At 40.1% G+C, this 246310-nt stretch overlaps 3 protein-coding genes across 6 annotated transcripts; 2 read left to right on the top strand and 1 right to left on the bottom strand.

The window, feature by feature from the left end:
- Positions 1-44476: 44476 nt before the first annotated feature.
- On the top strand, positions 44477-196324 carry LOC122864511 (ephrin type-A receptor 7-like). 3 transcript variants are annotated; one of them, XM_044171995.1, is made up of 19 exons: positions 44485-44826; positions 83531-83595; positions 85541-86213; positions 142983-143138; positions 148168-148497; positions 164529-164653; positions 167713-168010; positions 170773-170881; positions 177056-177184; positions 179748-179803; positions 183639-183764; positions 184889-185074; positions 188256-188317; positions 188922-189038; positions 189468-189554; positions 189992-190144; positions 192634-192824; positions 192928-193092; positions 193703-196324. In XM_044171995.1, the coding sequence occupies exons 1-19, from the start codon at positions 44748-44750 to the stop codon at positions 193815-193817; spliced, it is 3222 nt and encodes a 1073-aa protein (XP_044027930.1). In that variant the 5' UTR covers positions 44485-44747; the 3' UTR covers positions 193818-196324. The 3 variants fall into 3 exon arrangements, with proteins under 3 accessions (XP_044027932.1, XP_044027930.1, XP_044027931.1); XM_044171996.1 differs by lacking the exon at positions 177056-177184 and having other exon boundaries at positions 44487-44826; XM_044171997.1 differs by lacking the exons at positions 142983-143138; positions 148168-148497; positions 164529-164653; ... (11 more) ...; positions 192928-193092; positions 193703-196324 and adding an exon at positions 126614-128878 and having other exon boundaries at positions 44477-44826.
- A 5363-nt stretch (positions 196325-201687) lies between these two features.
- Positions 201688-215749, bottom strand: LOC122864697 (prolyl endopeptidase-like). Its single transcript, XM_044172309.1, has 15 exons — positions 215543-215749; positions 213274-213348; positions 213059-213192; positions 212802-212932; positions 212463-212672; positions 212218-212339; positions 211043-211148; positions 208807-208998; positions 207274-207471; positions 206450-206553; positions 205929-206065; positions 204810-204904; positions 204536-204667; positions 203686-203842; positions 201688-202251 (listed from the first exon to the last, which is right to left on the bottom strand). The coding sequence occupies exons 1-15, from the start codon at positions 215582-215584 to the stop codon at positions 201957-201959; spliced, it is 2130 nt and encodes a 709-aa protein (XP_044028244.1). The 5' UTR covers positions 215585-215749; the 3' UTR covers positions 201688-201956.
- Positions 215750-227909: 12160 nt separating this feature from the next.
- On the top strand, positions 227910-240236 carry prdm1b (PR domain containing 1b, with ZNF domain). Of its 2 annotated transcripts, XM_044171993.1 has the most exons (7): positions 227910-228106; positions 228711-229035; positions 232903-233022; positions 234415-234655; positions 236520-237451; positions 237579-237707; positions 238196-240236. In XM_044171993.1, the coding sequence occupies exons 2-7, from the start codon at positions 228865-228867 to the stop codon at positions 238781-238783; spliced, it is 2181 nt and encodes a 726-aa protein (XP_044027928.1). In that variant the 5' UTR covers positions 227910-228106; positions 228711-228864; the 3' UTR covers positions 238784-240236. The 2 variants fall into 2 exon arrangements, with proteins under 2 accessions (XP_044027928.1, XP_044027929.1); XM_044171994.1 differs by lacking the exons at positions 227910-228106; positions 228711-229035; positions 232903-233022 and adding an exon at positions 233780-234146.
- The last annotated feature ends 6074 nt before the right edge of the window (positions 240237-246310 follow it).

Here is a 246310-nt window from a genome sequence, read left to right on the forward strand (position 1 = left end):
TGTCTATCACACTGTCACAATATAAAGATCCCCTCCAGACATGTTTTAAGACATATGAAAATACTCTGCTTTGAATAATAATTTTGTCATTTTTAAGTTTAACTAGACACTAGATGTTTCCTGAAAAGTCCATTCTCATTGTGTGTGCACTAGAGGTTCCATGCTTATAGGTACTCTAAGGTGAACACAGAGAAACAGCCTTCTAGTCTCAAACTTTGCACATACATCATTCTGCACAGTGAAGGTCAAACATCCAAGTGAAGTAACAAGAAAAACACACTTCTGAGTGGAGTAAATATTGTTAAAAAAATAAAACATAAACAAAGACCATGAAAATCAGAAAGCAGTTAAAGCGTGACAACATATAATCATTAGTAGCTGATAGTTGTGGAAGGTCCACATTATTGCCTGATGCATTGTGCACCCAAATTGAAATGGCATCTGTCTCAATTTAATTCCTACATCACCATGCCAGACCACAGTGAGGGAAGAAAATATTTTAGCATGGCTTTTCCAGGCTGTGAGCTGTGTTACACGGCAAGTGTGAGTTCATGTGTGGCCTGTGGGATATACTAATGTTTAGCCATGTGGGTGTGTGTGTGTGAATGAATGAATGAATGTGTGGTCTGTGGGATGTAAATGTTTGGGTGTTTGGTTCCAGGAGGAGCCGGGCTCGTTCTATAATGGCTATTGACAGCTTTAATTGTAGCTGTGCTGACAAACAACCACAATTCATCCTCTTCGTTTACCCCAGTTAGCCTATGCTCCCCTGCCGCCATGGTGTGTGTGTTAGTGGTGGAAAGCAGTTTGTCTCAAACCAGCTGTTGCTTGTCCGATATGGTTAGAGGTCAGAGAAGCAGTTGTGTGTGTTTTGCATGTATACAGGGAGTAAGGTGTGTGTTTGATGTGTTTGCTTGATTCGAGTTGAGTCTTTGTTACAGTTGTTTTGACAGGTTGGAAAAGAAGAAAGAAAGACAATAAAATAGTTTTGAGTGAAGGAAAAAAACTTTTAAAATTCTTTTTGAACCCTGCAGTGAATGTCAAAAAAGAGCTGATCTAATCCCACTTGACTGTGTCAACCTGCCTGTCTGCTTCATTTCTCTTTGTCTCTCTATCTCTGTGTCTGTCTCTCTGTCTGAGGTTCGCAGAGAGGTCATGTAGTCATGTCCTTTCTTTCTCTGAGTGTGTTTGTGTGTGTGTGTTCCTGGCCCGCTTACGCTTCAATGAGTCCTCGTTACAGGTGTTTGGATAAGATAGGAAGGAAAAGAGGGAGTCAAAAAAGAAAGATGCAAAATAGTTTGAGGCGTAAGAAAGAACTCTTTTTGAAATCTGGGTCCCAAGAGGAGATGTTTGAAAAGCACTGATACAGCCTCAATACTGTCGGGGTTCACACAGAGTTCAGCCATATTCATGCTGATTTCAACTAATCTCTTGCTCCTCTTCCTCAGCCAGAAGACATTAGCAACTTTAACAATTCTCTTTTTTATCTTTATCTTTGTATAGCTGGGGTTCCATCCAATTATTTTTGTGAAATTATGCAGTATATTAAGAGAAGCTGAATGGAAATGGCAAAATAAAAAAAAGTTAAAGTTTTCATTCTTTTGAAGGAATTTGTTCCGTAAAAACTATCAAGAAATAATTATAAAAATGGATGAAAACAAATTTGTGTTATAAATTATGGTGCACCTGTAGGAATGGTATGATAAACTGTTACATTTTTAAAACTGCTCGAAAGTAGTTTAGGTGTCCTTGAAATGTCTTTGCAACGTCTGTCCACCAGAGCCTCAAAGAGGTGTCACACACTGCCACTGCTTTTAAAATCCAATCTGGTTTTCCTGTCAAGTTGTTGCATTTAAAGAATCAATTCCAATTCTTTGTTTTAGTTTTTTGACAGCATTGAAATATAAAAGACATTAGGAGACACAAAAGCACAATAACAAATACTAATGAATAAATAATAATAAAATATTCTTAATCACTTTTTAATCACTAAAACTCCAATCTAATTTTATGTTTCATAGGTTTCCCTTGACAACAAAATGAGATAAATACTGCAGCTCGTGTCTCTGTAAACCTGTATATGTCTCTTTCTCCCTCTTTTTTCATGCAAACTTTTCCAGAGTGCCCGTTTCCCTCTGTCTTCTTGACCTCTCCTTCTCTCTCACTTTCAGTGCTGAAATTCCTATGCACCTCGCATCACCAGCCGCCACAGTTTGATGCTCCTGTCCTTCCTCTGTTCATCTTTATCCCACCTTCATCTCCCTCTCTGTCCTTCCATCCATCCATCTATTCAGCTCCTCAGGGGAGAGCTTTGAGGCTCTCCGTCCGCTCTTCTTTTCCACCAGCGATCCTGTGTGAAGGAGAATCATATGGAGCCTTTGAACGGGATTCTGCACTGCTCTGGGTGATATATGTTGTCTCTTTCCTGTATGTGTGTGTGACCAAGTAATGCATTCCCCCTAGAGCTCACTACACTCAGCCATAAGGTACCGGTGAACCACACTGACGAGCGGCAGAGAAAGAGGGACCCTTGGGAGAACTTGTGATAAAACACCTTCCTCTCCTTAACATGTCCACTCATTTTCATTCAAATCCCCCCCCCTCTCCTCACCCCCTCTCTCTACTGATGCTTTGTTGCTGTCTGAAAGGAAATGCAATGCTGTAACATGAAAAGGACTTTCTCATCCTGAAGTTGGACTCTTTTTTTCTCTATCTCTCTCAACTCAAGTCTGTTTACCTTTGCTATTTTTTTAATTCCCACCATCCCATTTTCTCCATGTCTCCTTGACACATTCTCTCCATCTCATACTTATACTTGGACACACACACACCCAGACACTTCACATAATGCACGTCCCTCTCATGTTAGGGACTGTACGAAAATGAGTGAGTGTGTGTGGTTATTTAAATTTTTCATTTAGTTGAACGGGGGAGGGTCTATACATTTTATTTTAGCTCTCCATGGGATTTTGGTGATTATTATGGAAATTGTTATTCCATTTACATATTGATGTTTAAAGTAGACCTGCAAAATACAATCTGTGAAACATATTTTATCATCTAAAAATTGTTTTACTTTAATAATTCTGTTTTTAATAAATGTAGGGAAATAAAATAAAAGTAGATTTGTTTGGATATTTTTATTTTAGTTGTCGTTGCACTTGCTGCTGGGTTAGGCACAGAGTCAATGCTGATAGCTCAGCTCAATGCTAAAACGTCATCATTTAATTGATATAATTTACAAAAAAAACCTACTATATTTATGCTAATAAAACATCAATACGAACTTATTTTTAAATTTGACTATTATATGTAGATATTCAGAGATGCTGTCTCTTGTTTGAACTTCTTGGTCAGCTGAAATCTTATGACAAATTTTCTGTAAACAGTGGAAAGGTGTAAAGGACTGAAGTAATGAACAGTGCCCAAAGTATCACTGTCATGCAGTTTGATGTTATTGCTTTCTCAATAACACTCAGGTACATTTAGTCCAGATGAGACACAACTGAAAACAAGAACATAACAGCTGTAAATGAACGTAATGGACCTTCAATCATCATCTTTTCTGTTTGTTTGGCACAGAATTCAAATTTGGGGACTTAATACCACTCCAAACCAAGTGCTGATGATTATTGTTGTTGCATAGAAGTTTTACATGAGTAATTTTTTTGTGGGAACTTTCTCCCTCTTTTATGTGCAAGTGGCTGTAGAGCTAATGTCTCCTCTTTGACAAACACAATCTCAGGAGGGCATAATTCAGCTTTACTGAAACATGACCTAGTTAAATCAGACAGTGTTTGTTGGGAATAAAAGTAGTCAATGAAGATCCTCACAAAGATGCGGATCCTCTGAAAGCCGAGGTCTTGGGACTTTTGTAAAAGCAGCTTTATTTGGTGCTGTGTTTGGATGACTGCCTCAGCCTGACCGTGCTCCTCTCCTCGAACTCACAGCCACCGACCGCAACAATACAACTCTCAGCAGGCAGCGAAGATAGAGATAGCAGACAGGAAGGAGAGGAAAGTGAGGAGAGGGAGGAGAGAAAGAGAGGAAGATGAAGAGAAATGCAGAGGGAGGTAGAAGAAGTGAGAAAGACACATATGAAATAAAAGAAAAAGAAACAGCAAAGGTGAGGAACAGTAAGAGACAGAGAAACAATGAGAGAGAAAACCAAGGTAACGAAAGTGTCAAAAATGAGCAGCTTAAGAGCTTACCCGGCATTAGAGACGCCTAATTTTCCAGTGAAACCATCTCAGGCTTGGTTGTACAGTGACAGGAGGCAAGAGCCTTGTACTCGGAGGAAAATATAATTTGTTTCTCACTCCACTGACACTTATTTATTAATTTATTTATTAATCTTGGCCACTTTGTCATTACTCGAGTCTCTAAGGTATTGAGAGATAAACAATAAAAATGTTCAGATTGTCAGTAGCGAACTGATATTGAGGTGCTGCTAATCAGCGGCAATTCTGTCAAGACTTCAAAACATTAAAGCATCGGAGGGATAACTTGAGCATCAAAGGAGCAGGGATCTGCCTGCACACCTCAATAAAAATCTTCCCAATGAGGTGAATTTCAAGAATTTCTTTACCCCCGTCAGTTGTGTCTTCTGCCAGTGAGGCTGGAGCAACAGAGACATCAAGCTGGAGACATATCTCTCGGGTGATCAACTTTTCTCACATATCAGGTTTGTAGAAAGAAGCCGCAAGTGATCTTTGAATACATTGCACCGTTGGCTCAGGGGTATTTGAGGTATATCTGTGGAAATTAACACACTGCCATTGGTTTTTTTTGTGCTTTGACTTTTCCTACTCCCAAATCGACAAGCAGTGGATGTCTAGACTGAATAATAAAATATTGGAATCGCTGTTTGGGTTCAAGTCTGCTCTTGCAAAAGCAGAGGGTTTTCTTACATCATCTCATTTCCAGGCATATTTTCTGTGTGAGAAAGTGAGCGATGAGAGGAGGAAGTGACTGAAAATGAGAGGAAATGAGCAGATGGAGATGAAGAAGGGAAATAAAAGGAGATAAGAGGTGTAATGAGTAAAGAGATGAAGGCAGGAGAGGAAAGGATCATAGATTAGAAGGAGGGAAGAGACAAGACCTTGTCCACAGATGAGAGAAAGTGAGCTTAATCTGAGAGAAATGAATAAAAACTAGAGAGTCTGAAAGCCTTATTTTCTTCTCTTTTTCCTCCTCTCTCACAAGAAGGGAGGGAGCAGAGAGAGTTCACCAAAAAGTCACAGGAGGAGAAAGGAAAAAAAGTAGGGGGAGAAACTGCCAAGAAAAATGAGAGGAAACCTTTGCCTACATGTATGCTCTCTAAACTCATCCCTCCCTCTGCAAAAAGCAGTTATCTCATTTTTATCTGCGGAAAACGTGTTTTGTAACCTCATCTTTACCTCTTCATTCTCGTTTAGCCCCAAGCAACAAAGTGAGGATTAAGTCAAAAGAGATGGTTAAAACAAAACACTGTTTACGGAGGAGGGAGGCAAGAAAGATGGATAGACACACACACATGCTGTGAAGACAAGATACACAAACACAGACACATTTTCATGGGTTTGTTTTGGAATTACCCCAACTCAAATTATTATGTTGTCTTTTCAAATTAGTTTCATTAATGTGATGTAAAAAACTTTTGTGGGTTTTTCAGTAATATTTCTTGGTGGTTTTCTCAGAGAGGAACTGTTCTGAAATTCTTTTTGGACCCCCTTTCAACGATTACATGGTAAAAAAAAAAAAAAAGAATATTGTAACAAGAAGCAATTTCAAATAAAGGTCTGGGCAGGGTGAAAAAGTCAGGTGAGATCTGTAATGGTGGAGGCAGGCACAGATAGGTACAGAGAAATACAGGTGGATATCTTGTAATGTGCACTAAAAATTAAAAATCACTTTGCTGATTCGAATTATTTCTTTCAGTTCAGTTTAAATATTCACAGTCACGAGAAACAGCTGGGTGCGACTCTGTAGATTTGTCATGACAATGAGGTTGCCAGGCAACCAGCGCTATAGCTGGTGATGTAGAAGTACTGGGCAGGATAAACTGGTGTTCATCAAGAAATAGTTAAGCAAATAACTCCTTACCCTAAAACCACAAATTGTTGTTTTTACATTGCTTTTTGAGAGTATATTAAAGAAATAAGATATTAGTAAGCTTTAGAGTTGTTGGAAGGTGTTTTTTTGGAGAGAGCTAGGTTAGCAGTTTCTCCCTGCGCCCAGTCTTTATGCTAAGCTAGGCTTTTTCCCTCCAGGCTCCAGCTCTGTATTTAACGTACAGACATGAAAGTGGTATTGATCTTCTCACCTCAGTTTGTCTGCACAGGAGGCTTTTCAGTCGTACGTCTCATGCCCGTCTGACTGAACAGATATGCCACAATTTTAATCAATGTAGCTGTCTACACAGGGGGCGCAATGGCTCAAGTTTTACTCACGCCATACGCACATAAATGCAACCCTGAAGTGTATTTTTATGCTTCAAGGCCTTTTTCTTCCTTTTTATGTGCATAACTACAGTGATTGTGTGACGGACTGAAGCTGCTGCTGCTGTGCTAATGTGTTGCTTTTGCTATACGGGCTGTGTAGACATTGTATATGAAAGAAAACAAGTTAAGTGTATTTCCCAAAGTGACAAACTATTTCTTAAAGCTACAGTGTCAGTAAGTGACCAGATCACCATTTATAATGATTCAACATTACTGCAGTTTCTGACTGTCTTCAGGTCAGTCTCTGATTCTTACTATGTTCAGTCTGTTGCTGGTTTGAACTTTTCCAATCAGGTCAGTAGCCTACAAAAACTCATTCTATTTAAGCATTGATTATAAGGTTAATAGCAATGGCCTACATCTGCAACAGAGTGCATCAGAAGTTTCCGTGGCTTTCATTGTCTTTCAGAAAGCTTTTAACCAGGATGAAATCTAATGAATATCACACTTAAGCTGAGTGTGGTGCTTTCACTCACCAGTGAGGAAAGCTCGGTTTCGGTCAGTGACACTGACGATTCCGTACACTCAGTTTAGCTTGAAGATTTGATGTTAAAGATTTGTTTGTTCATGTACTAAACACCTCTAATGGTGGCTGAAGAGCCTGCACCATGACCACTCTCACATGCAACAAATTGCTATGTTGCAAACATTTGTGCACAAATGGCTTGCAGGTGCAGAAAGGTGCAGAGGAGGTAGGCGAAGCATTAAAATCAGTGGGAGGAGTGTGGTGTAAAAATGAACATAGTTGATAGATAGATGCAGGATGGAGGACTTTAGTGCATCTGTAAATGAGATGTTGCTGCTCTCAGAACTGAACTTTGATATTGTGATGTTATGCATAGGCTTTAATTTTATTTCTGCACAACTTAGTTTCAAATATGTTTGACTTTGCTAAGGAATGATGCAGTAGTCGGCCAGTGGGAAGGTTTATCTCAGTGGTCCACATCTGTTGAGTCAGACTGCAAGTTCTGGCTTCATGACAACATGATGCAAACACACAGCAATGAGATCACATGCATCAAGTGTGTTTTGTCCTTTTGCTGTCTCCAACATCCACTCCTTTAGGCCCTGCACCTGGCCCTAGTATTCAACCCACCACCCAAGCACACACACACACACACACACACACACACAGACAGATAAAATAACACACACTCCTCTTTAACTGAGGATATTTTCATCTTGTCTGCTCTGACATGTCTGCGACATGCCTTTTAGGGGTTTTAGACTGTGCTACAGGTATGGCATTAGGCTATTCAGTTGACATGTCTTTAGCTGGCATGTGTGTGTGTAGGTGTGTGTGTGAGTGAGAGAGAGTATTTTGTCTGCCTGGCAGTGTACTGTTCCTAGGGCCCCCACACTCGTTTCCCTGTTTCATTCTGTCGCCCGCTGCAGTCCCAGCTCTGTCTTCATGGCGACCTGTCAGATTTGCACTAATCCTCAGGATGAGGATGCCATATAGCCTGTGGCGCTCCACTTCTTTTTTTTTCTCTTCTGCACTCTCTGTTTTCACTCCTCCCTCTCTGTCTTCTCCTTTTTCTTCTTTGCTTGTTCTGTGCTTCTCTGTAAGGCTGATCTCTGTCTGTTTCTCATTCTCTGTCCCTGTAATCGCGTTTTCTTGACAAATCGGGGCTGTGTAGGGCTGTGTCGTAAGGCGTGTTTGCTAGGAGTGTGTGGACCTGTATGTGTGTATATAGTGTTTGTGTGTCATGCGTGTGTGGATAAAGTATGTGTGTGTATTGATAAAAAAGAGTTTGAGTGCGATTATGTCAAAATGTGTGACAGCTGATGAAATTGTCAAAGCATGCATACTTGTTTGAGTGTGTTTGTGTATATGAGACCTGGTTGACTCTGATTTCAGGTGCTGTAAGGGCTAATTACCACTTCCCCTATATAGTGTTTTTCCTCACAGTTTATTTCATTAACAAATTAGCTGTCCACATCAGTTTTGTCAGAGAATAATTTGTTCCAAAATTAGACATACCTGTATATCACCATGTTACAAACATGATTAGTTCCTTGAAAATTAATTGTGGAGGTAATGAAGCTTAGTGGACATTCAATCAGGAAGACTATTTCATGTTTAAAGTAATCCATAAGATTTCAGTCCTGGTTGATTTTGTGATACCCGTGATTAATGTGTGCAGCCAGACAAACTCAAGTTGTTTTAATAAAGAAGTCAGTCAAAAATAATTTCAAAAACTGTGATCTGATTTTATGCTGAGCACAGAGCGAGTAGTTTTCCACATAGCAGCAGGGCACAGTAAAGTTGGATGCCTTGCTGAGGAGTTGGAGGTGTGCAGCCTGTTGTCTACAACTCTTCATCTAACAGCTCCCTGTGGCGGCTCCTTCTTGTTCCAGTACTAACAACAGTATTTAGACCTGATCCACTGACGGAAACATGCAGAAATTGTCTTATTTTGTAGACGCGGTCAGCACTACTCGCACTGACAAACACATTGCGTTTCCTGTGGCTGATGCACAATAAAAGCCACTCATGTTTCACCAGCTGAACGCTTTGTGTGTTATGTTAACCAACGGTGGTAAGATGTTATCAATTAGATTAAATTGCACTGGATTACATACATTCATTGTTTTTATGTGAATCCCTAGTGCTTAGGTAGGCAATCTGACTCAGGCAGTCCACCACTACCAATGAAAACTAGAAACATAATTACTGAATATAAATACATTAAATGGTTATTGCAGAAAAATGCAGACCATAAATTGTATCAAAAATGTGGTTTAAGTTCATGACACTCATAACTTAAATGCATTTATTTAGTTTTTTTCCCCATCTCCAGCTCAGTCAGCTGACTGAACATGGTCACACTTTTCTCTTCAACCAATCAGATTTTGCCACCATCTCCATGGGCCAATCATCTTAATGCTGTCAAACTTTGAAATCTGCTGTCATTTGAGTGTCCAACTGATGTGACCTACCTCCACCCCATTCAACTCCAGTTTTCATCAGAGTCTGCTGTCCACTGGGTCCTTCTTGTGAGCTTATTACAAATCGGGCTCCAAATCACATTCATCCATATCTTCAGCTTTTCTTCTGAAGAGGTCTTCACTCTTTTACCACCACCAGTGTCTAGACCCCTGCACAATTGACAATCTCCATAAAAAATGACATCACAATGGGATCTAACAGATAAATGACTACTATTTGAGAATTTACTGTACTGTTTACTTATTCTACAGGACTGCCATACCAATCTGTTTCCATTTTGCTTTCCATTTGGTTTTTATATTTGGATCCATGCAAAGAGCCTCCCCACCCCAAGAGGATCCACTCCCAAACAAAAATCAGTAAAAGTAATATTGCAAACATCAAATCAACCTCCAGCTAAGATTTGATTAAAGAGCGACACCTCCCTTGATGTGCATCCGCCTCTGTGAGCTCCAGTCTCTTCTTCAACACTCTCACCCCTTTCTATCTTTCTCCCTCTCATATGCAGTTGTTTGTTTAGTTTTTTAGTTTTTTTTTTCAGTTGTTTACCCGTTTAAAGCCTGTCATCTTGTCAGCAACAGAACTGAGGGAGAAAAGCACTGTACCTGACCAAGAAAGGGAAGTGAAATCACAGGAAAAGTATTTGCATAAGCCTCAGGCAGGATGGAGGGTGGGGGAAAAGGGAAAGAAGGGGCGGGGGTGATCTGGGCTGGGATCAGTAGCAGATCGGTGCTCAATGCATCACTCAGCCACTACAAACATAAATATATAATTGAAAGGGGAAGCGAAACAGAGACGTGTGGGATGAGAGATGTGTGGTTCAGACTCGAGTCCAAACCTTTGAGGCATTTTGATGCACATCATTAGCCAATGTTTTCTTCTCGCCCATGCGTACCTGCAGATATGTGTATAATGTCTAATCTATGTGTGTGTGTGTGTGTGTGTGTGTGTGTGTGTGTGCGTGCGTGTGTGCGGTACAAAGGACTGTGTGGACAGAGTATTTGACAACTGCTGTGTGAGTGTGTTTTTCATCATCTATGCATGTTTGTCTTGGATTTTGAGCAAACAAATTTGTGTACATTTGCACTGATATGTGATTGCAAGCGTCTTGGATGATTAAGTAGCATTTCCTGCAGTGTGTGTGTGTGTGTGTAGGATATTTGTATTTGGGCATGCATGGATGTGTGTCCACATGTAGCAGTGTGCAAAAAACAGCACTTATTTATGTGTAATCATGATAAAGATTTCACATTCCCTGGTTGAAGGAAATAGAGGAAGAAGAAAGGGATATAAACAAGGCTGAATGGGAATTGTATGAGGAGAAGGGACTCCCCAGGGGCCAATAAACTTGCTTAATTATGGGAGGCCTTGTTAATTTAATCTCTGGCAATGCAGAAGATCTCTGTCTTGCCAACTAAACACAGCAGCAGCTGCAGCAGCTGACTCTTCCCTGAACTCTACATGGCCTCGTCCCAGTCAGCACAGCGCAAGCTGGGAGAGATGTATGTATGGTACATGCTTTTTTGTTGGAATATTTTGGGAAGGTTGCTGTTATGGCATGTGTTTAAAGTTCTTATCTTCATTTACGCCACATTGTAGCCTACTAATTTTTGAATCAGAGTTACATAAAAGCAAACATTTTGAATTCTGTTATCCTACCCAGGGAAAGCAGGAAAGGAAACTTTGTGGAAGACATTCACGGTATATTGCACTCTGTTGTTTACACAAAAAGTGACAGAAATACTTGTGTAAAGAATGAAAAAGGAAAGCACAGCTGTTGTTTGTAGAAAGTTACAGAAATTGTTGGACACAGCCCCCAAGTCCGAGGTCAGAAAGGTGTGGGGGGGAGGGGGTTCTCAACCAACTAACAAGCAGTTCCGATGGAGTATACTGGTGCCTCAAGTTTGTCTGCAAGCAGATTAATACAATTTCTCTTCCAATTTTAAGTGTTACAGTGTTAAAACAGTTTTGCCACTTTGTCACTGTGTTTATTTTTATTAGCTCAAATTTCTGTCTAAATGTTTCTTTTCATTTAGTTGACATGTTGCTGCTAATTATTTGACACTAGAGTAGGTAGGGTGGATGCTTGCTACTTATTTTTGAAATCAAAGAACTTTATTACTAAACTAATCCAACAGTTTTGATAAATGTAAGTTAAACATAAAAAAACAGAGGTATAAATCTTAATTTTTTTTATTGGTCTTTGGTAGTATAATGCTGCTTTCCTGATGAGAACTGCTCTTTACAACATTACATTTCCTTCATTTTCATGTACAAGGGCAAGTATCTGCTGTTGCGTGTGCTACTGATGGTGCTGGAAGATGAATTCTCTTGCACCATTTTGGCAACTTGTCACTGTCTTAACAAAGCAGAACCACCACAGTAAATAAACAAATAACCAAAGAAATTGATCAGGTGAAAGAAATGTAACCGCATAATTAATGATCTTATCTCAAGGGGTTTTCGCATTCCATAAGTTGTGGTGGAACGAAGGGGAGAGAGTTGTGGATTTTAAAGGAGCAGAAATTCATCCCTCAGAGTTAGAAGTTGAGATGTTATTACACCCTCCCCTTCTCTCTCTGAACGAGTGTGAGTTGGTGTTATTCTGTGTATATGTGTAGGGCAGTCATATTACAGCATATTGCTACACAAATGACCCCACTGTGAAATGAAAACTGCTATAGAGGGAGTAAGGGATGGAGGAAAGGAGAGAGGGATTTAAAATATAGAGAGAGAGTCATTGATTAAATGCTGCAAAGTGAGAGTAATTCTGCGAGCACTGGGAATACACACACCACACTCCTTCCATTATTCATGCCTCTGCATTTCTCTCTTCACCCTCCTCTCACTCTTTCATTCTCTCTCTCTCTCTTTCCACCCTCTCTCTGTGAGCTGGCTGTCGATGAGTGATGATAAATTGCGCCCGGTGTGGAACCTGCGTTTAGTTCTGTCATTATTCAATAACAGGTGCAGCAGAAATCAAGGCAGCCTGGCAGTTATTGTACTGCTGCTGGCGCCATGTGATTATTTGCTGCAATTTACTTTACTGCCCTGTCCTATAGAACCAACGTTAACTTGAGTTGTTTGTCTAACTGGGAGACGAGAAAACTATAGGTGTCCACCAGATTGAGTAACTACTTCATTTTCATAAGAAACAAAGTGTTCCACAGTCGTCGATAATGACAAAGTTGGCTGTGCGTTATCGGGGAAGTTGTGTACAGTGGCATTTATCTTTGGCAACTTGTGCAGACACAACATGGAAGCTGCAGAAAGTGTACTATTGATAAAAGAATGGGATTATTTTTATGTAGATAAACATACTATATTAAACAGAAATAAAGTTCTGTAAAGTTCTGCAACTAACAACTGACTTACAAGATGTCATAAAATTGTGAAAATGCCTGTCACAATTTCGCACAGTCCAAGGGGTCATCATATAGCTCGTTTTGTCTGACAAAAAGTCCAAAACGCAAATATTCTTAATTTACAATGATATAAAACATAAAAAGCAGCAACATCTTTCATTTAAGAAGCTGGAAACTGTGAATGTTTCATACTTTTGCTTGGTAGATACCTTACTGCCTATCATTAACTGTTGCTATTCCTGTCGAGCTTTCGCTCCATGAGATGGTTAAAAATGTTGTCTCTTTCTGACTTTTTAATGTTTCCAGCTGACAACTGACGGTTTTAAAATGAGAATCTTGTGAAAACAGTCTTAAATATGCACTTGATGGCTCCATACATGATATTATGCCAAAAGACTGAGGCTAAAGCTGCAAGTTCCAAAAGTTGCAAATAGTCAGCATCCTCAATGGTTGATGATCCATGTAGACATGTAAATAAACAGCATGGTTCTTGTAATGTAGTGTAGAGCTAGTTAGTCCTAGTATTACAAGTATGATAAGGAAAAATGTAAAACCAGAATGTTTATGTATGAATGTATGTTTTTACTTTAAAATTACAAGAGGCTTTTAGGATGAGGACTAACCAATGCAAACATAACTCTATCTTGAATAATGAGTTTGGCTGGGGTTGCTGTGAGTCTAAACCTCCCCAAATCCAATAATCCAATAAAAAGCAGGACAGAGATGCTAACATTACCCTAAACTCCAACAGCATCCAGGACCTGCTTCTACACAGTGGGGAAGTATTACACAGTGGATGTGCTTGTCGTGAACAGGGCTGTTATAACATAACCTGTAACCCCACAAACTAATCTAGTTAATTAATGATGTGTTCACTGGCTTTTGAAGTAAGGCTTGTTAATGATTTCAGCTTTCATCAGAGCAGATAAACACACTGTTTAATCCATTCCTTACAATTGTGGTGTTGTGTTTTTGGTTTTGGAAGTACACCTTGACGGACCTTCCATGCCCAGTTACGGCTGGTAAAATATGATTGGGCAATTGCTGTTTTGGGGAGGTGTTTAGCGAACGGTCAATTTACCAATTATTTCAGTACTGTGGTAAATACTGTTGGTTACGAAATCATACACTTGAGGGCCTGAAAAGGTATCATGTGTATCATGACTTCTACATTAGTAGTTTTGACTGTCCCAGCTGGCATCCTGCTAGCCCAGCGTGACCCCCTGCAGTGGTAGCAGATATATCAGCCTGCTCATCTTAAACCGCATTGATATGTGGTGGATTTATTCTATGTTAAGCCCACCACAGCCTGCTGACTTATATTGGAGCCGGCCACAGCGATGGGCTATGGGTTAATGGGTTGGCAGTACGAGCTGAGGACACAGGAATTAGGCCTCTGCTACTAATTGCACAAGGGAAAGATTTGTTTAAATTGGGTGGGAATAAGCCTGCAGGGCTACAGTGGGGGGTAAGGCAGTAGAGAAGTAGGCCTGCATCTGAGTCGCTTCATTGACAAAAGCAGGCACAGAGATAGTTGCTCACTTAATGGATATCACAGAACTCAGCTCAATTTCTGATCACTTTTTGCTGGCCAACCCTGCTGTAGCTCAGATATTTATTTTTCTTTGAGTTCAGCCTGGTCACACTAAATTTGGTAAATGTGAAAATTACAGACAGGTAGTAAGTTAAAATAACTTATTAGTGTGCTCACTGGCTAAAGCCTTCGTTCAAACTATACCACCACAGTAAAATAAAACTAGTATTCATTTTTTAAATATCTTTTACAGTTTTGGAAAAATCACAATTTCAGAATAAGACTATTTCAGATGTTTTCAGATTTCATAATCTTTCTGTATGTGGTCTGCCTCAGTGGATGATGTAATCAACACTCTGAGGAGCTATCATTTAGAAAACATTGCTCTCAGTCCCACAATTTTCATTCCCTACACACATGCTGTATATCAAAATGTTGCAATCTCTGCTGTCACTGTACTTTGTGCACTCATCCACCAACCCACCTAACCATCCACCAACCACCTCTCTGCTTTTTCGCTGGGGTATAATGCCAAATCTGCTTCTTGCTTTGGGCCAAAACATATTAGCAAGTGCAAATTAGTTATAGTTATATTAGTCAGAGTTATAGGGGTGGCATGTTTCCCTGTTTCTCCATATTAATTAAATTAATAAGAATTGATTGATTTGGAATTACGCTCTCTGATATTCATTGAAGCACTATCTGTCAGTTACAGCGTACATGTCAATTTTATCTTGGAAGTTTTGCCTTTTCTATTTTGTTCTTATTCCAAACCTATATTAAGTAATCATCTTAACTCTTGTCTAACTTAAATATGTGATTTGTAAAGGTGGTCATGTTTTACAATAACAGCTAATCTAATGCAAAAATGTGATCACTATCAAATCATGTCAGGTAGCCAATCCAGTTATGCCTGTGTTCATTTCATGTAAAAATACCTACTGATTGCTGTGGGATACCAGAGGACAGGGGAGCACACATAATTAGGAATAATGTTACAATGAGTTCTTATTGATTGGTGGTTATTCATGTGATTAGGGAATTTTATGTGTGTTTGTTTGTGTGTCCATTGCTTGTGCTCATCTTATGTCCTGCATATGTGTGCATCATCAGTAGGCTTCTGTCCTCATTTTATCTGCCGTTGCTCTGGTTCCCTGCTTGACTCACTATTTATAAAGTATTTGGCCGTCTTAGAATAGTACCAACAATAAATATTGCATGTTATTCCCAAACTCCACATTCTCTCCCTCCCTCATGGCTAACAGTCTCTAATCGTGTTCATGTTTCTCCCAGTGGTGCTCCCTGAAATGCTGTTTGAAGCTGGCGGTTCCACTCTCTGCAGCTACAAACTACCAATAAAGGATGCATCAGAGGATAACATGGCTCTTCAAGTATATTTTTGTTTGGCAACAGATTAATTCACGTCTATCTCTTTATAAGCTCTTTTACACTTCCCCTTTTTGAATGTTCTCCTTCCTTCCACCCCTCCTCTCTAACGTTCTGTTAAGCCTGCTATCTGATGTGTTAATGAGGCACTAATGAGACAAGGTCCATCTTAATCTCAGGCAGAGAATTGGAGCGCCAGATGATTTTAAACAGTCCGTGGGATTACCAGAGGGAAAGGCGTTCCTTGAGGTAGGGCGTGAGAGAAAGAAACGGAAGGAGAATGTGAGACTGTGCGAGACGAAGGTGAAAAGCAGAGTTGTATAAAGGCGCATGTGGTGTAAATTAGTTGTAGACTTGGTGTAATGTTCTGTGCTAATGACTATAGAACATGAGTGGGTGGAAGGAGTCAGTATCTGTAGAAGAGAGTTGTGACCCTGATGGGAAACAAATAATGAGGCAGATTTTGTGTGCACACTTAACACCCACACACTTGTTTTAAAAAGAAAATGGGTAGAAAGTGCAACCTTCATCCCTTGCAAAGGCTCTTTACTGTCTTTAAAGTATCAGCTTCTTTCATCCTCTCTCTCACAGGTCCAGTCCAGCTGTCCTGTGACCATCTCTTTGTGTTTGCCCATGCTCCCTGCTTTTTGAATGATGAAGGGATATCCTCTATTTCTCTGGATGAAAAACCAGGGCGCTCCAGATGTTCTGTCGCTCCCACCTCGTTCATCAGTGGGATCCCTCTAATCAATCAAGTCATTTACCACTGAAGTCATCATTTCCCCTCATCACATATTGATTTGTGTTTGATTTACTTGAAAGTTTGCCAGAGTGACTTTATCCTGACTCACCAGAACTTTATGGTGTGTAAAAGCTTTTGATTTTCTTTTGCCTAAACTTGGAAGCATAAATGAACTCAGGAGCAGTGAATTTCTTTCTTTTAAATTGTCACTGCTGGCTTTGCTATGAGTCAGGGGTTTGAGAACTTTTGACTTGCGGCAGACTTGTAAAGCTGACAGCTGATTTCAGTCTGAACTGCAGCTGTGAAGTTGCCCTCCTGCTCGCCTTCACACTCTTTTTGTCTGAAGCCATATGTTGCTTTTTTGACCGAGATTCTGCCTGAGGGATTATCTCGGATTACCCAAAAATCTTGTCTTCGAGCTCCAATCCCACTTCTGGCTTCTTCCTCTGACTTCTGATTCCCCTCTGGAACCAGAAACATTTCTCTATATGATACATGCAGAATTGTCCAGCACCTAGTTACCATTGTAATAAAATGCATAATACTGAGCACAGATGACTGGACTCTCACGATTACCTAAAGCCTTCAATCAAGTTTATCACAGAAGAAGTTGTTTTCTACAGAATGGCAAAAGTGGAATTTTACTTTGTGGAATTTAAATTCCACAAACTATACAATACATGTATGGAACTACACAATCAATTTATTTTCTATGAATATATGTAATAGAAAATATTTTCATATCCATTACATTTCTAAGGGCTGGAGCTGAGCATTGTGATTTATGTCAGTTAATTTAAGATGGCAAAATATGGCAAAGGAAAGTCAGCAAATTTCTTTCTACATAAATACAAACTAAGTTGGATCCTCCTTGATCTTTTGCTGGCTGTTTATTGACTCCTGGTTGATAAATTTGGTCCCTTTTCCAGCTCCAGAAAAAGCCAGTAAGTGGACTCTTGAATTAAGGTTTTTAATTTTTTTTGTCAAACTATTGTTTGTATGTAAAAAATGAGCTTTCATACTGAAGTTACATATCTTTTTTTCTTTTATATTGTACTTCTGATTTATTTCTGATGCAGTCTACTGCTCTTAAATGATGATGGATTTCAAAATATGTTGAAGTACTTAAATTAACATTTTAAAATTTATTTTCTGTAGTTAGTTACTTTTACAAGTGAATAGCAGTCAACATGAAACATTGTCATACTGGCTTTATGAGGCCAGCACGCTAGCCACATCACAGATATATAGTAGCAAATTACAAATAGATTAATAACGTAATTTTAAAAGGGATTTAAAGATAGTTAATAGACTATATATTCCAAATTCCTTAACCACAGCTACAGACTTTTAGACTGGCTTACAGTATGTAGTAAAATGAGATCTGAGAAGTCACTTCATGCAACACTGAAACATCAGGAATTTTCCATTTTCCAACTCTGTGGCAACTGTTGAAACATGTTAAGATTTTCTTTTTGGTTATATTTATCTTATCATAACTAAAAGTACAGCATATGCGAATACATGTGATAACATGCAGGACTTGTGCAGTGGTAAGTGACAGTTGGATTATGGCAAGTGGAGCTGCAGCAATCTGTCTCCGTGCTAACAGAACTGGGTCTCACGACACATCTCGCCACATGGGAAAAGTGTCAGAGAACTGATCTCTTTTTAAGGATTTGCTGCTGTAATATTTAGGACACACGCCACACATGGGCTGTAAGGTTTGTGTATGCATGCGAGCAGTGAGATACATATTCACACACTGAGTGTGAATGGGTTTATGTACATTATGCACAGATGCTTTAGGTACACACACATAAACAAACACTGCAGATCTGCTTCAGGCAGGCTTTCTGTGCACTCACAGGCAACCAGAGAGAGAGAGTAAGAGAGAGAGAGAGGGAAGGCCTTAGTGGAAGTGTCATGGTGTCATAAATATTCAGTTTTCAAGTGGGGCAGTATCCCACCTCTTTCTCTCTCTCTTTTTCTATCTCTCTCCTGTTTAAGTGATGAATCTATTTTCCAAGGTTGTTATTACTTACCATTGTTTCATTTCTCACCTCTGTGTATCCCTGTGCAAATAAAGTGAACTAAGCAAAAACTAAACTGAATTTAAATGAACAGAACCAAAGTCACGGTAAACTAAAATGAACATAAACTGAATTAATATTTCCCATAACTCCCATTTTTTTTCCTTCTTCTCAGTTTTTTCATCTCTTATTTTCAAGAAACACCAGGCTGTCCGGGTTTCTGCCTCTGAGCTGTGTGCACCTGCTGTATATGGCCATTTCATCATTCCCTCCTGTATAAGGAATGAGGTATACAGGCCGTACACATTGTATTAATATGTAAGCTTCAGAAACAATAGTGTAACCTATAATCCACTAATGCATAATGATATGTGGAACTGTAAAAAGATTGGTCACGCTCTGATACACAAGGTAATGTGTTCTTATACATATGTATACACACACATAACACCATTCACTCTTATTCATAGCACCCAGCACACTCAGTAATGAGTTAGGTTGTGTACAAATGTATGAATACTATGAATTTATTAATATGACACTTAGACCATACTATTCTTAAAGACTTGCACCTTAAAATCCATTGTTTATTTTACTTTCCTTCCCAAATATTACGACATAAGAGCAATTATACTTTTACACATTTTTGATCACTTAAGTTGTTGCCAGATTTAAACATGGGAAGTAATTTCCATTTTAGCCTTTGTACTTGTACTTAGTGCTAAGACAGGTGTCAGATTCTTCAAATATGAAGTATCTTATTCTTGAATGAAACTCTTGGCACAAAATGCTCTGTTTTAGTTCTTCCTGTCAGTACTGACTGTCAATGTCACATGACACTTAAACATCAGCTAAATTACAGACCAATTTATACACCTACGACAACATAAATTACATCGTGAGAACCCAAATATTAAATGTAAAGTGTATATGTCCATATGAGCAACAATTAAGATGTTCTGTCTCAGACAAAGCACTGACAGGAGAGCCGTGAATTGTATTGAAAATACTGTTTATGGTTCAAATTAGTAAACCAGCTTGGAGCCATTGAGTCATTGACATTTTAACCACAATTAAAACAGAAAAATAGAAAACCAGTTGTTTGACTAACTCCCAGCAGATAGTATTTGTAACTGTGGCATGCACTGAACAAGAAACACACACGAATATGCACACACACAGCATGGCTCATAGAGTATAAAACCAGCATAACTAATCACATTCAGCAACACACTAGACTCATTACACAGTTTGCTCTCCCACATGCAGACTGAGGTGTGACAATCACCATCTGTATCTAAAGCATTTTTATTGTGTATGACAGTTGAAGCCAAAGGTTACTTTACACTTTATGTTTAATGTATGATTTGATTTTATATGCTGATTAAAATATGTATAATAGGAATTTGTACATAAATGTTACACATGCTATCATGCATAATGTACTTTCTTTTTATGCAGTAAATGTGAGCCAGAGACACAGACAGACTCTGAAGGAAGATGTTTTTTGCATCTAAATGATTTCAGAGAAGCCAAAATGCCAATTTAGTAGGTACACCATAGCTAAAATTAACCCAATCTAATACAACAGCCCTGCAATAAATCTTACCTTAATAAAGGTTATAATATTCAGTTTTTGTTGAAACTGTTTTAGAGAGGTGCTGATTCAATTTTATGATCATTTTGAAGCACATTTTTGTGGTGCTGTTGAGTTGCATTGCATTATACTGAAACATGTTTCCAATATTTTGTCCATCATGTCTGTATAAATGAGGGTAGACTAAATATTAGAAACACCATTATAATCCAATACAATTCAACTGCACCACAAACTGCAGCCTCCAAAATGATCATAAAGTTGAATCAGCACCTCTCTAAAAAGTTTGGACAAACAGTGAACATTATAATCTTCATGAAGGTGGGATTTATTGCAGGACTGTTGTATTAGACTACCTTAGTTTTAGCTAGGTGTACCTAATAAATTGACAACTGAGTGTACATGCAATTGTTGTATTTATGTATAATTTTTAAATCAATACATATGCTAGCTAGGGCTGCAACGATTAGTCGAGGCAACGATTAGCAACTATTTTGATCATCGATTATATTGTAAAAGTAATTTCATGATCAGTTCAGTTTCATATCGTTAACTAAATATTTTTGTGTTTTTGGGTTGCTGGTCAGACAAAGCAAGACATTTTAAGAAATCACCTTAGGCTCTGGGAAATTTTGATGGGGATTTTTCATGTTTTAGATTTGTATTTGACCCCACGATTAATAGATTAATCTAGAAAATAACTGGCAGCCTTGGGCTAAAAGAGATCCAAATAAACAAATCTATAATGAAAATAATCATTAGTTGCAGGCAGCCCTAATGCCAACTATATAACATTTTCCTCATACCTGTTCCTTGATGTAGGAAACCACATGTCAACTGTATTGTGACGTCACAGTTCTTTAAATTTTAAATTGTAAAAAAACGCAACTATTGCATAAAGGTTTTTAGGTTCAAAAGTGTATAATGAAAAATAATTCATAATAACCTTTTCATCATTCATTGTGTTTTGTAGGGAGACCTGGAGGGAAGTAAACCATTTTCACCTGCCTGCTTTCTTCAAAAGATTAACTTAGTTGTGATGAATGATTAATGTAAACTCCTCTGTAAAAATTACTAAATGGTAACTGTTCTCTAAAACCTTGCTCAATACTTTACCACTCTTCTTGCAAACCTGCCACAATGAATAAAACAGACATTTATAGCTAAAGGACAGCTGGATCATCAGTCTCTTTTATTGGACAACTTTTGAATTCACTAGACCCTCAAAGCTTCAAAGCTTGTCAAAGCTGTACTTCCTAGAATTATGTTTTTCAGCATGGCTCCATGTCAGTTGAAAAACTGGCTTCCCACTTTTAAAAACAGGCAAATTAAATGCAGTGGCAAACCATTCACCGAACGACACTTGCCAGGCCCCTGTGTGTACTGATGTGTTTTTCAGGTTGGCTAATTAAATACCTGTCTTATGACCTATCCTGATTATGATAATTAACTGCCAAGCAGGCAGGTCTCTGCAGATCAGACAGTGGATGTCCTTGTGATTAGAACTGCAGCAGAGCTGGAGAGGACCAGGGATCAGATCATTAGTGGGTCTAAATGTGGTAGCACCACTCTGGGGGTCCTATGATCACTCCTGAGAGAAACAGGGAGGCACAGAGAGAGGAGAAAGATTGAAGATTGTGTTTGTGTGAAGGACTGTTCCCACTCAATTTTGTTCCATGGGCCAAGGCAGAGAGTGAAAGTGGGTTTGGGGTAGATTAAACATCAAGAAGATAAGAGATGATAGATATCTTTACTTGAGCACCTGAGTCTTACCTGATCCGATTCCAAACTGAGTTACTTTGATGTAGCTGGGAGCTCAGAATGAGGCACAAACAGGCTGGTTTTTAACTTTTTTATCCATTGTGGTTTTGAATTTCACTATTTTAATTTAATAGGATCACTGCTGAACATGCATGAAAAGAATGTACAGATATTGTCAGAGCTTATTACCATGGCTAGTTTAACCTGTAAGGGCACCCCAGGGCAAAAATTTGCTGTTAACCTACCCAACCAGAGCAGTTGCCAGCTTTGTCCAGTTGGTATGCCAGCCTTGGTTATCACTCTTGGTAAATTCATGCAAGTTCTAAAAGAATAGCACACTTTTTCAATGCTTTGAATGTTTTTTGAGTATTCAGATACAGTACGCAGTGTGCATTTTAAATGGATATTGTTTCTTCTCTTTTTGTGCATTATATTTTCTCTGCTAATGTTGTGTGTAATGTATTTATTGTCCCAACACTGCTTTTATATGCTGCCTTCTTGGCCAGGTCTATCTTAAGTAAAGAGGCAGTAAAACATGATGCAGGGAGAAAATGGTTTACACCTCAACTAAATTACAGAACATTTTTTTTACACCTAGGACCACATAAAAGACCTTCTATAAACCCAAATATTAAATACATATACTGTACTATATATATAGTATATGTGCTTAATCAATCTTCTTCACATGAATGAAGGTAAAAAAAAATCAGCAACAATTTAGTGTGTCTGTCTTACAGACAAAGCACTGACACAAATGTGTAAATTTTATTGAAAGGTTTCAAATCTGTGGATCTGCTTTTAGTGGATGGACAGTTTTGTAGTAGTCATATTAAAAATAGCCTTTGGAAAGATATTTGATACAAGCAGAAGACACAGTGAGATGAACTTTCGGAAAAACTAATTGGCCTTGGTGATTGTTGTTATGAATGTTGCATAAAAAAGCCGTTGGTCTGTGTCTAAATATAGGAATGCTAGGAATGGAGATTATATGATGGCAAAAGGTGAGGTGAAAACTGTTAAAAGCACTGATTAGGTCTGAGCTCTGGGATATGTGATGAGATTAGTTGTGCTGCCATGGCAACACTATCTTTAATATGTATGGAATATAAATAGCCATAATAGTAATACCTAAATGCTGACATGTGTATGCTTATGTATGCGTTTCTCTGCATCATATTCACAATGCAACTGTCTGTTCCTGTCTTTCTCTTGTTCCCTCCCCATCTGTCACACACACATACACATAAACATACACGCATTCAGCTTCTAGACCTACCACCAGCACTGTGCACGCACAACAGAGTGCATGCTTTGTGTGTGCTCGGAGACCGCTGTGCTCTATTTGACATCATATTGAATTTGGTGGGGTTGAAGACAGGGTGTTTGCTGAGCCTAATTTACCTGGGCTAGACCTCACAGAGGGCCTGGGAGGGGCTGATAATTAAAATGGCTTGCTGCTGCTGGGATGGAATATTCATGGGAGATTACTTCCACCCTCAAACATCCCTGCACTTCACTGAGATGAGTGTGTGTGTGTGTGTGTGTGTGCACAAACATGCTTACGGTACGTGTGTTGTGTCTATGTGTACGTGTGTACATCCTAGACTTTTGTGTTTTGTGTGTGTGAGTTTTTGTGCTTGTCTACACCCCTCTGTGACCTTTCTCTCTCCCCATAATGTAAAGTCATCAACACGCTGCAGAAGATATTTAGGTCAGTGTGAGACACCGCACACAAGATGAGATGAAAGACAGGCAGAGCGAGAGACGGACATAGAGAGAAATAATGAAATTGACGGGTTCCATGAGGTGATGACAGCACGCTGTCCTCACTAGTTGATGGATGACAAATGCTCAGTGTCCATGTCTATCAGAGTCCCCACACACATCTCTGTCAACACATCTCAAGTTAAACAGAAAATCTAGCCTTTTGGCTTTAATTTAGTTTGTCACTGATATTTTCTCTCACAGATAATGTTTTCGTGACATGTGGATCAGTAATGATACATAATAAAACGTCATAAACTCAACTTTGTTAGTGGAAAAAAAAGGTTTTAGACATAAATATGTTTGCAGAGTCCTGCCTACATTTTATCTGAATATTTGCAATTTTTTGCAAATCCCTCTTAACCTGGACACCCGAGGACAAACTTGAAATTTTCAGAATGTGCTCCTTGACTGACTCTTTTTATTTACAGACTCTTTCATGTTTGCAAATTTGATAGCCCATCATAACTATTTTCTTTATGATGAGTCCTTATGTGCCTGTGAATGACCCAATGTGTCCTTTGTGAGCGGATACGCAGCCTGGAAGGCCTTGACCTTTTATCCAAGTGGCGAATGGACTTCGCTTCTCCTCTCAGCCTCTCTTTTTTTCCTTCCTCTTCCTCTCCTCCTCGCCTCATTATTGTGAATTTGAATCTGAGGCCATTAAGGAGCGTGAGGCGAGAGTCTGAAATGAGATGAAAACAGTAGGAAGGCAATAAAAAAGCCTTGTTAGAAGAATTTTATTACCGTTTACTCTCCGCTCATAGTCTGGAGAACAGCCTGCGTCACACCAGGCACTGGATCTATATCTGTCATAATGGGATTAAAAAAAGACCTTTGCTTTTTTTAAAATTTTTCTCATGTTTAATGCAGACAATTTAAGAAGACATTCTGGGCCATTTTCACTTATTCTAAAAACCAACAGCAGTGAATTTCTCCCCCCCCCGCTGACATCTAAAAATATATTTTACTGTCTCATCCTTTGCTATAGTTTCTTAGAAATCAAGCAGCACATGACCTCACGGTGGTATTTTGTATGAGGATCTAAACTGGAGCATCTTTCATATACCTGAGCAGATACAGGCTTCTGCTCCAACCATTAATCATAATTCTGTGGCTTTGTGCGTGTGAGAGAGATAGAATAGCAGATGAAGACACAGAGCAGATTGAGCTATTTGTTATCACAGCTTATCCCAACACCGGGATGCCTGCTATTATCCTGCCAACACTGGGAATGGCAGGTGGAAAATGGGATTCCTCCCTCTGCTCTGTTATTTTATTGGATTTTTTTCCCCTCTTATTCTTTCTGCTGCATTTTCTGACGCGTTGAGAATAATTATCGTTCGTGCATTCATGGAGGTCATGGAGGTGATGGCAAAAAACTGGGAAGAAGGTGGCTGAGGGCAAGGTGGGAGAGGAGGAGTGGGAGGAAGTGAGGGTTGTTGACATGCTGATAGTGAGAGATAAACATTTTTCTGCAGTTGTTATCCTAGGTGAGGCTATGACCTCTCTGGCTTGTTGATTGTAATGTTTGGCCAAGGCGTTATCTCTCTACCACAGAGAGCAACAGATACTGTCTGGAATATTAGCCTCATGTTAGCCGGGCAAAGACACAGGGATGCTCAAGCTTTGTTCTCCATAGGAGTGTGTGTGGACATGTGTGTATTTCTAAGCATGTAGGTGAGCAAACACACCCAGTGTTGCAGGTATGGCTCTGCATGTTTTGCTTAGAATCCTAAAGACCTGTGTGTGAGAGCGAAAACACAAAGCTTCAGAGCCTCAGCATGAATGAGTGAGAGGAAGATATGAAGTGTATATTTAGCTTGGACCGGTATGCGTGCCTTTACCTCCTGAGGTCAGCAAACAGGGGGGGTTGCAAGGATTAAAGATAGCGTTGAAGTAGATTAATTATGTATTCATCCACTTCCACCTACCTCCACCACACCACTTATATCCCTGTGGGTGAGTGCAATGCAATTAGATCTCTGCAAATGAAGACGCACCATATCTGAAGCTAACTGTAGACGAGCTGCGTGCAGGGATGAAATATGGGCACAATAGGTTACTAAGCAGTTTATAAGTCTTGTGTGCTTGACAGTCATGAAAGATGTTTTACGGGTTGTAGCGTGATGCTGTGTTGCTGCAATCGAAGTGAAAATGAATTAAGCAGTGGAAGATTAAGTTGTGATGAAGCATGGTGAAGCTGAAGAGTAAGTTTAGCATTATGTGCGTCATCGAATGGCATGTGAGAGAAGCAGAATATGAGGGAAAAAGAAGATGACAGGAGTTCCTGTGGATTTGTGTCAGTGGGTGATTTCATGCAAGTGGACTGTAAGCATGTAATGATGGTTGTGTGTGTCAGAACATGAGGGCATGTGTGCATTATTGCATGCGGTGGTGGCGTGAGTGTTTGCATATGCATGTGTGTGACCATCTCTATAACCTCTGGTCAGGTACTAGCACTTGAGATTGGGTCAACTTACCCCTGCTGAACAGATGGGGGTCAATTGGATGCACCCATGCAGAGCCAGCCTAACCTTGAACACTGGCACTGGGTGCAGGTTACCTTTCCAATTTACCCATGGCTCCCCCTGCCAAGTGGAAGAGCCATGCCAGCCATAACCAGCCCCCTCCTCCTCCCATCCAATCTACTGTGCTCGCAGCTGCCAACTACCCCCTAAGCTACCAGTCAGAGAGAGAGAGATGAAGTGGGGGAGGGAGCGTTGAGCATGTGAGAGAGACAACAAAAAAAGAGGGATTGGCAATAATGAGGATTTACAGAGAAAATGAAAGGAGAAAAAAAGATAAAGAGATGGTGTGGTGGAAATAGGATTGGGGAGATTGAGACAAAAAGAGAGGACTGACAGGGAAAATGGGTTAAATCAGGGAGGATGTGTTTTAGTGAGAGGGCCAAAGGGGAGGGAGAGGGAGAGCTTCAGCCCTAGTGGCTTTCTGGTAAGTGTGCATGCAGGGCATTCTGATTATTGTATCTCATTGGCAGCCATTGCAGGGCACCTTCATGTGTACTAATTGTCAGATGCAAAAAATGCAGACAATGAATTGTCTCAAATAATATACTGGTCATGATTTGCTGCAGAGAGAAAAAATGTAGAAAAAGACAAAGAAGCCGAATGCCAAGTTTCCTGTAGGCCAGTTAAAATAAGCTGAGAAGACACTACATAGTGGCAAAAACAGAAATTACTTCCACAAAGTGTTTTTTTCTTTTTGTTGAAAATGTATGTAATGACTACTTAATAATAGTTTTTGGTATGCAAAACACTAAATGAATGTATTTTGTTTGCAAAATTGATCCCATTTTCCACAGAAGACAGGAAATGGACTTTTGTCAAATGCAGTTCAGCCCTCAGAGACAGTTAATCATTTCAACTGTAATTGGATGTGTGTGTTTACCAGCACAAGTCTGACAAATACAGATTTTAAATAATATACACCATTCAAATAAAATAAGAAGGTTGCAAAGATGCCCCCCGGGTGCTGTTGTTTACGAGTACATTTGTCTTCCACCCTCATTGTCAGTGGGTCACATGAAATGGCATACTTACATACTGAAAGTCTCAGTCTTAAATTGTTTGTGGTGTTGAGTTACTATAATCTTTCTGGTTACAGTGTTGAGTAAACTCTGTTGTTAGGAACCCGCCTTGGTTAGCTCAGACAGGAAAACATGGCATAACATGGCATCAGGGAATGATCTATTTTTGAACTGCTTGAGTTGTCTAAACCTTCTCCCAGAGGGTGTTCCTCAAAGAGGCTAGATGGGTGAAAATCATCTCTAACGATGTTCAGAGCATTTTGCTGAAGCCAAACTTTATAAATTGAAGAGAATGATGGCAGGGAGTGGCCACCAAATACAGATGCAGTCTTAATTATTTTCTCTAATGCATCTGTTTTAGCAGGCTACCAAACCAAACTGTGATGGAGAATTTTAGCACACGTTACACAACTGATAAAAAAACTGACCCAAAGCTTCCCTTAAAACTACTAATTAAAGTATAATACTAAAATTAAAGTAAAGTGGGACGCAACACTAAAAGGCTTAGCAGGACAACTGTGAAACAGAAACCCCTTTTCCCAGAGGAAACACACACCACATAAACCTACACAAAGTGACAGATGTTGTGTGTGACACTAAGATAATACATAGGGTATCTAATGCAGACAGATTTATGTGTGTGTAAAAGAGAGAACGTTTATACAGCGAATGCTGTCAAGTCCATTCAATTCATTCAGACACACACAAACACAGAGGTAAACACACCTGCACAATCCCCTGACATCTTCGTAGCTGTCATGTTCTCGAATCCAGTATTCCCGGGTCCCGTGTGACAGATTGCAGACGGGCCAAGCACTTCCTGGTTTCTGTTCTGCTTCTCCTATCAGAGGCCACCATCTCATCTGACACGGCCGGCCGAAGCCCGTCCCATAATCACATCAGAGAGAGCGCAGAGGGAGTGACAAATCACATTACAAGCACTGACTCACTGCAGTCATTGTGTAGCCTCGATCCCGTTCTTCGTCTTTGTCCCTATCTCTCTGAATGAAGATTCATGGTTTGGCCTGTGGGAGGAAGAGTAATGTGATAGAGAGGCAGGCTGCGACACACAGAATGAGTGTGTTTGTAGGTGTATGCAGTCTATAAAGCTGACACTTGGCCGCCTACAGGCAGGTGGGATATTTGGTGGGTTGGTAGTTCAGTTGGCCTGGTTTTGTTCATGTAACTGTGCTGAGGTTACATCATTTCTTTTCCATTCACTAACCTAACTTTTTATTTATTCTTCACAGCTACAGAGGCAGTATGTGTGTGTGTGTGTGTGTGTGTGTGTGTGTGTGTGTGTCACATCACACCTGTTTTAGCCTCTTTACATTGCCTCCCCTGTTTTAGGATTGATTTTAAAATCTTAATGATTACTTTTAAGGCTCTTCATGGCCTGGCTCCAGATTATAGACCTTTAGACCTTTCAATCCCTTATGAACCTTTACATAGTTTGAAATCTTCAGGCAGGTCTTCTTCTGTCTCTTCCTGAGTCCAGGATGAAAACAAAGGGGGATAGAGCTTTTGCCATCAGGGCCCCGAGGCTCTGGAACAACCTGCCCGAAGAAATTAGGTTGTTTGAGTGAGTGTCTTCTCTTAACTCTCTTCTCAAAACTCGTTTTTATCGGAAAGCATATCCTGATCTTACCTGAGCTGTCTGATTATTTTATTGGTTTTTATGTAATTTATCACTGACTGTGGTATTTTATTTCTCTCTCTGTGAAGAACTTTGTACTTTGTTTTGATAAGTGCTCTATAAATATAGTTTATTATTATTATTATGTATGTGCATATGAAGATGTGTGTTTACATGCATGTTGATATGTGAGAAAGCATCAAGCAATATTCTTTTGATATTTGTATATATGACATCAGTGGGTGGGGGTTGTAGTGAAAGAGTTAATTTGAAGATATATTTCTAAGAACATATTCAAATGCTAATATTCCCTGGTGCATCTAGAGTAACGTTTACATCTATAGTTCCACCTGATGTATGGGACAACATAGCGAATGTTATTTGTTCTAAAAAAAATAATAAAATAGCAAATTGCTAAGTTAAGTTACTGTAGATACATATTTAGATTACCTGAAATATTTAAAGGGATAGTTCAACATTTGGGAAATATGCTTATTTGTTTTCATTCTGAGAGTGAAATGAGAAGATTTATAACAATCTTATGTCTGTGCATTAATAATAATTTTTATCGATATGTAGACCTTTTCAAAACAGAAGTCAGAAAGTGCTTTACAGCACTCAGTTAAAGCTGCTCAACATTAACAATTGACTAGATAAAGGGAAACAAACCCACATAGAATTATCACCTAACTCTGCAGTTCCCCTCAGCATTCCTCCCTTTATTGTTTTGGTTTTATAGCTAGCTCACAATGTCACTGTTTTAGTTCAGTCTCACCCTTCTCATCAGCCTTGTTTTCAGCAGCAGGTAGCTTTTTTCAGTGAAAAACGCTGATAAACCCACTCTGCGCTACCTACCAAACACCAGACAGACAAAGTTAGCAACTAGCTGGTGAACATAGTGGAGCATTAAGCAGCTAAAGCCAGATATTTCACTAAGCAGTCTTTGGAGATTAAAAAAAAACAGAGCTGAAAAGAGAGTGACTGTTAGACTTGCATTTGCCAAGTGGACAGAAACACGACTACAAATAAATGCTAATGTTGCTCTATGTTTGCTGGATGTGTACAGTAAATACACCTGTTTGCTAATGTTTGCTACCACGTTAGAACCACAACACATTTTTCACAAGGTGATGACATGTTGTGTTTACAGTTTGTCCCGTGCTTCAAGTACTGAGCTAGAGTCAGGAACGTGTTTAGCCTAGCTTAGCATAAATACTTAAGGCATAGGAAAACAGCTAGTCTGGCGTTGTCCAACGTTAAAACATGTGCCTACTAATGCTTCTAAAGCTGACTGCTTAACACAATGTTTAATCCACACATAAAGAGAAATGTAAAAAGGACAATTTGAGGTTTTAGAGTGGAAATTGGAAAGAAAGCAAATGCAGTATTCCTTTAAAGGAAGTTTACACACATTGCTATGAATGTATTTTAACTGTGGATATAGCTTTTAATAATTATTACTTTATTGCTAGACATTGATTGAGAGGAGGCCTCTTGTTTCCTACTGTCCTCGGTTTAAAAACCGAAGGATGTGCTTTTCTTCTGAGCTATGCAATGCAACAATAATTTGAGTGGCACTGGCAACGCACCATGAATGAAGCCAATCAAGTACAAATTGCTGTGGTTATAGATAACCTTATTAGTGCAGTGCCTATAGAACATAATTACAGGGATTTTTATGCTTATGAGGCCGCAAAGTGACGGATAGCACCCTGCATGGAACAATCAGGCAGCTCAGAAACAGGCAAGGCAAAGCAAGACAAGTTTATTTGTATAGCACATTTCAACAACAAGGCAAGCAGAAAAGTCTTCAGCCTTGAATTAAAATAATTGAGAGTTGCAGCAGTTTTCTGGGAGTTTGTTCCAGATACATATATTGGGCATAAAAACTGAACGCTGCTTCTCCATGTTTAGTTTTGACTCTGGGGACAGAAAACAGACCTGTCCCAGATGACCTGAGCAGTGTGAATGGTTCATAACGTAGCAGAAGATCAGAAATGTACCTAAACCATTCAGTGCTTTATAAACCAACAATAGTATTTTGAAATAAATTCTTTGACAGACAAGAAGCCAGTAAAGACCTCAGAACTGGAATGACGTGATCCACTTTCTTGGTCTTAGTGAGGACACTAGCAGCAGTGTTCTGAATCAGCTGCAGCTGTCTGATTAATTTTTTACAGACACCATTACAGTAGTCAAGTCTACAAAAGAGCCTTTTCTGTGTAATTAACATAATTATGATGTTGCTCAGCGGTAGGTAGCAAGGTAAGTAGGTTGGTGGGACCATATGAAACTGACATTTAGAAAATGAGACAACAATTTGTCGGTGCTGTGTTAGGTCTGTATTCATGCTCTAACAGGTTTTGGTAGTGCTTAACATTCAGACACACTGCTGGTGTAATATATTTTGGCCCATCCTGAAGAGGGCTTAAATTGCAGATTTTCTTCTGGGTCTAAAATGTGATAGTTTTACCCCAGGAACATTATGCTCTCCTCTCCTCTCCTCTCCTCTCCTCTCCTCTCCTTTGCTTTCCTGTCCTCTCAGCATATTGATCCTTACCACCCTCCTGCCTGGAAATCCGGTGCTGTAATACAAAATCACAAAACAATGACAAGCACCTGGTTAAATCAATGAACACCAGGTATGCACACATGTCCACACACACACACACACACACACACACACACACACACACACACACACACACACACACACACACACACACACACACACACACAATTAACACACCAACACATGACCGACCAGAGGCTGCACGAAGAATGGCTTACTTGTGTGTTACAGGAATCTATGATAGGGGTGGGAAGCTATTGATTGACAGATGTGGGAAGTGTAACGTAAGTGAATTTGAAGTACTCAGGGCTTTAACAGCATCGCTTAAAATGGTTTAATTTCCTCTGATATCCTAACATCAGTGAACCAGGAAGAGGAGAGTTTACATGCTTGCATTATGTTTGTGTGTCTGTATGTGTGCATGCGTTGTAAAGGGTTCGCAGATGTAAGGATGCTAAAGGATGCAAAAGTACTTGCAAGGTAGTGCTCTGTGTCCTGTAGTTAGAGCTATTGCACTGGAAACAAAACACATAAAACAAAAATTCCCCACAACAGTTTTTATCAATGAGTTTTTATGTTCCTCTTGTGTAGATGTGAACTTAAATACACCAATAGTGACAATAATATTTGATGCAGGAAATGTTACTACGTCTCATGCAAGGTCCAGAATTTACTTTTTGGCTCATCTGCCAATGGCAGGTAAACTAAGAAAATTTACCTGCCAAAAATATTTTTTACTGGCAATAAAACTGCATCATGCATTATTTGACTAGAAATAATAATAACAACATTTTTAGTATGCAAATTCAGCTTTAGCATCACTTTAAAGAGACAATTATGAATAGTTAACATTGAATTTACAATTTAAATTACATTGTTCCACTATATACTTTATTTATTCATGCATATGACTGTATATATTTGTGTATACACACACACACACACACACACACACACACACACACACACACACAGTATTTCTGTCTTCTCAAAGGCATAATTAGAGAGACTGATGTAAATAAAGTGTCAACAGTGTATCAGCTGGTATTTCCATAAGCGTTTTCTCTATGATCGCATTGTTTAAATAAGGAGCTTAACTTGGTGCAGTTTGACTTGTGTGATGTCAGCACTGTCATGGTAAAGTAGGAGAACAAAATGCCTCAATACTGTCACCTTGCAGTCTGTGTGTGGTGTATAAAGCATCTCAATTAGTAGCATGGCAATACTTCAGTGCTGTGAATACGATGGGTTAAAATGTGTACTTGTTACTGTGCACTTTCTATATGGATGAAATTCTTGGTTTACAAACACCGAGTTTTACTCTGCTGCTACTTGATGAAGTTACCAAGTGTAATGATCTTTTGGTCAAAGCAATAGGGACATCTGTTTTCTGGGTCCAGTTAATTTGCCACCAACCATCTCCACAGTGAGGTATAATTCCCCAAGGCCTCATGTGCCCATATTTGGCCTTTCAGCTCGGCATTTGGGCCTGAGAAGGAACGAATCATTTAACTGATCTGTACAGTAAGTCTCTTGTTCACTCACTTTTCCCAATTTATGCTTTTAGAAGTGAGTTTTACACAGCTTCTAAAGAAACAGTGTGGCACACACAAAGCAATTTGAAAACCAGATGTAGTCTCAAAGGACATGCACGTACTAAAATGCATATGTATACACAATCATGCACACACATACCACACAAATAGGATCTTGGAACCACATGAAAAGAAACACTGGTACAAGTGTACAAGCACATGCCACACAAGTAAATATAAACAAAAACATTGTGCAAAACTGCGGCAGCTCATCAAATTTCTTGAAAAAAAGAAACTGTTGATTTTTCTGTGCCTACACAACCCAAATTTAGCTTCATGCATTGCTGTGTTACATATTTAATGCCAATGGAGGGTAAAGAAAGTTCAGCCAAAGTTTGAGGAACAATTTATCATTCACAGGCCTCAAGAAATCCCAGAGAGAGGGACTGCAATCGGAAGGCATGAATATTCTGCTTTGAATTTGCATATGCTTAGCTCTTCATCCTTTGGCCTGCTTGTACTTTGCTCAATAGGCTGTAGGTGTAATCAATTATGCAAATAGTCCTGTTGTCCTAGCAAAATTCAGCACCGTCAGCGCACATCGGAGACGTTGGGGAGTTGAAGGATGTTGACAAACCTCCTTATCTTGTACTTGTAAATAAAGCAAAGCTTCGAGTAGCCATGCATGTTTGTAAGTTGTTGGATAAGTATGTTGTATGTCAACACAGTAATGCATTATGACTCAACAACTTCCTTTTAAGGAATGACAGCCCAAAACATTATGTACAAGCGGCTGTTTGCTGAAGTGGCAGAGATGAAGTCCTTTGTCAGTTCTCTTAAACAAGTTAGCAGGTAGAAAAGTCACAATAGCCTGCTGACATTGCTTCAAGCCTTTTCATTTTGGACTTCCTGAATTGACCATATTGATCACAGAGATGCAACACATAGGCTAGGTGTGGACTGCACATTTTCTTGCCCCAGCAGTTGTTTAAAGACATTTTTGCTGCTAATTATGTTGGTATCCTGTCTGATCTGGTGCTCCATTTAAACCATGACTGTAAAGACATCATTCATGACCATTCATTCATTCACCATGACTACATGCACTAGTGATGATGATTTTTTGGGGATTCTTGCCCCTTTTTTTCAGTTAGAAATGTTCACTTCCCTGTGTTACTGCTACCTCCACAGCTATGTGCTACAAAATGTCACCAGACTTTCCTTGTCATTTGCCTACAAGATGCTTTAAAAGGGGGGAAGTATAATGCATGGGAGTTTTCACAATATCCCCATACCTACCCACCACAGTGCAATTAAAGCCTTGTCTCAGTGATTTGTGGGCAATAATTTTGCTCTTGTCCAATGTGGGTCATACGCTCCTGTAATTACCTAGTGAAAGCAAACATGGTGGTAAGTTTCTGTGTTTCTGACACATAACATAGCATGCAGCAGTATAATGCACAACCACCAAACAATGGCTGCTTTTTGTGTATTCGGAAAGGGGAAGAGGTAATAGCTTTAGCTACCGTTAATAGTTATACTAGCAGTTTTTCACCAGTCATAACCACAGCAAATAACATACTATTTAACATGGCAATAGACAAATTATTGAATTAGGTTACAGAAAGGTAGAATAGATTCATGATGGCACAGCCTGACACCCACTGGTGCACCTAATGATAGGTCAAAACATAATTTTACATTAATACTGGGATTCCATAGTCCAATAGCTTACCCAACGTTTGGTACACATGTGTTTTGATAACTTTAGTATTTCAGGTTTTGCATTTTTTGACAGACTCCCATAAGTACTCTTTGGAGCTGACAACTTGTTGAAAAGAGTTCCAATTCTTTTATAATTTCTATGCATATATACTGGGACATCATTGTCAGAAAGAAGAAGACTATCCAAACTTTCTGTTGTAATCATAAACAGCCCACACTCAGAGGCTTTTTTTTTGGCGGTAAGCTATCAACTATAATCTACCTCTGGTGATTCTTTTTCTGAGAGTGGCCAGAAAAAGAGAGAGAAGATCTGCCATCTGTTAAGCTTCAAGATAACAGCGATGAATGCCTCAGTTCTTGCTGCAACCCAATCTATGGCAGTGTATTCATATGAGATTGGTCTCTACTGTAAGTGGACCCCTTGGACCGATGTTATTGCCAGCCTCAGACCATAATATTCATATTCATTTTTTTGTAAGATCCAATCTTAGTGCAATTTGAAGTCCTCATCATCCAGCACCAAGGAATAAACAGGGGTGATAAAAACAGTTTGACCCTGGTCATAGACCTCTATAATGCCTCACATCTATGCAGGAGTCTGGTTGTGCGGCTGTCACTTTCTCTTCTCCTGGCCATGCATATTTCTCTCTCTTTATTGTCCCCTCAGTTGGCCCCACAGTAACCTAATGTCTGCCAACTATCCAGCCACTGCTGGACCCCTGGGGAGGCCTTTCTTTCCTTCCAGTCAAATCTCTGTCCATATTTCTTTCATCTACTTGTTTTTAAAATGTTTTTTTGGGTTTTTTTTTTTGTCTGTACATTGTTGTATTTAAAGTCTATCAATATTTGTACTTACAATTACAGTTCTCACTATAAATACACATGGGCTAGCTGGGCACATTAAACACATAGACAACTCATAAATATTAGCTGTCATGGCTGTCTGCAATACAATGTCACTCACACACTTGGCCATTATGCAAATAAATTGTGGATGACATTAAGACATGCTTAAAAGAATACAACATGTGTTTTTATTTGGTTCACCATTACGTATTGTGTTTTTTTGTCTTCCCAAAATTAGCTTTTTTTATCCTTTCCTCTGATATGCAAGCAGCTCCTTGTGGTGTGTGCATTATTTTCTACCAATGCTTATTGGCAGGAGCAATAGGAGGGTGAAGAGCCGATTTCTTGCATGTTTCTATGACTACAGCAAGCAGAAAGTTGTATGTCTTAATTGCAGCAGTGAAGATATTATTAAAGTACCTTTGATTTGCATAGTTGTAATCTAATGTACACACCCTGTGCCCTGTATTAGGTGGCTGCTTAATTACAGCGTGTCACACATGACACTACACATTTTGTATTTGTGTAGTGAGGCTGAACCCCAGCATCTCAAAGCTATGATGAGGTGTCACTTGCAAAACAATTGCGGCTGCACCTTTACAATGACATGTTATATCTTAAAATATGTTACAGTGGGCTACATTCAGCAAATAATAACACAGCTCCACGTTTTTCCACGAATTAGGTGTTGTGTGTTGTATATGATATATTAAGGTTAAGATATTAAGTAATAGAAAGATAGACATCAAGCAGTCTTCAGAAGTGAATGTCTGGGTGTCTATATGGGAGACATTGGATTGAATCTTGTTCATCACACTAATGTCTGGTAATAAAATTCAAACCTTGATGGACAAAACCAAACAAATGTGAAAAACATTTTACACACACTGTACACATTCATAAATACTGCCCTTTATTGTATAATATAAAAGGTGTGTAGGTTAAACAGTTAATGTAATTACTGTCATTGTGCAGCGCAGGCTCGGAGGTAACCATGTATGACTTGATCCATATGCTAAAGAGTTTTCATACCTGAAATCATGAAATAACTTACAATGCACATACACAGACACTTTTTATGTGCATGTATGTTTGCAACCCGCAAGTGTAGCCACACACACACACACATGCTAAGGATAGAGGGATACCACTGCAATATAATTTGTCTCTTGTGATGAATTCCCATCGGTGTCTCCTGAGACATCCAGCCCATGCTGACAAACCAACACATTTTTTACTCTCAGTCCACTGCTTCTTCTCTCTCTCTTTTTTCTCTATATTTCCCTCATACTTAAGTCAATTGATTTTTCATGCCCTTCTCTTTCTCACCTTTTCTCAATGAGGAGAAAAAAAAAGTACATAGCCCTAAAATGTGGCTAACGGCTGCTGGGGTCACTCAAGTTATTAAGAACTAAATTTGATACTGTGGGTCTGACTGTTGCAGCACATACTGCGCGCTGTGCTTTATTTTCTCAGCTGGAGCCAACAAAGTTGGTTTTGCACGTTTGGCTATGTTGATAGTTCACACTTTTGGCACATTTTCCAACATGGCCCACCACTGTTTTGCAGTAAAGATGAAACACACTGCAGTTTTTTTTTCTCAAGAGGTTATCCTTCTCTTCTTGTTTCTAATGTTTTTTGCTTTTCCATTTTTAATGATGAATTTTGTTTAAGATTCTAGTCTTCTGGAACTCTGCTATTGCTATTGCAAACTATTGCTGATGTAATTTTGTCTTTGTAAAAAGCAGAAAGAGTCATCATTTTGCATTCAATGTTACTGCTACAGAATTGTGACTACAAGAGATAGAAAGATAGAAACAACAGCAAACAGAGCTCTGGAAAAGCAGGTAGGAAGGAGAAAAAGAAGAAGTGAGATGAAGACAAAAATGAGTGAGAGGAGGAAGGGTATGTAGAGGGAGGAGGGACAGAAAGAAAAAAAGGTGGTTAAAGGAACGAAATAGAAGTAAAGAAAAGGCAAAAGAAGTCACAGTTGTTCCATTTTCCTGGCTGTCTGAACTCGGCTCTAAAAATTGGAAACAGTGGCGTTCCCTAATCTCCCATCACCTGCACAGAGTGTATTCAGTGTCTGATAAACCGCCCTGCAACCCTGAACTACCACACACACACACACACACATACACACCCACACACACAGATTTAAATATAAAAGGACCATCCCTCTAAAGAGGAACAGACACACACAGCTCCATACGAACTAAGGCTGTTTGTGTAAACTCTATAATTGAACTTTATCTGAAGTCACGATAGATTTGTGCTATCTGTGTTGATATTTAAAAATACGGGCGCAGTAGCAGTGGTGGCTGGAATAACAATCCTTTGGAAAAACGATATCGGATTCAGTTCCTGCCGAGTGAGTCGCCTCAGAACCGGCCTGCTGTGGTTGAGAAATGAGGCAGCCGGGCACGTGTCATAGCCGGGAATGTGTCGGCGAGCAGTAGATCACACTGTATATTCCTGATTACTTAGTCATGGGCCTTATCTGCAAACTGCCACATGGCTACTTGACAGTTGGCTTGGCCCTGCCATTACTGTGTCCTCCTTTCTACCTCAACATCCCCCTCATTCTCTTGCTCTTTTTAAATCTTGTAAAAAAAGTACATTTTACTCCACACTTTTTCTTTCTTGGTGTCCATCTGCCCTCCTTTTCTTCCATTCAACTCTCTCTTTTAACCCTCCGGTAACAAAATTAAAAGATGAGTTTCACAGAGGAAAGATAAAAAGTCGGTCAGTAACAACAGAGCAGGATTTGTTTCTTATGTTTATCTTTTCTGCCAAAAGCTATCTGATACTTTTCAGGACAACTTCATACTTAATATAATCAAGTGGTTTTTCAAATGCTCATTTCCTCTTAATTTCAGAAAATTGGAAGCAAGAATGGTGTACGCGAGATCTTGTTTGTGACTAGCATTAAAAATTTAACCCCGCTGTGCTACCTTGTTATTCCAATTGCCTAAGTGTTCAGCCAAAAATGTCAGGTCAGAAGCAAAAATGCAAAAACCTATCTGGAAACAGTGCCATTTCAAAAGCAACATCACCTCAATTACACAAGATTCTTTATTTTTGGCCACAGCATCTGTGAGTAGTGTGCTAATTGAAGAGTATAATTTCAAAGTGAGATATGTGCCATGTGAACAAAGTGCCATCTACTCTTAGAGAATTAATTTCATACAACCATAACAAAGTCCAGAGAAAAGGACTGCAAGTAAGTTAAGCTGCTTAATCATCAATCATATTTTGAAATGAATATTTAAGGTATATGGGATGCCAAAACCTTCAATATGGATTCATTGCATTTAAGATTAGAGGTTCTAAATTGCAAATGTGTTGTCACTTATCTTAGACTTACTCAAGTACTGTACTTAACTACAAATTTGAGGTACTTGTACTTTATTTGAGTATATGCATTTTAATCTGTTTTATACTACTACACCTACATTTTAGAGGGAAATATTAAGCTACAGTTATATACTACAACAAGTTACTTTTCAGATTAAGATTTTACATGAAAAAAACATGATAAGCTTATAAAACCCAATACATTGTTAAAGAATAAACCAGTGGTTCCCAACGTTTTTGGCTTGTGAGTTATTACAGAAAACCAGTGTCACATTTCAGATGTCTATGGAAGGTCAGAAGTTTCACCAAAGAGTGATTTCCTCTGTTAACTTCTCAGATGGTTTCATTTAAATAATTGTTTTAGGCCCAAAGAGGTAAAACTCTCCAATATTTCACATAAAACAATTAGATCAAATTTAGAAAAAAGTAATAAAAAAATCATCATCTAATCATCTCACGACCGCCAAAATTTATCTTGTGACCCTTGGAGGATGTCCGACCCCCAGGTTGTGAACCACTGGACAAAACTACCTAACTGTATCTAAAGTATATAACCTAGTTACAGTAAAATGATACCTACACCTTGTTGCATCAGTATTAACATTTAATAATGTCATCTATAAAAATATATCAGTCACAGGAGCCATTTTTCTCCAGATCATGTATTTTTACTTTTAATACTTTAAGTACATTTTTCTGATAATACTTAGTACTAATACTACTACGTATTATTCCATTGTTGTATTGGTTCTTTTACTTCTCCCAACACTGAGATCACGTCATGTCCTGATGTGACTCTAGTCCTTTTGAATGACCTTGATGACACCACAAACTCTTGTACCCAGAACTAATTGTAACAGGAGGACTCATTAGCCAATGACGGTAGTCCTCCCATGGGTTGCTTTACCCATTTTTCCCAGAACGGGCCACCAGGACACCAGTGTGACCTACTTCTCAAAGACTGAAGTAAAGATTAAAAAAAATGACGCCACACCATCCTGGTAAACTCTTAATGTTACAATGTTACACATTTGATTCCAGTTTATGAACTATGACCTTTCCTCTCTCTGGTTTCGCTTTCACACCACATGTGATGTCCCTAACAATTGTTTAAAGTCTGATTTATAGTCAAACCACATGTAAAGGTTATTATCTCATTGGCATTAATAAAAGAAAAGTATGATTGCAATAAATCCACTAACAAATCACAAACAGCCTATTATAGAAATACTAATGAAGGCAATAAAAACAATCTGTCCAGAGATATTGTTAGAGCATATCTGTAATCTAATTTCATTATGAAATGTTGGTGTGATTAACGCCTGGCAGCTAATCATCTCATAAAGGGATTGACGATTCTCTGCACACCCATCTGAATAAAGCAAAGAGTGAAGCCCGCTCCCCTGTGCCCATTTAAAACACTCTGTATCTGTTATTGTCACCACTGCTGTGTGTGTGGGCATGGGGATGTGTATGTGTGTGTATCTGTGTTAACGGGACACATCCTTGTACGTGTGTAAGTGTACTGTATATGTGTGTAGGCGTATATCTCTTTCAAAGACACATTAACACCTTTTCACTTGGCAGCGTTTACAGGGTCCCGTCTTGGGAATAACACAGTTATGGTACAATACATCTGGGACTTGTAGCCAACTGTTATCAAACACCCGCTCTCTCCACCACGTCCTTCCATCGCCCCATTTATTCTCCTCTCCTCCTTTTTTTATCCCTTTCACCCTTCCACCTCCCACCACAAGCCCTCTTCGCTCCTCCTACACTTTTATTAAATCCCAAAGGGTGTCAAAAAATTACTGTGACATTATGCAGAAGGAGGAGAAAGAGGGAGAACAGCAGGTGTGTCAAACCTGAAACTGCTCAACCTCCTAGTTGTGACTTACACCATGTCTACAATAATACCCCTTTCATAGTGGAGACCCAGTAATATGAGACAGCTGTACATACACAAACCTGATAAACCAGAGAATTACACTAAATTACAGCAAGTAATCATCAAATAAAAGTTAAGCTTCAGTTTCACATCTCTCCAATGCTCACTCTCTCTCTCTTGCTCAGCCACACATGCACGCTTTCTATTTCTCTTTTTCCGCCATCCTTTCCTTTTTCGTTCTCTCTCTCTTTTCAGGGAGTTGGTTAAATGACGTTTAACCAAACGGTATAACTGGTCTATTAAATCAAATTTCATTCGCGATAGAAATGCCAGTTCACTAAAGCCGAGCAGCACCCGGCCTGTGTCCACCCCTGGTCGAGAGGAGGAGGTCAGCTGACACACATTGACACACTCCTTACCAGATGATGGCTGTGGTGCACAAGTGTGTTGTTTGCTTAATGAAAGACACACACCTCTTCTCCCATTATGTCCCCCCCCCGTTCTGCTTGGATGACTGGGGAAATGGTCAGGGAACAGAAAAGGTCAAGTGATTATGCTCCCTCTTCTCCTCCTCCTCGCCTCCTCTCTTTCTAACGTGAGGAGTAGCAGAGAAGGTGGGGCCAGCATGAAATTGTCGCATAGTAATGAACCTACAAAACTGAGCTGCATATACATGTATGTGTGCTGGAATTGACATCTATTTACTGCATCAACGATCCCCCTCTGTATGCTATCAGATTTGATAGCATACAGATTTACATTTTTTTTTTTTTTTTTTTTTACTGGTGATTGTGTTCCTGATCAATAATGCAAACACTTAGTTGTTTTCTTATTGTCAACAATTCCCATGGAAAGACTAACTTATGAGTAGCCTATTGGGTGTGTAGCTAAAGCTGATATAGCTCATTCCTCTGTGCCATAGACCTCATCTGTTGTCCAAAAACTATTAAAAACACATCAGTGAGCCACACTGTTGCACCTGGTGACATTTCCTTCATTACCATAAATGTTGGCATTGTAGTGTCTTCTTTACTGTTTCATTATTACTGTCCTGTTGGACCAAGAATACTCACTAGCGTGTATTAATGCATGGTTGAAAATGGGCCCTGGCAAATGCACTATTTAGTCCTGTTTGAGAAAAACACCATCCTTATCATTTAACTGTAAGAAATCAAATGACAAAATGCAAATGACAGTGAGTGCTTAAAGCTGTAGAAGAAAACAAACTAAAAGTGACACCCCATTTTAAAATTTTGTTTTGCACATTTAGCAGATGTGGTTATAATAATAATTACTTTTTTTTGTCCCTTTGGAGAAATTCATTTTTTTCACCCTGTTGGCAGTGGCGGTTATGTGATTGGAGACTGAGAGCATAAAAGAGACTGTTGTGTGCATGTACGTAATGGACTGTGAGGGGAGAGAGTGAGTGAGTGGGGCTGTTGGCCTCTGTCCTTGGTGAGTAATGACCACAGAGGAGGACAGATGATCATGTTCATCAGCTCACAGAACTGCGGCTACTGGCCCCCCTGCTGGGGAGGATCAGTCAGGCTGATGGCCCATAATCTGTGTGTGAGTGTGTTTATGTGTGTGTGCAAGCCTGTGAGTGTTGAGTAGTGAGAGCAGGGATGGAGAGGGGGCTAGTTGGCAACCATAATAATGAGTCTTACTGTTGATTATGGAGCATATAGGAGGTAGCGTGTACAGTGTGTGTGTGTGTGTGTGTGTGTGTGTGTGTGTGTGTATGTATGTATGTGTGAGGGGGAGTTTGAGTGTGTGTGGTATTAAAAGTACTTATTACATTTATTACAGAGCTGTTTTATGTCCGGCAGTTGCAGGGCTTGCTTAAGGGGAAAATTAGGTGTGCTGACTAGTCTTTTCATTAGGACGTCATTAAAGTTTGAAAAGTAGCTAAATAAGCTGCCAAGTGGAGGCTCAAAATCATTAAGGCCAGTTGATGTTTTTGAGGAAGTTTCATCTTTAGGCTTTGAACTTAACTCTTTGATCAAAAGCTGAAAAATAAATGAAACCTGAACTCTGCATTTAGGTCCGCAATCTGTTTGAAATTTTGAATGAAGTAAGTGGCAATTTTTAAAAATGTATATGTAATGGAGAAAGCCCTGTCTTCTCAGCACTCCGAAAAGATGGAATTGATTGGAGATTCAACCTGTGTTCACATCACTAATTTTCTCTTTGCAATAAACAGTATCTTGCTTGTCAATCAGCAATAAACTGTGTTGCTTTCCAAGCTAAACTGTAAGACTGATCAATTCAGGGCAATGCGTGTGTGTGTGTACACTTTCTGTGTGTGTGTGTCTATGACAGTATGAGATAATGCAAGGGTGTAGTCTGTGTGTTACAATGATGCAAACTCTTGAAACAGCACTTCCATGTTTCAATTAATCTTGTTCTCCTGAAGAAGCGCAAACAAACCCAGTAGAAAAGCTGGGTGATAATATTTGCTTGAGGCAGAATACCATTAACATGTCTCCTTACTTTAAATTGCATCAAATCAGTAGTCCCCTGAGAAAGGAAATGATTATAGAAATTATCTCAAGTCAATTTGTGGACTATGTGTGAAAAGAAAAGAATGTAAAATGTTAAAACTATATCAATTAAATTCTGCTGTGTTCCTGTCAATGTTAAAGAGGCCCTATTATGCTCATTTTCCAATTCATACTTTTATTTGGGGGTCCTACTAGAATAGGTTTACATGCTTTAATATAAAAAAACCACATTATTTTTCTCATACTGTACATTGCTGCAGTACCTCTGTTAACCCTCTGTCTAAAACGCTCCATTATAGCGCCCTAAAAAGCTCAGTCTGCTCTGATTGGTCAGCTGGCCCACTGTGTTGTGATTGGTCAACCGCTTAGAATGTGTCAGAAAAGTCACGCCCCTTAGAATAACCAGATTTTGTTATATTTTGTTTTGGTTAAGAGTTTTATTTGTTCTGATATAGTGCTGTACTTTTAATAAGAGGGAAAATTACATCCTAAGAATCTCTCTTAAAGTCACCATTAGTCAAATTTGTATGTTGTCATAGCATCTTCTCAAAATATTATGATGGCATAAGTGTTTGCAGAAAAATGAGACAATCCTGCTCTCAGGCCATATCTCTTATTAAAGAGGGATCAGCTGGTAGTCAAGAATAATCAAATGCTTTTTGAAATGCTTTTATGGTATTTGTATTGTATCATTGTATTTGGTGTTGTCTTGCATATATGTATTTTCTTATTAAATTGTGTGTAATTGTATGAAGACCCATCTAAGGATGAGTGTTGCAAGCTATAGCTTCTACTATAAATGCTGTAGTATCTGGGATTGGTCTATGCTATGTACAAATATATCTTCCCAAGTCAGATCCCTGAGGGGTAGTTTTTAGAAAATATAAGAAAATATGTGTTTTACTGGATTAAACTAAGATTTGGTTCTTGTCTATAGTTTTTTCTTGTATTAAAGAGCTGCCAGTCCATTTGAGAACTTCCTATGTGTTTTGAATTTTGGTGGTGGTGGTGGTGGGGCCACCCTTTTGTTACATTTACATCACAGATTGTTCCTCTTTAATAACACCTGCAGCCCCCCGTAGGACCATTATTGACTTCCGGACCCCACTTTAGAACCAAGATGCAGAAACAATTGCAGGGCTCTGTGAACAGAGGACTAACTTCCCCCTCCACTTGCTCTAAAAGGACAGTGTAGAAAAAGGCACTACTGCGGGGTTGACTCTGTTGACTATAGTGGAAACACCTGGCGCAGAGATTTAGGTTGCAGCTCCTCGATAGGTCGACACTCCCGTACCTTCGACTCCACATCCCACTTCATTGCGCTCGCTCGGTGTCAATCTCGTCTGTAAAACCCTCCCCCGAGATATCAAATAGGCCGTGTGGCGCCCTGGATCCTGCACTGTTTGCCCAGACGGCATCCGCTCCATTCAAACACTGAGTGCGTCTCTGCTGCGGTGCGTTGCGCGCAGGCTGGAGAGAGATGACAAGAGCCCCGCGGAACTGGCCAGACAAACATGGATCTCCGTAAAACACTGATTTCGGTGCTTTGGATATTATTGCTGAACTTAGAAGAAGACTGTCACGCTGAGGAAGGTATGTGAAAACGTGTGTTTTTTTGGCTCAGTTGTACCCAAACCGGTCGCCGCAGCAGGCAGTGTTGATCGTCAGACAGATGTCCGCGGCGGAGATAGTTTGGCATTTGCACTTGTCCTGTGATGAGAAGCAGGTGCATTCTTTCCAGTGATGAGAGGGCATGAATAGTAGTTGAGTTTAAACAGTCTATAAAATTCTCAAACCGCACATGTGAAAGAGAAAATCTTTTGCCCGAGAGACGCGTCTCAAAAAGCTGTACTAAGACACATTTACGCATTTGAGCTCCGTGAACTCAAAGCGCCCCCACCGAATAACCCGAACATGCGAATAAATATGATTTATTTATTTTGTTAGATATTGTTTGTCACTCAATTGCTAGTCAATCAACATAGATAAACATAGATAAACATGACACTTTAGTACAATAGCTTATCAAAAATCCGCACAATTTATTATTTGCAGCATTCATTCACTCCATCATTGCAGATTGTGAATTAACTGGCTGATGTGGACAACTTAATGCTTTTGTTCTAAAGACAAAAACTGAGTACAATTCTTACATTTCTGTTGCCACATAGTAGAACCACTGTCTGCTTCAATATCCAGTTTCTGATTTATTCAGAATGGAAAAGTCAGTTTCGTTCAGGCACCCCGGCACCCGTTCTCGTTCAAATCCTTGGTCTGTTGTCACAAAGATTTGGATTGTGTGGTGGTGGGCTTTTGTCACGGCATCTTTGTGCAACTGGTTTCTTTGTCTTTTCATACTCTAACAGTCATTGATGCTGTGGCACGGACGACAGGCTGCATTAGGCTGATGCCTTATTGCTTATATCACTCCATGCAACTCTTCGTTTTCCACCTCAGTTCTTCTCTAATAAGTTGAAGATCAGTTTTAAACAGCAGGAACGCTGTTTTCTTGTTTGCTTTCTTTGTCTTTCCATCAGCATCAAACCAAGAATCATTACCAAAACAGTAGTGCAGGGGAACAATGTAAGATTCACTGAGTGTTTTACCAAGATTAAATGCTGATGTGGGAGCGGGATTTGGATTGCTGGCTTGTTTAATTGCCCCTGTGCATCTGCACTGAAGTATGTCAGAGAGTGAGGGAGCTTGGAGGGCACTGCTGTGGTCCAACAATTTACGGCAGCCTGGCTGATTGCCACAGATAAATACTTTTTGCACTCACAAGTTAGCCAAGATATTGTAAACCTATGTAACTTCAGCTCAAACTAAGGCACAGTGCTGATTGAATGTGTGTGTTTCTGACTGGCTGGCTCAGGTGAAGCCAGGAAAGTGATCCTAATCAGTTCCGAGATTGTGAAGTGGAAAAGAACATAATGGCTTCAGACCCCCAGGCTCTTTCTAAAGAGGGGTTTTATTGGCAAGGTATAGCTGAGTGGATTTTGGATGCACACACATGCATGTGCATAAAAACACACTCATCATCAGCTGAACACATACACACATATACAGTAATCTATATGTACTCCAGAAAAGTACATTTGGCACACTTGCACACTTCACAGCCATATATCATTGACACATGTTAATGCACTATAGGCACACATACCATGCAGGATCAAATGCACACACTCGCTTGACACGTCCATGTTGCGCTTGCATGCAAGTTTCTCATGAAACATACACTTGTGCACACATGCATGGTGTAACACTTTCTGGTACTTAAGGGCCCTTTAGTGCACGCACATGCAGATACACTCGCACATATGAACACTGGCACGTACACATTTGTGCTCTCTTTCATTTTCACATACGCACACTTCCACTCTAGCATTGGATGCAACACACGCGGACTCATTGCCAGATTGATTTGGTTCCCTGGAATGCTGGGTAGCCAGATTTGGATGCTAGCTTTTGTTTAATTGATGTTGTGACAGCGATTAATTGCTGTGAAAGCAATGTGCTCCTGAAGGCTGGTATTGGCAGCAATTCTTTTCGCTGTTCGTAAGGAACTGGGAGCTAGAGAGAATTTTTCCTTTTGTAAATTCTCTGCCATTATATCCATATTAAATGAGGCAATTGACCTACCTGTCTATGTGTATTCTCTTAGAGTGCGAAATTCTGCCATTAGAGCTGTGTTTTAACAAAAGAAGTGTGTGCATAAGCCTTCCCTGCATTTGGGATTTTGAGAGTATCTGTTAAAACCTCCTATTATATTACAGTATTTATGTGGCTCTTTGATCACTATTCATGAAATTTCTCTTTTAAAGACTGTCCTTGTCCCTATTTTAATCCTTTAGTAGCTTTTATTCACAGTTTTACATGTCCCTTTGTGTTTGTCTTTGCTCTTATTTAATTTCTCCTCATGTGCCGACAGCATTTTCCTGTGTTGCATCTTTGCGAGACTACATTCCTATGTTATAGTTCTTCCTTCCTTTGTGCTCTACTCTTCTTTCTGCCCCATTTCTTCCTGTTTTCCTTTGTTCTTCCCACTGTCTTCTAATATGTCATCCTCTTTTTTTTCCTCTCCCTACTCCCTCCTTTTCTCCCTCTCCTCCTCACCTGTACATGCCTCCAGCATCCTGAGCTGACTTAGCAAACACAAATACGACTGTAGGGTCTCCGGCAGGCAGGCAGAGCCGGGTGTCCACTATCCCATACCAGAACCTCATACACAGTCAATCTAGCCACTCCCCCTCCCTTCAGGCCACTTTTCTCATTCCCCACGCCTCACCGCTAACACACCTTGGCATCTCATCGGGATCTCATTTACTTCCCCTCTCCTCCCTCTCTCGCTCCCTCCCTTCCTCTGCATCCATATTGCAGAAAGCTGAGCGTGAGAGGGCACAAGCTAGGTACAGAACAATAGAGGCAGAGTAATAGAGAGGAGCAGAGTGATTGAGAGCTGGAGAATCTCAGCGTAACCTGTGGGATCATCCTGTTTGTGCGGCCATAGCTTTGTTTGATGCCTTGTCATGTCAGAATGGCTGTGGTGACTTGACTGCACTATATTCTTGGCAGGTATTCGGCCTATTATTTACCTGCAACCTTATTACACTGGTGTGCTTCCAAAACCCCTCAAGTCATGTGTAATTTCAAATTTACAGCTGACATTTTCCACCATGATGCTTTGTGATTCTGGGATAGTTTGGGATAAAGTCACAGTATTTATACTATCTGGAAAAAGATCCACCCATAGCTGAAAAGTCTAGAAAACACTGACAGTGTGACTAGTCCTCCAAGTCTACAGGTCAGCCCTCTCACAGTAGTGAATGGTTGCTTAAAGCCCAATCCTAATATAGTTCAACTATAAAATAAATGTACTTTTAGGTTTCTATCAGCATCTATCTTCTTAAAGGTTTGAAGTGCTGTGAAGGACTCATAAAGCCTTTGTGAAATGGTTCATCGAAGGGATTCCCTTATGATTGTAATCCAGCATAGTCTGTATGTAGCAAAGCGAAAAGTAAAAGTTGTGGAGTTTCAGGTTGCTGGAAGGGAATGCAAACGTTTATGCCAGAGACTGCAGCTTTAATTCCGTCTCGATGTACTCACTGACCCTCTGTGTGTGTGTGTGTGTGTGTGTGTGTGTGTAGAGAGTGGCTGCGTGTGTGTGTGTGTGTGTGTGTGTGTGACAGCATATGACTGATCTCACGACTTACCAGAACTCTTGATTCTTTTGTTTTTCTCCTGTTTCTCTACTTTGCTTCTTGTCTCTGTATGTTCATGAAGTTGAGTCATAAGCTCCTGGCATCAGCTGAAACATTTTCAACTCGCTCGGTCGCATCTTCACCTCAATTCGCACTGCCAAGGGGGGTTTTGCTGGATTTCTCCCATTGCCACAATCTTTCCATAAGCATAACCAGGCATTTTGGTTTTCTAACCTTGATCATATCTTAACCACAGTTACACTTTGCATAACCACAATCTTTCTCTAATGTTAACAAAGTAGCTTTCATCACCTAACCAGAGTCGGACCAAAAAACACTGATATTTCATGTTCAAAAATGTCAAGGTTTTGCAGAATCATCTATTATCAGCATTTTATCTGGCGAACGATTTGCTGCAATTTGAAAAATCCAGAGGTTCCTTTTTTGTTTTAAGGGACAATCTGTAGATTGAAATGAAAAGGTTTAATTTATCAGGCCTACTGCTCACTTAACTGTTATTGTTATTACTATAAATCTAGTGATATGCCATTTATTTTAAAACTTGCAATATCAAAGATGAAAATTTCTGTTTACTGCTGACTTGAACACAACATAATTAAAACAACTATTTATTATTAAACATCACTCGTATGTTATATGATTACTGAATCATATAATTAGTACTTAGAAGCAATCTGATTGACTAATATTGGGTTTACCAGCAATTGCCAGACTGGCAGAGGAGTAGCACTCCACCCTCCCAGGCATCAATTGGGACTAATTGTCTGTGATTGATGCAGGCTTATTTCTGCTCTGCTGCCACTGCCGGGCCCAGTGCACTGGTCCATCTTTGGCTGGCAAGGACAGCCTTGGACCTGTGCGTGTTGGATCAGATGACTATGACCTCTGTGAGTATGAAAGGTCAGAGTGATTTGTGAAGATGGCAGGCGTAGCGCCGCAACATTCTCTTGTCGAGGCCTCAGGGACTCTGTCATTTTCAGGAGAGACGAGAAGAGGGCGAAGACTGGAGGAAGAGGCACAGGTGCTGCGAAACGAATGGAGGGAGGGGGAGTAAGAGGAGTCTCATCCAAAAAATGATGCATTACAAGCAGAAAAAGGAGAAGAGGTGTGTCAGGTCGATGGGTGCAGAATAAGGGAGGCTGAGTTGGAGAGGAAGCGAGGAACAGTGGATGAGGGAGTGACAGATAGAAAATTGGAAGCGAGTAAAGGCAAGTGGGAGGGAGCAGGTGATGAGGGAATTGTAAGCTGCCACCATTGCTTTGTTCCACAGCTTTTGTATGTTGCATGTAATCAAACAGACTCAAGGTTCCTATAACAAGTCGATGCAGCAGCTCAGCCAGATACTTATTTACCTCCCACTCCACTGGAACACATTGACTGAGACTGATGAATTGTGTGTGTGTGTAAAGAGAGAGTATGCGTGTCTATTGGATCCCAATAGGGTCACCTGATTTCTTTTGTTCAGGATAAGGACATTACTACAGCATAGGGGCTATTCTGCTGTATCGGCAAGAATGAGCCATCAGAAAGGGTGTGTGTGTTTGTGTGTGTGTGTGTGTGTGTGTGGGATGTTGGAGAGACGGAGAAAGAGCAGTCTTTGTTTGTGTGTGTGTGTGCACATGTGGGAGGGAAGATGGAGGTTTAGCAGGTGTTTCAGCCATATTGGACAGTGAGAAAGGGGCTCTGTGCAGCTGCCTGTGATAGATGGAGGAACTGTGGACAGACTGCGCATTTGGATAATCATTTTATTGATGAATCTATGCTGAAACATCTTCTTCAGCTGCTGTCTGTCTGTGTGTGTGTGTGTGTGTGTGTGTGTGTATGTGAATGCGACAGCCTCTGCGTATGTGTTCTTCATATACTTGTGCACATTTGCTTGCATCCATGTTTCCATTAAAAGAGAAGCATCCTTACAATGTGCAGCTTTGGGAAGAGTTAAATCAGTGTAAACAAACTTAATTCTGTTTGGGTGATTTCAGTGCATCTTAACCAACTTGTTATGGTGAATGAAAATATGATATGTTATTAATTTGTGTGGGTGATAATTAAATCATTGCAGTAGCAAAAGTAATTCAGAATGGAAAATTAAGCTGGGAATATAGGCTCAAATCAGCAATGGCATGCAATGGCGTTTTTGTTCTAAAATCATTTGTCAACCAAAAATGTCAAACATTCATGTTCCAGTGTCTCAAAAATAAGATTTGCAGACTATCTTTTGGGTTTTAGACTGTTTATAAACATCGTCCTGGGCTCAGGGAAACTTCTGATAAACAATTAATTGATAAATCAAATAATCTTAAGTGATAATGAAAATAATTGTTAGTCTCAGCATTAAGTAGAAGACAAAACTAAATTTGCAGTTGCAGTACATGGAAAAATGACCTAAAGTTTGAATTGAGTTTACTCATTAGAGATTTTGAACACACTGTACATGTGCACACTACATCAATAAAATTAGGGCTGCAGCTGATTATTTTCATCATCAATTAATCTGCCGATTATTTTCTCGTTTAGTCTTTTGGTCTATAGTTTGTCAAGAAATAATAAAAAATGCCCTTCACAATTTCCTAAAGCACAAGGTGATGTTTGTTTTGTTCAACCAGCAGCCCCAAACCCAAAGATGTTCAGTTTATTATCATAGAAGAAACAGAAAAGCAGCAGATCCTGACATTTGGAACCAGAACATTTTTGGTATTTTTGCTTGAATAGTGACTTAAACAATTAAGCAAATAGTTTCTGATTAGTCGATTGATTGACTAATGGTTCAGCTTTACAAATAGAATTTAACCCTTGTTGTTCTCATGTTTTTATTTTGAGGTATTTACTGTAGGTATCAAGTTTATGTATCCAGGTAACCAGGCAGTCAGGCTTATATTCCTTCCTCTTACTATATTCATAAAGCTCAGCTACATAATCATATAACGCAGAAGATGAGGACAAGTGTTGCTGAAAGTATGTATGAGTATGTTTATTCATACAAAACAGAGAGCAAAAATTATCATCTAACGTTGCATACGGTATGTGAAAAGTTGAGGAAAGAAGTCTTAAAGCCCACAATGAAGCATCAACCAGAGCTGCTTTAGCAAATGCACTTGTGCTTTCATGTCAGAGCCTTATGTAAACATCTCAAGGGCCTGTTCTCTAAAGGTTCTTTAAAAGGTTATATGCAAAAAAGTCTAATAAATATAACTGAAAATATTAAATTAAAAATATCTCCCACCACCCACATCACCAGTATCCTGGAGTTAAGACATAGTTTTGCCTGATTTTTATACCGATGCCTCAAACACATTATTCATTTTTGCTGCTTTTGTTGGGATACTAATGGATTAGAGGAATTTTTGTTGGCAGGCTTTTCAGTCCTGAGGTGTCTAAAGTTGATAAATGTCACTGATGTGTATTTGTGCGGAGCTGGAGCTGTGCTCTCGGCAGAAATTTCTGCTCAGAGTGTTTTGCATTGAGAGTAAACACTAACTGCATTAATGCAAGGCTTGATGTGGGTGGGCATGTTGGGAATTGAACTGACACCTCGGCAGAGCTCAGTCAGTCTTCCACCCTCACACTTCCAGCATTTTATTTCATTTCATTTCCTTGTTTTCCAATGGTGAAAACATCATCACCCACTCATTTAGACTTTAGTATGAAAACAGATTCATGAGATCGATTTATTGAGGCAAGCCGGACTTCAAGCTTATAAGACTTTGTTCATTCTATCTGTGGGATGTACAGGAGCTACTGGCCAAATACACTGGCAATCTGGTAAACACACCTGAAAACTCCAGTACCTTTATGGCTCTTTTGGAAAATTTGGCTCTCCAGATCCCGTTTTTCTTATTTCTTTGTTCACCTGATCCAGGATCTGTTTTTGATCCTGAAATTTCAGGTACTGAATGACCCTCATGTGACTCCAAAGTGGACTCAAAGTTGCTCGACGTGATGCAGTATTGATGCATGCTCGGACACATCAATTTCTTTTGAATCAAGAACCGGCTTTGAGGGTTTTGTGTGGAAAATGCTGGGAAAGGAAATGTAACCCGTGTGTGTGTATACTTCTACTTGCTACATAGTGAGGGTTGAAACACGTTTTTTACCTACAGACTGAGGACATTTTGGCTGGTCCTCACAATTTCAAAGGACTGTTTGAAGGTTTAGTCTTGGTTTTAAGGGTTAGGTTATAATTAGGTTAAGGTTAGGGTAAGGGTTGAGGTTAGGCATTTAGTTGTGATGGTTAAGGTTAGAGTAAGGGGCTAGGGAATGCATTATGTCAATGATGGTCCTCACAAAGATAGAAGTACACGGATGTGTGTGTGTGTGTGTGTGGAGGCAGTGTTCTACCCGAGGTTAAATGTGTTGCCCTCCCTTTCAGATGTTGGCTTAGAGACCATCAGCCTCAATTGAGCCTCGTTTAAGCAGTTCCATCACACTGTCATGGAGGTGACAGAGATCCTGGAATGTACAAAAAGACAAACACACACACACACACACACACACACACACACACACACACACACACACACACACACACACACACACACACACACACAGTCTGTACTTATGCAGCTACCCATGCTTCTCTAAAGAGCAACAGACTTTGTAGAAAGACTTTTGGCAAGACAAGGTGTGAATCCTGAATTTTGTGGAAATACCATGCCTTATTATTAATGCTGAACACCTTTTTTGTCATAAAATTGCAAACGCACTTTTTAAAACTTAGTATGAGTTGCTGGATTTGGTTAAATGTTTGCATCAACACTATTGTGGCCATTGAACAAAATACTCTTCAGCTACTGAAGCTGAGTTTACAATTGGGTCAACAAGTCCTCCAAATTAAACAACACAATATGTTCTTTGTAACCATGTTCTTTGCCATTTAGAAGAGTTTTATGATCTGATGCCCCTATTGGCAGGACAACATCATTTGTCTCTGCCTTCCCAAACTGTTGAAAACACTGTTGAAATGAATTTGTTTTATGACGTCACAACACTGTGGTTAAGGTTTGGTTAAGTTTATGCACAAACACTACTTGGTAAAGTTTGGTCATGGTTGATCACGGTTTGGGTTAAAATAAGTACTTTTTTAACATTAGGGGACCTTTGGCATCATGGTTACAATAACAACCATGTGGTTAAGGTTAGGGAATGACTACGGTCATGCTTAGAAGAAACAAAACCAACGGTGACTGTTGTTAGGAAACGGGAAACAAACAGCGGTCTCCCGTGTTAAAGTCTGATATTTAGTTGAACAATCCTGCCACCACAACCTCCTCCCTATGTAGACTTTGTCTGTCCCTCTACAATAATTTCACCTGACATCCCTCTTTGCTCTCGTTTTAATTATTGCAGCCACTAGAGGTCTTTGTCACTTAAATGTAAACACAAGTCCTTTATGGGCACTTGCTGATGACTGATGCAGGTTGTTTTTCCTGGGAGGACAGTCTCATTTATGTATAATATTTCAGTATGTTTACCTCACCTTGGAGAAATGCTGTTTTGGACACAAGATCATCCAACACGCTTTGAGTCTTTGGGTTGGCTGAAGCTGACGCAATATTGCCCAGTAGTCCAGATCCAGTTATGTAACAGTTATGCGAGCAGACGAGAGTGGGTTCTCATCTTGTTAAAACATGAGTCCTTTTCACGTGTCCATATACCAAACTGGAAACGTACTGTACATGTTTTTAAAGACACATGAGGAATCACATTTACTCATTTAATGCTCACAGGTTCATGCACATGCTCCCAACATCTAACACATACAAACACACTTGGAGACCCCACACACCTCTCCAGCTGAACTCATGCCTCTGCCATTAGCCTCCCCTCTTCATCTTTGCTCTGCTGTGTCAGTGTCCGCCTCACTGGCTCTGGCTGAGGCTGGCCCACCTCTTAATGTGCTTTTCATGTCCGCTGGTCCTCCACCATGTCTGACATGTTAGGAGAACTTGCAGTGTGTGTGTGTATGTGTTGGAGAGGAGACTGCACCTTACATTAAACATATTTGTACATGTAAATCTTTATGCACTTCCCTTCTTTCTTTTTTGCACCTTATTAAATGCCACATCATGCTTCTCCAATCACTCTCACATTTATCTCTACCGTCTCCAGCCCCTTCCAGTATAGATACAGTAGAGATTGTTAATGAAAGTTAAATTTTTTCCTCTACATTCTGCTAAAGCATTTTCCAAAGCCAAAGTGTTATGTAACATTTGTGCATTTAGACTGTGAAAAATGGCCCTTCACATGTACTCAGACACAATTACATGCACTTGCCACTCTCCAGGCTTTCTCTAATGACAATTGTCGTAAGACAATTTTGGCTATTACTTATTTTGCTCAGCTGAGCTGAATGAAGCTGCAGCACTTGTTAACATACTCAGACTCAAAGAAAAACAGAGAGATTGAACACAGGCTGCTCTATGTATGCGTGGTGGATTCAGGTGCTGTCTTGAAACCTGTGGACTGCTGACGTCAAGCGTTGGCTTGACAGCATCACATTAAAAGAGTACTCCACTGATTTAGCATTGCACTCCTATAACATTGTCAGATTCACGATGGACAGTTAAAAAAAAAACACAAAAAACAAAAAGGCATCAAAATTGATGCAGGGGAACCAGAGATATCGTCTTTTTTATTCCACTCATTCGTCCTTGTCCAAACCTGCCGCCTACATTACCCATGATACAACTCTTACTGCCAACAGTTCAGACGTAGATTCGGGTGTGTTAAGCTAGTAGCTAGTAGTGGGTAATGTAGCCTTGACATGCTAGCCTTAAGCAGAGATGAGGAGTGGGCTACAGAGGTCTGGTAAGCTCACTTCTTTCTAACTCCACACTCCCAGATTTCTTTCATTTTCAGACTTGTAGTCTTCAGGCCCAACCAATGCTCAAGTGATGTCTCAAGTGACATCACTTGAGGCAATTTATCACCTTGTGCAGCTCCCTCTGGAGCCACAAAAGGCTTTATACAACTTTTTCACATATGTAGTAGTACTCCCCCATGACCTGTAAACAGACTTTGGAGACCCACACAGTACCTGAAAGCACCATAGCAAAACAAGTGTCAGCTGTGCACAGAGAGCAGCCTGCAGCGGACCTTTCAAACCAAATTAGATAAAAGTGGTCCTGATCACAGCAGGCAGGATGGCCACACACTGACCAGACCTACATGCCAAGTTGTTTCAATAAATGCTCAATGCTTTTTAAGGATTTGTGGGGATTATGGATTTTCTAACCTACAGTTTATTCTTACGACAAATGGCTTTATTGTCTTTTCTGTTATATGTTGCAGTTGGTCAAAACTATAGATTTATAGTAGTCCTAAAAAGGTTGTTGCAGCTAAAATCTATTTAGAACCATAAACTGCCTACAATTCATACGAGTATCCAGTGGAATCTGTTATCTAAAGCTCAGAGCTGTATACACAATCAAACACGCACAAAAATGATGTACACATGATACACATGTACATCAGGTGGACAGACACACACTGTTCTCTACCCACTGTTCTCTATCCATGCCCAGCAGTTTTGTGTCGTCCTTGTCTTTGCTTGTGATCCCTCCTTCCGTCTCTGCTCTGTGGTGGTAATGACCGTCATGTTGGAAATGTGTCTGGCTGGGCCTCGTAAACTATTACCCCCGTGCCTAGGAAACCCCATTAATCTTTCTGAGAGCCGTTTGACCTTTCAAACTGATTAACCACAGCCGGTGTGCAGACAGACGTGAACGCATACACAAACCACAGATGCACTCTTTTTCTCTCTCACACAAACAAACAGCATGTGCACACATGCAGGGGTGCTTAGGCAAACTTGGCTCATGCACACACACACAAACAGGTGAGGTGTGAATGCACCGATGTGTGTCAAACTGCCAATATCGCCTTTACCAGCTTGCCATCGTAGCCCTCCTCTCTCTCTCTCTCTCTCTCTCTCTCTCTCTCTCTCTCTCTCTCTCTCTCTCTCTCTCTCTCTCTCGTTTCTCCTGTCCTGTCCTCTTCATCCCCTGCTTCCTCACCGTGTGGGTTTGGGCAGTGACCTGGAAAATTGCCCGACCTTTTAATACGCAGCTTCCTTGGTGATGAATAAATACATAAATCGCGCAGCTCCGGCTCAGTCACTTTTATGATACCCCTCCCTACTCCCAGTCTTCCCTCCCATACACCTCATCGCACCCCGTCATCTGCACCCTCTCCACACAGACATGGAAGAGGAAAGCAGGGTGTCTTTGAAGTGATAGCCCCCTGTGGATAAGACTATCCATAATGGAAGGGTGTTAGTGACTGGGCTGAGGGCGAGAGAGTGTGAGTGTGAGCAGCGTAGATGGCTAAGTATATAATGGGGTGAGTGGGCGGGGCAGGTTAACATGCCAGCATGGGAGCTGCTCTTCCCACTTCATCAGAAGGCGAGGGTGGGAGTGAGAGAGCTTTGCAGGTGACAGAGAATGTAATGTGGCGACTGGCAAGGAAGGTTAACATAGCAGCATGGGACCTGATCTGCTCAGTTTATCAAAAGTGCAAGGGAGAGCGGAACAGGCTCTCCAAGACTAAGTGGTGGGGTGGGAATGGATGAAACCTATTCTGCTCAGTTTACTGTAGGTCTGAAAGAGGGAGGGAAAGAGGAAATGAAGCATAGAGAGAATATGGGGTGCAGGGGCAGTTAAGAAGAAAAAAGAGAAAGAGAAAAGGACATGGTAAGAAAAAGTATTAAGTGTGCAGAGGTGGTGAAGAAGGCAGTAGACCACTGCACTGGCCTGCAATTTTGGCACAAACCTGACCCTGCCAGAAGCACAAAGCCAATATTTTAATGTCAGAACATCTCTGAGGTCAGGTTGCAGATATCTAAAAAGCAGAAACATCCTCAAAAGAAATGGAGTTGCGATTAAAGGTACCCTGTGGAGTTTTCTTGTCAACAAACAAAAGTTATGTTTACATTCAATGTTTCTCACCAAGTGTGCGCTATACTGTGACTATGACCCCATTTTAACTGCTGTTATTTAAAGCTGCATAAAGCAATTTTAGACCATCAGAAGGCAGAAATCACTCTACAAAACAAACTCAAAGTAGCAAGTCCAAGTAAATTTATAAGTAAATATATCTGTCTCTTCGGCATGCTGTTTGACGTTCTTCATCAGTATCGTCTTCACTTTGGCTCTTTTGATTTAATGATAACAATATTGCTAAATTGAGCTATATAGGCCAATGTGTGCTATTTGTTTTTGTCTTATGTCTAAATGTGCATGCTGTATACACTGATCATGTCGGCTTTGTGTGTTTGCACTCTTGGCTACTTGTTATGCATGTTGGCATACAGACCATATGAATGTACATTTCTGAAGTGTGTGTGTGTGTGCGCGCATGCGTTTGTATGTGTTTCTTTATGTACCTGGTCGTGATTGCAATCAGAGTGTCATCAGTGCAGGATGGTTGGGTGGAGTGTGCTCCTGTTGTTGTTCAGCTTCCTCTCAGCTATAAATGTAAATGAAAAAGTAAATTAGTCTGCTAGCCAATCAGTGTCCCAATCAGTTAGTCAGTTAACCAGCTGGCTGGACAACCAGCCATTTAGTCAGGTAATCTCACAACCAAGCAACCACTAAGACAGCAAGCCAGGAAGCCATTTAGTCAGGCAGCAGTCAGTCAGAAAACTATGTAACTGATAATCAAGTCAGCCAGATGCCCATTGCCATTTTGTCTTTCGGTCTGTCAACAAGCCAGCCAATCAAAGAGCATGGCATTTGATTAATCAGTCATTTCGGGGAGCAGCCAGTGATTGTCTGTCAAGAAAATAGTGTGAGCGCCAAAGGCATTTCTTCCCATGCTGTGTCTACAATAGGTTAATACAGTGAGATCTCACTGAACTCTAATCTTGTCACTTTGAACCTGCCTCTTATGCATCAATCATTCTCACTGGCATATCAAAGGAGAAAGACAATGTTCCTCAGACAATATACAGATTCAGTAAAGCAAATGAATCTTGCTTGTTTTTCAACACAGGTGCCAGAACCTGAACTACAGTAAGACTGCAGAGGCTTTATTTGCTAAGTAAATATGCAAATCAAGTTGTAGCACCAACAGCCATCAAAAGAACACTACACAAGCAAAATATTAATTTAAAAAAATCTTCACCAACTGTTGCAAGTACAAATGCTTCAGCTGGAAGACTAATCCATATTCTGGCATCTTATAGCATCATTTCTAACTGGGTCATTCTCTGATCTGATGGAAAACCCTCTCCTCTGCACACCTGGCTTGCTGGTCATGATGTTCATGTCTTACAGAAGACATTGCAGCCATTCTGCAAAATAGACTGGGCAAATTAGATCATGCAACGAGTTCAAGCATCCCTCACTAAAATCACACCTCCATAATGTAATTTTTTTGTTTTGTTTTAATTTACTATTTATGTAAGTAAAATTGTCATCCTTGGCAACCTTTTGAAGTAAAGCCCTATATCTATTTGTCTTTAGGGTCTGTTTAGTGTTCACCAACTCCTGTGAAAAAGATCTGTTTCTCTAGCTAGCTACAGGTGCGAAAATTTTAACTTTTTTTTGTCACTTGGTTAGTTCAACTCGGTGCCTTTTTGCTGGGCTGGTAGGGTACTGTTGGTTTATCTGAACTTGTGTCATGGAAACTATTGCCTACAGTTTTAAATGTGGTGGTTGATTAGACTTGTGCAATTCAACCATACAGTATATGTGCCAGCTGGAGAACCAAAACAGTTAGCTGAAAGAGGCTAAAAGCGGTGTAGAGCTACATATTTGGCTGTTAATTCTTAGCAGGTTTGGCACAATGAGTAACTTTTTCACATTACACAGAGTAATTTAATTCAATGTTAATATTGAAATTATGTCTTAAAACATGCTTAAGTAGCATTCTAGTTTCGCTGACTCACTTGCTCTCCTCATTTCTCTCGCTCCTTTTCTGCCAGCTATCTTTCTTTTTGTATCTGTCGTTTTTTTCCTTGGACTAGACAGGGAGGCAATGAAACAAAATTGACATTCCTATTCCCCCATCTCACCTACTTGCATTAATGTTGGTTTGGCATAAGTGCTACTACTAACACACATTGCATGAATTATAATGTCATGTTATGCTGTACCTCCAGAAGTATACACGCACTTTGTGATACACACATACATTAGCACCATAAGCACATACTCCATTTAATATGACATGCAATAATAAGAAAAATGACTGTTTGATATCAAATATTGAAAAGCTTTTCTTTTCCTCTACAGCTTAAGCTCTGAAATTATTACACGGTTTTTCAGTATCTCCTCTTGGTCCAGCCTGTAGCTAAATGCTAGCTATGGTTATTACAGCTGTGCTGAGAAGGACAGAGTGTATGGTGGCGAGTGTGTGTGTGTGTGTTTTAGCAAGAATTGGTTTATGTTCTGTAATTGGTTTGCCCTCACATTTAATACATTTGCCATTTGTGGTTAGTGTGTCTTAGCTCTGTTTCTGTTTGTATGCGTGGGTACACCTTCCATGGATGAATTGTTTTTAATGGGGTTACCAAGGGTTATTATGAGGGTGATAGTGATGTAGGCAATTCCTCCCATTTTCTGTTGTGTGGTTGCATGGTGTTCTTGTTTGTGTACTTGCTGTTCAGCCTGAAACGTCCAGTTTTTGCACTTGAATTTGCATATGAACACATAACAAGAAAACCATTTAGTGTTGTTTGTTCTGTGAAGTTATTTACTGTACTTTTGTGCATGGCTTTTCTTTCTCATCTTTTCAGAGGGGATTATATGTGCATTAATTAATGTCTGTGCAAGTTAGCCATCTCTATGTGCATGTATCTCTGTGGCGATGCATGCTGGAGTGGTCAGATGGTCAGACTGGTATGGAGCTGAGGTGACTGGGATACTCTCTCCAGGGCAGATGGGAAGGGATGCTTTTGCGCAGGAAGTGGCAGAATAAAGTGCCTTCCTCTCTCTCGTCCTTTTTCTCACTCACTCTGTCACTCTCTCAATTGCTCTTTCCATCTGTCTCTCCTCCCTCTTTCTCTCATTCTCTTTCGCATTCTCTTACTCCATCTAACTCACTTGCACAATTGGACTTGGCAGTGTTTCAGAGATTGAGTGGCTTGAGTTAATGGCGAATTACCTGCCTCTCTGAAGTCTTGAGTGTGTATGTGTATGTTTGGAGGAGGGTAAAATAATGGACTTTGCTGGAAGGTCATTTGAAGGAGCCCGCCAATAAATTACTAAATGCCACTAAAGCACTCAATGAAGCCTATTCATTGGCCAGGATTGGGCGTATTTACATGTGAATGTAAATCCGGCAGTTTGTGGAATGTAATTGTTTTCCATGCTGAAGAATTAGTCCCCAGCACACAGACTGTAGTACTGGCACTCAACTTTCATTACTGAAGCCAAGGGCGACTTTGGGTTTTCCAGCAACCTTCAACCTCCATACATGAGTTTTTGTTTGTTTATATAGTGCAGTTGAGGTGTGTGCACTCACGTTTCTGTTTGTCCTTGTGGGACTTTCGGGATGTTGATAATGACGCAGAGTGGCAGCACCACTCAGACGTCTGACTCAGATCGCACCACACAAGACTTGAGTCAATTAACAAACTAACTGCCATTTATCGAGCCAAGATGACTAAGAGCACTTTTCTTCCAGCATTAGTCTTAGGAGTAGTGGCAGAGAGAAACCATTTCTTAAAAATGCAAATCTAGGAAGATAATAGTTGCCCATGCACTGAGTATTTTCACCTCCAAGAGTCAGGGGTGACCTAGTTTAGTCACTCAACCTTATTTGTCCAAGTTGCCTCAGGATTCCAACTTGTGGTCACACTGTAACAAGTGCATTTCTTTAATGTGAAGAGTCACTTTTTTGGAAAAGCCTTAGCAATACCTCAGTCTGATCACAGCTTCACTGACAGCCATTTGTTTAGACAAAGAGCGCTCTGTTTTTGGTCTCCCTGTATTATTTTGGTGTAGTTTAAGAGTTTGCTACGGCATTAAAAATCATTCTGAATAGTAATAAAATAAGAAAATAATATTATCTTACCTCAAAACAACCTCCCCATACATTTTCTGTGTCTCCCTTTCTTCTGTTTAGTCCTGAGTTTTCTCTTTGTTGTCTGCTGTCCCTTTTTTCTTTCTTTTGCTTTCATTTGTCATTCTCTTCATTTCTCACCAAGCCTGCTCTGGGACTGAAAAGTAGCCAAGAGCTCAGAAAATTCCCAACAGCAGAGAGTCAAAGTTAATAGTGAATATATTACCGTGTCCTTGTAAACTGACACACATCCTCCATTTCTTTCTCTCTTTCCCATATTCCGAAAATTTGTGATGATGTATGTATACAGAAGCCCAAAAAAGGAACATTTACCATACACATATGACATGCCTACAGATGCACACTTGCATCCTCAACAGTCATTCTTTCTTTTTTCCACTCTTCCTACATACACACACATACACAGCATGAGGGCACAGGGAAAGCTTGCTTTTAGCCGACTACCCCCTGAGAATGGAGGCTGATGAAAAATTCAGCTCAGTTAGTCAAAAAGTGGCTTACAGGAAAGGCTGTTTGGTTTAGTTACTCTTTCCTTCTTTATCTATCTGCCTGTCTGTCATTTTGTGTTTCTGATTGTCATTCTCTCTGCTTTCATTCTCTTTTTGTTTTGCATTTCCACTCTCATTTTCTCTGTCCATTTTTCCTCTCTCTCTGTCATTCCTGCCTTATTCCTCCTCTTGCATGGTTAAAACACCTTACTGTGTCTGTCTGATAAATGGAAATGGCTTGTGATTCTGCCATGATTCAAACAGTGTAACCATTGGTCACTGGGCAGCACGTTATAGTCAACATTTGCCCTATGCTTGGCTTGAACTACAAACCTTCTGCTCACTGAGACCATGTGACCACAGCAGTTGAATATGTTTCTGACCCATGACTTGGAAAGGTTTGAATTCATATGGTGAAGTGGTGGCTTTGTAACAGTTAACAGGCTGAACTAGACTCTGTCAACAATTACACACATTGTGCTTATAAAAGCTGATTTATGCCAGCCTGTAAAATTGTAAAATGGCTCATAATGCTTCTAAATTTCATCTCTATGATCAAGTTTCTGATGTAAGGTGCAGAGAGAAAGTTGTATCTTTGACTCTCATAGGTGGACTTTTCTGTCACAACTTTCAAATACACCACTCTAATCAGTTTTATACTTTAAATTGATTTTATAATATCTTATTTTAAAAATGTTTTGGCATTCTTTCGTAATGTTCATCAGATCTAAGCCTGTTGAAGGTCTGTTGAAATTGCTGGGGGACAAGGGCAGAAGGAAAGGCAACGAGAATGACGATTGAAATGCAGCTCGGAGAGGACAATACTGAATCTAATCTGTTTATACAACCTCACCTTCAGTCTCCCTCCTGTCTCCTCTCATTTCAAACTTGACAAGCAAACAAATATACACACTTGTGCATAAATGCACACTAACACACAAACATACCCATGCACATCCCTACACTTTATGAAAGAAACAGAGGTCCTTCGCTTATCTCACAGGTGAAATCTGGAAAAATGAAAGTGTTGCATTTGCATTTTAATTTGCCCTCAATCAGGCATTGTGTTTGGTGTTGCAGGGAAATTGCCTGGTGTTTGCTCCTCGTCCCTATTTATAGGGGCTCCATGAGAGACTGGCCCTAAATTCAAATCTGCCTGCTATCACATTGTATGGAGATGAGGCTCCCTCTCTCTTTTTTCTCTTTGTCTTCTGCTCTCTTTTCCTGTCATTCATTCTCTGCATGTCTGTCCTTCTCCAACTTTCTTCACTTTTTCATCACTCTACTTCAGTCTTTAATCATTTCTCCTCATTTCTTTCCCATACACCTCCTTTTTTTTTTTTTTTTTTTCATTTTTTTCCCTCTTCCACCACTCTCTCCACCTTTCTTCCCTCATCCTGCCCCACCCATTTCTCATTGCTAGGAGAGTGAATGCACAGATTTCATTAGCGATGCCATGTGCCACGCTACTTGGCTCTGAAGGGCTCCAGCAGTCATGGAATCACGACCCTGCTCTGCCCTCATCACCCGATATCTCTCCCCGTTCTTTCCGCTCTAGCCGTCTATAACATGGCCAAAAGCTGTCAGTGGCAGATGAAGGACCTCCTTCACACAGCTAACTGGTCCCTGGAGTCCAGAGCTGTGGAAATTTAACCCAATAGTGATTGCAAGCTCTGATATGGGTGTGCAGTAAATGGTGTGTGCAGGAGCATGCAGTAAATGGTGCCCAACTGTGTTCCCACAGGTTATTATACAGCAATTTGATAGAAAATACACACAGATTGCATACTGTATCACCAACTGCACAGCACATTTGAAAATAATAGAAAAGACACACAGTACAACAGAGCAAAGCTTGTTTGTAATTTGCCATTCTGGATGTTGTCCTTTTTCTTCAAAATCTCATACATGAACATCTGACTATGCCTGAGGTTTTCTCCTCATATCAAAACCCTTTATAGCCATCTGTGTAAGGTACAAAAAGCACCACATGATCAAATCCTCAGTCAATCCATCATCCATTATTTGCACATGAGGGTACAACGCCTGAAGCCTTTTTGGTTGTAAAATGAGGTGTGCATACATTTGATCAAATCCCCCTACAAGCTGCTCCAGCTGCTCTCATTGGTTCCTGTACCACTCGGCTGTGTCGACGCAACCCCTCACTTGATAGGCCGAGACCTCTGGGGGCATGACCTTTGAGCTCTGTGCTGAGCATTGTGATTGTTTGATACAAGGTGTCAGGGAGGACTTTAGAGGTCAAGACAGATGACCTTTCCCCTTTAACCCTCAGATCAGTAAGTCAACTGCAGGGCTTTAAGATATCTGTATGGAAGTGCAGCGTGTGTGTAAGGTCATTCATGTTGAGGAAAAGTGTGTGATTTAAAATGTAGTGGTGCAGAAAGAACCAAATTTACATGTGGCTTTAGCAGGCTGTTTACTGCTGTTGTGCTGATCAAGGTTAATTGACCATTTCCATTTAAACATCTCTTATTGTGATCAAATAGACAAAAATCGGTGGTGTTAAGTGACAAGAATTTTTACTAACAAGTCCTCAAAATTAAATGACAAAATATCTTCTTTGTCCATGCCCACTAGAACGACCATTACAAATCACTGTTGAAAAAGAAATCCCTTTTTATGAACGCTATATTAAGGTCTGGGTTAGGTTTAGGGAAAGATCATGGTTTGGGTTAAAATAAGTACCTTGGTTGAGGTTAGGGAACAATTGTGGTCATGCAAATTTTTACACACATTGCCCACCCAGTGAGAAGAGTTCTTCATTACATCTTGATTTTTATGATAAATATACAGGTTAATGAGCTGGTAAAAGGCTGCGAAGAGAACTAAATTATTTTACTTTATATTAATATGTGTTACTTTGATTAAGTTTTGTGTAAGTAAATGTAAAATACAGTATAAAAATGTACTTCAAAGCTCAGTATCACTCAGTATATATAATGATATAATGTCCTCTTTGAAAACACTAATGAGTAAAATATTTAATAAAACATGCAAAGGTAGGCTATGTAAATAGTGTTTAACACTATTCCTTTTGAATATCCCATAATACTGGAGGCGGCAGAATTTAGGAAAAAACCCAACCTTGATATCTTTTTAATTTAGAACTACTACGTGTATTTTTAACATGCCAACATCTCTGCCCTATTAGTCAAGGCTAATTATGAAAATGCTGTTTTTGAGGCAATATTGTAAGTGTGTGTGTATTAATGGCATGATTAGTGAGATCTGAATCATCATGTTTATGAACTATGATTACCAAAGGCCCCATCTGTAGATTTCATCTCTCGACATGTTGCTTCTCTTGCTCACTACACGTCTGTCTTGAGGATATGTTATTGGCTCGATTCCCACACACATCGACGCATTTGTAAATGAGCACATGCGTACCGATACACAGTCAGAAAGACACGCAGCTGTCCTCTGAATTACATGAGCACATGTGCGAGTCACAGGTGTCCACAGTGACTTGTTGAAGTGGATTTGAATGGTGACTACTGCAGCAAAGATGTCAGGGAAAATGTGAATCTCTGTGTGAGTAGATTGGTGTGTATATAATAATAGTTTATATTTACTGAATAACATAGTGGACCATCAAGTAAGTGTATGTAAGTGTTTTCTTTCAATATTAAAATGAGTAGCGCTAAATATCTCCAACATATCTTTATTCTCCAAACATTTTTGGCTATCTTTGCTTCATCAGGGGAGTTTATGAGGTTGTTTCTGGTTTCTTTATACACAATCCATTAATTGGTCACTGACTTTACCAAAGAGAGATAAATTACAACAAATAAAAAGCACACAAAATATAGTGTTGCAACTAAGGGTTATTTTCATTATCGATTAATCTGCCAATTATTTTCTCGAATAAAATATGTCTTGATTTGTCTGACCTGTCCAGAACAGTCCGTACCCCAAAGATATTCCATTTATAAAATGTGAAAAAATAAACATAAAATGTTTTCTTTTAAAGATTATTTTGTTGACATTTCTGCCTTCATTTGATAGTATATAGTATGGGATTATACAGGAAAGATGGAGCAAGAGAGAGGGGAATGACATCATGTAGGGGGATGCAACAAATGTCCCCAGCCAGATTTGATTCTTTGAATGGATAGCCACGGATTCTGCAGACACACAGTTTTGTGTCTTTGTAGCCAGACACAAAGGACTACCTGCTCTCACTGCAAAGTCACAAACCCCCTTACTCTGACAGACAACAAACTGCTAATTTAAAATGGCAAGCTGAGAAAAGACATCCTTGTTTCCTGTGGTGTTCTCTCACCACCCGGTCCTTCCCATGAAACCAGCGGCCGCCTCAGGCATTAGCACCCAGGGAAGTGTAGTAGCAGCAGCAGTGGCGGCCCTGTGGTTAACAGTGAGAGGAAAACAAGTAATTAGCCCTGATAATTAAATCCTCCAGTCAGCCAGGAAGCCCGCGCTGTAGAACCAGTCCTGCTTCTCTGTCCATTTACATAAACAGTAGAATTGGACTGTTCAAAAACGAGGAATAAGCAGATTAATTCTGTTCTATTATCTGCCCAGCGATAAGCAAATAAACAATTGGCTGTGGAGAAATGAAATGGGATAATAGCTGGTGGGAGGATGAGGAGGAGGAGGCGGGCGAGGAAGTGGGGGTTGTGGCGCTTAACAGCCAGTGGTACAAATGAGGAGCATAAGCTAGCTGTGCCCTCTCACAGGACTGGAAAGATTTTGTTAATTTGTGTTTGTGTTTGTGACTAAACTGTGTTCGTCTCTGCCCCTGTGTGTTTACTGCAACTTTACTGTTTACAAGGTGTGTTCGCTCATCTTTGTGTGTGTGTGTGCGCACATGCACATAGACATATTTAAGACCAAACTATCAGTGTGCACTTGCCTGTTTTTGCATTCTGTCCTATTGGGCTCCTGTTTACCTGGGGGGGGAGTCATCAGTAAGGGAAGTGCTCTTTGTCTCATTAGAGCAGCTCTTTGATTTCATTAATTACTGACCTACTGCTGCTGCTGTGGTTTGGCACAATCTGGCATTCTAACCACTCACAGTGCACTGCCACTGCTCCACTCTGCATTATTTATTTATCGCCTTGTCTTGATAATTAATAACCATGATTTCCCAAGGAGTACTCCTTGGTGGGTGGGTGGTTGTGTGTGTGATGTGTGCACGCATTTGTGTGCTTATCAAGAATGGATCACTTCCTGAGGAGATTCACTATTTCTACAGATTCTTCCTTTTCAGCTCTCTGTAAGTTTTCTTCCTTCTTTTTCTTTGTGTCTTTGTATCAGAGTGAGTGCAGCAGGTCTCTTGTGGAGCAGCCATCTCGTGTGCTGATGAGCTCCCATCTGATATGAATCTAATATCATCAGCTGCACAACCAGATCATTAAAGGCTTGTCTGAAATGAGCTCAATGGCACTACTTTACTACAGAAACATAGGAGCCTTTTTAAAGGATAAAAAAAAAAAGTTGTGGCACAATGCACACTTAGAGAACTCTTCTCACATACACTATTTGACAAGTGAACTTAACTTTCATGTTTTTTTCTGGTCTTTCTTGTTTCCATGGTGCCTTCTAAAGGAAATAAGAGCAAGTCCAAACAAATACATTGTTTGTACGTAATTGCCCTTTCATAACTACACATAGAGTTTAAGCCTTTTCTGATCTGACTCCCCTGTCAACAGGACAATGTCATTTGTCTGTGCCTTCTACAACTTTCTGATCTGTCACCGCTGTAGTTATGGCTTGGTTAGGTTTGGGCACAAAAACAACGTTAAGGTTTGGAAACACTTGTGATCCTGGTTAAAAGAAACCAATTTAAGTGCCAGTAGGAAATGTGAAGTACAATGTTTTCCCATATCAAAGTCTGATGTTTTGGTGATCCAGCCATTCACCCAAACCTCTTCCCTCTACAAACTTTGTGGCTCTATAACTACATCACACTATTTTATCCTTTGCTCCCGATGGGCAAGATTCATAATTATTAAGGCTGCTGGAGGGATTTGTGTCTTGATCGTAAACGTGTCGTCTTTAGGCATTGCTGAAAAGACTGATGCTGTCGTTTTTCTTGGGGGGACTTTCTCCACATGAATGCTCACAAACACAACATTAAATCTTATCTTTGTTTATATTCATTCCATGTTATCTCATCCCTCATCTGTCCATTTGATCTAACCCATGTTCCCTTTCACTCTTTTTTTTTTTGCCATTTATACTGGTCTTGTGTCAGAGCTGACAGGCGGCCTGTTTTTCTGGCCTATTGACTGCTATGACCAAGCCAGCCGTCTTTTCTTCTCCCTCACTCCTCTATGTCCCTGCCTAGCAGAGCTAGTTATGGAGTCTATTGACTGATTGGCTGTCGTCCCCATCGATCCCCAAGGTCGGACTGCTGGCTATTGACGAATGGTCCCACAATGTCCTCCCTCCCTCCTTCCATCATCTTCTCCCTCTGCTCTTTCCCTCTCTCGTATTTTCCTACTTCTCTCCTCTCTATCCACCCTGCTTAATCTGTCACCCACCTCATTTCATCTGCAGCCCCCCCATCTCCCTCCACTTTCCGCATTCTTCTGTCCGTCCGTCCGTCAATTCTTCTTTCCCTCTATCTCTTCCGCGTCTGTTGCCGTTATCGTTCATCGATGCAACAGAGATTGATGCAGAGCATAATGGGCGCTGGGCCCGCAGGGAGCCGGCAAAGGCTGTACGGGTCCACAGATGTGGTGTTGACACGAGTCGGATGATAGGAAGAGAGAGTAAAGATGAATTGATGGTGAGTGGAGTGAGGTGGTGATGTTGCTCAAAGTCAAGAGGAGGAAGGAGAGATACAGAGAGAGAGAGAGAGAGAATCAAAGAGGAGAGGTAGGATGAGGAGTGTATGCCTGAGGGTAGCTATGGGACACATGGGGTGGCTTTTGGGAAAAGACAAGACAGAAGGCGACAAGAAAGGAGAGAGCTAGCAGATCCCTGAAGATGGCAGAATGCTGACTTTATTTTGTGGACTTTGTCATTGAAACACATAGAAGTGGTTAATATACCATGGTCCAGAGATAGAAAGCTTTGCTTAAAGCCTTAGGTAAAAAACAAGCCACACCTCCTTTGCCTGGACAAGGTGACATGGTCAACCACAGTAGAGCTGGGTGATGACAATATATTAGTGATATTATAATATATTGAGGATTTATTAAGGGTCGCACTGTTTAAAAGGATTTAGGTCACTCAAATCACAAAAAGCCATTATTCCCCCTTATCCCCGTGGGTATTTAGCCATTCGGTTAGTTTTGGTTGAATCTGCTAAGATTCAGATATATATCTTTCTCTGAAATGTTTTGCTGTCAACCAAATACAATGGAGGTGAAAGGAATTTTGTTTGTGGTGCTGAAAAGATTGAAGAATTACATATGGTCAGAAGCAACAGGGCAGTTTTCTTTGGAAGAAATGACCTCAGTGATAGAATTATGTCAACTGAGCCTTTAAATGTTTACATTTATTTTAATAAACACTCACACATTAGATTTAAGCAATCCAAGAGTCATTCTCAAATTTATTGTCACAGAATCAGGGGGTTTCTTCAGATATTCTTATGTGCATTTATATGTTTTTTATGTATTCAGAAACATGGCATCAGTGTAGCACACATCCTAAACCAAGGCTTAAGTGCACTTAAAGATGAGGTCATCATCTCATTTTTAAATGTGAAATAATCCACTCTTACTGACATACTCACCAGATGGGTAATGCATATGTATTAACCTAGTTTAACTGCTGCTTTTTTAAAAACATTAAACTGCTGTCGTGCCCGTAAGATAGAGGTTATTTGAAATGAGTTGATGTGAGACTATTAGAGGATGGAAGGCAGCCCAGCAGCCCGCCCATGTAGAAGCAAATGTCTTTTACATTATTGCCCATGGAGGTAGGGGAGAGTAAGGGAGAAACAAGATATGAATTTGAGAGCGAGGTGATGAAGTACAGTGTGTGCATATATGTGAGTCAACTGTACATATGCATGCTAGGGCTGGAGTGATTCATTGACTTTATGGCCAACTTTATAAAACATACTGCTGACGAAGGAGTCAACAGTGCAGATAGAAACAGAAAGAGGCAGGCGGGGCAAGCCGGTGTGTGTGTGTGTGTGTGCAGAGACCAGAGGTGTAGGTGTGTGTGTGTGTGTTTATAATATTTTCAATAGACAAATATATATTTTGTCGCAGAATAATGCCCTACAGTACATACATTGTTTCTTGTTACATGTTTGTTTTTAAGAGAAAATGATTGAATAAAATATTGAAATATTAACGAGACAAGTTTTTGATATTTATTTGGGGTAAATTCATTGTTATATTAAAGGTGGGGTATGCGATTCTGGAGAAATCCAGTACCATGACAAATACCATGATATAGAGTGACTAGGTTGTGGGTTAGCAAACTGTTACTACAGTTGCTGCTGCGAAGCTAACAGCCAGAGAGGACGAGACAGTTTCCCAGAGCAGCACAGCAGCTCCAGACAGCGATACTCACAACCCTCCTGCTACTACAGCTAACATCACAACAGCATATCTTGGCAAACTTGAAAGTAAGGTGGATTAGAATCACATACCTCAGCTTTAATCTAGTAATAAAAATTTTTTTTTAGAATAACTGATAAATTAGTTGTTAGATTAATCAACTAATCAAAGAAATCTAATCTTAATCTAAAAACTATCAATCAAGGTGCTTAGTGCCTCAGCTGTGTAGAGGCACAAATATCAATCACACTCAAGGACGTTTTCTGAGTCAAGCAAGGCAGGTTGATTTGTGTGATTTCATGTAGGATCACCCAGCAACACGACCATATATAAACATTTAGAATTAATATAATGGAGCCAATAATATAGTGTGTGTGTGTGTGTGTGTGTGTATGTGTGTATATGTGTATATGTGTATGTATGTATGTATGTATGTATGTATGTATGTATGTATGTATGCATATAATGTAGTTCTTCCTCTGGCAGTGGATGTTCGCTGCCTATATTTAGTAAAAGGGAAGTTTACAAAGGTTCTGTAAGACATGCCATGCATTACTATCTGCCTGTGTGTCATCTGTTAACTATATTTTCCCTTATAAACTATATATCATGGTTTCCTGCAGCATTTTATAGTGGAGGAAACTTGCATAGCCTGAAATAAAGAATGCTTCTGCTCAACAATTATTCCGTTTATATAAAATATAATATTAGGTATATTAAGCTTTGGGGAAAACAAGCAGTGGTGATACATCACTTATTTACGGGCCACATATTTAATGAGTGAGGTCATTGTTTAAACCATCGTCTTGTAGAGATGCTTCAGGTTCTGTCTGAATCAGCTCTGATCACATCATACGTTCACTTTGCAGTAATTAATCAGAGCAGCACATCATGATGTCAGAGAAAAAAAACTTGACAAACAGTAGAGACAAACAGCCCAGTCAGGCACATCAGACGCTGATGTGTGGGGGGAAAAAATCACCACTGAACTACAAGTCTGACACCAGGCTGAAGTTAGTTTGATAATCATCAGTTGGACAAACACGTTTTACCTAATTTTAGAGTTTGCGTTGAGGGGCGGTGTGGCAGCATTTACCACCACCACCAACCAATTTCCTGGGGGAAACCCTGCACATACTGTATAATGGGGCTTTATTCAAACATTTATCTATATAGGCTATTTTCAGTCTCATCATGTTATATTTTACACAGCAAACCAATGTTCTGTGGTGACATATGATATAGAAACCAGCAACCAACAGTGGGGTAGTCAAAATAGAGTTCTTGCTGGTGACACATCCAGCATGTCCAGAGTGGGGGAAAAAGTCGTGATCAATGAAAGATGAGTGAGTGAACAGCATCAGAAGACAATTTGTATGTATTTTTGGTAGATGTCTGCTCTAATTAACTTGTTTATTTGTCTCTCTTGACATGATGACTTTATTATTCACACTAATAACAGGCCACTGTAGCTGCATCTGAGACCTGGTGATGTTGTTGCTCTTTGTTAGGTTGGTAAAAGTCATACATTTCTTAAGTCCTGAGTTGAGTCTGACAGACCTGATGCACTTTTGGGATAAATTTATGTGTCCTGATTGTAAAATTGAATGTTCCGACTAGAAGGGCTCCGTAAGCAGGGGTGCTTTTCCACTCCAGGAATTGTGTGGGGGAAAGTCATTCATTTCTCTATAAATCTGTTTTTGAAGCCTAATTTTCTTTAAAACAATGTTGTTGGTGTGTCTGCTCTTCAGTGACTGGATGGTGTGTTTTGTTTACCTCTGCACAACGGGATGTTTGCTTTGCAGTGCACTACAGAAAGATAGAAGAGAGAAAATTAATACTTTTATGTCTCTGTAAGTCTCTGTGTTCATTTATATCTGTAGTTCTGTGGACACTTTGAACCCTGGGGTGACTGCAGTATGTATATAAGAGAAAAACGACCTGGGAGGAAAACAATAAAAATGCAAGAAATATTTGAGATGTGATATGGATTGTACAGCATATGCATCAAATGATTTACAGTGTGCAGACTGTTTTTTCTGTGTGTTTATGGTTGTATGTGCATCTTGACCCCCAGTCAGCCCTGTGTACATCAGCACCGCTGCAGGAACTTCTCATTCTCACAGCTGTCAGTAAATAAAGAGAAGGCAGAATAGAGCAAAGCAGGGAGGGGGAGAATGAAAGAGACGAGGAGAGGTGAATGTAGAAGAAGACGACCTAATTTAATCTAAAGTGGTTCTCAAATTGAACCAGAGGGAAAACAAAGTCAGCACAAAACCTTGGAGCTCCTCTGCACTTATGTAACTGCTCTACCCTCTCCTCTCCTCCCTCCCTTATGAATAAGAGAGAGGGAGGAATGGAGGGTAAATGGAAAAAGAGGAGGGCAGAAAGAATGAAAAAAGGGTGAAGACAGGTGAGTGGAAAAATGGAGGGAATTGGAGAACAAGAGGAGAAAGGGGGGAAAAAGAGCTGTGGACTTCTAGTAAGGAGGGAATGGAGAGGAGAGGACAAAAAAGATGAAGGTGTTGTAAAAGATAAACATGACAAGAGAAGATAACAAAACTTTTACTTCTCTTTGTCACGCACACTACGATCCTCTCTCTTCGCCTCCCCTGTCTTACCATGTTTTCTTTTGCTCTCTGTTGCACTGACATCAAACTATAAGGCCCCGGCAGGCTCTATTCAAGATTGTGGCCTGAATGAGTGTCTAGTTAAATAATGCAGTCTACTGGCTGCCTAGCTGGCTGGAGTGAGGAGAGACTAAGGGAGAAAATGGAGGAAGTAGTGGCGCAGTGCAAAGATACAGACTTCTATTATTTAACAGTCCTCTGAAAGGCTTGCAAGTGCAAGTAAGGCGTCCCCAGAATTACAACCAGGGCTCGGTGTATATGTGGGAATTTAAACACACAGGTAGGGAGCTCATATACACATACTGTACACTCACGTACATGTATCCAAAATATGCTGGCATAAAGTTTTGAGCCCAATCATGCATGACATATGCTGATGTAGGTGCATTTACATTATGCGTGCGCAAAGTAGCCTGTGGAAGTGCATGTAACAACATAAGGGTCTGTGTGTGTTTGTGTGTGCAGACATGAATGCCACACATGCCACTTTTTACGCTCTGTTTTTATGACATTTGAAACAATCTTCAGCACTCAAAAAGGTTAACGTTCAAGCTTGTCACTGCAACAAGAGAATATAATTATGTGTTTGTGTGTGCGAGTGTCATTGCGTGAGAAATTACTGAGGGAAAGTCTGACTTCAATTAGATTTTCAGTCTCTTTTTTTCGGAACATTTTGAGATTTAATTGCAAGCGTGATATTTTTTATTTGGCATGGACTGTAATAAAGCAACATTTTAATTTGTTGTACAAAATTATCCAACACTTGTGCATTCATACTGTACATACTGTACCAATGCAGCCATCCATGTGTCTACACTTAAAAATCCCACTTGAGTTTCTTCTATATGAATAACCTCTAATTCAACATGTTTCCATCTTCAGACATGTCTGTGATAATCTGTAAAATGCAGTCAATGTGCACTCTTCCTTCATCATGTGTAGCCATGAAGTCTGTGAGCCCATATGTTATGTAAGCACATTTAAAGCTGGGTCAGTGAGCACCAGTATAGTAGGCACACTCACTGCTGATTGTCTTAACATTACAGAATTGCTATATGCTGTAGTTCCTTTAATAAATAGGGCAATGCATACCATAACATATGGATATCTGGTTGCATGAAAGTCAGAGGAAATCAAAGTCATGTTTGTTATTTAGTAAAAATACACTGGAATTGGCTACTTATTTTAAAAGTCCCAGTGTTAAATGGGCATTATTTGAGAACAAAATAGTAGTAGTGAAGCATCCTGTGTTTTATTTACTAAGTTCAATTCAAGGTCTATTGTTTTCCAAAAGCCTCTTTTTTTTATTGGCCTTGTTGTAAAGTGGAATGAAAACAATTTTTACACTAATATGCTTTTGATTTGAAAAATGGAAGATTTTGAATTGTTGACTTTAAGGTAGCAAGGTTGCACTTTTTGACAAGTCATTGATATTCAGTCTAGTGACTAGTCTTTGACTAGTAGGACGGGGATAGACGATTTAAATTTCTCATTGGAGACCACCTTCATCGGGAGGAGACAGCAGATGTTCACTGTATTGTGGTGTGTGAGCTCCATGTGTCGAGTTTACTAGAGTGCAGTATACCACTGGATTACAAAGCCTTTAAACTGAACATAGACTCAAGTAAAAATAGTAAAATAGTAATAATGAATGTGAGTGCTGCAGGTGAGTTGTTTTATGTTATGTAGGATATCGTGCAGGAACAGGCTATTTGTGAATGAAGCCCCAATTGGAGCTCCATATTGCTGGCTCTATTACAACTACTGATACTGCACCAAATGTTCTTTTAGAAGTGTCATGTTTGATGTCTTAAATGCTAATGAGGCAAATAAATTAATGGACTATCAATTCCTCTTCCTCTTGGTTATTTAAATCGACCAATTTTTTTTTACTGTGCATAGATTGAGCCTTTTTTTGTAGCCACTGTATTCAATGTGCTGCTGAGGCCTGCAGACTGTTGTGGCCAATTTTGAATTCATTAGGCTCTATTTGCAGCTCGGCCATGAATCTAAAAACAGAGTCATTACAGCACAGAGGAAACCTCTCTCTTTGTCTGTATTTGATTTTTTACGTATCTCTTTCGTCATCTTTCATCCTCTCACTCTTTTCCATCTCTTCCCTTTTATGTCTATATCTGCGAGAGTCTCTTTCACTAACATGTTTGCCTGGTTGATTTCTGCCATGGAATATTCCAGCTTTTTATTTCCAGCGCTTTCCTTTTTAGTGCTTTGACTGTTCTTGAAGTGGTTTCTACATTTGTCCCTTCGCTTACCACTCTGTCCATCCTTTAAATAGTTCTACTTGCATGGTCCACTCGTTCTTTTTAACGGCTCATCCCTTTGCTAAAAACCAGGGTTAAAGTGGCTTGCCTGAACCTGAGCCAACAGTCACGGAAGAGAAGAAGGTATTTTGGATTTCTGTGTGCTAAATATAACCTGATACATTTTTTGATAAGTGCAGTTGCTTTAGAGTTAAATCTGACATTAATATATCACACCACCTCTTTCTTTAATGTTTTATAAGTCACTTATTTGCTGTGTATGCCCCCTTATTCTGCTTTGCAGAAGTTTGACTTTCTGCCTAGTTGCCAGTAAAGCACTGTTCTCAAGCCTGTACCTAGGAGCCACTCTGTTGTAACAATAGGACTTGACAGCCCACTCTCTGCTCTCACTATATCAATCCAGACAACCAATTACAACCTTTTACAAGACCCTACAAATGAAAATAAGTTCCTTTGGCCTCTGGTCTGTCTATTTCTCTCTTTCTCTATCTTTTGCTCTGTCTCTTGCTTTCACTTCGTCGGCATGTTTCTCCTTTTAGTTCCTGATCTTTCTATCTTACTCCTTCCTTTTTCTACAAATAAAAAGGAAGAAATATCTATGCCTTGGAGCTTGGGAACATATTGTAATAAAAACACCTTACAGGTGTGTATTTATCCAATAGCAGCAGGTATAACTTTAATAGCATCTCTTTTTCTTCCATAGATGCCTGACTGAACCTGTCATTCTCATTTTTTCTTTTTACAGTCAGCCCTCACTCTTGGCCTGAATTTAGCTTTTTCCTCCTCTCCCATTTCTTTCTTAAACACACTCTTGGCTTTCGCTGTCTCCCTCTGACTCACTCAATGACTCTTTTCTTTCGTGCTGTCAAGCACACACAGACATGCATACACACACTCGCTTTATTCCCCCTGGAAGCGATTTGTCTTAACAGGTGGTCATTCAGATTCAAGGCTGCCACTGCAAGAGAGGTAGAGAGAAGGGGAAACAGGGAGGAAATACTGAGAATTACAGTAGGAGGGGATGAGGAAGATAAGGAGGGAAAGATTGATTGATCGATTTAGAAAGAGAAATTATGTGCATACAGTAGAGGGACATGGACATTATGTACCATGTGATGTACTGTGCCTTGCCTCTAGGGTTGAATTCATAAAAGTTGTCACTGTCAAGGTACTACAATAACAGCAACAGCAAATTCTGTACAACAGCTGTCATCTTTGCTTCCATGCAGATTTAGCTTTGACAGCTGAAGTTTTTTTTTTTTTTTTTACGTCTTTTTGTAAAACTGTACTGTCATTGCTGATGTTGAAACAATGTTTCCCCGCACTTCTCAGTTATTGCAGCCTTCCTTTTTTTTGGTCTGCCGAAGTCAGCCACAAAAAATCTTCATTTTGAAACTAAAAAAAGGAGGATTATGACCACAAAACACCTGTTCTCACATCTGGGATTATTAGTTGTATGTTTTATTACACATTTTGTTTGGGAATCCCTATGTTTTTCATTTTGACACTCTGCATTGCCTATGACATTTGTGTCCTCCCTCCCCCCCTTTTGCCTAATCAACATCCGTATAGGACCATTAATCAATTAGTTGATTGACAGAAAATTAACCAGTTTTGATCATCTATTTTTGCTGAAGTTATTCATCAAGCAAAAATGCTTAATATTCACTAATTATGGGTGTTTATCTGAAAGTTCTTGTGGATGCATTATTCTGCTGTGGTTCAAAGCAAAGCAAAGTAATGGCACAGAAAAGAATTGCCATGACCAAAATAGCCACAAAAAAATGAACACTGTTGTGTGCATGCATGTACAATATTTACAATAATATGCTGGGTAGCCCCCACCCCACTGAAATAACATTCCTAGACGAATGGTTCCAGTTACTCAAATGTCAGGATTTGCAGCATCTCACTGTTTGTTTAACATTGTAAATTGAATATTTTGGGGGTTTTGACTGTTGGTTGAACACAACAAGCTATTTAAATACAGTCCCTTTACTTCTGGGAAGTTATGGTGGGCATTTTTTACTACTCAAATTTAATAGACTATAGACTATCAATTAATTAATAAAACAAAAAATCAACTGCATTGTAGTTTATACTGCTTGACAGCTTATTCTAGCACATTGTACCGATAAGAGACACATGCACTGTACCATGATAGCATTTAACCATTCACCCCATTATCATGCATCATGTAGGTAATTGCATGGTGGGCTTTAGAAAGCGGACAGCCAAGTCTCTTTACAGTATGTCACATTACTGAAGTTTAAAGTTTAATGACTCTGTTAAAAGGAGAGCCCCGTTTGAAGTTAATGTGCTCTGCTGTTAGAACTGCTATTATGGTACCGCTGGCTGTGTGTGTGTGTGTGTGTGTGTGTGTGTGTGTGTGCTTTTGTCTCTCAGGGACAAAGTGTGTTCCCTGCCACAATTTGTCTCAGAAGGTGGTATGTGTGTGTGTGTCTGTGTGATTGTGTGTGTTTGTTCCTGATTTGTGTGTGTGTCTGTTTATACACAGCATTTATCTTTTATGTGCCTGTTTGTGTTTTTATGTGACACTTCATATCCCCCCTCCATTTATCCTTTTTTATCTGTTCTACAGCAGTATTACTGTATTGCTTCTGTTGAACTATTTATTATCTTCCCTCCCACGTCTGAGGGTGGTGTAGCAAACAGGAAGATCATTCTTCATATGAAGTGCTACGATTCAGGCCCTCCAAGTCCCATGTTCCCACACTGCTCTAGTGACCTCGAACAAGACTGTAAATCCCAACCAGCCTCAAGTGTGCTTCTGCTTCGATATTTTTGTGGGAAAGTGAAGTACCAGTCTCTCTCCTTAGGAATATCCAAACTACTTCCTGTATGTTTCATTTTACATTACAAGTACTGTTTAAAATGATTCTTGATCCTTCACTTTAGCTCTTAGATACATTTCCCTCCATCATCTTTCTCTCTTTGGGGTCCAAAATCAAGTCTCAAGCCAGGTCAAGTCTTAATTCATTAAGACAAGTCCTAGTCAGGCCTCAAGTCACACAGACAAGTCCAAGTCAAGTCTCTAGTCTGTGAAAGCAAGTCACAAGTCAAGTGTCAAGTATCAAGTCCTTGAGGCAAGTTCAGGTCAAGTGACATGTCTTTAGTAGCAAACTGCAAGTCACAATACAGGTCTTTCAGGTCCTTAGGTGAGATAAAGGTTATTTTATTGCATATGGTATTCCAAGTGTACAGCTATGCAAGGTGTGCCAGTCACTGTCTCACTTATTTTTTATTGTTCTAGTATTTTATCAGGTACAAACCTGAGACTTGAATGTTTTTTTATTTTAACTCTCAAATCAATTGTAAGTTAGGGAGTCAAGTCTCATATTAGTCAAGTCTCACAGCAGTCAAGTCCAAGTCAAGTCTCCATTTCTAATTTTTGTGTCTTAGTCTGACTGGAGTTACATCTTATAGTTTCCTTTCATGTTAGTTTCAGTTTCTCCTCCACTCTCCTATTGTATAAGAAGTATAATGGCTGGACAATAGTTGTCCCAGTGGAGCATCAGTGGACTGTGCTATCCCTGTCTCGGTGCTCTGTCTTTGGGCAGGTTGAGCTTCCTGAGCCCTGTGGTCTGCCTTGGTGTAGGCTGGCAGATAAGTAACCCACAGGTCGCAGCGAGGACAGCCAATGCCAGAGCTAATCCTGCCATGAAACTATAGAACATTAGCAAGGCGAATTATGAAATGAGCCCCTTTCACTGGGAGGGATTTAAATCGTCTTTGTTTGTTAGAATATGGTTCTGTGCGGCATTGTTTATTCGTGAGCAGTGTTTTAGCGGAGACAGATTTCTTTGTCTGTGACAGAATGTCTCAGGTAAAATTTATACAATTTATACATACCTTTGTTTAGTAGGTATGTAGGGAATTGCACTACATTTCTTTTAGTTCTCTCTGTTCTTCTTTCTCTCCTTTCAGATTAAATACTTAGCCTTGGAAGTCTGCCTTTACTCTGTTCAAAGTTGCACACACAATTAGTTCTAGCAGAAAGAATGAGAACCCTCAACATTGGAAGCCCTTGAAAGTGGGGCCTCTGTGATAAAGTTGTCTTCATGTTGCCGTCTAGCACTATAAAAGAAAAAAATAGCTGTGTAAGAGCTGGCTACACACTTGACAACAGCCAGTTTTTAGTGTTTGCCTCTTCCTGAGTGCTACTGGTGCACCAATCCCCCCCCCGAATACTTGACCTGAGTGCTGTAGTGTACGTCTCTCCTACAGCTTTCTTTTCCCTCAGTCCTCGCTTTGTACACGTCACTGTGTCTCATCCTTGTCAGCAAGGCTGAACACCTCAATTAATACATCACGCAAACCAGAGAAAGATGAAAGAGTGGGTGAGGCGAGGGAAGGAGGTAGAAAGAGACGCTTACACTTTAGATACACCACTACATACACTAATGAAACCCTCACTGCAAAACAAAGAAGGCTACTAAAAATCTCTTTAAAACCTCAGCCTCCTCCATCCTCAAACACACTCACGCAAATACATGAAGGCAGTCAGACACATGCAGCGACAACACACATGATATTGAAATCTACACTCTCAAATCAAGGACTCGTCTCTTCCCATAATGCATTCTGCAGCCTGAAAGCCCTCATAAAGGTCCCATTTCTAAGAGAAAAACACAAGATGATGTTTTCCACTCTAAAGTGCACAAAAAAATCCTTTCAGCATTCATGTTGTATGTCAGCTTTTGCATGCCTCTCATCCAAAATAGTGGTTCCTAGAACTTCACTTTGCTAAAGTGAAAGGTTTGAATTTCAAGGCAGGCATCAAGATAGCCTTTGCTCCATTACTATCTGAGTTTCTGTGCCTTCTTGTGGTAATTGATCAAGTGTTTTTTATTTTTTAGTCACCTATCACCTTATCACCTTATCACCTTTTTTAGTCTCTATAGTCTACTCTTTCAGACATTCTGATAAAAGTTCTTTGACACTCTTCTGCTCTCTCGCATGTCCGCTCATTTTTAATTTCACATCAAAACATAAGCAACTAGATGTTCAATTCTTCTTCTTATGTGACATAAAGCATGCTCTCTTCATTTCAGCTCTCCAAGTAATGTGGCTAAAGCGCACTAGGCTCTGTTACTCTTTATGTCTATCAGTCATTTGGCTGTGACTGTTTTATCTATTAGTGATGAAAGTCAGCCTCATCTTGTGTGTCCTAAATAGGGCTGAGGCCAAACGGACAAAAAAGCAAAATTAGCTCACAGATCCACATTGTCCTCATAATGACAGGCAATTATTTATGAAACAACCTTTGAAATTGGTGTTTAGTCGCTAATGTGTCACGGCTATTAGTCAGAGCCATGAGTTGCAGAGAGGGAGAGCTTTTGTTTCTTTGTCACATGTTCTTTCTCTAACTTTTTCACTCTCTCCTTCTCTTACTGACCCTTCCTTCCCCAGCTTTGGTTTTCTTTGCTAAAATGTTTTGTCTCTCTCTCTCTCTCTCTTATCTGTCTCTCTCTCTCTCTCTCTCTCTCTCTCTCTCTCTCTCTCTCTCTCTCTCTCTGTGTATTTCTCTCTCTCCCCCTGCCCCTAAAGGCCCATTAGTCTGTCTAACTAGGCTGTGATTACAGGACTTATGTATTCAGTGTGTGATCATAGTGCCAACTTTGCCCTCAGAGTCTCTCTCTGACTGACTGACTGCTAACTAAGGCACACTGATCCCTCTGTGTATTACCCAGAGTATTCATGTATTTGCACTTCATGTGCTCGTTTCCGTTTTCCTTTTCTTTTTTGGTCTCTCTTGCCGACTCTTTCATGTTGGCTCTCTTTCTTGCTTCTCTTCACCCTCCTCCGCTGATTATTTTCTCTCATTGCTTCTCTTCACCTCCCGCCTCAGCCTTTCTGTGTCTCTCCACCACCCTTGGCCTCTCCCGCTCTAATCTTCTCCAAATGCCTCTATGTTATCAGCTAACCACAGAACCATGCTTTGGTCACCCAGCAGTGTTAACCCAAAAACAATAAAGTTAAGTGTTTTAGTAAAGGATCTCTCACGGTCCAGCAAGGCTTCCCTGCACTCTAGCCAAGGCGCCAGTGTCTCCTTTTCAAGCAAATCCCAAAAAGAAGAAAAAACTGTTCACTCTCATTGGCCTCTAAGGGTTTTGGCTATCCAAACTGTGGTGACACACTGAAGAGCATGTCTTTTTTTTTTGTTACAAATCTCAAATAGCATTTATGTAACCCTGTATTAATATTGCTCCCCTGAGCGGATTAAGTCAATGCCTTGGGATGAAAAAAAATGTAAGAACATCTTTTTGTATTGATAGGTGTATTTTGACACTTGCTACTCTGTGAAAGTGTAACACATCAAAAATCTTCCTTCCCTTTTTGTATAATAGCACATCTTCGTGTCAGAGGCCATAGCCTCCTTGTCAGAGCATGAGTCAGTAAGATTACAGGTCTTGAGTCGCCACATCTTTCAAGGCCTACAGCATAAGTCACACTGTGTAGGTTTCTGCTGTTTGCTCACAGGGATGTCCATGTGCCCTGTTGTTAATGTCGGTGTGGCCAAATATTTGTCATGTAGCAGCGGGTATGAGATCAAAGTCATACTTTTCAAGAACACAAGACTTGCTTAGGATGAGGAGAAATGGTTACTTGTCAAGGAGTCTACTGTTTTTGATAGCCCTCAAAAGGCTCCTGTAGTGGTTGAAAGTCAAAACAGAAAACAAAAGTTAAAGCCAGGTTAGACACTGAAGTTCATGAGTGAAAGTAGCATTTTGCAAGGATGAAAATAGCAGTCTTTGCACAGAGTGGCTTTGTCTGGTTGCCAGAACTCATATTGCCTCAAGGCTGTAGGTGTTGGAAACACTGTAAGAGAGCCTAAAAGTAAGTGTGTGTGTGGTGGGTGGGAGGTCTTTTTAAGCAGACAAGCTTAAAGCATGGGTAACTTTAATATCAGCAAAATCCTTTAAAAATGAGGCGATAATGCAGCTCACCATATGCCACTACAGATGTTGATAATACATTATAGATTAAGATATATGTGCTGATGATGGCTTTCATTTATGCCTGCTGCATACTACTGAGTATGAAACAACTTCTTGGTTGCCATGCCAACTTTGCCAACAGCCTGCTAAAGTACTTTTGGTTTTCAGGCAATACCTGTTACTGTAATCAAGAATATTTAGATTAAAATTAGATTAATTAATTGTGAATCATTAGTTGCAGCCTTATCTTACATTGTATATACTGTAATTAAGAGTATGGATGTTTTAGCAACACAATTTACTTGAATTATCAAAAATAATTGTTTTTTTTAAACAAAGAAAATCCTAGTAACTATTAACTGTAGCTGTCAGATAAATGCAGTGGAGTAAAATATTCCCCCCTAAACATAGTGAAGTACAAGTATAAATAGCAGCGTAAAGGACCTCAAAATTGTATTTAATTTCAGTAATAGAGTAAATGTAGTTATGTTCCTCCACTTGTATTGTGGTGAGGCCACATCTAAAACAAATAAGAAATACTTGCACTTAAAAATGTTCAGGTAAGTCCCTTTTAGGAAACTTCACCTTGCTGCGTGCCTTTTTATTTGAGCAGCTAATGATAAATAAGCAGTAATCCACTGAGCTTTCCCTGGCTTCACACCGTATTTCTTGTGTAGCTGTCCATGGTCCTGAAAACACACTCAACACTTGCTCTTGCTCTCTGTCCATGGTGCTGAGAGGAAAACGCAAAGAACGCAGACTTTTAAGTATAGTGTTTTCTCTGCTGCAACATTGAAAGCTAACTGAGGGTACTCTTTGTCTCTTGGCTTGTTTTGAAAGCTCCAGCTTAAGTCCTCAACAGATGGTATTAATACACTTATCAAAGGATACGTTCACCCTCACCATATTTTGGCAAGCCTGCATCAGTGTTAATGGCTATCTTTCATTGTTCCAAATGTAACATGTCATGTTGCACTTACACTGTTAGACTTATTAGTGTAAGACCACTCCTTTATGCATTAGTCTTTACTGTGTTTTGTTGCTATGCCCTCATGGCACACTGTTGACAAACTTATTTATAATGAAGATAAAATAAAGGCAAACAGGCTCTATAATCTCTCCTAAATTGACCTCTTACCTTATGGTCGTCTGTCTGTTTTTCCCCCTTTATTTCTTGCAGTGGTGCTGCTGAATTCTAAAGAGACTCAGGCAGAGTTGGGTTGGACGTCATATCCCCCCAATGGAGTAAGTGTGCTTACTTGCATTTTTCATTGTCTGTATGTTTATTTGCTTGTTCACTCACCAGAATCCACAGCTGCTTGCTTAACAGCTGACCCAGACCACCCATTTTCATCCCTCCCGTACTCTCTGTTCATGCTGTTTCTACTTTTCTTTCTTCTACTCATCATTCACTTTCTTTCTCACACTTTTTGTTCACTTCTCTCCCAGTCCAGAGCTCATCATTTTTATTAATCAATGCTGCTAATCCAGGCTAGGATACTGTAGTGTCCAAACCAGCCACATAGATATGCTGCCACAGATTAATGGTCCCCCTCCGTATCGATCGATTTGGCTTGTAAAAACCACAGCGCTAAATTATGACTGCAAGACAAATGCAGGAGCCCTTTTTAAAGAATTAACCGCCGAAGCAGTTTGTCACCAACTTCCCACCTGGAGTTGGCCTTTCCATGCGCAACACACCCAAGATGTCTATTTTATAAACAGCATGTTTTGGACATATACAGAATAGTGTCCACATATGTAGTGTTTAGTGTAAAGCATACTGAATCACTGTCAGCTTGAGGTGGCTGTTGGACCGCATGCAAAGTTAAATTTAAGATTAATGGACTTGTCTGACTCACCTACCAGTCCCAATAGAACTGAGAGAGAAAACACTGCATGAACCTTATGTTTCATTTTATAAAAAAACAAGGCCCCCTCCATTATCAATACATTTTTCTTTGGACCCTTCCCTTGACTAACACCCTCCCCCAATAACTCAAAATTATAACATTTCTGCATTGGTACAATTTGTTTACTGTTAGTGACTTAAAGTACATATAGAATTTAAGATGGTTAAAACCAATTTAAATCCTTAATATGTTAGTTGAAAATAATTTTCATACAGCCACCAACTGGTAAAATTATGACTGGATTGTTGTCCTCTGCCTATAGCCAAATACACCTTTATGGCCTGTGGCACACACAAAAGCCATGTTTTTGATGTAAATGTTTTAAAGATTACAATAAACAGACAGTTAACGGACCCTCCCCTGCTCTCCCAAAAAATGTACACTAGCCTCCCTTCAGCAAAAAGAAACCCTAAAACCCTTCCCCTTTCTGAGCCCTACACCACCTAATATATTTTTTTCAGCCCCTTACCTGATGGTGTCATCTAGAAGAAAGGCAAAAGTAGCTTTGAATTCTACATTAGTCATTTTAGTCAGTCATTTCACTTACAACAACTTTTGACAGCAGATGGACAAATGATTATCAATTATTCAAATCATTAAAAGACAAAACCACTTTATTTCACAGCTCATTAGCACAGAGAATCTCAATCACTAACAACTTGTAACTATCGACATTTCAATGCCAATTTGAGACTAAATGTGAGTGTAGGCAGAAATATTTAACAAACACTCTTCTCAAAAGCCATTACTTTATAGTACCAAAGGCAGTGGAGATCAAAAGAAACCGGCTGAAAAAGAGACTAAGGTCTGACCCATAGTTTCAGAAACACCACTCAAGGCTGATGTAATTGCTGTGGATGTGCAGTTTATCATTTTCTCTGTGATGTTATTAAAGAATCTGTGTGCCAATGCTTTTTCAGACACCCACTCAATCAGATTATGTCATTAGACTGTTAACCTGAACTGACTGTATTCTTTCTTTGTCTGTCTTTTGACTTCATTTTTCTGTTGCCTCCCGCCCACCTCACTTTACTTGTTTTCTTTCTTTTCACTCCCTCATATTATCACTTCACTCCCCACTGTTTTTTCTTCTGTTGTTTTAACTATACCATTGCCTCTCTTCCCATCCCATTTTGCCATGACCATCCTCCCTTCCTGCTGTTCTACTTTCCTCTCCTTCTTTCTCTCATCCTCTTCACTACATCTCCACCTTTAATCGTCTTTGCTATCCCTCTCTCCTCCTTTTTCCCCCTCCCCACCTGCCTCTATCTCTCCAGTGGGAGGAGATAAGTGGTGTAGATGAGAAGTACAAGCCTATCCGGACGTACCAGGTGTGCAACGTGATGGAGCCCACGCAACAGAACAACTGGCTGCAGACCGGTTGGGTGGCTCGCCGAGGTGGCCAGCGCATTTTCGTGGAGCTCCAGTTCACGCTGCGTGACTGCAACAGCATCCCTGGTGTGGCGGGCACCTGTAAGGAGACCTTCAACCTCCTCTATGTGGAGTCAGACAGGGACCTCGGGGGTGTGACCCGAGAGGACCGCTACACCAAGATTGACACCATTGCTGCTGATGAGAGCTTCACGCAGGGTGACCTGGGTGAGAGAAAAATGAAGCTGAACACGGAGGTGCGTGAGATCGGCCACCTCAACCGCAAGGGCTTCCACCTGGCTTTCCAGGACGTCGGCGCCTGCGTGGCCCTAGTGGCTGTGCGAGTGTACTACAAACGCTGCCTTGCAACCGTCCAGAACCTGGCAGTGTTCCCCGACACAGTGGCTGAGGCGGCCTTCGCCACGCTGGTAGAGGTGCGCGGCACCTGCGTCAACAACTCTGAGGTTGACACAGACAGCCCTCCCAGGATGCATTGCAGTGCCGAAGGGGAATGGCTGGTGCCCATTGGGAAGTGCAGCTGCAGTGCCGGCTACGAGGAGGGACACAGCAGCTGTGAAGGTAGGGAATGAATAAATAGACAGTGGGATGCATGGATAGATGAAAGAGGACAGAAAACAAAGAGGGAACAAAAGGAACAAGAAAGGGACTGCGTAAAGAAAAGAGAACTAAAGAGCCAAATAAAAGAACAAGGCATAGAAATGTTTGCAAAGAAGATGTGAAGGTAGGAGAAGGAGGGAGGGAAGATGGTTTGACTACTTCAAGTACTGTTTGTCTTTCAGTTCTTTGCCAGAATAAGAAGAAACTGAACAATTTCTCTGTTATAAGAAAGAAACAGAAAGTGAGAACACTGCAAAAAAATATGCAGCTTTTAAATGAACTTTTGTGCATTTTTGAGCCCTTAAAGTTGCATTTTCTTGAAACAGAAACACAAAAATCTGCCAGCACAGTATGATTATGTCAATCTGTTTCCAGCATAACTGAACTTGGTTTAAGAATTTAGTAGAAATTAGTGTCAGAAAAAAGAAAACCCCTCTTTGAACAGAAATGGTGGTCTGAGATTCAATCTGCCCAAAGTTTACCACAGTGTATTAGCACCTTGGTCACACCAATCATATGCTAATCAGGTACTTAACAGTGATGAGGGAGGTGCAGCCAGAAAACAATAGGCCTGATTACTGATTACTGGGCCATCATGGAAACAATTAGGTCAGTTTCAGGTGAAACTAGGCAGAGTAATCAACAGATACTCAGGTAGACGCCTTCCTGAGGGTAGGGCTTAAGTAACACAGAGTAGCTTAAATTTCTGAGTTCCTGGTCCATTTTTCACAATTGAGAATGACTTCCGGATGGGAGCCGAAATGTCTTGATTCTGAAAACAGTGTCCAGATGACTACGACTGAAACCTTTTCTATGATAGAACACTCTTGGACGAATGAGGGACTACACCGTCCTGGTTGACAATGGTTGAAATTATGTCATCACACTGGTAGACTTTTTCCCTTGTTAAGAGTACTCCATCAAGTTAGCATTGCACTCCTATCACATTATTGGACACATGATGGACAGTTTAAAAAAAGGATAAAAATTGATGCAGCATAACTAGAGATAGTCTTTTTTTATTCCACGCATTCCACTTCTTCCTTGTCGAAACCGGGCGCCTACATTACCCACAATGCAACTCAACTGCCAACAGTCTGGAGTTTCAGGTGTGTTGTGCTACTAGCGGCTAATGTAGCCTCGAGCCGCTAGCCTCAAGCAGAGATGAGAAGCAGGCTACAGCGATCTGGTAAACTCACTGCTTTCTAACTCCACACTGATAGAAATTTTCAGAGTTGTAGTCTTCATCACCAACCGACGCTGACTCAAGTGACATCACATAAGTAATTTATCAGACTTCAAGCAGTTTCCACTGGATCCACAAAAGGCTTTATTCAATTTTTTCACATATGCAGTTGTACTCCCCAAACTTGTAAACAGACTTTGATGTGTAAAATTGGTGGAGTTCCCCTTTATGGAGAGAGAGAGAGAGAGAGAGAGAGAGAGAGAGAGAGAGAGAGAGAGAGAGAGAGAGAGAGAGAGAGAGAGAGAGAGAGAGAGAGAGAGAGAGAGAGAGAGAGAGAGAGAGAGAGAGAGAGAGAGAGAGAGAGAGAGAGAGAGAGATTGATCCTTATGAAAAGAGACACAGGAGCTGTGAACGATACGACAGATACTGTAACAGTGAAGGAGTAGAAATAATTGCATGTGAGCAAGGAATGAAAGGAAAAATCAAAAAGAAAGCACTGTTAACAAATCTTGAGATAAGGAGAAGGATGCAGAGTGGATGTTATTTTTAAAAGACGGACAATAGGAAAACAGAAAAGCCTTTCTCACTCGATTTCAATCCGTTCCTGCTTTTGTTCAACACTGACAATGACATCAATGCTGAGGGCCTCGCTTTGTCAGTGAAGTTACCTTGTTTCATGCGTGCGTCCAAAGAGTCCAAAGATATCGACATGTGAGGTGTGGTATGTGAACCATAACGCTGAACAGTTTGAACATCTTGGTGTGTGTGTGTGTGTGTGTGTGTGTGTATGTATGTGTGAGTGTGAACACAATGACTAATGTCCCTTTTCTTCAGATGGCTGTGCCCTATTGAGTTTAACACCACAGTCTCTCCTCTAACATTTGCATGTAGCCTGAATGGTCTACACATACACACACACACACATACATGAAGCACTGTCAGTGTAGAGCTGGTGGGTGGCGTGGGGTGTTGCACTCTGACGTAAACAGAGAGGGACAGTATTGGAGTCTTTGTCACAACCCATTGCTCATACAGCAGCAGCAGTTTGATCGCCTGGCTGTTGCTGTTAGCTTTCACACCCCATCTTGCATTGTTGTGCAATGCAGCGTGGGTGTTGGAGTCACTGGACAGCAGACTGTGTGCATTGTAATGGAGGGGTAATTTAGTAGGAGTGCTGAACTCTTCGTAGTGAGCTGATGTTGTTCTGGTTGATGGCTGCAATTGATTGCTGTTATTGGAAATTATTGGAATTTAGTTGGTGTGATTTACAGTGCAGACTTACAGAGACCAACTTGTATAGAGGCAAATGTATAAAGTATCAGTCGGTGTTAGGAGGACAGAGGTGATAATGGAGGAAAAGGGGGTTGGTAGAAGATTAATGGCGGATGTAGAGCAATAGAGATAATGGGCCGGATGTGTAAACGATGGATACACACAAAAAACATGCATACTCCATTTCCCACACAAATTGGTATTTATAAAAGATGAACCTACAGTGAGAATGTGATTACACTAATTAATATGATTTATCATTCTTTTTATTTACATTGGAGACATCAATTTATTTCCCTGTGCTAATATTTTCTTTCATTTCTTTTCATTTTATCTAGGGATGCACGATTTTGGATTTTTGCCGATAACCAATTTGCCAATATTTTACAACTCATTGCCGATACCGATATGTACATATTTTTTCCCACCTAATTGCAGAGAACATCAAGTCTCTCTTGTAACGGAATTAACATATTATTATGCCTACTCTTAGCACGATGGCCCACTGGCAGATGCAAACATAAAATACAATGGTTTTCAAAATGTACACATTCACAGGGCAAAATAAGAAAACTTTTCCGCTGCTGGCTGTTTCTCTTTGTTCTAAACAAATTTGTCGTAATGATCGGGGTGACGGCTCTTAAGATGGGCAATTCAATTTGTAGTGTTGAAGGAATGCGATTTGACTCCTCCTCGCATGACAGATGCTGTGCAATCATTGCAAATGGCAGCTTTGCAATCCATTTCGGACCCCTAAAAAAACCTCCACACCACAGACATACTTGCGTCGCATGTGCATAATTAAAGCGGAATCTTATCGGCCCATCATATCAGCAGAAACGTTCATTTTGGGCCGATATGACGTTTCATTTTAAATAATTTATTGGCCGTTATTGATGGCGTGCTGATATTATCGTGCATTCCTTATTTTATCCTTTATTGTGAAGTCTGTTCTTAAATGGCGCTATGAACTAAATCAGTGATTACCTTTCTGACTTTTGGTAATGATTGAGATCACCACCACAATTTGTAAAATTGCACCTCTTCTTTGACGTGCTTTCCATTGATAGGTCTATTGAGTGGTGGAACAGGCAAAAGTATTAATGTGAAAATGGATGATTGAGGGTGTGTCTATATCCATTTATGACTGCTGTGGGAGTGGAAATGAGGCTCATTCTCGTGTACCCAGTTCCACGAGGATTGAGATTTATCAAAAAGCACCACGAGTATGCACAACTTTAAAACTAATGAATCTAGCGAAAAGAATACGAATGCATATTTGGCTTTGTGTGTACACAGAGTTTTATGCATCTGGCCCAAGAAGTCTGGGTAGAAATTGTGGGATTGTATGACTATGGTGTTTAGAACAAAGAAGAACAAAGGCAAAAAACAGGTGGGTAAGGGGAAGTGAGAGACACCTGGAAAGGAACAGACAAAAGCAAATGGAAAAAGTATTAGTAGTAAAGTTGGTAGAAGCAATTATGCTGATCATAAGTCATGCAGAACTTTAGCTTTGTTGCAGAATTTCTGGTCATCTTAAGTGTCTGACAGTTGGAGATAAGTACTGCTCACTGATATTGGCAGTTGGTCTGTGTGCAAACAAAGTATGTGTTGCTTGACCTGTTTTTTGTAATTACTAACAATGCTTTTTCTACAATAAAAGCTCAGCAGAGGACAATAAAATCTGACGAACAGACAAACCAACCAACACTGAAAGAAGAATAGTGATGAGCTATGAGCAAAGTCAGGAAACACTGGAAAGACAAAGGTGAGGAGAGAGAAATATGTGATTTCTAACAGTGACAGGAGAATAAAAACTTTTGAAGGAAAAGCAGGAGTAAAGGGAGAATAGGACAGGCCAGGCATGTTGCCAAAGGAGCGAGCAGATGAGGATGGTGAAGTCCAGTGACAGCATGAAGACAGGAAGCCCAGAGAGAGAGAGAGAGAAAAAACAGAGATCTTATTATCTTTGGTGCTCGACCTTCCCTGGGTACAGTTAAGCGAATAACATTGTGGTCTACTAGGTGACATGGCCTGTCATTCTCCTTAAGAGCAATCTACCCATACACACACATATACTATATACACAGACACACTTCCCCTGTAGTGCTTAATTTCTCAGTTCAGCACGTAATAGTATGAATATGCAGCCCCAACCTCGACATCTCCCACTGCACCAGAGCTATTGATCAGCCGTAATGCTCCACTAAACTGAGGAATTGCGCTGGGACTGCTCATACACACACAGAGGACACACACACATTCGGTAGCATGCTCTGTTATGTGCAACTACACAGCAGACACACACACACACACACGCACTTGGGTTGATGCCATTCTGTGTGTGGAAGAAAGACATTGAGTCTCTGTGTGTGTCTGATAGAAATGGATAGTGTGATAACAGCAGTGTGTGTAAGGGAGTTTGAGATTGTGCATGTGTGTCACAATCACGCTTATGTGTGCTTAGAGGACATGCATTACTGACTGCTGTGAAACATAATATAATGAATGCAAAGCAGGCAATAACCATAATGTTCAGCTAATTTCTGTGTGTATACAGTTAGTGCAGGTTCTATACGTTTTATTTACTCCTGGGTCTATTTGTGTAACTGAGTGAGTGCAAATGCACTAAGTGTCTCAGTGTAGGTCAATAATATTGAATAGTCAGTGAGCAGCTGATAACGGTGTAAGCAGATAGTGTTGTGCAGTAGAGAAGAGTATTATTACCACACACAATGTAACAGTCACGCCAGACCCAGGCAACACTGGATTACTTCAGATTATAGCATCTGTTGTCATAATGTACCTTCTCTAAATGTTTCTGCTATTTTAATGCTGATACAGACATGATTATTAAATGGCTGAATGAATTAAGTTAACTTTATTTAACAAGAAGATACAGCAAGAATTCCAAATTTGTAATGCATCCAAGCAATACCTGTATTTGCTTGTAATTTTTTCCCCACAAACTCCCAGGTTGCTAATATGAGATGGTGGTTTTATGTTATTTTGCATATTTATGTAGTATGGAGTCAGCTAAAAAATAACTTTGTATTTCCAAGGAATTTTTATTTATTTAGTGACGTCTATATGTTAGGTTTTACCCTGCTTCTATATATTGTGATGAGCTAGGATTCACAGGTAGGAATATTTCAGCAAAGCAAAGATTTAAATTTGAACAGCGTGCCTTTAAATAGCAGCAACAGGTGTGGCAGGGGGGCGTCACCAAACATAAACCAAAATTCACCTGCATTTTAACCACATTTCAGTCTAACTAACTTCATAACAACAGGTTAAATGTAGAACAGTGGAAACTTTGTTGAACACATTGTCAAACACTAACAATGCAGGACACCCTCCCCAACACACACACACACACACACACACACACACACACACACACACACACACGCCGTGATGCTTTTCCACATGGCTAGCCATATTTGTTATTTTCTTTATAAAAAACAAAACAGACCCAAGCACAAATTTGTAATCACATTAGATTAAAAATACAGGCAGAGGAAACTGCATAAAAGTCAATGCAGAGCAAAATCAAAAAACATAAACAGGCATTCAGACATTTAACCATCAAACTATATGATCTCCTTCAAATGACAAAATTCTGCTGTAAATGATTTAAAATAAGCAGTTAAGTGGAATGCAGTTCCCACTGACAAACCGTCAGTGAGAGTTTGGATTAAAATCTGTGGGAAATATTAACATCCACTAAATTAGAACATCAGATTTCCAATTATCCTGCTTTGTGCATAACTGAATGAATATCTAATTGTAGAAAAGCTGAAACAAAAAAAATGTATGTGGTGTTAAAATTCTAGTATTCTGTCCTTGCTTCATTTCTTAAAATTAAGTTACCACAAATAAACTATAGAGAGAATGAAAGAAGGGAAAAACCCTGGCATCTAAAGTGGATGAGAAAAACTTAATCCTCAGTTCCTCAGAAGCCTGGAAGACTGTGGTGGCACTTGACCAGCTTCTAGTTGTGACTGTGAAGAGGAGTATACATGTGAAGGAAGTTGTTACTGAAAATTAGCATGTGCCCAGTCAGCTTCCTCTTGTGTAATAAAAGTGAGGACATGAAAAAGAGAGGAAATTAAAAAAAGAGCAGTTAAAAGTGATATACTGTAGTGTAGAATCATCCTTTGCTTTAACTCTGTCAGCAAGACTTGCACATGCACACACAGCATTATAAAAATATATCTCGCCCATGCATGCATTCACAAAATAGCACTACATGTAATCGCGGTGATGAGCGCACACATGCTCTCCAATCTCATTATGAAATGCCACCAGCAAAAAAATAAAATAAATAAATAAATTATGTAATTCACCTCACAAATGCTGCGTTTCATGTGCATGTATTTTTGTGTGTGTTTCTGTCACACTCATGAGCTCCATCCTGTTCTAATTAAGGCAGGCTGCTCTTTCTATATAATTACTGAGTGTGGCGCATGCCTTCAGTAGATTCTCTTATTATCTCTGTTGTTTGGTGCTCCACAATCCGGCTCCAGGCACATTCACCACCCTGCTATTCCTTCCTATTGCTCTCCTTCCCTATGTAATTTACTCCTCCCCTTTCCCCCTCTCGGTTCTTTACTTCCCTCACCCATTTACCCCTCATGCACTCCCTATGCTGCTAAAGAAGTGTAAAGTAATTTCTATCCCACTGATCTCAGCGATACTCATGACTTCCTCTAAAATCTCTGTTTGTTTGCTTTCTTTCTCTTGTCCTCTACCTCCTCATTTTCTCTTTTTTCCTCTTTTATTCCGTCTTCCCCCCCTTCAATATTCTCTCTAACATGCTGTTTCTGTCTCTCCAAACCTCTCTCCCTGCCCCCTGTGGGTACCATGTGGTAGGGTGAGATGGGGTGAGGCAGGGTGAGTCAGGTTAACAGGCTGAAATCTGCTGGAGAAGCTTGGTGACTTATCTGGTGTGTGTATGTGAGAGAGAGAGAGAGAGAGAGAGATTTTGTGTGTGCTCAAAATTTTAAATGGGCACCAGTGCTCAATCATATGTTTCTGAAGTCGCTCCCTCTGTTGCACTCATCTTCCCCTCTGTCTGTTGTCACTTCTTGTCATGTCCTCATCAACCCTCCCTAACTCTTTTTGTCTCAGACAGAAGTCGCGTATTTTCTTCTTTGACTTTTATTTTCATGAGCCTCCCTTTTCTCGCTTCCCTCCAATTGAGTTGTGCCTTTATACAAAAGCCCCCTCTCAAAGCTGCTATCACTTACCACCCCCACGTTCCCTCTCAAGCTTCTGACTCCTCTTTCACTCCCCTTCTCTCTCTTATCACACTTTTTTACCCCTTTTCTTTATACCAGCTCTCCCTGGCTCGGTGCCACCCCTGCCCATCTGGTCCTTCCCCCTCCCTCCATCCTTCTCCATCTTTCTCCTCTCCAGCCACGTCACCTGCTACTGTTAGTCATCTCTCTCCCCAGCTTTCATTTTAAATAATTTATATTCTACTGGGAGAAAGACAAATGTGTTCTTTTGAGCCCAGCATCTGATGTATTTATTTAGTCGGCCAGCCGTACAACAAGTGGGAAGAAAAGCACAAATACACACTCGGATCAACAAACATTTGCACACACTGATATAAATGTAGAAACATTCCCACATAGACACACATGATCTTATATGTGTGTGCTCACTTGCAGAAGGACCATTAAAATGCCCCTTGGTTATTGAAAATGTGAGCTGGAGGGAGGCCAGGCATTCATCATTTATCCTTCCCCTGCCTTCCTTCACCAAAGGAGAATGATGCAAAGACAGAAAGGAAGGAAGCAAAGGAAAAAAGCAATCAGAGGACATTATGGGTATGGAAGGAAATTAAAATGTTGAGGGGAAGAAAAATATAAGAAGGAATACACAGAGTTGCAGAAAAGAGCGGTCAGAGAAAAAGAGTTGAATGTATAAAATATGAGTTGTAAAAGCTGAGGATGATTTCAAACACACTGGTGGTATGTTTATATGCCTATGAGAGATGGGAAGAGAAGAAAAAAGGGAGGGAGGATGAGTAATGTAAGTGAAAAGAGGGAGGAGAGTGGGGGGATAACGTAGAAAGAAATGAGTGTTGGATGAGAGTAAAGACAAGGAGGTTGAGAGGTTGGAATCGAAAACAGAAAGTTAAGAGAATAAAGTTGATGTGGAAGAGAGGACAAAGTACAGGTCTTGGGGGTAATGATAAGTAGAGGAGACTGGAGAGGAAGGAAATAAAACAGGAAGAGAAAAAGACGAGGGAACTTTGGCCACAGGCAGAATCAGTGAGAAGATGGGATAAACCCGCAAATTACAACATTACTTCCAACCTTCTCTCCCCTCTCTGCCTCCTCTTACGGCTTTCAATCTTCCACACCAGACTCATGAATTAAATACAGCCGACATGAATGCATCAAAGTTAGAAAAGGTTGGCATCCAGTTTAATCATGTTGCTAACTCAACCGACATGACAGCCTCATTTCTCTCCACCTCACCCATGACCACGGAGCTGAATCAAACATTCAGTTAAGGAGGGAGAAATCCTGTAAAAGAAACTCAGGTATGATGTTAGTAAGGCATAAAAAGAGATTAAGACAGCTTTGTTCCTTGTCATAGTGTGACAGTTCCTTGTTTCCTTTCCCCTTTTTTCCTCTGTTTAGTTTATTTTCCAGGAATTTGACAATTTCATAATTATTCTAGGACCACTACAGTATTGCCAAGGCACAAAACAATACATATGGTTGCGAATAATATTACTCACTGTAGGAGCTGAAATTAGTTGCTCTCATTTTAGGTGCTCTTGATTAACTCATCAGGTAAAAACCTAAAATGTAATCCTAGCATAAGAAATTTAAATATATCCCTGTGGGGAAATTGTGTTATTCAGCAGCAAATAGAAATGATGTACAGATGGGAGAATAGAATATAAATCAAAATGGAACAATGAGGGAAGATTAACAGCGCAGCCACTAAGTGCAGCACCATTTTCTTCTCTTCCTAAGATGCATATGTAGCTGACTGTTAGTGTATGAAGCATGCTATTTTTCACATAATGATATTGTGCATGTTTTTACAGAATGTTGACATCCAGTGAAAACCATGTATCTCCATGTATTTGGTAATTTTGAATTAACACTGAAGAAATAAGCCTTAATTGGTGAGAGAATTTTCCTACTTCTTTACAGTAACTAAATAAACCATTAAAAAACCTGTTGGATTATCTGAAAAATGCATCATCGCAAAGCTGAAAACAGGGGATTATTTCTAAGTCTTTATTGACATTTTGGAGATAAGTGGATTTCACAGGACAATATCAATATCTCTCTTGATAGAAAAACATAGGATAGAAGTTAGTAGTATTTACAGATTGTGTAAAAATGACTTGCTGCTGTTTATTGATAGGCCTTTCTGCTTGATAAGCAGAAAGGCCTATATATTGTCATTTGTTTACAAAGACAGGAAATGGTGAACAGAAAGAAAAACTTCTGTGATTTGAACCCATGTAGTGTCGAGTCACATGACCGCCACCCCTGAGGGCCGTTCACACTCGTGACTTTGGGCCACAGTTGCAGATAAGGCGTAGATTGTGAATCCCGGGTGAAACACTCTGACACATAAAAGGTTGGGTGAGGACAAGCTGCCTCTTAGCCTCAAGATAAGTCTGATTATGTCAGACTATGTAATGCTTTGTGTCCCGAAGTGACACAGCAGAGAGACGCTGGCACCCAAGACACCTTACAAGTGTTTCCATGTTATTGTGCACATGCAAGTGTGTCATGTAGGGAGAGGTTTTAGAAGTAGTCAAAGAGAGAGTTCTTTTTCCTGGGCTCCAGGAAACAGAGTAGGGAGACTGGGAATTACACACAAATAACATGCACAGATACACACACATTCATGCTACCTGGCTGCCATTCATGTGCATCCCTCCTCCTCTGTTAAAAAAGATATATTATAGAAGGCACTGTCGAGCAATTGCCCTGCTGTCGCACAATCACCTCTTTCCATCCCCATTCAACCTCCACTAATAACTTTCCATCTGTTCAAAATTGATGTGGGATCAGTCTATAGATCTGTCTGCCCCCATTTAACCTCGGTGAAACTTACTTATTCTGTCGAAATGGTCAAAAGATGATGAGCGCAGCAGTGCACACACGAACGCACGCACACACACACTTATTCACAAGGAAGTCTTAACAGAAATTGCATTAAAGCAGTAATTATTTTAACGTACAGGTCTCACTGTGGTCACAGGAGTGAAATAAAGAAATTATCTTAAATGTATCTAAAAGTGCAAAGTCAAAGGTAATTGGATTTGCAGAATTAGTCTTGAAGATGTTTTGTCACTCGTTCGACCAGCTCACCCAGTTCTATTTATTGGTGAGGAGTTTAACCTTATGGATTGTCCGCATGTTGAAGTCACATGAGTCATGGCACATGGCATGTGAGAATTGTCTGAATCAAATGAATGAAAATATGATGGAAAGAAGTGTCTTGGAAAGGATATCAAAATTGAATTGCAAGTACTTGCATTGCAATCCTGACATCCCACCATGAATGTGTTAAGAGACCTTGATACTGTGTTCCAATGTTGGGGTCAATTAATTTCAATTAAGTTGCTCAGGTATGCAAGTTCATCAGACTTTCACATTTTTTAGCCTATAGAGCATGTGCATTAGTCCACATCTATGCCACTTCATGCGTCTTGGGCAGATTGGATGACTATCCAATATTAAAAGAGCCAAGTGTAAATGCAACCAAGAAGCATTAGACACACATTTAAACCCATTTGCTCAAACCAGCTCAGGGGCTGACTTTAACTATTTTTTCGATAATACAAGGAGTCATTTTTGAATGTGTGAGATGTTCTGTTTTGTAATGATTATAAATGGGGGAAACAGTCTTCAGTCTTTTCTTTCTATGGGACCCAGACTCCAGTCACATAGCTTTGCAAGTTTGATTGTTGCCACTATGCTAAAATCACTACACAGCCTGGTACTATACCGTCATATCAGAAATGCATGGGAACTTTCCACCAGTCACTAAAAGCCTCTGGTGAGTTGCAAAGCATCTTCAAGACTAAAACAGCAATCACTTGCCTTTGACTTAATGCTTTGAGATATCCTATCACTGTAATGATAAATGATAACCTTCATTCAGTTGTCATTTATTAGATATCACAAACTTGTACCCCTAGTACATTTGTACAAAGGTTTACGTTTGTGTTTTCATGTGACAGGCTGTGATGCCATCACTGTTTGCTGCTACTCTGCATATGGGACTGTGTGTGTATGTGCCGGCTGTTGTCTCTGTATTCACAGCTCTGCTGAGGGGCCTGCCGTGAGGACAGAGTGCCCGCCCCCCCTGGCTGCACAGGGAGCCTGGCATGCCAGCCTGTGCCAGCTTGGCTTTCCATCCCCCTGCCTTACTCATTTTGTTGTCATTTGTCATCACCCTCCCTATCACGCACCCCCCCTCGTACACACTGATACACATTCAAAACAGAACCCACATCTCAATGAAAATGGATAGCATTTCCAGGGACACCTGCGCCTTGGTGCTCCAAATCCTCCCCCTTACATGCATGCACATAAATGCACACGCCCACACATATGCATGTAAATGTACACTAGAATTTCTTGGACACATTCTTTTGCATATCCACACACTCATATGTAGCACATGCATGTGCAAATGCATGTGCAGAAACAAACAACACCACATATGCATGCTCAGACATGGGCTTACTCCCACTCTCTCACAGGCTCACGCGTTATTTGTCCATAACCCACTCCATCTGTTTCTGTCTTCACACCTAATCAAGGCCTGCCTACTGCTCAGCTCTCTCTCTCTCTCTCTCTCTCTCTCTCTCTCTCTCTCTCTCTCTCTCTCTCTCTCACACACACATTCTCATTCTCATTGTTTTGATGTATAATCATGCATAGTTCCACAAACACCTGTAGTCCTCACATTGACTAGACAACCCATAATCCCCTTGGATGGACAGGCTCATTAGCAATCAGAGGCACTCAGAGGCTCACACATCGCTGAGCAAAAACATAAAAACATTAATCTAGACATACACTTTGGCTAAATCTTATATTTATATTCTGTCAGAGATGTGGGGGATTTTGCCTACACACTATATCAATAATTGTTACATGCTCTCTTTACACACATGGATGTGTCCCATGGTCTTTTCCTCTCTCTCTGGTACTTTCTCTTTCTCTCTCTCTCTCTATCACACACATGCGCACGCGAGCACACACACACACACACACATATATGTGTGTGTGTGTGGTATAGAGGTCTCCTGCAGAGCCTCTGGTCCACTGGCACACTGAGAAATTGGTGGCGTGAGGTGGGTAGGAGTGCAGGGGTCAGGACAGAGAGAGAGATGGGGAGAAAGAGAGAGGACGTGGACAGACACATTTAAAATCAACCCTAAAACTACACATTTAGCCTCAACCAAACCTAATCTTGTTTAAGACTTGTTTTAAGAGGACACAAGTCAAAAATGTTGGGAGCCACTGCTTTAACCTAATATATGCATAGTCTAATTTTTAGCCTATATTCTACCCTAAAATACCCTTTAACTTACCGTAGCCAACCTAAAAACAATTCTTAACACTATATACAAGACTTCTTTAGATTACCTTGAAACTGTCAAGAATAGCAATGCAGGACTACCCACAGAAAACACAAAAACAGAAACTGAGAGATGACAGCTTGAAAGACTCTGAGCTTTTGTGTCTTGGCTTGATGAGGTTTAATTTTCTGTGATGTCCTAACACCACTGAGCAACAAAGAGAAAAACTGTCCACGTGATCTGAATAGAAGATCAAATCTTTTCAGAAGTGTCTCCAAAGGATTAAAAAAAAACTCCCAGCGCCTGAGTCGCTCTTGTGTTTTTCCCTTGCTGTTTTCTCATACTGCAACACCCCCTTTTACTTTTTGTTTTCATCTGTATTATACATGAAGATGTTATTACACCACATGCAAATATATATATAGTATCTTATACTCTATACTGTAACAGCCCAGGCAGAGTCCTCCCTCTCTAGAGATTACACCTTTTTGCTTACTGCTTTTTTGAGTGGACTCAAATATGTCTGTTTTATTCAGATTGTGTATACAGGCAGCCACAAAGGCTGAATGGTGAGGCTAATGCCAAAATGCATTAAGCTGCAGTCCCTCAAATAGCCACTAGATGGTGGATCCAAGAAAACTTAGAATGTAGTAACGTCAGGGGGAAAATTATTTAACCTCTCTTTTGTAATAGTTGAATCTCAACAATCCCACAGAAGTAAGGGTGCCAGTAGTTAAAGCAAATTTTGAGAGTCCATTAAAGTTTTAAAGTGAGCCTACTTAATTTTTTGCTGAACAGTGGCCACTGTGGCCACAAGTGACAATATTAGCGGTAAATGCTAAAGCAAAATGTAACACAAGTAGAGAAGACTCATAAAGTCACGAATGTTCGTATTATATATATTAGCAATATATAAAGTTTTTTAACTTTAGCCAAAATAAGCTACTGGTCATACCAGACCAAGTAAGACTGTAGCTTTAAAACTCCTGAGTGAACTGAATGAGGAAGAGTATGATTTATTGCTTATGAATCAAACTTTTCATTTGTTAGAGGAAGATTATGTAAGTCTCATTTCAAAAGTAACATATTCTCACTTTAAGGGTTAAAGAGAATATGTTTTCTAGTTGTTTGCTTGACTGACAGGTGCCTCAGCCTATCACAGTCAGCCATAGTGGTTGTCGTTTGATCCACCAAATTTGGATCTTCTGGATCCAGTAAATCAAGGCTTCAAAACATCCCCCAATCATTTATGGATGATCTGAATGACAATTCATTCATGTTTTTCTGCAGTCCATTAATATCACTTCTTTTAATACATTAGTAATCAAGCAATGCATATGCACAAGTGAACACCAACATGTAACTACTGGCCTGGTACGAGGTAGCATAGGTAGCAAGAGTTTGACTTTCCCTCTTCCCTTATTCTCTTTCTCCCTCTGTCTCTCTCTGTGTGTTGTGTTGCTCGCCATCCAGAACAATGTAAATCTACTGTTGAATTAGTTATTTTCCCTCCCTATCATCCATCACACAGGACACAGTGAGATGGTGGAGTGTGGAACAGTGAGAGTCTGTGTGGTGCAGTGAACCATTGCCGTGTTTGCACAGATTGAAAAATCAGACACGGGAAAACACGAGTTCACACATGCCTGCCAATGCACATTTTTGCCAGGCCACACACACACACACACACACATATATATGCGCACAGAAAATCTTGCACAAGGAATCATTGGTTGACCTGTTCATGCACAATATACATGTGTACACACAAGCTGTAAATTGGACAGATTGGTCTCACCACTGTTGTCTTCTTTTTGTGCATGAGTTCATAATGCATATATAATATTTGGATGGAAATACACAAACACACATACATGTTTATCAACACAGATGTTCAGTGTTCCTTATCATTACCCGTGGAAACTCATTCAAGTGATGTGTGTGTGTGTATATAAGCACAGTTGAATATTCCATGTTTTACTTTTTGTTTGGCTCTACTATATACTTTGTGTGTATGTGTTGTTGTGGCAGTGAGAAGACACATGACACACACACAAAATCAATGGTGTGCGTGTCATGTGGTTTTAACTGGCCCTGCTGGCGGTGATGGATGGTGTATTTATGAAGCCCCTTTCTGTGCTCTGGATCAAGGACTGCAAGCATCATCCAGTCAGACAGAGAGAGGGATGGGTGGATCAAGGGATAGTGGATGCAAGGATGGAGGGAAGGAGGAAGGATGGATAGCTGGAGGGAAGGAGGAGACAGGAGAATGGAGGGATTTGGGGGGGGGGGCAGGGCCGCCTGCTTGCCGGGAAGGTCATAATCAGCAGGGAGGGTTGGAGTCCTGCTGAGCCAGGGACACGTAGTATAAAAACACACACACACACAGTTGGGCCATTTTTTAAATCCGAAAATAGTCCCACATGTTCTGTCACTCACTGACAAGCATTAGTTACCTTTTCAACATTTTTTTAAGCATGAAACACACACAAAATAAAACTAAGCAGACATGAGGTGTCAGCTTATTATGAAGGCATGTGATGGATATTTATTGTCTTACCAATGAACTTGACAGCTCATATCTTCAGTCTTTACCATCCTAATGCATGCACATGCTTGCACACACACCCACACACATGTAAGCAGCCTTGCCCCTCACTGTTTTTATTTGTCCTTCCCCTGTGTTATCTCATCCAGCCAGCCTCATCTATCCTGTGTCATTATTCTCATTTGGCACAAGGATAAATCTCATCCCAGTTTATGAGGCAGCAATTGTAAGCCAGATAGAGGTAGATAAACCAGCCAGTGAACTATTAGATGGAAAGACAGATGGGCAAAGGAGGGACAGACAGCAAAACAAGCAGACTGGCTGCTAAATAGGAAGATGAATAAGCAGGCAGTGAGACTGTAAGACAGACACTCACAGCTATTAGATAGAAAGACAAACATTTTGCATGACAGGTTGGCAGGTTGAAGACAGAATGTAGCAGATTGGAGTTTTGGTTAAATAACCATTTCTCAAAATAGAGCTACTCTGGAGGCTGAAATGATCTCATTGGTTGTATTGAAGCTGAAATTGTAGAACTGTTTCTTAATTTTGAAGAAATGACGGGGGCTTGTATCAACAAGCCAACCGTAGCTTACCTAAATATCTATGGGTTATGACTAAAGTTATGACTTTTATAAATTTTGGAGTTTGGACATATTGCATTTTCTGTGTTTCTAACTAAAGCTGCATATGCAATAGTACCTAGTCCCTGGCTACCAGTATCAGAGTTTGCAAGCCATAGAGCTGTGTGTGTGGTAGTCCAGCTCAAATCCCATTCTTGCAGGCAGTGACAAACGGCAGTTTCCTCTTGATTTCCTGAACAGCATACCTGCTCGCCTTAGAGCTACGGTTACCTTTAAAAGGCTGCTGCTCTGTATGTGCTATCTGTAAGTGCACTGGTCAGGGAGGCCTGCAGAAGGCTTTGTCAGAGCTGTAAGTGGCAATAAATGAACTGAAGGCTCCCTCTTTATATTTTCTTCATCCTCTAGGTGCCCATCTCCTCAAGGATGAAATTGACCCAGGAGTAGATATCCCAGTGGGATCAACTGTAGCACTACCATAAATGAAGGGTGTGGCATTGTCATTTGTTACAATTTTGTCAAAAATATACTATTTTCTTAGAGATAAATATCATCTCTTGTCAGCTCTCACAATAAAATTGCCTTTGCTGAGCTTGCTGAACCAATTGTACCTTTATAACTTTTACACTTTTTGTATTTTAAGTGATTATCCTGTATATCCTTAGGGACTGATGATTTTCAGAATGAAAGAAAGGGTTGATTTCCCTGGAATTAAAGTGGTATACCCCTTAGTAATCCATTTTTTTAAGCATGCCTCGTATTTACACAATATTTGATAGTGCTGTTAAAGTAAAGTGCTTTCTATCCCCCTCAATCTGATTTGTTAATTTGAAAGAAATTGACCACTACTGCAGGAATCAGTCTGTACTGGTGCAGCAGATGTCTTTCTCTTTGTTCGCCAACCTGCCTGGCTGTCATGGAGGTGATGTCCTCTATCAGGATAGGACAAATTGACCTGGCCCCCCGGGGCTGCCTGAGGGGACACTGCTGACTTTTCCTATACTGTCTTCAGTGGCTGTCATCTGCAGAAAAAGCTCTGCCAGCACATCTTACTTAACCAACAAGGGAGAACACAAGCAGTTTACAGTGCAATGTCAGGGAAAAGTATTCAGCATGTGGTTTATTTCCATAGAAATTGTAAAGTAGGTAACGTATTTATGGGTCTTGGAAATAACTGTAATTTTGTTCTTATAGGGAACATAGAAACAATGTTCTGAGACAAATGCACATAAGTAAGAAGTCCTTTGCATTTTAATTATTGGGTAACTATGGGATCCATGAAATAAAGCGTAACCAAAAAGTGTTTCACTTTTTTTTGTATTTTGCAAGACTTGCAGTGAAATATGCTCAATGGCAAACTGTATCCTTGGTCGTCGCTGAACTTTGAGTAGTGGCTATGGTAATTCTGATAAAAGCATGCTGTAGTATTTAGCTAATATGTGTCTCAAAGTGCAGACAGTTTTAGTGTCATGGTTATATGTGTATCTGTGCGTGTGTCTTGAGGGAGTCGTGTTAGTGGCAGGCCTGCTTTGGCGTCCCCTCCATCTGTGTGGTTTGTGCTATGTTTCCCCAGAGGCCCTTACACACTCTCTGATGGAACATCAGAAGCCTCCACCTGTAAACACTAGCATTAATAACTATCCCCCCCCCCTGTTGTTTATGTGCCTGTAAAATTCAATTAGGCTGCAGGGGAGCGGGCCGGCCTGCATTACTGCCTGCCAGGGTGACATTTCATTTGCAATGAATCATGGGCCAGAGGAGGACCGGCCAGCGAGCAAAACAACACTTCTCCTCCTATCTGTCCCCTTCTTCTTTTCTCTTTTTTCCTTCTCCTTCTCTGTGCTTCTTCACTTACTATACACCCTCTCCCCGTTCCTCCCGTGCATAAACCTTTCTCCTCCTTTATTTCCCGCCCAGAGTCGTGAGTGACGCTTAGAAAACCTCCAGGGCTCACTCTTGTTTGCTGCTGTCCATGAGAATGTAGTTGTGTATTCACCACTGCCTCTATTTTCTCCATCTTTTGTCTGTTTCTCTTTCTGCTCCTCAGACTTATATCACTTTTATCAGGATGGTCACCTGATGCTCCTTCCATTCGCACTCGCTTTTCCTTTCTTCTCCACCATCTCTACCTTATAAGACAAATTACAGTTTGTACATTGTCTTCTTTCTTCTTCAGTCCTCTCCTTCAACTCTTCTACCACTTATGTCAAGACGAGGATTTATCTGTGGTGAGCCTCTGTTCTCCTCTTACCTGCCTCATTTTGATTGAGGCCAGGACCTCAACATTTCAGGCCCACTTCAGCTCCAACCGAAACCCCCTAAACGAAAGAAATGTCTCATCAAATTTTAACATGCATCACTTTCCTCTGCAAAAACAGTGTCAAGCCACTGTCACCGCCAAAAGGGTTGGGACAAGGACGGCTTTGCCCAGGGACATGAAAAAGAATTAGATATAAGATTTTCCAAGAGGCCGAGTGGAGGAGCCTGTAAGTCAGAAAATGATGGATTTAGGGAGTTTCCCACTCAGACCATATGAGTGTGCTGACTGCATTATTTTAGAATAGATCTGCTTAACACCACAGAGAGAACTGATAGATGAGAAATTTGCTCTTTCCTCATTAAGGCAATGTAAACAGAGAATAATGAATAGGGTGGTTTTGAGAACAGTATGCAATAATGCTCTAAATTAATGCATAAACTGCCTTTCTGATTACACAGCGAAGGGATTCTACATAAATCAAGGATAAACTGTGAATAATCTCATGCAACGCCATCCACGCTGAGAGGTATTAGTGTCGCCCTTGGAAGCGTGCTTATGAAAACATACCAGTACTCTTGTAGTTTTGAATTCAATCTACCAGAAACAGCCCTCTGAATCATTTTGGGTTCTGGCCTGTAATTCAGGGAAACCCAATGTACACTATTAATAATGCATGTTAAGTGCTCTGATTTTAGCTCTGGTTTGTTCTTTTGTTCTTTCCCTGAGTACAAAGTTTATGTGTTTTACTTTTGTTTGTTTGTGTGAGTCAGGATATTGTTTGGTTGAGTGTTTTTCTGAGGTTTGTGTTTCTTTGCATGTTTGTGTCTGTGTGTGTTTTAGTGCATCTACATACATGTATAAAAGAATGTGCTGCTGTTACGCTAATTAAATTCACCCTCCACTTGCTTGCTGAGTTTAAGGCCTACATACGAGCAGGATTTTGTGACATCACAACTAGTTTAGATGACAATCGTGGTCCAGTATTCAACTTAGAATACAAATGTGATATGTAAACTTGAACCTCCAACACACATACAACGAAAATGGGAAGTAGGAGACATCTTATGTCCAATAGTTAAACTTTTGAAATGAAATTTTTTAACCAGTTGAACTTTTTTGTGGAAAACTATCAGACACAAATTATTATTCAAAGCTGTATACTTTAATATTTCTTAATGTGTCTGGAGGAGATCTTTAACCAGGCCATGGCTCCATAGGTACACCAACTAGATTGTTGATGAACTGCTCTTTGCTTTGCTGAAAGCTAATGTACGCAAACAATTATTTTCAGTGTTGATTAATCTGTCAACCATTCACAATTCCATAGAGCCCAAGGTGACTTTTCAAATCTTTGCCTTTGTTTGGAAAAAAAAGTCCAAAACCCAAAGATATTCAATTAACAGTGATATAAAACAGAGAAAGAAGCAAAACAACAAATGTTTGGTACTTTCGCTTGTTAAATGACTTAAGAAGCAGTTATTAAAATTGCTGATTAACCTTCTAACAATTGATTAATTGATCGTTTCAGTGCTGCTGTCTAGTGTGTGTGTCTCTAGTGGGTGCCGAGATGTCTTTTATCCACGCTATGGTATCTGACAATCTCAACACTATCTACTGGATTAGTGACAGGCCTGCTGAGATAACATGTCCCTTCAGTCTTCCCATACTGTACTAGATACAGTGATTGCAATGAGTGTTTGTGTGTTTGCATGCAAATGGATTGATTGCCATATGCAAGAGTCATGGGCGCATGCGCTGTCTATACTGTGATGGTCAGTTTGTATAAGCTCCCTCCTGAATACTTTATGTTCCTATAAAACTGTCCTGTATTCTGTTTACAAGCCATGTTATAGTCATGTGACACAGGAATGGCTGTGAGTTCAGGTTGTTGGGGGAACGGGATGGAGGCGGTAAATTTACAGCAACACCAGCGGGGGGTGTTCACTCCATGTGACACCTCCGATAAGGCTAGCTTAGGGAACAAACGGTAAATTCTCCGCCTTCTCCCACAATGCATCGCAGTTCAGCAGGAGAGAGCTGCAGCTGACCTTCAGGTGTCAGTATTTGCATGTTATCAGACAGGTGTATGTACGTGCTTGTGTTTGTGCACGTATGATTGTTCTCTGAACTCCGCCAGCTTAAAAAAATCTCATTTTATATTCTGGTTGAGATGTTCCATACAGATTGCTTTTATAATGCAGTTATCACCATGACACACACACACACACACACACACACACACACACACACACTTGTATACTTGCAGGCAATTTTGCACTGTAGATCATTCTCGCCACCATTCTCTTACTGTACCTCCTTCACACACACAAATACAAACACTAACACACACTAACTGTCCATAGTGAGTCCGTCCCGGCTCCCATTTAGGGATGAGCCCCGTAGGGAAAGTGATCTTTATTTAAATCCAGTTGTCTGTGTTCACTCCTAATCTCCTCCCTCAGAAAGAAGGGATTTCTCTGCTCTGCTCCGCTCACTGATATGATTTACACCAGGAGGGGAAGGCAAGGGATGGAGGGATGAAGGGATAGTTGTAAAAGTGAATGATTGGAGATGGATAGGATGCAGGGACATGTTATCCATCTTTGGCTGTGAACATAAAGGAAAAGGACTAAAAATGAAAGATCACGGGGTTGCGGAAAACCACTGGGAGAGAATAACACATAGTTGTGCATTTGTGGTGCTATTTAACGTCTGGGGTGAGTGTACATGATGTTGTGAACTGCCATTAAATGTGCTGTGGGGGAAACATCTCAATTAGTCCATAGCACCCCATTGAGGCATTGTGCATTAAAAATCACTTTCAGCAACATTATATTTCCTGTTTGCAGGAATGTCAAAATCCATAAAAATAAGCTCACATTATCTTACTCTATCAATACATTTTTCGACAGTAGTAAGGCGTAGAATGTTGCATCAGCATATTCCTTATATCCGTGACACTCTGCTCTATCCATTCATAGCTGAGAAGGTACCTCTGCAGGAGGTGGAGTAGTTAGTCCACTCCTCCTGGCCACAGGCCCATGTAACACTAAACACTAAACCCCAAATTATGCCACAATCTGTATTTGGCTGTGTGCGTGAGTGGGTGAATGAGAAGCTTTGCAAAGCACCTTGTCATACTCAAGTTAAAAAGCTTGATTCAAAGGATAAGTTCACATTTGTCTGTCTGTCTGTCTTAAAACAATACTCACATGTCTAAATGTGCATTGCATGTTTCCCCCTGGACAGCGTTTCCTTTCGTTGAGCTACAGTTAAGGGACAGTAACAGAGAGTGCGGATATTATTCCCCATCACTTAGACTGTACATGAGGAAGGAATAAGCTAAAACAGTTTCAGTGAACATATAGGCACCTTACTGTTGTTTTAAGACTGATTTGAAAAACTGTGAACCTATCCTCTCAGTCTATATACGGATATTTGAAAACCTTTGGACATACAGACAAAAAATCCAAACAATTTAAAATTATGTAAAACTTTTTTTTCAAAGATACTATCTTATAACATGTGTAGCACCACATGCCAAACATGGCATTTGTGAGTAGCCTAACTTAAGTGGAAAATAACAATGTATTGCATTCCTACTCAAAATAATCCACAGACCTTGTTGTAAGCAGTTTCATGTAGGAACTATCGTTAGAAAGAAAATAGTCCCTACATGAAAGTTCTCACAACAGTTCTGTGGATTATCTTGAGAAACCGGGTCATGAATTCTGGAAAGAAACATTATGTATCTTTTATTTTGGTGCTTTGAGCACCACAAGTGCCATATAGTTCCATTATATTCCAAAAAGGCAGACATCTCTACAGGGTTTTTAAAAACAATATAGATGGATAAATAGCGCTACAGGTAAGAGGAAACGTATGTATTTCTGATTTTGGGGTGAACTGTCCCTTTAAGCCTGTAATTAAAGGCAGTGAAAAACAGCCTAGGCTTCAAGGGCTTAAAGATACAGTCTTGCTCTGTTAGAATGGAATTGTGACTAAAAGGAAATGAGGAGGTTTGAGGAAGAGCATGAAACAAAAGTTCTTAGGTCACGTAGCAAAAGTACATGTTATGCATGTGTTTTTTCACATTCTATTGCCAATTGTTTACTTTGTTTGTGAGTATGTACAGAGTAGTAGTATGGATTGGATCAGTAAGGTATTTCCAAGTAGAGGGTTATTGCTGCCTGAATGTACTCTGCAGCTCTAATTAAAGTTTGACTGGCATTCTGGGTGACACACTCAGCGTGTTCTCCACTCTGCATTGCCCAGGCATTCTGCATGGTCAAACAGCATTACAGAGATAATTCCTATTACTCCTACCACCCTAACTGTTCACTCCCTTGAGTCTCCTTTCAACTTTTTTCTCTCTCTCTGTCTCTCATTCGCTTGCTTGCTCGCTCACCCTTACCCCAACTTTCTCTCTTTCTTCACCATTCTTCTTCACCCTTCAGCTATTCTTTCTCAAAGACAAAAAGTTTTCCACCCCTGTCTGAGGGATTGGATCGATCCATCCTCAGACCTCCTGCTAGCGACCTCGACCGCTGGGCTGAACCATTAAACTCTGCATGGGGGGATTACGCCTCGTTCCTCTCTGTATTCCCCTTGACTTGTCCTCTTCTGCTTCCCCATCGCTCCCTCATCCCTCTAACTGACACTCCGATACCACCGGAATCTCTGTCTTGCTCTCCTTCGTTTATGCTCGCTCCTTATCTTTGATCAATACCTTTGCTTCTTCTTCACTTTTCTCCCCGCCTGTCTGGTCTTCTCCTATGCCCCTGCGTCCTTCAGCTGTGGTGTGTGTTATTTGTGTTTGTGTGTTTGTCTGAGGCCTTCCCTGCATCTCACAGGAGGAAGATGTCAATTAGTGCATGGGCACAGGATACTTAGGTTGCCAGCTGGTGTGTCTGTGTGCTCCATATGACTTTGATTCTGTTTGATCAGTTCCTCACTGTAAACTGTAACAATCATACAAGCACAAAAGTTAGGAAAGATTAGTGTATGTGTGTGTGTGTGTGTGTGTGCGCGTATTCAACACTGCGACCCAGAAAAGCCTACCCCCGATTGGGTGAGTCAATACACAGTGTGAGAAAGGCAATAACCCCTGGTGGCAAACCTCTTATCTCTTCCTCCCCTGTTTATCTTTCTCTTTCTGTCTCTCCATCTCTCTGTCTCTCTCTTTCTATCACACTGTTTGTTTCTAACGCTCTCTCCCCACTTCCACTCATGTGTGTCTTTAAACCACAGGATACTTTGTAAACACCCCTGGTAAGAGGAACCAAACAAAAGTGAGAGAAAAAAAAACAAAAAAACAAATCCATAAAGGAGAGCACAGTAGGTTGCTGGTCGAGCTCATCGGGAGATTTTATTTGCGTGTGTGTGTGAGAAAGAGAGAGTCTGAATGAGAACAGCTTGTCAAATGATGTTTGAGTCCATAGTGACGTGCTGTCACCTCTCGATCACAGGCATTGATATGTCTGACAAATGATGACAAATGTAGATCATGCACAAATGCAAACACACGCATACTGTACATACAGATAACGGGATATTCATACAGTGTGTGTGACCAGCCCTTACATCACTCTCTCTGTCTTTACACACTCTGTCGACTTTCCTTGTCTATTTGTGTGCGTGTGGTGTTGTGGGATTTGTGTTTTCCTCTAACCCTGCAGAACTCTCAATTCCTGCTGCCCTGCTCCCTAAAGACACATTTGTCACTTTGTCATTTGTCATTCTGGAGTCCCCACGGCTGGCTGGCTTCAGTGTGTGTGTGTGTGTGTGTGTGTGTGTGTGTGTGTTTCTCTCTATCGGCTTGTGTGTGTTCTCCTGGACACAACACAGCTGCAGCACTCATTCTGGCCTCATTACTTCACACTTCACCCCTCTCCTCTTCTCCCAACTCCACATGATCGCCGTCTCTTCAGCTTTCCCTCTTCACTCTTCTCTGGCTCTCTGGGCTGCTGTCCTCTTCTCCATCTATACCTTTCTCCCTCTGGAGATGTTTCCTTTATTGTGGTGTATATATGGTTTTCTTCTCAAGCTGTCATGCTCGCAATAAAATTAATTTGCAGTCGCCTAAAGAGACCCATGGGTTTTTAGCACGGAGTGAAATGCAAAGACTTCCCAAGGAGAAAATAATTAAAGTAAGACTGGATGGAATAATGGGAAACCTTGTAAAATAGGCCTGTAAATCTGTCAGTTCAGTTTACCTGTCAGTCAGTTCAGTGAGTTCAAATAAAAAAATATTTTCATTTATTTTCTCACTTACTTTGTGTTACCTAGCCATGCAGATAGATGTGGTTTTATTTGTCCATATTTTAAGATTGCCATCTCTGAGATTTCTGCCTCCATCCCAATACAATGGAAGTGAATAGAATTATTTGGGGTGCATAGAGTGATTAAAAAAATATTTCAAGATCTCTTGGTGTTATTGTTTCTCTGGATAATCCACGAGCCTCACACTTTTCCCTGGAACTTGTTTCTACAAAAGAATAGTCCCCATGAAATTCCATTCACCTCCATTAAACATGGGCAGATAAAATCATAATTATAAATATGAAAAAGATAAGATACCATAAACAAGATTTACTAAAGGCATTGTAAAAATGAATTAGTACATTAACAAAGAAGCTGGATTAACATAATTATAGACCAGCTGTCAAATTGGTTAAATTGTGCCTCATGACAGGAAGAAATAAAGTTTCTCCAGTTAAGATCAACAATTAATAGGAAGTAACAATTAGTAATTCATCTAGTAAACACATTCAGAGTCCACAAGAGTAAAAGTAAAAAGAGTAAAATACATCAGTTGGCCCAATAGTAAATTCATACTTAAGCCCTGATCAGACAGAGCATGTTGGTTGTGGCTGCCTTTTTGGTTAAAGCCTACAATTATGCTGTGCATTTCTCATGCTGTGAGACTTGTTACTTTGTAACTAAATGTTACAATGATAATGATGATGAAAGTGAGCTAACGTTAGCTTAACACAAACCATGAACTGTATGCTAGTAACAAGTTAACTATTACTTACAAATTACCCAAAATCTTAAGTACCACGCTAATTTGCATCCAGGCTGCTGTTTTCTGTTCAAATTATGGTAACTACGGTTGGTAAAATCCTATAGCTCCAGGCATCCAGCGACAGCCAACACTAGTTTGTCTTCCATGATTGTCATCTCATTAGATTATTACAATGAGGAAAAAAAAACGTCAATGATGTCGAGTGCTTTTCTGCTCGAGGTGTTCAGAGCCCTCCTGCAAAAACGCGAGGCGCTCCGAGCATCTAATCCCGAGGTATCCAGGGCGCATTAGCAGAGTGCAAAACGCTTACTGCCTAGAGAAGACAATTGGAAAAAGATGCCTCTCACTGCAAAAAGTGCGCTCTGTCTGATTGCAGCTTTAGGCATACCTACTAGAATGCAACACATTAGCCTACCAGCTAGTAGCCTACAATGGCTAGCTTGGATAGCAGTAAAGCGATCGCTAAATTCTTCTAAACACAAATCAACAATCACAAAATGGCTATAATAAAAAGAATTCCTATAGATAATGCTACAACAATGGCATTTAGGGAGTAGATAAAACATTTCTTGTCAATATTTGCTTGGTCACAATGTCCGTTAAACTGCTATAGAACTGTGCCAGTAAGGGTTGCTACCAGCAACAGAATGTTCAACTGAAACCAACTGTTGGTGGCAGATTAGCTAAATATCACTAGAAGTAAGTGATTTGGGTGAACCGACCCTTTAATGCTCCTCATTCACCTCCTGTATTTTTGTATTTATTTGTTTCGGTCTTGCTCACTTTTCCTCTTAGGACTTTGGTCATCATTAATTCATTCCACCCCTTACCCCCTTTGCCCCACATATTTAATTCATCAGTATGTGTTTGTGTGTGTGAGCTGTGTAGCATTTATTGCATTAGCATTAAGACGAGATAGGTGTGTGTGTGTGTGTGTGTGTGTGTGTGTGTGTGTGTGTGTGTGTGTGTGCGTGTGCGTGTGCGTGTGCGCGCGCGCGACTTTAGGCTACCAGGGGTGGAAGAGGAAATCAAAGTACAGAGTCCCCAGTGGACACACACGCAAAATGGCATGTGGCGTATATGCTCCGCACACTACAGATTAGCATACACACATGCACAAGGAATCACCCCACCTCCTCCACATGTGGCCTGGATATTCCAATTACACTCATCCACACTTCAAGACACACATCTCAGTTTTATGCATGTAGTCCCAAACCAGTCATTGTGTACTCTAAGCGTTGTCATGCTGTCTTTATCTCGGCTGAAGCCTCTTCAGAGCCGTGCGTGGTGCCTGTCACAATCCCTTCACCTCAGCGTCAGTGAAATCTTCCCAGGAAAAAACACCATCATTAGCTCCTCCTTAAGGGAACTCTCTGCGGGGGAAAATAAGTAGGTTTTTACATTTGTTAGACAGTGCACAAGCTAGAATTCCTATTCCACTCAATTTGAGGAATGAAACAACCATCAAAGCTTATCACTGGGCTCTAGTTGTGGCTGGAGGGCTCTATTCTATGCTTGTAACTCTCGCTGGTCTTCTCTCAATTGATTAAAGAAGCAGCATTATCATATTTTTTCCTCTGAGCTTCCTTTCTCAACTATGAGACAACAAAAGAAATGCCATCTTCTTTGTGATTTATTTTACACCCGTGACTGGCCGTGCATTTTATCAGTAACCAAGAAACAGCTAGGCGATTGCATCGAGCTGTCATAATGACAGCGGTGCCATTAGTGCTGGCTCCGTACATGAATAAGCTTGGCTGTGTGTGAGTGTGAGCGCAAGGTTTTATAGCCCATGCTAAATATCCCTGGGATGTGAGCCATGTCGTATGGCCGCTGTCTGTCTGTCTGCTCTCTGCAGCACAGATCAGCACAGCACTGATAAAGCGTGAAGATAACAGTGGCACTAGTCAAGGACACACTCATCTCTCTCTCTCTGTCTTCTTTCTCCTGTATAGATTTCTCTGTCTTCGTCTCTTTCTCTCACTTCATCTCTCATCTTTGTCTCTAAGCACCCATCTGTCTCACATTGTCACTTTTGATCCCTCGCTCTGTTTTTTATTGGTTCTGTCCCTCTCTCTTTAGCCCTAATCTTTCCTCTGGTTTCACAATGCTCTTGATATTTTACTTAGCTCATTCACTGGCTTTCTCTTACTTTTATCTTCCTTAATGCCCCTTCTCTCGTTTTCTTTCTCTTATTCTGAGAATTAGAGACACCGGTTTCCACATACTTGTGTGTACTTTCGATCTGGGGCAGTTTTTTATGGTTTAGGCTAGGACCCTTAGTTCTAATTAAAGGGAGACTATGTAACTTTGAAAGAAGAAATAACACAATCTTACTATTGAATGAATGTAAATTTGGTGTCATCCTGTAATTGCTGTGTATACGTTTTTACATTAGGACACCTCATATATGCATGGTGGTGGTTTAGTATGGGCTGTCAGTAATAACCTTAATGTGATACTTTATTGATCCATAAAGGCGAAATTCTATTTCCGTTTGCACACAGACTCCACAGGGAGGTCAAAGGTCAGGGTCGGCCACACACCAACAGAAGGACATTTTGTGTGTGAGGTGCAATCCACTTCCACTTAATATGGGTTTTGGGAGAGTATTGACAGATTGATTGATTCTTGCATGTTTGTGTTTTATTGTGCAAGCGTTTCCCTGCGAGTGGCTGTCAGTTAGATTTGAAGTGCATTTCCTCCCACAGAGCGAGACAAGCTCCGTGCTGCTCCTGCCTTTTTAATTGTACGCTCCCTTTCCCTCTTTCTTCATCTAACACACATACACCTGTTTGTGCACAGGCTGCACTTAAAATGAACCCTTTATTATGTGTTTGTTATTAGAAAACTGGGGTTGACAGATGAAAGAGAGAAACATGAGTGCCCATGTAACACTCAGAGATGAAGGGCGTAAGGAGGGAGAACAGGGGAGGATGCTTTGGAAGTGTCATCTGACTTTTAAGTAGCTGTCAGACTGTGAAATGTCTGTCCAAGCAGATCTGAGAGCATCTGACCGAGCCAGGGTCGCTCGCTGTCATGTGGACCGAAAGTAGATGAAAGATTCTTTTTGCATTTCAGCCCTTCGTATTACCATAATACCAGATTTACTGGCGGTTAGCAATGGACAACACAACCTCAGTGAAACACTCACATCCTCAGCGACTGATGTTCAGCTCCTAATATGTGCCTTACAAGTAGTACCCTCAAGTTCAGACAAAGGCCTGTTACACGCCATCAAAACAATCCCACACACTCTCTTCCTTCCTCCTTATCTTTCTTTTTAATGTTAAAAAGAAAAACACTCGACATCAGAGAGCGATTTAGAGGGCAGGGAAGCTGTGAATCAACACCTTCAGGCTGAGAATAGAGAGGGAAAACAAACGATGGATGGAGATGATGATGAGAGATGTAGCGGCCACAGCTGCCAAACCAGTTGCTGTCCTATCAGGGTTTTCCTCCTTCCCTTCCCTTTCCTTCTCTTCTCTTCTCTCTCTTTCACCTCCTTTTCCTTCATTCTGCCTCTTCTGCTCTGCCTGAGGCGCTTCCCCTGAATCAGATCTGACTTGTCACGAGAGCACAGTAATCCCTCCATTACAAGTGACCTGCCCAGAGTGTGTGTGTGTGTGTGTGTGTGTGTGTGTGTGTGTAAGTCAATGTCTCTAGGGTTATGGCCTAGATTGAATTATTCATGACGCATGTTTATTCCCTCTCCTTTACTCTTGTTCTCTGACCACCCTCAATTCCCATGTGTTCCCCTTCTGCTCTCCTTGTCTGACCCTAATGCTGGGTGCTAACCAACAGTCAGTCTCGCGCCATGTCAGCATGTTGCATGCACACATTATATGCTATACACCACATCTATACAGTACAGTATAGACTTGGTGTGTGTGTGAATGCTTGGACATGTTGTTTTGAGGGAAGGCTGAGGACAGAAATCTTTATCTCTTGCTCTGTGTGTGAGTAAGTCTAACAGACAGATATATCAGCGGGGTGGCTCGCTAACTATAACTCTGCCTACACTCAGAATGACATTAATGTCACGCAGACGTACAGAACACATACACACACACACAAAGTCAGGGAAGAACTTAGCTAACCCAAGGGTTCACTTAAGTTACAGTCTCTGATTCAGTTCCTCTTTCATGTCACATTTTCTATCTTGAATTTTTTATATATTAAGCTAGTTGTGTGTTATTGATTTAAAGGCTATTTCCTTGATACTGAATCCTTATCTCTTCTTGTCTAGTGCTGAAATGATTAACTGACTGACAGAAAAGTAAGCAACAACAATTTTGATAATAGATTAATCATTTTTTTTAGTCATCATTTTTTTTGTCATTTTTCAAGCTAAAATGCCAAACATTTGCTGGTTTCAGCCTCTTACAGGTGAGTATTTGCTGCTTTTTCTCTGTTTTATGTCATTGTAAATTGAATAACCTTTGGATTTTGGACTGTTGGTCACACAAAAAAAGCAATTTGAAGAAGTCTACTTGGGATCATGTAAATTGTGATGGACTATTTCCACTTGGTTCAATTGATTAATCAACAAATTCTCAAATCTCTTATCTCAATAATAGGTGTTATCTAAGTAAAAGCAACATGTACCGTATGTGTGTGTTTGTATGCCTGCCTCCTTGAATGTGTGTATAAACACGTGTGGCTGGTGTCTGCTGTTATTGATCTGCAGCGACCTGCGATCAAACACAATTAGGTGTGAATTCTCCAGATTGTATATTGACATGTCTCCTTCTGCTGCTACTCCGTGTTTGTGTGTTCATACTGAATCAATAGGTACGCAGACACTTCACACACACTTTAGAGATGTTATCATACTAAGCTTAAGCTCTGTACAGTAGTAAGAGCTGGTAAATTAAATGCAGGTGCTTGGTATTGTAATGGGCTGGTTTGCCCATTTGTAAAATAAAAAAAAGAATGTGTATGTCTCATGCAGACATAATTGTTCACGCACACTCTTTTTTGTCTCCTTGCACCATTTTGTATCCCCAGATCTGACCTCCTCTCTTGTGTGCGCTTTAGGGTCGCACTTGTTTCTGCATTGATTAGAATAATCTGCATCTCAATCCATTATTGATTCACAAGTCACTGTATGTGTGTGCATGAATGTCCACCACAGACTGGCCTCATACCTCATAGCCAGAGTCAAAAAGACAGAATAGATTCATTTGTGCCCCCCGCCCCCCTTCCTCTGTATCAAATCCCCTGCCAACTGTTGTCTTGACAACCTTTGTTTACCCTGTCCAAGTCCAAGATCAATCTAATTGGCAAGCTCAGGCTGCTTTCTCCCACCACCCACCACCAGCAGCCAATCACATTCACTCAATGAGAGAAAGGTATAAATAAAAGGAAGGATGGATGGAGGAATGAATGGCTTTTGTCATTTATTGACTACTGTGTATTATTTCTCAGCATGTTTTGGTCTTTTGTCTCACTGCATTCGTGTGGATGTGTATTGTGTCAGTGTGTGTGTGTGGGGGGGGATAGGGCTGAAATGTGGTTTTGCAGCTCAGCAAAGGTCATGCATTATTTGGCTGTGCCAGTGAGTGAATACGATATGATGTATTTCCTTTTTTTCCATTGTGGATTTTGTTGTGTTTGGTGCTCATAGGTGTGTGTGTGTGTGTGTTTGTGTATTCTATGTCTGTGAGCAAGGAGCAATATGAAGGGCTTGGCTCTGTGTCAGCTGAAAAACAAGCAGACTAATTCAGATAAAGGTACTACGCTTGCTGTATCCAATCACAAATAGCATGCCTTCTCTTTATTTGAATACTACCCAGCAGGTTTTGTGGCCATTTAGCCGGTAACTATGATTGTGGGGCCCATTTAGAGTCATCAGATCCCATTCTAGACCAATTATACCCAGCTATCAGTGGTAGATATCATAGTAACACAACAAGTGTCTTGAGGAAATACTAATGAGGACTCTTCATAGACACAGTGGGACGCACACACTCGAACACATGCCCAAATGCAAAACAACCAAGCAAAAAGAAATATTTTGGTACATAGAGTAGCGTAGCTGGGCAAGCCTGGCAAAGCTAATGCATTAAATTAAATTAGCAACTCCAGTTAAGAACTCATTACATAGTGACAGCAGTTATGGGACTTATTCATCCAATAAAAGAATAATCAATAACAAACAATATTAACTGTTAAAAGCTGTTTAATCATGTATAAGGGATGATTATGTACATTGTAATGGTTTGTGGCCTCCTCTGTGGGTGTTTTTGAAGAGTTGGACTATAATCAGAATGTGCCGCCTGTAATCAACCCACATCAGTTGCGTTGTCTAAAGTAATTTGCTCTAACATGTTCTGCTAGCAACGCTGCTCATGCTAATTGTTTGTGTTTGTTGCCAGTTCCATTTACAGCCACAACTGTGATATAATATCCTGAAGCTGAAGGAAAACATTTCTCCTGTGTCACTCACTTTCTTCAGTCCCTCTGCTGGCTGTCTGTAGCTGCTCAGAGTGAATTCAAAACCCTGCTGCTGGTGTACAAGGCAGCTCCATACCACCAGGCCTGTGGTCCAGACCTGAACACCAGCCTTTATCTCTGCTCTGCCCCTAGCAGCTGCTCAGCTGCCCCTACACCTTCCTATGTACACTGACTCCCAACTCTGATCCTCATTCCTTCCCAGTAATAGAATGACCCTCCTTCCACCCTCTGAGAAGTGCAGAGTCAACCCCACTTCCCATCATGGGTTGAAAACTCATCTTTTAGAAAGTAACATTCTTTTTCTTTACCAAGAAATTCTGGTGTTCAGTGGCCATTGCTGCACTGCACTGATACCTCTTTCCACTGTCTACATAGATAATATCGTTGCTGAATGGAAATGACATTATTAGCTGTGCTTTGTTGCTGACAAGGATTTATTATATTAAACCTGCATTAATTGATTTTCTTGGCCACTTGGGGGCAGTACAACAAACTGTACACTAGAGGGTGACACGGGAGTGGATTTTCACTGTCCCATTACTCACAAAAATACCCCCATCACAATCCCATTACCAATAAAATAAAAATAGAGAAAATAGAGTTTTTTCATATTAGAACTGCATATTTATATATGAGAACAGACCTATGATTCCCAATCCCATTCATTTTGTATTAGAGTTTTTGTCCACCTGATACGTCCAATATTCACTCTACTTTTAGCTTTGGTTTGGTCTCCACCTCCAACTCCTGAGGGAAATATTTGGCTGCTAAATGTTCCACTATGTTCACCAGATAGATGCTAACTTTGTCTGTCTGCTGTTTGGTGCTGGGCAGGTAGCGTACAGTGGGTATATCAGAACTTTTCCCCTTAAAACAGGAGCCTGCTTGTGTCTGGAAATGACTCTGATACTAGCGGTGAAGTTGCGGACTGTAAACAAAGAGCTGAAAGGTGCTAAAACACTCCATAGAGCCGAGGGAATCTGCAGTCGGGGGATAATTCTCTGTTGGCTCGTCACTGTGAGTGATCTCTTTCACATAACACATGGTCATTTGTTTAAATAAAAGTATTGATTATTGCAGCTTTAAGTATAGCACAGCAACATATAAAAATTTCACTAATTAATGCTGCGAGATAAGATAGGGAGACAGTTGAGATGGAGTGATTTGTGTAAAAGATGGGGTGGCAAGAAAGCTTTCAAATTCTTAAGAAGTTTAAATGTTTCATAAACTGGAAAATTGTCATATGGACATATTCTGCATCTTTTTGTGGATGCACATATTGCAGGAATCTCTGAAGTCCAACGCTGTGTGTGTCTGTGTGTTAGTGATGTGACAGAGCTGACATCTGCATCCCTTGAAGAGTTCTCTGTGTGCGTGTATGTATGTATGTTCTGCGTTGAGCAGAAGTGGACCTGTATGTGATGTGATGTCGGCGCTGTTTCCTGTCTTGCACGTGTCACTTCCTCTCTAATAAACTGTCATACCGTCTAATCTGCCCAGCTGGTACTGTCAAAACATGTGTCTGGATGAGTAGGATAGAGATGGTGTGTGTGTGTGTGTGTGTGTGTGTTTTCATATGGGGATATATTGAAAATTTTCTGTTAATCTGAGGACAAAGATGGATAAGAAAACCTAAATTATATTCTGTACTATTTTGAACAGAATTTTAGGGTCGTATTAATTTTTAAATGTTAAAATTAAGGCTATGTTAATATCCGGTTCATTCATCAAGTTTGAGTAATAGACATTAATTCACATACTGGATACTGTGAAAGCACCAGCTCAGTAGTGTAAGCATTCTACTTTCTACATTTCTTTTACCTATTGATTTTTTAAGAACAGAAATACTGAATGCTATTAAGATCCTTGGTCAAGCTACTGTGGTACTTGATGCTGAAATGATCATGTGACGCTGGTCCGTTATCAAGAGCTCAATTTCGAGTCCAATATTTGCTGGCAACTTGTTCTTTCACTTATCAAAGCCCACACAGGCTGTTTACCTCAATTACAGTCTGTCTTTGTGAGTACTTTGTCATTCATCATCTGAGTCCCGGTCCAAGGTTTACAAAAAATTGCTGGGAATGCAACCAACTTTTCACCAATCAAGACACAAACTCTACAAACTGATCTCTCAAATTGCAATCTATCTTTGTGACTCTTTCATCATAGATGAATTATAAATTTGGGTTTAGTCTTACTTGTTTAACATCTGGCAACTGACTGCAACCAGTTATAGCACACTGACTCCATTCCCTTTATTTGTAATCTTGCTTTTATTTCACTCTGTAAAGTGTAGATCAGTGTATTAGTAAGTTACAAAGATGTAACTTTTGAACAAAATTGTATTGAGTCAAGTAACAAACTACCAGTTCCTCAGCCGAATCAAAGCACACACACAGGAATTTGGTTTCATTTCATTTTGTATGTGAATTGGCCAGTAAAGTAATTGTCACAGATTATGGTTCACATTAATTAGTGTGTGTGTAAACAGCGAAAAACCCAAAATAGCAAGTTGATAGATGTATGCGTGTGTGGGTGCATATTATGCAAATGGATAACAGCTGAGGTCTGAAAAGTCAGATTTTCTTCAGCCAAATAACTAAAACAAAAAAGCAATATTATGTTAAATGAATCTATTTCAGTTCCAGAGTTTTAACAGTTTTTATAAGAGTTTTACTTTGCTGAATCAGTTTTCATCACAGTGTTTGAGAAATTGTAATTCTCATACATTTTTATTGTTGTTGTTTTGTTGTTTTATTGCCTGCAGGGAGAGGTAAACAAGTGTGTGCAACATTCACAATCTTTTTACTGCTATGTGAGCTCCTTCAGTGGGACACATTCAGCTACATCAAAAATGGACTTCTAAAGAGGAAGGCAGGAAGACATGGAGGGAAAAGAAAAAGCTGAGAGAAAGCTGGGAAACATTGAGTTTGTGTATATGTCAGTTTTGAGTGTCTCCTCAACTTTCCTGCGGGCTACCACACATTTTATTCCCTCCTCTCTCACATCGCTGTTGTAGGTTTCACTTTGTCCTCTGACATGCAGCAGGATGTCTGCAAAAAATCTGTGTCTACAACCCACCTGAATACTGGATCAAGCACTGCGTTTTTGTGTGTGTGTGTGCGTGTGTGTGTGTGTGTGTGTGTGCCCGGAAATCCACAGAACAACACTTGGGGACAAAACTGCTATCTTAACACTTGGCAGGGAAGAAACTAGACCTTCATATGAAAGTTGGCTTTGTCCTTGTAGGAGGTATACTTGTCTCTGTGTCTCAACTTACATGGCTCTGTGACTAAGAGAAAAAAAATCAAGGGGGCGAGACTGACAGAGAGACAGGGAACATTAAATGCAATAAACCCTGCAAGCTAAACACTAAAACTGTCCAGAGGGACTCATATTGTGTATCCTTACATCTCTGACACTTCCTCCTTCAGCCAACCTCTTATTTTCCTTTCTTTTACCTCCTCCTTCCTGTTCCAAATTCCTCTCCAGCCACCCACATTCGTCCCCCACCTCCGCATCTCTACAAGCAGCTAAACACGACAGGGGATTCGGTCCAGACAGGCTTGATTCCCTTTGGTCATGTTGTGGTTATGTCACATCAAGCTCCAACAATTTGTGTATCTGTCTCCCTCAGCATCCCTCTTTGAGTTGTTTACAACATTCAGCCTCCAGTCCACACACAACTGCCTCCATTATAGCAGTTTTTTTGCTTGCTGCGGATATCTGTGTGAGCTGATGTGCTGGATCTTGTATTTCTATACAGCAGCATGTCCTTGAGGCTCCAGATGGTTTGTCCCTAAATGGTGCTGGTACACTTTGTTCCAATACAAAGAGCTAAAAACTTAGCTTTGCTCTAGGACACTAAAGCTTGAATCTTGCTATGTACATTTGAGGTTTATATCAAAAGTGGTACATTGTATTAGTCTAATATCTAGATAAGGTTATCTATGCTTTAACCATATCTTGTTTAGACTGTTGAATCCAATGCTCCTGCCAAAGTAAAAAATCACTTCTGTCAGAATACAGCAGCTAAATTGTACCAAATAAAGAGACCAAATGTACTTAATTTTAGTATCCATTCATTGGTTTTCAGCTAGATATAGAATTAATGTCAAGGCATGTTAATCACTGATCCTTGACACTTACCCATTGCCTCAATTAGCACCTAAATGAGGCAATGGCAGTCCTTTTTCTAAGAGTCATAACTTTGTCAAACTGGAACATACAGATGTCATACACATACTGCTAGAATCAGCAGAACCTTCCCGTTCCAGTGATTCCCATGGATTCCCTTAGTATCAAAAGTAATCCAGATGATTGTTGTTTGTGAATCCGTGGTTACAATGCAGACAGGAAGTGCTAGTAGTGAATGCGGCATTACTTTCCATGGTGCAGATTCCACTTACTACAAAGCTCTTGCACTCCAGAAACTCTCATAGACAGTCAGATCATAAACTCTGACTGTGAAAGAACCAACAAATCTTGCACACAGTTCTCACTTTATCAGTGACATTTTGGTCCTAAAGGTCTGAGGACCAAAACATTGTTTATAAATTGGGTACAAGTTTTCGACAGTGTGCAGGGTTTTTTGTTCTTTCATGGGGCACATTCACCAAAGTGTAAACAATTTTAGGTGAAAAAACACAAGACTCAGATGTAGCGCACAGCTAACTCACTGACTCCATGGCAACGTTACACTTCATGATAATTTAATAATTTGATTCATGTTTTACACTATCAATGCATGTTTTGACATAAATAAGGCAGGTTATGTTCTGTCAACATGGTTCTTATATCCCTGAAACCATGGCACACTCCTTTGTCCATGCATGTATAAATAATAGCTGTTTCTTGCAAACCTCTGGAGGCAAACCATTCAAACAAATTTCCAATTCTGTAAAACTTATTTTCATAACCTGTCCAAGGCATTTCTGAATAGTATAACTTATCCTGGAAATAACAATATCTGGCATACCTAGCTGATACTGGCAGTGATTATGCCATAAGACCGTAACTAAAGGGAGTGAAAACCAAAGAAAAACAGCCTATAGTTCAAAGTGTTAATGTCAAGTGATGTTACTCACTGATCACTGATGGTTAAGGCAGATAATTCCTTGTGCTCAGGAGTTCTTTATGCCCTTAAAATGATCTCAGTTTAGGACTTGTAATCATCATTTTATCACAGTTTTAGCCATAACACTGCAATTGATTCCCTCATTACCATGGCAACTGTTCACTGCACTCTGTATACAATCCCCAAAGGTTCAACAGGGATCATTATTATTTTGCAACATGTAGAACTCATAACTTCCCTTGCAATTTCATCAAAGGATATATTTCTTGTGATACCAAACCATGTTATGCATACTTATTTCATCTGAACTATAGAAACGGACGCACTGCAAGCTAGCGAAAGGGAAATTACATTAAGTAAACTGCCAGCTCTGTAAATTTTCAGAGTTGCCAACAAGAAAGCTAGGAGCATATTTGGAGAAAGCCTGCAGATTATTAAGTAGTAGAAGGGAGTGGTGGGTGTTTCTGCTTCTGGGTTTCTGGATGATGTGCATATGTGTGCGTTGGGTACAGACTCGGGGTGTGTGTGTATGTGCGTGCTGATGTTTTCATTTTCGACTTGGATCGTGGCCGCTCCTCACAGAGTCGCAGTGATCCCACTCACTCCTTGCTGTTTCCTCGGGGCACGGAGATAGTGAGAGGTATTAATGGAGAGAGTGGTGGGAAGAAAGAGTGAGCGAGCGGGAGAAAACATGTTAGAATGAGAGGGGAGATGGATGGAAAGAGGTGATGGAGGGGGATGGGGTGAAAGAGCGAGAAGGATGGATGGACGAGAGTGGGCGGACGAGGTCAGCAAAGAGAGCGATACAGATCAACAACGGGCAAGAGGAGGAGCAGAGGAGGTGGGGGGAAGGAGAGGAGAGGATCCAGATGGGAAGGTATTTTGGCAAGCAACCCCCCGACTGGCCCGCAACAGAAACTGCCAGCAATGACCTATCCGGCCCCACCAGAAAGCATCGTCAAATCATAGTTTCATCTCTTCTAATAAAATTGCTCTCACTCACTGTCTGTACTGCGTCTTTGTTTCCTTCCTCCTTCCCAACCTCTCTCAAGTAGTTTCAGATAGTTCTCTCTCTTGCTCCCTGATGTACTGTTTTGTTCTTTTTCATTTTTAACCAGTGCTATAACTGCTAACTATTTAGTCCATACAAGACCCCTACAAGTAAAAGCAAAAAAGAAGTAACTACATTTAAGCTTCATGTGCTAAAAGCAAGAAAATCTTTAAAAGTCCCACTCTCTCCTGTCCCATTCAGTTCTGAGTATTTGTTGCCTCTGCATAAGCCAGAGTTGTCGTGTACCCGAGTTGACCCTGTGTGCGAGGACAACTGGCTGATGTGCCAAAGGCAGGATTGTAACAAGGACATCGCACAGCAGAGGGCAGGGAGCAGGACTTGGCGTGTGTGAAGTGGGGGAGAGGGAAAGAGAAAGAAGTGGTAGAGACAGAATAAGTGTCTGTTAGTGACAGAGGTGGAGAAAAGGATGGAGAATGTCTGTGTGTGTGGAGATTGTGTGTGTTTGGATGGGGAAGCCAAAACAGTGAAGTTACAGCGTTTCTAAATAAGCTCAGTCAACCATACAGAGGCCTCTGCTATACATAACCAGGAACCCAGGACCTTTTTTCAGACATTTGTTCCAAGAAAGGGCCAGACGATACTCAAAAAAAGAAGCAGAGGGTCGAGAAGTACAGCTTACAGATGACTTGAGTGCATAACTGTTGGGAAAGAAATGTATGTGCTTGTCTAGTAAAGCTAGGAACATACTTTGAGATTATTGAATCCCACAAAGACTAAACACCCCACACATGCTGACTATATTTTTGATGTTGATTGTGTTGATAGTCAGAAAGGAGCAGATATTGTCTACTTGTTAGTAGGATCAATAAGTAAGTAAGGCACTGCAGATTACTTTGAGCTAATCCCATATACATTGTACTGTTTGTGTATTAACCTGCGGAAAATAGTCCTCAACAAAAATAAAATTTTCTCCTGTTTGAGTAACGTTTGCTAGAAACTACAGTTCCCAGCTAATTATTTTGTCTTTTAAAAAAAAAAAAAATGAAAGTATATGTTCTTGACCCAACATTTACATCTTCAGTAGGAACGAATGGGCTATGGGCCACAGATAGGGAAAGTACTGAGGGACTGACTAACACATTGTTGGTTTTGATCTTTTCAAAAGACTTTTAACACCAGTTGGCCCAAGCTGGGTGGGACTCACCTGAACTTGGTCTGATCAGTCATGGCGCCCAAATTGCCTTAAAGAGGGAGAGGAAAAACTTCCTAAAGTTACAAAATACCATGTAACAGATCAGCATTAACCTCAGAACAATTGTATAATTTGAAGAACTCCTTTATTTTCCCTGCCTGAATTCTTGAATAGCCTTTCATTTAGTCGCACCATTTTTACAATGATAAGGAAAAACTCAATAATGATAAGTGTACTGCATTTATGAACCAGTTCTTTTGTACTGAGACCAGAAATATCCCGAAGTAAATCATTGGAAAGCATGGTGTTGGATCAATACTGCATACAGTTTTGGTTGTATGGAGAACAAGGACTTGAACTGCATAGTAATCACTGTAGCCTTTTCTTACAGTAGTGCCCCCACAGTGAGGCTTAGTTATAAATACAGAGAGAGGGGAGATATTGAACCTCTCTACTTACACACACACACACACACACACACACACACACACACACACACACACACACACACACACACACACACACACAAACAGACACACCTACACGTCCATTTCGGCTCGCCTCCTAGCAATAGAGAGCTCCAAGTGAGGAGGGTGTTAGCCAACAAGAAAGCAGGGACTGAAAAGAAAGTACAACTATTGCAAAGGGAGGGATGGTGCTACAGCGCTTCAGGGGAAGGACAAATCAATACACTTGCACACATAATACTCCCACGCAACCGCTAAATAATGCTGCTAGTTTGTCTTGCCTTCTCCCTCCGTGACCTCTGTCATCTTTACACAGTGCATGTATTCTTGTTTTGCAAAATTACAGAGTTTTAAACAATAGTTTCTGTAAATATGTTTACAAAGATCTTGTCTGCTTTCTCACTATTAAAAAGCTTTTTTATTAGCTTGCAAGACTCTTGAAGGACTAATTTCTTTGGCTCCAAAGCCTCTGTTGTTCCAAATTGGCACTTTTAATCTGTTCGTTGTGCACATGGTTTGCTTGGAGAAGCACATCTTTGGTTACAGTATGACTGAAAGTTTTTGGTCATTAACAACAATGTCATGGATGTGGACAGCCACTCAGACTTCATTGTAGCATTAAAGCTAAAGCTAAATGTCCATGTTTAAGGATTGTACAGTTTTAGCTCCATAATTGTCCTTTTCCCTCACAGCACCAGTAGCAAGGCAGCCAGAGAAGAACTTTGAGTCTTTCAGCAACTGCATCTGAATCTTTCAAAGTCTGCAGCTGAAGACTGAATTCGTCAACATTTACAATGCTGTCCCATTCCAAAGGATTTTCCAAATGTGGCCAAAAATGTGTCCTTGTTATGCCCAAATTTGGAGGACACAATTGGTGTATCCTCTGAAGCCCTCAGTATCTCACTGTCCATTTTGCACTGGAAAGTGCTTTAATGATGCATTCACATATCTCTAATCAATTTGTAAAGTTGGGAAATGTGCATAAATCGTTTCAGCTGTTCATTCATAAATAAATACCTTACATGAGCCAATGCCAATAATTATTTACCTCACTGCAGGCTGTTAACAATGCAAGCCTGACATAAACTTTGCTGCTTGTTCTTGTTAGCAGCCAAGACACTGCAGTCATACACTTACAGGGTAATGGAAGTTAAATGGAAAAATTGACTGTTAATCTGGCATATTGCTTGTCAACGTATTTTGAGTTTCTGGTCTGCTCCCTGGCATTGCAAGTGTTTTCCCTGTGAACGTTATTTTGATTTTTTTCCGTAACCACAGTGGGGAAAAATGTGGATCTCTCCCCAGTAAAGGTAAATTAATTTAACATTGACTAGTAGCCATGATAGACAACATAACACAGACGTCATCTCTTTATAATGAAGTGAAGCAGAGGCCAGCAGTAACAGCAGCAGTGTGGATGTGCAGCAGGAGCGAGTGTGAAACAGACCAGTTTAACTGGACCGCCTAGTGTCAGTGTTTGATTGTAACTGGTGTTGATAGCCACTGTGGTGTGAATGTCTGCTTGTTCTATCCGAATTATGACAAGCACTGTGGCTGTCTGGTCTGTAGATTTTAACATCAGCCAGTTCCATTATGCCTCTAAGTGACTAGTTTGTCAGCAGGCTGTCTGACAAGTCTTATTTACCAGCAATTTATGTTTGACTCATGTTTAATATAGTTGGATAACAGCATGTAACTGCATTTTTTCATGTTTATTGTGTCAATAACTACAATTTCTTGTAGTCTCTGAAATGCCTAGGCTGGGGTATTAAAGATTTGTGGCCTTTAATTAGAAGCTGAGTCATGGTGTTTATCCATATTTATTATGGATCACCCTAGAGTTTTGCACTGGCACAATGACAGAAATAAAATACAAAAAGCTAATTTTTGGGGGGTTGGTTTAACACATCTTCTATGGACCAAAAAGAGAGAGATGCACAATGTGTTTTCACTGCACTGATGACCGCCATATCCAAACTTGTCTCCTTTTGACTGTTCAGCCACCATTTTTAAGTACAATCTGACTGTGCAATGAGTTTCCAGCCACCTGTTGTCTACTTCTCCTACCTCTTTGAAGCTGAAACTCACCACGGCTCTCTGCCTGTATTAGGCAATGGTTGTTGACAACACTAAGTGAGGCAGTAAATAGCACAGTAAAGTGGGTCTCGGAACGTCTGTCGCGTCTGCTTGTGCAGCATGATTCTTTTTAGTTGCCTGCTCTAGTAGTCTGCTCTGTTTGAACAGTTCGTTTGAGGCAGTAAGGCTTCTTTTAAGCACAGATTGTTAGCATTGCTCTGCTCTATGAATAGCTTGCTTTGGCGGATGCACTCTGCCAGCCAGAGACCCTCATGGACTAGGATACACACATGTAAACAGACACACACACACACAAAGCAGGAAGTGAACACACACAATTGCATTCACACAGATGCACACATGAGATGTAATGCTTCTTGAGTCACTTAACTCGATGACTCACTGTCTGGTTCAGTCTGTCTCCACATGCTACAGCGTCTGGACCATAATTCCTAGCTAAGACCTTGGTAGCGTATTCTGAGAGTTGTGTTTATGTGTGTGTACGTGCTTGCTTACATGCCAGGAGGAAGATTGCACTCGGAGTATAATAGTGAAAACCCTTCTAAGCAGCAACAAACAAATAGTCTTTCATAGATTCGTATTTTAGATGACTGTAAAGTTTTTAAGAAATGGTTGGAGGCTTAAGAGCAGATGATGTTGTGACAGATGTGTTCAGAAAATTGCAGTCAGGGGAAATGGACAAGATGCAAAGAGCATTTTTGAAGGAATAAAAATACAAACAAACAAAAGTGACTGTGGTAGACCGAGACTATTACTACTATGCATTTCTTGTCTTCTAATCCCCCTCTCTTTCTTTTACTTTTATCTTGTTTTTAGTTTCTATTTAACTCTTTTTAAGTGTATTTGAATGTCTTTTTATATTGCCCTATGTTGCTTTTATGTTTTATGTAAAGCACTTTGAATTGCCTTGTTGTTGATATGTGCTATACAAATAAACTTGCCTTGCACCCCTCCCTTCATCCCTTCTTTTCCCCTTAATTGCTTGACTTCTATCCCCTGACTCCTCATGACGCCATCTTGCATGTCTTAATTAAACGGCTGCTTAGAAGGAGGAAGGCATTGAGTGAACGAAGGGATGTAGGGGGGAGGATTGGGGGTGGGAAAGGATGGGTGGTGGGGATTAATGAAAGAAGAGTCCGTTAATTACACAACAAGGTCAAGGCTGCTTTACCTTCACAGCTTAATTGCGGCCCCTGATTGTGTTGCAAGGCCTCATTTTTAACAGCAGGCGGACTAAACTATGTTAATTGTCGTGTAGTGTGTGTGTGTGTGTGTATGCATGTGCTTTTATGTTGGTGTGTGTGTTTGTATGTGTGAATAGGTAAAAAGTATGTATATCAAGCAATGCATCAGCTCATCCTTGACAGTTAGATTTCGGGGCTTGTTTACAGAAAGGATGGTTGCATAAGTGTCAATTTTTTTATCTACAATCAGTCTTATAATTCCGGGTCTTTTTGGAATTTGGAAACATGAGAATTTGTGATTTTGATTATTACGTTTTTGATGAAAATTGCACACAAACACCAATACCCCCCTCGGCATTTTTCTGCTCACTTTTTATTACGGGAAGCAATTTCTGAGCTGTGATTGTTGCAGGAAGACATTGTTGACTGAACTGCGGTGATCACTGTGTTTTTGCAGTGAGGAACACAGTCATTTTTGGATGCTGCGAGACATAAAATCCTGGTGACAATCAGTTTAAGTTGATGCTCTTTTAAAAAAAAAGAAAATTCAGTAAGAGCTGAAAACGATTAGCCTTACACACTTAATGCGTGTTATCCATGTTTATGTATGTGTGTTTTGATCCCTAACATAGAGCTCAGCCGTTAAACCCAGTGGGGGGTGGGAGGGGCTGGAGGATCGACCCACCTCATCCATCTCTTTGATAGACCAACTGTTCCTCATCACATGGGGTCTTGTGCACACACACTCACACACACATACACACGGTCTACACACCCTCCAAAAACATTTCAACTGTCGTATGCTGTGACCGTGACTCCCCCCGCCAGCGAAAACACTTAATCAGCCTTATGGTCCAAGTGACCCCCTACCACTATCTCCATCCATCTCTGCACCCGTTCAGCTTTTTAATAACTTTGGATCAGGACGCTGGATCTCAAATGTCACAGGGGATGAGCGATGAGCAGGGATTAGGTTTGCCTTAGATGGTCAGTTGAACACAGGACTTTACAGCGTAGAAATCATAGAAACTTGTGTTGGACAATGCTTTACATGAAAGATGTGTGCTTGCAACTTCTAAAATGAAAAGGGGGACCTACATTATTTATTGTTTCAGGATCAATACATTTCTATAAAACATTTTAATATAAGGATGTTCATACATTTTGGGAAACCAAGCACAATACCTGCCGAAGTTACTTGGTTTTTATATGTATGAAAAGGAACAATTATTGATTTCCAGTTTTCCCTGGAGACTATGACCACTGACATTTGACCTCATGGTCTTGGCTTATAAATACAGGTCAGATGTCAAATGAGGGTCAGCCAGGTGAATCAGGGAGCTGTTCATTGTGTGTGGCAGTGTGTTCATGTCTGACAGAACAGAGCAAAGCAAAAATAAGACAGATAAAGAAGTGAGTTGAATGCTCCACATTGTCAAGCAGACTTAAATTAAGTGATGAGAAAAATAAACACCTGTATGATGTAACACAATGCAATACAATAGGTCTGCATTACATACTGCCTTACTTAAAATGTTCAGTTTATGTTGACGCTAGCTGTTTGTCTTGACTGGCACATTTAGAAAAGTGTGGTTGTGGTCTGTTGGCCAGCATCATATTGAAAGGAGTTTCTAACATTTTGTCTGCTCCATTTACATATTTGGAAGAGCAAAAATTATAGAAACACCTTACAAAATAATGCAAACAGTAACAGAACAACATGATGTGCAAAAATATTACCACAGAGGTGCTTCAGTCTCCCTTGGACATATGCACCTTTCACTATCTTGGTCCCCTCTAAGTGACTCTAGATACTACAGTTTTTTTTTTTTTTTTCTCCGTTCTCCTCTTCTTCGCTCTACTTAAGGATATGCAGCAGCGCTCATCTATCTGCACTCTTGGGAATCAAATTTATCAGGCCGATTTGTCTATATCTGGGTCACAGTCTGTATAAAAATGGCTGATTTGGATGAGGCAAATGACTATGGAATGTCATTAGTAGGCGAGACTCATTCAAGTTCACATCCCAGATTTGAATGGCTGATTCAAAAGAATCAAATGAAATCAGCGTGTCACAACAGACTGCAAGCTAAAGATTATGCGTGGTAATTTCCATAACCAGGCCATATTCAACACACACACACACACACCCTAATGCTTCCACCAGTGAATGTAATTAGCTTCCAGTTGCATATATTATTAAATGTTTAGGAAATGTAAGATCTAGGCGTATGTGTCACAAAGAATTACAATCTGAATCAACTGCAACAAACATTTTTTTTTTCAGGATTGCTCACTGTTTTCTTTGTCTGAGGGTTTTTTATTTTATTTCAGTTTCCTACGAGATTGACAGCATTTTCACTCAATGCTTTTTCACGATTCTGTGGTTGTTATATACAGCATACTCACAGTACAGACATACCGTAGACATGCACTTGCAATTGGAAGTAGTGAAGAATGACATTACATATTGCCATTGCAAATGGGGAGAGATTTAAGTGTCTAAAAGGCTGCTGTGTGTTTAACCTTCAGCAGCATTACCAATCAATATAACTGCTCTTACCTAAGCTTATCTTCGCTCTCATTTTGAAGGTGGAATTGTATTTTAGTGAAGTATGACAAGCAGGAGAGACGGTGTGCACGTACACACACACACACACACGCAGCACAACAGCATGACTGTTAAAAAAGAGCAGAACATTGAATCTCATTTTACGAGCGCTCGACCTGAAATTGCCTGACATTCACATGCAAACATGTTTGCTGACTTGCAGCTGATACGGTTATAATGTAAATGACTGGGATGCTCCCTACTATTGCTCAAATGCACACACACAAACATACACAATATACATATTACCCTAACATTAACATTAACTGAACTCACTTCTGCAGGCTGTTTTCCATGCAGGCTGGGTATGAACAAGGAGTGTGCCTGATACTGTCCATCTGGATGTGATGGTGGCGATGATGATAATGGGTATCAGTGGGATGTGAAGGCTGAGAGCCTGCAGGCCACCTTGCAAGGCTTCAATGATCAGTGCAAAATCTTTTACGGCACATTACTGTCTGTCTTTCTCCCAAATCTCTCTTCCTTTGTTCTTTCTCTGTGTCTGTCTTGTCACTCTGAAGTCAGTCCACTTTACAGTGTGATTTTGGAGTCTTTGACAGCAGTATGTCTGCGTATGCGCATTAGCAGTTTGAGACATGTCCATCCTTGTGTGTGTGCTAGTGGCCACCTGCAACATAAATGTGTCTGTTTGCTTTTTCCACACACGTGCTTGCATGCAACTGGCATGTTTCTAGGCTAGGCACAGACATAGATAAATGCCTGTGTGATTGAGCTAAATGGGAGCCATCAATCACAGACATGGGGAAACAAAAATACCACACACTTGAACACAGTGAAGTCAATGTTGGACAAGGTTGCCGATCCCACAGTCAGGGTCTCCCGATTGAGGTGAGGTTTGATGATGTCAAAGTTAAGCTGTGAAGCATTTGATGGAAAAAAAAGAGAACAGGTTAAAGAACAGGAAGCATACAATTCAGCCTAGTCGCAAGTTTAATCCCCCAAACAATATGTATGCTTATTGCAGCTCACTCTGGATAAAAACAACAGCTAAATACCTGAAATGTAATTGAATAGTGCATGTGTGTGTCTGTGAGATGAGTAGGGGAGAGGAGGAAGCAATAATATCCTGAAAATGATAGCTGGAGCAAAAGTAGGGATGCTGAATAATAGACAAAAAAAAGGAGGGAGGGTGGTGGAGAGCAAACATGATAGAGAGAGGGCAGGAGGACATGTGGGAGGAGTGGGCAGCGTTTGGCAGGGAGCAGAGCTGATAACAGTCAAGAGCTATTTGAGAAGATGAGATGGGAGAAAGGTAAACGTCAGAGTGACACGGGTATTAGAGAGAATGGTGCAAACATAAGTAAAGAAGAAGAGGCTCTGTCAACAGTCAGTGATTGACTTCTGTGTGTATATGCTTGTGTATGTTGCATTTTGTATAATGTCAGTGCCTCAGCCTTGTGAGTCAGTGTGTGTTCATAAAATACATTTGTTTATTTTTATATTCATATATACATAAGGCATACTGTATTTTTTATTTATTTTGTGTTATACCATTTCAATAGCCCATTTAACGTAGGGTTACAATACACATCACAATACCACATCTGAAACTATATACACAAGACTTCTGGCAGTTGACATTCAAAAGAAACATAAATTGTTTCGTACTGTACTATGCATATTGCTAAACAAAATAAAGTAAAATATGTTTTACACATAAACAAAGCAGAGACCTTCAATAAAAAGCTACCTTTGCAACACATTTTTAGCCATGCTAGAGGCATCTAGGATGTCAGTATCTTGGTCTCAGTTGTACTTTTGTTTAGTGCTAATTAGCAATGTTTGCATGCTAGTGGGCTAAACTACAATGTCGAACCTGGTAAGATATTACCTACTTCACTTCAACATGTTAGCATTGTCATTGTGAGCATGTTAGCATTTAATTCAAAGCACTGCTGTGCCCTCACGGAGCCGCAAGCTCGGCTGCAGATTCTTAGTCTTGTTTCTTAGTGTCTATGAGTTGTCCAAATAATCCAGCAACACAAAATATGTGTATCACAATCAGTCTTTTTATTATTTCATAGTTTTCCAACTAAAAGTATTTGCTATCTTTTCAAATTCTGTTTATGTCATGATATAAAAGCATTTCGTTTGACTCACATAAGTGATAAAGCCCATCAATCTCAATACCTGGATGTGTTTGATGTATGCTTATATATCTGGCTGAGTGTGAGTACATTTGTGTTTGATCCTCTCCTGGTTCAGGTGTATTTGTGTTTGTTTGTTTGTTTGTCTGTCTGGATGGGTGCCTGTCTGTTCCTTTCTGCACTTTCTGTCTGATACAAACAGTACAGACCTGGCACTTCAGTGCTGTGATGTAACACGACAGCTCTTTGTTGTGTCCGTTTTGTGATGTAACCGCTCTGGTATTGTTAAATGTTCTGTGTCTAAGTGTACGCTTGCATGTATGAGAAATCCAGTGAATGAATCTGTGGGTGTTTACATTCATAAGTGTGTGTGTGTAATTGTGTTTTTTTTTTGTGTGTTTCGCTGTGCATACGTGCTACATTCGGCGTGTCTTCGATGGCAGAATTAGACATGTCTCCAGCGTAAAGCTCGTACACAGCACTGCTGACATTAGTACCCCTGGCGGAATTGTTCGCTAGTTATCCTCCTGTGTTCTCAGTGTGATGTCAGTCTGTGGTAACCAGGGCAGAACAGAGAATAAAATGATAAAGCAAAGCATTGACCTGAATGGCATGGCTCAGAGCTTTCTCCACGATTACACTGTGAGGCAGCAGCCAGTCAGTGGGTAGACTTGAACGAGGTCTTTACTTTGAGCTGATAACATGGATTTATACTGTAATTCAGGGCTTGGTCATATCTTCAAAGCAGCTAGACGCGCAGACAGGTTATGACACTGCATGTAGCGCATGAGAACATTGTTGTCTCCAAAAAGCAGACCTAAGTGTCATGAAATTGCTTTTTTTCATCAGTCACTTAATGTCAGTATATAACACTAGAAAACCAAAGCCTGATCAATGAAGATGTGATATCTATCCACCATTAAACTATACTGATTCGAAAAAAAGTGCACTGCTTTGTACGGAGCCAGGGAGGTGTCATTGAGAGAAAATTTAATAATTTGTGCACATGGATTAATTAATTCGTGCTCTCGATTTAATATTGTTTTTGGTGTGAGACAGACACTTTTAATCTCTCTCTCACCCAAACAAAAGCCCAAAGCCACTCCTTAATGACACAGTAGCTGTGTAGCTATACGTATATTGAGTTCAGCCTCTTTCACTTTCTGTAATGTGTTTATGTTCATCATCACTGAAGTTTATTCATATTTATTAGTAAATACCAGTAGCCATCACAGAGCACCATTTAAAATTCAGAGATTTATTTATCCAAAAACTTCAGCTAACAATGTGAGCATCTGCTACATCACACATCTTGTCCATGAGCAGCAGCACTCAGGGAGCAGACTGGACTGTGACTGAAAATTAACCTTTAGTTATCATTCATACCTGAATGCATCACATGCTTGGCACTTTCACACCACAATAATATTAAAGAATTTTGGTCTGTTTGTTTACAAATAGTAAAAATATATTTGTTTGAGACTTGCATGTGGAAATGGAAAAAGTAGATTTCAAATCGAATGCTGTGTGCTATTTTCAAGATGATATCGACCCACTTGTCTCCATTGTGTTTTCATTTTCCACCTCAGGTTAATGTGACTTTATCTGCCTGTAGACTTCTGGATCACAAGCCTATAATGAGCTGAAAACCTGTGCCACCCAGGCTCTGGGTGGGCGGCCATCTACCTCGACCAGTTGGGTTCAGAGAGAGAACATACAGAGCACAATGCACAATGGTGATGAGAAGCAATTCAATTAAATTTTATTTATATAGCGCCAATTCATAACAGAAGTTATCTCGTTGTACTTTTCCTATAGAGCAGACCGTACTCTTTATATTATTTATTAAAGATGAAAGACTATCAGTAGATCAGCAATCAATTGCAGCCTCCTGCTCTACAGGATGATCATTTATTTTGCACAAAGTGCATCATAATAACTGGGCATGGTGCTGATCCAGGGACTTGATGCGAGAAGTTGCTGGCCACCCGTGGGTCACACTGATTGGCAGGGTTCCTGCTAATTCAGACTGTGGCTCCGTTGCTCATGTGCTGCTTTGAATTTGCACCTGACTGTTAACTGAACAAAGAGACACTGACGCATCACGTAATGACAAACACATTAATATTACCTCTTAATATACACTCAGTAACTGCGCTCTACTTAACTCCAAGAAGCCTGGCTATGCAATTCAAGCATCATGTAATTGGTTTATGACGGACATTCTGACGTCATACTGTATTAGGCTGCATTATCATCTGCTCTGTTTCATATTTATTTTTATTACTTTGAGGCAACAAAATTTAAGGGGTGTCTGTGCCTATTTCGCTCATTCAGTTACAGTGGTAACAGCTGTTACTGTGCGTAAAAGCTAACTCAGCTGTGTGTAAAAGAACTTACTGGTTAATATAGTGGTATGCAAGCTGTATACAGCTTTCTCTCTCTCTCTTCTGCACGTCAGCGAGCACTGGACTTCAATTTACAGTCAGTATTAATGTGCGTTTTTATATTCAACATATTGGAACAGCTGAAACGTCTCCAACAGAACTGGACATGCAACTCGGCATCATGTAATTGGTTTTGATTTACGACGGACAGTCAAATATATAATTTTATGCATATCAAGCAATATATAGTTATTTTTAGGCTATTTGTAATTCGGGGTGCAGTGAAAAATATTGTGGTTGAGTGACACTGACTCAGTGGCTGTAATAGTTTTATTTAGAAGGAAAAATAGAGAGTGGCTCTATTTTCACTATTTTGTTACATTTGCCATACTGTAAATATATTATGTTGAGATATTGAGTGGAGGGCAGTTTTTTTCTAAGTCAAGGGGAAGGTCGAAAGAAATGATTAATAAGGCTTGGGAAGGTCTTGCTTTTTTTTTTTATGAAGATTTTGTTTGTAAGATTCAGCCCCCCTCTCCAACAATTTTCTACTATCCCTTATAAATAATTAATGAAGTTACTGCTGTTTAATTTGAAGGTGCTCATGTTGTTCCTGCTGCTTTGTGATGGCTACAGGTATTTAATAATTAATAATAAACAAATTATTCAGTGACATGTGAACATACACTCAGCAAAGTGTAACAGGCTAAACTCAACATACATGAAGGTGTTTTGTAATTTTGGAGAAGTCTGTGTTTGTGTGCGCCTCCGCCAACTTTATGCTCTCTGCAATGTTTATGGACCAATCTCTGAGCAGAAATGTGGAAAATAAGCCTCACTTTCAGACATTATCCTGTGTGCTGAAGCAGCAGTTAACCTATACAGCTAACTATGACTTATAATTTATTCACTGATCTACAGTATATCATTTTTTTTGAGTAGCATAAAGGGAACTACAAAGCAAAATGTTATACAACCCCTGTGTTGTAAAATCTTTCTTGTAACTGTATATTTTTCATTAAGAAGTGGCTTCAAGGCTTTGGGTGGTGGGAGAGTGATAGACAGAGCTAGAAATAAGAACTAAGAAATCCGTGCGCACAAATAATTAAATCGAGAGCACGAACTAAGTAATCTGTGCGTACAAATTATTAAATTAAGAGCACCACTTACTAATTCAAGAGCATGAATTAGTAATTCAAGAGCACAATTTAGTAATTTGAGAGCAGGGATTTGTTTTTTTTTTCTTGTTTTTCTTTTTTTGCTGAAGAACACCCTTGCTCTTACAAAAAGGAGAAGATGAAGCCTGCTGACTTTGATGATCCCTTCTTCTAGGGCCACCATGAGGTTGACATTTCAGTTTATAGCAAAAACAACAATTATTGCTATGAAATTTGTCAACAGACATTCATGTCTCAGGATGAATTTTAAAAACTTGTGATCCCCAACTTTTCATCTAGTGCCATCATCAGGTCAAAATTGTAACTTGTCTAATACTTTTATGATCAAATTTGTCTTGAACTAATGACATTCCCATCAGCCTCAGTTGTACTTTGTGTTTAGTGCTAATTAGCAAATGTTAGCATGCTAACCAGCTAAGGCACCAAGATGGTGGCAATGGTAAACATCATAACTGCTAAACATCAGCATGTATGACTCTTTGTCTTCTTGCTTTAACAACCCGCAAATTTAGTTGTTATAAATAAGAATATTTTTAAGCTTTTATATCAGATATCAGAAAAAATTACAGTATACATGCCTCGATCAGGGTGCTTTACTACCTGTTTCTGGGGAAAGAGAGAGGATTTTCCATTAATTTTGTTTGACTTATGGAGTCTGGGGATTCACACTAACAACCCACCAAGCCCATTTACCTGAGCTCCAGGATGTTCTATATCTACTCTACATTTGGGTCGGAGTTAATACCTTTTAAATGTTTTGTTCTGGTCCAGCGTGGTCCAAATTGAATTCTCTTTAGCTAAAGTCTCATTATTTATTAAATACTGGCTTTTTGGGGGGACTGGTTCCATCCAGTTCAGTCCAATTTCAACTGGTCCACTTCATTCAGACTCATCTGGACACATAACCTCATCATTTCACAATGTTATAGTTTAATCCAACCTGAAACACTTAAACGTACCAATCAGTCATTTCTCTCCAACCCGCCTACCTGTCTGACCTGGAGTTTTTTTGTGTGTGTGTGTGTGTGTGTGTGTGTGTGTGTGTGTGGAAGAGACCTTCAAAACGGTTTGATGGAAATGAGAATTCATTTTGTGGATGTTAAAGCTGCCTTCCAGCTGAAAGAATTAGCATCAAAATCAGCATCAGCCACACAGAGGGCACTGATCTGAATTAAAGCTTTCTGAATTATTGATTTCCACCTGCTGGAATCACATCCCGTCTCCCTTGTATCTCTCTGCAATGCCATCTCCATCTCTTTTTCTCTATTTTTTTGTTCCATGCCTTATAAACCTCTACCAAAAACAAATGCAACGAATACATTTCAAACTGAGTATGTGCTTTGGTTGTGTATATGTGCAAAAGTTAGGTTTTCAGTTTTGCATGCGTATTTGTGTTTATTCCTCAGTGGATGTGTGTGCATAAATAACAGTGGGGGTTAAGCTGTGTGTGTGTGCAAATGTCTAACACAAACCTCTTTTAGTGTTATTAATATTAATTAATGTGTGCTGTCAGGGAGGCAAAGAAACAATTCATTGCTCACATTTATTGTATTAAGTGCTTCATGATTTATTAATGGGCATGTTTAAGGTTAGAGAAAAGAAAGGGAAGGGAAATTAAGAGAGAAGGGCGAACTATAAATTGATTCCTCCCACAAAGACAAAAGTCTATTAAAGTAATTTGTGAGCTCATTGAAATGTGGATTCTATAGCCTTTTAGTTTTTATTCATTAGATGGTGAAACTTTTGGCATATCTCAAAGTGTCATTTTAATCGTGGTTATTTTATTTTAATTTATCTGATTAGATTGATACCAAGTTTTGCTTTCATATTCCTTTCATTTTATCCTACCACCCACAGGCTCTTAGCAAGTATACATGCTGAACAATGCTACTGTTGCATATATTCCCACTACAGATGACCTTAGTCTCACTCACTGTCACTGCTTCTTTCAGTGTTTCTCATTTGTATGCATTGCATGTCTTTGCTTATCTGTTTTTCTGCCTCTATCTGTCAAACCGAAGGAGTCCACTCTCACTCCCTCCCTGTTTAATGTCCTTTCTTTGTACAGTACGTAGCTTACCGTCTTTCTGTCTCTCACACACCATCTGTCTGTCTGTTGGTGTCTCCGTCTCTCCTAACCATCTCTCACAGCAGTTGCCCCCCCCAGGACTTGGCATGTCACTGCATATCTATATTATTACACCTTCAAGAAATATGCCTGTGTGTGTGTGTGTGTGTGTGTGTGTACATGCGCTACCATGTTCCATTTAATTGAGGCTCCCAGTTGGCACATAGGACAAATTGATCAGTTGGTTTGCCAGCTGTCCTGGCAGATCTCTCCTTCTGTCTCTCCATTTCTCTAACCACCCCCTCTCCCTTTCGCTCCCTGATGCTCTCATTTCCAGTTTAACTTGTATACCTTGGCAATGAAAAGGCAAAGGGATGAAAAAACACGCCTTCTAATGATTGGAGTGGTCTTCCTTACAAGCATCTTCTTTTTTTTTCACTGTTGGATGCATTTAAGAGATTCCACATTCTCCCATTGGCAGATGGCTGCTGGCCCATTTTGACTGATGTGACCTTTCCTGGCATTGGCTGTTGGCGTGCCTTTGAATGATCCCTTGCTGTGGAGAATGATGGGCAGCGTGCAAAGCCAACTCCTTTTGTTATCGGAGCTACACATATTGTCTTGATACACCCCTATCATTAGACACACATTTCCAAGGTGGGCTGGCAAAATGTGTATCCACCCTGAATTGAAGAGATAAGTCAGAATTGCAGCCAGCCACGACTATGACTAGCCTGCTTTTAAGAATGATAGGTAGAAAATGCAAAACCCTTTTCTGTTCTCATAGATCTATGAATAATTTTGCCTTGATTCGGGCGCTATTCACGCTTGATGTCCTTGGCGTGGTGAGGGAAGGATAGTGGCAGCACGGTCAGGAACAAAGAGAGTCTACTCCAGAGCCGCTTGACAGGGTGTGTGTGTGTGTTTCTGTTATGTCCCCATGCTTGGCTGTGCTGTGAGCTGAAAGCGAGAGGCTTTTCTCTGTGTAATGACAGATATTAGAAAGTCGATTACAAGGTTCTTACAGCCTCAGATACGCAACTCACAGGCATACACACGTACACAAACGCAAAACACACTCGCATGCACACTTGCTCGGGTCTGAGCCAGGAGAGGCTGATGAGGCCTGCTAATCGATGTGTGATGGCAGGCCTTTTGTGCATGTGTGTGTTTTGTTAGAATGGCTGAGTAAAAGAGGTGAGATAACAGAGGCCCCTACATTATTGTGCTTGTGTCTTGAGCCAAACGCATTTTGGGACAGCAGCTGTGTGTACCTCAACTCGCCTGTCTCACACACGGCCTGTCGTCTCCTCTCTGCCTAATTGACTGAATTCTAGTGTGACACAGTGCCAGAGATGGGAGAGATGCTTTAGCATCTTTCTCCACAAAACTCCACTTACTGTTGAGCCTTGATCCAGACCTCTAAATCTCTGCCCATACCTCAAATTTTTGTCACACGGCCCTAATAGGTCTACTGTTGCCCTCTTGAATGGCTGGCTATCCAGTTGGAGAAACGACCAAGCCAAGCACAGCCTTTATGGGTGGTTCTAAAGTTGGTGACATTACTAAGATGTGAATCGGACAGTTTCAGGATATCTTAAACTTGGTTAATTACAGTGGTGTTCTAAATCTTTGTTCATTATATATTAAACCACACATAACCATAGAACACACATTTAACATCTAATTATTTAAATACATGTTTTTTGTTTAAAAATACTACAAACTTGACTAGTTGACTAGCTTGCTAATGTTAGCCAGTCAGTAGGCACATAGCCAGTCAATAGGCACAACCTTGAATAAATCTTCATCTTTGAATATTTGTCTTCATTAAACTGTCTTCTATTTGTTTTTGGTAAGTGTCCAATAGTGAGATTGCTCCCCAAGGTGTCCTCACGCAGGAAAACATTGGATTTTGTGTTGTGGAAGTCTTCAACTATTACTATTACTACTATTTTTTTCTTATATGTGAGAACTTCATTGTGCTTTGTCACTTATTTAACCAACAAATTGTCTTTTGGTAAACAACATGTATTCTCAATGCCAACTGCCATTCTTTGGAAGCTTGCTTAATATAATACATAATTCCGTACACAGTCTCAGTGCTGAGTGGATGTGTCAGGCACTAGTGATCAGTGAGGCCAAAGTCAGTCACTCCTCCTACAGAAAACACCTAACAAGAAAGAAACCAGGACTAAATCATAAGTGATAACGAAATGCCCATTCAGTCTGAATATCAGCCTATCCTTCTACTCAAACCTGGGGAGTTACTTCATGGCAAAGGAAGCCTTTTGGAGGTTATGTGTTTTTAAGTGGAGGAGGGAGAGAGAGTTAAATTGGCAGATGAGAGAGAGACGAGGAGGAGAGAAAGGTAGAATGCAAAGCAGAGAAGAAAAAGAAAGCCATGAAGAGTGTGAAAGGGATAAGAAAGACAGACAGATGTATTAGGAGAATAGAAAGAGAGCAGAGGAGAGCAAGGAAAAGAGGGAGAGAGCATACCAGAGCTTTTAATGTAGACCCGCTGTTTAGAATACAGTCTCAGAAGAGAGGAAAGTAGAGCATCGAGCGGTAGCTGGCTCCCTGATTTCACACCCATTATCACCTGCTACAAAGGCACGGCAAGTGGAAAATGAAACTGCATAGAGGGAGAGTGTAAAATAACCAGTTTTATTCTGTGTGTGTTTGTGTTTATGCACCGCCCATTGTCACACATGCATTGATAAGCTTCTGCTACATGTGTACATGTAAGGTCATGAGTGCTTATCGCCCTCGCCAACATTCTCACCCTTCGTAGTCTCTCTCTTGTGTGCTGTGGTTGGGAGATATTTGAAAAGACTAGCAAATAAAGTGGGAAATGTGGAAAACAACAACAAAATTAAGTTTTGCAGTTGCGTGCCCGCACATTGCCTTGGTTTGTTTTCATTTGCTTAGCTGATTCAATCCAGTAGCAGCCTTTGATGCCATTTGCCAAGGCCACTGATCACATGTAATGTGAGAATTGTATTTGTCAGATGGATTTAGCTAAAGTCTCCTCTACTTTTCTCCTCTAATCATATCTTTTATCTCATATGTACTTCCCTGTGGATTCACCTGCTTTCTCCATTCATTCTTAATTTTCTCTCTCATGAATTGAAAGGGAGATTAGAGCTTTTTTTCCCCTATAGGCTTTAAAATGCTGCTGTGGTTAGTGGAATACTAACTTTCCGTGCAAAGAAGTAAAAATGCTTTAAATTATTTTTAAAAGAGCTAATAATTTTTATTAGCCTCTCTATACAAATATCTCATGGTTTTAAATTTCTTTTACATAAAAACGTGTGATTTATGTGTTCATTCACTGTGCAGAAATATGGCTTTCAATGGGATTTACCTTGTTAAGATAAAGGAAGTAGGAATCTTAATATACTGTATTTCTGTGTGTTCTTTTGCAGCGTGTCCCCCTGGCTCCTACAAGATGTCCTCCAGACAGCAGGAGTGTTTTCCCTGCCCAGCCAATAGTGTCGCAGACGAGGATGGATCTGTGGTGTGTGTGTGTGAGGAGGACCACTTCAGAACCCCCCTGGACACACCCTCCGCACCATGCACAAGTAATAAGATCATATATGTTTATATTTGTGTATCACTCACACACTGTATCGTTTCATGTAGACATTTTTACATTAAGTGAGCAATTTCATGTCTGTAAGCCAATCATTATCACACCCACCCATTCAGCCTTTCATATATCTGCTCTTGCCGTTTGCCTCTTTGTCCTTAAAGACCACTTTACCCCTGTGGTTCAACCTGTCCTTCATTCTGCATCCTTTCATCCTTTTTTCATCGAATCACCTCTTCGTCTGACCTCCACCCACCTCCCCAATTTCTGTCTCACCATCAATCCTCATTCTCCCATCTCCAGCTCCTCCTCATCACCTCATTTCCATGTCTCATCTCACCCACCTTCACCTCTCCTTCACCTTATACCCCTCTTCTAGTATTGCATTCCTTTCATGTAGAAAAATCCACCTAAAGACATGCCAAGTGTTTTTTCCCTGGTCAACAATTTTTCCCAAATTGTTGACCAGGAACAAGTCTGTCCCAAAACTACAGACGGGATATGTGTCTTGTGCTGCTCTACTGATAATAAAGTAGTGAGGTGGTCAAAGAGTTTTTACAGCTACAAACTCAAAGAATGTGTGTATGCTCAAACAAATTTTTTTATTATTTCCCCTTGATAGCATGAGTAAACATGAAACATTTGCTGTCTTGTTTGAGAGAGAGTTAAAAAGTAGGGATTTATTTTGAATGCACAGTTTTAGATGTAGTACATTTTAAGGATATCAGATAAATCCAATCCTTGTTTGACAAAATTTGTAGAGTTGATCTTCCATAGAGAAAACCTCCTCATGATCATACACATTATTTTATGTTTTAAGGTGGACTTCCCCCCTCCCGACCTATGCTTACACCCCGTTCTATTTCATCTAATAGTATACACATATGCATCCAATGCAGCCATTTTCTCTGCCTCTTAACCTTTATCCCTTTTATCATCCATCTATCCTTCATCCCCCCTACCATCCCCCCTAACATTAGGTCCACATTATGTATTCGTATCTTTTGCTTAACTTAACCTTATACATTCTCTCCATATTCCTCCACCTTTTCTCCTGACATTACAGATCCATTTTCTGCCATGCATCCATTATCCACCCCATTCACTGGACCACCCCATCTTTTTCTATCCCCTCTATCCTCCTCTTCCTTTTTGACCCCTGAACACACATTTCCCTCCTTTTTCTCTGTCTGTCTTCTTAACTCGGCCACTCATCACTCTTATGTCTACCAACTGCCTATTCACATTTTTCTTCCTCTTCATCTGTTTCAGCCATCCATGTTATCACCCCATTCTTCTTCCCTCTGTCAAACTGAAATCTCATCCCTCTATCCGCAAGCGACAAACTCTATAATCTCATCCCCACTGTCCGCACATTATCCGTTCATCCCTCACCTCTTACCTTTTCTCACCCCTTCTCGCATACCGAATAGCATTCTTCTCCACTAAAGATGCACTACAAGGCCAATAAGACAAAGACCATACAGGGTAGCCCTATTGATTTCTGCATTGAGAACAGCCTATTGATATAGCTTAGTAATTAGATGGAAGAATAATGGGCTCTTCATCCCGAGAATACTCAGGGCAGTAAAACCTTAGGTTCGCTATAGTGCATGCGTGTTTTTTCTTCACTTGTGTGTAATATATATATAAGTGCAAGTGTGTGGTCATACTAGCTTTTATGGTAACTGCGATGGAGGGGTGTAATTACAATATTGATCGCTGAGCCCTCTGATCCCTGTGTGATAACATTTATAGCAGACTAATGACCACATTAATTACACAATTGATTTGGTAATTATGATCATCCCCAGATTTGGCTAATCCACCGCATGGTACGGATGGAGAAAGAGAGACAAAGAGAGAAGTTGATGAATCTAGAATTATAAAAATAAACAGAAATATGATATGCATACCTTATCTCAGCATTTAAAGAATAAAACCAATGTAATTTTATTCTTTTCCCTTTGACATTTATGCCTGTGAAGTATCTAAATCCTAATGTGTTTGCCACATTTATAACCTACTGCTGTCTCTTTAACGGACTCACATCATTGTTTTGAGAATCCTTTTGAAACAGGTGAAAGAACACACGGCTACATTATTTTAAATGAGATTCATCTTGTAATACTTCCTGACATGAATAATTACCATTGTTAATGACGACTATTTACAAATTTCCCGTTACAGCACACTGGTAAATATTTCCCGGTGACAGTGAAGAGGCAAAGTAAAACTTTGGAAACAGTGAAAGGAAATTTCTCACTGGGGACACAGAAATATGTCTTTCAGTTTTGGCAGAGTGGAACTACTGCTGACAGGACTGCAATGGCAATGATTGTAGCATATAACTCCAAGAAAAAAATACCTTAAAGTAATGCATAATGTTTGCCACTGTATGTTTCTGCAAATGGATTTTTGAAACCAGTGGGAGCCAATGACTTCTAGGAGGAAGGATAAAGTTGCAGCATAACAGTTTTAACTTCTGACTGAAGGGAATGCATAAATGCAGACTTTTCATAGGCCTTAATGGCAATAATGTAACAAAAAAACATCAAGAGCAAGTTTGGATTTGCTTTGGTACATCTTTAACATCTTCAACAGGTTATTCAAATGCAATGTAAATCTCTGTCCATGATATTTAACCACACATGATAATAGGATACACATTTAACATGTCTGAGATCTAATTCTTTTCTAAGAGGGAGGGGTGTATCATGCATGTTCAGATAGCAGATACAGGCTACTAAAGACAACCTGGCTATCCCCACTGGCTAAAATTTGCTAGCTAACTATGCTAGCCAACATATTACATACAATTATATTCCTGTATTTGTCCCAACCAATATATTTTTTCCTCATTTTATCTCAATGAATGCATCTTCATTGTTAAACAAACACTAAAACATCATTATATAGCTGACAGATGGGAACAGGACCAAAAATAGCAAATCATTTAACATTAACTAATGTAGTTAGCAAGCTTTTTTAAACATTAGCTTGTTTCTGCAAAATGGATAATACACATAATACACTGGCTATGTGTCATTGATATCTTAGATTTTTTTGCCTTGACTTAATTTAACAGTTTCCCCCTTTTTTGGTAAATGTCCTTGTTAATAGTGAGTGTGCCATTTGTGGTGTCCTGATATGGGAAAACAATGGACTCCATGGATATACATAAATGAAGACTCTTCTTTAAGGCTTTAATGACAATATTGTAAAAAAAACCAAAAAAAAAAAACCCATCAAGTTGTGATTTGCTATGATGTAGTATGTTGGAGCAGCAGTGGAGAGGCAGTCAAAAAGTCATTTGGATGGACAGGGGGGGAAAGGAGATGGAAAATGGACACAGGTGGAGAGTGAAAGAGGGCAAAAGATGGGAAAGAAAGGAGCAAGAGAGGGAGGTCAAGTTTTAATAAGCAGCACTCTGATTCAAAGATAAAAGAGAGAAAAGGGCAACTTTAAGAGAAAGAGGGAGTTCAAGGCCGAGAAACCGCGAAAGTAGATAGAGATGTGAATAAAAGGCCCAGCTGTGTGAACACACAAGCTGTGTGCTTGTGTGTTCACACTCTGAATGCTCTCTGGGCTTATGTAACTCTGTGCTCCACGTGTGTCTGGGAGCGGGACGCAGCTGTGGTGTGTGACGTGTTTGACAGCACGCACAGAGCAGCGCACCTTCACTTATTCATTACACAGCACATGCACACACATACAGGGACACATATAATATTCATGGCCTTTAATGGCCTGAGCCTCCGTGTGCAAGGACCTGCAGGAAAAGGCACAGGTCAGTCAGGACACTGACTTAGTGAAGAGATACAGTCCTCTAGCCTGACATTTTACAGCCCTTTAAAGACTGGACTGTATATTTTACTTTTAACTTTTTTGTCACATGGGGTGGTTGATTTTAAAACACTTGAGGTTTTAAATTACATCCCAAGCCCTGTGCATCAGACAGTGGTTCCAAAGACTGATGATGTAATTTTCCTACAGATTTCATTGGCTTTGACAACCTAAGTATAATCCAGACATACATTATAATTGTTTTACCTCAAGCGTCCCACCACAAATTTTGACATACACAGCCTTATAGTAGGCAGCTCAGACTCTTGTGATGCATCTGGCATATCAATACCCTCATATCAAATCAGATTTGTGTTCCAGGAGAGTTAAAAGCCTTCTCCGTGGCAACTCACCTTTATTTACTGATGGTAAGTGGAGGATTTGCTCCACACAGCACTGTTGACATCAGTACATAATGGACAAACTTGTTATCCATGCTCATGCACACGCATGTTCAGACAAATAGCATTGATAAGCCAATAAAGTCACAAGTTGGAAAAAGGGTATTTTTTTCATCCCAACACACAGCTACTGCTTTTAGCCCTAGTCTTATTCACAAGTGCTTTCTTGTCTGTCTGCATCATCAATAATCTCTCCACCATCCCAATCTATTACATGTTGTTCTGACTCCCACCACGAGACCATGATAATACTGATATACTACTTTATCGCAGCAACAACTCCACATTTTCAATTGCCTCTTAGGGTCCAATGGTTCTCATCAAAACAATTGTTTGTTAACACCAAAGCCTGAATAAAGCAGGATTATCATAGCGTGATGTGCAAACTGAGCTCATGCAATCACACCATCATGTCAAACGTTTCAAGCTTCAGCAACATGATGTTCGAGCAGTCTCTTTAACAAATGCAGGCAACTACATTACAGTTAAACATGTTGTTACTTTTATTTATCCAAGGAAGTGTAATAGGCATTGCTTAGTATTTCTTGGAATCTAGTGACATGATTAAACAAAGTGTAAAATTCTTTGCATAACAATTGCAGAAGCGAGGATGTGTTTAATTAAGTATTGATGTTTACAAAAGAGGGAAGACATATTGCCTAGTCCCCTCTCTTCTTCTGCGTGTGTCTTTGTGTCTTTTCAAAAAAGACTAATAAATTCTTAAGGGCTGTAACAATGAACCAAAATGCAATTTTCTTACTCTTGTCTCTCCAGGGCCCCCCTCCCCACCTAGAGACTTGGTCTACACCCTGAAGCAGTCCACGCTGATCTTGGAGTGGGCCGCACCATCCGACACAGGAGGCAGGGCGGATCTGACCTACAGCGTGGGGTGCCGGAGGTGCGTCGGAAGGCAGTGCGAACCGTGCTGGGCAAGTGTTGGCTTTGTGCCTCAGCAGGTTGGTCTGACAGAAAGAACAGTGACTGTGGTCAATCTTCTCCCCAACACCAACTACACATTTACTGTGGAAGCTTTGAACGGGGTGTCAGAGCTGCTGCCCAACAAGAGGTTCTACACCCAGGTCAACGTGTCAACAAGCCTGCCTGGTGAGTCCCAGTTTGATCTTTAAAAATAACCACACACATTACCCAAATTCACAAACATCATGCACAAGGAAAGGGCATTTGACAATTTAAATTGCAGTACAAGTCTCCACAGTCAGGAAACAAACAGCTGAGCAAGAATGAGGTCACACTGTCACACTCTCTAAAAAGAAGATGTACAGACAACCAGCATACGTGAACATCTCTTAAATGCTTTCTGCATTTAGACTACATTACATGTCAGCTAAAATTAATTTTAAATCAGCTTAATTTGTTTCTCAATTTGAATATCTTGCAGTAGGCCACATTTTAAGGAAGTCCTGGAGGATCTTGCTGATTTGACTGAATTTGCATCAGCTTTTCCAAAAGGTTAAGGTGCAAGTTGCAGTAATATTTGTGCTATTTTGCTATAAATTGTGCTAATGTTCAAAACCAGCCGGTGGGGAAAATACTATCTTCACAACTACATGATGTAATCTTTTGTGATCAGTTTATTACAAGGCAGACTGTAGCCTCACACAATACATTTATGGCCTTAGCTGTTTGAAAAAGCACCTCTGACTTCTAAGGTTTTGTTTCATAACATTAGTGGAGGCAGCAGTCAATTCAGCAAGGGTGGGCAGCTTATGCATACACACACATGCCCAAAAACTATATGCATATACATTCACACTCTCTGTTCATAAATAGATTTATGTTCACTCTCAGACACACAGTGACCTTTGAATATGCTTGTAATTTATGTAGATTCTCAACATGCATACAGCAATATACAGTAGTGTATACACAGAGGCATTCAAAACCAAATGTGCATCCAGTAGAATGACTTTCATTTGTGTGTATGCTTATAGCAACGCAAACTCCTTCCCCATACTGACAGTGTGCCCATCACTGCAGACAGAGCAAAAAGTCTCACCGGTGGAGGTGATCTCATTTTCATCGGCAGAAGTCTTCAGCAGGCCATTAGCCAGGGGCATGAAAAAGCACTTTGCCAAGTAGCCGTGTCAACCAGCTCTGCAACGGCACTATTTGGAGGAGCTCGAGTGTGAAAAGACCAAACACACACACAATAAAAAAAAAATGTACAAGAACACATTCTGGCTTGAACACTGACAAACACTCTCTAATACACAAATGCACACACACACACACACACACACACACACACACATTTACCTGCCATATCTACTGTGCATATTTTGTGCAAGCTTGTTTACTCTGTTTTCTTTGCAAATCCGTCATTTTAAAATGCTGAAAGAAATATTATTCCAAAAAGAGTCAAGCATAATGAAGCAAATGTAATATGAGGGCAGAGAGACTGAAAGGTGCTGCACAAGGAAGAAGGTGATGGAGAAACAATGAAAAAGTGAGGAGGGCTGTGTTTTTGCCACTAATTGGAAATTAGCTTAGAAAAATGGGCTACATAATGAATGGAGAGCTGTCATTTGCAAGTTCTGAGGTGGCAGCAGCACTCAGTATGGGTCTCTGGTTAGTTTCAAGTGAGTTCAGTGAGGTACTCACTTTATTGATGAAGGAAGTAAGAGGTTTGCATGTACATAAAAACATGCATCTCAATCAATCATCAATGAGTCTTTTAGGTCATGTGTTGAAAGTGGGGTTCATGACTGAGATTGTGCCTCTGTGTACAATGAGGGGGGCTTTAAGGAGATTGATGTTGAGAGCATTTATAATTAATGTGTGTGCATCTCAGTGGCCCAGATTCTCTTCTTGACCAACTGTAAATGTTATGTAAGTGTAATATTTGGACACATGGACCAGAGGCTAAAGGACAGCTTTACTGTATGTGTGGTCAAGGACATGTTATGTGCACGATTTAAGAACCCAAATGCATAACACAAGGAAGTGGTATTTGGATGAGGTAGCAACTGTTTTTATTATATACTGCAAGTAAACACGGGGGGATCTGAGCTCTTCCAGAGCAGCAAGGCTCTGGGGACGAAGACGGGGAGTGTAGGTTCTGGCTTGACTTGAGTAGCTTAGAAGGCAGAACAGGAAGGGCAGCTGGCTTGTGTATCGTGGCAGACAGTGGTCAAAGCAGAGAACAAGTCCAAAAGCAAACAAATCCGACAGGGAGCAGGCAAAATACAAAAGTTCACAATGCAAGCAAGGTCCAAGAAAACAAGGAGTCAGTCCAACAAAAACTTACAGGTAAGCAAAATCCAGGATGTGTGACATGGGACCAAAGCACAACCAAAATGCACATGACAAGGGCAACGACCCAACAATGAACAAAGGAAAAACCCCGGACTAAATACACTTAAGTGAGACAACGACAAAATCAATCAATCATCAGACAAAATAAAGGCTCAGACATAATAGACTACCATCGCAAGAAGTTGTTATAGCAAACCTTTTTGCAAACATTTGCCTTCTTACCGGCCAGCAGACACTGAACATCATGGTCATCTTATTTTAGGGGAATTTCTGGCCACCTGACAAATGAAATTCAGTGTTCACTGTCCATTTGACTCTTGTTTGGTGCATCAAATGTTGAGAAAAAATGTCTTCAACTCTTAGCTTGCTAAATGCTCAACTTTCTTCACCAGTCACTGGTTTACTTCAAACCTCTGTGTTTTCGTGCTGGGTAGATTGTGTACTGTCGGCCTGTTTAAGCTTGTTTGCTGAAGACTTCTGATTTAAATTTTTTATTGGAGGACTAGTGAGGTAAGGAGGTTAAAGAAAAAGTTAAAAGAAGCTAGGCTGCGTAGAGTGGTTCAGCACTACGAGTAACACTATACGTGGTGTTAAGTGATGTTTTATCAAAAATATTACTTTATGCAATTTAACCTTGTCCATGGAAAGCCTTAGTCACTGTTATGGTATAGTTTCATAGACATTATATTTTAATTCACAGTGGTAATCTTTGTGGCCAAAAGTATTTCCAAAACACGCCACATTGTTAAAAAAAAATCAGAGTAACATGCTTTTGACAATTTCTTTCAAAGAACATGTGTTGTCTTTTCTACTCATACCTCACTCCTTTGTCTGACATCACTTGAAATCTACAATAGAACAGCTGACGCTAACATGGCTAACAAGCTACAGCTGCCTCCCTAAAGGGATTTAGCTAGCCAGAAACCTCAAGCTACAAGGTTAGGGACACTATATCAGAAAAGGACAAACCTGTGGTGATTACTTTCCCCGTCCCCCCAGTTCTTTCAACCTTTCTCCTTTTTATCTCCCCTTCCCTGTCTGTCTGTCTTGTCAGCAGTTGCCATGGCGTTGATTTGTGGTTATTATGGGGTATTAGGGTGTGAGTTGTTCCGCTAACCGTGCCATCCAGAGGGATTGGACAAGGGGTTAGGAGAGTGTGTTTGCAGGGGTTTCAGAAGACTTTCTGTGTCAGAGAGGATTTAGACTGACATTTGGTGTGGGGAGGGAGAGGGAGAGAGAGAGAGACATGATTTGGAAATGTGCTTTAGAATTTCTTTACATGTGTCTTGTCTTACCTTTCCTGACTTCACCATCGCATGTCAGCTTTGTTCAAAGACCTGTTTCTACACATGACCAGCAGAGCATGGTTCAGATCAACAACTAACCAACTAAAGATCACTTAAAGCCTCTTGCCTGCTCTCCTCAATGCTCCTCAACAGCTCTCCCTTAGGGTCAAGTGGGGTAGGATTGAATGTCTGTGTGCACATGCATTTGTGTTAGAGGGCTGCAGTGGGATTAGGTACCTGCTTATCCTGTCGCTTTTTGCAACAGGATAAGACCAACAGATTTTCAGTAGAAAACATTGTTGGGGATGGGAGTGATCAGATCTTCTGTGCACTGTGAAGTGAGGTAGCTCATCTGCAGGAGCAGGCGGTAATGGTCGGACACCCTGTGCAGCCCGGTCAGATACAGAAGTGAAAAAAAACATTCCTGCACAGACCTCAACCCTGTGTCCGTACATGTGTGTGCGCCTCCACACCAAGACTTTACACCATCAAAACTCACTGACCTTTATGAATACTGCAGCAAGGATTTGGAACAAAGCTAACACACACACACCTACACACACACACACACACACACACACACACACACACACACTTTCCCTTTCTCTCTTGCCACCTCATCATCTCTTCATTACTTTTTTTTACCTCCTCCTCTCCTCTGTATCCCAATCTCTTCTTTTTTTACCCTCTATTTCCTTCCTCATTTCCCCCACCTTATCCTTTCCTGCTCTCCCCATAAACTCACTATTCTTAGATGGCAATTTCTTTCCCTCCTCCTCCTGCCTTTCCATCCGTACCCACTCTTGCCACTATCCTCTCTTTCTCTCACTGCCTGTATTGACTTAATCACCGCTGCCCTCTTCCTCCTCACCTCTCTGCTTCTCTCTATCCTCTCTACAACTCTTTCCCCATCTTCTCTTACTGTACCATATTTGTTTTTCTGGGCACGGAAAGCTTGTTAGCAGCGGGTGGTATGGTTTAGCTGGCAGCTGAGGGCCAAGAAAGCCTGAGGATTTAAGGGCACGGTCTGAGATTAGGAGAGAAGGCGCTAACGGGTGTTATCTTATGGCCAAAAAAACCCAACCACACACATAGACACGCAGGGGTCAATTTACATCGATGCAAATACTAAGATTTTTTTTCTTTGCCTCTGGAACAGCATTTTAAATCGAGTGACATTAAAACTCTCCATTAAAACCAAAAACAAATGTAATGCTTTAAAAGGATCTCCTCAAACCGGATGCTTGCACATGCACAGTGGAGTAGTGGATTTCTCCCAGACAGATGGGGTTTTATCAGGACTCTCCAGGCCACCAAGGGGAAGGGGGGAGTTTTGCATGGTGTGTCAAGGATGGATGGATGGATGGATAAAAGGGAAGAAGAGAGGGGGACAGAAACATGACTGGAGTTGTGTGAGGAGATGGGGCATGGGCTGGGTAAATGGGGGATCAGTTTTGCCCAGGGCTCATGGGGACCCTTATCCTGCTGTGGATTAGGGATGCATATATGTGTATGTGTCTGCTCTGCGTGCCCCAGGCCATACACACATTTTCATGTGTGTGCTTTACCATGCTTGCATGCCATACGCTCTGTGCATTGCTTCATGCCTGATTTGTGTGCAAGAAAGGATGCGATAATGACATCTTGCCTCAGAATTGTTCAGTGTATGTGTGTTTTGTGTGTGTGTGTGTGTGTGTGCGATCAAAACACACTTTAGTTGAATGTCTTGGCCCCCAGTGGTACATCCAAAGCGCTTTAGCTGAGGCAGGGAAGAAGAGAGGGATGCAGGAAGGCTGTAGAGATGGGGTGGAGGTGCGGGTCAGGGAGGAGGAAGGATTGGCATTTCAATATCCTGAGAGGATTACTGGCTGGGCTTTAGATGGCTGGTCCCTGCGGAGTTACATGGGCCTCAGAGATGAACGCATAAAGGGAGGAGAGGAGAGAGGGATGAATATAGAAGTGGAGGGATGGTGAGAGGTGTGCGGTGTAGCATTGTGAGTAGAATGCCTACTGGGTGCAGGGGAAAGGAAGTACAGGGTGAAGAGCAAAAGCGAGAATACATGGATTTCTTCAAAAATGGTGTGCATACAGTAGAAACTTTTTTGTCTGAACTGTCTGGAGTTATCTGGTGCTTTTAACAAGTATCTGTGAAAACTGCAAAAGGAGTACATTTATAAGTTCTTGTGTTGGATAAAAGTCAGGAGCTGTGAGTAGGACTGTAAGGTCTGGAGATAAAAAGGAAGAAATAGAAGAGGGTACATAAAGAGTCAAAGATGACTAGAAGCAAGCGAGGAAAAGTGAGACGAGCAGCACGGGATATAGTGTAAGAATACAGGAGAATAAAATTGTAAAGTTGAGGAAAGCAGAAATCGGAGGGAATGTGGCAGAATTCTGGTATCAGTGAAGTTCTCAGATCATTTATTTAAGAAAACATTTACCAATAGGTAAATGTGAAAATACTCCATTACTCTACTCCAACTACTTAAGTGGTTTAGTAAAGTTAAGTAAATGTACTTAAAGTAACAAAAGTAAAAGTATTTATTCTATAGAAAATTGGCATATTATTATATTATATAATTATATTAATGGGGTAGGAATGGAGAAAGAACAAGGTTCTACGACACAAATCTGTATTCATAGAATGGAATATTCTGGGATTTTTTTGTGAAATATTGAAGAGGTTTACCTCTTTGGGCCTTGAACAATTACTTTAATTAAATCCTCTGAGAACATTAGAGGGGGAATCTCTTTTTGGAACTGCTAACAACTCATAGGCATCTGAAACAAAGACAGACAAGCCAAATAGGTTTGGAACCACTGATAAAGTCATTGTATTTTATAAGCTTATTAAATGTATTTTTTATTGTAAAATTGTAAAGTAACTAGTAACTATAGCTGTCGAAGAAGTAGAAGAAAAAGTAGATTCATTTGGAAATGCTTAAGTAAAGTAGAAGTACTTCAAAATTGTACTCACCTATTGAACACTACTTGGTTAAATGTACTTATTTACTTTGCACCAATGCCTGGTATGCTATTTCCTTTTGTGCCTCTGCTGAAGGAATTGAGGAAAATGGAATATTGGATGTTTGAATGATGGAAGGAAGATAAGAAGGGAGGCTAAACAGAACGATGGAGTTGGAGTTGTCTCTTACTCTCTTGATGTAACACCTCTCATGATTTTCTAAATACTCTGGCTTCTGAGTACACGTTTCAGTTTGACTGTTTGAATATTTATAAGTTTGAGCCTGAATTAATTTGGGATCACAGCTTCCCTGCATTGTGACAGAAAAAAACAGAACAAAGTCATGTTTTTTTTTTTTTTTTGCTCCACTGAATGATTGCTCCTCTGCTTCTTTGTCATTTAGTTTCCAATAGCCTTTTTTTCACACCTCTCCACCTTTTTCCCACCTGATTCCCGCCTCCAGCCGTCTGCACGGAGGAGTTTGGATGTTTGGATTTTGCCTCCTTAATTAGAAGTGATGGGAAGGTGAGGCTTCAGCAGGCAGCAAATGAATAGAGTCATCAAGCTACTTTTCAGGACTATAGCCCAGCCACTTAAGATGCTTTTTCACCCTGTGATGGGAATTTTAATTGCCTACCTCTTGGCTTATAATTGGAGTCTATGAAGAGGCGCTCTCAGGGTCTTTAGTATGTGTGCTCTGTATGTGGATTTTACCAGCTTTTTCTTGTTGTTCGGGTAATTGTGGTGTTCACTTAGGAACAAAAACAAAGCTTGGGGTTAGTTGATGGCACAAACACACACACACACACTCAATGTTATCCTCATAATCAGAGTATTATACAGTGCTTGAGGGCTGTCTTTGATGCACATCGTTTGCCAAACTCCTCTCAGGAGGGGAGAGAAACAGTTGAAAACGCAAAATCTTATCGTCAAGATGAGACTAGAAAGAAAAGTTTGAATTTCAAAATCATTCTCATTTCTCATTTTCTCCGACTAATACCTTGTGTGGTCTTTATAGTGCCTCTATTGAGAGAGCTTGGCTGTGTTTGTGTGTGCGCGCCATCTTTGTTATTTTTTTGTGGGGTTTGTTGCTGAAGGGGAGGGGAGGATCGCAGCCCCCTGCTGTGCGAAAGAGAGCGAGAAAGTTGTGTAGCGATGCAGCTGTCTTTCTGAATGACAGCGTACTTCTCTCTGATACAACAGTAGGTGGGTGACAGACAGTTCAGCTCATCAGACCAACATTGCACACACACAGACACACACCTCTTGGTCATTTACTAGGCCTTTTTTTTAATTTATTTTTTTTTACATTATTTTCAAACAGTTGTCTTCAAAACATTATATACAATATACTTTTTTGTGCAAGACTGTGTATATTTACACTTTTTTCAACATAACGTTTTCATCATTCTCAATATGCATTACAAAAAAATCTAAATGACACGCTGTGTGTTTTTGTCTTAGCATTTACAGTAGGTTATTTTATTCTGCTGTCCCTCTCACTTTCTCCCAGTGGTGGAATGTACTTACTTTTTACTCCACTACATTTATTTGACAGCTTTATTTACAAATTAAGATTTGACATACAAAATATATGATCAGTTTAAAAGATATGATGCATTGTTATAGATTAAACAGTATATAAAATAGTCAAAGTTTGCTCCACCTCGACCAACTACAACATTAAAATGCTTCTTACACATTAATGCATCAGTAATAATAATCTAATATTATATAAGTGTAGGCTATAGTATAACACTTAGAGGGTCATGTTTTCAGAAAATTAATATGAATACTTTTACTTTTGATACTTTAAGTATATTTTGGTTATAATACTTACATACTTTTACTTAAGTGACATTTTCATTGAAGGACTTTAAATGGAGTATTTTTAGATTACAGGATTGTGTTGTATAAGTAAAACATCTGAATACTTCCTCCAGAGCTGCATTCTCCAAACCTAGCATATACTATATGAGCTCACCTCCTCTCTCAACATGTTTGGCTTGCACTTGACTTGACTTTGCACTTGCACTATGTCAGCAGTAAAGGAAAGAGTATGTAGAGATGTGAGTATATGTGTGCATGCATTCGCTCTCCTTCCAAGTATGTCAGGGCACATAGAGCTTTTCTTCACCTTCTTAGCCAATCTCCTGCAGCAGGCTTAGGTCATCCACTCTACAGTATGTGTGTGTTTTTGCGAGTCTGTGTGGGGCCTGTGTTTTTATTTGTTTGAGGCTCTGGGCACAGGCTGTCTGGCTTGACGGACGCGTCGCGATCAGACCATGCCTCTGCCTTTAGGCTAAAGCACACTGGGCCCAAAGAGTGTTCAGAATCAGTTGGTGTGCAGCTGTCAAGAGCGGTTTAAGCAAGTCGGCCCCAGTCGCTCTGCCCTGGTGGGAGTGTGAGATGCTAGATTTGACAGATTTGTAAGCTTAGTAAAGGCTGAGCCAACAGGTAATAGGTGGTTTTTGACATTCAGCAGGTCCTCATGTTTTCTTTTTCTTAACATCTGACCAGACAAAGACCACTAATGCCAAATTATCAATTTTGAATTGCATGTATGTGCAGAAATGTTTCATACATTTCATTGTAAGCTTATGTTCAGGAACTGGTGTTTTTGCACAGCTGGATTATGTTGATCAGGTCCTTTTGAATATATCATACAGCGAGAGACTCTTTGTCCCGCTTGCTTGTTCGCTCGCTGTTCTGGTCTTTCTCTCGCCCACCCACCTACTGACTGACACATTTAATCATTCCATCACTGAGACACTACTCTCTGTTACACAAACAGACCAGTCACTCTCACACAGATACACACAAACACACACACAAACACGCAACATATAATCTTGTAATTTAGATGAAAATGTGCCCTATCCAGGTGTCTTCCCTGCACCATTCCTCCCTCTCTCAGCCAGAAATATCCACATTTCTGTGTGTTAAAGACCCATTCCCTCTAAACACCTCCCCTCTCCTTTTCTTCCTTTACTGATATGAATGGTAATAACCACAGATAATACCTGTCTCTGACTGCATCTGCTCACCTCACCTCTGAAGCAGGATCCTGGATAAAATCATGTTTCCTTTCCTTCTGTTGCTCCTTATTACAGTATGAGCCTACTTTGGGTGCAGAGCAGAATAATTGTGTGTTTGTATGTGTATTTGGGATGAAGCGTCCAGGTGGTTGGATGCTGATAGGACAGATTAGACTGAGTGGTGAGCAGGGACAGGTTGCCAGATAGCGCTCCACAGCTGAGGCAGGCTGATAGCCACAGATTAAAACAGCAAGACCCGCTGCAAGAAAGTGAGACCTGGGTAGGGTGGCTGCTTTTATATACAACATCATTAGATTAGGATGCAATCACATGCATGCACATATAACCACCTGGTGCATCATGAAATAAAGATGTTGCAATTTTAAACATCACAACGTCTTCATTCATTTTTCACTCAAAGGAGTGAATTAAGAAGTGTTTAAAGATGCGTATACATGCTAGCTTACTTTATTCAACTACCTTAGAAATGTTTAAGATCTTTGATTCACTTTAAAGAAGAAAACATTAACTGTGTTTTTACACACAAATATTCTAAAAGCTGTGCTTGAATGCCTTAATAGGACACTTTAAAGCTATTATATTGTGTCTTTGCATTATTGCCCACACCATTATGTTGTATCATGCTTTTAAACTTATTTAGATTTTTTTGTTTATATCAGAAACAAGGTTGCTTTAAATTACTAGTGATTTCACTGCAACAGCTAGATGTAATTCTTCAATGTCCCACCTTATTTCTTACATCAAAGAGCTGCTGAAAACCTCTACTAACTGTGTGCTTTTAATTTAGTCATTACAAGGAATGCATTGCTTTAAGATCTGAGAGGATATTACAGTATTTCTCCACGCAAATGTTAGTTGAAAGTGTGCAGCAGTGGATTCTGCTTTCAGATAGTCAAGTGTCTGTCAGCAGGATATTTGAATAATTAAAGTCTGAGTGACATCCGGCGTGGCACTACAATAAATGCAATGGTACCTTATTAATTTTCTGATATGCTTTTTGCTTTGATAAAGAGTTTAGCTTGTAGACACACGTGACCGTAATGTTTAAATGACTGAAAATACTTGAAAAAGTTAACCACACAACTACTTGACTGTTTGAAACTTTAATGATTTCATTAAAAAACTGCATGTGCAAATGCACACTACATTGGGATTTTGGACCCACTAACAGAAATGCTCTTGGCAGTAGGTGCAGAAAAAGCCCCAGGGACAGCTGAACCAGAAGAAACGTAATGTTCCCACTCCTCCTCTGTCAGTCACATAAATCGTTGCACTATATGTTTAACCCCAGGTAGAAGCCAGTGGTGTGCCCAGAGGGAACAACGCTCTTGCTTCCCATTAACTCTTTGAACATGAACAGGCCCGACAGATACAGCTCTCTCAATCATTCCTGCCTACGACTTATAGCTACACACTCTCTACCATCTTCTTCTCTTCATTCCAAGCACACATGCAGTCACTCACTCCTTAATATGCGTAGGCACTCAGGAGCGCGTAAAGTTGCACACGTGGCGGAGATGGTGAGAAGTAGAACAATGAAAACCCCTCCCGACAAGATGGATGTCATCTCAGCAGAGGCACAAACAGGCCTGCGGGGAACAGCGGATTCCCAGGAGAACAGAGATGGCGACGAAGCTGTGTTGGGGAAATGGAGAGATAAGGAGATGTGGAAACGGTGAGAGAGAATTTCTAGAGAGAGGACCGGTAGAAACGAGGAAGAGAAAGAGGAGAAAAGTAAGAATGACTGCGAGATGTTCAGCCGTGCTTGTGCCGTCACCCCTGGGGAGAGGAGCTCCTCTGCCTGTCTCCTTTGATAACGACACAGAGATGCCAGTTGCACCTCAGCTGCCTCTGTACACATGGATGCAAGAGCCTACAGCAGCAGCTGCCATTTTGTGCCAAAGTCTATTCATAGATCTACCTGCCATAGAGACCTGAGCATAGAGCTGCCACATAACCCCTAGTGTCTACAGGATTGCGTATTGAGAACTGGGTCTGATTTGGAACTTCAGGGATTTGTTAAGAAACATGCTTTTCAATTCAGTTTTTTGATTTCTAAAAGCAAGTTAGGTAGCACCTGTGCCTCTGTCTCTATCGCTGATTATGCACACACCAACGCACATGTGCAGTGTTTACAATATGGTGGACTGTGGCTTGAACTTTAAAGGGCAAAATGTTATCATCACAGGAAAATAACTTAATAAAAGGGAAGAAGCCCACATTACATAATGTAGCATTTACTGCAGTGTGGTGTAAGAATTTTTAGTGGTCAGGATTTAACTGTGCATCCAGAGTAAAACATAGCAAATACTTAACTAGTGCATGGCATGGATAGAGAATATTCACATTAACCACAAAGCATCTTAAAAAAACTCTATAACAACTTATCGTTACAGCAGTGTGAAGTTTTTTTGCTTTCTTCATATTTTGATTTCTTTACTTATTCAACTAATATGAAAACGATCAAAATGTTCACTTTGTTGTCTTGAGTTGTCTGGCTTTGAGTTTGTGACAAATGTCTCAAGGGTGTAGAAATGTCAGAAGAGTCAGAATCTATAAAACCTAAATGATACCCAGCCCTAACCTGTCCTCACAGCACACAACACACTGAGAGGTACAGCTGTGTGCTGCCTGTTTGCCATTTTGTGCCAAACTCCATCTGTTATACTTTCTCATGTCTCACTTTTTCGCTCTCATCATAGTGTCCCTTTGAAGTCCATAGACCATTATCTGTGTCAGTGATTGGTATGTGCACAGCAAAGCTTTCATACTGGATCTTATCGAAAGCCCTATATCTTTGTGACAAGTGCCTATCAGTGTGTCTGCCATGTGATTTCTGCAGTATGATGAGGCTTTGAATACGTCTGCTGTGTACTTCTACAGCAGAGCTGGAGAAACATATTGCCCACAAGGCCATCACCTCTTCTATATTACTTGCAAAATCATTGTGCAATTGTGTGTGTGTGTGTGTGTGTGTGTGTGTTTATGAGTGTAAAAGCCATTTCAGACGGCAGTCGGCATCGATTTCTTCCTCTCAAATACGTTGCCAAACGCAACACTACCCGCCATTTGCTGCCATACATTCTTGTGTGTCGTGTGTGTGTCGAAGTGGTGGGCGTGCAGTATTGGCACTTATGCCTGTTTGTATGAACAGCTGAACGCTTGTATGTGTCTTGGAAACTATTATATTCACATAGTAACCATTGCTCCATAATTGTGTCCAAATTCTTCATAGATACACAAATAGCATCGGCATTTGGAATGTTTGTGAAAATTGTGAAAGAGATCGAACCTTTCTCATCATTCTTTGTGACTTCTTGTTCCTAGAAGACATTTTCTAGATGATACGGTATTGTAGATAACAAAATGGATGTAGCAGCAGCACACATCAGATTTAAATTCTTTTATAATTTATTTCACCTTAAAATATGTTTTAGAAGCCACAAGGAGAGCAGCTGTGTTTTTCAGGCCTTAGGAAAAGTCTTCTTCCACTTGAATATGAAAGTTTGATCATGTGTATTAGTGTACATGTTGCATATACACTAATATGTACTGTAGTTTATGGTGAATGCCTCAAGGTTTTAGAAATTGCACTAACATTTCAGACACTCCTAGTTTGTCTGCCACAGAAGTTAGAGCCCACTTCTTTTCAGCTGCAGAGGTGGAAACACCACCTTAACCGGTGTATTACTCTTGTATTTGAGCCTTCCAGCGATCGTCTGTGTGAATCGAAATTGTGCACACCTGTTTTGTTGTGCGTCAGATTGAGCTTTGTGATCTGGGGTTTGGAGGCAGGAACCAGTCCTATGCATAATTCAGCACACAAGGAAGGAAAGAATAGCAGACAATAGCCTGCAGTTGTAGATGGGGAGAGCAAGTTGACACTGTGTTCTTGGTTTAGTGTGTTAGACTGAGTTTCTCTTTGTGTTGGGTGGCAGGGACTTAGAGAAAGGAGAGGGTGTATGTTAGAACTTCCTTTCACTCTTAAACGTCATCTTACTACCTAGCTCCTTTCTCTTTACTTTTTCTCAATTTCCTTAATGTTTGTCCTTTACCACCTGTCCATCTCACCTGAGCATTTTATACTTTATTGTTTCTTCTTTTTTCCTTCTGCTTTTCTGTGGGAGTAATTCCTTTATTTTCTAATGAGCTGGACTGCAGTCTATTTACTCTAGACTATATAATATATGCCTGTGCAGATTCATTAATCAATGAGAATAATTTCTGTGCCAGTGTTTATTTACATTCCTGTATACTGTTCATTAGCATCTTTCCTTCTCCTTCAGTGCCTTTCTTTTCTACAACCACCCTCCCCTTACTGTCTACATCATATGTTGCATTCACATTATGTGGGGATATTCCTCAGAATGACTTGATGCCTCAAAGCAAAGTTTTCTGAACATGAAGTAACTCTGAACTATGATACGTTTTTCACATTAAACAGACATGGAATTAGTATGTTTTAAAGCAAATCAAATATTACAGTACCACCTCAAACAAACCAGTTAATTTCTGAGGTTGTATTTTGTGCATCATTGCAATATGTCAGAATCTCATTTCACTTTTTCTGTAGTTCCTTTTTAATGCTTCACATTATAAAACTAACTTATCTTTTTTGTCTTTTTCTTAATTGATAAAAAAAAACTTTGTCCTTCACCCTCCGCGGGTGGTCTCGTCCTTCGAGCTCAGGTCCTCTACCAGAGGCCTGGGAGCTATATATATATATATATATATATATATATATATATATATATATATATATATATATATATATATATATATATATATATATATATATATTTTGGGCAGACATAAAATGCAATGATAGATTCAGCGCTCATTGAGACACACACAAACAAACAAAGAAATGCATACAGATACAAACCCACCCTGCCTCTATGATACAAAAATTCATAGAAGCCACCATGAATAATGGATGTATACCTGTGTTTTCAGAGACATAAAAAAATAGACAGATGGAGATGGACAGTGAGAGAGAGATACAGATAGATCGAGTGTGTCTTTGATCCGCTGCCTAAAATGACTGTAATATCCTGCTGTTGGAGAGGAGGACTGAAGGAGCTGCACAGATGCTTTGTGTGTATGTGTGTGTGTGTGGAGAATTTTGTGTGTTCACATAGTTTTACTCATGTGTGAGTGACAGGCAGAACATATTCATTAGTGTGGCTGTTTTCACAGAGGAAAGAGATGAATTGGTGGTTAAAGGTCAGGAAAAAGATGAACAGGAAGTGGGTAGCGCAAGAAAGAGGAGCAGTCAACTGATGGGGTGACTGAGGGGCGAATGAGAAGGGACAGAATAAAAACAGATGGCAAACAGGAATGCAATCAGGGACAAAAAGAAACTGCAAGAAATAAGGAAAAGGGACTTTCGTGCCATAGAATATCCTGAGGGTCCATGTCTTTTTGAAAGGGGGGGGGGAGGCGTTTAAGTAAATGGAAAAACAGAAATAATTATCATCCGTTACAAAAAATGACAGAAAACACCCCTTACCCTCCCCTACTAATCCTAACCTTAATGGCCTTAATGGCAGGGCTCCTCCCAAACATAAAAGCCTTTTGACTAAGCTAACTGTACCCCTTTATTTTTCTTAGTATTTTTGAGTGACAACCCATTTTCCTACTTCATTATACATGGCATAGTTAGCACTTAAGGAAGAGTGGGTGGTGCTTGCAGATTATCATACTATGTGCTGGGTGTCAATTGTTGACAAAGAAACAAAGAACTGGTCTTTCCTCAGTAATGAAATTGTTTGCTTAGCAAGCCGGTGCCATTACCCACTGCATCTAAATTTGGAAAGCTTTGTGTGGATAATTCATCTTCTATTTTGTTCTCTATTGTGATCAATAAGAGATGAAATATCTGTCAGGATGAATTTCGCTGAGGCTCTCCTAGATTGAGTCAGAAAAAGTTCCGAGGTCAGTTTAATTGAGAGATTCAGAGAGTAAACGGGGAGTTCAGATTAAGAGCGTCTCCATCCGTTAGTCTCGTGTCGATACAGACTTGTCAGTCAATCCATATCTGTATTGATCTATTGTCAGTCCCAATGTACTGACCCAGGCACTGTTCAATGCCACACACACACACATACACTAGACAAAGCAACATACGCAGTGTTTGTCCATTCATGGAGTGCGATGAAGTTGTCTGCTCTGACACGCCATTCAATAATTAATCTGTTACCTCTCTCCAACCTACAGTACTTCTGTTCTCTTTGTTCCTCTCCTCTCCTTACATCCTTGTTGGACTTTTCCATCTGTTCTTTTATGCCCACAATCCACATTTCTTTAGCTCTCTCACCTCAGATCTGAGAATACAATAGGGTATACTGTATATATATTACTGGCAAAATCCACCTTGTGAGAGAATTCACTGTCAAGAATGTGTAAAAACTGGAAACATAGGAGAGTAAAGACTGTTTCTGATGTCCTTGAGAAAACACCTCAAGCTATTATATATATATTGAATGAGACTGGAATCCCCAAACTCATCTTTCTTTCCCTCTCCCTTCTCCTCTTTCTCCCTCTTTGTAGCACCATCTCTGATCAGTGAGCTGAAAGCAGAGAAGATCGAGCAAAAGAGCATAACCTTGGTGTGGAGGGAGCCCTCCTACCCAAACAGCAGCCGCACTGAATATGAGGTCAAATACTATGAGAAGGTAAATCCACTGGTACATCATAATCTGTCCACAAAGTTGTTTCTCACTGCTGCTTTTCTGTTATCTACATCACTAATCAAGACATTTTTCTCCTCTTACTGTTTGCCATGACTAGTAAGCTGTGGTAAACTTGAATTCTTTGTTTGTTCTTGACATAAACTGTGTAAGCATCCAGCAACAAAATGGAGGAAAGTATTAAAGGAATATAAAAGTTAAAGGAATATGTTGTTTTGGATATTGTCCCTTTGGTATTAGAACCCAAATAATACATCTGCATTGCTAATATCATTGGCCAATTTTATCTTATCACTATCTGTGCATGTGGGGGCTCACTTATTAACAAGAACTTGCAGTACAGAAATGCTAAAGATATATTTGAGATAAACAGGGAAACAGAGACATGGTCAAAATCACCGCAGCAGAGGCCAAGATCTCCTGACTGTATGGGTCAAGCTCCAAAAATGCTGAATCCTACATTTCCCATCATGCAACTCAGTAGGGTCTTTCATTAGACCCTCCCTGCCTCCTAAATGCTTGCTTCTCTCAAACCCACTCCTCTTTCAAAACTGCTTTCACTGGCTGAGGTACTACTCCTCGTGACGAGTAAACTGAACTTCATGTGTAAAATTGCTGGAGTGCCCCTTTAATCTTTTTTTTTTGTCTATGTTACACGTTTCTGTAAAAAGAAACAATTAACAGCCAATATATAGCTAGTAATTTTTTTTAAAACCCTCAAATATCAGTATCATTCGGGTTCCAGCTGGTAACTATGGTGACAGAATAGACACCAAAATCACTTCCATGTCTCCTTTTGCTTTGGCGCACCATGCCTATTTGCCAATAAACCCCATGATACTCAGTGTATGTACATTGATGATTTATTTAAGGAGAATAGAAACTTACTACAAAGTCACTAAGGGAAGTGATGACTGTTTGAATTTGGAGCAAATCAGAGGTGTTATTTTTACAACCCTTTCCATAAGATTAAATCATTGTCTTGAACTGCTAACTATTGAGATATTGTTCAAAAATCATGTATTTTTTAGTGCATTTCAAGGGCCACTTATGTATAACCCCCAAGTCCATATTACTGTCTCATTTTCTTTTTATGGATAACCACTGTAATTTCATCGGCCTTATCACACTCATTTAACATAGCACTTAGTTAGATTGCGGCCGACCCGTCAACAGTCATAGTCTTCACAGTAAATCTGTCATGCACGTAAACCACAGCTGTCACGCTCATGCCTCTTCATTTTCATAAGCTGCATTTTCTGGCCAGGTCTTTGTATTTGGCTGTGTCACACTCTCACCCATTTTCACACCTCCTTCTCTTCTCCATGCTTCACCATATTTAATAAAGCCCTGCTCCTTACTGCTCTACTCCCACATCTTTAGAAAAAAGAGGGAAATATTTAGAGGAGGGATGGGTGGGGAAGGAAGGAAGGACTTGAGAAAAGAGAAGTGATATACAGGATGTATACAGTAGACCATTTGGAAAGAATGAGATGCCTCTGTGTGATAACTGAGGAATAGAAAAGGTTAGAGAGGGTATTAAGGACAGATGAGGGGAAGATGACTTGGTGAAAAGATGCTTGTGAGAGCACAGTGATAGAAAGAAATGAGTGAAGGTGCTTTGTGAGACTAGATGCAGTCTAAAAGCAGAATGAAGGAAACAGATGAATGGAGAGAGTGATAGACGGAGAATAACTGAGAATGAGACAGGAAAATAGTTGACAGGCCATGAAATGAAAGGCAATACAACTACACTGCAGCAAAGAGCCTATTAAAGTATAAAATATGGCTTTGCTTAGTCAGTGTATAGCCTTTTTCTTCATTCTTTTTTTTTATCAAGATGCAGCTTTACAGTAAAGGTCCACATAGTGCTTACTGATATTTATAAAATCACTTTGCTTCACTAGAGTTCTAAAAACATTCGAGAACACTTATGTATGAGGTATTTCAACATGTTTAACCTGGATCATAAGAAATAACACATTGTTGACGACAATAATGACTAACAATGGTAATGACTAATAGTGATTAATTCACTGTGTATTCATAATTTAATATTACAAAGTGTCATCTCTGACTCTGTCACCACCGATCCGAGAACTCTGTTTTCCTCTATTCCTCTCCATCCTCTTCTCTGTGTCACATACTATATTAGCTCACTCCACATGAGCCACTCATTATACAGTAGCTGCCATTTTCATTCTCTATTAATCTCTCTTTATTTCACTCTGCCCGTGTCCCTCTCTCAGACTTCCTGCTTTTTTTTTTCCTCTTTGTGCAATGCTATTCTTGGACATACAACAAAGATCATGCATTGCAGTTCCAAATCCTCATTACCACATGCAAGGAGCATTGTGCACACTCAAACTCACTTCTACTTGCTCTGCCATGATTCTTTTTTTACTTTTGCATACATAAATCAGATTTATCATCAAAGCTGTTATACAAGCTCATCCTCACTTGGAGTGATCTTACTGACACACAGAGGCATGACATGCAAAGATACAATAAGGACTATTTGTTGAACCAAGGCAGAGATGGGAAATGGAATGCACCGAACACGCAAAACAAACATATCATACAACAAGTCGAGTAGTTATGTTGTGTGTGTCAGCTTCTCACTGCCTCCATTGTGAGCTGTGAGTCATTCTAACAGAGAGAAACAGAGAAGCACGGTCTTTATTTTCTAAAGACCTCTCTAATGAATAGAGTCATGCTTTTATTACTGTCTGGATTTTTTTTCATTTTTTATTTCTGAAGCGCAAAGTGATACTTCATTGAAAGCAGGTTAAAGAAGTCTAACTCCTTAACTTGGCTTGGCAAACTGTCTGACTCTTTGAAACACCATCTCAATAAATGAAACATTACCAAAGCCCTTGATTTGGTTACAAAATTGTCTCGCACATCCCTCAGCATTACAAACTGTGTCTTGGAAATGAACAAGGCATCTCACAAATGGATTCCACCTACTCGCCTCACTCCTTCTCTTTCTCCTCCTGTTTCTCTGTCTTTGTTTTCTCTGTCTCTCACTTCACTTTCCGCAGGAACAAAAGGATCAGAGTTATTCTACTGTGAAGACTGCCGCCACACGGATCAGTGTCAACAACCTCAAACCTGGCACCACATATGTCTTCCTCATCCGCCCTTTCTCCACACCAGCCCCCTCCTCATCCCTGTCCTCCCCCCCTCTCTCATCCTCCTCGTCTTCATCCTCTGCCTCCTCCTCGTCTTCCTCTACTTCTTCCTCCTCTTCTTCATCGTCCTCCTCTTCGTCCTCCTCGCCGCCGCCCATCGACTACGGAGCGTACAGCACTCCCCTGGAGCTGCAGACACTTGGCGAGTGTGAGTACCCGTTTTAGCCCCCCCCCACTTTCTCTCCTTTCTCTTCCCTCCCTCCTCTCAGCACCACCAGGCAGATTGGGATAGGGGGTTTGTGTAGGCACCTGGCCAGCCCACACAATGAGGTGTGCTGCTAGAGTGAGAGAGATAGGGAGAGGCAGAGAAGGGGATGTGACTGTGTCTGAGATTATGTGTGAAGATTCAAGATTTTACCAGTAAGCTGTGAAATGGTTCTTCTTTGTGCAAGTTGATACAGTGTCCCTTGTGCCACCTCGGGGTCTGGTTGGGACTCTGTGTGTGTCTGTGTGCGTTTCATGCCTTGTACTTCACATTAATTCTTTGTTTTGAACATTTTATTTTTCCAGGATAGGGTTTAGTTGCGCATTCATAGTCTTATAGCACTGAGCATCTTCACAACATTTATACAGTTTAACTCACCTGGGAGGTGCCCTGCACAACCATTATCTTCCACAGTTGGCCAAAGACCAGCTCTACCAAAGATTATTCATAAATGTTTAAGCGGATGGGGTTGCACACTTCTTTGTTTTGTTTTAGGGTGAGAGGTCTTAGTTGTAAAATAACTTTTTTGGACAATGCATATTCAGTTTTACTTCCTTTGCCTCAGGCTAGATCAACTGAAGATTTCCAGGCTCTGGGATACATACTATGTTCCCAGAGCCTGGAAATCTTCAAAACAAACTTGACCCACTGTAATTTGCATATAGAAGGGGAGGAGCACAGAAGATGCTCTTTTGTATGGTAAATGGACTGTACTTATATAGCACCTTTCTAGTCTTTCTGACTACTCGAAGCGCTACTTTGTATGTATTGCAAATAATTTACTTCTTGATCAACCAAAACGATATGTCCATGCTATATTTATGGACTTTTCATCTGCATTCAATACTATAAGACTGCATATTTTAATGGAAAGGCTGTGAGGTGAATAGTCATCAGATGGGTGCAGTCCTTTTGACTGATGGATCACAGTGTGTTAAGAGTAAATGCTCCAGTGTCCTCCCCTTTTATTACCACTGGGGACCCATAAGGGACCATTATCTCTGCAGTTCTAGTTACTGTTTATACAAATGAATGTAGGGCTAACTCATTTGATGTTTTCAGTTTTAAATTTGCTGATGATACAGTGATTGTCGGTTTGATCACTGAAGATGAAACAAAGTATTGTGGATGTGTGGATGAGTTTGTTGATTGGTGTCACGCTAGTTTTCTTCGGCTAAATACCAAGAAAACTAAGGAATTGAGCTTTGATTTCAGAGCGAGCAGAAGGACACACCAACAAATAGCTATTAATGGTGACTGTATTGAAGTAATATAAATATCTAGGGACAGTAATTGATGAAAAACTTGTCACGGGATTTAAACACAGGTGTCATTCACAGGAGAGTATTACAACGATTATACTTGTATAAGTATATGAGTGGACAGACATATACTGGTTCTCTTTTATCGTTCATTTTTGGAGAGGATTCTAACTTTCTGCTTTATTGCTTGGTATTTCTCACTGTCTGTAACAAGAACAAACTCAATAAGACTGTTAATATGTCTAGCAAGATTGTGGGTGAACAACACAGTGGGACACTGCTTTGAGTCCTGAGTGGCGGGGAAAGGGCGGGCAATTCTCAGAGATATATCACATATAGTGAATCTCTATAGTGAATATGAGTTGTCACCATCAGGATGGATGTACAGGGTACCTCCTATGGCAACACAGGTATGCAAAAAGATTTTAAACAATATTAGCAATACATTATCATCAACCCTAATCACGATTATGACATGTATCTGTCAAGTGAATAATGCATTAAGAAAGTATAACTTATTTGTAGGTTGATTGTAAGCAAACAGTAAGAGTTGGCAGGTGCACAGTTACAATACAGAGAGGGAAAACTTTACAAGCTTGTACTCATGTTCTTTGGTAAGTGTTTACATTGAGGCACTAAAGATTAATGTTCAGTTTTGTAAAGATAAGTAATGGCTACTGCATGCTCTACTGTGTCCCAGGATAGTAAGAACTTCTGTAGATTAATTCTTGACCTTGGAAAAAGAAGTTGACAAAACAATTGTTTCTTTAATAATTGCACAAGTGGCTACAAGGTCAACAACTTTGAACCTCAACTTTTAAATCTACATGGACGAAAAGTCTTTAAATTGGTGAAATGGGAAAATGGCAAACTCCATCTGCTGATGAAGATCATGTAACGTGAACGAAAGCTACTAAATGGATCTTGATGAGATTGTTTTGTCAGAACTGTAGTTCTGGTTTACTACTATTGAAACCATATGTTTTACAACAACAGAAAGTATATTGTGCTTTACAGAAACTTATTTCTGTCCCTTTGAGTCAATTTAGTGAAGCAGAATGTAAGTAAACACTTTTCTGACCGTGTAATATAGGATGGTCAAGAGAGAATATTAATAATGTAGGGGAGGTCGTGGCTTTCTAAAATAGGAAAATGTCAGTTTACCCTCCACTCTAACCAACTTCCTAAGAAATGAATTAGACCCTTAAGGTCATCACCTTATTATTTGCTCTCATCTCCTGTTCTTATTCACACTTAATATACAGTAACTGAATATATGTGCACTGCATGCTAGTGTGTTAAATGATGTTGTTACGGTGTGATGACAAACGTGTACAATGCACAAATGTGCCTGTGGTTGCCCAGCTAATTGCTGCACACCCAGTTCAGTTAAGGTGTGTGTTTTTGTTTATTTGTGTAATGAGTGTGTTTTGTCATTTCCAGTGGCACTGGCGTCCAGCGAACAGAATCCCGTGGTGATCATCGTCGTCGTGTCCGTGGCCGCCTTGATCATGCTGCTCTCCATGGGAGTTGGACTGCTCATCTGGAGGAGGTAGATGTCTATATACAGACGTAACAGACGTTCACTATCTACTATCCACTTCCTATGGCTCATTCTATCATTCTCAGATTTTAATACTAATCCTTAGCATGTTACACAAACATACACTGACATCCACATGTGTACAAACAATCATAGACTCAATCACATATTCAACTGTCACACGCTACTCCATCATAATCCAGATTACAGTAATCCAGTGATAGGAGGAGTCCCTCTGTGAAAGGAATGTGTAGTGACGGCGAGAGAATGGCTCAAATTACACGATAACCAGTTACACTCATCGTTTAATATGCAACATAAAGAAGTCAGCCTGATGATGGTGCTGTCTGTGTCAAGGGGAAACGCTGGCAGGGTCTTTGATTTTTTTTTTTTTGGCTTTGAGTTCATAGTTCTTTGCTATCTAATTAGTTTCCACATAGAGAAGTGGGAACTGTGTAACAGCAGAGAGATGAGTGAGAGGTTAAAGCAGTGTCACTTGCATAACAGCTGAAACATGGTTTACTCAGACCAATAGTTCACCTTACCACTTATAAAGAGGTCAAAACTCTTTTGTGCTTTTTACAATAAGAGTGGACAGTCCAAATGCATTATTTCACTCAATTTTCAAAAAAAGATCTAGAGAGAACTAAAGTACCACAATGACTTCCTCCACTACTACTGTGACCTAATTTTTCAGCATACTGCTCAGTAAATCAAGGTTCTTTCAATTGGGAGAGCTTTGTGGTGGCTAGAAGAGACCATTCAGTTTGCAGCAATCAGTTTAAGAAGCTTTATTTCTTTATTTCTAAATTAAAGTGTCAGCCTAGTACACTTAGGTCCAGATACTGGGTCAATTTTACGTGTTATGATAGCCTGGTTTTGAAAACTGTAAAGTAGGACAGTTTAAAGATGCACACCTGAACCATTAATTAATAAGTGCGCCCTCGGGTGATTAGTAGACATTGCTACACATTTTCCAGCAATTACAGCATTGTTAGTAGAGTAGTGCCTCTGAATGGACTGAAGAATGAAGCAACTAGAAAAAGAGACACAGACAACAGAATTTTGGCTGATGCTGAAGAGTGACCATTTGCATCTAGCAGGCAAGGTTAAATAGCCACACAAAACTGGACTCCTTGCTGTTGGTAGCATTAGATGAGGGAACATTTCAGTAGACATTTACCCACGTTTGACTACTAATTTTGCGTTAGGGGCTTACTTGCAAACCAGTGCAGGCAGTGGTCCAATATAATACTAAAGACTATTTAGACAAACATAATAAATGACTAGTACACAATAGCAAAACCTGTCAGAATTGAACCCCTTAAATGATTAACAGCATTTTTCTTTACATTATGGAGGTTGAATCATTATGTATGGTATCAACTAGCTATTAGCACTTGTGAAAGAAGGTTTTTAAAATAGAATAACAATTTAAGTGCAAAATGTTCTAGATGTAAATGTTAAGTACATTTGCACCACCTAACTCCTTTGTCACAGTTTGTGATACTTGAAGGCCTCATTTTTTTACGTTTTTGTGGGAAGTATCACATGAATGAATTTGTCAATCAATCAACCAACTACTCAATACATTCCTTGATTCTATTCAGAGCTGCTATTTTGCGTTGTCCCTGGCAATGTAATGCATGTTTTATTGTCTTGTTTATTGCAACAGAGTATATCTTGCCGTATATTTGTTTTATTCAGCTGTGCAGATAAGGGGTCATTTCTGCTTGCCGTTCCAACCACTTTGCTCTTTGACTCCTGTCCAATTCTATATTCTGCCAGCTTCGCCTCACACACGCCCACACAAAGACACACACACACACTATACTCCATCACACATGCAAGCACATGAGCAGGGAGCACATATCTACTCCCACGCAGTTACACGCACACACACGGCCAGAAAAATCATTGTTTTTTTTTTTCATTTCATTTGGCTGGCATTCAATTGATATTTGTCCAGGGAGATTTTCAGATACATTGTGAAAGCATTTGTGTGCATTCTCTCATTCTTTCCTCTACACACACACACTACATCGTGCCACCTCTCAGCCCGGACAAAGTACCTTTTTCACCGGTAAACCTACGTGTATAAAGAGGGGATTGTGATATAGAGACCACCGGACCAATTCCAGATACACACAAACAGCGCAATGATGGAGTCAACCGGGTGTCAAAATGGGTTCTATTCACTCACAGCAGCACCATACAAACTGGTGCTGTCAGTCAAACATCTATATAGGAATATATGGGAATAGATGTACACACAGACTTACACATACTGCAGTATGCAGTAAAACACAGAATGTGCAAAAATGTGCTAACTCTCAGTGCACACGCACATAAGTATTTCAATATACTGTTGCTTTGTGGGAAGGCAGCATCACCCCCTCGTGCACAGCCTAGTGCTGAATAATAATGCTTATCTTTCTCTCCTTTATTTCCATCACTGCATTCATTGCAAGTGGTCGCCATTGTTCATCGCTGCTGGACCATTAACTTGCTCTTCATGTTTTGCATAGAGACAAAGAGGGACTGGCTTGATGCCTCAATTACCATGCTCTCGTGTTTGCGAGACAGCCAGCTCCCGGCTACGGCTGGAGGGTCTCAGTTACATCGCTCTGCCTGCTCACACAGACACATGCAAATGAGTCCCACTGTGCACACATGAAGGCACGGACAGAGGCAGTCGGATGTATTTAAGGCATGCATTCACATTTATGGAAACCCACTTCATTAGAAAATCTGGCTTAACGTCTCACTTTTAATGCAAGGTGTGTGTCAGCAACAGGTTGGCTCTGCCTCCCTTTAAGCTTTTCTGTCCCTGTAGTCCAAAACACACCAGCAGCTTACTTGCCTATTGTTTTCTATGTAAAGGTATGCATTAGCATGTGCGGACTCGCCACACTGCAACAGAATGCGCCACTGTCCAGAATTTTTGCTGGTCGATGATTCTGAGACATACTGAGTACGGTAGGTCAAGTGGAATAACACCCAAAACATCCAGTGCAGAATTCCATATTATTTTTTTATTCTGTGTTATACTTCATACTTTGTTGTATCTTGTTGAAGTACCATGCCGTTGCACCTCTTATGCTACAGGTATCTAATAATGGCCGTCATGTTAGTTGCTGCTGCACGGTCAGTGTGTTTTGGACTTCAGTCTCTCTTTTTTCCCTTTGTGACGCTCATGGAAAATGATTCAGAACTCTCAATAAGAATAATGTGGGGAATAAAAACTATTATGTATTTTCCTCTCTTTGAAGCCTTATCTTGACACTGTATCCCATCACTTACACATGCGCACACACACACGCACACACACACACACACACACACCGTCCATTGGTGCCTGACAGAGTTTGATAGAGCCAGAGTTCCAGGGCATTGCCCAAACATTCTCCAAGAAGCCCAGGCTCGACTGGTCAGTGCGGTGATTGTTTACCCTTCACTGGCCACACCAGCGTGCATGTGTGTGATTGAGTGTGTGTGTGTGTGTGTGTGTGTGTGTGTGTGTGTGTGTATGTCTGTGTCTGGAGAGTGAGTAACAAGTTATCAGGAGATGGAGAAGAGATCAAGAAGAAAGGAAGAAGCGGAAATTAAAGTAGAGGGTCATTTCATAGGGCCATTGACTCTTGGCGACACAGTGACAAAAAGTGGAATTCGAAGGGGAAAAAATGAGACGCAGGAGAGATGGGTAGGCCAAGAGAAAAGGTCTCGAGCATTGTAGTGTAGTTCCCTGCCTGTCTTGTACAGATCAGTGCTTTCATGTCTCAGAAAGCCCCCCACCATCACACAGACATCTTCCATTTTAAATGTGAAAGTTGTCATTCCAAAGGGCTCTGTATGTGTTTTGGAAATATGTTGCCATTTATAATTCATAAGTCACAAAAGAATGGTTGCTTATGTAATCAGCAGGGATCACTCTAGTGTAGATTTTCAAGGAACATCTCCTGGCAATGGAAGAAAACAAAGGTGTCACCGTTTTGAATTTTATAAACCAGTCATACTAATAGATAAAACTTATGATGGACAAACGTGGATTTTTGAAATTCCCTAATTTTCCTTGTATTTTGCTCTACATAACTCTCTGCTGGCCTAAATTCCGCTTCCCTTTACCTGTCAGCTAGGATTCTATTCCTGCTCTCTCACCTATTATTCATATTATTTCCATAACCGCACTTTATTTTAGAGGAGAATTCAGGTATGGAGAGGAAAGAGCAGGCAGTGAATACGCTTCATTTACATGGCATCCGTTCTTTTTTTGCTTTAAAGTTCTCTCCTGAAAACACTAGTGTGTTGGCGGCACGAATGATAATTCACTTGGTAATGAGCAAAAATTTGAATTTAGCATTGAGATGCATGTAAGTAGAGGGTAAGGCCAGTGCTAATTTTGTCATCTAAAACCATGGTGACTTATGAAGACAACATGTTGAATCTTGAAAATAAACACATATTTTATATAATTTTTTTTTTACATATATTTATTATTCATATTTTGTATTGCTTTCTCTTACAAAAACACTATGCGCTTTACTGAATTAGTATACTATAAGCCAGTTAATCTTGCACATTCACCTTACATGGTTCTCTTCCAAAATGGGCCCCTTGGGAAAGATACATTTAATCCTATCTCTTCTGATGTGTCTGCGTTTATTTCCCAATGCTGTTCCCCAAGCTGTATGCCAGTGATAGCATTTTGGCCAATGTATAATTAAAAAGTATGAACTTAAAAGCTTAATAAAATTTAGCAAGTAAATAAATGTTGGACATTACAAACTTGACAAATTTGACCAAAATGAGCAAATCAAATGTTTATAGGCTCACTTCGTCCAAATAACACAAGACATTTTCCAAGTTAAGCATAGTGCTGTCTAGCCATATAGACAGTTCAAAGGATAAGGTTGGTAATATTCTATATTTTTATTATTGATGACAAATCCCATGAAAAGACCAAAACCAACAATCAATTTATCCTACTAACAAGTATTGCCTGTATAGTCACTTGGTTGCACTGGGTGACATGTTCCTTCATTGAACATGGGCACCATCCTGCAGCCATAAATGCTCAGTAGAGCACCAAATCCACAGCGGAAAATAGTCCCCAACAAATGGACTATTTACTTGTGTTTGAATAATGTTTGATAAAAACTAGCTGTTTTAGGAAATTATTTATTCTTTTTAAAAATGAAAGTATATATTTATGACCCCATTTACATCTTCAGTAGGAGGGATGGGGTTAGGGCTGAATACCACAGACAGGCTGGGGAAGTCGGAATGTGTCGAGAGATGGACTAACATCTTTCTATGTGATTTGTAGACAATAACAAAAATATAGAATGAAAAAATAAATGATATATTAATTCATCCGGTTAAATTATATTGTTAAAAACTACCAAGATCTAAGAAGTGTATTGTAAAAACGTTGCTTAAAGCTGGATAAAGAATGAATTTATGACTTCTTCTGGCAGACAACCACATAGCTGACACATGTGCCATGGGGATATGACACCATTAACAGGCGACCAAATGAAACGCACCTTGATTAAAATTACTGTTGGAAACATTTGGAATAATGTAAGTACACAACTCAACAAAATATATAACATAGGTCTAGTCGTTTTAATGCAGAAAAGTTACATATTATACCTTTTAAGTTTAGTTTTCAAGAATTACATTTGTTCATTTAAAATGAAATGCACATTTAAAAATCTGTAAATGACAAAGACTAAAACTAAGATGAGAATTCTTGCCAAAATTAACATTTGATAAGCCTGAGCTGTCAGTGACAGAGTTTGGCCAGAATCTTCAGTGTTTTGGCATCCACCAATTTATTTCTGCCATCTGGTTCTTCTGAAGTGTGAAATTTAAAAATTGGTCCAGAATTCTAATAAAAAAGCATAAAATTGAAACCAGTTTTGGGAGTTTATTAGACTGCAAGATATATTTTCATAACAGAGAATATATGTTTTCATAGTTATGACTATCTATGATCATTTTATCATTTCTGCATGTTTTCCTGGCAGCATCCACCATTTTCCAATGATTAGAATGATTAGATATAGGAGAAAGGAATCTATTCATCAATCCAAAGTTGTGCTGACTGACCATCTTTTAAAGAAATGAGCCAGAATTGACATTGGCACTCCCCCCTCCCCTCCCTTGTTTTTTTCCCAGCAGCGTCTGCTCGAGCTCCTCCAATGTAACTCCTGCTAGCGTGGTGCTGCTCTCGACCTCCTTCTCCACTCTTCCTCCTCCTCCTCCTCTTCTTTCTCCTCTTCCTCCCTTCACACAGCTGATGCCCAGGTACACTGGCATGTCTGCACTCCCCTCCTCCCTACTCTTTTTCCCCCTCCTCTTTTCTCCTCTTTTCATTTCCTCCCAGTTGTCCTGCCATCTCTTCTCTCCCTCTGCGCATCTTTTTCTTCTTTTTCTAGCTTTCCTCATTCCAAGAGAATGCTAATAAGCCAAAACCATTTCTCCTTTTTCTTCCCTTTTTGTCAAGCTGTTTGGCCCAATTCCATATATATATCCTCAGTGCTGTGCTCTACCACAATATGAAATTAACTTAAAAATGTGATGGAGACTGTTACTGTTGAATTCATACCCAAAAAGAAGCTACCCCCCGAAAATAACTACTTTGCATCTGCTATTTCATTTTTGTCACATCTGTGACATTTCAAAAGAAGTAATGGAAATGGAATCAAGTCATGCGACTTTTCATTCATGCAGCCCTGCCAATTTTTCTTCCTTATTTCCTTTCTCCAAGGCTTAGTTGCCTCCTTGTCTCCTCACTTCCTTCATATCACTTGACTTGCCCCCTTAAATCTGTTATGGCTGTACTTCTGCTTGCCGTTTTGCTCATTTGCCTCTTTCCATTCCGTTAACTCATTCTGCTGTATGTCCTAGCTGCAGTTTTCCATCACTGCCTTGCTTCCTTGATCTTCCGTTTTCATTTTTGCCCTGCACTCCTCACTACCATCCCTTCTTTCTTTCTCTCTTTGCTTCCTCTGCTCCTAACCGTGTACTTCATGGGCTATAGTTTGTGCCTCTTGAACTATTTCTCCTTCCTTGCATACCCTTCTGCCCAATTATCCTCTTACCCGTAACCTCTGATTTTCTTGTCACTTCCTCTGCCTCTCAGTCTCCCAACTTCCTCACATTTTTTCTCAATGATTTATCCACTGCTTTGCCCTCACCCACTTGTCATGTTCCCCATTTGCTCCCTTACCTCTTTTCCCCCTTAGGTCTCTTGCATCTTGTTTCTCTTGGTATCGTCATGCCCTCCGTCCTCATCTCCCTCTCGTTCTCCGCTCGCTCCCCTTTCCGCTGTGCTCCCTTATCTATTAATGCTTGTCTCTTCTCTTCTCCCCTGTCTGGTATCTCCTGCCCTGAGGATCTGTGCTGCATGTGTCTGCTGGTGTATTTTGACAGACAGGGTCCTGACCTTGTCTCAGACCCTGCTGCTACACAGGCTGAGGGATGTGTCAGCCTCACCCTTGATCACATCTCCCCGTGCAAACACTCACAGGGACATGCACGCGCAAAAAAAACCCCACAATCCTGCACGCACGCAAGCATTTGCGCGTACACACTTGTGCATAACCCCACTGCGTATATATTCGCACGTGCATACATGTAAAGAAACACAATGGGTCCCTCTGTGAACTCAGCTGTGCACCGGTTCTGTGTGAAGTGCTGATGTGTTCTGACATTCACATTACCACACGGCTCCCTGAGCAGATATTATATTTCACTCAAACACACAAATGCACACACACGCAATAGACACATGCATGGACAACCTCACTCGTTGACTTTTCCTATGTATAGACTGTGCACCTCAATGTCATCGGTCCTCAAGTTTGAACTTTACCACGTTGCCATCACAGCTCAATTGCCAGACTGTCCCTGGTGTCTATACTCCCTGAAAACATGGTAACCAGCCACAATAATTATATTCCACGTTCACTTGTTGATATGATGCTTGCAGATATAAACACATGTACAAACATGTGTATGTTCTGTCATAACACAATATATAAACTAAAATGCTGTTGAGGTCTGCAAAAAGTTCTTCAGATTTTAGCTGGAGGTGTTTCTGATCTTGTATTTCTATATACATCTGGGATATATTCAAAACTTATTTTATCATCTCCCTGTTTGTTAGAAGAACCTCTGATGTACTGTAGATTTTACCATCAAAACTTTCTTTAATTCCTTGGCTGTATCCCTCTTGTCTTGTTTTTCATTCCTCTCTCTAATCCAAAGAAGCATGGTGCTGGCCGTCCAGAATGTCTGTTCATCACTTGTTAATCTGTCACTTACAGTGTGTGTGTGTGTCTGTGAGTGCAAAGAGCCACATCTTCCTCTAAGCCGAAAAAAGCCATCAGCAGTCCGATCATAGAGAGCCCTTTCCTCTTTAGACCCCCTGTGGTGGCAAGGGACGAGATATAACAGTGTGTGCACATACGTGTAGAAAGTACAGTTGCCCGTGTGTGTATGTGTGTTCATCTTTTTCATAAAGATCCATCAGAGTGAAACAACAACAGTGTATCAATTCCAGGCCTATCGGTGTGTATCTATGACTCGCCCAGTCAAATCAGGCAGGATTTCCACTTATTCAGCCTCAGATCTTTGTGTTGCTCATCAGTGCCGTCGCATCAGGGGTCTCACTGAATGCCTCTCCGTATCCTTTCCATCTCCACTATTGATACTCTTGTCTTCGCTTTCTCTCATCTCACAGTTATTGCACATTCCATATAATATATTATGTTGTAAGATAAACAGCATCTGATGCTTGTATTTGTTTGTGTCTGCCAACTGGGACAAAACACTGTCTGATGCCTGTCTTTGTTTCTCTTTACAGACAATGCGGCTACAGCAAAGCTTCTCAAGAGGGAGACGAGGAACTTTACTTCCAGTGTAAGTGACCGCAGTGATCAGTCTATTATATCACAGGTGTGTGTGTGTGTGTGTTAACTGTAGGTGTTTATGTTCAAACTCCGACAATATGTGAAGGAATCTGTCAATAAAATCTTTGTCTTTCCTATTCCATGTGCTGGAATGCATGTGAATACACACATGTGCCTGCATTACAGATGACTTTTGAGGCACTGGCGCCACGGCATTAATTGTTAATTCTGAGTGCATGCTTAGCCAACTCTGAGCACACTGACACACTCCATTAGGTGGTGTGTGCGGCTGAGTTTGATGGGGAGAGATTGAATTCAGGAGGAGGGGAAACATAAAGAGCTGGACATGGGGGGAGGGGAGAAGGAGAAAGAGGGTAAAAGCTCCAGAACAAGGCAGCAACAGAGACTGCGCTTCCAAAACGGGCGTTAAATGTTGTTGTTGTTGCATATGATGTTGTACAAGGTTGTAAATGCTGCTTTTTTTAAACTCTGCTCGCAAAGCTCTCAATAGGCTTTTTGTTTGACAGTGACAGAATGGAAGTAGTTTGACATATCTCTTCCTGTTTGTGTGTAAGTGTGCATGCCAATGCTTTGCTAATGCATGTGTGTTTTTAAAGTTTCATTGTGTGTGTGTGTGTGTGTGTGTGTGTGTGTGTGTGCGTACACAGTTTTGTAACTTGAGTGTGTGTGTGTGGGTACGCGCGTGTTCGTGCTCATTTGCGTTGTTTAATCTCCCAGCATGCTGAGCCCTCTGGAGAGGTTTGGAGCACTATGCCTGATGAATAATGAGCCGAAGCCATGCGGCTGGGAATTAAATCTGCCCAAACAAAGACATGCCAACAGCTGACAAGCACGCAATACACACAGAAACACACACAGACACACATACATTTTTGGCCTGCTTTTCAAACACACACACACACCTTTCTTTTGTAGAACACGGACACTCACATAAATTGCCACAAAGACACGTTATCCAACACACAGTCCCTTGAGTCCACTTCCTGTTCCGTGACTGTGGACTCACTACAACATGCTCTCATGGTGCTGCAGGTCTGCTATGTCTGAAAATATGGAGTGTGTGAGGTAGTGAGTGTCATGTAAGCCTGATTTATTTTTTTTACCCCCTCATCTCATCCCCTCCTTCTCACACATTCCACGACCAAAGTTTAACACGGAAGGACAGGGGAAGAGCGAAAATTAGTGAATAAATGAGTCTGTGAGCAATAAAGTAGAGGAAGAAAGGAGGGTAACTGAGTGAATGAAGGGCACAGTAAGAGGGGAGAGGGATGGAGTATGAAGAGGTTTGTTGGCAGAGATGGAGAGACTGATCATAAGTGACACTGCTCAGAACATTAGTTTTATGTCAGAGTATGTGACCTAGAAACATGCAGTCGGGGGGGTCGGAGGAAAGGATCAAGATTAATCTGCAATCTCCATTAATAGGCCGGTTTTAGATATCATCCAGTTTGATTGCATGTAAGAGAGAGACAGAAAGAGAAGGTGCCAGGGGAAATAAATGGAGAATGATAGTAAGGCATTTAAAGAGTTTGTGGCCTTTGGTTTAGAATGAAAATATTCAGAACTGGGCATGCTCACTCTGTGGTCCACTGGAGATTATGCAGCCAAGTGTGAATATGCTTTGGTTTCCCCTCAATCGCTCATGGCAGTGACACAGTTAACCTTGAAACTAATCAGCCACAGAGCCAATGAAGTGTGCATCTGTGTGTGTCATATATGTATCTGAACGTTTGCAGCCATTTTCAGCCTATATGGTTAATTTAATAATACATGTGAGCATCCCTTCTTATATGTGTGTGCTTGTGTGTGTGTGTACTGCACAGCTGGATTTAAGATACAACAGTGTGTTTGAAAACCCTATTTGACAGAAAAGAGTCTTCGATCCTCCACTCAGCCCTGGCCTTGAATAGAAAAGGTTTCATTTGCTTCATAATTGGACTTTTGGCATTATTTGTCCATGTGTGTGTGTCTGTACACAAACATATCTGTGTGTGTGTGTTTGTACACACAAGAAAACGAGTGTGTGTGTGTGTGTGTGTGTTGGATCAATAAGCCGTTATGAGGCAGCCAGTATAGGATCGATCAAGAGCTGTAATCACATTTCAGAGCCTCAGCCTGGATTTTGGGAAAACTACCAGGCCTTTTCCTGGAAGATTAGCCTTAACATGTAGTAACAAGGATCAAAGGTCATCTAATTGAGAGCTCTACCCCATTGGTTAATGGTTATTGGCTATCAGCTGGCTGGTTTATTTGCTAGTTATTAGTGTTCGGTAAATACAATAGGCAGTTGATAAAGAAAACAAGAGGATCACTGAGAAACCAGATTTTTGTTTGGTTGTGTGCAGTGAAAACAGTCGGGGTCATTATCACTTGCAGTTTTAAATGTCAGCTGAAATTTCCAGTTGTGTCTCATTAGTGTCACAGAAGCGGTTTTGAAGAGGTCCTTGAAAGGAATTAGCCAAGGTAATCGTTAATTCGTTAAAATCAGAGATTGGATAGGGCAACATGAAATAATTTGTCAACTTTGAATATAGACTCCAGGTTTCTATTTTAACTGATATTAAACTGATATGATTATTGTTATACTATACTAACCACTTTTATACTATCAAATGTCACATTGTAGATAAAGGACACAGAGTAATGTTATTTTGGAGATTTTTTTGCTGAGGTATCTAAGCTGTCATTATTTTTTAGAAGTACCAGTACCCAAGCTCTAAAACTAACAACAAAGCAGCAAGCCAACTACAAGTACCGTGACACTTTAAGGTTTCTCTGCCTCAGCATTTTACTGTCTATTATGTCCTGTCCCAGTTTCTGACTGAAGATTATATTGTGTTTGTGTGTGACTGTTATTTTGCATATGTGTGTGTGTTAGTGAGATAACATTTTGAAGCAAGCAGAAAAGACAAAAAGCCCTCGTGGAAGAGCCCTGTGATCTGACTAAAGCTGTGTGGAGGAAACCCAAAGTCAGATTTCAGCAACCGGAGCCTTTGATCAAATTTTTTCTCTCTCTGCCTCTGGAGTTTGCAAGGTCAAAACAAACAAAAATGGAGAATTAGACAAGTTATGAATACATAAATGGAAGCATTTTGTATCTTTTTAAATAAAGAATAAAAAAACATCCTAAAACAGTTTGAAAAAATCAGCTACTTGCAACATATTTAGAGTTTTGGGTTATGTTTGGTTATTATAACCACACTAGCTAAACATGTCAAAAATGTACAATATACTACTGTAAACAATATTTACAGTAGGCCTACAGTTAATAATGGGGTTTGATATTAGACCATTTTTCAGCTATCTCAAACATCAATGGTAAAACTTAGGTATTGATTTCAGTCTCTGGATCAAAGAGCAAGGCCTTCTTCCTAGACACAACATTTTGGTCTAATGTTCAACAATCATACAGAGAGAAATTCATTGTTGAAGGAGGCAGAGATACCAATTTCTCCACTGAATGTAGCCTCAGTAGAGCACAAAGCGATGCAAACATAAGAAATGTTTTGCTTTATGTTGAGAGAGAGAGGTACCACCAGGGCCACATACTCTATGCTAACAAAACAGTTGGCTAGCTATCTGTATTTATTTGCTCATACACAGTTTAATGGTATCTGAATATGAGAGTGGCTCCTTTTATCTATTTTGTGCCTCATGTGGACATTTTGCTTCTGGGACTCCAGACTTTTTGTGTTTCTTTTAGCAGACAAGTATGTGGATGTTAAATTATGTGTTGCTTTCCTGTTGATTTCATGGACTATGGAAAGTACAGTTCGAAATTAATTTTGTGAGCTATGTTTTATATTGTATGTTTGTGTGTTCAGTTAAGATCCCAACACGGAGGACCTACATTGACCCAGAGACCTGCGAGGACCTGCTGCAGGCTGTGCACGCCTTTGCCAAGGAGCTGGACAATTCAAGCATCAAGATAGAGAGAATTGTGCACACAGGTACATGATTGTAGATGGGAACAAAGCAGGACAGTCACACTTCACAACTATTTGAAGTTGGCCAAGATATCCTGACTTTTAGTTTTTAGTGTGGGTCAAGCATCTAAAAGACTGGACTCCACATTTCCCAGAATGCAACTCAATAGCATGTTTTGTTAGACCCTCCCCGCCTAGTAAATGCCCAATTCATTCAAACTCCACAACCCAAGTTCATAACACAGGCTGCTGTTAAAAATTTAAAGTCTCAAGCCCAATCAGAGATAACCCTGATGACATCATCAGGGTTTTTTCAGGCTATAGAAAGCTCTCTTCAGAGCCACAGAAGCCTTTTTACAACTGTTTTTACAGGCTGAGTAGTACTCCTTGTGACGAGTAAAATGATCTTAATATGTAAAATTGATGGAATGCCCTTTACCCCTTTTTAAATTTAAAGCATGATATGAGCATCACATTGGGTATAGAAAAACATATTATATGTAACAAGTATGGAGTGTACGGCACAGTAGGAATGATGAAATTCTCCAAAATGATAATAGAAGCAAAAATAATTCTACCATTTCTATTATGAAATATGAAAAGATAAATCACAGTATGAGCAAAGGCAGCCAACAGAGTAGAAACTATCAACAGTTGCAATAATCTTGAGGCAACTATTTTTGCACTTTCCCTACCTGCCTTGAGACAAATTGGAGAAAGTTCAATCAGTCTGGTACTGATCTTTGCCAAAATCGAGCTCCAGTGTTCTGGCTGTTATATTTGCCTTGTCTCTGCTTGATGTTCCACTGTTTCACCTGCACCCTACCCCATCTTTGATCTCCCTTTGATCCCTTTGTATTTCGTGTATCCCTCTCTCTCTCTCAATCATGTCTGTTAATTTGCATCATCTCTTTTCCTCGCCAATATGTTTGTATTTCTCCTTCTGATTCTGCCCTAGCCTTTCCCCCTCTCTCCCTTATTCCCCTTTCTGTCTAACCCCCATTCAGTCCTTCTCACTTTCTTTTAATCTTTGCACAGATATTACGCCATATCATCAGCCTGACCTGCCCTATTCTTTCTCCGCTCCCTCTGGTTGTTCATCAATCAGCAGGGATCATGACCTCTGCTTGTCTGTCTCTCCTCCTCAGGCGACTTTGGTGAGGTGTGTCGTGGCTGTCTGAAGCTGCCTAGTAAGAGAGAGCTGCCGGTGGCCATAAAGACGTTAAGGGCCGGCTGCTCTGACAAACAGCGCCGCTCCTTTCTCAGCGAGGCCGGTATCCTGGGGCAGTTTGACCACTCCAACATCATCCGGCTGGAGGGCGTCATCACCACCGGTAAGGAGGATGGTAGGGAGATCAAGCAGAAAACAGAAGGTGATACCACTGGGAAAAGAATGGGAAAACAAAGGAGAGCGGGTGAAGATGAAATGAAGCATACAGGGGGGAAAATCCTGGGTATCCAATAATCAAAAGAGGAATGGGACAGTTTGACCACCTCCATTATCATAAAGGGGGTTTATCACTTCCATTACCAAGGAGGAGGGGATGGAAAAAAGAAAGTGACGCTGTAGGGAAGCAGAATGGGGTAAAAATGGGAAATGGAATTTGACCATTTGAATATCTATGGGAAGAAAACTGGAGGGGGAGCAAAGGCGATGGACAGGCGAAGAGAGGATTGGGAAGAGCACTGCGATACTCCGATGACTTCAGTATAACAAAAATGGAGGGGGTCAACGCTCACAGTGAAGAGGGCGGGACGGGAAGATGGAAAAGAAGAAAGGGTTGAAGAGTAGAGAGCAGGGTAGCGGGATAGATGACATACGCTAGCAGCAGCTGAGCTACATCAAGGCCCATTTTCCGCTGACAGATAGCAATTGAGGTCCTAGAGCGAAAACAAGATGGAAGGAGTGGGAGAAAAAAACCTAGAGGGGTGGAGACAGAGGAAAGAGACATGAGAGACAGAGAAGTTGAGGTAGAGGTTAATGGGAATGGCAGGTGAAGGGAGAAGCTTTAAAGAGTTTGTGAAGTTTTTGTTACTGCCGCAGTGATGCTCGGTGTGGTGTTTGTATTTGAGAGTGTGTGTGTGTGTGTGTGTGTGGGAACGGTGCCCGAACACACTCTGTGCTCAGTAGGATGGCAGCAGATGTGCAGGGTACAGTAATTGGTGCTAGAGACCCAGCGGGGCCCTGAGATCCACTCCAATCTCTCCCACCATCACGTGCATAAACACACACACACACACACACACACACACACACACACACACACACACACACAACTCGCATGCATGCTCCTTCACACACATACAAAGTTAGTCCCATATGCTCACTTTCTCTTTCACTATCACTGACACACACACCTGCTTGCTTGCCTCCTCACTTGGCATGAAATCACACACCAGCGCACACAAACAGTACACCCACACCCACAGACTGTTAGACTACAAATCACCTGCTTTACATCACTTACCCCCCACCAGATCCCCACTCAGCCCTCCTCCATCCCTCTTTACCCACTTGCAAAAAGCACCCACCTCCTTACTAATCTTCCCAGCCTTTCACCATAATTGAAGGCCACATGAAAACATGGGTGTGTCCCGATAACTCGAAAAGCTTACTCCTTTCCTTTCTACCTCTGTGTGCTCCTTTCTTTTATGACCCACCATTTGCTCCACCCTCTTACTGGCAGTTCCAGGATTATAGGCAGTGATGGACTAAGTACTAATCCTTTACTTAAGTAAAAGTACCAATACCACAATGTCTTTACCGACAGTTTAATACTAGCTCATTAATTTAGAACTGCAAGCAAACATATACATCATAGATGTCGGTTATACTATCCGGTAAATGAAAGTTAATCCACACCTTCCATCCAGTTTGAATCCTAAGTGACCATGGTATAAACTCCATTAACTGTATGTTTAGTGGAGCCACTATACAGTATGTATTAGCATACATAAATTAAAATGTACTGTATTTGCTTACATGCATATTGGCACGAGTATATGTAACCCTTCTCAAAACATGGAGATTTAGAGTCATCGATGTAACAGGAAGTAGCAGTCCTGATTATGTATCAATTTCTCATTGAAATAGCCGTTGTTTTATTATACAGTCTTTACACCTTATAGTGGTTTCAGTGAGTTGCATGTCAGAATCAAAGTGCCCTTATAATTCCATCAGGAGAGTAAAGGGTAGGTGGTACAGTTGGAAGCAGGACAACAACACAGAGTCGTACTTGCACGAGTTGCATTCTGATATTCATGAGAAATGGATGTGTTCCCACGGCGCAGCTGTCAACTCAGCCAGAGGGAAATAACCTAACAACAGCATTAAGCCCATAACCAGATCAGGTTATTGAAAATAATTCATTGATAGTCAGTCCTTGCTCAGTTGGCATTGTCCAAATCAGCACATACCTGCATAGCTGCTCTGGTACCCGATTAAGATCATTGACCAAAGTGAGAGAGATTTCAAAGAGACAGTTTTGCCACACAGTGTTTGAAACAGTAAAGTTCAAGGAATGGCTTTTCAATGTATATTCAAATTATGACTTACAAATGTGTATGACTTTGTATGAATATGTGTTGGTGTTTTTCTTCCCTCCATTCCCCACTCTGCATTTCTGGCAGGATTTGCAAACTTAAAAATACAATATGTTTTTAGCCAGTTAACCACATGACACAAATGATAGAATTATTTTAATTATTATTATTTTATAGCTAAATGTATTTGTCATTCCAGCCCTGTGCAACCCACAAACACACAGTCAAACCATTGATTCACTCTCCAACTCCAACATTAATTACATGATGGCTGGCATATTATGGCAGTGTCTCTGTGCTGACTCACAGTTCCCGAGTGTTGTTGCTAACCTTTCCAAATAGCTTCCTGAAAGCCAAGTAATACTGGCAAACCAAGTTATCATTTTTTGTAATATGCCTGCAAAAACTGTCAGGACTGATAGCCTATCTTCCTATATGTATTTTTAAATATCAAGTTGTTTACATATCAATCAAGGTTTATCTTACTGTCTCAACCTCCCACAATCCACTACTTCTTTCTCCTTGTCTCTTCTCTCCTCCAACTGCTGCAGTGTTATTTTCCTCCTCTGTGCACTTCATAGCACAGCTGGATCCCTGCCATCTGTGCCTGGCCACAGTGTGTATGTGTGCATGTGTGTAGTGTATATGTATTGTGTTGGTCTTTGGGTATAGTAGTGCACAGATTGTGTGTGTGTGTGTGTGTTTGAGTGAGGGTCGTTAAACTTGCTGAGACAGCCAGGGCAGCACACAGGTTCTCCCGGCTTCACCACAGTTCACTGAGTGAGGAATGGCTTTGCACAATGCCTGCCGTGCTGCCAAGTGGACTAGACTCACTTTATGCTCTCCCTCCCTGTCTGTGTCTCTGTCTCTATTACCACTCTCACTTAATTTTTTCCCCTTGATTCTCTCACTTTTACCCCAATTTCACTTTTTCATATACTCTACTGTCTTGCTCTCTTTGTTTTTCTCCAGGTAACACCATGATGATCATAGTGGAGAGCATGTCTAACGGAGCCTTAGATTCCTTCCTTAGGGTAAGTTTTTTGTGTGTAATTAGTATGTGTTTATGGATTTATCTTAAATATACATGCAGACGTGTTCTCTCATTGTCTAATAAAAAAAAAATCAATCCTCATCATTATCTTCTGTTTTTGAGACGTTTTACAAACAAGCCATTTTGTTCCAATAATCCTAAATTCACTATTATTATAGTGCAGTCCTAGGGCAGCAATACTTTTGCTCATTACAGTAATAAGGAAAATGTAACATAATTAACTGCACAAATGGAGTGTTTCTGCTTAAAGATGCTGTAAGCTTCTGTAAACTGTTATTGTGCCCCTCTGCTCTGTGAACCACTGCGGCGTGGTTTATAATGATATGAATTAATGGCCTGTTTGTTTTTTATTCTCCAAATAAAGGGATTCAGCTCAGTGAGCACATTGTACTGTAGTAACAGATGTGTTGCCTTTTTTGGATCACTACATAAATACTATATACACTCACCTTATTTTCTCTTCTTCCCCTGTCTTCTCTTCTTTCCTTTCCTTTTCCATTCACCCCTCCCTCCCTGTTCTTTTTTCCTTTTTTCTCATTTTCCATCTCACTTTCCTCCTTTCCTTTTGCCTCCAATAACCTTAGAAACATGAGGGCCAGTTGAGTGTAATGCAGCTGATGGATATGTTGACTGGAGTGGCATCAGGGATGAAGTACCTCACTGAAATGGGCTTCGTCCACAAACGTCTGGCTGCACACAAGGTAAGGAAGCAAGTGGGAGGAGATGATAGAGGAGAGTGTGTAGGGTGATGTATGTCTCAGGCTGTTGCAAGCTTTCACAGGTGGGTTACAGAACACAATTTGTACTTGTCTGCAAACATCTTTGACAATCACTTGCCTGTAGGTTTTTATTTGAGTAACACATGAAGCTGAAAATTACGAGACAATACTGTCAAAATCGTTTTTGTCGGCTTTCACTGTGTGGCATTTTCCTAAAAGAGCCCGTCTGTCAAACTGCAAATGCAGTGGTCATGTTGCGGAAAATGAAGAACAGGACCATTCTTTCTTGTAAACAATCAATTGTCCCTGGTGCGATAAGAGCTTTGCCCACCAGGGTGGTGAGCTCTCATACTGAGATTGTTTCCCTTCCAAATGTACCCAATGGTAATAAGTTTGTTTTCCCAATCTCAGGTGCTGGTTAACTCCAACCTGGGCTGCAAGGTATCTGGCTTCAGACCTCTTCAGGAGGACAAGATAGAGGCAATCTACACTACACTGGTAAGAGAAAGCCATGGTGAAAACGTACAGTATCTGTGTGCTGCAGCCAGGAGGTCAACTTTACTGGATATTTTAGATTCTGTATTTTACATTCTACTTTCCTAATTAATGACCTTCAAAGTGGCACAAAGCCTGTTGGTTGGAAGTTCACACATGTAAGGGTGATATTTTTAATGAGCCTTGGACCAAATGAGAGTTAACACGTCATGTCAGGTTCAGTGGAGGTCATATAATTAAGCTGTCAGAAAAAAAAATATTTCTGTGCTTTATTTCCCTGGATATTTTTGGGTTCAAGGTGAACCCACTCCTCCTAAAGATTCTTTTGATCTACTGAAAATATGTTCAAAAGCTTTTCAAAGAGAATATTAAAGCTTTACTTTTGTGAACTATCCACACCTTTTTACGCCATGTCTTAACTCTCCTGTTCTCTCCTGCAGCATGGAGGAAAGAGTGTGGTGCTGTGGACCGCTCCGGAGGCCATCCAGTACCATCGCTTCTCCTCGGCCTCAGATGTCTGGAGCTTCGGCATTGTTATGTGGGAGGTCATGTCCTATGGAGAGAGACCCTACTGGGATATGGGCAACCAGGATGTAAGTGTGTGTGTGTGTGTGTGTGTGTGTGTGTGAGAGAGAGAAAAGGAGGGAGATAAAAGGGTGCTTTCCATTAATCTCTCCAGCCATTTCCTTTATATTCCCACCTCCATTTTTTTATATAATATCTGCACTTTACCAGTCACCCTCTCTTTTTCACCTCTCTCTATCAATGAACTCTGTATCCATGCCCAGCTTGGATCTTATTAAAAGAAAGCCAAGCCAAGCCAACAGTACCTCTGAAAGCTTTTGCAGGGTCTAAGTCCCCCGTTTTAAGTCTGCATCAGCTCCATGACCAATCCTGTTTTCTCTTAAGGACGCATTGACCCCCTTCTAGTGGCCTTTGCGTGTCCCTGAGTGCCATCCTGCTCTTAAAAGTGTTAAAAAATCCCTCTGGAAAAATTCATCTTCTTTCAGGAAATGTAAAGCGTGTGCTATCTGAGATTTGAAGAGATTGTCCCGTCGATAGGGCCCTGCCGCTTGTCACTAGCAACCTATAATTTCCAAGTCAATGTGGGTGGGTGCTCTGTTTTGCTGTCGTCAATCCTACCTCTTTGTCCTTCAAAAGAAGGTTGTTTTTATTCTACTTTTTGAAGGAAGTCATGCTTCTAAAGTGCAGCTGAAAGCATGATGCCTGAAGTCTGTTAAAGAGACAAGTGAGAGCAGATTATTCTTTGTGACCAGTTTTATTTTTATTCAAGCCGACAACACACAGAGCATTGCAAAGTATGAGAAGTGATAATTTTTTAAGAATTATTATCGTTCATCAAGTCCAAAAGCTTAATCATGCTAATGCCCTCTCAAATTACTGTCATCATAAAATAATGCCTACACTTTATGCAGGCAGGTGCATAGTTAAAAAGCAACGGATTATTAGCATGTTCTTTTTTTGAATGTCCAAAATTAATATGCGTGATAGCTAGCTTTTTAGAGTCCTTTTTTTCTGGTGCCCTTTCACAAAGCAGGAGAAAGTTTCCTCTCAGCCCGGTTCATATTATCAAACTTTCCAATTGAGAGGGCAAAGGTCAAGCTTGTAGAACGCCAGGGATATTAATCCACTTTAAATTGATACATTATATCATAACGGAATTGTTGGTCGGCCTGTCCACCTGTGATCCATCGTGACCTTTACCAACCGACTTTGATTAAATGGAAAATGTCAAATGCTGAAAAGCATTTTATGAATGCTCTTTAGTGAGATAGGAGCTTAAGGGGCTGAGAGGATGGTGGAGTGGGGCGGTAGGTGGGCAGGTAGAGAGAAGAGAGAGTGTTTTAGGAAATAATGCCACTGATGGATGTCATTTTTGCTCTGACTTTATTTCCTCCTTTCAGGAGATTGTATTTCTCAGAGTGATTCAGGAGGAGGACGTCTCACATGTCCCCAGATATATTGAGAGGAAATCTCTTGTGAGGTGTTGTGGTGAATGGGGATAATATTAGTTTGATGGAGGAGCAAGGAACATTGGAGAAGTCTGGAGGGATGCTTTCATGCTCTGCTATTTGAAGACAGTGAGGTTTCACAGGGCTAGATGAAAAATGCTGAGCTGAGATGAATCATTTTAAGACTCATTGTTTATTAGCTTATCTTTCAGAGTGGGTCAGGTATAAGAAAATACTGGCTCTTATGGTCTGTTTGTTTCATCTTTGTAACTCATTTTCTATTTCAAACCTGTCTGGATTGTTTGTTTTTTTATTCACAGACCTACAACATATTGTATTATAGGAAATTAAAATGTTTATAATACAGTTTTCTGCTGATAGGAGCCCAACTATTGTGTACCCCATCAAATATCCTGTGAAGTGACACTAAGAGACATTAAATATCCTGTTAAGTGACCTTTCAATCCAAAGACAAAGTCAGTCAGTCGTGGTGGATTTTGCATTGTTCAGTTTTTGCAGGGATACTTTTCTTCTCTTTCAGATAATAATTTTCTATTTGCTGTATGGTTCTAGTTTTTAGTATTTAGTCAAGACATTACTGCAGATTTGTATTCGGCTCATATTGTTTAGGTTAGCAATATCTCTCTGTGAAATTCTGTTTGTTTTGCAGTTGGTGCTGGCTTGTAAGTTGATCTTAAAGGATGCTACCTCAAAATAAGTTTAATGACCAAAAAGCAAAACAATGCAGTGGAACACTGTAGGTGGTGTAATAAGTGACAAGAGAAAAAGAAAGCACCAGCACTTTTCTACTCTTATATATCCAAGTAGGACCTGTACTGTCCAAAGGCTTCTATTCTTGGCAACTAAGCTCATTGTAAAGAAAAAAAAGGTTTTAATACCTTAACTCAACTTTTTTAAGTAGGACAAAGGTTTTTTATTTTTTATTTTTTTTACATTTTTATTCACTTCCCCCATCCTGCTCTATAAGTCACAAACATGCTCTTTTGGGAATTTATCCAATTATAGTCTCAAGTACTGGAAAATTACAACACTAATTCAAAATTTTCTAACCTGATGTAATTGTTTTCCTTCTTCTGCACGTCCTGTAGGTGATCAAGGCCATCGAGGATGGTTTCAGGCTGCCGGCTCCAGTTAACTGCCCTCCACATCTCCATCAGCTCATGCTGGACTGTTGGCAGAAGGAGAGGACAGAGAGGCCCAGCTTCAGCCAGATCCACTCAGCCCTCAGCAAGTGCATTCGCTCCCCTGATGGCATTGGTTCCTCCACACTGGCACGCAGGTACAGTCTGGTAATATATAGGCTCAGTAAAAGGATGACTGCATACATTAATTTCTTCAAATTTCATATTTCCACACAGTCAACTCTATTTCTTCTCCTCTAGGACCCTGAGTTCATCCATTACGCTAGCAGAGAGGCCACTCCCATCCTTCCCATCCTTTAACTCAGTGGGAGAGTGGCTAGACGCAGTGGACATGGGCCGATACAAGGACAACTTCACTGCAGCAGGATACTGCTACTTAGAGTCTGTGGCACGAATGACTGTACAGTGAGTGGCTTTATACAACTCTGTTTCGGTGACCTTTCATTTCCTGTTTTAGAGAGGGTGCCTCAGTGAGATAAGAGAAGAGATCATTAAAAAAATGCGTGACTGCATGAATAAATAAATGACCCATAATTGGTAACATTTTTAGGTTTTAGAGTGTAAGTGGGGAAAAACAAGAAATATTATGACATTACCGTGGGCTTTAGGAAATTATAATGGAAAACAAATGTCCCCAAACAATTTATTGAGAAAATAGTTGCCAGATTAATTGATAATGAAAATAATAATTTGTTGCAGCCCTAAAAAAAGGTAAGTATATTGTATAACGGGAGCAAACTCTAACTTTAGATAACATCCTATAAGGACATCAAATAAACCTTTGAGTGATGATAATTTAGTCATGAATATTTAATGTTATATAGAAATACTTTCGATAAGAAATGTTTTAAGGGATTTAAAACAGGAAGTGTGATCATATGATTATTAGAAACATATTTTTCTTTGTGGTCATCACCCCAGCCAATAAAGTCCAATAAATTCCTCTACATTTTTTTTTTTTTTTTTTTTTTTTTTTTTTACTAATCTTGGTAAATCTTGATCTCTGTGTCCACAGAGATGTATTGAGCCTTGGCATCACTTCCCTTGAGCACCAGAAGCTGATACTGGCTGCCATCCAGACCCTCAGAGCCCAGGTCATCCAAATGCACGGCCGAGGCGTACAGGTCTAACAAACAGGTCGACACACCTAGTCTCACACTGCTGCTGAAGACCCACACATATGTGCAGATGGATGATGGGGCGGAGAAGAGGAGAGAGAGAGAGCGCTCTTCCAAACTGAAGGAAAGATAAGCAGATCTTTCAGCTAACTGCACTCCTCTATCTACTCCTCCTTCCCACACTTCCTCATGCCTTCCTTCTTTCCTTACTTCCTTTTTTCTATGAATCCCCTCAGAGACGAGCGGTGTTCCTGTCGCGATTGTGGGATAGCAGAGGAGTGATGTCACGTGACTTTTTTTCTATCTGCACTTTGACATTCAATAACTGTGTCAGCTCCATCTCACTGGTTTGGATCAGTGCGTAAAGACAAATAAAATATTGTCTGTAGCAGGACTGGCTAAAGCTGACCTCTGAACTGCTGGAGGGGCACAAATGTAACACGCTGCAAACACACTGGTTATGGACTAGTGCTCAAAGAAACATTTACATTTTGGGTGGAATTTCCCTTTACCACAACATTGATTGACTAAAAAAAAATATATCGTCAAAGCCAGAAACTATTTTACTGGCCTTGGATCAAATTACTCTTCTCTTCTCAGAACTGGCACAGCTGATTTCACATCAAACAGGAACTGATTTATTACAAGGACACACAATCACATCGTTGTATGTCAGCGCTGATCTCATATCAGATGGTAAAGGAACATTTCTTCAGATTAAACATGGCTGGAATGTAAGCTACGGTTTCAGAGCAGCATCTTAAGAAGACTGTGCTGTCCCAGTGAGTCCAGTGAGTCTGAGGTTAGAAGAGTTGGATGAAGCCTCAACAAAGGCTAAATGAACAGGGCTAGCATACAGTATAGTCCTATATACAGCATATACAGTGTGCTGATGGGATGAACAGAGCTATAGTAAGTTATGGGTGATGATATACTGTACTTCTAGGAACATCAGCCTGCTTTTTTTTTCTTTGGGGCTACTGATGGTTAAACAAAAGCTGCAGGATACAATTATAAAGCGAGAGGTCGGAAACGTGTGTTTGGTTGTTCATTAATTTGTCATATGTTGCTGTCTGTTTCGCTACTCTCAATTGTATTTTCTTTATTTCATTTATCTTTCTCTTCTCTATGCTTTGAAGTTGTTTTCTTTGTGCATTTAAAACATTTAATTTTCCCTTCAGCCTGCTGGATGTCATCTCGGTAACATAATCCTCTTCTCCAAAGCCTCTCTCACTAACATGTTTAATAATCTGTACAGAGCACGGGCCAACTCTGGAAGATGGCCTGATTCAGATATTTATCCATATTTATTTATGTTTACAGACTGTAAGACACACCTCTCCAGAAAAAGAGGTAAGAAAGGTTTATTTAACTTATAGTATTTAAAAAAAAAGAAAAGTTAAGCAAAGCAGTTGTCTCCACTTGGTTTGTTTCTATTTTGTTGATTTATATGACTGTGAGTTTATACCTGGACAAATTAGTTGTTTTGTACACAGGAAGTGAGAGAACACTGGAGGATTTTGACTGTCAGCACACAGTATCTGTGTATTCTTGAACACTGGATTTGGTACAGTTAATTTTAGGTCCATTATCATTGGATTTGCTGTATACATTACAGAGTGTGTGTTGCAGTATGGATACAATATTACAGAATGTCATAGGGACTTTTTTTTCTAGTTTTTGGATTATCATGTTTAATTTTATGTTGCTGTTAATATTATGCTCTGCCATACTATGTGGTTGCACTTTTTTTCCAGATAACTCCCAGAATTCTCTCTGTACAGCAATCTGTCCCTCACCTTTTCTGTCCTATTTCAATAGAAGACTTGAAGGAAGAAGTTTATTGGGGCATTATTTGATTATCATACATTTTGACAATAGAAGGTACATGCATTTTTGACTGGAATATTGTAACTGGTTTGTATTTGGTACAAAATTAGTTTTTTGTTCTTTCTCCTTGTACTCTCCTCTCTCTGTAACCGTTTTGTCAAATTAAATAAACTCATATGTTCTTATAGATGTTATCACGCACGCTAACATATCTGAGGAAACACTCTGGTGGTCCCTTTGAGAGACACACACACACACACACGCACACACACACACACACACAAAAGACTACAAAGACACACACATGCAGTCACTAACACACAACAAACTGGACCTCGTCACCACGATGAATGAAACTCAATTTGTTTCCCCTCTCTATCCCCCTCTCTGTTACTGTGACCATTATGATATATGTTTAATACTGTAAATATGTATTTGAAAATGCTAAATCTATTTTTATAATTTGTTTGAAGAACAATGTGTTGAATATAATATCTGCTCACTGTGTAAGGGTTTTATTTGTTTGAATTTAGGGCCATAGCCAAGAAACTCTGGTGTTTGGAATATAAAACTGAAAAAAAAAGTTTCTTTTTTCGTTAGTTTTTTGATGATTTTTACCTGTTAGAAGAAAATCTGATGGCTGTTGCAATATTGAAACGTGTTATTAAAAAATCTCCAATACAAGCAAATGTTTTTTTCTCCTTGTCTTCTATTGAATGTAAACCTTAAAATTAAATCCACATATTATAGCCCGACATTGATATTTGAAAGTTTAAAAAAGCCAATACTTATACAGATCGTACATTTTTTCATTAACATATGACTTTTTTTTTTAAGCATTGTGGCCAAGCTATGTACTGAGCGGGACATTTTATATTTGAAAATTACACTGGTCAGTGCTCTCTGGTGGGCAAACTATGTAAAGGCGACATTGTTTCTAAATTACCTCAAATATTTTGGCATTCCAATCTGTACTGATATATGTCCTGTTACTTATTGGCCAACATACACACTTATGGTGATATATCTGCAATAGGCTAGGATCACCCAATATATTAGGTCTAGTTCTACCACACAACATCACAGTTAAAAAGTATCATGATAAAACATTCAATTTGAAATGCTGCTTTTGTGACAATCCTGCTTCTTAATTCTTAACAAATTGGCAATTCTAACAAAACGACACTGGCTTACAAACATGACTGTTATGTGAATGATAATTACTAAGATAAAGGCAGCAATTCTATGAAAATTATTTGTAATTTACCTAAACTGACCTCAACAGTCACACATAACTGTGTGTGTGTGTGTGGTCATCTACACTTTCAAAAAGCTTTAAGTCTCACAGGTTTTACATCCACATTTTTATTTGTAGATCTATTTTTAAATATTTGAATGTATAGCGGCAGAACAAAAAATTCAATTGGGATTCAGGATGTATTAGTATCCAAAACATTTCAAACCACATTTTTCTTTTTTTATCTTGCCTTCTCTCCTAGAAACAAATACTGTATGATTGTCTAAAGTGTCAGTTCACCCGCTGACACAGATTTTCTCACTTGGCATGCAGATAGTTTTGGTTTAAAGGTACCCTATGGAGTTTTTGACCACTAGTAGCACTATAAAGCAAGGTTTTTAAGAAAGTTTTTTTATTCACAAGGATGCACATGCATGTTCGCGAGCACGTGGGCAATGCATTGTAAAGTGTCCCCAGAACTCTGGGCGATCTACTGACCTCACCATGAACAGCTTTCATAGGAATAATTTCTTTGGTACAACTAGTCCCAAAAAGAAAAAAAACTGTTTTCGGTGCTGTAAAAATTTAATTCACCTTCATTGTATTAGAGTGGCAGCAGAAATCTTAAATATCTCAAAACCTGGCCAAATAAAACTAAAACTACAGGTAAGAAAGAAAAAAGACAATGTTTTTGTTTTTTGTCTTTTGGGTGCATTGACCCTTTAAAAGAACTTCACAGTAGAACTTGGATTTCAGTGTCTTGCCTAAGGGAACAGGCTAGCTGCATTGAGCAGCTGAACAGTTGAGGTGAATGGGGTCTAAATGATAAACTCCCAATTATCCATCTACCCTTCAACTTCAATACTGGTACAAAGAAATGAACCAACAGCCTTTAGAGCTCACACATTCCTCTAACTTTAAGGTTACCTGGGTCTCTCATACTTACTTATCTATGTGTTACAAAGTTAATGTCCTGTATCCACTTACAACCGAATTCAACTTTCTGTTACCTCTCCTAGCCTACTTCTGTGGTTCGTGGTTTTCTCTTACACTCTCTTGTTTCTCTACCATGTGAACTTATTATGTCTCTCTCTCTCCGGGACTGAGGTTATATTACTTATTGCTTTATTACACAACACCCACCTTTAGACTAGCACTGAGCGTATGGGAAATTATTGTAAATGCAAATTAACTTTGCGTGGGATTGCTGTGGGCAACTGTGTGGGTGGGTAGAAGTGAGTTTGCTGGTACGTGCTTCTGTGCATGCTCACATGGGTCAGTGTGTGTGCATAATACTGTGTAAGTGAATGCACTGTATGTGTGTTGACAGTCCATGGGCATACATTTGAGACTGAGATCTTTTTATGCATCTCATACAGTTGCAGCAGCAATCCATACTTTTTATATTACTATCTTATTGGAGTTGAGGATTGGAGTTTGAGACTTAATGAGTTTCATCTTCGCTGGCTGCAGCTTTCTAAACCTCCCACGCAATCAAACATCACCTCCTTCAGATGCTGGTTAGCAGACCCCAGCATTTGAACTCCCGCTACACTAACACTGGATTTGGATAATTCATTATTGGAGGCTTCTCGTAGATTTCTTGCTTGCATTCAAGATGTAATGTGATGAAGAAAACACAAAGCTGATTTACATGTCAGACTCATCAAGATCACCCAGAATGTAACTGGTGGCTCTCAAGAAATGTTAACACATTTATTTAGATAGACAAATGCACACTTAAAAACATATTTTGCCAGCTCTAATCTACATAGTAGAAATTTTTAAATCCTAATAGCCTTGACACTTGATTCCTGCCTGCTCTGGGTCATGAGCCATCTCAGCAGTTGCACACATGCTTAATGAGCCGGATAGTGAGAACTATCAACCGCTATCTGCCTCCTATTCCCTTGCGGTACAATATAATAAATGCTATTAGTTTGAGTGTGATGTCTTCGTATGCAAACATCATATCCCATTGTAACTCTCCTCAGTGGTGAGGGGGTTTTGCGTTAGTTGGTATTTTATCAGGCTTCTCACAGTTTGAACGTAAATCTTCAATCAGATTTGCCTGTTTATTCACTGTAAATGAGACGGGGACAGCGAGACGGGCAGGGATTCTTCCAGGAGATTAAAGCAAATTGTGTTTCAAAATGCAAAATATAGATTGTTGTACCTGAAATCCATCACTTTTTCAAAACCAAGACTACACTGAAGACATGTTTAAGGCCTTCAAACAACTTAAAATACACTACATTTGATGCAGCTGAAAGTGGTAGATTTCCTTTTTTGAGTGAATTATCAAGCAAAAATGCCAAATGCCTTTTGTTCCAGCTTCTCTGTTTTCTCTGTTTTGTATCATTTTTAAATTAAATATCTTTCTTTTTGGAAAGTTGGTTGGACAAAAAGAAACATTTGAAGAGGTCAACTAGAGCTCTGGGAAATTGTGCAGGGCATTTTTTTTTTACTATTTTCTAAAGTTTTATAGATCAAACCAAACCAGACATTCTACTCAGACAATCTACTTTATCACTATAAGATATACAATTATAATAAAAGATGCAAGCTTATAATGAAAGAAACATTTGGAAAAAAGAAAACTCAAAAACATGTTTTAAAAAAAAGAATTCAGAAATGTAAGAGGAAGAATTGCGAGAGGTAGCGGAAGAGGCAAAAGGATTCAAAGAGGCACATGGGAAAGCAGACGAAACCTCTGTAAAGACATTAGTGATTCCCAGCTGTGTGTTGAGAGCCCTCTCCTTTTCGTGTCCTCCCTCTATCCCTCGCTCCCTCTGCTCCGTGTGAAGATTAAAGCAAGCGGCATAAAGGGGAGCGCAGTCCACCTCTAAGCTAGTGTGAAGGGGAAACTTCCCCCAGCACAAAAGTTCTGCTCTCCGCTCTTTGCCGAAGCATGCCGCAGCTCAAATCGGCTTTGAGAAATTAATCCCTGCATTATGGAGGGAGTAAAGTAAACAAACGGAGGACAGGATGGGGACCTGCGAGTGTGAGGGGAGGGGGTTTGTAGGTAAAAGCTTGTGTTTCTCCAGAGAAAAAGATATGTGAAGGCTGTGTGTGCTTGTACACATGTGAACGTCTGTGTACAGAGAGAAGGAACAGTGAGCTCAAGAGGTGATGGGGTGGGGGGGTTAATGAAGGAACTGAAGCAGCAAAAGCCTGCCCAATCCTCTGGGACACTCCTGGGAGAAGAGCGTCACAGCCTTTTTGCTGCATGATCTTAAACCCCTCTCTCTCTGTCTCTCATATGTCCAGCTTATTACTGGCTTTGTCTTCCCCGGCTTCATTCAACCACTTTGCCCCTGTGGCAAAGAGTCATTGTCTGCAAATCCTCCTCCTGCAGCCTTCTCTGCTTACCCCCTCTCCTTTTCCCATCCTATCTATCCACTGAGAGGGTACTTAGATAAGGCCCGGGGTTCAGTCTGACGAAATCAGAACTTCCCACTGAGCAGAGATTAAACTCTGAGTGACCGAACAGACAACTTCTCTCACTCTCTGTGGTTGGCTGGCAGACTAGAGGCTGGCGGAGAGTTTCCATCTCTCTTTTTGACAGTTTAAACACCCGTCTGTCTGGGCGCCTCCTGAGACTCTCAATAAGTGCACTTTCAGTCTCTCTCCGCTTGTCTGCGTGTTGCCTGTCCCTGTCTCACCATTTATCTGCCGTCTATCATCACTCTCCATCTCTCAACTTTTCTGCCCATACTTTAAAGATCTACACACATATTTCTCTCTCCTTTGTCTCCCTTCACTTGCATCTTTCTTCACAACTGCTCAAGTCCATCCCCTATATACAGTAAGTCCTCATTCTTGTGTGTTCTACTCCTGCTGTTTTCCACAGATGTATTCTACTTGTCTCTATCTGCCAGTGATTTGATCCCCCCCCCCCACCAGGCAGCTAGACAATATAAAGGATTTAGCAGAGTGCATCCTGCTGTTTGTGTTTTTTACTCCACAATCCCTCTCAGTGAAGCAGCCGAGCAGAATGACACCCAGCCTTTGACCTTGAGGTGTTGTTAGAGGGTCAAGCAGGGTTGGGGGGTTTGCAGTCCCATACTGCCACTTGGTGGAATATGTGAAAACTGCACTGTGCCATCATGACGTTCTAAACAGTTGTGGTAAGCAGATTTACTCAAGTAATGTACTTAAGTACACTTTTGAGATACTTTACTTGAACCTTGCTACTTATACTTCTACTCTCATTACATTTAGCAGTTTCCTTCTGTTTCCACTCTTGATGCTAAGCTAAATTAATCACTTTCTGGCTGTAGCTTCATATTTGCCTTACAGACATGAGAGTGGTAAATGCATCAGTAATAACAATGCATTAATATATACAGTAATATAACACTCTGGAAGGGCCATTTTGATATTTTTTTTTGCTTTTGATGCTTTTTGAATTTATTTTGTATTTTTTGGCATTTCTCACCTGCCTTCATTAGATAGCTGACCGTAGAGAGATGAGAGTAAATGGGGAGAAAGAGGTGGGGAACGACATGCAACTAAAGTTCCCGGCTGGCTTCGAACAGAGGATGTTGTGGTACATGGACAGCACCCTAAACCACAAGGTCACCTGGGCACCCCTGCTTTTGATACTTTAAGGTACATTTTGATGAGAGTGCCTTTGTCCCTTTACATAGGTAAAATCTTTAATGCAACACTTTAAAAGATTATTTTTACAATGATGTATTGCTACTTCTACTAAAATACTTTTGAATCCTTCACAATTCAGATCTAATTAGATCTACTTTAGAAGACAATATTTAGATTTGGGACACTGGATTATAATGCGTTAGACAGAAATCATGGTAGAAATAGAGATTTTATTGAAGATGCTTTAGTCCAAAGTTCAATTTCAATTTCAATGTATTCAGAAAAAAATCATAATCTTTTTGTGCATTTGATTGGTTAAGGTAATCTACTGTTAAGAGTTGTTTCAGAGGCATTAAGATGAGTATCAGATTTTACACACAGTGGTTATTTCTCTTCTCTCTGCTTCATCTGCCCTTATTTTTCTTAATTTTTTTCTCCTCCCTCATTGTGTGTATTCTTTAACTCCCCTCATTTTCTCTTCAATCCTTCCAGCTGAGGCCAAGTGTCTCAGCGATGAAGGAAAAGATGTGTGTGTCCTCCAAGATGGCCTTGGTGGTGGGTTTCCCTGCACCGTGCCCACTACAGGTGTCCACCCTGACCATCAGAGGCTGACGCTGCACAGGGCTGCTGCCAACTCCATGCTGCAAGGCAGCACAGTACTTCAGGGTGTGGAGAGGCACCACACGATCATCATGATCTGCTGTCAGAAGCAGGATGGCCGGGTAGGGAAGGCCAGAGTAAGGTGGCTGAGGCAGATTATGGAGAGGAGAATACCTGGAGAGAAGGTTGGAAGGAAAATGTGAGGTAACTCAGAGAGAATATGGGATGATTCATGAACTTTAATGTGTGATTCAGTTGCTCTGCTGTGTATTTTTGGTATACGTGGGGGAGAGAAAAGCTGTGAACAGACTTTAAGATTAATGAAAACAACAAAGACTAAACAACCGACACGTAATGACTATTTACACCCACATGCAGAGAGTTAGTTAGTCTTGAGATTTGGATACTAAGAAAATAATGAACAACTGAGTAAATACAAAGGACAACACATGATGACGACTATGAATAGAGATGCGCCACTAGACAACCCCCAAAAATTCAGTGGGAAGACAAATTCTTATGTGTGACTATACCAAAATAGAAACAGACATCCATCAAAAGCTGATGCCTTGCTAATTTAGGCTGCAATCAGAGCAGAAAAGGCAAAGAAATGTGGGAAAATGCTACATTTGGATGAGAGATGTGGGCAACAAGGACTGTGAACTTTGGGGAGAGAGCTGAAGGTGAGTGAACTACACATAAGTGAGGTGAACAGCGACAACCTCCGGGGCTGAAAAATGAAGCCAACGCGAAGTGCCAAAAACTACAGTTCCTCGAATGGCCACCTGAGGCTGGCTCCAAAAGCAAGTCAATCTCCATAAGCCCCATGTTAAAATGCCCAACTTCACAGCAGAAATAAACAGAAAAAACGGTTTGGTCTCTACAGCTAATTTCCCCATTCACGACATCTGTGGGGGGCTTAAAGTTATGCATAATTAAGAATGTGGCCGCTTTGAGTGACAGGTGGGTGCCGTCACAGGTGGGTGGTTTCAGCAACCAGGCTTCATTCGGCCCACATCAGCTCCACCCACACCCCACGTCTTTGCCCATTTTTGGATTGGCCGGAAGCCAACGGAGTCAGGCACTGCCAAGATGGCGCCAGCCGGCACCACCACACTGAGCTTCACAATCGCTCTTCAGAAACCTATGGGTGACGTCACAGAGACTATGTTCATATTATATACAGTCTATAGGTGAACTTCAGGCAAGTTGTAGCTCTGCACAGAAACCTAGATGAACTGCATTATAACTTAGTTCTCATTCATGGCACAGTGCATTATTTAACTGTTCGCTTGCTGTTTTCTTCTTTAACTATTTTCACACATATTGACAGTCCTGATTCTAGTTGTAAAAATCTTTAAACTAATGTTAATGTGAATGACAGGAATGGAACTTATCAGCAGATACATTATTAGAATCAAACAATCGGATATTACCACCAACTGACCCAGACTGGGTCCAACTTGGTCTGACCAGTCATGACGGCAGTGAGACATGAGGATGTGAGTGGATGTGTGATACAGCAACTATAACGTATCATACTATAACGTATCATCCTGCGCAAGTACTGTATATTTTAGTGATTTGTTGTGTCTGTATTTTTCATACTTGATGAGCCACTTGAACTGCTCCGGGTCATCAGAACAGCCATAGTCGGTGGTCCAGGCGTGGCCGATGGTGAATTTGTGGAACTTCAACATATCCATTACCCCCACCTCTGCCACAGCACAGCCAAACAGGTCTGGACGCTGGTTCACGCATGCCGCTGTGTGTGTATTTAAGATTTGTGTTACAGATTCCATTTGCTTACAAATACACACACTCAAACGCACATACATCCCCTTTACTTCACACTGCAGGACACAATCACTCCTAAATGGCCACTCACACACCAGGGAAGAAGGCATTAGTTGGGTTTGTGCAATGCCATATGGCAGCCAGCCTTTGGTAAATGATGTGACTAAGCACTGTTTAATGTGCTATTTAATAGCTAAATTAATTGAAGCTAAGCAGCTAACTACTGTTAGATGAATTTGACATTAGCAATTATGCCAAAGATGTAATTTAAAGAATACAAAGCATTGTGATCAATGCAGCTGAGAGCAATGGACCAGTGATCTTAACTGACTCTTAGTTGGCTGCAAAAACATGGAGATGGAGACAGCACATGTACTGTTGGTAGCCTTGAGGGTTAAATTGCATAGTAAGTGGGAGCTGAGCTGTTACAATGCGGAGGAAGTAGAGGTAAAGCTCCATTACCAGATTTCAGCTATAAAAATAAAGAGCAGGATTCCCCCACCTCCACAATTTCGACTGCTTAACATAACACATAATGGACTGGTTAATAGTCTCCAGGGTATACCTTTAAAACCCTTTCACTTTCTCTTGCTCTCTATATCTAGTTTTCACACTAAATACATAAACACACACACACACACACAGTTGACCCTGTACTTACCTATTAGCAGCCCTCCATTAGAGGCTCCGTTGATAGCAATGCGGCTGGCTGTGGTGTACTTCTCCTGGATCAGATACTCTGCTGCACACTGGAAGTCATCAAAGCAATTCTGCTTGTTCCCTAATGTACCAGCTACAAACACATGATACAGCAAAAGTTGTGTGAACACAGAATTAGACTAGAAAAAACTTCTGTTTCATGTTTTCTAACTAACACTGACATACTCCTTAGTACAGTCATGTGTTTTTTGGGTGCATTCCTTGGATGTCTGTACCTTTGTGCCAGGTGAGGCCGTACTCTCCGCCCCCTCTGATGTTGGCCACTGCCAGGATCCCTCCCAGGTGTCTCACATACAGCAGGTAAGCAACACTGACCACAGACAGGACAGACAGATGAAGTAAGTCCATATAAGTACAAAAGAACAATTTTATGGCTCATCATGGGAAAAACGCAATAGCGGCATAAAATTATGTCCAAAATCTGAACAAAAGTGGATGTTCTGAATTTCTCAAATGGGAAATGGAGCATAAGTAGTGTTAGTAGTAGTGATACGTTTAGGTTTAGGATACTGTTAAAAGATCACTTTGAAATCACATTAAGATCACATTCCTATATTATATTAATTTTAGATTACATTACAACACTTTCTACCTTTAAATTACATTTACATCCCACTTTTGTGGTGATGTATTTTATGAAGGCACTTAAACTACAGTTTGCAATGGTACAGTTGTGCCGGTTGTGTAGAGTACACAAAAGGATAAACAATATAGTGACCTCATTTTCATTGGACATTGAGCACACATACAGCGTCTCTCGAGCACCACAGATGCATATATGTGCACCAACACTCATTTTACAAAGAAATCAGACACAAAGTAGACACTCATATTTTTACCCATTTTGGAGTATCAGCAAATGGCTGTTATGTTGGCAACAGTGGCAACAACCAGCATTCAGTTTACTCTAATGTGCTATCCAATCAGAAATTCCCCTCCCAATCTTATATAACCTCATGGTTATTTTAAAATGTATGTGTATCTTTCTAAAATATAAATGTTTGATTTGTGAAACATTTTCATAATGACATGACTACTATATATGTCATATTAAAATTAAGTTACTGCATAACTTAAAAGACACACACAGTATGATAGTGACAAGCCAGCAGAGGTAATCATTTTAAGAGCAGTGGATGGTTTTGCAGAACAAACATGGCAGCTTTTTTATGTTTTATAGAACGTTGGTATATTGATTATTTCGTTACACCCCACACTTTGGACATTTTGTAACTGATTAGTGTTTATCTGTGTCTGCTTGGCTTTGTCAGGGAATAAAAAAAGAGGAGAGTGGTCACATGGTTTGAGAGTTCGAGCAGAGCAGTTGTACTTACTTGTAGTACGGTTGTATGGAAGACTCAAAGCCTCCATAGCCATAAAGGAAGACAGGATGAGTCCCATCCTTCTTTAGGCCTTTGGCGTGAACTAAGAACATTGGGATCTTGGTTCCATCTTTACTGGGATAAAATACCTGTAAAAGAGAGAAGATATTTTAAATCAATCAGTCAGTTTGTCTTTCAATATATCCCTCTTTTACAAAACATCTCTTATGTCAATTTTGTTAAATTGCACAGCTTTCACATTAATGTTTTTGTTTTTAATAAGTCTAAAATTAGCTGTTCACATACATCATTTACCACTTCCTCAACCATAGTGAATACGATTCTGGGAAATCTACATCATGATATGAATATGCAACTAGTAGAGGTGATAACAGGAACAAGAATAAACTGGACATTAAGGGGAAAGAAAGTAACGGTACAAAGAAAGAGTAATGAGGAAGTTTGAGCATGGAGACATATGGTCTGCACGAATAGAGGAGATAAGTAAAGGAGATAAAACAGGAGGACATTACCTGGCTGGTCTGATAGTCGTCTTGCTTGATGCCTTTTACCTCCACCTCCCTGAACACTCTGGGCTCTGGGTTCAACTCACTCAAATCACAGTGGTAAATGATACCTGGGCACCACAGAACAAAGGCCACAAAGGTTAGAGGTTACTGTGTGGGGACATATTAATACCTGATTGTTCATATTTATTGAGAAAATTTGTTAAATTTCAAATTTCATGACATACAGTAATTATAAAAAACCCCAAAAAGGATATTTTATGTAGTATTTGGTCTTTACATTGAGTTTGACTTTTTAAGTCTTAAGTTTTTAAGTTTCCATTAGCAATACAGCACTTTCAGCAATTTATATATTTTTTGAGCCTCAACGATTAGACAATCAACAGAAAATTAAGCAGCAAATGTTTTTCATTTTTCAAGTAAAAATGCCAAAAATTCACTGGTTCACGCTTCTCACATGTGAGGATACCCTACTAGTCTTTATTACACACGTTAATAAACTAACGATATTTGTTTGGTTTTTTTGGATGAAATAAAGAAGGACTTTGAAGACAACAATGTGGGCATTTCTCACTATTTTCTGACATTTTATTAAAAAAAACACACACAATCAAATAATAATTAGCATATTACTTAATAACAACAGTAATCGTTAGTTGTAACCTGAATTTGAAGTTTTTATATGCATTTATGGTAATTGTTTTTGTGGTTCCCTTTCACGTGGGATCAATAAAATTATATATTATAGTATTTTATGTTTAGATTTTATAGTATTAATTTTACTAATATGAGAGACAACTAACACATAATTTATGAAATGACAGAATTACCAGGTGTAGTGAAGGAGGTGAACTTGTAGAAGAAATCAGAGTGTTTCTTCTTGCAGCTCACTCCGGCCACTGTGCCAACGTCCAGCGGCAGGTCCCTGACCAGCCGGCCTGTAGACAACTCATACACCTGCAGGATATCCTTCACATCATGGAGATAGTTTACCAGCAGGTGGTGCTGGTTCACACAGGAGACCAAGCCTGCAGAGGGATATAAAAAGGAAGTGAAAGAAAATGAACATGTGTAGCTGATTTTATTGAAAATACTGTAACCAAGGGAAACAGTATCCCTGCTGTCTATCTTCCTTTCTATGTTACTACCAATGTCAACTTCCGCCCTGCTAATTCTCCTCATTTATCTTGATAATAAAGAGTCATCTCATGATCCTAATCTGTGGATTATTTTGAGTAACCGGGTCGTGATGTTTGGAAAGTATTTTTTTGGTGCTTTGAGCACCACAAGCTGCCATATGAGTCCCATTATATTTTAAAAAATGCAGACATCTCTATAGCTGATATCTCCAAAATTAGGCAACTCACACCAAAACAATCTAGATGGATAAATAGATAAGAGGAAAAATATGTATTTTTGATTTTGGGGTGAACTGTCCCTTTAAGTCCCCCTATTTAGCATTTTTAAGTAGTATACAAACATTTAATAAATGGTTTATTACACACTATAAAGTAGTTGTAAGCAGCTATGAGGACATATGAGGACAAGTGCTTATTAAAGTACAACATTTGTAAGCAATTATAACTTCTATGAAGACATACTGTATTTTATATATATATAAGTATTTTACTATATTGTCACTCATTATCTGTTTATCCACCAGCCTCCACTTATAGGTGCACCCAGGAGAAATTACAGTTGTTGACAAATACATTAATAAACACTTATATCTGCTTACATACAGTGTTGCCCTATCATTCAAATGATTTTCCTAAACATATTTTCCATACTTTTTTTTTCACTCCAATATTTGTACTGATGCGTGCATGTGTTTTACACACATCGCAGCGGACACATGGACATTCTGCTGTATGTTTCAGTCATCTCTAGCTACAGTTACCATAATTCAAATGACTCATAACCAAAAAAAAAAAGTTAAGACAAAGTGCTTATGGGCCAGGTTTCACTTTTTGAGCAGAGTTCCCTTTGACGAAGGTCTTTGACCACAGACACAGAACTTCCCAGTTGCTGTGGTTGGACTCAGCGAAACATTAGGACAGATATTCAGTGTAAAAGTATTTTGCAAGATTTTAAGGGCTGAATTGTGGAAGTATGACTCCACGTATAAGCCCTTTACGTCTTTCTAAAGCTTGGTGGAGTTTTCACATGCTCTAACACAAGCCCACAGCTGTCATGCCAACAAAGGTCTGTTTTACAAATCACCGGCACAACTGCTATATGAATGTTCAGACGTATTACATTTCTTCTGTAGAGAACTGATACTATCACTATATATTAGGTGGACTACATAGGTGACTTTGTCTTCTACTGTATATTCTATTAAAATTTCCATTCAGTCTCACCCAGAACATCCTTGTCGTGCTGAGCTATAAGGGTAGTCCAGTGCTGCCTGTCTGGTTTCTGGATATCTATGTTGATGAGACAGTAGCGAGGAGCATCCAAATTGGAGTGGAACGTGAACACAGTTCCCTCATTGGTGACATATGAGTACTGGGCGTCAAAGTTGTCCACAAGTTTGACCCATGGCAGCAGGCCTGGAGGAGAATAAAAAATAATTAATAAAATGACAAAAAACTAATTTATAAAAGATAAACCACGTGATTTCCATCTCTATCATTGACGATTGGGAGTCGCAGTTAATTAAATCTCTAGCACTATCTACTAGCAATAAAAAAAAAAACACCCATCCTATCCACCTGAATTATGGTGGCTTGTAAAGACCAATACCACATTTTCACAATAGGCTTAGGTACTAGAAAGTGTCAAAACTCTTGTGTGTGGCGAAGATTTTCTTTTTTAAACCAGACAACTAGCCTGGCATCGCCAGACTAATTCGCAAATGCATATTAGTCTGGAACTTCTCAGTTCATTTTTACCGTTGTTATCAACGGGCACAGACCAAAATGCCTTTGGACAGACCTACCACCAACCAGAGCAACGAAATGTGTGACATAGTGCTGAGCGACACATGCAAGTTGAGGCAGTGCTTGGTCCATTTTCAAGCAGCAAAAAAATGGCAGTCTGGTCACAAACTTTCTCAAATTACAGCTAAACAGTACACAAAAAACATGTTTCTGAAAACATTTGAGGTGGGAAATATGCAATACATTAACAGAATCCTGATTCATTTGATCAGTACTGCCTAATTTGACAGTTTGACCTGAGTTTCATAAGCCTGGTGCGTTGTGCTGGACAGACCTGCAGACTGGAAGTAGGTTGAGACCTACAACCAGTCACAGCAGTGAAATATCTGATACGTGACTTTTCAAATCTGGACCAGTGACACTTCTCTGTCCATTATTTCATAAAACCCGTCCCATATTAGATAAACGGTTGTGATTGGCCAGACCAGATCCAGGACGAGTGCAAAGCTATGGGAATGGGAGGGAGGCCAGACGTATTTGCCAGGGGCAAATGAAACATGAACTCGGCAGATTCGTCTGGTTCCCAGGCTGTCAGAAAACAGGCTGTGAATTTTGAAATCTCAAAATCTGGTGAAGTAACCGTTGAGTCTCTGGCATCGGCATCAACTACTTTTATGCTGACAAAGCAGAGTTACTTTGTACTATGATCTGTAGAGATATTATCAATTGCCACTTGAAAATCTGAAAAACTGGCATGGCTTTCCATGATTCCATGTTTTATTTGGGAGATGACACATGACACACAATTTCACCATAACTGTTAAAGGAGCACTTACTCATTTACAGGATATGTTGATAGTATTGAGAGTAGATACAAAAAGGAAAACAATGTGACAGTAGCTAGACCCAAACATGACATGGCATTTTGTTTTAATGCTGTTTTAATCTCCTCCTCCCACAGCTGTGTACTCTGCTTGGAGCAGAAACACGCAGCAGAACCAAACTCTTTGATCTTTGATTTAAACACAACCACACACACGGCGGAGAGAAACTTTAAAGCTCCCGCTCACACACTTCTTTGTTGCTGACCACGTGCGTTTGTGCACGCAAGATATACGGACGTAGAACAAAGAAACATCAATCCATTCTTTTGCTTGACGCTATTTTACATCCATTAAGCCATCTTGGATGCGCACACACGCACATACACATGTGCGCGCACACACACACTTTACCTTTGTTCTGTAGTTTAGTGTATTTAGAGTTAGTCTTCATATTGTGTATTTTTGCTTTATTATCTTTAATAAATGCTTGTGTATAATTATGCTGGCTTCTTTAATGTTTCACAAGAGTTAGTCATTTGTCAACATCTTCTATGGTGAACTCCAAATCCTTCAACCTGCTAGCTATTAATGCTAATTTTGGTTATAGTTATTGATTTAATTATTAATAAGAGTTCCAAATTGATAGGTTAATGTATTTTATGAGACTGAATCAATTAATTAGCTATCATTTCTCTTCTTTAAGAAGAGTGGTGTCTCCGAGGACTTTATTCATTAAAGTTATTATTTATGATGATCTTTGATAATGCTGATAGCCAAATTTAATTGATTGCACCGACACAGTTTGGTGACCCTTTAACCATTGTGAATCTCAACATTGTGTTTATGGAGTGCTTAGATCTCAGTCGGGAGTTCATCACAAGGATACAGACCTGTAATGCCGTCGCGGAGCTGCTGAAGGTCACAGTACCACAGCTGGTTGACAGGCTCACAGCCTTCAGTGATGGACAAAACAGCATATCTACCATCATCTGATATCTGGAAAAAGAAAGAATGAAGATAGGTAGGCAGGAAGCAAAGAAAGATGGAGAGAAAGGTACGTGATTATGTAAATGTTAATCTCTATAAACAGATATCTGCATATGAATGCAGAATCTGTAGGCAAGGGACAAGATCTTGGTATTGGAAGCATTCTGGTTTCCGTTTGTAGTCAGAGTAGTATTGACCAATCACATTTGAACGGGCTTTGGTTGCATGCAGGTAAACAGTCCGTGCGGAGAGCAAAAGAGAAGGATGCATTAGCCCGAAATGCAATCTCGGAACCCATCGTCTGATGACAAATTCGCTTTTTATCAATCCCGGAACCCTAGAGATTTGCTTTTTATTAGCTTTTTTTCATTTATCTGCATTTAAATCGTCATCGAACAATAGCCGATGGGTTCAGAGATTGCTAATCGGACTATAAACAATGACCGGCGCACGGAAGAGGAAGTCTTGGCCCCGTTATCCATTATCCAGATATCTGCTGTAGGGCAGCACCTAACGATAATTGTTTTGTTGCTTAATCTAACAGTTATTTCTTCAATTAGTTGATTAATCTAACGACTAATTGATTGATTATTCTAACGAATATTTTTTTAATTACTTGATTAATATAACAATGATTTTACCCAAAATAAATGTCAAAAATTTGTCTCATTAATATTTAAATTCTATTGAAAATATTATATTTGAAAGAATAAATTAATATATTGCCCTATTTCTAGAAAGGTTATTTCTTATGTTACCATTTTAATTCTACTTAATTCTCCACCTTATTTTAGTGTTTACTCACAAACTACTTTAATTTGCTCACCTTGCTTTTCCCTTCAGTTCTCTATTCTTCCGCACACACAAGCACACACCTACACCTCTGGTCTCTGCACACACACACTGTTTCTCTCTCCCTGTATGTGTCTGCACTGTCGACAATCGCACAATGTTTTATAAAGTCGCCCATAAAACACAACTCCCGTTTTGGATCTCTCCCCCCCGCGCGTGTTTTCACAACAGCAGGTGATGCAAATGGGTGATTATAATATTTGATTCAAGATTTCTATGGACTTACAGTTACTGAACTGTGCCACTTAGGATGTTCGGGGAACTCTGCAACCAGAATGTCTTCTGACTGTTTGGTGCCGATGATGTGGTAGTAGAGCTTCTGATTGATGTTGCAGGTGGTCTCTGTGCCTTTAGTGAAATACAGAGGGGTTAAGTCTTGAATACATTTGTAATAGTCTTTTCATAGCGAATGGTTTTGGTTAAAAGTCTTTGATAGAATATGCATTTGTGTGTATGGCGACTCTTCCTTACCATCAGTTTTGCCTTCCTGGCGTGGGTAGCAGTTATAAAAGACGCCCTTGGCATCGTGAGTCCAGGCTAAGCAGCTGAATTTAACCCTCTCCAGTACATCAGGCAGCGGGGTGAGGTCATCAGCCTTCATGAAATGCATTGTTACCCAGTCTGAACCACTGCTGCTCAAACCATATGCAAAATATTCACACTCCTCTGACAGACGGCCCACTGGATGGAGAAAGGGACAAAGAAGGAGGGATTCATCATTGTAGATCTTTTTCTTTGTCTCTAATTGTCTGGGTATATGTGAACAATAACATGTGCAGTATAAGGTATGTGTTCTGCAGTTAGGCTCACTCTTCAGTGCCACAGTGCCATCTTCAGAGAGTTTATTCGGGTCAAAGAATACGGTGGCAGGTCCATCCAGAGAGTCCTGCACATACAACACATTCTGGTTCTGGAGACCTTTGTTGTGAAAGTAGAAATACCTGGAAACAAAAACAGAAAATAACGTGACAACAAGCATAGTTTTTTTTGTTTTATTTTTTACGTCCGACCTGTAGTTCAAGTTAGTCCCTCTCATAAGTGTGGCAGTTTTTCAGTCTGTGCAGTACCTCTTCCCTCTTTTGTAAGGGCAGCTGTATTTGGGATAGTCATAGAGCTCAGTGAGACGCTGGTGGAACTGAGCCCGGACAGCACACTGCTCCAGGTACGGCATGGTCAGTTTGTTCTGCTCCTCAACAAAGGCCTGAGATACAAAAGGAGAGAGGAGTGATGAAGGAGTAGAGAGTTTTTGGTAATTAGCTTTCCGCAAGAGATCAACACATACCATTGTTTCTGCACTATCAGGGTCTTCCAGCCATGTGTAAGGATCACATATCTTAGTTCCATGGTAGTCATCCACCTAGTGCAAACATATACAAGTTAAACAGGAACAAATACGCAAACAACAACTGAGGATTATCTTGTGCAATACCATGGCTGTAAAAAACTATTTTCTGTGGAACTGAAGAGCATCTGTACTTCTGTCAAATGTGTCATTAATATTTGGCTTGTCAGCTCTGGTTCTTGTTTCCTGCAATTGCAATGAAAACTAATTTTCCACTAGTTTTCTATTAACCTAAAAAGACGTGTTATCATCTTTTTAGGCTTAGATGCTTAACATTAGGTTTAGATATTAACCCGCTAAAGAATCATTAATAGTCTTGTATATTAGCACTTTGAAGAAATAAGGCCAGCTACACTTTCCATTTAGACATTGAAAGGTAGCAAGCTAACCACATCGCTGGTGGCTTGTGGGGAAAGAGGTGATTTCTAAGATTTCTGTAGAGGTGAAGGACATACCCTAAGGACATTGGGATTATTATGACAAAAGAGTTGCACGCACGAGCTGTACCCAGTTTCCTAAGAAGCTTTGTATTTTCATTCCTGAGAATTTCAACTTAGCATTTAAAAGGCAATACAATCAAAGTGAAAGCAAGTATGCACAAGTTTGTTACAACGGTTGAGACTGTCAGATGTGTTGATTCAACATGATGGTTATTTTTGAGACTGCAGTATGGACTGATAACATTGGGGAAAGAAAAACAATACAAATGTATGTTTTTTTAGATATATACAGGTACATATACCAGACATATGCAGCTTTTAACATTTGTATCAAACTCCTATTCCAAATCCTAGACAGGACAGAAGCGGATATGTACTTAAATTTCTTCAATTCAATCGTCAAATTTGACTCTTTTCAGGAGGCATTTGACCAATTCTAAACCTACACAAAATATTATCATATTGCAAAACAACTGTTGGAGCGTGTCCATCTCTGTGGATGGATGTCCCCAACCTACCGTTTTGCACAAGTATCTGTGTTTCACCTTTGGGGAGAGTCAAGTCATGTTTATTTGTATTATCTGGTATCATGTACAATGTATCAAATGGCTTTACAGGCTGACAACAGCATGAACTCCCAAACTAGCGGCTTTCCTCCATTTTTCCTCCTTGTCATCTTTACTAAGATTAAAGACTTTCCAAATATCAGATGTAAGGTTTTTTTAATTCTTCTTCTGTAAAATTAAAATTAATAAAACCTACATAGTATACTGAACAAATTAGCGTGAAAATCTAAACACCTGAAAGTATCATCAGTATTAGCAAGTAACCAGTGTATTGAAAAGACTGGCTTAGTTATGGTATTCATCTGTGATGTATTTTGTGACAGTGTATTTATTACCTGTACATAAGAGATTGTATAAGTTCCAAATGTAAGTTTGATAGTTGGTATAGCTAACTGTGGCTAAGGCTCAGGGCACAAATCACAGCCATAGATCTGGTTAATAATGATTTGCATTGGAAAAATTGTAACTAAATGGCATACTTTTACATATAATTTTGGAATGTCCCCCAGTCATGGTATAAGTCTGCTTTGAACAGAAGTGCTATATTACAGGGCAACTAAAATTAACACTAGAAAATAATGAGTGGATGTCTTTAATGACACATGCCTATTAGAATGTATGTTAGCTGATAGTGTAAGAGTTTTTGTGATTATGTACTTCATTTTGGTAATTTTAGGTAGGGGATAGCCTACTAGTTACAATTTTAAATATTAAAATGTATATTATTTATTTATTTATAAAATACTGAAGAATGATTGTGGTTGGCCATTGTCGTTGCAATGTAATTAATCTGGATACATCATGTTATTTATCAAATAGACTAGCCTTTTTGTCTTTAAAATCGGTCATCAAAAAGTCAACTTTTCTTTTTTATTAAGCAGTAAACTGCGAGACACGTCTCAGCAAAATGAGCATTATGAACATTTAGTTCCCGTGGGAGATTATCGTGTGTGTAACACATTATAAAAAAGCTAACGTTAGCCTACTTCTTTACAAAGCTAATAGGCTAGGGCAAGAATTCCCCTTGAATGACTTTTAAAAGTTTTGTTTTTGTTTCGCCGTTCATTCGCCATTTGCCTTTCTAACCCTTCATGACTTGTCTTTCGCTTCCTGGTGTCGCTTTTCTTGCTTGTGTGCTTGCACCAGAGAATTTCGCCGAATGACAGACAGAGAGAGAAAGCACAGCAGGACTTTGACACTGACCTTACTCTCATCTCTTCTCGCAGCCGGATACTTAAACGCCATGGTGGGGTTTCCTAAAGTGTTCCTCTGTTTCCCTGAGTCGGCTATTCTGTTGCAACTTTGTTTGGTTTTTTGTCTCTTTTTTTTATTGTTGTTGAATTCAGCGTCTCGACCGAATCAATGGAGCTTGAAGTGAAAGTGAAAGCTTCCCCCCCCCACACACACACACACACACACACGTTTGTACAAACCGCCCGTCCTTAGTCTTTATACAGGAAATGATGTGTCATCCAGGGCAAGTAATGGCATACGCACAGCCGTAGTGTGCTCGCGCGCGATTTGTATTTTAATTTTAAATCATTTGTGCAATGTATAAAATTCCCCGTCAAAATACATTTGAGAAATAGTAGTTAGTAGTAGTGTTAGTTTGGAGATGCAAAGGTCATATAATTTGTGGCCTCTACCTAAATAGCAAAAAACATCTGGCAATTTGCTAGTAACATAATGAAATGCATTAAAGACACAGCAAAACGCCTCAATAAACACTGGAGGTTAACCAAAATCCATTGTGAACTTGACAGTGAAAAGAAAGAAACAAAGAAAAGAGGGGGAAATGAGATGGGGGCATCCAGACCTGACATAGCATGAGCAAGAGAAAGATGTGGTGATACTAAAAGCTGCAGGCTTGTGGCAACAGGGCATATGCCCTGAATCACTCAAAACCAGTGTTGCTCAAAGTCTGTTTCGATCAAAATAAGATGACATATTGGACCCTACTCATCAGAAAACAGCTATATTGCAATGGAGGCCTTTCAAAACCCTGCAAGCTTTCTAGGCTGCACCTAACTAATTTCCTGTTTCTGTGTATTGTTGTTTTAATTAATCAATTAGATACCAAGATGATGTCTTTAAATTTCTTGTTTTGTCCAACCATCAGTCCGAAACCCAAAGATATTTCATTTACAATGATATAAAACAGAGAAAAGCAGTAAATCCTCACATTTGACAAGCTGGTGCTTGCACAGGTTTAGCATTTCGCCTAAATGATTTATCAAAAAAAGTTGATTAACCAACTAATGATTTCCGCTCCAAAGCTTTTACTAGTTCTTTGCTAGAGTGAACACAGCGGCAGTGTATGTTTTCCATTAAATTTCAACCTGTGATTCACGTGTAAGAGATTAAAAATAATCAGCTGACAACCATATCACTCACCTGTCTTTCTTTCTTTCCTTCTCCCTGGGATAATTATTTCTGGCTATAAATTGAATCACTACTAATAGTACAATCATTTAAAAACAATTAACAATTAAGGTCCTACTGGTGTCAACAACACCTACTGTATGTTGTGCAATAGGCAGTTAAACATAAAATGACACATACAACACCAAACCCACAAGCATTATGTGTTCCTGTGTTCGGGAAAATGCCACACCTAAATGTCACAACACAGTAAACAATTCCCAATCACATAGAAAGATTCTGTAGTTGCATAGTTGTGCTTATGTATTCCCAGAGAAACAGGGTAGGTTAAGAGGTAAAAAGTGTTAGCTTTGCCTCACAATATGGTGCATAAACCCATGTCAGTCCATCACTTTAACTGGATCTATTTGTTGTGTTATGAATTTAGCTGTACCAGGTTTGAATGTTAAACAACATGTTGAGACAGTGTGCATCCTGGATTAACACCCCTCAAGATGGAGGGACGGGGACTGAAACAGAGAGAGAAAGAACAAAAACAGAGTTTCAGACGTGTAATCTGTCTAATCCACAAAGCTGTGAAAACGACTGGGGAGAAAGGGGGCGGGGATGGAGGACAGGGAGTTAGAAAGAGGGCTAATTTCAAACTAATTTAGCTAAGGTGATTAAGTGAGACTGGCTTGATGAGAAAATAAGCTGTTAGAAGGCCTCTGACCTTGTTTCAGTGTATTTACCTCTCTGTCTCAATTGTTGTACATACATACATGTATATGTATGTAAGATCAAGGTCTGGAGCATAGTCTCAGTCTGTCCGATATTATATATAACAAACAGTTGTTAAAGAAAGCAGAATCCATCTTGTCTGACAGCACCCACCCCCTGCATCAAGTTTTAGACCTTGCCTTCGGGTTCCTGCTTTAAATACCCACTAAGCCAAAACCAACAGATACAAACACTCCTTCATACCCTCAGCCATTTCACTGCTAAATTCCACTAGTAAAAGGTAATAACAGCTCGACCACCCAACCACGCTTGGTAAATTTTGCTTTTAGTAGTACTTAAACATAGAGTACTTATGAACTCTGTTATTATTTTTTACTTCGTTTTATATATATGTGTGTGTTTTTTTATATTTTGTGTTATTACTGTTTTTACTGCTGCACAACCAATTGGCCCTCTTGCACAAATATAGTTCTTGACTTGATATAATGATGTTACAGACACCAGATACAAAGAGAGCGCAATTTCTCTTCTACAACGATTAGATCACATTACTTCTGTGTTATTTGCAAAAAAGAAAGCCAATGATCTTCCGTCTTCCGTCAAGTTGATGCATGACACATGCTAGATAGGTCATTATCTAATAGTCGAGTTTAAAATGTTGACAGTTCCACAATATATATTTTTTATAGTTGCAACACTGATAATAGCCACACCTAATTCCTGTTATGACGATCAAATTGCTGTTGTGTGTTTAAACTTTGTTACTTATTTATGACCTTCTGAGATTGTTTAAAAAAAAACGTACTGCTATATTGTCTTTTTCTGTGCTACATCTAACTCTGCAAATGCAAAAAATTCTGCATGTTATCAAATTTCCTGTTATCTTACTTGTTGAAAAGGAACCTTCTCTGAATTGCAGAAGTAATCAGGACAACGAGATAACATCTGGTGCCAAAGTAGCCCACTTAACCCAGTGATGAATCATAGCTTTGGTAATTACCTAACAACTGTATAGCAACAAGTGTTTTAATTGGCAGTAAAGTCTGTGGAGGATCCCTAATCTTTGGGGCCATTGGGGATGAAAGTGGACCAGGGCAAGCCAGAGGCAGATGGGCTGTTATGGAAGCAGATATTTGGGGCCCCAGACAGCCTGAGCCATCGCTGAGCCCTGCAGCGGCCCGACTAGGCTGGCTGGGCCCTACTGGTGGCTGTCTTTGGCCTGGCCTGCATGGTGTGGTGTGCAGATGGGCCCTAATTGGCTGGAGAGTAGTTTGCCAATCTGTGAAGACAGAGAGATTAGATTAGCCATGTCAGATTACAGTAGAACAGAGTCAGACAGTGTCATCTGACTGTGATGCAGCTCCAGACTCACCCACTGAGAGAGAGGGACTGAGTGGAGGAGGAGGGAGGGGCTGAGCTGTTGATGTTGTGAGAGAGAGAAAAAAAGAATGGTGAAGGAGTGAGAAGAAAATGCACAAGGGGAAGAAGAAAAGGTGATTTCATATTAAGAAGTCATATTGTGTGGTTATAACATCTTGAAATACTGTAGCTGAGTAAAAAACATATTACACATTGCAAATTGAAGAAGGAAAAAAATAGTGCCTCTATGTAAACACACACATAAACACATACACAAGTGAACAACATTATTCACACCCTGCTCCACTCGTCAACAGATGGTGCAGAGTGCAGCCACTGAAACAGATAATCCATTATTGTTCTGAATATTTTGATTATCCTCCCGGTTGTCATTTCAAAATCATACACAAATCACCTCCTAACCTTATCTTGATCCTGGGCTTATCGCTGCTCTGAAGGTAATATCATTGGTTCAGGTCCCAAAGCCGTATTGTAAAATAACTGAGAGTGCTATTCCATAAGCTTCTCATTTTAGAAATTAACAATGTACAGATTTGTTTTATTTAGAGAGCATAACAAGAGGCGTGGGGGAGATTTGAAGAAGGTGTTTACAACTGCAGGCTTGTGCTGCTGCCCCAAGTTGGATTTAATCCACAGATGTACAAAATGTTGATATTTTTCTTACTTTTCCACACTGTTAAATACATTATCCTTCACCTCAAATGGTGCTGCTTTTCATCTCTTTTCTGTTTTGCTCTCTTTGAAAAACAAACACTGAATGATGACACTATGATATAAGTTATGAGTTTGACTGTTACAATTTCAAAGATACTTGAAGGTTTCTGTGCTGTATGTCTTCTAAAACTGACAGGCCCCACCCTCGTTTTATTTTAATTAAACCCATAAGCAGTGCAGCCCGACCTTAAACTAGTAATAATCTATAAATACCATGGTAGTAGTTGCGGCCTGATGCCAAGTATTGATCTGTGGTTAATGTTTTTGTTCTGCAGTACGCATGACGCCCCGGGAACAATAAAAGGCCATTGAGATTAAGACAATTAGGGGGTTGATTGTTATCCAAAAGACGAGAAGAAGAAGAAGATTAAATGAGGAGATTTAGGTCAAAGTGATGTCCAGAGGAAGGAAGGAGGAGGGGCGGGGAAAAGGAGGAGGGCAAAAAAAAAAGGAGGGAGGAGGAGGAAGGATTGGGGTCAGAGAAACTGATCACTGTAGCCATGGAGGTTGGCTCTGACTGGGGAAGAGAGTGATGGAGGGAGGGAGGCCGAGGCTGATGCCTGCCAAGACTACACTGGATTGTAGAGCAAGGTGGTCACTTAGTGTACGTGTACTTCACCTGATTTCCACAGAAGGCATGCCTGTCTGGGGGTTTTCCATGTCTGTCTAGACTTCTGAATCAGCACTGACTGGCTCTGATGATTTTCTTTTTTTTCCTCTTCTGTCTCACTCTCATCCCCGCCCTTTCTGGAAAGCCTAATTAGCAGACATTTTTATTGATCCGCTGGATTTGGTGCTGAAATCCCCCTCTCTGTCTGCCAGACGGATCTTGGCTAAAGTCTTTCTCTTTAGCTGGTAGTCTGTGAGATTGTGGAGGGGGGCGGTGGGCCCACCTGTTAACCACAAGTCAAAAGCGTGCAGACTTTGTAATACCCGTACATCACCGTTTTCTTATCTCTATTCTCCACATCACACCATTTTTTAAGTCTCCCAGTACTCTCTGTAGCCCTCCGATGTCCCCCTCACTCTACTATTGTTGGAGCTCATGTGTTTTTTGCCTGCTAGATATGAATTGCATGCACTGCAGGGGATGGCTAGAGTTAGCAATAATTAGGGTTTTAGGCTTGTAGAGTCTCATTAGTTCAGAAAGTAGGGGATTGGGATGCATGGTGCACTGGCTAATAAACCATAATCTGTTGGCACTAGCTGCATTTGTAGGTTGTTGTAGCTTGCAGCAGATATCGATAACATCTGCAGCAAATTACAATATGTTTTCCTTACCTCTTACTCTTACTTAGATTGATAGTTATGTATTATTTTTCCAATCTGCAATCATCACTGCACGGCAGGAAAGCAACTTTACATTTACTCCTGTACTTTTACTTTACTACTACAAGTACTTTACTTGAGTGTTTTTATTTACTACTTTATACTTCTATTTCACTACATTTCAGAGGGAAATATTGTGCTTTTTACTTGTTACTTGTAGTTGCTAGTTACCTTTCAAATTAAGATTTGTGTCACAGAACTTAGTTTTTTCTTATTTCCTACCCCATTAATCATCTCAAGACCCCTCAGATTTATCTTGTGACCCTCTGGTCTGTATGTAAAGTAGTTAAAACTAGCCCCACCTGGATCAGCTACAAAAATAAAATGCTACATACAATTTGATGAATCAATATTAACAATCTAATAATGTAATATATATAATAATATGTCACTGTCAATTTTCATGAACAAAGAACTTTTACTTTTAATGGAGTATTTCTACATTGGGCTGTTGGTACTTTCACTTAAGTAAAGTATCTGAGTGCTTCTTCCACCGCTACTGCATGTTACAATTGTCTTTCTTTTTCAGTTTAAAGCTCAAGTTTCAAACTGAAAAAACTAAAAGAAAGTTGTCTCTTGCTGGTAGGATTATATGGTTCAATTGATCCATCTCATGTTATGTTTCAGAAATGTCAGGTTTTGCCATCTAACAGAAGATTATCAGATCCCACAGGTTAAACAGGTTGGGAAACTTATTAATTTTTCTGCCAAATGTGATGAATCACAGAATGGGCTCTTATTACAGTCCGCCAGGGGTAATGTCAAACACAGAATGTCAAGCAGTGGAAATAAATGCACTGCAGCTGTTTGTCTGGTGTACTGTGTTTTTTGTGTGTGACTCGAGACACATTTTTGAGGAGCGTGACTAGAGATTGCAATCTAATCTAATCATATAAAAGGATGATAATTTGAATGCAGAGCTAAGTGAAGAAAACCAATACAACACAGTCATGAAAAGCACAATGGAATCTACATTTGTTTTCAGAGAGAAGTAACTGTTGCAAATAGTATGTAAATATCCTCAACTGGTGCCATGCACCATCCATATGTTCCCCTTCAGCTGCTACCAGCTGATGCGCTAAGTGTGAACATTCACATGTCTAAACAAAGAGAATCACAGCGGTAATTTACAGATACATCTCACATACATCCTTTGATTGCACAAATATTTCTCTTAATATGTACAAAAGGCTTATTTCTAAGAAAGCAGAAGAGACAGAGTGTGTACCACAGAACAAAAGTTGTCAGTAACAGCAAGATGAACTTTAATATGAGCAAATGTGAGCAAATGTTTGTGGTAGTGACACTGTCACGACACTGAGCCCATATAAGTATACATTCAAGGTTGAACATCTGCATGAGCAATGTGTTTCGCTCAGTTCACAGTGCGGCATGGATTGCATACAACCTACAAAGCATGTGTGTGAGTGTGAAGACAAAATATAATGTACAAGATAACTTCTATTTTAGTAAATCAGAGGCCAATGATTATAATGTGGGTGACTAAATTGATACATCTCTTCAAATGCCAGACATATTCTCATATTCAGATTAAAATTACAAGTGTTTAAAACTCCCTATACCAACCCTGATGTGGTTCAAAGTTGCCATATGCATGGTGAACAGACATGATGTTGCAGATAAGGATGTTGTTTGTTGAGGCCTCTAGCTCGTCCGTCTCCTTCCTTCCTCTTCTGTGATGGCATGCAACCCAGAGGAGGTGTGAAAATGACATGGGTTATTTTGGTCTGTCACAGTCAGTCTCTGAGAAACTCTGGCTTATGCTACAGATGCTGGTGAGAAAGTGTGAGCTCTCACTTCGTGTTAACCGTATAAGGATAAACAGACGTGCAAAAGCTAAAAAAGTGTTAGATTTTAAAATGGATCATTTGATGTCACCATGCTCTACACTTAAATCTGTTTTGATTTCCACTGCAGTTAACAACTATATATAAGAAGAGAATTGTACTATGGCTGAGTTGAGTGTGTCATACACAGTTACAGTAAATGGATTATAGTTGTGCAGTGTCAGTTTTCATTGCATCTTTTACTCTTTGATAAACTGCTTTGCAAAAAGGCAGAAAGACAGCCACAACCAGTGCTGGCAACTCATTTTGCAATGCAATGCGTCTGCAACAGTTAATGTTGTTATTAGTCATGCAAAGTTATCAGCTAATAATAGTCATGCTTTGGCTTGAGGATGAAAGCAAATTGCATGTCTGTACCTTGCATTCCTTCATCACTGAACCACAGAGTCAATATTGTGGCAGTCGGTTTAAGAAAGTTGAAATAAGATTAAGTCTTCAAGTCATTTCAAGACCGCAAACCTGTTTGGCATTTTCATTGGTGCTATGTACACCAATGCCCTTGTCTTTATTTGCCTGGGCTTTACTAAGAAAATTAAAATGCAGATTGTGTTAATGCATTGTTGGAGTTTTCAAATGAATCCTCTTGATCCAGGTAGTGTTAATGTATAACCTTTACTGAAATGAATATTGAACCCCTTCCTTCTATTTCTTCACCTCTCTAGCTTTGCCAGAAGCTAAGCACACACTGCAGTACCTGCAGAGAGTCAGTATCACCAACAAATCAAAACAGTTACTTTGTTCTACTGGTTTCTTGTCTTGTTTTGAAAGAATCGTGCGTCCCTCCAAAGAATTTAACAGTGACCACTGAAAAAGAATAGAAGAGAGGAAATGGTGGAATTTGGTGGAAGAAAACAATATCGAACGCATTACACAAATCTTCAGACAGATGGAGAAAAGGAGGATTTAAGTCTGCTGTTTTTTTAACCTCCTACGGTAACAAACATTTGACAACACATCTTAGGACACTGGAGTTGTTTACTGTCATGGATTGACAGATGATTACACATCAAGATTCAAATTATACTTGATTCAAATCTTACCTGGATTATGTATGTTGACCCCCTTGACCTATAGATACCATATATGATTTTTTTCTCCCCCAATGTAAACATGATTGCTTCCATAAGCTTTAAAGCGGTTCTTATCTGTCATTTAATTGTCTTTGCCGCACAAAGGCCTCTTCTAGTGAAGTTACAGTAGTCCCTGATACAACGCAGCAGGTCAAACAAGTTCAGAAGTTTTTGGACAAAGACGGATGTTTGCAAAGTCCAACTGCATGTGTATAAACTGGAAATGAAACACATTTTAAAAGAGCTCTACAGTAGATGTAGGTGCATTTTATCTGTCTGCTTCTGGTTGCATAATTGAGTTTAAAGAAACGTAATGACAAAAGATTTGTGAAAACAAAGCAACCGAGGGACAATCTCTGACTTTAGCATTTCCCACTCACCCACTAATAACAACAGGACTTCCAACCACCAAATACCTACCTCTACCCATTAAGAAAACAAAGATGGTTCCAGGAAAACAATTGCCTATGCATGTTAGTGATGAAACGCAATAATGTAATCTTTCATATTTAAGGTTCAACCAGCGGGGATAATCCTTCTGGTTAAAGGGATCGGATGGAAAACTAAGCTGGCCAGGCTCAGTAAACAACAACCCCCCAAAAAGTGATGTTTCTCTGGCTTCTTCCTATAGGTCATCTACTTCCTGATAAAGTGGGTGTGGTTGTTGCTAGAGACAACAACTACTGTACCACAGTAACATTGCAACAGCCAAATAATCCTCTTTTTGTTTCTCAGGATCTGCCGCTCAGCTGTTTACTATTTACCAAGGCAGATCTGGAAAAACACCAAGGGAGGGGGGCATCAATAGAATAAGAAGGATTGAGGGCACACTGAAACTAAGAAAGACAGAGTGAGTGATGTAAACATTGTCCTATCCCTAAGTTTCATATATTTTGAGGAGTGGCATGTTTCAGAAGGGCTGCATACTCAGATTCTGACTCATGACCAAGCAACTGTAAGCAAACAATGTGAGCTGTCACATTTCTTCCATGACTGGATTGTTTCCACTTTCATTCTCACTGAAAGAAAAACACTGGCCCTGGATCTGACAACACATCAACATTACCGACGACGTCTTGACTTTATATGTACTCTAAGTATGTAATGCAGCACAGCAGAAAGTTTCTATCCTTGTATTACCTTATTTTCTTTTGGTAGATCTTACCTAAATGTCTCCTTACCAGCTTTTCCCTGTCCTGTAAACAACATCTCATGGTCTTATTTTTCATCTCAAACTCTATAATTATATATATTTTAAGTTTATATTTTCAAAAATTAAAGATAGGGCATTTAAGCTTTTGTTATCAATTTCTTTATTTTACCCTGACCTTTTGTCTTGAATTGTGTTGAAAACTACATAATCAAACTTAGATTCAATTAAGCAAAGGTACAGTTGTGCAACACATCTTCCATGGGTTGGTTGCCCATTGGTTGGTGTACATGTGTAATGGTGCTTGGGGTGGTAAGCAATAGGATTATTTACATTATGCTCCTAATTGCCCTATTTGTTTTCTTGTAGCAGGGAGACAGATTTATTACGTCCTAAAATGATCATTAGTTCTTTGTTATACTGCTTATGATTCAATACTTTCACATGGTATATCATGTATATTTGTGTATATAGGTTCATTGGACTCTAGTAAGCATTATGTGGGTGGGCTGTCACCATGGAAAGAGAAGATGATAAATGAAATGCAAGGGGGTTTTTTTAGCTGAAGGTGGAAATCATTAAAGAATGTATAATGAATATTTTAGAAATGTTACCACCTAATGACTTTTATGACTTTTAATGAATGTAAATGCAATATACATTAGCAGTAGTCACAGTAGGTTTTACTTTGCTCCTTGTGGATGACCCAATCAATGTTTAGTGTCCTACTTCTGATGTAATACTTCACTGTTTCTCCTTCAGTATAACCACCCACAGCTATTTTAAAACATTCACAACTATCACTATGTGTCTTTTTAGCAGCAGTTAATTCAACTCACTTGTGAAATCAGCATTTGGTAGAGCAGGTGGCAGCTTTCTCTGCTGTTACTGACACCAGAGCAGTACAGGTATCCAATTAGATCAGACTATTACAAAATACCCAGGTACCATCAACTTAGTATTATCACGTGTCAGGTCACATCGCTTTGTCTGATTTTCTCTGTCTCAGACAGCTTCAATATAGCTGACCTCAGGTCTTTTCCCCACTTATCCTTTTCGTCTCGTCTGGTGCTGTTATCTCCCTCCCTCCCTCTTCGTGCTAAGACCCCAGTACACCTTGCCCTGCGAGCAAGGTTTTCCTCCCTTGTTCAAGTGTGTCTGGAAGTGTGTCTGTGTATCTGGTGTCCCGGATGTGTTGTATGTCCAGGAGTGTGATGAGTCGGCTAGCCTGCTATCCTGGAGTGCCAGGTCCTTAGCCTCTGAGCCCTGAGCCTGAGCCCAGACTGTCTGCAAATTAGAGAAATTAGCCCAGCCAGGCACAGGCCAGTGAAAGAGCCCAAATCCCCACTTCCCCTCCCTCTCCACCACACACACATACTCCTTCTACCACCACCATTAACCCCCACGCCACACTGGGCAGTAAAGCTCCACTCTTGGAAAAGCAGTCTTGCCATATGGCAGCCAATTTACTATTTCACCAACCAAGTTAGGAAAGAAATGGGGAGAGGAGGAGGGGTAAATGATGGACACAAATATAGTTATAATGTTTAAAATAAACATATGGCTATATCAATTTGTAGCAGTTAAAAATAATAATGAAAGCAGTATATTTATATTTCCAGAATGTGAAAATATATATTTTATTCTTTGGACTTACATAAAATATTTGTGAAATACATTTTCATCTGTTTCTCTTTAACTATTATGTGGGCCATGGAAATCAAATACTGTTTGTTTTATATTGTTTAAGCTTCCTAAATCTTTTCTTGTGGCTTTTATGGTTTATAGTTTAACTATATAACAGACACAAAAACAGAACAGGCCCGCATCTTTTTAGGAACAAGTAATTTAGGAATTGAGTCCAGCACTGCCCCAGTAATTTTCACATTTTCAACATTTAGTCTGCAGGTTATGTAACATTTGGTAAATTTGGGTAAAGATGCACTCTGTAAATTACAGTAATAATATCTAAATGGAGAAATTAGTCATTTTCTGCACAGTTAATGTGTGTCACCAATGATAAAATGACCATAAACTCTGTTGTGAGACGTGAGACATCACAAGTGAAAACCTTAACCTTAATTTCACATGTGATCAATTTGATAGATTCACATGTAGGCACATGAAAACACAAATTTCACATGTGCTTGTTTGCACAGGCCACATCTCCGTATATAGAAAAGTCACATTCTCTTTTTTACCCTCCATGTTGTTATACCTGCTCTCTCCTGTCCTGGCTATCTTTATGCAGGCCACCGGGTGAGGTGACCCTGCGCTCCATATAACTAGACGTGCGTGTGTGTGTGTGTCTGAAAGTAAATGGGACGCTCACCAGACAGGTGTCTAAGTCTTTCTTGCGTGCAGGGATGACCTGCCCTACATCTGTACCTGTGAATGAGTGAAGAGCACCAATCAGTGCAGGGTATTTATCTGTGTGTGAGAAGGAGAGAAAATTATCATTACTTTTGAAAAACTTTTGTTTTTTAAAACTTTTTCCTGATTTAAATAAAAATGTCAATATAGAAGAAAAACAGCATTTGTATACGTTTGGGATTTATATATTTTATTTAGTTTGTGTGTGTGTGTGTGTGTGTGTGTGTATGGCAAGGGTCTTAGGGGTCTTAGTTAAACAGTGAGATGTAGGTCAAGGAGATACAGTGGCAGCAGATTGCTCATTAAGTGCCAAACCAAGCAAAAGTCTATGAGTGTTTTTCAGTGGCAACAGGCCAGCCATCTGCTCTTCCTTTATTCATGCATTAACATGTCTTCTTTGTGTGTGCATGGACGTGTGTGTATATATGTAAGCATTCATCACAACAGCCACTTGCTGGCCAAGTGTACAACGTCACTGATGTTGTTGTCCAAAAAACCAACAGTTGTGTGTCAGATGGCTCAGTCACATGACCAGAGTGGCTTGTGATTGGCCAGGGCGTTGAGCTAAAAAAGCTTGGCGCAATCCAGGCTCATGCGTTTCTGGTGACGGTGACAGAGTGGACACAGGAAGAGCGGATACCCAAAGGATCTAACTGAGAGGAATCCCTGACGAAACACTGGAGAAAGAAGAGAGAGTATAAAGAGGAGAAAGCAGATACAAAACAATCAGGGGATGACATAGCCAAAGAAATGAGGATCCTACAGCTGAATGAATGTGAAAGTAAGTCATATCTTGTTTCTTTGTTGCTTGCAGGGATAACCTTGGATAGATAAAATATGGATAAATGATACAGAATGAGCAGAAAAGGACAAGCTGACCTATTGGCCTCATGGCTGGTTAAACTGAATGGCCAGCACTGGGAGGTTGGCCAAGAACAGTGTCAATGAACTTTGGTTCTTCATGAATGGAACCAGCTGCCTGAATAATGAATGACTGCCAGAAGGCATTTTAAATAATGGAAAATAGAGTATTACAAAAAGTATGGGGATTACATGGATTTCATACAGTCATATTTATTTATTTATTTCTTTAGCTACAGAGGTTACTTGTATTAAACATCAGCTCAACCAACTGTAATGTAAATGTTTTGCTTATATGTTTACTTATGTGTTTATAACGTATATATATATATATACTGTCAGTTTACAGTGGGTAAAGATGTCAAAGAAAGGCAGGCCACATACACAGGATGTATAAGATGATTTCTATCTGTACTGCATATTTTCTTTCTATCCAAACAAGTACTTTACTTCAAAATCAACATGATAACAATTGATTTCTCTGGCACTAAAATCTATTTCTCTTTCCTCCTTTCCTTTTTCAGATCTTGAGCTTTAACCAGCGTACCTAGGACAAGGGACCTACCCAACCAAACCAAAGTACTTCTATACCAAAGCAACCTAAACCAAACAGAACCAAACCAAACTAAAGGTCTAAAGCCTGAATCCATCACCTACAGTATATTATATATTGTCAAGATGAAGCTGGATAGCACACCAGGAGACATGAGCGGGTGGAGGGAGATGGACTTTGCCCTTAACTGCACCTACATTGTGCCAGACCAGGTGTCGGACCCGAGCTTCAGCCTGCCCAAAGCCATGACTTCCATCCCACGCAACCTCACCTTCGAATACGGCACAGACAATGAGGTAAGAGCAATTCAATTCCATCAGATTGTTTACCCATTGAGATATAGAACGGCTTACTCTTGAAACTTCTTTTTAAATCAAATACAATCAATGTACGCCATGTACTGGCAATCAAGCAGCCATATTTTAATCTAACTACTGTAACTTTAACGCTACTGTAAGTTAGTTGCAATCCCTGATGCTTGTTTTAGAATAGTCAGTTTGGTCAGATTAAAGCTTTAGTGTTTACTCTTCAAAATATTAATTCTGTTACATAACATTCTGTTGAGCCATCTGCATCGGGTTACTTGGAACAAAAGATCCGCTGACTAATGAGTTCTTCACACATACAGTAACACACACAGTGTGTGTGTGTTACTGTGTGTGTGTGTGTGTGTGTGTGTGTGTGTGTGTGTGAATGAACATGGGGCAGTGAGGCCACTGGCAGCTTGAGGTCGGGGGCCTTTTTATGTCTTCTGGCAATCTTAACTTCCATCATGTCACCCTAATGTTTCAGCCATTGTGCGGCATCAACACTTTTGTTTTACACTTAATGCATGCAGAAACTCTATTACTCAGGACAAAAACATATACACACCAAGTAAGATGTCAATCTTGGATTCCAGCAGGTGATTTCAGACTCCTCCCCTCTTTTTTTCCCCTTTTTTCCAAACAACATCCTCTCCCACTCTTGAGTCAGGAAGAGCATACACAATAACCCTGAGCTGTTTGAGTCAGCTTGCAGTGAAGTAAGATCAGGCATCTGCCTGGACATGTTATGCAAAAGTGTCTCCAAGCCTGGTTTTAAAGGGGAATTTGTACTGTAACTAAAGAGAGAATCATCATCTTAAAAGGATGTTGTTGGTCTTAATGCTCAACACTGTTGCTTGCGGTTGACTTTGCAGTCCCCTTCCTCTTTCTGTCCTGACCCAGGCAACACTTTCTGCCATTGTTCCTCTTCTTTAGCTCTCATACTCTCATCTCTTCCTCTTCTCTATGCAGCATTTACTGCTGCGGGATGAGAAAAGCATGCAAACTAAGGTGATAAAATCTCTTTGAGGGCTAATTTAAAATCCCCAGACCTTGTTTTTCAGCAACACATCTTACAAAATACTTCACACACTCACAGTTGCTGCAGCCAAACTTGATTTTGCCATTTGTTGTGTTAACGCAACAGTGCACTTATTATCATAATTATAAAAATAATTCCTGTAAAAGTAATTTTATCTTGTAACCACAACAAATACTTACTGTCAGGTAAGGGGCTAGTGAATGCATTTTGTCAATGACGGGTTCCAACGAATATAGTAACAAAAGGATGTGTGCTTATTTATGTATGTGCATATGTGATCAGTGAGTCAAAATGATAGGAGATAAGAAATGACACATGAAAACAAGCACGAGCACACCCTCACATGCTTGCCAGTAATCTGCTTTGCTTAAACTGGCCCTTGTCCAACGAGGGGTTTCCCTTCCTAAAGATTGTGTCATATGAACCTTTCTCCTTGACTCGCTGCCGTTAAAGCTGGGAAATTAATTTCCTGTGATGATCATAAAACTCAGCTGCTCCTTTGTGTGGGTTTGTGAAAGCACAGTTCACTAAGTTATCAGGAACGCTCCGAGGGAAGGGATTTTTCACACAGGTGAGTGTATGAGAGGTTACACTTGTCAGTCTGAGATAGATGAGCCAAATCTAAAGAGTCTGGATTAAAACAGACAATGTAGTCAACTCGCTCGTCTTTATACATTGGTAGAATATCATCATACACATCAACACACTTGCCGTACTTGTTCAGAACCTGTTTGGTTACGAGGAGGAAATTTGGGCCCACTTATCTTCCAATCCCTCGTAACTTCTTCACATCTTTTCTAAACCTCCTTATCCTCCCGTTTGTATTTCGAAGCGTGCCAGGAAATGTGAAGAAGGGTGGAGGGGGCACGTGGCAGATGGTGCCAGTGAGCCGAGAGAGAGGCAACGGAAGGGATGGATTGAGAGGGAGAAGCTAGGGAGAGGAGGGTGCGTGGGGGGGATTTAGGTTAAAACCAGATGATTAACTTTCGTTGGGGACAGGCAACCAGCCAGGCAGCCAGCCAGGCATCAGGCTTCAACCTGGCGGACGCACAGGCTATTTCCAGAGGAAAAGACAAGAGATTGGAGGAGGGCAGGCGTTCAGAAGTGTGATAGCGTGGGTCCACTTAAGAACGCCCACCCTCCTTTCTCCTTCCTCCCAACCTGTCTGAACTGAGCGGTTAAGCAGCAGCGGCGGCCACAGCGATTCGTTAGTCACGCAACGCCAGCGAAGCACAATGTCACTGTCACACTGGTTCATCGCATCCAGGAATCACCTCGCCTCAATGGCCGCTTGAGACACACACACACACACACACACACACACACACACACATACACACTCCTGCTGCCCTCAGTGACCTGTTGTTCTTCTAATTAACTGCTTATACATAATTAACAAATGCCAACTCCACCCTTCATAGTGTGATAAATAATCATGAGGTGTTCAGGTGTTTTTGTTTTGATCAGGTTCAGGTGTTTGTGTTTTGATTTTTGTTTTTTAAGGTTTGACCTTTACACAGGAGGCCATTAAAATCCTTTTGAGGGTCAGTTTGCATTATAATTCCTCAATGGCAGGAAGAAAGAGTGTGTGTTTATGCATGGGGGGTGGGGAAGGAGGGTCGGTGGTGTGGGGGGGTATTTAAGGATTGAACACAAAGCTCCTCAAGACACTGAGGCTGTGTATGCCACAGATGCTGCTGCCTGATGGCGTGTGTGTGTGTATGTGTGTGTGTGTGTTTGGGTGTGTTTTGAGGAGGGTTGACCCCAAGCCTGTGCACTTTCTATGAAAGTGTGAATCATTTAGCTTTAGCAGAAGCCACATGAATGTCAGGTATGTTGAAAATCATAACCTAAGTGTGTGTTTTAGCTGCACAACAAAGAGGACACTGACATATCCTGTACATCCAAACTATAGATTGAATATTTTTACCAACACGTTTTCTTATCCAGCTCACTAAAAACTATGTCAATAGGATGGAAATGACTCAACTTGCAGAACAGTACAGGTTTTGTTCATATCACATACATAACTGTATGTCCCTAAGGCAACAAGGTCCTTTTGCTATTAAAATATGTTTCCAGTGAATCCAGTTATAGACAAAGGATTGACCTCATCTATAGGTAGAACATTTTGTAAACCTGGACTTTACAGCTATGAAACAACCTGTCTAAAGAATTAATCAGTACTATCTTTTTAAATTGCTTTGTATACTTTTATCTTTGTGGTTTTAGAGTCAAAAGTGTAGTATTGGTTTCTATGAACTTTAAAACATAATGCAGAGATAAATGATAGATCAGAGTGCAGCATTCATGAAGTTCACAAGACAAACAACAGGGGACACTACTTCCTTTCTCTCTGTGTCTCTCTCCCTGTTGTTTATAAGGACAGTGGGTCAGAGATCAGTGGAGTAGGTCAAAGAAAGTGTAATTCCCCACATTCGTTTAACTTATTAGTGTTGAAAGTGTGTCACCTTGTAGGTTTTATTTACGTGCGTGGCTCTAGAGCTGTCTGGGTCAACATGACAAAGCCACCACAACTGCAACTCAGGCCAACAACCTGCTGGACATAAACAATGGATAAACACAAGTATTGCACTATTTTATATGTATAGATTTAAAATGAGAGCGCTAGCATTTGGATAATTCCTTAATTAGTGCTTAAAAGATCAACTTTTGTGTGCTCTTGTGACCCAAAAGATGGCTTTTTATGTTTTCTAAGAAGGCTACGTGTTAAGTTGCTGTGTAATATTCCACATACGAGGCGAAACATGGGAAATGGACTCTAAATGTAATAATGCATTTGGTCTGTGTTCCAGGTGACAGGCGTGTTCAGCAAAGAATACATTCCTCAGGGGACTCGCTTTGGCCCCCTGCAAGGAGACATCTTCACCAAAGACAATGTCCCCAAACAGGCCAACAGGAAATACTTCTGGAGGGTAAGGGAAACACACATACACATGCATGTATCTACACAAATATATACAGATACTCTGTGCATAATCACATGTAGGCATCAATACTTTAATCCAGCTCAATGCGATACTGGTTAAACAGGGGAAAGTCTCAAATCTTGACCCTGCGAATTGTTGAGGCTGGGGACATGTTTTCATCTTCCTCTATTATTCATGAAAAAAATACATTGGTTACTCAGATACTGAAGTTTCACATCAAGTCCATGCCTATACGTCAATAAGGAAACAAAAATGCTTTCACACAGATTGCACTGGCGTACAGGGGTTTTGGTCAAAATTTTAGAGGAAGTTGTGAACGCTGGTGGCACGTAACAATGGATTCATGCTCAAACAGTCATCAGAGCCTTACCGGCACTGGGGTCCTATGCAACATGTGTCATATGCACAAAGGAAGTTACTGTTGTTCAATATACAGTACACTAACACTCAGACAATCCTTGCCTTTCCACTCCCTTTTCTTCAAGCACCAGGTTTCTTTTCTCTCTCTCATCCAGACATAGCTTATGTCACTCAGGAAATTTTCTATTCTGCTGAGTCAATTCCCATAAGGACTTTTTGCTGCCATCCTACGTATTTTCCTTCCGGCTTTATTTCCTGTAAACCTGTGCAACGGGTGTTCCTGCCCCAGTGCAATAGTGAAAGTCTGGGTTTATGGATTATGTTGTCAACCTCATGACACAGGTGCAGGAGGAGGCAGTACGTGCTGCCAAAGGCATGCTTGCGTGTGTGTGTTTTTGGCTGCCTGCCAGCACCTGTCTGTCAGGCAGCCACCAGTTATATTTCCCTTTCATCTTGTTTGCTTTCACAAGCCAACACATATATTTCTGAAGTAAGTGATCGTAAATTAAGTGTACCACTGTCATGTATTGAAAGAGAAAAAGAGGGAAAGAGAAAATAGACCGCGCCTCCATGCCTCCATGCCGCCACGCCCCCACGCCCCCATGCCTCAAATATAGTGACAGCACAGGCAGAAACACACACAAGAGTGCAACACTCAGGACACACAGAGCAGAGCTGTAGAGCGCAGACCAAAGGAGCAACATATATTGTAACTGACTGAAGAGGATATTTAACTGTACATGGCAGAGGTGATTATTCTGACTTTTTTCTTTATAAACTTGATTTCCCCCCCATATATTGTTTTGATTGTATGTGTATTTTAATCATTTCATTTCAATCGGCTTCATATGCGTCAAATTGTGTTAACATTTTTACAGATGGTCAAATAATAAAATAGTTGATCTATATTAATTAATTTAACCATTTACTACATTAAATATTAAACAATTTAATATACAACTAATGTTTCTGTGTATGTGTTTTTAATCCCATCTTCTCTTCCTTCTTCTCCTACAGATTTACAGCAGTGGGCAGCTTCAAAACTTCATTGACGGCTATGACGTCCACAAGAGCAACTGGATGCGTTACGTCAACCCAGCCCGCTCTCTGGATGAACAGAACCTGGTGGCGTGCCAGAACAGCCGGGACATCTACTTCTACACCATCCGACCGGTGGAGCCCAATCAGGAGCTGCTGGTGTGGTACAGCCAAGAGTTTGCCCAAAGGCTCTGCAGCCAGCAGGGCGACATCAAACAGAGTAAGTGCAGCAGGAGCAGCAGTTTCTTTTAGTTTTGTATCAGGGTGTGATGGTCTTTTCCACAGGCCTTGGAGAGGTAAAAGTGGAAAAGATTAACAAATATCTTGAGGCACGGGAAGGAAGGAATGTGATGGAAGTTGTTGGAATTACAGTGTCTTGGCTTCGTTTTGTGAATAAAATGTAACTTTTAAATAGATTTGCTGTTCACATGCAACCAAAACAACCATCATGTTTGGTAAACTTGATTCCCCCGTGAATCTTGCTGAAGAGTGATTTAGTAAGAGGGAGTGAATGACACCTGATTACCAGCTACTTTAGTGGTGAAGCAGCACAATGACACCCAAAAATGTGTGATATTTCTGTACTAGATCTAATAAAATGACAGATTTATATATTTGGCTATGACCTAACACGTAGCACACAGTTTGCAGAAGTCAGAAGAGGACAGCAATTATCAACAAAATACTTTCACTTCAAAGTGAATAATGACACAGTATTACCTTCCTGTGAATCTTATCTTTCACCAACAGTAAGGATAGTTGGTTTGATGGTATTTCTTCCTGCCTGGCTTACCGTAGAGAGCCAAATATGTATCTAAGATCATGGGGAATACACACACACATAGATCAAACAAATCTCAGTATTGCATGAGATGTGGTAAATGACGTGGGATTTTAAGGAGAGTGGAGAAATCTAAGGGGAATAATGGCTGGTCAAAGTACCTATGTGAGTCATTTGTTTTCAGATAATCGTAGAATAGCAAGTCATACCCTCATCATCCTTTTCTGTTGCCACAAAGTCCTATGACTCATGCCAGCTGGATACACCAGATGCATTGCCATTCATTTTGGTGACTAATGCTATCATTATGTTGTTTTATCAACTTAAAGGATCTTAAAAGCTTTCACCATCCAAGTCGATGTTTGCTAATTGTTTGTCTTCCGGGTTTGCTTTTCTAATATTCCATGAAGGCAAATCTAGTTCGGCAGCTCAGATACTGGATGTTGAAGCTTTGGGATGGCAGCTCTTGAATGCACAAACCCAGAGGACATTTTGACAAGTTTTTGTCTTTCAAATGCATTATTGTGCATCTGTAACATAACATAGACAAAACATAAAAATAACATGACGCACACGGTTCAAGTCTCTGCAAGCTAATTTTCATATTGCGCTAAAGAAGAAAAGAAGCTAGTGGCTGCTTTTAAGATCACATTTAGATATGTAAAACACTATGGTGTGGTTTGTCAAATCGTCAACAGTGATTTTAAGTACAAATCAATTGTAATAAATAGGCTATACCATGCAAAAAAAAAAACTGGTACAGCCCTTTAAATGACAGATGACATACAGTAATGGTAACAAATTCGACCAGCCAGGCAAGCAAAGGCTTTCTCAAAAACAGAAAGAGAAGGAAAAAAAGAATAGATGTTTCACATTTTCTTGTGGCTAGTACGGTAAGACAGCTATACCCAGAACAGGTTTCACAAACGAAACTCAGAATCTTGCTGTACCACTACTCAAACATGACATGACACATGGACTCCCACACACTTTACCACCATCCCATTCTCCCACACCAAAATCACTACTGCGACTGACAAACAGAAACCTGTAATGTATGATTTGCGTGTCAAGTCAAAACTGAAACTACTATCATTTACCATAAGAGGGAGGGCCTTCAGTGGGCGGATGTGTGCCTGCATGTGTGAGGCATTTTAACTTACTAAATTTAGGAGTTAAATAAATATTATAATGAGCTTCTCTACAAAAATGTGGGTTCCATATTTTTCTTCTGTTTGATATCATTATTTACTCATCAAGCTCTGTGACAATACTCAGTACGTTTTAATCTTCTTTCTCACAGAATACATGAGTTCTGATGAAGACCATGAGCTGGAGTACACCAAACAGCACTTACCTCAGCAGACATGTCTTAAAGAAAGAACAAAGGAAGAGGTGAAAGAAGAGATGGATGAAGATGGAGAGGAGAAGATTGATGTGGAGATGTTGGAGAGAGACACTCCGCCTGACACGCCTGACGACCAGATCATGGACTTCAGCAAAAAGGTTGAGAAGGAGGAGAAGAGTGACAGAGATCCAGAATACCGGGGGATCATTCCTTCCCCTCAGCTCGAACATAGAGAGCCCAACCTGTGCTTAAATAACCCGTACTTACCAGATCACCATCCTGCGTTCCCATCCCTGCACCGAAATCTCCCTCTTCACCTTCACGGCCTCTACAGCCACAGAGAGGGCCTTGTTTCATCTTATCCCCTTTACCACCAGTCCAGCCCCCTCCAGCCCACTTACCAGCTCCTTCCTCCCTACGGCCCACACTATTCTCGCCTCCTCCTCCCCTCGTACTCTCCTCCCTTTCCTGGGATGCTGCCCTCAAGAGGATCCCTCCGATACAGCAGCTATCTGGGCACAGACGGACACCCGTATCCACCTATCGGCCAGCCTAATCTACTTCCAGTGTCCCTCCCCTACCCTCCGTCTCCACAGGGGGGTCTGAAAGAACTAACACCAAATGTGTCGCCACCACGAGGAGCCCCAGCCACCCCAGAGCTCTCACCTCTCCCCAAGCCCGACAGTCAGCATCAGTCCCCTGAGCAGTCTCCCTCTGGTTGCGAGGAAGCCATGAATCTAAGCCTGGCTATGACCAAAAGCAACACAGCACCACGCAACGGTCCTGGCTACAAATCCCTGCCCTACCCACTGAAGAAGCAGAATGGAAAGATCAAGTATGAATGTAATATCTGCACAAAGACTTTCGGGCAGCTGTCGAACCTCAAGGTAACAGCTTAAGTTCTCTTGTAATTATAATTTAATGTGATACATTCCAATTTTTAGACATTTTAATCATCATTTGCCATTTGACACCAGTGCTCATTACTTTTTTGTATGATTTGTGTAATTGTAGGTCCATCTCCGAGTGCACAGTGGTGAGAGACCGTTCCAGTGTAACCTATGCAAAAAGAGCTTCACTCAGCTGGCCCACCTCCAGAAACATCACCTGGTCCACACAGGGGAGAAGCCACATGAATGTCAGGTATGTTGAAAATCATAACCTAAGTGTGTGTTTTCCTCTTTCTTTACAAGCTTATTACAAACTCTCACCATGACATTGATGTAAAATGTCATGTGTACACAATACATGACTCACATACCCTTCTGGTAATGCAGTATCTGTTCGATTTTCTTTGAGCCACTACCCACGGTGTCATGTAATAGCATCTTTATGCTTTTGTTTGTAGTGTGACTCTGGGTGTGAGCGTCGAGAGTGAGGATAGAACTGGTCTTACTTCTTAGAAAGAAAATTAGTCCCTGTTGTTTTATCAAAGTACTCCAGAGAACTGGAATAACATGGTCAACCCTGATACTATATTATTAATAACATCGAGATGACATCATACTGTACTGCTCTGTTTTTTCCAGAATAATCCTGAACACAATCCATTTAGTTTTCTTAAGATGTTGGTAATCAGTCATGTGAACGTTGCTCATAGAAGCTTTAACCTTTCATTTCGTGCTTTCCAGGTGTGTCACAAACGCTTCAGTAGCACCAGCAACTTGAAAACACATCTGCGCCTCCACTCTGGGGAAAAACCTTACCAATGTAAGCTGTGCAGCACCAAGTTCACACAGTACATCCACCTCAAACTGCACCGCCGCCTCCACAGCAGTCGCGACCGCCCCTACCGCTGCCAGCTCTGCGCCCTGGCCTTCTTCCACCGCTTCTCCCTCCGCATCCACCAGCGCAGCTGCTGCCTGGCTAATTCCAATGCTCCTGTCAACATACACATGAAAGAGATGGTGGAGCGGTTTGATGCCAGCCAAGAGGCTGACACGCTCACAGAGACGGCATCGGCACCGCAGGTGGAGGAAGCTGTGGAGCGCTGGTTGGCCCGTACTTTGGAAGGCGAGGGGAAGGAGGACCAGCGAGAGGCCACCATACTGCTGAAAGCTCTGACAGCGGCTATTAACGCACCAGCAATGCCCATGACCCAACCAGCTATGCCTACATCACACCACAGCCCTCCACTGACCTATCAGGAGAGGGCCAGCGTAGTTCATCTCCACAAACGGCCAACAGTGAAAACAGAAGGACAGAGAGAAGGAATTTAAGGAGGGGGAAATATAAAAAGGACATGCAACATAACATCAACCAAGAAGACAGATGTGGCCAAATAAACTCCCCATATTGTCCACGAAGGGCATAACAGGGAATATAAACTTCCATAGTCCAATGAGCGCAGCACCAAAAGAAGAGCATTCCAAAGACTGGGCGAGGGTATTCAGGGATTGTACTTCCTCCTAAACATCAGTTTAAAAAATGAAAGCGGAGGATGTTGTTAAGCTGTGAAGTATTTAAAACTCTTTTCACTCAGGTAGAGAAGTGTATGCTTTTTTGTGCTTTAACTTATTACTTATTTTTGAAATTTAAGTCATCTATATTTATTTAGTAGTACCAACCAGTTTGTTTTCTGCTAGTGTTTTTTTTTATGTGTTGACATTTCCAAGGAGATTTTACCTCTTAGGAAAACAAAACAACAAAAATGACATAAACCTGTGCATGAGTCTCACTTGTTATATTGTGCATTGTTTATTGTGACAGTGCGTTTGAGCTTCTGGGTGCTCGTGTACAACGAGTGGAAGTTTTTATATGAACGACAGGGCACAGTGATAGCACAAAACACCTTCCTGCTCCTCAACTGTTTGCAACTATTTTATTTATTTATAATAAAAAAGGGAAAATCAGGTATCTTGAAACTGTGTGTCAATAAGCAATTGCCAAAATTACAATCAAAGAACATGAATGTGTAGCATTGTTTTCCGATCATTATTCAGCTCATTCAAACATTAGAAGGGAAGGAAGACATTCAGACAAAGCATTAATCACTTTTTTTCTTGATCATTCAGCAACTTCTCACAGCTAATTTAGATATGTATTGAAGACACACTGTGTTGAACAAAACCAAATACCACCAAAAGAAACAAAATACTACAGATTCAATGTGATCACAATATCACAATGAAATATGTTCACTATATCCTCTGAAAAATATTTTTATTCTTTCTTTCTTAACGTTTTTATGTCACAACATAATGCTGAGTAAATAAATCGCTATGTAGCTTTTTACTTAATTCAAGTGTTTCAGATATTTCTTACATACAAAGCTTTACTGTAAATGTTTGTAAACTCGAGCCTCATCCAAATCTTAATTCAGACATCAGTACCTCATATTCAGCAATGGACAACAAAAACGAGCAAAACGGGAGCACAATTTTCTAATATTGTTAATATTTTTCTCACTTAGCACTGAAATGAAAATGCTACTAGATCTGTGTGCTTTGGGTGTTACCCAAAACCAGAAGGCTGGAATTGTTCTTGAAAAGTTTACTCCTGAGCCAGCAATGTACTTCTTTTATCATTTTGTAGTTTTTTTTTTTCTTTTGTACAGTATGTTTGTCTATGTAGTTTATTTTTGGAAACAGTTAAGAATTTATACGTGAGAGACTATTTTGATGATACTTTTATATTTACATGATGTAGCATATTAAAGATATTGTTTCTATATGTCTGGTATTTTGTGTGTTTTCATGCTGGTCTAAGATTTGAATAGTGGAACAATACTGGGAGGGCAGAAAAGAAATGAAATCGGAAATCCCATGATAAATGAAGCATTGCATTGTTTATGGCAGTGCATAAATGTTAATGCTAATATGTTATGTTCTAATATAATATAATATAACATATAATATAACATAATATAATGTTCTAATAGCATTAGCTCACTCTGCATAGTCACCAATCACATTCATGAAGACCATGATCAGGCAGTCTTCATATTGAAGCTGTCACCTTAAATGCTGCTGCTGCTGCTAGTTATGCTTTCCTCCCACCCTCTCCACAACACAACAAGTCTTCCAATGAAATGACAAAATACGTTGTTTGTCCATGCCGCCTCAAACGACACATAGAAGTGTTTTCTGATGTGATGCCCCTATCAGCAGGAAGACACTATTTACCTGTACCTAGGAAACGAGAAACAAAAAGCAGTTTGTCATACAAGTCAGAGATCCATGGGACTTCTCTTGCCAGTCCTTGCAAGGTTCCCTGTGGAGTTTTCTTGTAAACAAACAAAAGTTATATTTGCATTCGGTGTTTTTTACCGAAACACACCAAAACGGTGTATTCTTGGGGTCTAACAAATGTTTTTTATTGTTTTAATGTTTAAAATGGATTTTATGTATTAAATAGTGCATTGTTTAGATCCATCTTTACTTGCTAGTAGTCTTCCTTTTCACTGCATTTGTTGGTGCAATGCTACATTTACTGGCTACTGCCACCAACTCATGATCAAATACCATGAAAACCAACAGCAGGATGTGAATCCCGCTACCCAGGTAGGCATGTGTATCCTTGTGCATGGTACAAACAAAACAGAGACCCATTTGTAAAAACTATGCTCAATAGCAAATGTAAGCCTACAACTAACATATCTGGTTGCTCTGTAATAGTGATTTTGTTGAGAAAGCTAAAATTATCAACATTCCCTATAGGTCAAAAATTTTATTCTATAAAGAAAACTCTCCTTCCTTTTAACTGGCTAATGTACCACTCATTTCCCCTTTGCCTGGGCAAATGTAAACATAAGCTCTTTGTGGGTGCCATAAATCGTTTTAATTTGATTTTGTGGGGAATCGGGCCGGTTACCGGCATTTAGAATACCTGTATAGAAATAGCCAATCTTCTCGCTGATGGTCTCATTTGCTTATGTAGGTCATATAGAGGCATCAGCATTAAATTGAGAGTGTTTCATAACAAGTTAAAAACTCCTTGTAGTTGCTTTAAGTCTGTAACAATTACTGACGTCTCATATCAAAGTAGCCAGAAATGCAAGCATGTGGACATTCTAAATTCTCTTTCAATCATAATAACTAAAAGCTATGATGACATACTGTAACTACAGGCCCTGGATACTGTAGACAGAAACACAATGCATACGCCCTTGCAACATCCTGCTTACTACCTCTCTCTTTCTGGTAATAAACTCTAGGAAGTCCCATGCTACACCCCCCTGATTGGTTCACTTTACTTTTCACTGGCTCTTTTTCCTAGAAAATAGAGGAAATGAAACTAGTCAGTCATCAATGAAACTCAGAAAAAGCACTACTTACATTTCATATTACAAAATCACTGAGTGTGACAACAGAATGCCTATGTTGGAGTCTTCCATTGTTACTGTCAAGTGCAGAGTTTAAAAACAAGGGTGTGTGAATAACCTATGCTGACAGTAAGGAACATTGCAGGTGTTGTATCACATGTTTTGGTTCCTTAACAGTTTAATTATAGAACATTCATTGCATGAACTGCTCTGAGGTCAGACATCTTATTTGAGGTCAAAGTCACTGATTATTTCCTTTACCACCTTTTTCTCAGATGGTTGTAGATTTAAAACCTGAATCTATTCCTCTGCTTTTCTCAAGACAACAACAGTGTGGTATATTTACAGGTACAGTGGGCATACCTGAACGAACATGAAACCCCAAAATATGATTCAAATTTGATCATTGTCATTTCACTGCAGTGAGACACACTTTCAATCAACACAATATGTAGCAAAGTTACTGTAAGAATGGTTTGCTCTTTACAGTAATTCTCTCACAGTCTCCCTCTCTCTCTGTCGCTTAACCACTTTCTTTTACTTTTTGCTCTGCAATGACTCCTCATTCAATAGTATTTCCTCTTGTGATCTGGGGGAGAACCCCACAGCAAACACCTACACGCCACTGACCAGAATAAAAACACTCAGACATTTAATGTGCGTAGTCAAACAGGTGGTGACAGGAAATCCTTTTTTCTGGCAGGCTGCCAGCAACACTGCCAGCTACACATTTATAGTGTAGTGTTGTCATAGTTAGTTAAAGAAAATGTAAAATACCTGTGTACTGCTCTGAGAAAGAGAAGAAAAAAACATAACATGATAACATCCAATATAATCAATGTCCTTATCACAGATAGACAACTAGTTGAGTCCAGCTCAAACTGCAGAAAGCCCCATTTGTACGCCACATCTTTTGAAACATACAGCTATTTATGTGTACATAATATTCATACTCAGCCCTAAAGCACATGGAAAACAGGATTGGCTTGCTTCAGTTATTTGTAAATCTATATTAAGTCCTTCCTACGTTCTTTCTACTTGCTAGTTTTAAACTAGTGAATTACGAAATCAGGTTGCACCATTAAAACTTAAGAAATGTCATAGCCACTAAAGACCTTAATAATGTGCATATTGGTTGCCTGGAAAGATCTATAGCTCCAATCAAAAGTAATAAACTATGTAAACAGGAATTGTAGCATCACAAATTGTAACATAACTTCAAAAACTATTTTAGAAGCATATATTAAACTTAACTGCCTATCCTTTGTAAATGTAGGTATGACTTTATTTAAATATATATACACACATGTTAGCCATATTCATGCAATTTAGAATGACTGGGAAATATCTGGTGACCATAACTGGCATTGAGATATATTTCGTTATCTTAGTGAAAGGTAATTTGCTCAGTCTACATCGTTATTAAACACAATTTTAATCAAGTCAGATCAGATATATCCCATTATGTCTTTTACCCTTCACTCTACATTGGTAATATATTAGCAAGCTAACGTTAGCTTTGTCAGTTGATTCAATTAGCTACCTAACAGTTACACTTGGCAGTTACTAGATGTAAATATTCAGCAACAACTAATCACTATATAAGAAGATGGTGGTGCAACCCGTTTTAATTTAGTGATACATAAATAAACACTTACGTCATAACTAGGCTAGGTTTGAACCTTCGGACAGCTGATGCAGCTGGTGCCTACCCTTTAAACAGTAACTCAGGGCCCACCTGCCCACCACGCTACAACCTGTCATGCCTTGTGAGCCATGTGACCAATTTGTCCTGACCAAACAAAAAATGTAATGAAACACTTTGAACCTTTGCCCATACAGAATACATTGGCCCTAGTATATTCTGTACAACCTGGCAGAGAAACACACTCACTAAACACACTAGCAAAAAGGCTAATAAATGATTTAGAAAAGATCAAAACTAAATAAATTAGAAACACTGCCAGAAGCAGACATCCTGTCTATGCTTTCTTCATCTCTGATAGCTGACTTGAAACACCTGAAAAACTATTCTCCTCTGTTGCTGGCTATATGGCAGACTCATTTCATCCAGCCCATAAGAATCACAGAAGGACATCCTTTAACTTGCCACATAGGGTGGTTGACAGGCAAAAATGAAAGAAACGCACCAAAGAAAGAAGAAAAACATCATTGCAATCATTCAATAAATGAATGAATACATTTTTTTTTACATTATCTTTTCAAGAGTTCATCATCAGATCACTGGAAAATGTAGTTGAGCTTTTACATGAACCATGCAGTCACGTAGCTGCCCATGGTATATTCTTCACACGGAAGTTTTTTTCAGTACACGTTACAGGCCAATGAAAATTTCCAGGGAAGTCGTTATCTAATTTCAGATTGCATCATGCATCTAACTCACATGTAAAAAGCTTCTTCTCTAGTTTCTTCTCTTGAAACTCGATAGACCTGACCTCCAGCAGGAAATATACGCAAAGTTTGCAGTTTCTTAGGGTTTAGTTAAGTAGATCTCATACAAGAATTATTGTTTCATTAAAGCAATATTACACGAGAGGGAGGGCTGTTGTACAATATATCAGCATGGCTGCGATTCGGTTGTAGGTATGAGGCCACAGGCTGAGTTCCGAAGATAATCTTTCCTTCCCTTCGTCCTCTTCTGACGACCATTCATAATTTAATTCAAATGTTATTTGTGGAAATATGTCCATCTTTGCGGTGCAAAGTTTGTTACAATCTGAGAGCTTAACCACCATTGTTAATGTAATTAACAGTTATTAGAACTTCTGTAAAGTGGAGTGATAAATATAGTTAAAAGTCCTAGTGCTGTTGTACTCTATATCAGCACTCATGGAATGCCTATTGTCCTATCAAATTACTTGGTCGGAACTAACTGTCGTATAAAGTACAATGACATGTCCAACTGGAGTCATTTCCTTTGCTTTCAATATTCCAAAGAACAAGGCATACTGTTCTTACATACTCTTGGGGGCAAAATACACACTCACAGAGAACTCTAACTCGTACTCACAGTGCAGAAAAGTGCTGCTGGACTGCTCTCATTAGGTTGAAATATTTGAGCACGTCATAGCACCTCTTTAGCCACAACCCAATCAATAGTGTTTTTACTTTACTTCCAAAAAGCCATCACCACCCCAAGGAGCGCAATTAGGCACCATCAAGACTGAACCCTGACCCCTGTATTTTGCTGTTGATATACAATGGATGCCACAGTGACATCACTAATTCTGGTTTGTGGCTTAAAGTCCAACTTGCTTGAACTTTGCAATTGATAGAGCGAAGTGCAATTCACTTATTCCACACAGTTCAGTGTGTCATTACCATTACGTTAACAGGAAATGTACAAGCATTGTCTGGACACAGTTAGTGTCAGTGCCGCACATTGTATCCACTCCTTTTCTTAGAAATAATGAAAATGGTAAAGTGATTCAGTATATGAGAGACACAGAGGGGGAGGAGAGAAACAAAGGGAAAGAAGAACAAAGAAAGAAAAGAAGGAAAAGGGAGTTTATGCTCAGGAAACTCATTGAAATCAGCTTGTTAGTTCCAGTGCCAACTTAGACCTTGGTGACAATTACAAGCTCTCATGAGCATGTTAAATATATAATTTATTTTTTACCGAAAGACCTAAATCAGTATCAGTACAAAATCACAAAATCACTACAATTGGAGGCCACAGCCACCTTTTCCCCTAAGTTTTACTTAGTTGCAAAGGAGTTGTTCTTATCTGCTTTAAGCATTCATCCACAAATTGACTCTGACATTCTGAGCAAAGAGATTAATTATTAAAAGTCTTTGACCATGGTTCTGTACTGTGTGGCTCAGCCTGCTTGCAACAAAATCAAGTCAGAAGTTGCATCATGCAGTATTCTATATCTTTACCTTTTTTGGACATAAATCAGATGAATACATTCTGGGATTGCATCACTCTATGTTGTCATCTATTACTGCAATGTCTTTGATACATTTTGAAAAAGGACAATCAGCCACGTATCATTAACTCTCTGCTCGTGTATTTATGGTCTAATTCTCCAACAATGGCAAACCTAGTAAAATGTTTTAGATTCAATTCACTTCAATTCAAAGGGCTTTATTGGCATGAAAGTTTCAAGAACAATGTTGCCAAAGGATCAAAATATAATTTGTCCAAATATTTGGACAGCACACATAACAGTAATATGAACATTAACACAACATTAAGACTGATATATATCAATTATAGATATATATACAGCATATCCTATGCATGTATTTGTGTGTGTATCTGCATGTGTATGCATGTGTATTAAAAAATAGATAACTTGGTTACTGCGCTATATTAAGAGAAAACATCTTGAAACTTTTTTAAAAAGTAGGAGGGAAGTTTTAAAAAGTACTTATTTCAATTTAAAACATTTTACATTGAGTAAGAGTACATAGTAAAATTGTAATGGAAAAGCAAAAGATCTCTAGGTAAAAGATA

The sequence above is a fragment of the Siniperca chuatsi genome, linkage group LG17, assembly GCF_020085105.1.
Source record: "Siniperca chuatsi isolate FFG_IHB_CAS linkage group LG17, ASM2008510v1, whole genome shotgun sequence".
NCBI classification, from domain to species: Eukaryota; Metazoa; Chordata; class Actinopteri; order Centrarchiformes; family Sinipercidae; genus Siniperca; species Siniperca chuatsi.

Excerpts from the sequence above, each read along its gene's own strand:
- prdm1b (XM_044171993.1), top strand. The coding sequence starts at position 228,865 with ATGAAGCTGGATAGCACACCAGGAGACATGAGCGGGTGGAGGGAGATG. Across the intron at positions 229,036-232,902 it reads AATACGGCACAGACAATGAG|GTGACAGGCGTGTTCAGCAA; the intron begins GTAAGAGCAATT and ends TCTGTGTTCCAG. Across the intron at positions 233,023-234,414 it reads ACAGGAAATACTTCTGGAGG|ATTTACAGCAGTGGGCAGCT; the intron begins GTAAGGGAAACA and ends CTTCTCCTACAG.
- LOC122864697 (XM_044172309.1), bottom strand. The coding sequence starts at position 215,584 with ATGGCGTTTAAGTATCCGGCTGCGAGAAGAGATGAGAGTAAG. Across the intron at positions 212,933-213,058 it reads CCTTACAAAAGAGGGAAGAG|GTATTTCTACTTTCACAACA; the intron begins GTACTGCACAGA and ends TTTTGTTTCCAG. Across the intron at positions 203,843-204,535 it reads TAATGGAGGGCTGCTAATAG|CGGCATGCGTGAACCAGCGT; the intron begins GTAAGTACAGGG and ends ATACACACACAG.
- LOC122864511 (XM_044171995.1), top strand. The coding sequence starts at position 44,748 with ATGGATCTCCGTAAAACACTGATTTCGGTGCTTTGGATATTATTGCTG. Across the intron at positions 143,139-148,167 it reads ACCCTCCGCACCATGCACAA|GGCCCCCCTCCCCACCTAGA; the intron begins GTAATAAGATCA and ends TTGTCTCTCCAG. Across the intron at positions 148,498-164,528 it reads CGTGTCAACAAGCCTGCCTG|CACCATCTCTGATCAGTGAG; the intron begins GTGAGTCCCAGT and ends CCCTCTTTGTAG.